Source organism: Pristis pectinata, chromosome 11 (genome assembly GCF_009764475.1).
Source record: "Pristis pectinata isolate sPriPec2 chromosome 11, sPriPec2.1.pri, whole genome shotgun sequence".
NCBI lineage: Eukaryota > Metazoa > Chordata > Chondrichthyes > Rhinopristiformes > Pristidae > Pristis > Pristis pectinata.
The window spans coordinates 33364181-33652538 of record NC_067415.1 but is presented as its reverse complement, the minus strand read 5'-3'; the positions used below and the strand labels follow the sequence as shown (position 1 = coordinate 33652538).

Below are 288358 nucleotides of genomic sequence, written 5' to 3'. Positions count from 1 at the left end.
AAATAGATTTTCAGCTAATTAAAACCAACAGCCAGCCAGTTTTTAAATTCCTTTTTACTAAGATTAACTTTTCATTGATCACCTTTATTAAGTCAAATAATAATCCCAATGATTTGTTTTTAATATTATAGCTAAACCCTCTCACTTCATTAAAAAAAACAATTAATACAAATACACAAAATGATGTGTTGAGAAACGAAAAAAAAATTGCTTAATACCTTGCAAAATTTCAGGCTTTAGGAATAAACCAATTACTTTGTTTCCAGTGTTGAAATATTCATCTCTCTTCAATTGATCCTCATTTCTGACCGGGAAGTCTGGAGAGATGTTGCAATATTACTACTGAAACTTTGATGTAGAAAATTTAATTCAGATTCTCATACAGGTTGATTTGTTTTTTGTTTAAATTAATGCTTTGAGTAGGTTTCCCCATCATGGGAATTTTGTATATATTCTGATAGGAATTTCAATATAAAATAACTTTGACAACTATTCCTAATTCAAAAAGCAAGGTACAGCACTAACCAGACAATATTAGTTTAACAACAATCTCCATGCAAACAAAAACCATAGCTCCAAGGAAGAGTTGGTTGAAAATTCCTTTTATTTTGGTTTCAGTATTACAAAGTTTACCACTGGTCACAACCAAATTTCCAAATGTTGTGTTCTCACAGTTATAGAATCACTTTAATAAGAAACACATTCAAAGCACATTTTTCACAGAAACCTTTTTCTTAGAAAATACCAGCTTTATTTTTGGTAAGCTAGCCAACAGGAATATTTTTCCTTTACATAAATATTTACCTTATGGATAACAGTCATGTGACACAGAAGTATCTAGATGACTTAGTTAGCTAAGGAGATCATAAAAGAACATTTCCTGTATAAACTGATAGCAGGCTCCACCGCTCAGTGTCAAAACTACCAACCAGTGCAGTATTGTTGGGCCAAATATTGATGTCTACAGGAAAAAAAATTGATACAAAATAATGAAATTTGACATTGCTTTTCGTAAATTTTTTTTATGAGAATTAAAAAGTAGACATTTAATTAATATATAAATTTTGTTTTAAATTTATCTAACTTTAGAATATCTATAATGGGCCAAATCACCCTGGTCCAGTGCCCCACCCAGAACTAGTGCCTGTAGTCAGCCTTCACTTTCGTGTACCTTGGCTGAATACAGAGAAATATTCCACTGTCTGCCTGCATACTAGATTCCAGTGGCATAGTCACGACAGGTGGGCCTCAGTAAGGAGGTCAAGCCCCCAACACGCCTGAGACAAACAGCAAAGCTGGAGCTGGCACTTTATCAGCAGTAAAACTTAAGTTACTCTTAATTTTTTTTTGCTTTATCTTCCCCTTTGCCTCCCACATCTAGAGACTTCCACACTTGACAGCACATGCACTGAAGTCTAAGCTGCAACAACTTAAAACTAGCATTTCTAATTGGAACTGTTGGCAAAAGTCAATACAATCCAGCCCAATATTTTTTACCCCTTCCCCATCCAGATTGTAACTAGGATCTGCAGATCTTGGAAGCAAATGGCACCTCAGTCAGTACATACTCCTAACATTTCAGCCTACCTGCAAAGGTATTCTGACTATAGAGATATAAATGTGAACAGCCACTAACATTTCATAGCAGGGGACTTCAAACAGCAACCAGGAAACAAATCAGTCACAGTTCCATTTCTCGAGCGATGAAGTCAAAATAATGACCCAACTACTAATCCAATTAATAGCACAAAATGAGAATTTAACCTGAAGGGTATTTTTTGGTCTTTATAGCTTCATGCACCACTAGACCAGCCCTTTGGCTGGGAGTATTCAGAAACCGTTTAGGTGATGATCTGGGACCATATGTAAAATTCAGATATTTAATCTTATAATCAAATTATTTGATCCATTTTAGGAAATCAACACAGCTTTAACCCAGGTTGTTGGAGCTGTGAAGCAGCCACTTGACTAGCTGCGCCAATATGCCACTCTAGAAACAAGTAACAAAAAAGTCATTTGAAGGTGTTGAATTGATCAAAAATGAATCTGATTATGCTCAAACATTATAATATTCTTCTTTAGCAGTCCCTCAGAGTCAAGGATTTATTCACCAATCGGATAACATTGTGACAAGACAATAGCCCTTTCCAAATCTGCAAACTCACAGAACTTGAACAATTAAAACTAGTACTATAACCACTTATAGAACTGCCTGAGTTTCAGCATTAGTGGCCTACTGGGTATCTTTTGGGCCTTTACAAAGACCATTGATAGAAAATTATATTCAATCATTTAGTTGGTATTTTACTCAGGTAATAAAACTTGTCAGTTCCAAGCATAAAATCAAGGCCACAGTCACCACCATAGTCACTTGTTTGTAGTTTAAAGTAAGTTGTACCTAAAAAGCAAAATGAGCGCATAGGTCCGTCAGTATAATAAGTTAAAAGTGTGCTAATTATCTTTTTCCTGAAGCAGTTTACCTTTTCTACTGGAAGTCCAAACATACCCTTAGGTCCTCAGGTTGTTTGATCCATTGTTTAGCCCAACAATGCAATACTTCACTGCAGTGGTCAATTGTCGCATAAGAAACTGAGCAGTGAAATGAAACCAAGTTCTGTACTCAGTGAACAGCTTTACAAGATGCAATTTTATGTGATTCAGTAATGTGGGCAATAGCATTTTACTGAGGAGCAACGAGGGCAGAGGACCCTGACAAATATTCTTTCCTTCTCAACTGAAGAAAACTGAAGGACACTGTAGTGTCTCAAATGTTGTCATTGTATAAACTAATTAACCATCTTGATTTATACAACCTATTTCCACATATTACAAGTGACATGAAAGGTATTTGGAAACACTTGATTTTGAACTATTTGGTCTAAAAATTTGTCCTTGGTTGCTCGCACTAAACATGCAATGCAGCAATATTCATACATTTTTAAAATATACTGCCAATGCTATTTTGCCCATTTAGTACAAGTAAAAAGGATGAAATTTTATCCACTTGTCAGCAGTCAAACATTAGTGCATATTTATTGATACATCAGACTAAGTTGTTACCTTAGTTCTCCCTTTGGTACCCAAAAAGAACCTCTGATATTTTCCTGACTTTCTTATTTGGATCAGAAGGTATACATGCAGGGGACTAGTAGTTCAATTTAATTCACAGTATTCCTAAAACTAGGCACATTATCCATATCTTGTTATCTCATTAGTTATTTTTTTCAAATACTATTCAGATAGAACAAAAATTTCTATTACAGATCAGCAAAAACTAGATCATTGAATTTCTTGCTTCGGCTTATAAATTGGGAGGATACAGATATCATCATCACTAATTCTACTTACAAACTTGCCTCCTTCCAGAAAATTTAACCAAGGTACTGGATGAAAATTGTTAACACTGAACAATTTATTTGAAGCCAGCACTTGAAATCTAAAATCAAGAAAACTTCCAGAACTAGTTCTGTTATTCTGAACAGTAGATTCTAATTTAAACAAGTGAATTATAATAGAAGAGGTCAGTAGTTTATTATTTATCACAGTCACTATTTATCACAGTGCCTCAATTTACCAAAAGCACAGTGCAAACTTTCTAATAATATGCAGCTTTGATCTTCCATGTACTGTGCAAATATAATACGTTAAAACTTGTAACCTACCAACAATGAATTAACCAAATGAACTAGCATGTAGTAAATGAAATACAATGATACTCATACCATAAACTAAAAGTTTTTTTAAAATAGTTTAACTTCCATCTAAATAGAGGTAAATGTCAAAACTAGAGGTAGAAGTAGTTTGTACTAATTGTAAAGTTGCAGTCACATGAAAAACATACTTTCTAATGGAAATGACATAACATGAATTCTATCCAGATTTTTCTCTTCCTAACTCCGAGTTACCATGCCCCTGTTGTTTCTTTTTTAAAACAATGGGATTACTTAGTTATCACAGCTTAAGAACAGTGATAATATCAGTTCACGCACTAGAGGACTTACTAGTAATTGAAACATCAAATCTAAATTTTCCAACCTCATTTGGCTGGATTGGCAACAAAAACAGATTTTCTGTGTTGCTCTTGTCATACCATGTAGTGTCAGGAATTAGCTAACACGGTGTAGCTTTACATTTTTTTCATTTCCATGCCCTGAGATCGAATCCAATCAGGGCAGATGAGACTGGAATTTCTCTAAAAGCAGTTGAACTGTATCAGCAGAATTGTGTTTGAATATTGCAAGCACACATAAAATGTCAGAATTCCCAATTACTTGATTTCATTTGAAGAAATCAGGACAATATAGTTGAATGTAATAAAAGCTCACTGTTACAATAAGGTCTAAAGGGAGTAATGACATAGAGGCTACCATAAAAAATATTTCACATGTTTATGGTACATTGTCTCTTGCACTCCTTGTAGACATGGCCAGCAGTTGCTAGAGGTATAATTTCAGAGACTAACTCAAAAGCTTAGATCGATCAATAAAAACCTATGTGAAAGCCAAAATATATAGGTCTTAGAGTTAGTGTAAAATAAATAATCAGTGTACAGACAACTTGATTGCAATTCCTTTGAAGAGTTGTTAATGTCAAGACCAACATGTCTTTTGGAGATTGATTATAAGAAAAAAATTACTAGACTAAAAGGATCCTTCCATTAAACATCAATTCATATGTCAGTACAATTTAAGCAAATGAAATCAAAATTCAAATCCAAAATTAACATTTTATATTGTGTGCTATTGCTGCATGTTAAATAATTTGAACTTGAAAGTTAATGTTAAGGTTTAGTCTGCCTGGAAGGGATCATGAAATTAGAGATAAAATTTGTAACCAAATCCATAAGAATTCTCCGTAAATGTACAGATAAAGATGGACTGTGGGATGGCATTTGTATTAAGCTTTCTATTAGCATACTGCAAAAAAACTTTAATATGATGGACAATTCAATTTAGATTAGACTTAGCTTTTAAAAATAATATGCCGATAATTAAATGGAATTACTTTTTTGGCAATGTTTTTGCAACTGCAAGTGTTCTCTTTCAATTTGCAGACGCTCTTTCTCTATCTGCAGCTTTTCAGACTCAATATTCAAGAACTGTAGTCTTTCTTTTTTTAGCTGTATTCGTTCTCTTTCCAATTTCAACTTTTCTGCTTCAATATCCATGGGCTTTAAAGTTGTATTTTCAGTCAGTGAGTTACATTCCTTCTCCAGTGGTAACTTATTGGCCTGCATGGTTAATAGTTTCAATTTCTCTCTCTTGACATGCAAACGCTCTTTCTCTAGCTGCAATCGAACTTTTTCCAACTGCAGCCTTTCATTCGCAATATCCAGATATCGCAACTTTTCCTTTTCAATTTGCAAACGCTCTTTCTCTACCTGCAGTCTTTCAGATTCTAGGGCCACGCGCTGTTTCTCCAATTCTAACCTCTGTTTCTCTATAAAGAAAAGTGCATCTGTATTGCAATTCCATGCTGTAGGTTGATCAGAGTGTGAAGAATGCCCCTCCACTTCAGAAAGGTTCTCAGTTTCTTCCAATCTCTGAATAGTAGGAATTGAACTCGCGATGATACCAGATTCATCTTCCATGTTTCTAATCTGAAAAAAACCAAGAACATAATTGCTTTTTAAAAATATATATGGTAGGCTGATCCAGAAGATTAAGGCACATGAGATCCATGGAGATTTGGTAGATTAGATTCAAAATTGGCTTGGCCACAGAAGACAGAGAGTTGTGGTGGAGGGGTGTGATTCTTACTGGAGGTCTGAGACAAGTGGTTTTCTGTAAGGATCAGTGCTATGACCACTGTTGTTTGTGGTAGATTTGATGAAAACGTGGCTGGGCCGATAAGTAAAACATTGGTGGAGTTGTGGATTGTGAAGAAGGTTGCAGAAGGATTCAGTTGGATATAGACCTGTTGGAAACGTGAGCAGAGAAATGGCAGATGGAGTTTCATCTGGACAAGTCTGAGGTGTTGCACTTTGGCAAGTCAAATGTAAGAGGAAAGTATACAATATATGGCAGGATCCTTAGCAGTATTAATGTACAGAAGGATCTTGGGGTGTAAGTCCACAGCTCCCTGACAGTGAAGTAGATAGGGGGTAAAGAAGGCATATGTCATACTTGCGTTCATTGGTCAAGGTGTTGAGTATATAACTTTGGTTAGGCCACATTTGGAATATCGTGTGCAGTTCTGGTTGATGCATTACAGGAAGGATGTGGAGGGTTTGGAGAGGGTGCAGAAGAGGTTCACCAGGATGTTGGCTAGATTTGACAGTATTAGTTATAAGGAGAGGTTGGGCAAATTTGAATTGTTTTCTCTGGAGTGTCAGAGGGTGAGGGGGTGACCTGATAGAAGTATGTGAAATTATAGGAGGCATGTGTAGGGTAGATATTTTCCCCAAGGTGGAAATATCAAATACTGGAGGGCAAAGCTTTAAAGGTGGGAGGGGGAAAGTCTAACACCAAGAACCTGCAGCCTTTCCTCCAATATGCATCCCATCACGATTGTGAAATATGTTGCCATTTCTTCATCAACACTGGATCGGAATCCTGGAACCTACTACCCAGTGGCACTGTGAGAGTACTTTCACCAACATGCCTGCAGTGGTTCAAGGCAGCAGCTTACGAGCATCCTCTCAAGGATAATTAATGATGGACAATAAATGAAAAAACATCAAGATGCTGGAGGAACTCAACAGGCTAAGCAGCATCTGTGGAGACAGAACATCAACGTTTCAGTTCAGGATTGAAGATAGGAAAAGGGGAAGCCCAATACATAGTGGGGAGAAACAGACCAGTGATAGGTGGACAAAAGAGGGGAGGCACGGTGGGCACAGGTGGTGATAGGTAGATGCAGGTAAGATAGTGAAAGGCAGATGTGGGGGAGGAGGGGAGAGCAGATCCACCGGGGGATGGGTCAAAAGTATGAAGGCCTCCATACCTTTGTGTTTGGACTTCTCCAGTTTGTGTTCGGACTTCTCCTGGCAGTGAAGAAGGCCGAGGACTGACATAATCAGTGATGGAGTGGGAGGGGGAGTTGAAATGACTGGAAACGGGGAGATGCAGATCATGGTTACGGACGGAGCGCAGGTGTTCTACAAAATGGTCACCCAGTCTGTGTTTGGTCTCCAAACGCAAACTGGAGGAACAGCACCTCATTTTCCGTCTTGGGACCTTGCAGCCTAATGGCATGAACATTGAATTCTCCCACTTTAAGTAAACCAAACACCTCCCCCCCACCATGCCTCTTCTTCCCTTTCCTAGCCTCTCTTTTCTCCTTGCCTTTTTTATCCCCTCTCCTCCCCTCCCCCCCCATGGGGCGCCTGCCTCCATACCTTTGACCCATCCCCTGGTGGATCTACTCTCCCCTCCTCCATCTACCTATCACCACCTGTGCCCACCCCGCCTCCCCTCTTTTGTCCACCAATCTCTGCTGTTTCTCCCCCCTATATATTGCACTTCACCTTTTCCTATCTTCAGTCCTGAAGAAGGGCCCTGACCCAAAACGTTGACTGCCTGTTTTTCTCCACGGATGCTGAGTTCCTCCAGCACCATAGTGTTTTTCATCTAGATTCCAGCATCTACAGTCCTTTGTTTCTCTATGGACAATAAATGTTGTCCTTGCCAGCATCATCCAGAAATGTTTTTTTTAAAGAAGTCATTTAGTCAGTAGTTTTCAGACACTTTTTCAGACAATTCACTTTAACCAAATCGTTCACCCGAACAAGCCAATAATAACATGTTCTCCAGTTTGTGTGCCAGCATTTAAAGAAGTAGACGTGGTGACCACCCAAGAGTCAGGTCTCCACTTTGAAGACCAATATTTTAAGTTACTGCATTTAAATGTTTATAGCATGTACATGTGTGAAATATGAAATTTTAAACAATGCCAATCTTAAAAATGGAATATTAATATTTTATAATGCTTTCTAATTTGGTTACAGCAGTTGTATTTGGCATTATATGCTTAGAATTCAAAATGTAAACTTGTAGCAACTTATGGAAGCACAGCCTGCTATTCATCGCCATAGAATCAGGGAGTTATAGCATGGAAACAGGCTCTTCAGTCCACCCAGTCAATACTGTCCATCGAGCACCTATTCTTGTCCTTGGGACCCAAGAAGAAATCAAAGCACCCAGAAGAAACCCACATGGTCACAGGTACAATGGATAACTGCACACATACTTCTGGTTAACATCGTCGCACTTCCTGTTGATGAGCACATGGACAGTTCTGCAATGGACCCCCACTTTTATGTTACTAAATTAATGTAATTTCAATTGTGTTCAAATCTTTGAATTACTGAGATGTTCTATAAATGGTTCTTTGCAATAAAATTCCAGATTGCACATTTGTCAGAAACCAAACCCTTCACATCCTCTCTTAGATCATGTTTTAATAAGTAATGGACAAACCTCTGTATTTTGTGGGTCCTGTTCTTCCTCTTCTACATCGTCTGCACCTTCTACTTTAATTACACAAAGAGATCTATTGGGTTCGTTGACCGATAAAGAATCTTCAAAATGACAAGATGTTCCACCATTGAAAACATTGTGGTTAAAACAATGTAGTGAAGTAGGGCTACACTCAGTCATTATTGCTTCCATCCTGTCTAAGCATTCCCCTCTTTTCTTCAAATAACACTTTAAGTCAGTATATTTCTTCTTTACTTCATATGCAGTACGTTGTTCACTGCAACTTGCAGCACTGACTTTTTCTGCTATTTCCTTCCAAGCCATCCATTTTAACTCATTGGTTACTGCATCATGTTGCTGTGTATATATTATATCTTTTTTATCTTTCACTTCCTTCAGTAAGATTTCCGTTTCTTTCAATGTAAAATTGCTTTTCCTCTTCCTCTTGAACTGTTTCATTCTAAAAATATTTTTAAAAAAACGTGGTGATTTCTTTGGACAAATTACTATTTTAAATCTATGTATTGCATTAGAAGAACTGTGCAACTGAAACGAGCTCACAAATGCAGAAATGCAGTTTTATGAACATTAATCAACTTTATGAAATTGTGAGCATCAATAAGTCTTTCCTGCTATCCTGTCATTTCCCTGGCCAGAAGCATTGCATCCAGGTGCTGAGACAAAGAGTCAGAAGCTCCATGTCCTGGGCAACCTGCATGACTACAAGCTCAACTTTAATACCAAAAGATACTTTCTTGCACCTCAAGGTTTGACATCTCCTGTGTTATATTAACAGATAATGAATAATTGCTGTTGTGTACTTCAGCACACTCTATTTCTATTCAATGCGGCAACTCATCCCTTCCTCATCGAATAACTGCAGCCTCAATGGTAAGCATCTGGGACCAACCCAGATGCCAGATTAACTCATGATTGAACAGTATTTGCTTCAGACTGAGCACATGAAGAAGAATGATGGAAGCACAAGCCAAAAACTGATGACAATAAGACTGCCTTTGTTTGGCCAATGTGGGTATTGCCTTACTCCTTAGAATTAAACAAACAATGAGGTGATACAGTTTGAGTTTACTTGTGGAGGTATTTTAGGGTTGCCCTATCAAAGCAAATTCAAAAAACACTGTAAGAAGGTTAGCATTCCTTATAATCACAAAACCAGACAGTGCCAAAAGCTACTAGTGCTCTGATTAGGAGCTTATTGTGTTACGAATGCTATTAAGGCGAGATGCCTTGTAGTTATAGCAAAATGGAGAACAAAGGGTTTTTATATGATGTATGCACTGCCTAGTGGTTTTTGTATATCGAGTTCCTAAAAATCTTAGCATTGATTATGTGCTCCATTTCCTAGATTTCTAATCTTGAAGTCACTCTTTTGAAATGGAACCAGGAGTGCCTTCAATTGAGCCAAGAACGTGGGTTAAAATCTTATTGTAGGGAACCTGTGTGCATAATCCAGTGTGGTTGTATAAATTAAGCAATACTGTACTGTCATAAATGAGATCTGTTTAGGCACCCACAGAAGCCTTCCCTCTCCTCTTGATTGAATGCGAATGATTCAATATCACATTACTCCCTATTTGCCTCTGAATTATAGGAACAGCCCGAAGTTGTGAAACATGGTATACATGTTCTAATTTCCTCTTTTCACTCCCATAAGAACATAGGACCAGGTGTAGGCCAATCAGCCCCTCAAGCTTGCCTCACCATTTAATACAATCCTGGCTGATGTGCCCCAGGCCTCGTCTCCTCTTCTGCACCAGTTCCCTATAACCTTCAATTTCCTTTCAGATCCCTAAACTCAATTGAATAAACTCACTCAGTTTTAATAAAATGACATGAATCTCAAGCATTAACTTTTCTCTCTGAGCATCTTATTTTATTATTTCACTCAAGGAGTTCAACGATTGAAATGCAAATGTTAAATGATCCAACCTACAACTCATGGGAAAAAATGGCTCTCAAGTAATAATCTATCATTCTCTTTCAGATCATTTATGAGCAACTCTTGTATTTGACAGAAAGCTGCAATTCCCACTCACATTTGCCCTGGAACATTCAGAATTTAACAGTTAAATGAATAAAGACACCAAAAATCAACTCCAAAGACAACGTCTCATGCTTCAGAACTTAACAAGCGCAACAGGCCACAATGCCATTAAAGCAGCACAATAGGTGAAATCTCTGAACTTCCTCAAGGCAAGTCCAAAGAGAAGATAAATGGAAACTGTTTAAACCTGCACACAATCAATCCAATGTACACAAAAGAGACAGATGGTGCCTAAACTACAAGATGTTCAAAGTAAACCTGAGGGGATGACGGTGGCGTCCACGTTCCCAATACAAAGAACATAACAACGGAAGTGAACCTGACCATACTCATTGCACGCTAACCCCCTTCCCGGCCCCAATTGGATGCTCTTCTCCGTCAATCACACGACGTTTTGTCCCACTCTAGAGCCCACCTCCGTTGCCTCATTGGTCAGCTTTCCAGTCACCGAGCCTTCCGGAACAAAGGTCGGAGGGTGAACCCGGAGCGGTGCTGGAGCAGGTTGCGGGGTTACCGGGCAATGGCTGGCTTCTCCTCTCAGCGAGGTCCTATGCCTAAGGGGCATGAGATTGTGTAGGGAGGCGGCGTGGCTCAGCTCGAAGATGGAGCGGGTACGCTGGGCTTTCGGCTCTGGCTCCTGGCAGCCCCGCTGCTCCGAGTGGTTGCTGTCGGCTCGCTGTGTGCAGGACGAGGAGAGGGAGCGCATCGGCAAATTTGTCTTCGCCAGAGACGCCAGGGCCGCCATGGTAACTACAACAGCCGCGGAGCCGGTGGTAGCGGGGTCTCTGTGAGGGTGGGCTGGCAGAGACGAGCTGGCACTGATGGCGGTATTCCAGGATGACGTGACGCCCTGGGTGTAGTTTGAACTGGGGTCAAGAGTTAAATCTACCAACTTCCATCAGGGATATTTGTATCCTATCAATAGCTGTACTATGAAAATAAACCATACTCTATATGGACGTTTTTAATGGATCCCAGCTGTGTCTATCAACAGGACGCAATTCTGCTCTCTTGATCCAACTCCCAGTGAACAGCATACCAAGCAGCCTCACTTCTTGGTCCTCACGCTAACATTGTAAAGTATCGCCTAGACTTGTGTTCTCCTCAACCTTGAATCATTCCATCTAGAATCTATCTGACCTTGCAAACGTGCCCTGTTTTCCATGTATTGCTGCCAAACCCTTACCAACTATACTGCAATTTTGAACAGCTTCAAATCCGGTTTCTCCTTCTGCAACAGAATCAAAGTGAACCTAACCAAAGTTATGTTTCATCTCTGTACTTGCAATGACACAGTTTACCTCCCCCAATCTTTTTTTTACTGCCTTTTGAGATTTAACACAGCATTTTTCCTCTTGTGCCTTATTTCCCATAAAATGAGACAGCATTTACTTTCTTCTACACTTACTTAGTCAATCATGCTGGAGTATTTCCAGCAAAGGTTTCTCCACCTTGACACCATGAATGGCTCAGCTGCACAGAAGGGGAGGAAGAAGCGTGAGAGAACAATAATGTTACAGGATGAAAATCAAAAAAAAGCTGTACGTGTTGGTAATCTTAAATAACAAAATGCTGTAAATACTCAGCAGGTCATCTGTAGGATGAGAAATGGAGTTAATGTTTCAGGTTGAAAATGCTTCATTGGAATCGGTTTATTATTGTCACTTGTACTGAGGTACAGTGGAAAAACTTGTCTTGCATACCATTCATACAGATCAATTCATTACACAGTGCATTGAGGTAGCACAAGGTAAAACAATACAGAATGCAGAGTAAAGTGTCACAGCTATAGAGAAAGTGCAGTGTAGGTAGATAATAAGGTGCAAGGTCATAATGAGGTAGATTGTGAGGTCAAGAGTCCATCTTATTGTATTAGGGAACTGTTCAGTATTATAACAGCAGGATAGAAGCTGTCCTTGAGCCTGGTGGTACGTGCTTTCAGAGTTTTGTATCTTCTGCCTGAGGGGAGAAGAGGCAATATCCAAGTTGGGTGGGGTCTTTGCTTATGCTGGCTACTTTACCAAGGCAGCGAGAAGTATAGACAGAGTCCACGAAGGGGAGGTCGGTTTATTATTGTCACTTGTACTGAGGTACAGTGGAAAAACTTGTCTTGCATACCGTTCATACAGATCAATTCATTACAAAGTGCACTGAGGACACATGTGATGTGCAGACCTGTGTCCTCAACGCTGCAGTTTCTTGCAGTCCCAAGCAGAGCAGTTGCTATACCAAGCCGTGATGCATCCAGATTGGATGCTATCTGTGATGCATCAATAAAAGTTGGTGAGCGTCAAAGGGGACATGCCAAATTTCTTTAGCCTCATGAGGAAGTAGAGGCACTGGTGAGCTTTCTTGGCCATGGCGTCTACGTGGTTGGACCAGGACAGGCTATTGGTGACATTCACTCCAAGGAACTTGAAGCTCTCAACCCTCTTGACCTCTGCACCCTTGATGTAGACAGGACCATGCGCACCACCCTCCTTCCTGAAGTCAATGACCAGTTCTTTTGTTTTGCTGACATTGAGGGAAAGGTTGTCATGACACCATGTCACTAAGCTCTCTATCTCCTTCCTGTACTCCGACTCATCATTATTTGAGATACAGCCCACTACGGTGGTATCATCTGCAAACTTGTAGATGGAGTTAGAGCAGCATCTGGCCACACGGTCATGAGTGTATTGGGAGTAGAATAGGGGGCTGAGGACACAGCCTTGTGGGGCACTGGTGTTGAGGATAATCATGCTGGAGGTGTTTCTGCCTATCCTTACTGACTGCGGTCTGTTGGTCAGTTAGTCAAGGCTCCAGTTGCAAAGGGAGGTGTTGAGTCCCAGGTGTTGGAGTTTGGTGATGAGTTTGCTTGGAATTATAGTATTGAAGGCAGAGCTGTCATCAATAAATAGTCTAACATAGGTGTTTTTATCGTCCAGTTGCTCCATAGATGTGTAAGGCCAGGGAGATGGCATCCACCTGTTTCAGTGGTAGGCAAATTGCAGTGGGTTGAGATTTTCTGGGAGGCTGGAGTTAATGTGTGCCACGACCAGCCTCTCAAAGCACTTCATGATGGTGGATGTCAGAGTCACCGGGCAGTAGTCATTAAGGCACGTTGCCTTGTTTTTCTTAGGTACCGGGATGATAATGGTCTTAAAGCAGGTGGGAACCTCAGATTGAAGCCGAGAAAGCTTAAAAATGTCTGTAAGTACCCCTGCCAACTGATCTGCACAGGATCTGAGGACATGGCCAGGGACACCATCCGGGCCAGATGCTTTCTGTGAGATCACTCTCTGGAAGACTGATCTTATGTCCTCAACGGTGTCGTCAGAATTGATAATACAGAAGTGATAAAAGATTAGATTGTTATGGAGACAAGACATGTGTTTCTGTGACTGTAAATGTGACTCTAGAATATTATGTTATCTCCCTGTTGCCAGGGTTAAGGATGTCACTGAACAGCTGCAGACCATCCTAAAGGGAAAGAGTGAAGAAACAAAAATTGGAGTCCACATTGTTTTCAATACTATAAAAGGAAGGATGAAGTCCAGCATGCAGATTTTAGGGAGCTAGGAAAGGGGTTAAAAAGCAGGACCTCAAGGGTAGTATGTGCTAACAACTATGGAAATAGAAGGGCAGAGCAAAAGAATGTGTTACTCAAGAGATGGTGGAAAAGGGATGGCTTTAGATTTCTGGTCAGATGGGATCCATTATACCTCAACAGGACCAGGACCAATAACTTCATGGTGGATTGCTGGTGTTTAACCTCTGGGTTAACCATGGGGTTTAATCTCTGACAATATATAAATATGGTGGTTGACAACTATGAGCTTCAGTTACCTACTGTAAATAAACCAGTACTGGCAGCATTTCATTATGCCAGTATCAGTAATACAAAGTCAATCTGAAGAATCAATAACAATATAAAAAAAACAAATTAAAATAAAATAAGATCATAATCTAATCAAGTTATTATAGGAAGTAGGCAGCTGAAATCTGAAGGGAATAAAAAAAAATTATGGATTAGAGAACATGGCTGCCTATATCCTGTCAGGAAATAACCTGCTCACATATCACTCCTGGCCTAGTTTGTTTTCTAGTCTTCCCAATATTTCATATTCAACTATTTCATGTTGACGGACTTGTCTCTCCCTTTCTTTATAGTAGCCTGCTGCTAATTCCCATGCTGCTCAATTTCTCTGACTGATCCCTTTTTTCCACTTCCCACAACTCTTCTCAATGCACCTCTCCCTTTATCTTACTAGTGGGAGTTCAATCACTTGGCCTCTATGCTGTTTAGTTTCCTCCCAACACTCTCCACCTCAGATTTAAGAGAACAATTGATAACAATTTGAAAATCTACGATAGAGATTTTGGTCAGATCTTCTAATGCTCCCTTGTATGGCTTGTCTTCTATTTACACCTCTACTAACTGTTCTATGTTAACGATTATATATTAATGCATGATTTGCAGATGCAGTTTTAATGACTTCTTTGAGCCATAGTTTCTTTCTCTAGGTTTTTGGTCTGAGTGGTTGCAGAACATTCTCAGGGGAGGGCGAACGGCCAGAGGTCATTGTGCATGTTAGCACAAATGGCATAGGTAGAACAAGGGATGGCGTCCTGTAGAATGAGTATAGGGAGTTAGGTAAGAAGTTAAGAAGCAGGACCTTTAGGGTAGTGACCTCCAGATTACTCCCAGTGCCATGTGCTAGTAAGGTCAGAAATAGAAAGATAGGTCAGATTAATGCGTGGCTGAGGAGCTAGTGCAGGGGGCAGGGATTCAGGTTTTTGGGCCATTGGGATCTCTTCTAGGGTAGAGGTGACCTGTACAAGAGGGACAGGTTGCACCTGAACCAGGGAGAGACCAACATCCTTGCAAGGAAATTTGCTAGTGCTACAAGGGAGGGTTTAAGCTAGATTGGCGGGGGGGACTCTGAGCAGGAGCAAGACATGGGATAAAGCATTAGCCAGCGAGAGCAAGTTTAGTTATCAGGATAGCCAGGGGCACAATAAATAAACTGCATTTATTGTAATACACGAGGCTTAACAGGTAAGGCAGAAGAACTCAGAGCATGGATTGGCTCTGGGGACTGAAATGTTATAGCCATAACAGAAACATGGCTGAGAGAAGGGCAGGACTGGCAGCTCAGTGTTCCAGAATACAGATGCCACAGGCATGACAGAGGTACAGGTAAGCAAAGAGGGGGTGTTGCCTTTTTGATAAGGGAGGACGTAATAGCAGTGCTTAGAGATGACATTTTGGGGGATCGTCCAGTGAGGCCATATGGGTAGAACTTGGAAGCAAGAAGGGGAGGGTCACTGTAGTGGGGGTGTATTATAGACCTCCCAATAGTCGGTGGGAACTTGAGGAGCAGGTGTGTAGAGAAATTGCTTACAGTTGTAAGAATAATAGGGTTGTATTAGTGGGAAGTTTTAATATCCCCAGTATTGACTGGGCCACCCAGAGTGTTAAGGGTCTGGATGGGATGGAATTTATGAAATGTGTCCAGGAAAGTTTCCTGAGTCTATATATAGAGGGCCCTTCTCGGGAAGGTGCAATACTGGACCTCCTCTTGGGGAATGAGGCAGGGCAAGTAACTGAAATGGCAGTTAGAGAGCACTTTGGCTCTAGTGACCATAATTCTATTAGTTTTAAGGTAGTGATGGAAAGGGACAGGACAGGTCCACAGGTTATGGTCCTAAACTGGAGCAGGACTAATTTTGGGGGAATTAGACAGGATCCAGCAGAGGTCGACTGAGTAAGCCTGTTTGAAGGGAGAAGAATGAATGGCAAGCGTGAGGCTTTTTAAGAGTGTGATATCTGGAGTTCAAAGGCAGCATGTTCCTGTTAGGGTGAAGGGTAAACCCGGAAAATTTAGGGAAACCTGGCTGACGAGAGATATTGAGGCTCTGGTCAAGGAAAAGAAGGAAGGGCACATTGGGTTTAGGTCGGGGATGAGTGACTCCCTTGGTGACTATAAAAAAAATTAAGAACACACAAGTGGGAAGTCAGGTGGGCAAGCAGAGAGTATGAGATGGGTCTGGCAAGTAAGGTTAAGGAAAATCCCTTATGAGTATTATTAAGAGTAAAAGGGTGGCTGGGGAAAGAGTAGGTCCCCTTCGAGATGAGCAGGGCCACCTACGTTTTGAGCCACAGGAAATAGGTGGGATTTTTAACGAATATTTCTCCTCAGTGTTTACTGAGGAGAAAATCATGGTTGCTCAAGAGATAAGGGAAATGAATGGAGATGTTTTGGAGAACATTTATATTACCAGGGAGGAGGTACTTGCAGCCATACAGCAGTTAAGGTGGATAATTCCTGAGGGCCTGACTGAGTGTATCCTCGGACTTTCAGAGAGGCTACAGAAGAAATTGCAGAGGACTTACGTGGATATTTGCTTCATCGTTAGCCACTGGTGAAGTTCTCAAAGACTGACAGTTAATGTTGTTCCGTTGTTTAAGAAGGGTAGCAAGGACAGGCCAGGGAACAGCAGGCCAGTCAGCCTGACATCAGTGGTGCGGAAGTTACTGGAGGGAATTCTGAGGGACAGGATCTACAGAGTCTGGTTAGGAGGAGTCAGCATGGCTTTGTGCATGGGAAGTCGTGTTTGACAAATCCCGGAGTTTTTTGAAGAGGTAACCAAAAGGGTAGATGAGGGTAGGGCAGTGGATGTTGTCTCTATAGATTTCAGCAAGGTCTTTGACAAGGTCGCACATGGCAGGCTGGTCTGGAAGGTTAGGTCCCATGGAATACAGGGAGAGCTACTTAGGTGGATTCAAAATTCAAGGTAGGAAGCAGAGGGTGGTAGTTGAAGGTTGTTTCTCAGAATGGAGGCCGATGACTAGTGGTGTGCCGCAGGGGTCGGTATTGGGACCCTTGTTATTCGTTATTTACATAAATGCTTTTGATGTGAATGCACAAGGCTCGATCAGTAATTTGTGGATGACACAAAATTAGGAGATGTTGATGGTGAAGAAGGTTATCGTAGATTATAGGGGGATCTTGACCAGTTAGGGAAGTGAGCCGAGGAGTGGCAAATGGATTTCAATACAGATAAGTATGAGGTGATGCATTTTGGAAAGTCAAACCAGCAAAGGACTTGTACTATGAATGGTAGGGCACTAGGGAGTGTAATGGAACAGAGGGACCTAGGAGTACAAGTACATAGTTTGTTGAAAGCAGCGTCACAGGTAGACAGAGTAGTGAAAAAGGCACTTAGCGTGCTGGCCTTCAGTCAGGGCATTGAGATCAGGAGTTGCCACATTGTGTTGCAGTTGTATAAGTCGTTGGTGAGACCGCACTTGGAGTACTGTACAGTTTTGGTCACCCTGTTTAGGAAAGACGTGGTTAAACTGGAAACTATGCAGAAAAGATTTACGAGTATGTTGTCAGCACTAGAGGGCCTGAGCTATAGGGAGAGGTTGGCCAGGCTAGGTCTTTATTCCTTGAAACGTAGGAGAATGAGTGGCAACCATAGAGAAGTGTTTAAAATTATGAGAAGCATAGATGAGGTGGACGGTAACAGTCTTTTCCCCAAGATAGGGGAGTTTAAAACCAGGGGGCATAGGTTTAGGGTGAGAGGGGAAAGATTTAAGAGGGACCTGAGGAGTAACTTTTTCCACACAGAGGGTGGTGAGTATAGGGAGTGAGCCGCCAGACGTGGTTGAGGCAGGTACAGTAGTATCATTTAAGAAGTTTGCTGTTTTGCGGCAGCAGAAGTACAAAGAGATAAAATTACTATAAATTACAAAATAAATAGTGCAAAAAAAAAAGAACAATGAAGTAGTGTTCATGGACCATTCAGAAATCTGATGGCAGAGGGGAAGAAGCCGCTTCTAAATCATTGAGTGTGGGTCTTCAGGCTTCTGTACCTCCTCGCTGACAGTAGTAATGAGAAGAGGGCATGTCCCAGATGGTGTGGGTCCTTAATGATGGATTCTGCCTTCTTGAGGCATCGCCTCTTGAAGATGTCCTAGATGGTGGGGAGGGTTGTGCTGATGATGGAGCTGGCTGAGTCTACAACTCTGCAGCCTCTTGTGATCCTGTACATTGGAGCCTCAATACCAGGTCATGATGCAATCAGTCAGAATGCACTCCACCGTACATCTATAGAAATTTGCAAGAGTCTTTGGTGACATACTAGATCTCCTCAAATTCCTAATGAAATAGAGCCACTGGCATGCCTTCTTTTTGATTGCATCAATGCATTGGGTCCAGGACAGGTCCTCAGAGGTGTTGACACCCAGGAACTTAAAGCTGCTCACCCTTTCTTCCGCTGACCCCTCAATGAGGACTGAGATTGTTGTTGCGACACCACTCAACCAGCTGATCTATCACACTCCTCTATGCTTCCTCTTTGCCATCTGAGATTATACCAACAACAGTGGTTTCATCTGCGAATTTCTAAATGGTGTTTGAGCTGTGCTTAGCCAAGCAGTCACGAGTGCAGAGAGAATAGAGCAGTGGGCTAAGCATGCATCTTTGAGGTGCACCTGTGTTGATTGTCAGCGAGGAGGAGATGTTATCACCAATCTGTACTGACTCTGGTCTCCTGATGAGGAAGTCAAGGCTGCGGTTGCAGAGGGAGGTACAGAGGCCCAGGTTTAGAAGCTTGGTGATTAATACTGAGGGGATAATGATGTTGAAGGCTGAGTTGTAATCGATAAACAGCAGCCTGACGTATGTATTGCTGTTGTCTAGGTACTCCAAAGTGGAGTGGAGAGCCAGTGAGATTGTATCCGCTGTAGACCAGTTGTGGTGGTAGGTGAATTGCAGCAGGTCCTGGTCCTTGCTCAGGCAGGAATTAATTCTAGCCATAACCAACCTCTCAAAGCACTTCATTATGGTTGATGTGAGTGCTACCAGTTGATAGTTGTTAAGGAAGCTCACCCTGCTCTTTTCAGGCACCAATATGATTGCTGCCCTTTTGAAGCAGGTGGGAACCTCAGACTGCAGCAGTGAAGATGTCCTTGGACACTCCAGCCAGTTGGTCGGCACACATTTTCGGTACCCTGCCAGGTACACTGTCGGGGCCTGATGCCTTGCGAGGGTTGTTGAAGGATGTTCTGACATCGGCCTCTGAGACAGAGGTCACAGGGTTGCTGGATGCTGTGGGGATTTGCATGGGTGTAGTGTTATTCTCCCTTTCAAAGCGTGCATAAAAGGCATTGAGCTCATCGGGGAGTGAAGTTTCACTGCAGTTTATGCGGTTAGGTTTTGCCTTCCTATTAGGAAGTAATGGCATGCAAACCCTGCCACAGCTGTTGTGCATCCAATTATGTCTCTAATTTCACATGGAATTGCCTTTTTGCTCTCACAAGGGCCTTCCATAGGTCGTACTTGAACTTCTGCAGGATTCTGGATCGCTGATCTTGAATGCCACAGATCTGGCCCTCTGCAGACTGTGAATCTCCTGGTTCATCATTGGGCTTCTGTATGTTCTCGAAGGCATACACTCATCCACGCAGGTCTTGAATTCAGTGACAGCCATGGCATATTCATTCAGATCCGAAGCTGAATCCATGAATACGGTCCAGTCCACTGATTCAAAGCAGTCCTGTAAACTCTCCTCCGCCTCCCTGGACCATACCTTCACAGTCCTCACCACTGGTGCTGAGGTCCTCAGTCTCTGCCCATATGTCGGGAGTAGAAGTACAACCACGTGAGTGGATTTGCCGAAGTGTGTGCGCGGGATGGCACAGTAAGCGTGGTGTAACAGTGATCGAGTGTGTTGGTTCCTCTGGTTCCGCAGGTGACATGTTGGTGGTAGTTTGTCAGAGACTTCTTCAAGTGGCCTGGTTGAAGTCCCTTGTGATGATCGGGAAGGCATTGGTGCGATGTCTCGTGGCTGTTGATCACGTTGCTCAGCTCCTCCAGTGCCAGCTTGACATTTGCCAAGGGTGGAATGTATACTGCTACCAGGATGATGGCAGAGAACTTCCTCGGCAGGTAGAACGGATAACACTCGACCGCCAGATGTTCCAGGTCAGGGGAACAGGACTGAGACAGAACCGCCATGTCTGTGCTCCACGATGAGTTAATCATGAAGCAAACGCCGCCACCTCTGCCTTTACCTGATGCCGCTGTCCAGTCCATGCGGTGGATGATGAAGTCCTCGGGCTGGAACGCTGTGTCCAGACTGCTGGGAGTGAGCCATGTCTCTGTGAAGCAGACTACATAACAGTCCCTGATGTCCCTCTGGTACTGCAGTCTTGCTCTGAGGTTTTCAATTTTATTTTCCAGACACTGTACATTAGCCAGGAGGATGGTAGAGAGGGGGAGGGCGGCCTTGGGGCCCTGTGTTTCAGTTTTACCTTGTGGCTGCAGATTTCAGCTGTAGCTGTTGTAAACGGGAATACTTGATGATTCCCTTGGGAGCTTCACACAAGAAATCGCCCCTTTACTGCGCCATTTTATTTTGGCTTGGAGGGATTTGGGCAGAACTCGGGAAAGTGGGCAAGGTGGTCAGCATGGACTGGTTGGGCTGAAGGACCTGTGTCCATACTGTTTAAGTTTTACTCTATCATTTGTTCTATCATTTGTTGTCATCTGGCAATGAAGGAGGAGCAGTTATATTCAGTGAATCAATTAGCAAGTTCGGAGATCATTGCTATCTAGCCAACTTTTTTTAATTATTAAAAACCTTATTGGCAGTGGGAGGCTAGTAAGAAACAGTCTTTCAGTGTACGTGGGTGGTGGATGCAGAAGCCATAATCTCATCTAAGCACACTTTGAAATTTGACCACTCTCACAATGGTGTTTAACAATCATTCCTAACTCTCCTCTCTGAGGATTGTGAATCTTTAGGATTCACTCCCTCAGAGAGCTTTGGAGGCTGAATTACTGAATATATTCAGGCTAAAGTTGATTATTATTCTATATGGGAGTCAAAGGTTATGGGGAATAGGCAGGAAAGTGGAGCTGACATCAGATCAGCCATGAGCTTATTGCCCAGTAGACTAATTAACATGTGGATTTTTTTTCTGTTTCAAGAAAGCTCCTCCTTTTAAGGTATTTTTGAATCTCTTAATAATTATATGGGCCTTTTTGGGGGAGGGCTTTACATGCATAGTACAGGACATTAAAATTACATTTTATGCTGACAAATTTTGCATCTAGGTAGCCAACTCAAACAATCACGCCAGTGAGTTCCTTGTATACGAACAGAAAATAGTCTGTGTTTCTGGGGAGAGAAACAAATTCAGGTTGGTGATCTTTCATTCTGATTAGTTTAATGACATATTATTGATGTTCATTTTGTTTCTCTCGCTAGAGATACTGCTTGAACTGCTAGGTATTTCCCAGCATATTCTATTTTTCAGGTTTACGGCATGTTTGCTCTGTTTTCTGTGGCAGTATATTTTTTTTCTGATAATATGGCAAATCAAAATAGGGAAAAAGATACTGCAGAGGTTTAAACCCACCTTTTTTTGTAAAAGATAAAATGCTCCAGACATCAAAATTAAAATCTCTTCTTTGGTTATCGAACTCTTTGTGAAAATGGATTTTTTTTAAAGTGGTACAGTACAATGCTAATGGTTTTGAATTACTCTGTATTTGGATAATTGCATTCTGTTGTGAGAAACTACTTAGATATTGACAGATAAGATGCTTTTCCATAAAATTACTTTTCTCTAAAATAAATACCTAATGGTGAGTAAAATAGTCTTCAGTATTTTGCTGCGGTAGTCTGAGCCTTGGTAATCTGTGCTTAAGATAGTTCTGATTGCTTGCTTTTGCTTGTCTAGCTTGTAGGTAAAAGGTACTTGAATGAAATGCATTTGAATGGCTGCCCGATGTGAATCTGTCTCCAGCAATTAGTTAACCAGAACTTGACACTGTTTGTAGAAGAAAGATTCCATGATTTTATTTTTGAAGTATGGTACAGATGTTGTAATTGTGTAAAGACCAAAATCCAGGGTGGTAGAGGCAAAAAACCTCATCACATTTAAAAGTACTTGCATGTGCACTTGAAGAGCCATGACCTACATGGCTCCATGCTGGAAGATGGGATTAAGTTGGGTAGCTCTGGTTAGCAAGCATAGATATGAAGGGTCGAATGCCCACCTTCTGTGACATGTATTTTCTTAGATTCTATGATTCAACAGTGGAGAGAGAATCTAAGTTAATGAGCCAAATCATGCTGGACCTATAACAGTGTTGGGACCTCCCTGCAGGGCCCACCCACCTGGCCTGTATTTTTAGGATGTGGAGGATGGACTGAGGTGACCATCCACACCTGAGCACTGAGTAGGTCTTGGGTGGCTCCAACCCCAGAGCAACCTGATAGCCTTTGATAGTTTGCTGCTGGTCAGACACATTTTAAATCTATTTAAATAGATTTAATTATTTCAAATAATATTTAGAAAATAAATTTAATTCAAAACATAGTTATTTGTTAATGTTTTAAGGTAAAGTAGCTCAACCACTTACCAGTTTTCACAGGGTCATTTCAGCACGTCATTGTTGTGCTGCTGGACTCGGTGGTACTCCAGCAGTAGGGTGTGAGGACAGATGCACTGGTATCTTAACTTCAAGGTCATTTTGGGCTTTCATGTTTTAATGCACACACCTGGAATTCCAAGATATCCTGGACATGGGATGCCTGATAGCCAGCATTCTCCTGCAGAACCACTGGCTGCAGATAAGCATAATTCATATTGGTGTTTCAAGTTGGTTGCCTTTCATTTGTTCTCATGAAAAGTCCTCAACCTAAAATGTTAACTGGCACATCTACATGGCTTATTGAGTTTTTCCAGCATTTTCTGATTTTATTGTAATAACTTGGCTTTTTGCCTTTAAGAGCATAAAAAACACAAGGCCATGTGGTCTCTTGAGATTGCACTACCATTCAGTAAGATTTTGGTTGATCTCAACTCCTTTCCTACTTGTTCTCTACAACTCTCGACTCCTCTAAACACCTAAAATCTATCTCCAACTTGAATATATTCCATGACTCAATTCCCAAAGCTGTCTGGGTAGAGAATTCCCAGATTCACAACCCTTGTAAAGAAGAAATTTCCTCTGAGCTTCATCATAAAACAACAAAACTTTATTGTGAAACTATGACCATGAGTTATAAGTTACCCCAAGAGGGCAAATGTCATCTCAGCATTCGCCCTGTTAACCATAGAACCATACAGCACAAAACAGGCCCTTCGGCCCACCATGAAGTCCTTCAGATTCCTGTATATTTCAATGTTCACCTTCCGTAGGCCCAATCTGCTGAATCTTTTCATCCCAAGAATCAACTGAGGAAATCTGAGCTACCTCTAATTTAAGTATATCCTGCCTTAACTGATGAAACTAAAATTGTATGGAGTATTATTGAGTGCTGACATGGCACAAAGCTTTCGATATATAATGTGGATAGTTGGTAATTTGCTTGCAATTTCCCCTGTATAGTGAAAGCTTCCTATGTCTTATTAAATGTGCCTAAGCAAATAAAATGTTTCACTGATTCTCTGTGCAAGTTAGCAAATGTGAATTAGCACTATTTTATATAAGTTTTCCATTAAGAGAAACTGGCTCAAACACATTGCCTAGGGTAAAAGAATGTCTTTGAATCTCTTATGCTATTTAGTTTATCATTTTTATATGATGCAGACTTCCATATCATTAATTAACCTTTAAAATTAGCACAACAGAAAACATAGTATTTTAAATCAACAAAGTAATTTTGATTGCCCTGATGCTCATTTAAAACTGAAAATGAAATTGTGTAGTGCAACATGAATAATAAAGATTAATCTATCTTGATGAAAGCTAGCCTTTTTTTTTAAAATCCCCTTGGGCATATTTTATGAACACACTCATTGCTCATATCATGCAAGAATATTTCAATCACTGTGCTGAGGAGTACCTTTTCCATGAATAAAGTCAATTGAAAATATAACCATTACTGCTTCTATTACAACATTAAGGGATATTTTCATTGCAGTGGAGCAGTCATTACTTGATAGATTTATTGATGTAACATCTAGAACCAGTATCTGGAATGAAAAGGAAAAATGTGATCATGCAGAACATTTTTCTAGGTATTATTCCAAAGATGTTGATAGTTTTCTAGTAAATTGCCTATGTTGTCACTTTTAGCTGCGTTTAAATAGTGAATGTCAGCAGATAGTTGAAGCTTTAAAGCTGGATCAGATGCTTTCCCAACCAGACCTATTCATTATAATTTATTCAATTGCAATTTTGCTAAAATCTGTACAGTTGAACAAGTTCCAGCTCCTCCATCATCATCACCATTACCACATTACTAATTCAGCTCCTCTTTGCTTGTTTTCTTAAAGAGTGGAAGACTCCTGATCAGGAAATTAATTGCTGAAAAGCTGAAGATTCCTTGGAATGAAATCCAGCTAAAACGGACAACTAAAGGAAAACCATTTCTAGCCCATCCTGTCCTTGACATGATCCCAAATTTTAACTTCAATATTTCACATCAAGGAGATTACACTGTTCTGGCAGCAGAGCCTGTTTTGCAGGTTGGTATAGATATCATGAAGACTAACTTTCCAGGTAAGAAAACTAGAGATATTTTCTCAAGACAAATTGATTGTTAGTTCATGGTAGTTAATAGTAGGTAAATGAAATTTGTGTTACAGGAGGAATGTCACAGAATAAATTTGTGTTGACTAAGGAAACTTTCTATATTCTTTTTGACAAATTCCCAGCAGGCAGCAAACATTCTAGGAATAGCCTTTACTTAATTTCTTGTTATTATTCTTACTTATGTTTTCCCTCCCTTCCTTCACTGACGTGCATTTCCATGAGTGCTGCCTTGCAACCTTCTTCTTGTATTTTGAATAAGCAATAAAAATGATAGAATAAAGAAAATTCTCTATTGCAGGGCAACTAGTTTATCATAAAATTTTCAAGTAGTTTTCAATGTTGTTCAAGTTCAATCCTCCCTTGAGAAAAATTTTCAGATCATCTTTGGTTATCTGCAACTATTTCAGCTGGATATTTAGTGTTCATTACCTTAAATAGTAAATGAGATAACAGAAACTGAGGGCCTTGCATCCATCTACTATGTCAAAAACCACACTGTGATTTATTGTATTTATTTGGAATCAATATAAAGAGCTCATGGGGGGAGGGAAGGAATCTCAAATAATGGTTTTCTATTTTTTACTTGTTTTCAATAATGTAGCATTTCTTTTTCTCTCCCTCAACTTGCACTAGTGTCATTATGTTTATTTTGTCATGCAAGTTATGTGTAATTTATGTTTATTAACTTGTGTTTCATGGCATTTATACCCTGTGTATGAAAGACTATGACAACAAACTTGAACTTGAAAAGAGGGCAATAATATTAGTGAGATATTATTGTTTGTTTAGTTATGGTGGAGGTTATTAACATAGATTCAGAAGCAGGGCTTCTCTACTATAAACACTGCATAGTACTAGAATGCCTGTTAAATTCTCCATGATGTAGTTGAAGTACATTTGACCAACTGATAAATTATCTGATGAAAATCAATAAGGCTTCCAAGTATTAGATACAGCTAATGTCCTTAATGAAGTCAGTTCTGATTACATCACTGAATTACCTTGGGGAATTTTTTTTGATACATCTGAGACATTGCATAAGCTGTTATTTCTCAGCAGTTTTAGTGAGTTGGTTTTATAAGAACGGGTATAATGCACTAATATCAACATTGCCAGATCGCTAGGGCACTTCCAGTATTGGTGTGGGCTCCCACAGTTTGGAGCGCTGGAATCTACCAGCATTTCAGTAAACGTGAGGGAATAAATTCTACGAGTTCTAGAATACATACTAAATTTTTAGGAGAATGATCAAAGACCAAGAACACTTCAGAGCAAAACTTCAAGGTACAAATCTAATGTGTCAGATTTTTTGATTCATTACTGATCCAGAGGTTCATTGCATCTGGAATTGAAAGGAGAGACAACTAAAGAACCTGATAATGTGGTTATGATATTTGAGAAAGGGATGGAGAGGTTCAAAGTCTAATACCCTTACTCATTCTTGAAATTGTCTTGAACGTTTAATGTTAAACCAGTTGTCCTGCAATAGCTGACTATATTTATCCCACCTTTCTTACAGTCACATTATTGCAAATGTAAGTCACCTGGACTTCAATAAAATGTTGTCTCTGTAATATACCACCTGCACCAACCTGGAGTAGTACTTAAGTGTATAGTGAAGACCACATTGCCAGTGGTTGTCAAGATGGCCACAGCATGAAGTTTAATGCATCAGATTTTTCCAGGCTGGATTATCTCAGTTTGATGTTCATAGCTGTAAAAGAAATGACTGATGTGCTGTATTCAAAGACAGCAGATTATATTTCATTCTCTGTTGCCAAAAGTGGAGTGAGCCCATGACTTTGCAAGGATTGTAGGCATCCCCATGAAGAACAGTGCCATGAATTGCAATCGTGTTGCTTTCTGGACGATAGCTCTGAGATGTGCTGAAATGGAAATGTATTCTATTCCCTTACTGTGCTGGGCAGGAACTACAGTGCCTTAATTCTGAGGCAATCTGCTGTGCCATTTCTATTTCAACATTGATGGTCTCCTTAATGCTGCAAAACCTTGCCATTATTATGATTCAACCCTTGCCATCTGTTGTACAAGTAGCTGCTGGGCAGGAGATGGCAGCAACTTAAAAATTCCTTTTCTGGTCAGCTGGGCTTCTTGTGAACAACTGATGTAACTATGAGACCAGTAAAAGCAAGTCTAATTCCCATCCACCATTATCCCCTTGCTTGTTTACTTCTGTTTACATGCATACCTTTCTGCAGTAAAGAAGCATTTACGTTAATGAATGTTGCACTATGTTTTGGATGCTACACCAGTCACTGATTAGCAGGCTGAGAGAGAGAGAACATAGTGGACTTCAATAAAATGTTGTCTCTGTAATATACCACCTGCACCAACCTGGTACAGCACAGTACAGGCCCTTCAGTCCACAATGTTGTGCTGAACTATATGAACACGTACTTCATGATCAATCTAACCCTTCCCTCCTGCACAGTCCATAACCCTCCATTTTTTCTTTCTTCCATGTGCCTACTTAAGAGCCTTTTAAATGTCCCTATTGTATCAGCCTCTACAACCACCCCTGGCAGTGCGTTCCCAGCACCCACCACTCTCTGTAAAGAACCTACCTCTGACATCTCCCCTGAACATTCCTCCTCTTGTGACTTTAAATGGATGTCCTCTGGTATTGGCTATTGCCGCCTTGGGGATAAGGTGCTGGCTGTCCACTCTATCTATGCCCCTCATAATCCTGTACACCTCTGTCAAGTCGCCTCTCATCCTGCGTCGCTTCAAAGAGAAAAGCCCTAGTTGCTCAAGACATGTTCTCTAATCCAGTCAGCATCTTGGTAAATCTCCTCTGCACCCTCTCTAAAGCTTCCACGTCCTTCCAGAACCGAACACAATACCCTAAGTGTGGTCTAACCAGAGTTTTGTAGAGCCGCAACATTACCTCGTGGCTCTTGAACTCAATCCCCCAACTAATGAAGGCCAGCACACCATATTCCTTCTTAAACACCCTATCAACTTGCATGGCAACTTTGAGGGATCTGTGGACTTGGACCCCAAGATCCTTCAGTTCCTCCACACTGCTAAGAATTCTGCCATTAACCTTGTACTTTGCCTTCAAGTTCATTCTTTCAAACTGTTTCACTTCACACTTTTCCATATTGAACTCCATCTGCCACTTCTCCACCCAACTCTGCATCCTGTTATATCCTGTTGTAACCTACAACAACCTTCTATGCTATCTACAACCCCTCCAACCTTTGTGTCATCCACAGATTTACTAACCCATCCCTCTACTTCATTATCCAAGTCATTTACAAAAATCACAAAGAATAAGGGTCCCAGAACAGATCCCTGAGGAACACCACTAGTCACCAACCTCCAGGCAGAATATTCTCCATCTACTACCACCCTCTGCCTTCTGTGGGCAAGCCAATTCCGAATCCACGCAGCCAAGTCTCCGTGGATCCCGTGCCTCATGACTTTCTGGATAAGCCTACAATGGGTAACTTTGTCAAACACCTTATTAAAGTCCATATACACCACATCCATCGCTCTTCCTTCATCCATTAGTTTTACTAAGTCTTCTGCCTCTTCAGCAGTCTCTTGGTGTTGAAGGTAACAGGAAAGATGTGATTAAGCTGGAGAAGATGCAAAGAAGATTCAGATGGATGTTGCTTGGATTGGAAGGCTTGAGTTATAAGGGGAAGATTGGATAGTTTAGGTCTGTTCTCCCTAGAGCAAAGGAGGCTGAGAGATGACATGAAAGGTATATAAAAATTATAAGAGGTGTAGATAGGCAGTTTCCCATGGTAGGTGTGTCTGAAACTACAGGGCATAAGTTTAAGGTGAGAGGAAGAAGGTTAAAGGGGATCTGAGGGGCAAATCTTTCACAGAAAGAGCAGTTAAGAACATAAGAAATAGGAGCGGGAGTAGGCCATCTGGCCCATCAAGCCTGCTCCACCATTCAATGAAATCATGGCCGATCTGGCCGTGGAATCAGATCCACCTACCTGCCTTTTCCCCATAACCCTTAATTCCCCTATCTATCTAAGTGTGTCTTAAATATATTTAATGAGGCAGCCTCTCCTGTTTCCCTGGGCAGAGAATTCCACAGATTCACTACTCTCCGGGAAAAGCAGTTCCTTCTCATCTCCATCCTAAATCGATTCACTCGAATCTTGAGGCTACGTTCCCTAGTTCTAGTCTCACCTACCAGTGGAAACAATTTTCCGGCCTTTATCTTATCTATCCCTTTCATAATTTTGTATGTTTCTATAAGATTCCCTCTCATTCTTCTGAATTCCAGTGGGTATAGTCCCAGGCAACTCAACCTCTCCTCATAGGCTAACCCCCTCATCTCCAGAACCAACCTGGTGAACCTCCTCTGCACTGCCTCCAAAGCCATTACATCTTTCCTCAAGTAAGGAGACCAGAACTGCACGCAGTACTCCAGGTACGGCCTCACCAGTACCCTGTACAATTGCGGCATAACCTCCCTGCTCTTAAATTCAATCCCTCTACCAATGAAGGCCAACATTCCATTTGCCTTCTTGATAACCTGTTGCACCTGCAAACCAACCTTCTGCAATTCATGCACAAGCACTCCCGAGTCCCTCTGCATAACAGTATGCTGCAATCTTTCACCATTTAAATAATAATCTGATCTTTTATTTTTCCTTCCAAAGTGGATGGTGCCACCGAGCTAGTCCCACTTTCCTGCTTTTCCCTCTAAACCCTACCTATCCAGGTACTTATCCAAATGTCTTTTAAGTGTTATTGTACCATATACGCACCGTCCTCTGTGTGAAGAAGTTGTCCTTCAGGTCCCTTTTTAAATCTTTCACCTCTCACCTTAAACCTATGCCGTCTAGTTTTTAGTTCCCCTTCATTGGGGGAAAAAGACTGTGTGTGCGTTCACCCTATCTATACCACTCATGACTTTATACACTTATAGAAGTGTATAAACGTCTCAATCTTCCACATTCTAAAGAATAAAGTCCTAGCCTGCAAACCTCTCCCTATAACTCAGGGCTTGAATCCTGGCAGCATTCTCATAAATCTTCTCTGCACTCTTTAGTTTAATGATGTCTTTCCTGCAACAGGGTGACTAAAACTGTACACAGTACTCCAAGTGTGGTCTCACCAACGTCTTGTACAACTGCAACATGACATCCCAACTCCTGTATTCATTGCCCTGACTGATGAAGGCCAGCATGCCAAATGCCCTCTTCACCACCCTGTCTGCCTGTGATGCTGCTTTCAGCTAACTATATATTTGTACTCCTAGGTCCCTTTGTTCCACAATACTCCCCAGTGCCTGACCATTCACTATATAAGTCCTACCCTGGTTTGATTTCCCAAAATGCAACATTTTGCACTTATCTAAATTGAAAGCCATTTGCCAATCCTCAGCCCACTTACCTAGCAGGGAGGGATATAGACCACGTGCAGACAGATGGGATTAGTTTGCATTGGCGTAATGGTCGGCACAAGTATCGTGGGCTGAAGGGCCTGTTCCTGTGATGTATTGTTCTATGTTTTATATTTTCTATTGTTTACTTGTGGCCTGAGGTAAAGAGAGTAATGCAAAAGGAAGAAGAAAATCGCTTGAAAATAGCATCATACATTCTATTAACTGAAATTTTGAATATTTGTAAGCATGTCATCGTTAGGACTAAAATTTTAAGTTTCCGTGAAATAGATTCCCTCGTGGTAATTATGTATAGATTCCACAAGATGGTGCCTCTGAGCCGCAGTTATGTTTGGGTCCAAGAAGTGTACACTGCTGTATTCTGCAAGGTTTGCCAGTCAGCAGTCTTCTCATTCATTGTTACAGATCCGAATGTTACCATAGTTCATGTAGAAAAATGTACAAAATTGAAATGCATAAAAACAGAGACCAAGGAATTTGAGTAACCTGACAATTAAGAATTCTAATTAGTGCAGAGCAGCAACCAACAAAGTCACTAGAATGTTAAATGAAGACACAAGAAATTCTGCAGATGCTGGAATCTGGACCAATACACAAGAAGTGCTGGAGGAACTCAGCAGGTCAGGCAGCATCCATGGAGGGAAATAAACAGTCAACATTTCGGGCCGAGACCCTTCGTCAGGACTGGAAAGTAAGAGGGCAGAAGCCAGAATAAGAAGGTGAGGGGAGGGGGAAGAGTACATGCAGGCAGGGGATAGGTGAGTTCAGGTGATAGGCGAGTCCAGGTGAGAGGGGGAAGGTAGTGGGGAGGGGGAGAAGATGTAATAAGCTGAGAGGTGATGGGTAGAAGAGGCAAAGGGCTGAAGGAGGAGGAATCCAGTAGGAGAGGGCAGTGGACCACGGAATAAAGGATGGGGGAGGGGAGGAGAGAAGATGGGCAGGTCATCAAGGCGGGGGAAGGGAGCCATAGGAATAAGGGAAGACAGAAGCGGGGAGGGGGGGGGGGGGTGAGGGAGAGAAAAAGAAGGGGTGGGGTTACCTAAAGTTAGAGAAATCGATGTTGAAGCCATCAGGTTGGAGACTCCCAAGCCAGAATATGAGGCATTGTTCCTCCAATGTGGCAGGAGAGGAGGCCATGGATAGACATGTCTGTATGGGAGTGGGATGTGGAATTGAAGTGGGTGGCCACCAGGAGGTCCTGGCTGTTGCGGCAGATGGAGCGAAGGTGCTCGACGAAGCGGTCAGCCAGTCTGCATCGGGTCTCACCGATGTACAGGAGGCTGCAAAAAATGACACCCTCGAACTCACAGGTGAAGTGCTGCCTCACCTGGAAGGATTGTTTGGGACCCTGAATGGTGGTGAGCAAGGAGGTGTAGCACTTGGTGTGGTTGCAGGCATAAGTGCCAAGGGGATTATTGGTGGGGAGGGATGAGTGGACAAGGAAGTCACGGAGAGAGTGGTCCCTACGGAGAGAGGGGATGAGGACCCCGTTGGAGGTGGCGGAAGTTGCGGAGAATGATGTGTTGGATGCGGAGGTTCATGGGGTCGTAGGTGAGGACAAGGGGAACCCTGTCCCTGTTGTGTCGGAGGGGGTGAGGGCAGATGTGTGGGAAGTGGAGGAGATACAGGTAAGGGCAGCATTGATGGTGATGGAAGGGAATCCCCGGTTACTGAAAAAGGGGGAAATCTCTGATGTCCTAGAATGGAAAGCCTCATCTTGGGAACAGATGCGGCAGAGGCGGAGGAACTGGGAGAAAGGGATGGCATCCTTACGAGTGACAGGGTGGGAAAAGGTGTAGTCAAGGTAACTGTGGGAGTCAGTGGGTTTGTAGAAAATGTCTGTGGTTAATCTGTCTCCAAAGATGGAGACAGAGAGATCCAGAAAAGGGAGAGAGGTGTAGGAGATGGACCAAGTGAATCTAAGGGCAGGGTGGAAGTTGGAGGCAAAGTTGATGAAATTGACGAGCTCAGCACGAGTGCGGGAAGCAGCCCCAATGCAGTCATCACTGTAGTGGAGAAAGAGCTGGGGGGCATGACCGGTGTAGGCTTGGAACAATGATGTAGCCAAGGCAATGGAAGGTAGATCTGAAGCAGTTGCAAGCAAAGTGTACAGTGATCCACTTCTGGTTGTTGGGGAGACATTCAAGCGTAGGACGTAGTGACGAGTAGAAGAACAAAGCTGATCTTCAACACTCGACAGTAGAGCTGTTGAGTGATTAACAAAGAAAAGATTCATGGCAACACTTTTTAAAAGGTTATTAAGTTTTAATTGCATTTTGACAATAATAGAATACCAAGATTTTTGAATGACTTAAAGGAAATGCTTTGCCTTCAATTTTGAATGGTCCATTGGAAAAATTTTTAATGTGGCCAAATCCCTATTCAATTCCAACCTCCTGTGCATCACAAATTTCCTTTACTTGACCATTGTTATCCATAACGCCAATTATCAAATAGCTTGGTTACGCTCAAAGCTAAATTAATATACATTTGTTTGAATGAGATATGGGAAGGGAAGTGGAACAACAACAATGGGAAAGGAGCAAGATGAATCCAGGTCCACACCATGTTAGACTGTCCTTTGCACTCCAATTGCTCTGTCTGTTGGGGACCGAGACTGAGAAAAATCAGATTAAATTTCAAGGTAATTCAAAAGATGTGAGTCACAGGAGCTGTCTCTAAATCTAGACAACAGCTGTAGAATCAAGTAGAGAGTTCATGTACTCGGCTCTAAGCTATTTCTTGTTAGTATATCTTGGCACTGGTAATACAAGCAGACTATCTCATTGTGTCATTGCCTAGTGGGAGCCTGGTTTTACCACCAGATCTTTGGTATTCATGTCTTTTGCATGGGATTGAATGCATTCCAGATGCTTGGTGCACAACATTTGCATTAACATATTCAACAAATTTATCATTTTTTTGTGTGGTTAGTTTGGAGCAACAGTTATTGGTCCAGTTTAAGATTACTGAACCAATCTGATACTCTTGAGGGAAGGCAGTTTACCTTAACAGTATTACATTAACATTTCTGCAAAGAACAGTGTCCATAATTTAATCAGGGTTAGCACAGTCACATTTTGCAGCAATCCTTATGCCATCAGCAAATCAAAGGACACGGTGGCCAATCCCCATTTTGAATCTGATCCATGTTTTCCTTGGCAGGCCAAAATCAGATAGCTTCACTGTGTTCACTTGACTGTTGGTTTTCAGAGCTATTCATCAGAGATGATAATGGAAAGTCGGGTACTAATGGTATTCACCAAATTTAGATGTGATTGGTTGGGTTGGATTTGTAAAATTTGCTCTAAGATAGCAGGAGTGTCATTTACATCCATGTTAAATAGTGTTAGGATAATGATATTTGCTTGTGGAAGGATGTAATAGTCATACAGCACGGAAACAGGCCCTTCAGTCCAACTTATCTGTACCAACCAAGATGCCCATGTAAGCTAGTCCCATTTGCCAGCTTTTGACCCACATCCCTCTCAACCTTTCCTATTCATGTACCTGTCCAAATGTCTTTTAAATGTTATTATTGTACCTGCCTTAACCACTTCCTCTGGCTGTTCGTTCCATATACGTACCACCCTTCGTGTTTTTAAAATAGTTGCCCCTCAAGTTCCTATTAAGTTTTTCCCCCTCACCTTATTTAGAATCCTTGGTCTGCTTACCTCATCTCAGAGGAAGACATTCCCCAGAAATAGCCACTGGTGGTGCAGTAGTTTGGCATGTAGATGTCGATGAAACAATGTTGGTATCAGGCCATGCTTCTAAAGAATATTTTATGCTGGTCAATAAGTACATCGTTAGCTATTTAGAGAGCAATAAATCTTGGTAAGGTTTAATTGCAGGATGCAGTAATTCATTCAATTCTTAATTGTCTGACTGAGTTATAGCAGAGCTGCAGTCAAACTGCATCTTATCAGAATATACTGAAGCCGACACAATCATGGAAGGCAGCTTTAGTTAATCTGCAGAATAAATCAGGATCCTGATTAAACAGCATGAGCTGGAATTGGTCCAGAAGTGGCACATCCATTATAAAGTTGTATTATGGATTGAATATTAACAATATTTGTCTATGATCCAGAATTCGAACACTGTTCAATGGCATCTCAAATGACAATTCAAATATGTAGGCGATCAGAATAAAAAAAGTCATAACTGTAAAAAAAAAATACATATTTATATAGTGCTTTTTAAGGTGCCATGGTGCTTCACAACTGAAGTATCTTTGACATGTAGTGATTGGTGTAACGTGAGGAAGCAAGGCAGATAGCTTGCACACAGCATTGCTCCACTAATGACAGCAAAGAAGAAAAGATAACCTCCTCTTGGTGCAGTTGGTTAATGGGTTAGACACTGGATGAACCCTTCTCAGTGAATAATGCTCTGAGCTTTTAAGAGTCCAGTGTCAAATCAGTGATGAGTCTTGTTTCAATTTCCAATTATCTTAATCCCACACTAAAAAAACTATTATTGTTCTATATAAAACTGGGGCTTTCATTCAGTGTCTGTAGGAATTTCTGGTGTGATGAATGGTTGCTCTTCTCTTAACAGTGAATTTGAAATGGCTATTATCTGGCATCAAACATGCAGACTTCCATTCATAAGAAAGAGAACCAAGAGTCTGCTCCACCATTTTTTAAGATCATGGCTGATCCATACGTGGTCTCAACACTACTTTCCCACTCTTTCTCCACATCCCTTGACTCCATTTTAATTCAAGTATCTGCCATCCCAAGGCATTCTATACATACATCAAGAGGGTAGGACCACACAACAATAAAGGAGGGACCATGTGCTTGGAGGCGGAGGTTGTGAGGGAGGTCCTAAATGAGTACTTTGCATCGGTATTTACCAGGGAGAAGGATGTGAAGGATAATGATCAGTGCAGAACATGCTAGGGCATCTTGAGATAAAGGAGGTCATGTTGGGTCTCTTAAAGAACACTAAGGTGGATAAGTCCCCAGGGTCTGATGGGATATACCCCAGGTTATTGAGACAGTCAAGAGATGAGATTAGTGGGACCTTGACCAAGATCTTTGTCCTTTCTAGCCACAGGCAAGGTCTTGGAGGACTGACGAGTAGCTAATATTGTTCAAGAAGGGAAATGGGGATAACCCTGGAAATTATAGACCAGTGAGTCTCGCATCAGTGGTAGGGAAGCTGATGGAGAGGATTCTTAGGGATAGGATTTATGAGCATTTGGAAAACCATGGCCTAATTAGGGACAGTCGGGCATGTCTTACTAACTTGATCAAGTTTTTCAAGGAGGTGACTAGGTGATTGATGAAGGTAGAGCTGTGGATGTTGTCTACATGGGTCTTAGTAAGGTACTTGACAAGGTCCCTCATGGTAGGCTCATCCAGAAGATTAAGATGCATGGCAAACACGGTGACTTAGCCATTTGGATTCAGAATTGGCTTGCCCATAGAAGACAAACAGTAGCAGCCGATGGAACTTATTCTGACTGGAGGTACATGATTAGTAGTGTTCGGCAGGGATCCATACTTGGATTTCTGTTATTTGTTATATATATATATATATATATATATATATATATATATGACTCTGATGACAATGAGGATGGATGGGTTAGTAAGTTTGCAGACAATAGAAAGATTGGTAGTGTGGATAGTGTATCAGTTGCAGATATGGGCAGAGAAATGGCAGATGGACTTTAATCCAGCCAGGTGTGAGGTGCTGCACTTTGGAAGATCAAATGTAAAGGAACAGTACACAGTTAATGGCAGGGCCCTTAACAGTGTTGATGTACAGAGGGATCTTGGGGTCCAAGTCCATACCTCTCTGAAAGTGGCTGCACAGGTTGACAGGGTGGTAAAGAAGGCGTATGGCATTTTTTCCTTTATTAGTTGAGACACTGAGTTCAAGACTCAAGAAGTTATGTTGCAGCTTTATAAAACTCTGGTTAGGCTGCATTTGGAGTATTGAATTTAATTCTGGTCAAGGCTTTGGAGAGGGTGCAGAAAAGGTTTACCTGGATGCTGTCTGGATTAGAGGGCATGAGCTATAAGAGGTTGGACAAACTTGGATTGTTTTCTCTGGAGAGTGGAGGCTGAGGAGAGACCTGATAGAGGTTTATAAGATTGAGAGGTATAGGTGGACAGCCAATATCTTTCTCCCCAGGTCAATATGTGTAAATGCTAGAGGGCACGGATTTAAGGCAAGTGGGGGCAAGTTCAAAGGAGATGTGCAGGGCAAGTTTTGTTTTTACACAGAGTGTTGGGTGCCTGGAATGCACTGCCAGGGGTGGTGGTGGTGGAGGCAAATACGATAGAGGCAAGGCGTTTAGATGGGCACATGAATCTGCAGAGAATGCAGGGATATAGACACTGAGTAAGCATAGGGGCTTCGTTTAGTTACACATTTAATTACTAGTTTAATTAGTTCAGCACAACATTGTGGGCTGAAGTGCTGTTCCTGTGCTGTACTGTTCTATGTTCTGTCTCCACCTTGAACATATAGCTCTATATGCTAGAGAATTCCAGAGTTATGACCCTCGGAGAAGAAATTCTTCCTCATCTCTCTTAAATGGGTAATTTCTTATTTTGAAACTGTTTCCCAGTTCTAGATACTCCCATAAGAGGAAATATTCTCTTCAGTATTCATCTAGTCAGCTCCTCCAGAATTTTATATTTCAAGATTACTTCTCATTCTTCTAAATTCCAATGAGTTTAAGGCCATCCTGCTCAAATTCTTTTCATACATCAGCCTCTTTTATTCCAAGAGTCAGGCCTTAGAACCTTCTCCGTGCTGTCTCCAATGCAAGTATATCCCATCTTAAATATGGAGTCCAAATACTCCAGGTAAGTCTCACCAGCGGCCTGAAAAGTTGCATCAAAATTTCCCTACTTTTGTACTCAGCACACCTTGCAATAATCACCCACATTCCATTAGCCTTCCTAATTACCTGTTGCATCTACACTTTTTTTTGTTTCATGTACTAGGATTCCCAGATCCCTTTGTACTACAACATTTTTGTAGACAATTTAAATAATTTGCTTTTCAAGAGACAACTTCTTGGCCACATGCTTAACCTGTTTCTATCCCTTTTGGAGACTTCTCGCAATATGCTAACCCATCTATCAGCAAGTTTGCCTACGGTTCTCTGGGCCCCTTCATCCAAAATCATTAATATAGGCTGTAAATAATTGAAGCCCCAGCACTGATCTCTGTAGTACCCTACAGAAGTTACAGAATGCCAGTTTGAAAAGACCCATTATCCTGACTGTTTTCTGATAGCCAATTTCCTGTCTTGTGCCATTATACATATTATCCCCAACCCTCTAAATAGTTAGGATAGGATTTTGAGAACTCATTACTTCCTAAGGTCAAAAATTATTGTCAAAGTAGCAAAAATGCTTAAAGTGCACACAGTTATTTAGCAGCAAATGCTACAACTTCAGACTTGGGCCATTAAATGCAAAAGTTGTTGTCAAAGGTGAACTGCTGCACCATTAACTTCACAAAAACGCCCCCATCAGCTGCATCAAGTGTCACGATACGAAGTGAACTTGCCACTTTAAACCAAATCATTTAAAGCTTAAGTACCTTTTTAAGTGTGATAATTGTTAGCTGTTGTCAACCAATCTTTTTGACAGTGACGAATAACTCCTACAGGTGTAATATTTTATTCTTTTGGGTTTTGATTGTTGTTGAGGATTTAAAAAACAGCCATTTATCAATTCTGTTTTTTCTTTGTCTTTTATCCCTTATTTCAAACTTTCTTTCTCTTCTTTATCAAATATGATACTTAATTTACCATTCTAACTTGATTGGACTATTTTATTTTATGCTGTTCATTTCACAATATTTCAAACTGCTCTGGTTAGGGAAATGCAGCTTGTCTATTCAGTCAGATTCCAAATGCTCAATAGAAAGAGGAAAATACAGTTTCCAACTGTGAAACTGACATGCAAGCTTGAACAACTGATTACTGGAATTTTGGGGCTGCTTTTATCCAAGATATAGTAGTATTGTAATTTCTGAAAGTCAAAGTCACTTGAATGTTTCTTTTTTTACCAATGTCACCTTGGGTAAATACTATTTTTCCCAGACATTAATTTTCTGATATTAAAACAGTCACACGTTCTTGTAATCTGCTAAATTTGGAATATTTATTGTACATTTTAAGACACCTGTATAAACAGTCACATGTAAAATCGGTACTCAGACATTTTCTTTTAAATGCTTCTATAAATATATTGAGATTTCGGCAAACAGCCTTTGCAATCAAACTAGCTGCTACACAGTGGTGCAGGCAGTAGAACTGCTGCCTCGCAGGGTCAGCAACTTGGGTTCAGTCCTGACCTCCGATGCTCTCTGTATGGAGTTCACACATTCTCCCTGTGACCACGTGGGTTTCCTCCGTGTGATCTGGTTCCTCCCCCACATCCCAAACACCTGTAAATTGTCTCTGATGTGTAGGTGAGTGGTAAAGCGTGAGGAGTATAAAATGGTTTACTGTAAATGGATTCTTAAGGTTGGCATGGACTTGGTGAGCAAAAGGACCCGTGCTCTCTAACTCTGACTTTATGACTAACTCAAGCTCTTCAGAAAGCTGCAAGCAATTGGTGCTGAATAATTAGACACGTACTGTAAATACATGCTTGTAAACACCGATAATGTGATTAGCATCTGTTACACATTTCATATCCTGCATCTTTGAACAGGTTAATATTCTGTGTTAATACAAATCTTATTGAGGGAGTATTACTTTCAGACTTTCATTTGATTGCAGTAATGTATTCAACTTGATGCTCTTTATACAGCTTTTGAAATTAATGGTAAATAACCCTTTTTTAAAAAAAATGAAATGAATAGAATGTTCTAAATTCAGGAGTGTGATTTTTTTTGTCCTATCCTTTCAACTTGGTATTTTTTTGACTTTAGCATGTAACTGTGATATTTGCTCCTACAGATAAATCCTTTGCACATGATACTAGCATATCATGTGTTAGGGTTTTGGGTGGTCATCTTGACAAACTGCAAAGCAGTTTTGTGTAGTAAGTGAAGGTTACTTGTGGAAAAAGCTATAATCACAACAAAATCAATGTTCCTCTTTCGAAGGTGAAGTACAAAACTCTCATTTGAATCTTGTCATTTTGTGTATGTAAGTGTATACCAGAACATTTTAAAATATTAAACCACACCAGATTTTTCATGACAGTTCTTTACTGCAGCTTCAGTTCCTTTAAATAGCCACACGATTTGTGTCAACATATGGCTTAAAAAGAGCAAAGTGAAGATTTGCAATCCAACTTAAAAGTGATAAAAATGCATAACAAATTAATCGTGATTTGAAAGAGAAATTGATTATAATTTCAGAGTGGAACTGACTTTTCTGTGGTTTAGCATTAATTGTGCTGTTATGAGGAACAAGATAATGGAGAACAGAAAAGTTCACACAGTGGATATACTGCGGATACCAGTCACTTTTCACATTATTGAGGCAATGAAAGACCATTTACATGGACCATCCTGCTGCTATTTGTAGATTACTTGGCAAAATAGAAATCTTTCAATAGCTCCCATTGACATCCTTCATCTTTCTGATTACATATATGAACTGATAAATATTATAAAATCAATAAGCTGTACTGCATAAATGAATTGTTATGGTTACCAAATGCTGAATATAAAGTATAATGTTTAGGGATCTGTATGTCGTATCAGAACAACATCACACCTTTAACTTGGCTAAACCATTTTAAATTTCTTTTATCGTTTTGGTTGTTTTTGTCTCTGTTTGCCAAAAAAATGATGAAATAACTGGAGGATTCTCTTTTCTTTGGTAGGTAGCACCTCTGTTACAAAGTTTTTCCGAATTATGAACAGACAATTCACAGATCTCGAATGGAATACCATCAATATGGCAGGTGATGAATGGTCACAATTGGACATGTTTTACAGGCACTGGGTATGTTTCACTTAAATAAAAAATAGCTGATTTCTATATGGATAAATGAAAATGGGTTTACAAATTTTGCCATGTAAAATGCAATATACTTGGGCATACTGGTTCACAGGTAACTTTGTAGATTTCTTATCTCATTTACTTTCATATTGACCTTTCCAGCAAGCTTTGTTTTCTTGTTTCAAATAATTCTTCCGTTTTCTCCAAAAGATGCAATGTTTTCTGCTTCAACAAAGCATCCGTATTCCGAAATCACCATATATTTGATACAAAAAAAATTAAACCTCATTTCATTTTAATAACTTTGAATTGTTGACCTATTGCCACTAACTTTGCAACCATTGGAAATGATCTTTTATTCACATCATATATTTTTGTAATGTAAACTTCCATTGAATCACTTCTCTACTCCAATCACATAACTTTCCCATTCACACTCCTGGAAGCAATGGGGTTGAATCTATTTCATTGCCTTTCATTATTTGGACAGTCAAAGGTACACACTGCTTAACCAATGTTTACGCAAGTTGATTGCTACCTCTTCATTCTGCCACATTTATAATTCTAAATTATTTAACCTTTATATGGATTTATCTATTCCACTTTGGGGTGTTATCCATTTGATCTCTAAAGAACAAAAGCCACACTGTAAGTGAATAAATAAACCCTGCATCCACACTTGCGTTTTTCCAACAGGTCTTTTCCTCCTGTGGCTACTAGTTATCACTTAAACATATACTGTATTTTCCACACAATCTGCAAAATATGCCAAACATTATCCTGAGGCCTTTCATTCCGACAGTGTTTGGCAAACCTCTTGCAGCACATTTTGATTCTTGCTTTGCTATATCACATCTAAATTAAACACAGAACAAAAGTCAATTTGGAACTCAAAACTGAGCTCCGTGCAGCTCCACTTCTCAATCTTTTCCAAGTCAAACAACATATATTGTTCCTTTTCACTTCATGCCCCTTAACCAATTTTCTGTCGATATTACTACATTTACTTTTATGTACACTTTCTTATCAGGTGCCTTCTGAAAATTAATTCACAAATCTACAACATCAAGTCACTCATTCCTTCAAAAGAGCTATGAAGTTTGTCAATCATACTTATTCTGATATCCTTGATTAAAGTACAGACTTATAAAGTACATGTTAATTATCGTCATTCAAAACTGGAGTTCCCTCGACTGACAATTTGACTAATCAGATAGTTACTCGTTTTATTCTTCCATCCTTTTTTGACAAGGGTAATGCATCTACAACTCTTCAATATCAGAGTATAACTTGTACAAGGTGGATTTAAATCACTAGTCAGAGCCTCTGCTATTTTCCTTTGAACATCAGCCATTGGGGTCTTTGCCCCAACAATTGTTTTGTATCCTCCTCCAATACAACCATATTCTTTGACCAGCATTTGATGCAAAATATTTACATCTGGCATATTTTAACCCCTACAATTATTCTGCTCCCTTCATCTGTGTCATCCTATCCAATCTATAGCTTTTATTTAAACAGCATTTTTTAAAAATTATCCACCAGGACCTTTTTGTATTAGTCCTCTAATCTCCTTTCACATCCCTATTACACTTCCAGCATTCCTCATGGTTATCTATAAAATTATTAACTCTTTATTGTGAGCCTTTCTGTTCAGATTTGACTTGATTTTAAGAAGATTCTTCATTTAATTAGGGAATGTAACATCTTGGAGTTGCATGTTCATTCTCTGCCTCAAAATCAAATCCCCATGTTGGCTTTTCCAGCAATCTAAAATTGGAAACTGCTTTATTATTGTCATATGTACCGAGGTACAGTAAAAAGCTTTGTTTCGCATGCCATCCATACAGATCACTTCATCACTTCAGTACACTGAGGTAGTACAAGGGAAAAGCAGTAACAGAATGCAAAATAAAATGTTACAGTTACAAAGAGAGTGCAGTGCAAGCAGACAACAAGGTACAAGGCCATGACGGGGTAGATTGTGAGGTCAAGAGTCCATCTTTTTGTACAAGGGGACTGTTCAATAGTCTTGTAACAGTGGGATAGAAGCTGTCCTTGAGCCTCCTTTGTGGAAGAGGATGACTGTGTACATAGAATGCAGCAAAAGAAACCAAGGGTATATATTAGCACTGGGGGAAATGAATAAATATTTTACTATGTCAGTCTTTTGTATAGAACAGGACAGTTCTCCCTAATGTGACTGTGCCAAAAATCATCACTTTTTTAAAAAATAAATTAGGAGTGGATCAATGTGCACATGCCTGCATGACTCTTAACTCTCTGGATGATACATCATTATGTGAGTGTATTTTACTACCATGTATATTCAAATATGTGTTTTGTCACACCTGGAATGATCTAAAATTCATCCCACTGTTCCATTCTGTCTCAGTAGCCCTCAACGTTGCTTTAAATAGTTTGCCAACAGTGATCTCTACCTCAACCACTCTGTCTCCTGTGTGAACAAAATTATCTCAATTCCTCTCCATGGTTAATTAAAATTGATGGTGTCTCAAATGATTCTCCAATTATAGGTATTTTATCTCCTTCATCATAATCCATTTTAAATAGAAAAGTACCTTACGTACCTATTTTGAGCACCTTCGCTCCATCTGCTGCAACAGCCAAGATCTCCTGGTGGCCACCCACTTCAATTCCACTTCCCACTCCCATACTGATTTGTCTATCCACAGCCTCCTCTACAGCTACGTTGAGGCCAGATGCAGGTTGGAGGAACAACACCTTGTATTCCGCCTCAGGAGTCTCCAACCTGACGGCCTCAATGTAGATTTCTCTAACTTCCGGTAACCTCTACCTTTGCCCCCCACTTTTGTTTTCCCTCATTCCTGTGGCCTCCTCAACCCTTTCCCTTTATGACCTGTCCATCTATTCCCCACTTCCTTCCCTTTCTTCCATGGTTGACTGTCCTCTCCTACCGGATTCCTCCTTCAGCCCTTTGCCTCTTCTACCTCTCAGCTTCTTATATTACTCCCTTTCATCCTCACCCACCCACCTATCTCCCCCTCTAACTTGGACTGACATATCACCTGCCAGCTCATGCTTCTCCCCCTTACCTTTTTATTCTGGCGTCTGCCTTCTTCCCTTCCAATCCTGATAAAGGGTCTCAACCCGAAACGTCAACTGTTTATTTCCTTCCAATAGATGATGTCTGACCTGCTGAGTTCCTCCAGCATTTTGCGTGTGTTACCTTTCGTACCTCGTGTCTATCCACACAATTTTCTTATTTCCATTATAGGCTTCACTTTGGTGAATTCACCAATTTAGTTGTCTGGCTTTAATGCTTTTTATTATTATGGGGCACACCCAAAACTGGAGACATTCTTCTAAACTGGCAAGACCACTGCATCAGCTGAGCACCACACTTTGCTACAATACTCTGTCCTTTTTTGAACAAAAATGCAAGATACCACTAACCTTGTGATATGTCCAGTTAAAATAGTTTATAGTAATCTATAGGGAGATCCCAATGGCATTTAGCTTGTGTTGGGTGGTGTTGAGGTGGTAGGTTGATTTTTATTCTAACTGCTCACTACTGAGCACATTAGGTAAAATATTGATTCAATAATTGAGTCATTGAATTTCACATCAGCACAAAAGTCCACATATCTAATGCCCTTGTGCTCTCTTTAGGAGAGCTCTGTCTACTCTCATTGCTCTGTCTTTATTCAGATCCTATTAAATAATCTTTTATCCCCATGTTATTTTTTATATATTTTAAAAAAAGCATTAAACCAGAACTTTGTATACTCCCTCTTATTTTTTTCTCTCTGACATTTAATTATTGACTCACCAAACAATGGAAATAGTTAATTTGTGTTTACCAACACAGAACTTCAAGTTTTAAACATTTCTTTATGGAAAATTTAAGAGAACTCTCAAGATCTTAATCTCATTAAAGATTTCCTTTTAATGGTTTTGCCTAGATGTTTATTAAGATTCAAGTATTTTTGGATTCAATTTGACTATGTGTAAAAAGTTTAAGATCATTTTTTAAAAAAAATTATTCAATATCATTCTGCAACCTAAATCTATAAATCTTTTTGGTCATCCTTTCTTAGTTGTCATGTCTTGACTTAAACAATTGGTCAAATTTTGTGACAGTCGGGTTCAACTATGGGCTGAGAGTTTATGCTCCAGCTTCTATTGATATGTTAACTACTTTGCTAGTTAATATAAACATTTGAGTAATACATGCGGAGTTTGAAAGAGATTCAGTATGAAATCAGTATTCATCAATGTTACAATTTGGTAGAAGGAATAAGATACTTTTTTTTAACATGGGTTGAAACAGGATGGAGGAGGAAATGGATCTAAGTTACAGAAAACCAGTAATAATTACGAAAATTGATAAGGCTAACTAAACAGTGCTGTCTACTTCTAGAGGGATAGAACTGAAAAGCAGAGAAATGTATTAAACACATTGAACTTAGATGCCACACCAGGAATTGTGTCCATATCTTTGTCCTCTATATTATGAGAAGAATATTTTATTTTTGAACACTTTTTCCACTGGCTCTATATAGTATACTATCAGAACAGACAGTATATCAAGAAACCCTGAACAAGTTCGAAATCTTTAGGTAATTGAATGCTGTGGTCTTTAAAGTTATGAAGGGATTGATAGGTCAACAGAAGTTTCATCATTTGTTGGAGACTGAAACAAGGGGCCATAATGCCATAGAGTTCAGGAGAAAGAACAGCAAGGATTGGGACTGCCATCTAAAAGAGTATTTGAAGTGAAAAGCATTGACATGCATTAAAAGCAAAAGCTGGATGAGTATGTGACAAATAAAGCTCTGGAAGGACAGGTTAATGGAGTTAGATGAAGGCAGATGTGAAGTCTCATGTGGAGGTGAAATTTTGACAGAGTGGTCTGTTTCTATACTGTAGATTCTGTGATTCAACTTTATTTTCTTATGCTTCGTATGATTTCAAAGTGTTGAGGAATTCAGTTTTAATATTATAATGATTACCTGAACAAATTGTTTTATCCTATTAAGTTTCAAACCTATTGATTTTTTTCCAAATTGGAGAATAATTCAAATTTAAATAAAATCTGATAGTTCCAATTCATTCATTTCCAGGCTTTGAAAGAAAGCTTTATAAAGGCAGTTGGAGTTGGAGTTGCATTTGATCTGCAGAGGATTGAGTTCCATGTCTCACCTTTACATTTGGAAGGTGGCCAGATTTATAAGGAGACAATAATGTTTTTGGATGGAGAACAGGAAGAAGCCTGGGCATTTGAGGTAAAATAATGTAACTTTAGTAGTAGTTAATAGCGTTAACTTAATTGAAAATGCTCACTAATTGTGTCTACGAGTTCAAGAATGAATAATGGACATTCTTGATTTTTTTTCCCCTCCTTGAGCATTGTTTAATCAATTGTTCATTAAATGATACTTGTATTTCAATCCTTTTTACTATCTGCAGACATGTAGTTACCACCAGCTTGAGAAAGAAGTGTAACTTTATTTCATTGCAAGACCTTGCTGCCTGGATCCTATTCTGCATCATCTTGCACTCTATTCACTCTCCCCACCATGATTGTTTTCCTCGTGGTTCCTTATTGCCCAATGCAATAAGTAACCTTCATCACCTCCCAGCCTGCAAAATCCCTAGAGTCCACTGTTTACTCTAATCACTTGTCTGTTCTATCAATTGTGAGGCAAAAGGAAGCTGTATTTTTAGCCATCTCAATCCTATACTTCTGAATTCCTCCTTTAAATGCCCCTCATTGTGAAGATTTTGGTTACCCCTCTTATTACCACATTATTGACAGCCATTCTTTCTCTGATTACCTTTCTACTGGAAAACTTTGGAACATTTTTCTATATTACAGATGCAAGTTGTCATTAAAGTGCAGCACATTTAGATTGAACACATGGACCAGTTCCTTTGTTAAATGCATGGAAATGGATCTATAAATGATAATATCCCGTGATTAGCTATATGAATACAAGTTACCAGTAATTTCTTTCTATCTTGCATATTTTAAAAAGGATTGAGAATATTTGAATTTTCTACAACTGAATTTGGCTGTTAGATGAAATTGATAAACCAAAACAGTACACAATATTCTAGAGGTGGTCTCACTCAATCCCCTATAGAATTGCTGTAAGACATCTTAACTCCTGTGCTCTCACCCTCATTATTAAACCCAACACTATTCACCTTCCTATTTTCTGGGTGCATGTACATGTTGACTTTCAATGACACCTTGGTCCCTTTAAGCATCAACATTACAAAATATGTCATCATTAACAAAAAAAGTACTCTGCTTTTTTGTTTTATGCATCATAATTGATAATCACATTTTTCCACATTATATTGCCTCTACCATGTTCTTGCCCATTCACTCAGCTTGTCTTTATCCACTGAAATCCTTTCTACATCCTTCTCCAAACTTAAGCCCAGTTTAATAAAATTGGCATGCTTGGAAATGTGACATTTGGTCCCCTTGGCTAAACTGTTAAAGGTTGTGAATAGCTGAGAGCCTATCTTGCTGTTGTTGAAGATACTGCAGCTATCCTGAGCTCAAATCTTTCGGCTGTGTCAGGCACAAGGGAAAATTTACAGCCAAACAAAAATGCCTTAAATGTACTAAAAAGATGTAAAGTAAAAATTTCAATGGCAGCCATCTCAAAATCCCTTTGAAGTATAGTCCTTTCTTTTAAAGTAAATTCACTACTGTAATGTGGAACACTTTAGGAGCCAATTCCAAAGATCCCACAAGCAACAGTGCAATGATTAACAGGTTTTAATGAGGGGAGAGTAATGAAAATTGATTGAAACACCAGCGTGAACTGTCTTGCAGACGTTAGGAAGGTGCTGTGGGATCTTCTACCCGAGTGATTTTTTTTAACATCTCATCTAAAAGGCTGCACCTCTGGTAATGTAAGCATCTTCTCCTATTGAATGATTACGTGCACATCCCTGGAATGGAACCTGAACCCACAGAGTTAGAAGCATGCCTGTTACCAGTGAGGTCTGACTGATGCAAAGAATTTGAAGTTAAAGAACATGAAGTTAAAGAACATGGAGAAAATAAAATCTGTACAGTATTGGTCATGTGGGTATTGAAGCAACCGACTGATGTACAGGAAATACCTTTGGGTTCTTTAGCAATAAACATGGCAATTTACTTATAGGCTTCTTCTGTTGATGTTTCCAATTTCCTATCTATTGAAATAAGTAATGACTGCCCCCTAATATAATTGGCAAAATTTGTTGTCTGTGGTTCAAAATGTCTTTCAGGTATTTCTGTTTGCGTTCTATAAAAAGGAAATTACAGAGTTCTTTGAATGCAAAGATCTTTAGCCCATCTTTACAGGTTAGATTTGTTTCTGCAGTCCAAGGCATCAAATCCTCACCAAAAAGTTTTACTTTGCATCTGTGCAAATTGTTTTTCTTCAGGCTATGAAATTCATATTAGCATGGGAATTGAGCTCCTCTAAAATCTATTTAAATAGGTTGAGAAATTGTCATTAACTTATTAGATGTAATTACAAGAAATTAAAATCACATTTAGTATGTTCACCACAAATACAAAATAATTTCTTCTATTCTTTGTGTCCTATGGATTGTTTTCATTTTTGAAAGTGTAGGCTTTATTCATTAAATTGAGTACGTCAAAGATTTGTCTGACTTTTCATGCTATTGAAAATACTATTGCACTATTTTCAAAGACGAGTCAGTACTATTAATCAACATGAACACTACGACAAATATGAAGCCTTCTTTCAAATGAATTTTCAAAGGCAAACTTGCATTGAATTATTGAGATTCATTCAATGTTAAATGTCAGTTAATATTAGCTGCTGCAATTTCCCCAAGAGTCAGTGGTTTTAAAAAAAATACACAAACTTTCATGCAGTTATATGCTTCATCCACCAAGTGTAAATGTAGAGCAGACTCTAAGCTGCTTTCTATCAGCTAACCACCATGTAGCTCAATAATAGAAATAAAAACAGCTTGTATTTACTTAAGATCACTTAAGTAACACTTAACATATAACACTTAAGATCAAAATAAGAAAACTAGTGCAGATGAACAAAAGAGAATTTACCAAGTCCCTTGAGTACTTCTTCAATGAATCTAGAACCTTGATTATGGATCTGTTTAGCCAGAAGTGTTGAAGCTGCATGATTCTTTAGGGAAGAAGAAAAATATGAAATAAAAGTGTGTGTTTTGCATTGTGTTGTTTTGCTGGGATCATGCTCAAGAAGAGGAGGAAAAAAAACTCACCAGGTTTAAGCCAAAGCAAGAAGTTCTTAGGGAATACTTCAAAGGAGGAAAGAAAAACAGCTGGAGATGTTTAGGGAGGGAACTCCATAATTCAGTCTTGACATCTGGAGCCATGGAGGGATCTGAAAACATGAGAATTTTGAAACTGATGTAATGCTTAGCTGGGAGGCAACATTGTTCAACAAGCACTAATGAGCATAAGCTAATGCAAGAAAGAGCCAACAATTTCTTTGTCATTCTGCGTTAATACTATTGAATAGCACTTGCCTGCTGTAACTAAATACTACGATGCTGGAGGAACTCAGCAGGCCAGGCACTGTGGAGAACAGCAGGTGGTCAACTGTTCAGGTCAGGACCCTTCTTCAGATCTGAAGATAGGAAAAGGAGAAGCCCAATATATAGCAGGGAAAAGCAGAGCAGTGATAGATGGACAAAAGAGGGGAGGCAGAGTGGGCACAAGGTGGTGATAGGCAGATGCAGGGGAGGGAGGGGAGAGCAGATCCACCAGGGGATGGGTCAAAGTTAAGGAGAGAAAAGAAAGGGAGGGTAGAGGAAAGAAATAGAGGCTGTAAGCTCTAGACACTATGATGCACCCATATAAAAGGAGCAGTGTGTTTGCAGTGTAGTTACAACACTCACATTTACCCAGCAAAATGGAAAACTACCCAAATATGTTATCCTCTAAAAGCAGGCAAATCTAATCTGTCCAGTTGCTTTACCATCACTGTACTCTCAGTCATTAGCTGTGATAGAAGATGTCTCCAGTGTTGCTTTCAGGTGCCACTAACCCTTTCATCAGTGCTCATTGTGGGTTCTCCCAGGACAAGAGGCCGCTTACCTGTTAAAGTCATGATGCACATATGGACAAAACAGCTGAATATCCAGAGATGAGCTTGGGCTGACTGGCCTTGAAATCAAGACAGTATTTTACAAATGCATTATCAAGGAACTCAAGTAAAACTAAAGCCAATGGGAACTGGGGATGGGGCAAAGAGAGGCAACTTTCTGGAGTCATTACCAGACACATCAAAAATGTTTATGGTTGTTAGACCCAACCATATCATTTCTGAGGTGCATCGCAACCTGGATAATCTTGACTGATTTAGTAATAAGTACATTCACTCCACGCAAATGTCAGGCAATGGCCAGTTCAAAACAGAAGGAATGGAATCATGATATCAACAGTTTGTTGCATGCAAGGGGCATTAGTTGAAGTAGGAAAACAGAAGGGGACTGGTTGGTGATTAGTTCTTTTTGATTGCAATTTGTTATTTTAAAGCAATATTATATTTCTGAATATTAAACCTTTCCCCTCCATTAAATACAAGGAATTACCTATGAAACTAAATAATTCCACATGAAACTTGTGATTTGTCTCAACTCTCTAATGCAAAACCCATAACTAGATGTTCAAAGCTTGATTTTTGACCTTTTTTCAGTATTTGCTACAGTAACAAAGCATTGCACCTACTTAGTACTTTCAACATAAGAAAGTGTCCCATAACATGTCAAAGAAATACAAGTAGAAGAAAAAACACAAGCCAGGTTAATAATAGGAGTGGTTAAAGAGAAGGTTTTGAGGAGGAGGGGGAGAAAGATTTAGAGTATTTTGCCACAGTAGCTGGAGGCAATGACCAATATTGCTGAAGTGAACAGAGGGGGAATAGAAAAAAAACAAAGAATTGGGGGAATAAAGAATTCTGAGGTATTTTGTGTTGCTGGAGGAGACCACAGAGATAAGGTAGTGGCAAACAATGGAATGATAAAATGTTTCTCTAAGTCTTGAAAATATTATCACTGAAGGTAAGAAAGTAGTACATGCTTGCTTGGTGTAATATATTCTTAGGTAACGGACATCCAGAGTACTAGAGTCATAGAGCAATACAGCAAGGATACAGGCCCTTCGGCCCAACGAGTCCATGCCAACCAATGTGCCCACCCACTTTCCAGTGTTCAGCCCATATCCCTCTAAGCCCTGGCCCTCCATGTACCTATCCAAGTGCTTCTTAAATAATACTACTGTACCTGCCTCAACCAGCTTGTAACCATACTTAACACCATCTGCATGTAAAAGTTGACCCCCAGGTTCCTTTTAAACCTTTCCCCTCTCACCCTAAAACTAAGACCCCTAGTTTTGGACTCCCCTACACTGGGGAAAAGACTGTTACTGTCCACCTTATCTACGCCTCTCATAATTTTAAACATTTCTATAAGGTCGCCCCTCATTCTCTTACATTCCAAGGAATAAAGGCCTAGCCTGGCCAACCTCTCCCTATAACTCAGGCCCTCTAGTACTGGCAACATCAATCTTTTCTGCACTCTTTCAAGTTTAACCACATCTTTCTTATAATGGAATGACCAAAACTGTACACAGTACTCCAAGTGCAGCCTTACCAATGACTTGTGCAACTGCAACATATTGTCCCAACTCCTATACTCAGTGCCCTGAATGATGAAGGCCAGCGTGCTAAATGCCTTTATAATACCTAGCCAGTATAAAATTTTAACTTATGCTCATTCTTTAAAGGGATTCATTAGCATACTTTTGCACAAATCAGAAGCTAGTTCAATTTCTGATGTTTATGAGAAAATAAAGAGTTAAGCCAGCTGTCGTAAGAGATGCATTTAGGACTGAAATTAGGAACAATATGCACAAGTAATTTTTGTCATTGTTTTCAATTTACAAAAGCTGACAGTTAACTTACTTGTAAAAGGAATTGTTCAGCCACCATTTTATTGCATTATTTTTCTCAACAACACAAAATCAGTGGTTGCATAGCAACACTAGTAAAAATAAAATTGAGATTCTAATATATTCTAAGACTGATAAGTCACCTGCGAGTCATACTGGCCAGTGTTGACATATTTTTCAAGGGCACCTAAAGAGGAATAAAAGCTGAAAATGTCATTAATTTTTAAAGATTAGTGAATGTATAAACAGAATGTTGCATTAGAATTTTTTTTGCATTCTCTAATCTTTAATACTTCCACATGTCTCTCCATTCCATGCAAAACGGACAATTCAACATGCAAAGCTTAGGTTTATTTTATATTTAGTGCAATAACAACAATGCTTTTAACACCAAAATTGACCCATCACAGAAGCCAGAAAAAATGCAAGCTGAATTAAAAAGGAGGATATTAAGAGTGGTTTAAAAAGATTTTTTGAGAACAGGAAGGGAAGGTTTAAATAGCATGTTATATAGATGGCTGAAGGCAGGGCTGTCAATAATGAAGTGAAGGGACTGAGGAATAGGAAATGGACTACTGTGGAAGGATCAGAGTCCTGACTGGGCTGAGTTTACCACTCTCTGCAGGTTCGGTCGGTCAAGAGCAGACGAGCAGTTGCCATACCAGGTTGGTAAATAAAGCACTCCACGCCTGCATGCAGCAAGACCTAGACAGTATTCAAGTACAGCCTGATATGTAGCAAGTAACATTCATGGCCATCACCTATCATTTTAACATTCAGTGGCTTTGCTATTGCCGAGTGCTGCACCATGAACACCCTCAGGTCATTACTGACCAGGAACTCAACAGGATCACCCACATAAATACTGTGGCTAGAATGGCAGATCAGGTGTTAGGTACCCTGTGGTGAATGACTGATACCCTGACACCCTAAAGCCTTTGCATCATCTACAGGACCATGATGGAATACTCTCCACTTACCTGGATGAGTGCAAATACAACAATACTCAAGAAGCTGGACACCATCCAAGATTAAACAATCCAATTAATTACCAAGTAACCACCACCCTAAACTTTGTCCTTCCACTGCAATGGCTGCAGTGTACACCAATTACTCACCTGATCAACTCTAACGGCACCTCCCTATCCTGTGACCTCTACCGCCAGATAGAACAAAGGCAGTGGGTATAGGAAAACCAACACTTGCCAGTTCCATACCATTCTGATTTGAAAATGTCACTGTTCCTTCACTGTTGCTGAGGCTAAATTCTGGAATCCCTCTCCAGTGTCAATGTGCAAGTATCATCACTGGAGGAATTGCAGTGATTCAAGAAGATGGCTCACCCCCCATCTTCTGAAGGACATTAGGTGCTTCTGTAATGAGGCTATCACTGGCAAACCCTAAACAGCATTGGAATTGTTGTGGGGGAAATAAAACACAAACTGCAGGAATAACTCAGCAGGTCAGGCAGCATCTATGGAGGGCAAAGGGACTGTTGACGATTTGGGTCCTGATTCAGGGTCTCAACCAAAAACATTGACTGTCCTTTTGCCTCCACAGATGCTGCCTGATCTGTTGAGTTTCTCCAGCAGTTTGTTTTTTGCTTCAGACTCTGCAGTCTCGTGTCACCATTGGAATTGTTGCGTTTGAAGAACAGCTCCATAACAATGGGCTACATTAAATGAAAGGGCCCAAACACCACCTCAGCCATTCAATAGGATCATGCCTGCTCTTTCCTTGACATCAGCTTTGCTTTACTGCCCAATCCTCATAATCCTTGATTTCCACTGTAGTCCAAAAATCTTTCTCATCTCGGCCTTTATAGTTAACGGTTCACCATCCGAAATCCCTTGGGATAAAGAATTCCAAAGATTCAAAGCCTTCTAATGAAAGAGATCCCTCCTCATCTGCTTAAACTGGGGAGATGCCTTATCCTGAAGCTGGATCTAGATATCCCGACTAGGGAAAGCATCCTCACATCTACCCTGTAAAGCTTCCTTATAGTCCTGTACATTTCTTTGAGGTCACCCCTCATTTTTCTTTAATCTTTCTTCATAGGTAGTCCCTTCATTCCAGGATTCATCTAGCTAACCTTCACTGCACCACTTCCAAGATAGCTGTCTTCAATCCCGAGGGACTACTCCAAACTCTTGAAATAAATGCCAGCATTCCATTTGACCCAATTACTTCCTATACCTGCATGCCATCTTCATGCTTCAGGTATGAGGATTTTCTCCAGAAAAACTCACTGCATTTCTATTCTTCCAACCAAAGCAGGTATCCTTGTGTTTCTTACATTATTCTCCATCTGCCACATTTTTGCTCATTCACAACCTGTCTAAATCGGCCCAGCCCCCCCCAGACTCTGTGTCCTCATCTTTGTACTGACAGCAAACTAGGGTATGGTACACACAGTCCTTTTGTCTCTCATTAATGTAGATTTTAACCAGCTGAAGCATCCCACAGATCACAGTGTGCCAAAGTAAAAGTGGCCTACATATCACTATTTTGTGTTTTGTCTATTCTATTGCTTTCAACGCCCTGATCCCCATTGCAGTAACATTTTGTGGCACATCAAAGCTCTTTTAGCAATGGGTCTGAGGTGGGTGATATTAGAGGGGAAGCAGGCAATATTTGTGATGGAGAGGATATGGGTTTGAAGGGCACGAGGTGGTACAAACTGAGCATTCAGCACAAATGCCCAATCAGGATACCTCCAAAATAAAAAAAAGACAAAATTAGCAAAAGGTAGTTTTTTAAAAAACAAAATCATTAGGGTAACTTTCACCCTGGTCACTGTACCAAAATGCGACCTGTCTGGTTCCTGATGCAGCTGCCCACACAGATCACAGCAGCCTTATCTTTGCCACTCCAGATCATGGCAAGCAGCTCTCAACCTTACAGAATTCTCAGTAGCCACAGAACAGCTGCATAAAAAAGCTCCCCCAACCCCACATCTCTGAAATCATTGACACATAGAGCACCATGCTAATCACAATGTGGAGACTACAGCATGTACCTCTGCTGTGCATAGCCACAACAAGTGCTTTGGGACTCACCAATGATGTGTAAAAATTTGCAGAACATTAGAAATTCAGACAGGCAGAAGCAGACAGCTATCTATCAATGTCCCATTTGGCACCCTGTAATTCATGGCTCAGTGCTGATGCTGCAAGGTTTACCCTATATTATATTTGACTTAAAACTAAAGATCATATGTTGCATATTTTTGTTCCAATTTCTATTGGTAAGACAGAGACAAGTTTTGTCATACATTAAAACAGGCAATTTGCATGTACGTAAAATCAGGCACAAATGGATCCAATTTGTAGGCTTCAGTAGCTGTATGAAAATTTGTAATGTGATCTTATATTGGCTACCAAGTTCGTTCTTACAGGGAGGTGCCTTTTGTCTGGAATAATGGGGGTACATTAATCCTTTCACTTTAATGCCTTATTTTCATTTATATAAAATAGTGTAACCTGTTTTTTTTATATACCAGGAAACTATGCTGGACGATAGTCATCATGTTGCTGTTGCACTTGGCAAACAAAACACCATTGACAAATGCCCTGTACAGGTAATAATAATTTATGAAAACAAGCCATTTGGCTATTGGGTCTATGTTGGCTAATATTGCCTCATATAAAAGTAGCAAATAATTTAACAAAAAAAAAATGTATGTGTGCAAGTTTATGTAGCAGAAGCAGAGTTAACAATCAACAAAACACCTCAGTTTACCTGTGGACTTCCATAGCATTTTCCATACTGTGAATCAGTCTTGTTGGCAATTGAAGGGGTGACATTATATATTCTGTTTCTGATTCTGTTTAACTTGCACAAATGCTACAGGACCAACATGGAAAAAAAATTATGAGCACATTTCACAAACCTAAGCTTTTCGTAGATATATTGCATCCTAAAATCAGTAGTTGTGAGCTCTAAATTTTGGTTAATTTTTGAGGGTCCTACGTTGCCTCAGCTTTTCTAAGTGATGAGTCATTGGGAGAAAGCATTGGTAAGACATTATTAAAGAAGTGGAAAACAAATGCAAAGGAACGAGGAAGGAACAATCTAAAAAGGAGTTTGATATTTCTAAATTTTAATGATCTCTTTCTGAAGTGATCCTGATGAGAATGGTCAGGAATGGTATATCTGCACTGGTAACTTTGCAGTCAAGTGAAGCAGTGTGATGTGAGGCCATAGATTGGCAGTTAATGAGAAAATGAAACAAAGCAGAAAGTATTGATTAGAATTGAACAATACTTTTCTTCCCCCTCAAATTCCCTCCCATTTTTGCAAATCTACTGTGTGATGATAAAACTTTGAAAGCTAATCAAAGCTCTTCTAATTTTTACTGATTATTATTATGTGAAAGTGATGAAAGGATTGTCTCCACCAAAGATAGTATCTAATAGTTCATCTAATAAATGTTCCTACACCAGCATAAAATATTGGTAACCGAATAATTTTTATTGCATGGAAACCCAACATGAATTTGAATATGGGGTTCTGTTAATGTAACTCATATTTGTAAAGATGATGGTTGGTAATACACCTTCTCTGCTTTTTTTCTCTCATGAATTACTATGTGTTATCTCAACCTGTGCTTTCCATGCATGGTCTCTTGCTGTGTGTGCAACTGTATAATTCACAGCAAATGTAGCTCATTTGTAAACAAGTGGAAAAATGTTGTACTGTGTGATTTACCAACTAATACAAGATTTTTGTCACAAAATTTCTGTACATATCCTTAATGTTAATACTGTTGCTTCTTTAGGTACAAGAGAATATTAATCAGGAACTATCCCAGTTCACATTCTTGACATATCAGGAGCTAATCTCATCAGCTATTACTATGGCTCCAGAAGATCCTGTGTACTGGGAGAACTTTAAAGCCAAAGAAGAAAAACCAAGTCGCCAGTGTCGGATGCCAGTATAGCTAATTACTACAAGAAATAGTATGTGAAACCTAGGTACTGATTATCACAGAACTTGAACAATGGATGGAGGCACTACAGATCAATTCTTCTCTTTATCTCGGAGTGGAAAAGAGAGAGAGAGAGAAACCAAGTACTGTACCGAATCACTGATGTGCACTTCTGGTTTCGTCAAGTCATTGGTTTTGAATTGCTGACTCGTAACTAAATATTTGACAGTGACACGTTGATGGCTTTTTTCTTGAAAGCACATATTATGCTTTTGCAGTCAATATCAAGTCTATCACAACAGCATAAATACGTACAAGTAAATTATCATTTCTTATGATTCATGAAGGAATCCACAGTACTGTAACATACCAGTTAAGCCTCCAAGGTTTTAAGGTATGTTCTGAACAATATTTTTACTTCAGGTAGCAAATGTTTCGATAAAAATTCCTCTGAATTTTAGACTAAAGGCAGGAGTGAGTGATAAAGGTGCCACGCAAGGTATTATTAAACAAAGTTAGAGTGCATGGTATTAGGGATAATATCCTGACAAAGACTAATTAACAGAATAGGAATAAATGAGTCATTTTAAGGTTAGAAGGCTGTGACCATCAGGGCGCTGTGGCCCAAGCTGTCCCAATCTAGATAAATGAAACAATTGTTAAATATCCATGTTAACTGATACAAAGCCAGATGGTGGTGTGGGGAGAATGCAGAGAGGCTTCAGGGAGATGTAGACAGGCTAAATGAATAGACAAGGACATGGGAGATAAAAAGTAAAATGTGAGGTTACCCACATTAGTAGAAAAACAGGTAGGGTTTTCTTTTTAAATGTGAGAGATTGAAAGGTGCTGGTTTGCAAGGATAAGGTCCTTCGTCACAAATCACTGAAAATTAAAGTGCAGGTTCAGCAAGTAGTACGAAGGCAAATGGTACATTGGCCTTATTGCAAGCGGATCGGAGTAAAAGAGTAGAGATGTCTTGTTCCAATCATAAAGAGCCCTAGTGAGACCACATCTGTAATATTCTGTACAGGTCTGGGCTGCCTTCCCAAGGAAGGATATACTTACAATAGAGGGAGCGCAGCAAAAGTTTGCCAGATTGCTGGAATAGCAGGTTTTTGATAGGAGGAGAGATTACATAGACAAGGCCTTTACTGACTTGAGTTTAGAGGAATGAAAGGTGATCTCATTGAGGGACAAAATTCCAAGGGGGCTTGACAGATGTATTCTTTCCCTTGGCTTGATTATCTGGAACCAGGGGTCATAGTCTCAAAATAAGGTGTTGGCCACTCAGGGGAGAAATAAGAAATTTCTTCAGAGGGTGGTGAATCTTTGGAATTAAATGTACAAGAGGGGTGTGGAGATTCTTTCACTGAGTATGCATCAGACAGAGATCAATAGATTTTTAAGACAATTATTAAGGGAATCAACAGAAACGGCATTAATGCAGGAAAATGGTCCTGAGATAAAAAGATCAGCTGCGAATTCATTTAAAAGATGGAGCAGGCTGAATGGTCTACTCCTGCTGCTTTTTTTTTAAATGTTCTAACATTTGTTCCCACAAACTTAGTTACCATGTTCACATTCTCCTCTCCCCAACAGAGAAAATGGCTTGGATGTTACTGGCGGTTTTTGGTAGTTCTGTGTACGACAACTTAAGGACTGCCATGTGAATCTTGAACTTACTGCCCAGACTTCAACCAGCAATTTCCCAACTGTGCAACATTTCTGGAGTTCACATAATTATAGTTTTAGTGTCTCTTAATTAAAATTTTGAGGTGTTTTCATTTTTAACATGTTAATTTCTTTAACATTTTACTTCATTTCTATGGTTTTTAAATGCCTCTAAATGTCAGGGGCTTTCAGAAGCATTGTGGAATCTTCCTGAATTTGCAGTCTGTCAAGGATTCTGGAGGACACAGCTCATCACCTAAGCAGCAAATGCAGCTAGGAGGCCCCACTCAGCGAAGTCCAGACCAATAACTTCTTATGGACTTGGACTACATTGATGCAAAACTTTTCAATCAATCTGACTGCACATATGCAACTTCTGCACAAGCACAGTAGGCAATTTTTTTGAATTGTTTACCCTTGCAACAGTTGTGGTTTCAGTCCTTATGGTACTGCTTGTTCCCAGGGCAGCTAAATATTATACTAACATTCCAGTCTATGAATCTGTGGGCAATGAGTAAGAGAATATTCCTTGGCTTCTTAATTCCAGCCAACTTTTTAACTGATTTGTAATTTTCATATTTAATTATTTTTCTTACTATCCCTTTAACATACACTCACTGCTTCATAATTGATCATTTCCCTGCCATTTTCACAGTGCCCACTTCATTTCCTTTGAATAACTTCTAAATGTTTCATAAATGTAACGCAAGGGCACAATCCTGCCCTACCCCAACTGACAGCAACTAGTTTTGCTTTTGCTGTTCACCCAAACCTGTATCTGAGTAATTGGAATTTCCACTAACATTTTAGGTTTTCTCCCAAATGCATTAAGCCAAACCACTGGCAGACTCAATATAGTCTTTTTCCCAGAGAGAGGGTGCTAAAAACAAGAGGGCATAGGTTTAAGATCAGAGGCGAGAGATTTAAAAGGGACATCAGGGACAGCTTCTTCACACAAAGGGTGGTGCATATTTGGAATGAGCTGCCAGAAATAGTTGAAGCAGGCACATTAGCAATATTTACAAGCCATCTAGATGAAGTAAATGGATAGGAGAGGTTTAGAGGGCTATGGGTCAAATGCAGGCAGATGGGACTAGCTCGCTGGACAACACAATCAGCATGGAGGAGTTGGGCCAAGTGGGCCTGTTGTCATGCTGTATGAATCTGTGACTTAGTGCCGCCAGGTTCAGTTCCCCTTCAGAAGTGAACTTGCTAGCATGAAGAAGGTGGACTCCTTATTGAGTGCAAGCTTGCTGCAATTGCCTGATATTTAAGCTGACAAATCTGCCAGCTGGGTCTGTGTCACATGCATTCTGGGATAGAAATAGTGAATACATTCATTTCACTGGAGAGGAATGGCTGTGAGGGACAAGGGCAAGTATTAATTTACAATTTTTAGCTTAAGTTTACTTAAAACAATTAGAAAGTTTTGAGCAACAAACAATCGGCTGGGAAACTCAGCGGGTTGAGCAGCATCTGTGAGAAGAAGGGAGCTGTCAATGTTTCAGGTTGAAACCCTGCACCATTCCTTTCCTCCCACAGATGCTGCTCAACCCACTGAGTTCCTCCAGCAGGTTATTGCTCCAGAATCCAGCATCTGCAGTCTTGTCTCTCGAGAAAGTTTTGAGTTATATCTATGTATTCAGAAGTTCAGAAGCATTCAAAATTCTTGATAGGTTTGACTAATTAGTTTCAAAGCTGATCAGTTAATTCTCTATATACCAAGTACATTTGGTTTTTAATAATACAGCCATATCCCCAGTACAATTGCAGTTTACCTGCAGAGAAAAATTTATCCAGGCCACATGTGAAGACTTGATGCAGACTATTAGAGTATTCCTCTGCAACAATCTTGAAGTAATGTCATGCATAGATGTCAGCATCTTGTTATGGAGGATTAGTTCAATCTCAATACATGTAAAAAGTATAGATACCCATGAGTTTTCCAGCTAATAATTCGTGGAAAGCCCAGAACCAAACTGTAAATTTAACAAAAGCTTAAAAGGACAAGGTGGAAAAAAAATCTATACATCATGGGCAGACGTCTTATTTTAATTCAATTATTTATTTATCTCTGCTCTAATTTGCAAGTTCTAATACCTCTACCCTCAGGAATTTCAAAGCAATCAATGAAACTCAATCAAATAATGTTTTTATAGCCCTTAATTTCTTAGCTAATTTCAAATAAACCACAAATGTGCATGAACATCGTTTTAATAAAGTTAATAGTTCTGTATTCCTCGAATAAGACTTGATTATCAGAGTCAATATGTTGAACTGTTGAGAGGGATGAATGGATTATTGCTGTTCTGCTTTATTTTTATCCAAATTAGTCCTTTATTTGCATTAACCCTTTGCATAATGAGCATCTCTACAAAGTTAAATAAATGGAACTTTAGTAAAACACCAAATAAATAGCATGTTATTTTTACTAACATATTTTATCGTTTCTATATATCACAAAGCAATAAATGACTAATGTTGTGACTGCCCATGTTGCAGCTTCTTAATAGCTTGTACCTGTCAAATGAATATCACTCCTGATTGACACGACGTGACCTTTCATTCTGCCCCAAATTACCAAATCCAGCTTTCTGACTCAGATTGTTATGGCATCTTACAAAGCCTGCTGTCACTCTTCAGGAAAGCCACATGTGAAGACTTGATGCAGACTATTAGAGTATTTCTCTGCAACAATCTTGAAGTTATGTCATGCATAGATGTCAGCATCTTGTCTTAGAGCCATGTTAGCTCCTGCTGTAATAAGTAGATCACAAAACAATTATTTGTGAATAGTAACTGAAGAACAAATATATTCACATGAATTGTAAAGCACAACATCTGAAAGCATTCAGTTGACGGTATTGCAAATTGGTTTCAGGAGATAAAATCTAAAGTTTGTATTAAGGCTTGTGTTTTAGAATTTGTATTTCTAAACAATTTAGTTGTAATGCATGTTTAACAGCAAATATTATAAAAAGACTCACATCTACAATATGAGGTCCTCATCAACTGGGGATTTAGGAGGAGGAACAATTCTGGGGAAGAATTCCAGAGCCAATGCTCTAGGCAGGTAAAATCTCAATAACCAGTCAGAAATAGTGAAAATCAGAACAATTCAATATTGCACATCGTCCCATCCTTTCAATGCTTGAAAACATGACTTGGACAATATTGGAAAAAGAATGCGATTAAATTAATAAGTAACAATACCGATACAGTGCTTCAGAAATAGTCTGGTAAAACATATATGAATTTAGATCACAGAATTGTGTTAAAATTGAAGACAAAGAAATGGTGTGCTAAAAAACTGGGCAAGTTTGTTTTCTAAAACTCATGAAGTTTCAGCCTTTTGCCTATTAAGGTTGATTAAATGGCACCCCAGACTGAGAAAGAACTAGTGCCGTTCTTCAACAAAAGTAGTAAGACCAAAAATACGTACATTTCCCCTGCCCCAAAATAACCATATGTGCATGGTGGACAGAAGGTGTAGGCAAATCCAGGAGAAAACAAATAGGAAACTTGTAATAAGAGATTGGGAGCAGAACTCATGCCCAAAAATGGAGGATGATACCTTAGCTCAGAAACTGAAGGATTACAGAATAATGTTAAGAAACATGTAATAATTTGCTTAAATAATCAAGAAATTCTGTTTATAGGGGTTTCATGAGAGACAGAAAGCAAAATAAGAAAAGAAAGAGAATTATTTATTATTCAACTGAGCATTTAAAAACTGAATAGCCTTGTGGTCTGTACCTCCACAATTAAAAGGGCAGAAAATATAGAGATCAAAAAAGGGCTGTGTACTGCAGACTGTTGCTTGAATACAAATATTTCAGCCCAAGACTTGCATTGATGGATAGTGGAGAACTTTCCCAAATGCAATGGAAGGTTAAAGAAAAACTGCAGATGCTAGAAATCTGAAATAAAAACAAAATTCTGGAACCACTCAGCAGGCCAGGCAGCATCTGTGGAAAGAGAAACAGAGTTAACATTTCTGATGAGTCTTTGACTTGAAACATAACCTGTTTCTCTTTCCAGAGGTGCTAGTGTTTCCAGCATTTTCTGTTTTTATTTCCCAAATATAAACTTTAAAAGAAGAATCAGGGCTCTCAAGAAGAAGTCGTCACAGAAGATGTGTAGATGCACAGCTACCAACCATTTGAGCTTATCAGGTAACATTATACTTACTCCAGATTTTAAGTGCCTGCTATGTACTGCAAGTGTCATGTTAACTGAAAAATAATTCATTGGTTTGTACTACTTCTCATTTTAATAGCTAACAATAACCTCAATGATGCTGATCATACAATTAAACTTCACAGTAGATGCAATATTTTAAGCAGGATACTTAAACGGATATACCTTTGGTTTTTTTTTATCTATTACTGTTTAAATATCAGTATAAAAGTTGCACTGATCATATGAATTGGGAAGCATTGGGAAGATGTAAGCAGTGATTTAGCTGACTAACAGAAATGTTTGCATGTCTTAGTGGGTTAGTGGTAGAAAACTGGAGTTGAGAAGAAAACATCAAAAGAATTGGACTTCCTTCTTTTGCAAGTTAAACAAGATTATTTAAGGCTTAAGATGTTTTGGTAACAACAAAAGGTAAAGATTATTGCAACCAAGGTTATGTTCATATTTTCAAGTGCTGGAACACAAAATATTGAAGGACAAAAGAGGATTTAGTTGAGGGAAGTGCTAATAGGAACCAGGATACAAAGAATTAAGAACAATACAAGAACCAACATTTGTACAGAAGTATTTTAAAAACTGACAGCAAAAGGTTTGGGACTTAAGACGAATGGAAATTACTAGAATGCTTTTCCGGCCCAGCACAAAGAGTATCTCAGACTTATCTCTCTTCCTTTCCCACTTGGATGCTTGGCCTCCCCTTCCCACCCATTCCAGCTGCCTGCTCTCACCCAGACATTAATAGAAGTCTGCTCACCTGGGACTGTGTTGGAGAAAACCTTAGAAAGACAAAAGAAGCACAGGCAATGTCATGAATGGCATGTCACAGAAAGGGCTACAGATATCCCTCTAGGGTCGTCATACAACACTGTCAAAATTCCTGAGCGAATGGACTAAAATTAGTAGTAATGGTCCCCTTGCTCATAAAGTGAAGAAAATTGCTGCATCTCCTTACATACTCAAAGGGAAGTTATTCTATCCAAAACCTACTGTATTCTGTATTCATTTGTTAATAATGAGTGATTTGTCATGGTGCATCATTGTGTGGTAACTCAAGTAATGCAGCTTAATGACCTGATTCAGAAATAAGTAAAAAAAAGAAAAAAAAACAAGACTGAACAGATTTGAGTAATTCAAAAGGTCATTAGCCTGAAACAAGAATGCTCTCTCCCTCCACAGATGCTGTCTGACCTTCTGAGTATTTCAACTGTATTGATTTTATTTGACACATGTCAACTCATGAGCCACAAAAAAAATCAACACAATGATGGGCAAATAGATACATCTTGAAAGGTAGAAGTAAATTATTTAGTAATTGCATCAAAGTTCCTTCCTTTACATTACATTTTTTTGCTGTTTTCTTTTATACATTTAGTTTTGCTTGTTTGGGTACGTGCTAATCCCCAGTGAAAAGTAGCAGTGAAAATTAAAGTGGCAGTTAGGATGCTATGTTCAGTCAAGCAAACTAATCAAATCTGATCTGTTGACTGAATTAATGCAAAATATCAAATTAAATTTGTGTCTGGAATATTAAATGAGTCTTCCTGCATATTTGTCATTCGTGATTATCATTCGTGGAACCTCATCAATCTTTTTAAAATGAATATCTGCTGCCATTCCAGCAGATATCTGTGCAAGTTTACTAGGCCAGTTGGAAATTACACAAGGCAGGTCCCAGGATGTGTCTAACCAAGTACCCTAAAGATCTAGGAATCTTAGAGCATCTCCTTTTATGAGAGGTACTCAGGTCATTTGTGCATGTGGAGGTATCTAGATACCCAGGTATCCACTCCTTCCAGTCTAGGTTAGACCAGTGGCAGCTATCTTATATGCAGCAAGAATGCTACAACACAAAAAGTGAATCATAAACTTGGTCAGAGGTAGGTCTGTCATGACACTTACAGTATGATGTGCTGCTCTGAATTTTCAAGAGGTATATATTAATCCTGTGCTTAGTGAACATCTTGGAGGGTCACTTCTCACAAATATCCACACATAAAACAATTCAAATATATAGCTGACAATAAGAATGAAAAAATTACAACTGATAGCTTTGGAGCTTGTGGCTATATTCTTGCGATAAAAACATTAGTGATAAAGTGATTTGCACATATTTTTGGTGTTTTATATGACTGAAGCCATTAAATAAAATCTATGTAATGTTGTTTTTGATAAGAATTATTTTTTGTCCTGCTGCAGGCAACTGGACTGGGATCTTTATGTGCTTTGACATCATACCTGGAGGTAGTCAGTCAGGCCTGGAGCATAATGAATAACTGTCATTCCACATGCTGGGCATTAGAGACTCAAATGATGAGAAATATTTCTGATACAGAGCCAGCACAATGGGAGCATCAGCAAGAGCAATGGGGGAAGAAGTTCATTTTTGATTAAAAGCACTAAATGCATGCGAGAAGATCAGCTGCTGGTTGTACTCACCCCGGACATTTGCTCCACAGAAATCAATTCAGGCTTCACAGGCAAGCAATTTCTCCCTTTAAACCGCTCTGTAAAATGAGGAAGGAAAATAAAATCACCCCAAAAACAAAATTTTCACCATCCTTGGGCCTTGAGCCCTTTACATTGCAGAGCCCCACACCCGAAGCTTAATTGAACTAATCGATTTTATACACCTTACAGGATGACCTCATAGTATATTCACATTAAGTGTGTGTGTGGATGGGATGCTTCTTCAATTAGATCCCTCATGGTCTCAGGCGCGTGTAGCTGTTTGACAACCACTACCTCAGTGCCACATTGATGAAGCACAGTGAATATAGGGTCACAAGTTATGAATCTTTCTGCCAACATAGATCACTATATAGTAAAACTCGTTGACTCATGGAAAAGCTCAATCTACTGGGAAATTAGCCCAGTGGTGCTGTAGAGTGAAAACCAGGTGGAAGGGGGTTCCTTGATAGTGCTTTTAAGTCCCAAATACACCCAAAATCAGAAGTGAATTGGGAATAATGTTCCTCTACAGAAATTATTTCATCATCTGACTTAACACAATCAGTGCTATGAGGTGTCCTTATAATATGGGGTTATCATTGCACACCAGCTACCACATGGGCTTGATGGAGAGGGGTCTTGATTCAGTGTTAAAAGAGTCCAAAGCAACTGGAGAGCACGTTCTGCTGCACGGATATTAAAACACACACGTGTGCTTAGCACTTACTTGTCATTCACTTCCCTCCTTCAATCAACCTCTTCCCTCTTAGACTCATTTCTCTTCCTTTCCCACTTGGACCTTTGGCCTCACCCTCTCATCCATTCCAGCTGCCTGCTGTCACCCAGACATCAATAGAAGTCTGCTCACCTGGGACTGTATGTTAGCAGATCACAGTATCCCAGTGCTCAGACCATCAATTCACTGGTGGAGAGTTCAGTTTACAAGTATGGCTGCCTTTAAACCACCGAGTCCAAGTCTCATGTTGTCTCTAAACACATAGAACTTGTGGCTCCTGATGTTACTTAACCCAGAGGAATTCCCCCTCCCTCACTGCCTCATTTCCCACTGCCCCTATATCCAGAGGGTGCCCATCTCACACCGCACCTTAACCCATCTCCACAGCTGCCTTTAAATCCCGGGGGGGGGGGGGGTGTCTCTTAATCTACTCTTGAATTTATGTTCATCTCTGCTGATTGTCCATTTATCTGTATTTTTTCTTGAAATCTTGTTGTTTCTCATTTGGCAGTGCAGGTGCCATACAAACCAAGTGCTGCACAATCTGAAGCGAGTTCATCTTTATGCAGACCCTGTATTTTCCTTTTCAACCAATTTCCTGTCTGTTATGAGATCACTGCTTTGCATGGCTCTTTTGGTTTTGTCATTGTTATATGTTCCTTCTTCTGACACGAGTAACATCTCTAGTCTTGTAGACCTCCACTTTAAGTTCAAGCCGCTTGCACCCAAGTAATGTGGATGTTGTCTCAGGAATGGAGCTTTTGCCACTGGCTATTGACTATACAACAGTCGTATCTATCCCTGCTGATGGCTGAGATTCCTTGGTACATTCTAATGCCATTTTTATTGAGCATTCAGTTTTGCAAATTAATCAAACACAAGATTCTGTATGCTTACCAATTTGGACATATCCATGTATCATTTAAGCACAAATCTATATCACATTGCAGGGTTTAAGAATTCAGCAAAGTTGCAATGCCTGGATTTATCCTTAAATGCAGTAATATTTTTGCTGACTGCTTCTCCTACACTTTAATTCCTTGTGCCTAACTTGTAATTTTCTACAACTTCAAATGACCGTGGATTGAGATAATTCCCCAAAATCTTCTGCTTTCTATGGGGCTACCGGATTAGAAAGCACGTGGTGGATCTCAGAACCAACCTCCACCATTAGAAGAGACATCTAACACTCTGTACCAGTAGAATTCTGTGCCTACACATTTTCAGTATGATCCTCCATTTCCAAAATATTTACAGTTAAGATTTCCATTCCCACCACTTGTATAGTGAAAAACTCAGATGCTTGCTTTAAGATTTATGCTGCCTATGTATCTAGCTGAACTGCTCTTTGTCTCATTTCCCTCCTAAACAGTGAAGCTGCTGCACTCAAGGCTTTTCTGTACCATTCCCCTTTATGTAATTCTCGTGCTCTTTCTAGTTATTGGCGTCTCTCTACCTTTCACAGTACTGCTGACTATCATAGCTTTTTTTGAATTACTGTTGTCCAAGCACTAGATGCAGATTTACGGACTCACCAATTGTCATTGAAAATAAAAATATTAAAAAAACCACAACAGATGCTGGAAACCTGAAATAAAAACAAAGTGCCGGAAACAGTGGAAAGGGAAACAGAGATGACATTTAAGGTCGAAGACCCTTTGTCATTGGGACTATGTCCCAACCTTTTGTTTCCCTGACAGAGCTTCAGCTCAGTTGTGATATCAAGAACCTATCAAGGTTATTCAAAGAGCTTCTTTCACATCACACCATTTGTTTTCTTTGGACCCGAAACAGGCAAGCATTCTCCCTTTGACTATCCTTTCTGCCAACTGTAATGGATTGACAGGTAGTCAGTATGTCACCAAGTTAAGAGCCGGTGAATACTTTTCTGTTTATATTTTCAAGTCTGGGAATCTCCAGCCACTTTCTTGAACTGCTGAAGTCCTTCTAGTGAAGTTATTCTCACCATACTATAGAGGAGGGAATTCCAGGATTTAGACCCAGTGACGATCAAGAAATAGCAATATATTTCTAAGTCAAGATGGTGTGCAACTTGGAGGGGAATCTCTAGGTAGTGTCATTTCCTCTGCTGTCCTTCTCATTGGTAGAGGTTTGGGAGATTCTGTCAGAGTAGCCCAGGCCAATAGTTGCAGTGTATTTTGTAGATAAACTGTGTACTATTAGTGATGTCGTGGGGCTGGGATGGTTGCCCTCCAACAACCATAACCATTTTCTTTGTGCAACGTACGACTCCAACCATTGCAGCATTTTCCCCTCGATGCTCACTGACTTCACTTTTACTTGGGCTCCTTGTTGCCAGCCCTTAGTCAAATGCTGCCGTCTTGGTTCAACCTCTGGAATTCAGCACATTGATCCATGTTCGGACCAATGCTGTGAGAAAGACTAGAATCAAGCGGCCCTGCCACGATCCAAACTGAGCATTGGTGAACCGGTTATAGGTGAGTATACATTGCCTTCCATCACTTAGCCAATGATTGAGTATAGGCTGATTGATGACCATTAGTCAGATTGGATTTGTCCTGCTTTTCGTGATCAGGACACACCAAGGTAGTTTTCTATATTGTCAGATAGACGCCCGTGTTGAAACTGCACTGGAATAGCTTGGCTGGAGGCAAACTCTGGGAGCTACATTCTTTGTTGAAAATTAACAACTGGCTACAACCAGACTGTGATTTTGTCATTATGTCACATGCACGTGACTCATTCACATATTTACTTGCAGATATACTACTTTCATAAAGGATGGTCTAAATTTATAAATCAGAAATTTTATTTACTTGAATCGCAGCATGATAATGGAATTTCACACAAAAGAAAAATAAATTATTAAAGTCATAAGATACAAGGGAAGGGACTCATTAAAATTCACTTTGTCATCCATAAAATTTCAGTTTATTATGTATTCCAGACAAATGAGTATTGTTATGGGGAGACCTCTGATTTCCAACATTGTTTTAACAAAGCTCAATGAAAGTCCAAGGAATAATGCCTCATTTTTCAATCAGATGTACTACGGCCTCATCACCACAGCTTCGGACCTTAGCTCTTACTCGTATTTTTTTTTAAAAACTGACCTCAGCTAATGATAATGGTTCTGCTATTGGCATTTCCAGCTCCACTAGGCTCTTTGTTTACTTGTTTGATTGACATTCTGCTTTAACTTGCATAATAATCCCTTTTATCATTTAACCTTTCCCGGTCACTACTCAATTCCCTTTAGTTCTTTCGTCTTCCCCAACTTTCCCTGCTTTTTATTTTGTTTAAAACCTATCACATCTCTTACATTTCCTAATTACGATGAAAGGTCATCTAGCTCAACCGTTGGCCTAGAAGTTTAGGTTTTAATGGAGAGTGAAACCTTCATTATCATTAATACATGAACCTGATGGTAAATTCTAGTAGCCGACATCTGCAGTTAAATGCAGTAATTTACTGCTAGTTCGAGATGGGGAACAATTCTCCTCCATGGGGTGTACTGTTGCAGTGATAGGTGATGCAAATAGCTCAGATTTGATATAAACTTTGACTTCTTGTGCACCATTCTCACTGTAAACATCACCAAAAAAAAGTCAAACACTATTGAATGAAATCTAGTTAATTTTTTTTCTAAAATCAGTGCACCATCATAATTACTGCTGAATAATGAGCCTGGCCCTGAAAAGTTAACTTTATATGTGCATATACTAATTCTCTCAGAAAAAATTAGAGCCAGCATCATAGAGTCATACAGGCCCTTTGGCCCAACTCATCCATGCCAACCAAGCTGCCTAAATGAGCTAGTCACATTTGCCTGTGTTTGGCCCATATCCCTCTAAATCTTTCCTGTCCATGTAACTATCTAAATGTCTTTTAAATGTCATAATTGTACCCACCTTTACCACTTCCTCTTGCAGCTCATTCCATATACTCACCACCCTTTGTATGAAAAAACTTGCCCCTCAGGCCCCTTTTAAATCTTTCCCTCTCACTTTAAACCTACACCCTCTAGTTTTGTACTCCCCTATCCTGGGGAAAAGACTTTGGCTATTCAACTAATCTATGCCCTAATGATTTTATAATCCTCTAAGATCACCCCTCAGCCTCCTACACCCCAGGGGAAAGTTGTCCCAGCCTATCTAGCCTCTCCTATAACCCAAGCCCTCCAGTCCCAGGATTATCCTCGGAAGTCTTTGCTGCACCCTTCCCAATTCAATGACATCCTTCCTATAGAAGGGCAACCAGAACTGCAGTGCTCCAAGTATGGCCTTACCAACATCTTGTTCAGCTGTAGCACGTCCCAACTCCTTTACTCAATATTCTGACTGATGAAGGCAAACGTGCCAAATGCCTTCTTCACCACTTTCAAGGAACTCTACATGGAAATTAAAATAGTAAGTTTTAATTTCTGAAGTTTACAAAGGTCCAAAATCAAAGTTCACTCTATAAAATAATGGTCCCAACTCCTTTACTCAATATTCTGACTGATGAAGGCAAAAGTGCCAAATGCCTTCTTCACCACTTTCAAGGAACTCTACATGGAAATTAAAATAGTAAGTTTTAATTTCTGAAGTTTACAAAGGTCCAAAATCAAAGTTCACTCTATAAAATAATGAATAAATTTTACTTCCTTGTTATATGGATGTCAGAATTCTTCAATCTATGCGAAAGCTCAGCCAGTTTGATGACGTTGATATTGCTGTGGTTCAGAGTCTTTACGAGGGCACGGTAGTGTAGCGGTTAGCACGACGCTATTACAGCGCCAGCGATTGGGGTTCGATTCCCGTCGCTGTCTGTAAGGAGTTTGTATGTTCTCCCGTGTCTGCGTGGGTTTCCTCTGGGTGCTCTGGTTTCCTCCCACATTGCAAAGGCATACGGGTAGGTTAATTGGGTTTAAGATGGGCGGCACGGACTCATTGGGCTGGAAGGGCCTGTTACCACGCTGTAAGTAAAATTTAATAAAATTTAATGATTTAATTTTTAATTTAGAAGGTGCCAGGTAATGATTCAGTGGGAAGCAGGGAAATCAGCATAGAGCCCACCGAGTCTCTTAGTGGACAGGTTTCTTTAAGATCAGCAAGATCGAGTGCTGTCCCTTTGCTGCTGAGAGGAAAGTCCATGCTGATGACTCTACTCTTATCACAGATGGTACCTGTTACAGATATAAACCTGTTGAGCATTTACTGTTGTAAGTTATTTTAAGAGCAAGTATCAGAACAGAAGTTTAGGATTTGAAGGACTGCTGTTGGGATAGCAAGCACTGCATTTAAGTTTAGTTTCTATGATATCTGATATTCAATGCTGCAAACTTGGTTGACATGAGTAGCAAATTAATGATAACGAGAGGCCCTCTTTAATTTAATTTCCTGATTATGCCCAGACAGCTGGACAAACATGGTCTACGCAGTGGTGATTCTGGACTTGAAAATTGATCCTCATGAGTTTCCACTCAATACAATCCCTCCCACTCTCTGAAGGATAAGGCATGTTTTTGAGAATCTGCAAAATTAAAAGAACAAAAAATCTTCATTAACCATACTTTTCAAAAGAATGAGACGCCAGCTATTCCCAAACATCAAAACAGATTTACACATTCAACTAGCTAGAAGTAATGAAATTCAAGTAGAAAGGGAACAAAGGGTATGCTCCTTTGCGTTCATCACCCAAATGTTTCAAGTATTATATCTACAACATCAATGTTACAAGGTTATCAAGAGTTCAACCACCTTGTTAATTAATTCTTTTGTCTGTACCCTAATCATCTAAGTGGAAAGGCAATAATTCAGAGTTCCATAGTGGAGTGTATTGAAATCTAAAATTTACAAGTGAAGCTATATATTTCCATTTTGCTAAGGTCATAATGAAGTAATATTTCTTTATTAGCATTAATCATTTCTAAGTGTTGAACAAATGAAGCAAATAATCCTTCTATATCTTGGAATGCCACAGGATTTTGATTGCCCTTCAGGCTGTCAGTAACTCATTTGCAGGATTTTTATTTTCCTGAGTAATATGTTCACTTGATGTGTGGTAATAAAAACCGAATCAAAGTATTTTTCATTTCCTTCTCACTGAAGATAATGACTTTTAAATAAGGTATGAAAGGATTTTTTTTTTCTCCTCAGGATGTGGGTGACACATATTACTATTCATGTTTAGCTAAGCAGGGTTATTGAATTCATAATACTACAATACTAAAAATGTTTGAAATAAAATTTCTTATTTTGCTATGAAAACATCCCTAGATCTTTAAAACGACCCTGCCACACTGTCAAAGAATTGTAGAGAGTATGATTTAATATACTGAAATTGTACATGTCTAATTAGCAAAATCATTGCTTGTGACCCCTGCATAAAGGGTCTTTTGGTCCAGTCTCGCCACATTCAGAAAAATGAAAGAAAAATCTGCTGCATGGAGCACAAGGCTTACACAGCATTGCCTGCTTTTATTTCAGATTTCCACTTAAATACCAGTTTAAGTTACACGATTCTTCTTCTCTGGGGGCACGTTTAAGAAACTTGCAAGAGGGAAAGCATATTAGCTTAACCAGTATTGAATCAACATGGCTTACACAGAAGAGATACTCTCACTAGGTCAATGGCTTGCTGTGTTCAATGTACATGGCTCACCTCAGAGCATTCAAAGTTAACCTTTACCCTTTCAACCTGGTGCAAAATTTGCCAATGCACAGGCCGAATGTCAACATCGGAAAGTCAAAGCCAGGTTGATTCAATACTGGTTAAGCTAATATGCTTTCCCTCTTGCAAGGTTCTTAAACGTGCCCCCAGAGAAGAAGAATCATGTAACTTAAACTGGTATTTAAGTGGAAATCTGAAACAAAAGCAGGCAATGCTGGAAACACCCAGCAGATCAGACACCATCTGTGGTAAGAGAAACAAAAGTTCATCAGAAGAATCATTGTGAAGCATCTTCAACATGAAATGCTAACTCTATTTCTCTTTCCATCAGGCCAAAATTACATTAAGATTTTATTGGAGCCACAAAATGCAAGTAATTCCAAACAAATGTCGAAAGGTTAACAAATGCCGACAATTCCTTTCCTCCCACAGATGCTGTTCAACCCGCTGAGTTCCTTCAGCAGATCCTCTGTTGCTCTAGATTCCAGCATCTGTAGTCCCTTGTGCAATTCCAAACAAATGTGTGTTGCAAGTTAAAGAAATCATCTGGGCCATTGTCACAATACTGTGCAAGTTGATGAATGCAGACACTGACAGCAGCCCTTACAGGACTGGAAGAACTGTAACTGACCTTTTACACTGTAGATTTGTGTTAACCTTCAGATTCAGCAACTTTCCACTGAAATGGTAAAAACAAAATCATTAATAACATTTCACCAGCTGTAAATGGACAGTAGCATCAGGGACACAAAAGAATAAAAGCAAGCAAAACCTTCTAAACTCCAAATAGGGAGGAAAGCTGTGGGTTAAAAGAAAATGGATTGTATTTGTATTTCTGGATCTGGTTTTGATACCTACAGAATACTCAGAGGGTTAGAGTCTATTATTGCCTGATGTGTTCTGCTCAGATCAGACAGAGGTGTATAGTCTGGAAGTAATTGCATTATGAATGTGGATGGAGGGTTGTTTGAATGAGAATAAATTTATGGGATGTTTATCTGTGACTGTTGAAACAAAATATAACTGCAGAGGCAGTGGATTCATAATGATCAAGAACTTCTTCAAAATGAGTTATGCCTCTGATTCCTGTTTGAAAATAAATTTGTTTTTGCTCAGGATTCACAAGGGAATGTACACATGGATCTTCTGGACAGCTCATTTTCATTATGCAATCATTGGCATAAAACTTGTGTGAAAGGACTGCAAGTAGTTGAATACCTGGAAACTTTGTGCAGCCTTTTTTAAAAAAATGCAAATCAGCCTACACTCCTCTTGTTAAAGGGAAGCCAAATAGGAGCTGGTTAGGCAGATGGGACACTCCCCCACAAGATGCAAAAAAAATGTGCAGTGCTGCTCCTAGGCCCAAGTCTCACCCAGTCCCCACAACACCGATGTCACAATCACCCTAGCTACCTTCAACTGTGTGGAGGTCCAAGGTAGAACATGTACAAGGCCCCAAGCAGAGTGCAGAAGAGATCATTCAAATACTGTCTGAATGCTGATGATTACCTTTGCATGGGGCTGCCTCAGGTCACATGTAGGGCCTGAGTAAACATGAACATTTTCATCAACTAATGTCCTAATTTTATAAAATCCTGGAGGTCAAAGTAAAGAGAGGAAGAACTTTCCCTTCTTGCACTACACATTTCAAAAATCTCACTGGATGACACAGCATAAAGCAATGCACCAAATGGAGGAATTCACTTGGTGCACATTGACTTTCGGTGCTGCCTAATCAGTTCCATTCCCTTGTTCTTGTCTCTAAGTCCTGGAAGTTCTTCCATAGAATGCAGAACAGTACAGCACAGGAACAGGCCTTTTGGCCCATGATGTTGTGCTGAACTAATTAAACACCAAACTAAACTAATCCCTTCCGTCTACACAATGTTTATGTCCCTCCATTCTCTGCACATTCTTGTGCCTATCTAAGAGCCTCTTAAACACCACTGTTATACTTGCCTCCACTACCACTTATGGCAATGCATTCCAGGCACCCACCACTCTATTAAAAAACTTGCCCTGCAAACATCCTTTGAACTTGCCCCCTCTCACCTTAAATGCATGCCCTCTAGTATTAGGCCTTTTGACCCTGGGAAAAAGATACCTCTCATAATCTTATTAACATCTCCCCTCAGCCTCCACCACTCCAGAGAAAACAACCCAAGTTTGTCCAACCTCTCCTTATAGCACATGCCCTCTAATCCAGGCAACTTCCTGCTAAACCTCTTCTGCACCCTCCCAAAGCCTCCACATCCTTCCTGTAATAGGGTGACCAGAATTGAATGCTATACTCCAGATACAGCCCAACTAGAGTTGAATAAAGCTGCAACATAACTTCAACTCTTGGACTCAATGCCTCACTTAATAAAGACAAAGGAGGCCTGTGGCATGCTTATCACCCTTTCAACCTGTGCTGCCACTTTCAGGGAGTTATGGGCTTGGACCCCAAGATCCCTCTGTACATCAACACTGCTAAGGGTCTTGCCACTAAATGTGTACTGTCCCTTTGCATTTGATCTCCATAAGTGCATCACCGCACACTTGGCCAGATTAAACCCCATCTGCTATTTCTCTGCCCAATCCTGCAACTGATCACTATCTTTGGCAATCTTCTACACAACCCACAACACCACCAATGTTTCTATCGTCTGCAAACTTACTAACCCACCTATCTACATTATCATCCAAGTCATTTATATACATTACAAACAGCAGAGGTTCCATCATGAATCCCTGCAGAACACCACTAATCACATACCTCCATCTAGAATAAGTTCCATCGACCACTACCCTTTGTCTTCAATGGGCAAGCCAATTCTGAATCCAAATAGCCAAGTCACTGTGGATCCCATGCATCTTAATCTTCTGGATGAGCCTACCATGAGGGACTTTGTCAAATGCCTTACTAAGACCCATGTAGACAACATCCACAGCTCTACCTTTATTAATCTCCTTCTTGGAAAAACTCAATCAAGTTAGTAAGACATGCCCCACACAAAGCCACGCTGACTGTCCCTAATTAGGCTATGGTTTTCCAAATGCTCATAAAACCTGTCCCTAAGAATCCTCTCCAAAGCTTCCCTAACACTGACGCGAGACTCAACGGTCTATAGTTTCCAGAATTATCCCCAGTTCCCTTCTTGAATAATGGAACAACATTAGCTACTAGCCAGTCCTCCGGGACCTCGCCTGTGTCTAGCGAGGACGTGAAGATCTTGGTCAAGGCCCCAGCAATCTCATCTCTTGCCTCTCTCAATAATCTGGGATATATCCCATCAGACCCTGAGCACTTATACACCTTAATGTTCTTTAAGAGACCCAACACTACCTCCTTCTTTATCTCGAAATGCCCTAGCATATTAGCATGCTCCACACTGATCTCACTATCCTCCACGTCCTTCTCCTTGGTAAATACTGACACAAAGTACTCGTTTAGGACCCCACCCACATTCTCCGCCTCCAAGCACACATTCCCTCCTACATTGTTGAGTGGTCCTACCCTCTCCCTAGTCATCCTCTTGCTCTTGATGCATGTATAGAATGCCTTGGGATTCACTTTAATCCTACATTCCAAGGACTTTTCATGACCCTTCCCGGCTCCCCTAATTTCCCTCATGTTCTCTGCTAACTTCTTTATAATCTTCAAGGGCTCCGTTTGAGTTTAGCTTCCTAAACCTTACATACATTTCCTTTTTCTTCTTGACTAAATCCACCACCTCTCTCGACATCCAAGATTCTCTTACCTTGCCATCCTTGTCCTTTCTTACTGGAACACACCTGTCCTGTGCTCTGTGCAGTTGGTCTTTAAACACCCTCCACACATCAGATGTGGACCTGCCCAAAAACAACTGTTCCCAATTAACTCTCCCTAGTTCCTGCCTAATACTCTTGTAATTTGCCCACTCCAATTTAATTCGCTCCTGCAAGGTCCATACTTATCCTTTTCCACTCAAATATTTATCTACTTCCCTTCTGAAAATGATTAAACCCACTTCAATCACCCTTTCAGATCAAAGCCAAGCACCATATAAAAGAAATATTTCCTCTGATCAACGGTGGTACTTTTGCAAATCCCATAAAATATATTCATTGATTATCAACCCTGCCAAACAGAAGCCACAATCTTATTTTCTCTATTAAACCATTAATCAATCTTAATATTTCTTTCAAATCTTTTTAACCTTGTCATCTATTTCAAGAACAACCAGGTCTTCTCCAGAATCTTCAGATTACTTAAGCTCATCCCAAGTACCGTTCTATGGTCTGTGCATCCTCTCTAAGGCAGAATACCTCACCTGTCAGCGATAGTATCCAATGTTGTGCCATTGCTCATCCACAAACTACTAATTCTATTTAAGAATAGAGCATGAAAAACCTAGAAATTATCAACATGTTCATCACATGTCTATTGCGGGGAGTTACTGAAACCTATGCTTAAGGACAAAAACACTGAACGTTTGAACAAATGCAACTTGTAGCAATTATCACATGCCTAATGAACCCTTACAGAAGTTATTGAGAAACAAACTGAAATTGTAAAGAGGGGAAGGTTCATGAATTTATATGGACTTCCAGAACACATTTAATAAAGTTCTTCCTAAGAGATTATTAGCTAAAAATAAAGCTAGTGGAACTGAACACAAATTGTTGAGGAGTTTAGTTCGACAATAGAAGGCAGGGAGCATTTTTGAAATGAATAATTAGGGCAGCTGGAGGATTGTTGATCTGGTGGAGGAGCTATCTAGGGCAGTGAGACACAACCTCAAAAATCAGAGGCTTCCATAGTCAGGAAACATTTCTTCACACAAAAAGAACTTAGTTCCAATATAAAGGCAATAGGTGATAACTTAATTATAAACTGGAATCAGATTTTTGCTAGCCAAGGGTATTATGGGATTTGTAGTTAAGTTAGATGTATCAATTTCAATAGAGTCATACAGCACAGATGGCTGAAAAAAAACTTTACATCTATAATATCTTCCATAGTCTCAGGACATCCTCAGGACAGCACAGTGGCACAGCCAGTAGAGCTGCTGCCTCACAGCTCCAGTGACTGGGTTCAAATCCTGACCTCTGTGCTGTGGATATGAAGTTTGCCTGTTCTTCCTGTGACTCTGTGGGTGAGTTTCTGCTAGATACTCCGATTCCCTCACACATCCTAAAGATCTACAGTTTGTAGGTTAATTGTCCCAGTGTAGGTGAGTGGTAGAGGGATTGATGGGAATGCAAGGAGAATAATATGAGATTAATGTACAACTAGTGTAAATGGATGCTTGATGGTTGGCATAGGTCTTGATGGGCCAAAGGGCCCATTTTCATGTATCACTCTATGGCTATGACTTCATCCAAAATGTCTTCAAAAGACAATTAAGTACTTTTTTTTTAAATGTACTCACTACAGCAATGTGAGAGACAATGATATATTCCCATCCATATGCTCTTATGTCCTGTGTTTCTATATTGTGACCCAGGAATATTGCAGGAGAGATTGCATCAAAAAAAATTGGTTCCCAGTCCCCAATGGGTACAACTAGGAAAAAAAAACTCCACAATATTTATTTCTTCAAGAATTCATAACTTCTGTTGCTAATATACATTTGTAGAACCCTGAACTAATGCAAAATACAATGAGGTGCTCCAGTGAGGTGTAAGATTATTTAATACATTCCAATTGCTCAAACGACACTACTGCTATGGAACAAAACAAGGGTGAGAGAAATTCCAGCACAGTGTATCATCAAGAAATCTAAGCTGAACAACAACTGAAAGTATAATTATGTATATATAAATAAGTTCGTAGAAACTCATGAAACATTAGCTTTAGTATGTGTGCAATGTTAATTTTTTTATGTTCTTAATATGGTAATTATACGTTTTAATGTAACCAAAGTGGCACCACTTTGAAGAAAGCCAAGGCAGGGAACTTTTTGCTTTGATCATTTAAACTAATCATTACATGTATTTAATTAAATTGTAATAATTAACACAACAAAATCATTACTTCTGGAGTACATTAAATGTACTGCTGAAGAATTGGATCAGTTTACAATCAAGATCTACATTTACACTTCCTGTGGCAATTTATATAACATGCTGCATTGGGGCTGATATTTACCACAGCACTGTGGTTATTACATTGTACTCTGGCTTTGTAGAGCTCTTTGATCATGTAAAGCAAAGAACTGCCATATGCTCTTCTGCACCTTCCTCATCACACTGCACATCTCAGCCAGTGCTTTCTGCTTTAACTCAGATTCTGAAGGTCCCCAGCATGAATGGTTCTGCAGATACTTGCTCCAATGTCACTGTTTTGTGAGATTGTTTCCTCATCAAAAACTGGTTCATCAACTTGCAGCTTTTTCAGGGACACATTGATAAAAGGAATAAAAAGAGCAAAGGCAAAGCAATATGGTATAATGCAAAACAGTATCCAGAGACCTTGACAATGAAAGCAGAGGCGACTTCTTAAAAAGGAACTAAAAGCAAGTAGTTGACAAAAAAGCGATCATTTCTTTCTCATATTTCTTAGTTTCTTAGGGTACGGAAGGCCATTTGGCCCATCCAATCCATACCAGCTGTCAGAGCAATCCCAAAGGATTATTGACAGTTTAGAACATTTTGAGAATACAAGAGAAATCCTAAACAAATACTTCACATCAGTGCTCACCAGGAAGGAAGACGTCGAGGTTGGAGAGTTAAAAGAGAGGTTGGAGAGTTAAGGGAGAGGTATGATGTTATTTTGGAGCATGTCTGCATCAGGAAGGAGGAAGTACTAGAAATACTGGAGCATATTAGAGTGGATAAATTCCCAGGGCCTGATGTGATCTATCCCAGGATGCTAATGGAAGCAGGCGAGGACATTGCTAGGACTCCGATGTTAGCCATGGGTGGGATATCAGAGGACTGGAGGATAGCTAATGTTGTCCTCTTGTTCAAAAACTGCAGTAGGGATAAGCATGGAAGCTATAGGCCAGTGAGTCTAACATCAGTAGTAGACAGGTTGTTGCAGAAGACAGGGGCAGGATTTATGTTCACGTAGAAAGGCAGGGACTAATTAGGAGTCAACACATCGTGTGCAGGAAAGATAATGTCTCCCAAATCTGATTGAGTCTTTGAAGTGATTAGTAAAATTGATGAGGGCAGAGCAGTAGACATGGCTTACATGGAATTCAGTTAAGCTTTTGACAAGGTCCCACTTAATAGGCTGGTCCAGAAGGTTAAGGCACAATGGACCACAGTCATGTTGGCAAACTGTATCCAAAATTGGCTGGGTGAAAGGAGGCAAAGTGTGGTGGTGGACGGGTGTTTTCCCTGAATGGAGATCTGTAACAAGTGGTGAACCATAGGGATTTGTGCTGGGACTTTGTTGTTTGTAATGTAAATATAATTGACTTGGATGAAAATATAGGGACTATGATGAGCAAGTTTGCAGACGACATAAAAATTGATATAGTCGTAGATAGCAGAGAAGGTTGTTTAAGGATATAGTGGGACATAGTTCAACTGGAAAGTTGGGCGGAGATATGCTAACTGGAATTTAATCCAGATATATCCAAGATAACGTGCTATGGAAGATCAAATTCTGGTAGGACATACAGAATAATTGGCAAGTTCCTTGGGAGCACTTATGTACAGAGACCTTGGGGTGCAAGTCCTTGGTTCTCTGGAAGTGGCAACACAGGTGAATAGGGTAGTGAAAAAGGCATTTGGTGTGCTTTCCATCATCGGCCAAGGCAGTGAGTAAAGAGTTGGGATGTCATGTTGCAGTTGTGCAAAACATTGGTTAGATCGCAGAGTACTACGTACTGTTCTGGTCGCTGCATTACAGGAAAGATGAGGTAGCACTAGAGAGAGTGTGCAGGGAGATTCACTAGGATTTGAGGGCCCTAGTTATGAGAGATTGCATTGGCTGAGTTTATTCTCACTGGAACGAAGGAGGCTGAGGAGTGACCTTAGAGGTTTATTAAATTATGAGGAGCATAAGTAGGAAAGATGGTCAGAATGTTTTTCTCCCAGGGCAGTGGAGTCCAGAACTAGAGGGTACAGGTTTAAGATGAAAAGGGAGAAGTTTAAAAGGAGATCTGAGGGGCAAATTTTCTCCACAAAGGGTGGTGAATATCTGGTACAAGCTGCTAGAGGAGATAGTGGAGGCAGGTACAGTTACAATGTCTAAAAAGTGTTTAGACAGGTACTTAGACAGGAAATGTGTAAAGGATTACAGCCTAATGCAGGCAAATGGGATTAGTGTACATAGGCATCATGGCATGGATGAGGTAGGATGACAGAGCCCATTTCTGTGCAATATGATTCTATAACTTTATTTTTTGGGCTCACAAGCAGCAGGAAGGCTCTGAACATTTGCATCTGCAGTAGAAAGAGATTTCTAGCAAAAGTTTAAATGGAATCGATAGGAGAAAAAGCATAATTACAAAGACACCACACTGCAAGAGAGTAAGGAGAGGACAGTAGTACATCAGTGGACAAAGTCAATAATGCAAAGACAATAACTCGATAACAAGTGAAGAACAGGGAAAACAAACTCTCCTGAATGTAAGCAAAGGCATCACCAAAAAAAAAAGCACAAGATAAAAGGTCCCCAGTGTTCTATATCTGAGGGCAGTAAGAGTCAGAATTCCAATAGTCAAGGAGCAGGGAATTAGAGGAATTGATATGCAAGTAAAATCACAGGAAAAATGAAGGAGCAATAGGGTTGTAGTTGTGGGGGAACATTGACTGGTATGCCCTTAGCTCAAGGGGCTTGGGTGGGACAGAATTTGTTAAGTGTGTTCAAGAGGAGGCAACTAAGAAAATCGATGAAGTTAGAGTGGTAGAGGTCATCCATATGGACATTAGGCATGGTAGTCTGGTCCAGAAGGTATGTGAGATCCAAGGCAAGCTGGCTAATTCGATCCAAAATTAGCTTGGTGATAGGAGACAGAGGGTACTGGTAGAGGGATGCCGTTCTGACTGGAAGTCTGTGACCAGTGAAACTGGGGCCCATGTTGATTGTGATATATTAATGACTTGGATGTGGAAATTGGAGGTATGGTTAGTAGTTCGCCACTGACACAAAGACTGGTGGTGTTGTGGATAGCGAGGAAGGTTATCTAAGGCTACAGCAGGATATAGATTAGATGGAAAATTGGGCAGAGCATTGGTAGTTGGAATCTAATGCTAACAAGTGGGAAGTGATACATTTTGGGAAGACAAATAGGGGTAGGACATATGCAGTTAATCGTAAGGTGTTAAGGAATGTTGATGAATGGAGGGACCTTGGGGTTTAAGTCCATTGTTTCCTGATAATTAACAACACAGATTAATAGGGTAATGAAGGCGGCATATAGCGTGCTTGCCTTCATAGGTTGGGACATACAATGCAACAGTTGGAATATTACATTGCAGTTTTACTAAACACTGGTTAAATTGTACAATTGAGTATTGTCTGCAGTTCTGGTTGCCACACTCTTGGAAGGATGTGGTTGTACTGGAGTACAGAGGAGATTGACCAGGATGTTGCCTGGATTGGAGGATTTACTGGGAGAGATTGGATAGGTTGGGTTTGTTTTCCCTGGAGCAAAGGGGCCCAAGGGGTGACCTGATAGAGATATACAGAATTATAAAAGGCATAGATAGGGTAGATAGTCAGAATCCTTGTCCCGTGGTAACGGTGTCAAAAACAAGCGGGCATAGGTTTAAGGGCACATTTAAAAGGGGAATTTAAGGAAAAAATTCTCTTTTTAAGTATGCATGCAGAGAATGGTTGATATCTGGAACTTGCTGCCAGATGGTGGAGCTGGATACACTCAATACATTTAAAGAGACATTTAGACAGACACTTAGATAGGCAAGGCATATAAACTTATGGAACTAATGGGGCAAATAGGATTAGTGCAGATGGGCAAAGGTGAGGTGGTTTCTGTCCTATACAAATCTATTACTCCTCAGAAGAATCAAGCTTCTCTTTGCTCTTATCTGGAATTTCAATAAAAAGCTTCTACTAGTTGATTAAGAGCAAACGCTTCTCTTTACTCCAGAGAATTTGAAAGTTTCTTTCTCTAATATTGTTTTAATTTATTTTTCTCCCTTCGTAAAGACATTGTTTCACAGCAAATTATAAAATTCTGTAAATCCCAATTACCTATAAGAGGCCAGTTTTCAACGAACTCTCAGTGAGTATTGGTGAGGGAACATTGCAAATGAATATCAGATATCTACATCAGAGTTGCTTCAGCACTGCTCACCAAACAACAATTGGAAACATACAATGGCTGATAGTCAACTCCCACCCATCCCAATGTCTCTTCTTCATTCATCATGGCCAACTCTAGTTCAGTTTCCACTCCTACCATGAATGACCATCTTAACACAAATTAAGAGACCAACTTGCAATCATCCTGTTCTTAATGGCATTTACTCTACAGACCATTTGGAAAGCCAACTGGTACAATGTTTTTTTTTATTTGTCACTCTTTCCATGTTAACAAGAATTAAACATGACCCATGACTATGTAACTTGTAACAGCTAAGTTGAAGTTTTGAATTGGTTACCTGCTGTGCTGATGCAATCGTCAGTTTTAGCCTTTCAGAATGTTTAATGATATGCCTCTCAAAGGCTGGAGTTTATTCCAGGGATGTTGAAAGCATTCCACTGAGCACAAACGTCAACTCAATGTGCAGCATCTTCATTAACAGCAAGAATCCCAGCTAAGCCTCCAGTCTCCCATCTCATAAATACATCAGGAAAACTACAAAAGGCCACAACTACAATGTATTTATCTCATAGAAGTTGTTTAAAGGAATTCTGCATCAATATATTAAAACCACATCTGTGTGAGATACATGATCATATTCACAAATTGTAAATATTTAAAAAATCATTTGAAAAAATGTAGCTTTGAAGACTGCGATTTGCTTTTTATGCTGGACACTATTCTTTCCCCAGAAATTGACAGATGTAGGATGTTTGGGCAATTAAAGGGCCTTCTACATTTTCTAGTTTGGCTGTGCAGAAAAATTTGCAAAAGAAGTTGTTGATTTATAGGAGATAGAAGTACAAGATGACGTAAGTTTTGCTGTAAAAGAATGTCACTGGCTGGTCATTACATCTTCTCTTCACTGTTTTTTTAAAAACACACGAACTTGTGGCTAGAGAGCCATTTTAGTGCCACATCTTCTACAAGGGATCTGGGACCTACGTGAACAAGTCAAGCTACTGTGCATTTCCTTAATCAATTACACTGTGGAACACAGAGTCAGAACTTGGAAGTGCAAAATAGAACAATTAACTTATATAGTCAATTGTGTATGGAAAGGGAAATAGAGTTAAAAAAAATGGGATTAAGATATGAATGTACAAGAAACAGTTACATAAAACTATTTAAGTATTTGCTTAATACCTCCAACAATATTTAAAATCTGATGGAAAAAGATTCTAGGTTAATTACAATGCTATGGAGATTGCCAGTAAATAAGACATAGCACTCCAGTGAAAATTTACCGTCACTGAAATAATTAAGCCCCAAATTTTTCTGGTATGTTGAATTTTACCCATCATGCAAGCACAAACTTCATGCCACTTTTGTATTTCAGTATGGGTTTTTATAAAATATACCACTATAACAAACGTTGAGAAGGATCAAGCTAACTCAGAGTGGAACTTTCTAATTCTGGTGTTTAACTGCCTGTATGTAATCTTTGGGAACCACTGATTTACACTTTAATAACAATGAACACAGAGAGCCAAACCTCTGATTTCTACTGGAAAACAACAGTATGTTAAAAGAGGATTGCTTAAGAAATAAAAGGATCTCGAATGACTAGGTAAGTGTATGTTTTAGGAAACAATACAAGAAGGGCTTGCAACAAAATAATTGAATCTCACAGCCATACTGCCAAACTGCCTGTGCTGGGTCAAGAGAGTATTGATCAAGTATTACACCAGCTTTCTCCTCCCCCCACCCCCACCGTGCCCCCCCCCCTCCATTACCCTGCAAAATAGTCCTTTTCAAATACACATCTAACAGACTTTTAACAGTTCATTTGGGATCTTATTCATCCACCCTTCAATTAGTGTATCCAGATTATAACAGGCTCTTTGTGAAAATATTCTCCTCAATCATTTTGGCTAATTTAAACCTATGACCTCTGGTCACTGGTGTGTGCCAGCTGTCAGAGAATTGGCTACAGTCTTGCCTGAGACACAAGGTTCCAGATTCAAATCCCATTCCAGAGAATTGGGCACAAAAATCTAGAGTGACGCATCTATACAGTACTGAAAGAGGGCCACATAATCAGCGGTGCTGTTGCTCAGATGAGACATTAAACAGAAGCTCCTTTTGCTCTTTCAAGTGAATATAAATGATCCCATGGAACGATTTTGTGGTTAACCCCAATTTTTGCCAATATATATCCCTTGTTCAATAGTTCTTATCTGGTTGTTATCGGTAGCAATTTACAAGGGGTTGTACATTGCTACCGATAACAACCAGATATGATACATTTTCTATGTTACAATAGCAGCCACATTTAAGACTTCGTCACTGGCGTTAATAGCTTTGGGACATTCCAAGATACAAATTCACTTGTCACAGGAAATAATTTCCTTCCAATTAGAACTCCACAAGTACCTGTTATTTCCCTTTAACTGTGTTCTAAGGAGAACAGAACAAGATTTTCCTAACTCTCCATGTGATCTTTCATCCCATAAGACTCTCTGTACCTTCTGAGGTCTAGAAGTCCCTCACTAAGTGTCCAATACTACACACAGTTCTCCAGGTACTATATACAAAGCCAAGAATTTCTTAACTGCCTCATGGACTTGGTTTGATCTTGCACCCCTTCTATATAATGTTTATACTGCCCTTCTGTGCCAAGTGCACTTACTTACATTGAATTGCATCCATCGCAGGTCTTCCATTTCACTAATCTATACATGCTTGAAGTCTGCTTTCAACACTATGTTGCTAGGTTTTGTGGCATACAAATGTATTCCTATACCCATGTCCAGGTCATTATTATATAATAAAATAAGAGCTATTTAAGGCTGTCAGAAAAAAAAACAGCTTGTTTAGCGGCAACATCTCTGGGAGAATTGGAATTCTTTGTACTATGGGTTTTACTGAAATATTATTCTGTATGTTGTATACAAAGCTGTAAGTGTGAAAACATGATTCTTTGACATTTGACTATCAATGTCTCTTCCATTGATAGAACATTGACAGGAGGGATGCTCTTTTTAGACAGTATGAATAAAATAGGGAAGTAGTACAAAATTTTCAGTGTAGAAGAATCAGCTAAAGGAAAATGCTAGCTTTGAAAAAGTTGCCACAATCCCCACAATTCTGACACCTCAAAATTAATAGCAGCACACACTTTGTAATTTAGGACATAGCTTTGTCCAATATTTCTTGAAGTTGCACTTATACAAGCCAAACAAAATACAGAAATGCCCCTTCAAAACTGACAATACAAAAAAAAATCAATGTACACCACAAAAGAAGTCCTGAATCAAAGTTACTGTTCAGAGTGACTGAATCAAATTCCTTTTTATTACTTCGAATTTCAGGATTTTTATTAATATTTTTGGATTACACACCACAATTCAATTTCGAGACGTAATTTTCATTGACCCACCTGAACTATTTCTCTCTCCTCACAATTACTCTGCATCAGTTATATTCTCCACATGGAATTGGAGAAACAATGATTTAAAACTGGATTATAAATCATTTAGTCTGGGGCTTGCGAGGAAGCTCCTGTAATCTGTTTCTGCAGGCAAAGTGCCTGATCACCTAGACAGACATGAGTGAGCAGTGAAAACCAATCAGGATTTTTAAAGGGTTAGTCATGTCTAACCAACTTAGCTGAATTTTCTGAGAATGTAACTAAGATGATGGAGAATTATCTGCAGTTGTGAGTCAATAGCAGAAGGCATTCAATAACACTACACATTAAAGACAGATGTCAAACATTAAACCCGGCCCAGGTAGGGAATTGGTGAAGAAATGGGTGACAGAGCAAAAGTAACGAATAGATTCTTCAGTTAGCTTGATATGACTATCGACATCACCCAGGGAACACACGTTTTACTATATTTATCAATATCTTAGTTGAAAAAAATAGGGAACTCTATATCCAGGTTTGTTAATTACACTGTTAATTCACAAACAGATGCTGGAACCAACGTTTCTAGTGGTGGCTCTGAAAGTGATTTATCGTAATTTGTTGGACTACACCAGCAAGGGCTCCTGGTACATCACTCAACCTTGCACACCTGGTAGTGGTGTAGATAACAACATCTGCACTATCCACCTCAACTACTCCAGGTGACAGCAGCAGAACACTGTACCATTCTGAATGAAGACGTTTTATTTTCCTGACTTCCCCATTGAATTTATTGATGACCATCTTGTATTTATCACCTCTAGTTTTTGACCTCCCCACAAGTGGAAACATCTTCTCTATAGCAGGCCCTTTTATTAGGCTTAAGATCCGCAACACGTCACCCTACAAACCCCTTTTGCCAAAGAAAGTGAGTCCTGAGCTGTTCAGCCTTTCCTGAGAAGTATATCCTATCAGTATATTCAAAAGGAAAATTTTTGCTTCTACTAAGATGCCTCAGTCACCTTTATATTAGAAAGGCTAAAAATTTTGGTTGAACCAAAGTGTGATCCTCCTTACCACAGACATCAAAGCTGTCATCTTTCAACAGTTCTGCCGTCAATTGCACTGAAATAATTTCTACCCTCTATCAAACGTCCTGGAGTCAGGATGCAAATTGTTAACTCCGGGATGTCTCTAACGCTACCAATATTCACTCTATCACTGAAGTATAAGCCCTGACAAAGGATGCAGACCTAAAACTTTAATCATGTCTCTTTCCACAGATGTTGCCTGACCTGCTGACTTCTTCCAGTATTTTCTGTTTTATTTTTATTTCAGATCTCATTTGGATTTTTCTTTGGATCTTTAATAAAATATTCCCATGTGTTCACAATTTCAAAACTAAATAGAACCATCTTATTGAGTTGGCATCAATGAAATATTAGGTTGGCCCAATGTGATAACCAGTGAGAATCCATAGAACTGGAAAGAGCAAAATATGGTAGCTATATTTAAAAATAAGCATAAATTTTACTCCAGACCACAAGCCAAAATTCACAAGAATAACAGGACAAGCTAAATGGGAATATGCGTAGTTTCTCATTAATGCTATATCTAGATTTAGCTAGGGAATTTAAATCAACAAAATCTGCTAACAATGTCAGTGCAAGAAGGACAATTGCTTAAGAGGAGGAATATCTATATGACCCAAATAATGACAAATAAAATGATAATGACAAATTAGTTACTGCTTTTAGGAAGAGAAATACAAAATATAAATACTTCATGAATAATGCCAGAACAAATAAATAACATAAATATTCAAGGTGTTGATAGAATGGGCACTCAACGTGTCCAGTCACAGAAGCAAAGTAAAGGGAATGCTCGACTAGATGCAGAACAAAGGGGTTGAAAGTAGATCTAGATGCATCAGTAACAGTAAGGTAACAAGAAAACAGAGAAACAGTTGGATACTATGATTGGTGAATATTTATACACAGTAATTGCCAACTGGATGAGAAGCTAGGTTAAAAAGATAGGAAACAAACATCCTAGTGAAGTAAATGACCATTTCAAGTATTCCTGTTGCTTCTAATAAACGTAAGTGACACAGATGCTGAAAGCATTATAAACTTGTCAAAGTGGTGACGCGAGAGCAAGTAAGTACTTCAACATCAAGGCAGCATTACACCCACATCAGCTTCAAAGAGCTTGGGTGGATGGATTCATAAATGAAACACAAAGTGGTGATACATACCACAGGCCAATAACAGCTGCTGCCGGATACCACCTACTTTGTTCATTTACAGGAAGCAAGTGTTACTGGCAAGGCTGGCATTTATTACCCATCGCCAATTGCCTTTGAGATGATTATAGTGAGCCACCTTCTTCAACAGTTGCAGTACATGTAGCTGTGTTGTTGGCTTGGGTAATTCAATATACTTACCCAGTGGCAATGAAGGGGCATGATACATTTCTAAGTACGGATAGTCTGTGACATGGAGGGGGTCCATGTGTCCATTGTTCTGATCCCCTCTAGATGATACAAGTTGTGCTTTTGGAGGTAATGTTGAAGATATCTTAGCAAGTTGTGATGCAGTACAGGGTGTGAAGGTGGAGGCTGGGCAAGATGCTTAGTTCTGGATGACATCTGGATTGTTGGAGCTGGCAAGTGGAGGGTTTACATCACACCAGACTGCTGCCTTGCTGATGTCGAAAAGACTTTCAGGAATCAGTGAATCTTTACAAGCAGGATATCGGGTCCCTGACCTGCAAGTTTTCCCTCAACATAACACACTCAGCACACACGTTTCAACTACTTGATCCAAAGGGTAAAGAATGGAGCTGCTCAGTGACAGCTTCACCCTATACAATTATATTCTCTGATAATGAAGTGTTTAATGCAAACCCATAGCCAGATCTGAATAATCTCCAGACTTGTGGTGGAACGTCTCAAGCAATAATTGAGCCATTTCAGCACCAAATGATGATAATCTTGGAGAGAGCCCAGCTGCCTCTTGATCTTCAATAGGACCACTGTGGCCATGTCCCCAATTGTTAACATCACTGAACTGATGTTTAACTGGAAACATGGCTTGGGCTGGTTAATCTGCAATACGTACTCACTTACCAACCCCTCAAAATCCACCTGCCTTCCATAGGCTCATTAATTATGCAATGGAATACACCATTCATCAGGATAGGTACAGCAGCAACATACAAAGAAGCTAAATCAGTCCACTCCATCGCCAACAGTCTGATTGCAGAACAAGCTCTCTGCAGGCCTCACTGTAGCTGTATATGGATGATAGATTACATTAACAGCTAATCATTTTTGTCTGATGTTATTCTGAATTATTCCGAATCCTGCTCCTCATGAATGAACCACACATATTTAAAGGTTGCAGTGCATGGAAATGATCTAGCAAAACCCAAAGCAATAATGGATTGTGCTATTTATTAGAAGATGGGTCAGTTAAGATTGGAACTGTCAGGATCAGCTGATCAATTTTTCACAGAAAGAAGCTGGGAAAAAGCTTTACTTTAAATAGAATTCAAGTCATTAAAGTTCAAAAGCAGGGTGATAGCTTCTTATGCTGACAATGATTTAAGTTTGAGTTTTTTTCCCCACAGACTTTTAAATAACAAGGAATAAGACAAGTTATCTTGGCATGTGATAAACTGAAATTTGGGAAACTGATGAGCCTAAAATCTTCAAAAGATGTAATGCACTTTCATTTCTGCTGGTGAATAATAGTTATAACACACAAATGTAGGAATAGATATGGGCTGCTCAGCCTCTCAAACTCATTTTACCATTCATTTAGATCATGCCTACCCTGTAACTTAGTCATAACGTCATACAACATGGAAACTGGCCCTTCAGCCCAACTCATCCATGCCGACTGTGTTGCCCAGCAAGCTAATCCCACCTGCCCATAGCCCTCTAAACCTCTCCTATCCCTATCCTTATTGAGATGGCTTTTAAATGTTGCTAATGTGCCTGCCTCAACTACCATTTCTGGCAGCTCATTACAAGTACACCCTTTGTGTGAAGAAGCTGCTCCCAATATCCCTTTTAAGTCTCTCGCCTCTAATCTTAAACCTATGCCCTCCTGTTTTTGGCATCCCTTCCCTGGGAAGAAGACTATGTGCTTTTACCCTGTCTATGCCCCTCATCATCTTGTATACCTCTACCAGGTCACCCTTCAATCTCCGACTTTCCAGGGAATAAAGTCCGAGTCTACGCAAGCTCTCTTTGTAACTCAGGCCCCCGAGTCTAGGCAACATCCTGGTAAATCTTTTCTGCATTCTTTCGAATTAAAAACAGCTTTCCTATAATAGGGTGACCAAAACTGTACACAATACTCCAAGTGTGGCCTCACCAATGTCTTATGTAACTGAAACATAATTTCCCAACTCCTATACTCAATGCCCCAACTGATGAAGGCCAGTGTGCAAACACCTTCTTCACCACCCTACCTGCGAGGTTGCTTTCAGTGAACTATGCACTTGCACTCCAAGGTCCCTCTGTTCCATAACACTCCCCAGGGCCCTACCAGTCACTGTACAAGTCCTACCCTGGTTTGATTTCCCAAAATACGATACCTCATATTTATCTGGATTGAAAGCCATTTGCCAGTCCTCAGCCCACATACCTAGCTGATCAAGATCTCCCAGTAATTCTTCATAACTTTCTTCACTATCTATAACACCACCTATTTTAGTATCATCTGCAAACTTACTAACCATGCTTTGTACATTCACTTCTAAATAGTTTATATAAATTGCAAAGGTCCCTGCACCGACCCGAGGCACACCACTAGACACAGATCTCTAGTCTGAGAAACAACCCTCGACCATCACCCTCTGCTTCCTATCACTGAGCCAATTATGAATCCAACCAGCTATCTCCCCCTGAATCCCATGCGATCTAATCTTCCAGACTAGCAGCCAAATTTAACTTCATTTACGCTCTTCTATTTAATCATGACTATCAAAAGGGTACATTGTTGGGAGAATTAGTAATTCTTTGTTATGCCTACTTATGTGTGGATATGTTGCAAATTTTGTGTTAATGCCCAAAGACAGATTGTGCTGAAGGAATCAAGTGATTCTGATCTGTGTATTAATTTGCAATTTAACAAAATAGATCAATGATTCATTTCAAGCAGTCAATTACCAAATATTGCTTGATGTCTTCAAACGGATTGCAAAAAAAAGCATACTAAAAAAGCTTGCTTCAAATTAGAATCATCAGCAAATTCCCATGAAAAAAAGACTTCTTACAGAAATGACCAATGCCACTGAACTCAAAATGCAATTAAGGCTGACTATTTTGTAGCCACTGGATCAAGATGCAAGTCTCTGCCAGCGTGTGTGGTGGGCAGCTTAGGGATAAATGGTAGCTTGCGATTTCTTGTTGGAAATAGTCATTATTGGTGATTTACACGGCAAAAATGTTAGCCTGCAGTTGTCAACCTAACCCTAGAAAGTGTCTATTGCAGAAGTACAGTTTTCATTACCGGAAGGACTTCATTCCAGGATAAAGCTGGAAACTGCACAATTAACACTAAACAGCCCCATCCCTCAGCTCATGACCACAAAATTATTGATGAAGCAACTGCAAACAGTCAGGTTATACACCAGCAATATTAACTTGGGGGAGGTATTGATTGTCCTTCAATAACTGGGAGCATCTGAAATTATTTACCATTTATACTGGTGGGAGGGGGTAGAGAGCGAGGTTCCCAAGTTTGCCAATGACACAAAAATAGGTGGGAGGCCATGCTGCAATGATGATATTTGAACTCTGCAACAGGATATAGATAAGTTGAGCAAGTGGATGAAAACTCGACAAATACAGTAAAATGTGGGAAAGTGCAAGGTCATGCACTTTGATAAGAGGAATCAAAAGGCAGACTTGTCTAAATGAAGAAAGACTGCAGATGAACAGCACAGAGGGTTCCAAGTGTTATTGTGCATAAATTGCATAAAGTAGGCAGGTGCAGCTAGTAGTTAGAAAGGCAAATGGCATTTTGCCCTTTATTGCAAGAGGTTTGGAGTTTAGAAATAGGAAAGTATTGCTACAATTATAGAGTACTGGAGTTCTACGCACAGTTTTGGATTCAGTCCAAATGAAGTTCACTAGGCTAATTCCTGGGATGAGAGGGTTATCTCATCATGAGCAGCTGAAGAAATTAGAGCCATGTTCTTTGGATTTTAAAAGAATGAGGCATGATCTTATTGAAAGATGCAAGATCTTGAGAGGACATGACAAGGTGTACATAGAGATGTTTCCATTCATGGGAGAATCTCAAATGGTGGGGGCATAGTTACAAGGTTAGGGGGTGGACCATTTAAAACTGAGGTGCACAGAGGAACTTCTCAAAAGAGGATGTTGAATCCCCAGAATTCTCTACCCCAGCAGGTTGTGGAGGCTAGATCATTGGGGATATTTGAAGAAGAAGTAGATACATTTTTGAAAGATCAGAGAATTGTTGGGAGCTAGCAAAGAAAAGTGAGCCTGGGGCACATCAGCCATGATGATATTGAATGGTGGAACAGGCTTGAGAAGCCAAGTGGCTCATTTCTGCTCCTACTGTGCATTACATAGTTTCTGGAAGACCCCCCACCCCCACTGACTAATTTTGTTGGCGCTCTTTGATGTTGTATCTGGTTAGTCATGTTCAGAATTCCCATGTTCCCACTCCAATCCTGGTTAATTTTTGGATTGGTAACAGTGGTTTTCTAATCTAAATGGGATAACTGGTAAATCAAGAGAAGTCATAACAAATAATTTTACAAGATTCTTAAGTCACAAGGAATAAAGCCTTCTGGAAGGGAGACTGGATAGCTTCATTTTTGTCACTTGGGGACTGAAAATTCCTGCAATCGAGGGATATAACTAGTCAATTCTAAGAAAGTCCTAGGTTTGACCTCAACTAATATAGGATGAATTTGCATACATATTCATGAAAAGGTACATACTTTAGATTACTATGGAGATAGAAGAGACTGCAGATGCTGGCATCTGGAGCAAAAAAACAGAACTCAGTAGGTCAAAGGCACCTGTGGAGGAAAAGGAAGGTTAGCATTTCAGGTCAAGACCTTGCAACCGTAGGAGGTACAATACCTGTCCCTCCACCTCCCTCACCAGCATCTAGGGTCCTAAACACCTCTTCCATGTGAGGCAGAGATTCACATGCACCTCCTCCTATTTTGTCTATTGCATTCAGTGCTCTTGATGTGGCCTCCTCTGATTCAGCAAGACCAAGTGCAGACTGGGCAATTGCTTTGCCAGGCACCTGTGCCCTGTCCTCGATGGCCATCGAGTTCCCGGTTGCAAACCATTTCAGCTTTCTTTCCCATTCCCACACAGATCTATCTGTCCTCTGCCACCTCCAATGCCAGAGAGGAGCCAAACGCAAGCTAGAGGAACAGCACCTCATATTCTGCATGAGTGGTCTACAACCCAATGGCACGAGTGCGGAATTCTCCAATTTCAGGTAACTCACACCCCCACTGTTGCTTTCTCCCTTCTTCTGATCCACCCGGATCCTCTCCCTCACCCCCTTCTTTCCAACCTCCCAACCCAATCCCATTACCCAGTTTCTTTCCCCTCCCCCACCTGGTTCCATCTGCCTATCACCCACACTCTACACACTCAATTCCCTCCCCTCCCCCCCACTGTTCACATGTGCCCAACAACGCTCTTATTTCATTCATTACCATCCTTTTCTCATCATATTCCATGATCTGCAGTCCTTTGCTATCTCCACCCCTCCTTCCCCCACCTGGCTCCATCTGCCCATCAACCATTCCTCACTTGGATCCATCTTTCTTGTCAGTTCCTGCGCCACCACACCCCTCCCCCCTACAACTACACACACCCCCCCAACCCTTTATATAGGCTTGCTCCTCTTTATGCTCTCAGTCTTGATGCAAGGTATCGACCTGAAATGTCTTTCCCTTGGCCTCCACAGATGCTGCCCGACCCGCTGAGCTCCTACAGCAGTTTGTTTTTTTGCTTCAGTTTACTACGTCAGGACCACCTGGGAGGGGTCTCGGACATCTCTCCAGAATGATCCAGGACCAGTTCTTTAACTTCCTCCATAATTAGAAATTATAGTATGTAACAAAATAGGAGACTACTGGCCACACTTTGTTTGTGAAAAGTATTTTAGAAAAGTATTCAGTCACCATTTCCCCACTCATTGCCCACATTAAGGGAAGTAAGTGACTGGGGGTTAGTACAGGAAGGGAAAAATCAGCTATGATCATAGTGGCTATAAACCAGGGCTCGTTTGTTTTCCTTCAATGAGTACTCTGGATATTTGAAATGATAGGCATGACAATTTGTCTCTTCAATAAGGATGGTTTCCTAATTTGTCAGACCGATTGTGTCATTTAAGCATTTGAATAATATCAAATGGCATGCAACACATTTTGACTTCACTTCCGCAATATGGAGGCCACTCATCCTGAAGCTGTCCTTCAGCAGACAACTGAGGCCTACCTCAGTGTTAGTCAGGGGAAACTTGACTTCACTTGGTCTGCTAGTTGATTGTCTGACCAAACCCTGGATTGTCTATGGCGACACAAGACAGATTGCAGATGCTAGAAGTCTGGAGCAACATATACAAATGCTGTTGGAACTCAGCAGGTCAGGCAGCATCTATCTTCTAGTCCTGATGAAGGGTCTCAGCCCGGAATGCCGACTGTTCATTTCCCTCCATACATGCTGCCTGATCTGCAGAGTCCCTCCAGCATTTTATGTGTGTTGCTCCTGGATTGTCTATCCCATCTTCCACAAATAACCAGATTCCTCCAACTCCCAATCCTTCCAAGTCTGATCGTACCAACAACATCAACTCCCCTAATTTCTTTTCACCCCATCCCCTGCAATCTATCGTCTATTCTAGTCGCTCAACAACAGCATAACTATCAGGATAAAGTTTTTTTTGACACCCATGTTCAAGGCCTTTTCTCCATTTCATCTTGGGCCTCTTGCATGATAATGTCAGTGCTGTGAAAGCCTTTCACAGTGCTGGCATGGGGCCCCTGCAATACTGCTTTAAAACAGTGGCATTTTTCTTTTATCACCAGTCACTAATTTTTTGGAAATTTTGGGAGACACCAGATGATGTTAAGGATAAATAAAATCTTTTGCTTATTGTTCATGTTTGAAAATAACTTGGGAGTTTCCTCCCTTACTTATTGTTGCAAGTCGAATTCTTTTTGTAATATCTATCTTTAGTAGTTGGAAGAATGCGAAGAACAGGAATCCATGCTTGTAGCAGTTTTTTTTGAATACTCAGGAGTCCAAAATAATCCCATCAAGAAATTTAAAACATTATTTTCCAGCTCAAGCAATAAAAATACTATGATATTAATGTATGCACCAAACTGAAAACTTCTGCTCATGAATGAAACTGGTTTAATTTATTGCAATTGATAGCAAAAGGAATTAATTTTCCAATCTATTTTGTATCTCACACGAATGTCTATTGACTATTTTCAGAACAAACTTGCATGACAAATTGTAATTTATCACACATTTGGTGCCAGGCGTTTGCTGACAAGCCACTTTAATGTTTGATTGAGGAACACTTTAATTGAAGGTGACTGAAAATACCAATATTATTCTCCAAATGCTGTTCAATATTTAAATTGTGGTAGGCAAGGGAAAAAGAATATAATAGAACAAAATAAGAAAAATTAAAGTAAATATGGAACAAATAAATGTAAATTTAAGGTTCAATTAAACAGCAAAAGCATGATATGTATGCAGTGGAAAAATGAAATCAGGCTGTTACACTATAACTTTGACCTTCAAGCATATTCTTCCATTATTATAATCATTCTATTTTCACATGAATTTATACCACTACATCGCATTTAATCCTTTTGCCATAAGAATATGAACAAAACCATGAATTTTATTGTACATTTTTCTTTGTATCTCACACAAACTACCTATACAACCATAAATAATATTTTCAGGTTAATATCAACCACCAGAGTCAGTTAACACAGAACATTTATATAGTCTCTCTCACACCTTCAGGATATTCCAAGAGTTTTCAGGTCAATATAGTACTTTGGAATACTAATTATTGTAATTTTGGAAAGTAGTAGTAAAATCCTGCAAGCAATTCTGCAAAAAATGAGCAGAAAATCTATTTTTTTCTGGGGTTAGCTGAGAGATTAATATTGGTCAGGAGAGTAAGATCTCTTCTGCTTTTCTTCATCAAAAAAGATATGATATAGGGTCTTTTACCCCCATCTATAAAGGCCAATGGAGCTTTGTTTTAAGTCATCTGTAACAAAGTATCTCCTAAAGTATCACCCTCTCCGTACAGCACTGGGTTGTCAGCCTTGGTTATGCAGTCAGGTATCTGAAGTGAGACAAGAACCACAACCTTATTGACTGGGAGGTAAAAGTGTTACCAGTCAGTCATGGCTGCAAACCAGTTTAAAAAAAAGATAGTTACACATAACATATCCAAACTCATTGTTTTTGAAACTGAAGTGATATAAATGTTCACCTTCACTGTATGGGCACTAACTCATTCAATGGCTCACCTGGCCATTATAGAGCTCACCTGATTTCCATTCCCCATCCAGCACTTTGGTTTCATTTAAATGAAAAGGTCAAAGAGACATCTCCCTGTTGCCTCAGGTCCACCAAACCGCAACCATTTTCCTACTGCGTTGATTTCTTTTTAAATGTGGTTCTTGGCCCTCAGAACTGTTTACTGAAGTTATACTATAAGTTAATAGGGGGTTAACATACAAAGGTTGTACTTACAGCAGAGTAAAAGGGAAACAATCTACTAACATCTATTTGATTTTGAGGTGATTGATCTCTATTAGCTATGTGGGAGCACACAAGTTATTCAGTCTCACTTCAGGAATATTCTCTCATTTATATGCATCATTAATTCATGTAATAAATTATGGAAACTAATTGTTTTTACTGCCTGCAAATCAATAGATTTTAATGCTTCTCCACGCCAGAGAGTAACTTCAACTTCATCACATTCCAAATAGAGGGACGCAGTCAACCAATGGTTTCAGACATGGTGCACAAGGTTAGTTACAAGAACTGCAGGCAATAATTCCTTTGAAGCTAAAAGGTCTATCCCACCTTCAATGCTGTGGAAAGTACTTTCCTTCCACCTTCCCTCCACTCCACACTTGTTATTTTTCAAGGTGGAGTCTAGCCATTAACGTCAAAGGGTTCAGCATGAGAAACAAGGGAGCTTTTTTTTTAAAAAGAAACAAGAAGCTTCCTGAAAATCAGTGGCATGGTTTTTCTTTAGAACATGGATTAAGCCAAAGCTTAAATAAAGCAAAGACTGTGTGGCTGGACAATTCCAAAAGATGCCCGATGGTTCCACAACTCCCATCCTGCCCACCCCTGCCATTACCAAAAGTAGGCAAAGAATTTAGACAAATTGCTGGTCCTGCAACAGTGTTTGGTGAGCTTCCCTGTTGGCAAGGGATGCAAAAGTCAGTTACAGTGAAAACGTGCCAGACAATTTTCCAGCATCAAATTTTGGATGTAGAGTGAAGTGTAGTCCTGTGATTGTGTGCTGGCATTTCTGTGAATTCAAATGTTATTTGATTGAAATAATATATTTTTTTAAATAACTCATTACTAAGGTTTTTGACATGTGAATTCACTGGTGTTAATGTTATTGCATTAACTGGTAAAAGAAAATCCTGCAGTTGTGTACTGGCTAGGTCAATGTTTTGGCTCTTATTAGCTAGGCCTTTCAAGGAAGAAAATTATTGTCTGTGCTCATCTTAAATTCTTTAATAAGTCCTTAAGGGAAAAAAAATGGATACAAAGTAAGCTGCTTGCTTGCAACTGGCCATTTCTGTTATCACCAAAGACCAACTTCAGCCCTTGTTTTCCCTTCATGTGAAAAAAATAGGTTCCTTTTGTTTTGCAGTTTTATTGACATCCCAAAGAGAAAGTTTATATCTGAACCTTAATTGTCCCAGTTAGAAGAAAGGTCTATGAATGATTGATGCTGAGAAGTCTCCAACAGTCTGAAATTTAACTGTTAAGAGTTCTGCTCTCTAAACATTTAAAGTCAAAAAGATCCAAATTGTTTCCAGGTCAATTTGCATGGCTTGCAAATGAGACAAAATACTACTCCAGTATTATTTTCCATACTATTAAAAAATTTCTTCAGAAGTGTATTACCTTGCTTGATTGAACAGGACTGATGCTGCAAACAGGTTAGGATTTGAGTGAACTAGATATGATGTGACTAGAATAGAAGCAGCTTACTTAACTGCTTTTGAACAATTTAATGCTTCTGCATCAGATACCTCCCTGGATAATAACTAAAAAGGGTTATCAATAGCAACCTACATGGCAAGCGTTTGATTCAAGGATACAATGAATGGCATTTGTGAAAGTTATGGACCAGAATTTGAGCAGCCTGCCTGCAGCCTTTCTCTCAGTATATTTTAAGTCAGAATCATCTTCTTTCATCTGCTGTCATATTTCTTCAAGCACAGGACCAGCACTGGATTTCATCATGCTTTAGGTTATACTTTTACCATCAATCAATCCTTATCTTTCTGGCTGCATTTCAGGATATGCAGTGTTCTATCTTTTGGTGATATTATAGCCCAAGGATTGTGATGGCCCAAAGTTTATGGTTTCTTTGCAGGTAACCTTGTAGCAGACCCAACATCTGATTAACTGATGTCAAAACATTCACTTCTTGGAAATAATGTTTTTTTTTCTTCAGTGAAAATTGTGAATGCATTTACTCTGTAGATTACAGCCTAGACAAATGGCACTGGGATCAGCTGAATATCAGGCCATCAGAAAGATCAGGGAGGGAAGTCGAAAAGGAAATAAGGGAGGCAAACAGAGAAATTGACATTAGGCTGGCAGCTAGCACCGAGAGAAAACCAGAAGTCTTTTCTTGGCATATAAATAAGAAGCAATTTGTCAGATAAGGCCTGGGACCGATTAGAAACCCAGATGTTGGGGCAAATGGCACCTTTTCTTCAACAGGAAAGAAAATGCCAAAGTCACAGTAAAAAAAAAGGAAGATTTTGAGATAATGGACAAAGGAGGTACCAGAAAGGCTGGGAGAACCAAAAGCAGATATGACCAGGTCCAGATGGATGCATCCAAGATTAATAAAGGAAAGCAGAGGTTGAGACAGTCAAGATATTAGCCATCATCTTCTATTCTTTCTTTATATACATGGGAGTGCTCCAAGAGGACTAGAGAATTGGATCCCCTTATTCAAAAAAAATCTAAAAATAAATTCAGCAACTACAAGTCAGTTTAAATTCCATAGTGAGCAAACCACTGGAAACAATAAACTGCGCTATAGCATATCCACATACAAGCGCATACTGTAATCCTATTCTTCAGGGGAATCATGTAATGTGCCTCCTTTGTAACAATGTAAAAAAAAGACACTGATAAGAAGGTACACTCTCTAGTGTGAGCTTAAAGACTCATAAATAGCCTTAGGGTTCTGCCTTTCAGATAAATCACTTCCTCTTTCAATGTACAAGACAACAGGAAAATAAAAGCAGGCCACTCAGCATCATTCATCTAAACTACAAAGAATATAGATCTAATTCCTTTAGCCGCTTATGATAGGACAAGCCTCTCATCCCTGGAATTAGCCTACAAATCTTTTTTGGATTGCCTCCAAGCCAATATATCCCGTCGTAAATAAGGGGACCAAAACTGTGCACAATACTCCAATTGTGGTCTCACCAGTATGATGTACAATTGTAACAATACTTCACAATTTCTAAACTTCAAACCTCTTGTAATAAAAGTCAATTTGCCATTTGCCTTCCTAACCACTTGCTGCACCTGCCTGCTAATGTTTTGCAACTTGTGCACAGAACACCTAGATCCCTTTATACTTTGCTCATCTGCAATCTTTCTCTATTCAGACAATAATCTGCCTTTAGATTCCCTTTCCAAAGTGCATACTTTCTCACATTAAACTCTATTTGCCAACTTTTTGCACACTTGCTCTATTTATATCCTACTGCAGATTCCAAATATCACCATTGCTTGAAACTAGCCCATCAGAAATCTTTGGGACATTTGCAGTATCCTCCATTGTGATGACTGACAAAGTATTGATTTATTTGACATTTCCTCATTTTCCATCATTAGTCTCTCACTGCATGTTGTGGCTTAATAGGAAGACATTATAAGGGCCAAAAGTAAGAGTCACTTGGACAATTGCGTTTTATTGAAGGATAGTCAACATTGGATTTGTTAAAGGCAATTTAGGTAATGACTGAGATTTTTGATGAAATGGCAGAGGGATGAGAGGCCAAGATGATTTTAAAAAATACAAAATGCCGGAGAACTCAGTGGGTCAGGCAGCATCTGTGGAGGAATGAGACTCTGCATCAGGGCTGAGAGTGTAAAGAGGGGATAGCCAGTATAAAGCAGTGAGGCAGGAGCCAGTAAGTGATAGGTGGATCCAAATGAGGACAGACTGATGAACAGGTGGAGCTGGATGGAGATAGTGACAGGGGCTGCGAGGTGATTGGTGGAGACAAAGGACTGCAGATTGTGGAATCTTATAAGAAAGGAAGGTGATGAGCGAAACCAGAGAGGGGAGGGATGGAATGGGTAGAGTGTACAGGTGATAGTCAGATGGAACCATCTGGGGAGGTGGGGGTGTGGAAAGAAGAGGGTGAATGAGAGGACCTGAGTGGATCAGGAGAGAGAAAAGAAAGGGATGCAGGATACCTGAAATTGGAGAATTCAATGTTCATGCTGTTAAGATTGTAGTCTACCCAGGCAGAATATGAGGCACTGTTCCTCTAGTTTGCATTTGGCCTTATCCTGGTAGTGGAGGCAAAGAACAGGCAGGTTGGTATGGGAATGGGGAGGGGAGTTGAAATGGTTTGCAACCTGGAGCACAAGATGGCCACTGTGGACAGAGCACAGGTCTTGGCAAAGCAGTTGTGCAGTTTGCACTTGGTCTCACCAATATAGAGAAGGCCACCTAAAGAGCACCAAATGCTATAGACAAGATTGAAGGAGGTGCCTGCGAATGTCTGCCTCACCTGCAAGGGCTGTTTAGGGAAGAGGTGGAGGGATAGGTGTTGCACCTCCTACGGTTACAGTGCCTGGAGACGGAGAGGGATAAACAAACCAGGGAGCCATGGAGAGAGTGATCCCTGTGGAAAGCAGAAAGGATTCGGGAGGGGAAGATGTTGCTGCTGGTGGAAATGATGGAGAAGGACGTGCTGGATGTGGAGGCTGCTAGTGTGAAAGTCAAGGAACCTCTATCTCAGTTCCGTCTGGGGAGAGGTGGAGTGAGAGCAGAAATGTGGGAATTGGAGGAGGTGAGGGCTCTATCAACCACAGTAGAGGGAAAGTCTCATTTCCCAAAAGAGGAGGACATTTCAGACGTCTTGGAGTGGAAGCTTTCACGTCAAGAACAGATGCGGCAGAGACAGAGAAACTGAAAGAAAGTGATAGTATCCTTGAAAGAGAGAGGGTGGGATTTGGTGTAGTCTAGGTAGCTATAGAAGTCAGTGGGTTTATCGTAAATGTCAGTAGATAGTTTGTCTCCTGAGATGGAGACAGAGAGATCCAGAAAAGGGAAAGAAGTGTCAAAAATAGTCCAAGTGAATTTGAGGGTGGGGTGGAAGTTGGTAGCAAAATTGATAAAACTGATGAGTTCCGCACAGGTGATTGAAGAGGAGAAGAGGAGTGCGATAGTGATAGGGGATTCATTGGTTAGGGGAACAGATAGGAGATTCTGTGAATGAGAACGAGACTCCCAGATGATATGTTGCCTCCTAGGTGCCAGGGTCAGAGACATCTCGGATCAAGTCCACAGCATCCTTAAGGGGGAGGAATGAGCAGCCAGAAGTCATGGTACACATTGGTACCAACGATATAGATAGGAAAAGGGATGAGGTCCTGAAGAGGAAATATGGGGAGTTAGGAAGGAAGCTAAACAGCAGGATCTAAAGGGTGGTAATCTCTGGACTGCTGCCTGCACCACGCGCCAGTGAGGGTAAGAATAGGAAGATATGGCAGACGAATGCATGGCTGAGGAGTTGGTGCAGGGGCCAGAGTTTCAGATTTGTGGATCACTGGGATCTCTTCTGGGGAAAAGGGACAGGTTACACCTGAACTCAAGAGGGACCAATGTCCTTAAGGGGAGGTATGTTAGAGCTGTTGGGAAGGGTTTAAACTAAGTTGGCAGGGGGATGGGAACCAGAGTATTAGGTCAGATGATGAAGCAGTTGGTGTAAAGGTAGATGCTTGTGCAGAGAGAGACTGTGAGGAAGGATAGGCAGTGGATAGGGCATAAACACAGTCAGCTGGATGGGTTGAAATGTGTTTACTTTAATGCGAAGAGTATTAAGAATAAGGGTGATAAACTTAGAGCATGGATCAGTACATGGAATTACAATGTTGTGGCCATTACAGGGACTTGCCTGTCACAAGAGCAGGATTGGCTGCTTGATGTTCCAGGATTTAGATGTTTCAAAAGGGATAGGATGGAGGTAAAGGGGTCGAAGTGGCATTGCTAATTAGGGATAGTATCACAGCTGCAGAAAGGGAGGATGTCATGGAGGGATCATCTACTGGCATGAATATTGAATTGTCCCACTTTAGGTAACCCACACCCACCACCATGCTTCTTCTCTTCTTCCTTTTCCTAGCCCCTTCTTTTTCCCCCTCTCTTTTCTTACCTCTTACCCATAGCAGTATCCACCAGCAGTATTTGAATGTGTGCAATATACGAAACAAGGTAAAAAGTTTATAGTGCAGATCCCAAAATTGGCAGGTACAATGTGATGGACATCAGAGATGTGGCTGAAAGAAGATCAGAGCTGGGAGGTATCATCCAATGATATGCATCTCATTGAAGAGATAGGCCTGTGGGCAGAGGGGGAGGGGTGGCCCTGTTGGTAAAAGATTAAATCAAATAAATAGCACAAAGCAATATAGGATCATAAGATGTAGCGTCTTTGTGGGTAGAATTCAGGAACTACAAAAGGTAAAAAGATCCTGATGGGAGTCACGTACAGGCCTCCGAATAGTAGTCGGGATGTGGGGTACAAGATACACCAGAACATAGAAAAGAAATACAAGAAAGGCAATGTTACAGTCAGTAATCATGGGGCACTTCAATATGCAGGTGGACTGGGGAAAATCAGGTTGGTAGTGAACCCCAAGAAAAGGAATTCCTGGAATGTCTACGAGATGGCTTTTTACAGCAGCTTATGGTAGAACCCACCAGGGAACGGCCAATTCTGGATTTGGTGTTGTGTAATGAAATAGACTTGATTAGGGGGGATTAAGATGAAGGAACCCTTAAAAGGCAGTGAACATAATTGAAGAGATTGTGGAGGCATTAATAGTGATTTTTCAAGAATCACTGGAATCAGAGGGGGTTCCCAAGGACTGGAAAAATCACAAATATAGCACTCCTATTTAAGAAAGGAGGGAGGCAAATGACAGGAAATTATAGGCTGGTTAGCCTGAGTGGTTAGTAAGCTTAGTCCATTAGTAGGATGAAATTTCAGAGTATCTGGAAGTACATGATATAGTAGGGATGAAATTTCAGAGTAAAATAGAGTTAAGTCAGCATGATTTCATTAAGGGGAGGTCTTGCCTGAAAAATCTGTTAGAATTCCTTGGAGGTAACAAGCAGGTTAGATAAAGGAGAGTCAGTGGACATTATTTACTTGGATTTTCAGGAGGCTTTTGACAAGGTGCCGCACATGAGGCTGCTAAACAAGATAAGAGCCCATAGTGTTAGAGGAAAGGTACTAGCATAGATCGAAGATTGGCTAACTGGCAGAAGGCAGAGAGTGGGGATAAAGAGGTGCTTTTCAGGATGGCTGCCAGTGACTAGTGGAGTTCCACAGGGGTCAATGTTGAGACCACAACTTTTCACTTTATACATTCATGATCTGGATGAAGGAACTGATGGCATTGTGGCCAAGTTTGCAGACAATACAAAGATAGTTGGAAAGACAGGTAGTAGTTGTGGAGAAGGGGAGCCTGCAGAAGGACTTGGACAGGTTGGGGGTGTGGGCAATGTGGCAGATGGAATACAGCACAGGGAAGTGGAAGGTTATGCATTTTGGTAGGTAGAATAAAGGTGCAGAATGGTTTTTTTTCCTAAATGGGGAGAGAATTCAGAACTCAGCAGTTCAAAGGGACTTGGGAGTCTTAGTTCAGGATTCCCTAAGGTTAACTTCCAGTTTGAGTTGGTAGTGAGGAAGGCAAATGTAATGTTAGTATTCATTTCGAGAGGACTAGAATATAAAAGGATGTATTGCTGAGGCTTTATAAGGCATTGGTCAGAAAACATTTGGAATACTGAGAGCAATTTTGGGCCCCACATCTAAGGAAAGGTGTTGGCCCTGGAGAGGATCCAGAGGAGGTTCACAAGAATGATCCTAGGAATGAAAGGCTTAATATACAAGGAGCATTTGATGGCTTTGGGCCTGTACTCAATGGAGTTCAGAAGGTTGGGGGGGGAGTCTCATTGAAACCTACTGAATACTGAAAGGCCTGGATAGAGTAAACATGGAGAGGATGTTTCCATTTGTGCAAGAGTCTGGGGTTCAAGGGCAATGCCTCCAAATAAAGGGGCATCCCTTTATAACTGAGATGAGGGGGAATTTCTTCAGCCAGAGGGTGGCATATCTGTGGAATTCATTGCCACAGAGGCCAAGTCATTGGGTGTACGTAAAGCAAAGATTCTTGATTGGTATGGGGGTTGGGGGTTAAGGGTTACAGGGAGAAGGCAGGTAAACGGGGTTGAGGGAAAAAAAAATCAGCCATGGTAGAATGACAGAGTAGACTCAATGGGCTGAATGGCCCAATTCTGCTCCTATATCTTATGGTCAACACTGGTTATTTAAAAAAGCATTAAATAGGGGGAGGCTTGTCACATGCATTTGAAAAGGCATTGCAAAAAACATGGATGGGCGTTTCGGGAGGTGGAAGCAGGCAGCCTTGATAATCTCAGGGTCAAATATGACAAAGCTGTGATGAAAGGGGATTTATTTTTGAGAGTTGCCACGGAGATGGATGGAGCTGCTGGCTTGACAACTGTGTTTGTGGCAGAGACGAGTCGATGTTTTGACCTTTTCCCTATTAAGTTGGAGAAAATTTTTGCTAATCCAGCACTACACATCAGATAACTTACAGAGGAGTCAAGAGATTAGGTGATGAAGTTGAACTTGGTTCCCCTCTTTGTTCATGTGGAAACAGGCTGTTTTTGGAGAATGTTGCTAAAGTGCTGCAGATAGAAACGTGACAGGAGCCAAAAGATACTTCAAGAACACTAGAAGTAATGGTGCAGGAGTGGGAAGAGAAGCCACTACTGGTGATTCTCCAAATACAACTGGACAGGCAACTCACATTCCTTACCAATGGCAAAGATCAGTGACTGGATACAAGGTGTGGGAACAAAAGTTGGCATTTGGCTTGTGTTGTGTGAAAAGGTTCTTTCGGAATCTTAAAGATGGAGGACTTTGGACACAGGCTTTGGATTTTAGAAGTAGTTTAATCACAAAGGCAAAGAATGAATGGGAACAGATGCACACTCACACACACACACACACACGCAGGAGACCGCGAATGTGAGGGGGAAATCACAATGAGGATGAAAAACATACACACACTCACACACAATAAACAAGGTACAGCTTATCAAGGGATAAACACTTCAATGACTGAATACCTTGACCCAGACAAGCATTGGCCCTAACACTCACTGGAATCTGACTAAGACGCTCCCAAGCCACGTGGTGATGCACACTCTTACCAGTGGTCTCTGCAGCATCGTCTCACTACTCCTGGGGCAGTCGAGAGAGGAAGGGCCAGGGGAATGCAACACTCTTTATAGTGCTGGGAGGCTGGATGGAGCCTGGCCAGGTAAGTTAGACAGGCCAATGACTTGGGGGTCAAGGACAAAGGTGCCTGCCAAGGCCAATGGTCAGACAGGTTCAGGAACAAAGGTGCTCTCCAAGGTCAATCCCTATGCCCACACCTGATGGGTGGGGTGCAGCCAAACCTTGATTGACAGTGGTGTCACTTCCGATCCAATAAGCAATGCTGTCCTCTGACCGGGGTGCGGGGTCAGTATTGTTACTGTCACGTGACAGCCATGTGCTCTCGTACTACAGCTTGTCATCCAAATGAAAATGTCAACATCACAGACACTAATTGTAGCAGCTTTTGCTAAAAGTAAACATCACGGGCATTATTGTAATCTGTATCACTCTTACCGATGACATCAGTCCTTTCTTCAATTCATCAATAAATTAAATCAGTGACTGATTTCTGCCCTCTAGTCCTTATTACACTCTCACATCATGCACTGCATTCCCTTCCAAACTATCAATGCTGAAAATGGGACTCATTAAAATGCATTTTGGTTTACGTTAAGGTGCTGCTCACATATTAAATTTCCAAGGTCACCCAAATGAAACACTTGTGTTTACTAATTTCTTTCCCATTGTACATTATACATACTGCAAGAAAATTCTAATGGGTTGGGAATGCACTTGAATAATTTACCCTGGGACAAATGTTTTACTCTTGTTATCAGTCATGGTGCATTGAAAAAAATAATTTAGAACCATAGAACCATAGAACAATACAGCACAATACAGGACCTTCGGCCCACCATGTTGTGCCGACCTTCAAACCCCTTCCTCCCACATATCCCTGTATCTTAAATTCCTCCATATGCTTATCTACCAACCCTTGAACTTGACCAACGTATCAGCCTCCACCACCACCTCAGGCAGTACATTCCATGCACCAACCACTCTCTGGGTGAAAAACCTCCCTCTGACATCTCCCTTGAACTTCCCATCCATTACCTTAAAGCCATGTCCTCTTGTTTTGAGCACTGGTGCCCTGGGAAAGGGGTGCTGGCTGTCCACTCTATCTATTCCTCTCAATATCTTGTATACCTCTATCATGTCTCCCCTCATCCTCCTTCTCTCCAATGAGTAAAACCCTAACTCCTTTAGTCTCTCCTCATAATCCATACTCTCCAATCCAGGCAGCATCCTGGTAAATCTCCTCAGCACCCTTTCCAACGCCTCCACATTCTTCCTATAATGAGGCGAGCAGAACTGGGCACAGTACTCTAAGTGTGGCCTAACCAGAGTTTCATAAAGCTGCATCATTACTTTGCGGCTCTTAAACTCGATCCCACGACTTATGAAAGCTAACATCCCATAAGCTTTCTTAACTACCCTATCTACCTGTGAGGCGACTTTCAGTGATCTGTGGATATGAACCCCCAGATCCCTCTGCTCCTCCACACTGCCCAGAATCCTGCCATTTACCTTGTACTCCACCTTGGAGTTTGTCCTTCCAAAGTGTACTACCTCACACTTCTCTGGATTGAACTCCATCTGCCACTTGTCAGCTCAGCTCTGCATCCTATCAATATCCCCCTAAGCTTCGACAGCCCTCCACACTATCCACACCACCACCGATCTTTGTGTCATCTGCAAACTTGCTAACCCACCCTTCCACCCCCTCATCTAAGTCATTAATAAATAGCACAAAAAGTAGAGGTCCCAGAACCAATCCCTGTGGGACACCACTAGTCACAGCCCTCCAATCCGAATGCACTCCCTCCACCACAACCCTCTGCTTTCTACAGGCAAGCCAATTCTGAATCCACATGGCCAAGCCTCCCTGGATCCCTTGGCCTCTGACCTTCTGAAGAAGCCTACCATGCGGAACCTTATCAAACGCCTTACTAAAATCCATGTAGACCACATCCACTGCACTACCCTCATCAATCTTCCTGGTCACCTCCTCAAAGAACCCTATCAGGCTTGTGAGGCAAGTTCTTCCCTTCACAAAGCCATGCTGGCTGTCCCTAATCAGTCCATGATTCTCTAAATGCTCATAGATCCTATCTCTTAGAATCCTTTCTAACAGCTTGCCCACCACAGACGTAAGGCTCACTGGTCTGTAATTCCATGGACTATCCCTACTGCCTTTTTTGAATAAGGGGACAACATTCACCACCCTACAATCTTCCGGTACCATCCCTGTGGACAACGAGGACTCAAAGATCCTAACCAACAGTTCAGCAATCTCCTCCCTCGCCTCACGAAGCAGCCTGGGGAATATTCCGTCAGGCCCCGGGGACTTATCTGTCCTAATATTTTCTAGCAACTCCAACACATCCTCTCTCTTGATATCTACATGCTCCAGAATATTACCCTTACCAACACTGTCCTCAGCGTCATCAAGACCCCTCTCCTTGGTGAATACTGAAGAGAAGTATTCATTGAGAGCCTCACCCACTTCCACAGCTTCCAAGCACATCCTCCCACCTTTGTCTTTAATCGGACCTACCTTTATTTTAGCCATCCTTCTGCTCTTCACGTACGAGAAAAAAGCCTTGGGATTCTCCTTAACCCTACTCGCCAAAGCCTTTTCATGTCCCCTTCTCGCTCTCCTCAGCCCTTTCTTAAGTTCCTTCCTTGCTACCCTATATTCCTCACAAGCCCTGTCTGATCCTTGCTGCTTACACCTTATGTATGCTGCCTTCTTCTTCCTAACTAGTTGTTCCACCTCTCTCGTTACCCATGGTTCCTTCACCCTGCCATTCCTTCTCTGCCTCACCAGGACAAATTTATCCCTAACATCCTGCAAGAGATCCCTGAACATCGACCACATCTCCATAGTACATTTCCCTTCAAAAATGTCATCCCAATTTACACTCCCAAGTTCTTGCCTTATAGCCTCATAATTCGCCTTTCCCCAATTAAATATCTTCCCATCCTCTTTGCTCCTATCCCTGTCCATGACAATTCTAAAAGTTATGAAGCAATGGTCACTGTCCCCCAAATGCTCACCAACCGATAGATCTGTCACCTGTCCCGGTTCATTAACTAAAACTAGGTCTAATATGGCATTCCCTCTAGTCGGCCTGTCAACATACTGTGTCAGGAATCCATCCGGGACACATTTAACAAACTCCGCCCCGTCTAAATCTTTGGCACTAAGTAGGTGCCAATCAATATTTAGAAAGTTGAAGTTCCCATTATAATAACCCTGTTATTTTCGCATCTTTCCAAAAACTGCCTCCCAATCTGCTCTTCAGTATCCCCACTGCTACCGGGGGGCCTATAGAATACTCCCAGGAGGGTAACTGCTCCTTTCTTGTTCCTAACTTCCACCCATATTGACTCTAGAGAGGATCCTTCTACATTATCCACCCTTTCTGCAGCTGTAATAGTGTCCCTGACCGGTATCGCCACCCCTCCTCTTCTCCCCCCCCCCCCCATCCCTTTTAAAACACTGAAAACCGGGAATATTCAATATCCATTCCTGCCCTAATGTCAGCCATGTCTCTGTAATAGCCACAATATCATAGTCCCATGTACTTATCCAAGCTCTCAGTTCATCTCCCTTATTCCTGATGCTTCTTGCATTTAAGTAAATGCACTTTAGCCCATCCACCTTACTACTTTTATAGCCTATACTCTCTGCTTCTCCTTCCTCAAAGCCTCTCTGCCTGTTAGATCTGACTTTTCCCCATCCCCTTCTTCCTCTGACCTACTCCTCCGGTTCCCATCCCCCTCGCAATCTAGTTTAAACCCTACTGAAACACCCTAGCAAACCTGGCTGCAAGGATATTGGCCACCCTCAGGTTCGGGTGTAACCCGTCCTCTCTGTACAGGTCCCACCTTCCCCAGAAGAGATCCCAATGATCCAAAAATCTAAAACCCTCCCTCCTACACCAACTTCTCAGCCACACATTTATTTGCCATCTCCTCCTATTCCTACCTTCACTATTGCGTGGCACTGGCAGCAATCCCGAGATTGCTACCCTTGAGGTCCTGTTCTTCAGCCTTCTGCCTAGCTTGCTAAACTCACTTTTCAGGACCTCATCCCTCTTCCTACCTATGTCGTTGGTACCAACATGAACCATGACTTCTGGCTGTTCTCCCTCCCGCTCTAGAATCCTGTGAATTAGTTTAGATCAGTGACATCCCGGACCCTGGTACCTGGAAGGCAACATACCTTCCGGGATTCATGCTCACTGCCACAGAACCTCCTATCTGTTTCCCTGACTGTCGAGTCCCCTATCACTACTGCCTTCCTCTTCTCCTCCCTTCCCTTCTGAGCAGCAGGACCAGTCCCAGTGCCATAGACCTGGCTACTGTTGCTCGGCCCCGGCAGGTCATCTCCCTCAACAGCTTCCAAAGCAGAAAACCTGTTATTGAAGGGAACAGCCTCCGGGATCCTCTGCTCTATCTACCTGTTTGTTTTCTTTTTCCTTTTCCCTCCCCTGACAGTCACCCTTCTATCTACTTCCTGGACTCCAGAAGTACCTGCTCTAAGGGGGGTGACTGTCTCCTGATGTACAGTATCTACATAACTCTCTCCCTCCCTGATGCTGCGCAAATTCCATTTAACAAAGCAGTTTGAGACTGGTCTTCCTTCTGAAGTACTTTCACTGTTTGACTTGTTATTTGTACCTGCAGCGGCATTGACTAACTGATTTTAACAGCAACACGTTTTCCAGGCTTCCACCTGTTTGGGAAAACTTGAAATATTCCGAAAAGCACATTATTCTGTGGGAAAGATTAGAGTTACCATAGAGGTCAAACAGGCATCACAGAAGGTAGAAATTTCTAAGGTTTTTTCCATAAAAACTACATAAAGTAACAGCTCTGGAAGGTCGCACAGCTGATGGAATAATCCTGTTAGGAACTTACATTAGTTTAGAGGAGGAAAATGCATGCAGCCAATAATGTAAAACTTATTTACAGCTTTTCCTCTTCTGGAATCTCATCAAGGAGACAATGACTGAAGTACATTCCAATGAATCTTGTCGATATCTCAGACTATACTTTAGCCTGAGGGCAAATCAGCTGTGATCATATTGAATGATAGGACATGCTCGAAGGGCCAAGTGGCCCACTCCTATTTTCTTATGTTCTTACATTTCCCTATTCACGTATGGTGTAACTGGGCATAGCTTTATGTCCGTAGTTCAGTACAGTGCACACAGATTAAATATTGCAGTTTGCAATCTGTCTACATGGATTGCATGATTTAACTCAAATGTTCCCTTTGGTCTCTTGATTTACAGTGTAATTTAATGCACACTAAAACAATTTGTAAACAGCTGCCATGAATTTTAAACTTGGTTCAGCTAGTAGACTATGCCGTCCTGGTGGAGATGTCACTGGTGATTGATAACCTGTCTAAACTATGAGGTGTAAACAAATAAATGCAAGAGGCTTTTGAGTATTTTGATCTACTGCACCAATCTATTCTACAGCATGGGATCTAAATCTTTTTGCTGGCAATCCAAAGATATGAAACAAAACCCCACTACACTAGTTAGGTTTGGCGAGATCTGAACTCTCAGATTCCTTTAATTAAATAGACTGCAATAAACATGACCTGAAAACTATCAGTTAACTGAATAAAAACATGTTTGGCTGATGTCCTTCAGGGAAGAAATTCTTTCATCCTAATCTGGTCTGGATTATTTGTGCCTCCAGACCTATGACCAAGTGATTGCACCCTATCTGGTATCTGAAACAGTTTAGTATGCCTTTGTAGTAAAGGGCAATTATGGCAGAACAGTAAATATTGGCCTTGCCAGCAATGCACATCCAGTGAATGAATAAGAACCACCTCAGAACAAACACAACACGAATCTACCTCAGTTACTCTTTCATAGCAGGTGCCTCAGGAACCTTTAGGCTCTGTCTTACTGCAAAACACAACAGAAAAACCAAATACTTGAAGAACTGCCCAAGCTAAGGTTTAACAACTACTGTAAAAAAGTGTTTATTACAGCAAATATTTATTCATTCTATTACTGTTTAATAAATGCAGCAGTTAAACTGGTTAACAAATGTCATCAAGTTGGTTAAATGAGTGGGCAAAGATATGGTGAATAATGTATAATGTGAGAAATGTGAAATTGTCCATTTGGCGGGAAAACTAAAATTATCTAAATAGTGCGAGATTGCAGAGCCAAGATGTAAAAGGACCTGGATGTCCTTGAGTATTATTCATATAAGGCAAGTATGCTGATTCTGCAAGAAATTGGGAAAGTTAACAGAATGTTATCATTTACTGCATGGGAAATAGAATGCAAAATTAGGGAGGGTGTTCTTTAGCTCTAAGTGGCATTGGTAAGACATCAGCTGGAGCACTGTGTATTGGCCTTCTTATTTAAGAAGGAAGTTTTAATATATTGTATGCATTGCAGAAAAACTGGTACGCTTGTAACCATTGTTTAGGAGACAGAGGTGACTTGATTGAAACATACAAAATGCTGACTAGGCAAGCTGGAGAGGATGTCTTCTTTTACGGCAGAATCTAGAACTTGGGGGTTACTGTTTAAAAATAAGTGATCATCCAATTAAGATAGACAAGGTGATTCTTTTTTCCGCCTTGCAGAGGAACACAAGTACTTGAAACACTGTTCCTCAAAGGACGGTGGAAGCAGAGTCTTTGAATATTTTAAGGTAGACTAGATAAATGCTCGATAAGCAAGGTAGTGAAAGGTTACTGGGAACAATACAATCAGGTCATTCTTGATCTTATTGAGTGATATAGCAATTCCAGGGAGCCAAATGGCCTACTCCTGCCCCTAATTCATATTTTCTTATGTCCTGCAATTAGGAATCTTAGAAATTAAACCACATTCTGAAGATTTGTGATAGTATTAGTTAGACCAACTTTGTAAGTTTTAAAATAAAAACAGAAGTTACTGGAAATATTCAGCAAGTTAGGGTGCATCTGTGGAGAGAGGAAGTTAACATTTCATCAGAATCCTTTACAGGTTTTGATCTGCAAAACAGCATCCCTGATGCTGTTAGAAAAATGCTCTGTAACTGCAGTGCATCATTACTAAGTCACGTACAATTTTATCTAACATTTTTATTTTGATGTTTTCCTTGTACTTCAAAATATAGTACAACTTGTAGAAAAATAATTGTATGTGTAACATGTCCCTCTTAAGTTAACATCCCACTAGTAACCTGTCAACTGAAGCAAACCATAGTAATTTTGTCTGATAAGCTAGGTGCATTTTTAATCTAGCTATCCCAGAAATGATCAGATTGGCCATTAGTTTTCTCCCTCACTGATTTTGTTTTAATAACTGAAAGACAAATTCCCACTAGATGGTAAGGAGCCATCAAAAGTCTCAGCAGCCAATTTCACACTTCTCTGGATTTTCTTGAAGGAGAAATTTGAATGCAGTGTGGAAAATTTTTCACACTAGGACACAGCTGTCAACTCCTGTGAACCATCAATGGTTTTATCTCTACTTAACATTTCTTCATCCGCATCAATGTGATTGACCACTTGGCTGTAGAGCTGCAGACATGCCCTGTAGGAGTCAGTGTTCCAAATGCATTTGATGTCACACTGATAAAATGGTAAGTGACTCCTGTGAGTGGATTGTGATAGATGCAGTAATAGTAAAAGCCTAATGAACTAATATTGCCTGTCAGAACATACATGAAAAGCACCAGCTAATACCATTACACCCTTGCTCAAATTAATTAGATCAAGCCAGGCACCAGAGTAATCTTACTTTAAGCTCATATCTTTCACCTTTCATTACAGCAGCAAAAAAGACTAAGATATATATTTTCTTCTCTTCCTCTTATGATCATTACCCACCTCTGCCTCAGACCAAGAGGAAAAAATATAACCATTTCTCAGGAATACCACAATGACAGAGTTGTCCATCTGATTAATGTTTACCCCTTCCCCAAGGTAAAAACTTACTTTGAAATAATTTTTATCCACCTTATGGATTTGCCATGGTTAAGATGAAGACCAACAAATTAAAACACCCATTTTAATCATTTTCTACATCAGAATGTTACTGAATAAAAGCGAGAAGGATGGTTTTGACAGGAAAATAAGTCATCAGTACTTATGATCAATGTTAACTACTTCAGGAGACTCAATGCTCGATTGTTTAAGACAGAATTTTCTAGATTGGCCAACTGGACACACTGCAGAGGTCAAGTTGTTCAATTAATGTTGCTTCTGGTCTGCCAGTTATGAACTTAATTATCCAAAAATACAGAGGATGATATATTGGGCACACTGACCATGTTGTCCTATTTTCTATGTGGTCCCATCTGGTACTGAGTACCCAGAATAATTTCTTACCTTGCCAGTTGATACAAAATGAATGATACGTCCTGCATATCGAAATCAGTGGAAATGGTATTAGGCAACTGCATAATGTGTGGCCAATCCAACATTGCCCATTTCATTATGGGAAGTTAACAATGACCCATGACATCTTTCTGTTCAAGATTAGTTTAAAAAAAAGTATGAATCTTGCACATAAAATCACATATCTTGTAATAATAAAACTGTTAATGTTTTTAAAACCAGCAATGTCTACCCATGAAAGAGAATTAGGTTTAAATGATTAGGTTTAGATCAATGTTGCACGAGGATGGAAAGAGTAGCATATTTTCACAAGTAATGCTGTACTTGGCAGATTTGATCCTTTCCTTGGTGTTTCTAGCCAACTCCTTTCTGAGTCAAGAGAAATCTGACATGAAAGTGTAGTGCATAAGACATGAATACAGGAACTGAGGCAGCACTGGGTGTTCCTTGCATGTTTGAGTGGTGGCTGAATTGTCAGAGCATCGACATCTCTATTGATGTGTACCCGATCTGACCCAGCAGTGTTTAAAGGTGCCAGCTGATACAAGAGAGGATAAATTTATTGTGGTGACAGAAAGCGAGTACAGCATTTAGGAGGAATTTAGTCACACAGGAAGTGTGACTATAAAACCTGTTACGGCCATACGTTGTTAAAGCAGCAAGTATTGACACATTTAAGAGGAGGTGTAATACACATGAGCAAGGAGGATATGGAGCAACATAGGAAGGGATGGGGGTAAATGTTTAAAAGGCTGTGTGATTGACTGCCAGTATGGACTTGTTCTGAATACAGTTAGTGTCTAGGATACAAATTATGAGCATCATTTTGTTAGCGATGGGAAGGTAACAAGCGTGACCCCCTGTCCACTGATCAAATCAATAATCTACTCTTGCTCTCATTTTAAAATCACTGCATGACTATTGTGAAATTTCACAAGTTAGTCTAAAAGGTCAGATACTGGCAGAGGCAACACAGAGGCACCAGAGCATGACAAAAAAATGTAGAGAAGAACCTACCAATAAATGCCAGTGACACTTTGATCCTGAGAAATTAACAAGTATATTATATATATTTTAAAAAAATCACTGAGCCTGATTAAACTCTGCTGGGAAAAGTACTAAACAGATGAAACTGGGTGTTGAATGTCCATGGTAGGAAACCTATAAAGTATTATACATAGTCAAATAAAATTGTATCAGTGAAAATACTGAAGGAAAAGCACCGAGGATTTCCTATTGATTTCAGCAGAATATTTTTAAATGTATTCTGAAAATATCTAATATCATAATATCTCACAAATAACTATCAAAGATATATATCAAGGATATAATGGGCTGCACTTTCAAAGCATGCATTTCAAATTTGTGTAATACTCAGTGAGTCTCTTCCTCCATTCACAGACAGCCAATCAAAGAGTGGTCACTGGGGCTGATCTCAGTCCTCCCCTAGTCAGGCATCATTTGATAATATTCCTGTGAAGCACAAAATCTTTACTACATTCATGATACCAAATAAATTCAAATTCATTGGACAGTGAGAATTTCTAATTCACCTGCCTAGAATCCAAATGAATCTAGATGGATTAATGGATTCTACTCAATAAGATGGCCCAAAGCATTCAAGAACTTGTATTTATATTGCACCTTTAACATTGCATCACTGGAACCACATCAAGTAAAATTTGACTTGAGTCACATAAGGAGAATGTAGGGGAAATAATCAGAAGTTTGAACAAAGGAATAAATTTCAAAGAACATTTTGCAGGAGGAAAGTGAGGCAAAGAGATGGAGATTGTCCTTGGCAATAGACAGAAGACTCAGATTGGCCAACACTGGTACTCTAATTTTGCTGGTTAAATTCACTTTGCATCAAAGGCAAGCACAGAAATACAAGACTCAGAGGTGCATCTGATCCTAAAGATTTAAGATTGTATTTAGTGTGCTTTTTTCATTTACACCGAGTTTAAAAAGTTCAGCTTGAACTAACCCACTCAACTGAAACAGTTTACTCATCTTCAAATTTTTGAATCAAACCTTCCTTGGCCCTCCTCTGTCACCTTCACCTAACAACCAGGATATCGCTTGAGCTGCCTTTGTGTTCTCAACCATTTCTTGATATTATGCAAATTGAATTGGCCATATTTGGTGTAAGCCAAGTACCTTAATTGTACTCATCATTTGAAATACACATTTAAGTAATAGAAGACATTTTCTTGGAAAAATACTTCCCTCAAGAGACAGTGCTTGATCTTTTGTTTATTAGATGATCCAAGTAGTTGGTCCTTCAAGATTGATTATTGTACAGGGTCAAGTTGCCTTAAGGGCTCAATGACATTTACCAAAAAATGAAAGATCCAGTTCCAGACAAAAAGCACAAGTAATTGCACAAGGGTCCATGTTATTTATATGATGCTAGCCATGGCTTAGAAGTAGAACTTTGTTCTTTGTGAGAGAAGATTTGGGTCCATTCCAAGAACTTAACAAATAATTTAAATTGAAGCAAGTCCAGGATTGAAAATGCTGCACTTCTGAGATACATTCTATTGGCACAGCCTTTCCTTCCAGATGGACTTAAAATCCCATAGAACATGGAGACATACTTGCCAATTTTTATTCTATGATAAAAATGATTAAATTTGGATATCTGGTCACTTACTCAATCACCACTTTGGGAACTAGCTAGATTATTTCTCATGGACAACAGCGGCCATAAGGACAATATAATTGCAAATCTTTCCTTCCCATGATAAAACTTTTTATCTGTGCGTTTCAATTAGTATCTGCTACTACTCTGGGATTATTAAATCAATTGATGGAAAGTTTGGGAAAGCCAGCGAGTTTGGATAATAATGTTTGCATTTTTTTTAATCCCCTTTGATGAAGAAATTTCAATTATCATTCTTCTTTTATAATCAAGGGTCCAGTAGAAAATCAGAATGGACTGGTGTTAGGAAAGGTTTTCCATTTCTTTCATCAGTTGAAGGTCACATCCCATTCTTTGGCTGTTAAACAAAGCCTGCAATTACCCCAGACCTAATTTACATTTTCAAACAACAACTGGTTTGGACGCTCACTGCATGCAAATGACCAGGAGCTGCAGTCATGTTGTTTAGTGATAAAAGAATGATGGTACAGTCCTGTGTAATTGAATAGAGCTTATAATTTTAAAATGGAACTGCAAGTTATAATGGAGACACAAGAAATTCTGCAGATGCTGGAATCTGGAGCAATACACAAAAAGTGCTGGAGGAACTCAGCAGGTCAGGCAGCATCCATGGACGGAAATAAACAGTCGACATTTCGGGTTGAGACCCTTCATCAGGACTGGAAAGGAAGAGGGCAGAAGCCAGAATAAGAAGGTGAGAGGAGGGGGAAGAGCACACGCAGGCAGGTGATCGGTGAGTTCAGGTGATAGGCGAGTCCTGGTGATAGGCGAGTCCAGGTGGGGGGGGGGGGGGGCGGGTTGATGTAATAAGCTGAGAGGTGATAACTGGAAGAGGCAAAGGGCTGAAGGAGGAGGAATCCGGAAGGAGAGGGCTGTGGACCATGGAATAAAGGATGGAGGAGGGGAGGGGAGGAGAGGAGATGGGCAGGTCATCAAGGCGGGGGAAGGGAGCCTAGGAGTTTAAAATTCATCTCCTCCATCTTATGCTTGCTTCATCACAGCAAGCAAGCTGTGACAGTAACCAATGCGTCAACAACAGAACCATTCTCAGTGAAGACCAGTGTGAATCAAGGCTGCATCACTGCCCCAACACCTTTCCCAATCTTGCTTACTGCAATGTTGCATCTCACCTCCTACAGATATCCTGTGAGAGTGGAGCTAATGGGAGCCGTTCAACTTGCAGCGACTACACCAAGTTATCCAAACATCAGTAATTGAGCTTCAGCTTGCAGATGCTGATTGTATTTGCTCATGTTCAGAGGCCAAGCTTCAAGCCATCACAATGCTTTCATCTAAGTATACAAGAGGATAGGCCTTACTTGAAGCATCCACAAGACAAAAGATCCTCCACCAACCATCCCTGATGCATCACACTGTTCTCCAACAATAGTTTCAAGGCCACACCCTGGTAGATGCAGACCACTTGCCATACCTTAGGAACCACCTCTCAAAGGCAGACAACGATATTGAAATTCACCACTACTTCAATACATCAGTATAGCCCATGGTTGATAGAAAAGTAGGTTTGAAAACCTGACCAACTCTTGGCCCAACTGGGCAGTAGGGAACCCTGCTCTCCAAATGCTTCTGACACCTGGACTACCCACAACAGGCATCTCAAGGCACTGGAAAGATACTAAAAATCCTCCAAGTTAATTTCTGTTTGTTTACTTATCCTTTTAATGCCCTCTCCCATGCCAATATTCCCAATATCGAGGCCCTAGTTACACCTGTCACGAACCAGCAACAAAAGAAACACACTGAGCATGATTCAGTGTTAAAAACTATTTTATTAATCACTACTTATGATAATACGTAAAATAAAAGTAAAAATGTTAGTATGTTAGAATTCAAAAATGTTAAACCTTGAATGTTAACCCCAAAACTAAACTCTTCGTGTGTGTGTGACAAAGTCCCAAACTCCAAGTTCCGGAATGGTTCTTAAAGTTCAGTTCCGCAAGCCATAAGGTGAAACATGAGCAAGGGCTTCTTCAACAACCACCGTTGTCTGAAGATAAGACGTAGATGTAGAGAAACAGAGAGAGAGTAAATACGAAATCCAAATGTTCCACGATGGAACCCAAACGACACTTCAGTGTTTACTCGGTAGTGACTTCCTCACCCCAAAAAGCATCCGAATTGTGGTCGTCCACACAAATACCTGTTTCCTTCTACAGGTCAGCAACAAAGTGAACTCCACCGGATTACTTCCAACTTCCATACATGGATTTCAGTGGCAGACACAGTTATTGTTTCTCATCCATCGATAGAGAAAACAAGCAGGCTGGTGTCTCTCTCCCTTCTCTCTCTCTCTCTCTCCTTCTTCTTCTTCTTCTAACTTCTTCAACAACGTCATTACGTCCTTTATCTTCTATTGACGTAAGCACGCCCCACACACACATACACACACACTCTCTATCTTAAAGGGACTTTCACTGAGTCCGTAACACACCCTGTCAGTTACGTTGGGCATGCCATGTTCTTTGCATGACTGATGCCAGATTCTTGAAGCAGACATGTTGTTCTGTGCTGTCATGGGAAGAGATTACCAGGTGGACAGAGGAAAAGATTCAGGAATGTGCTCAAAGCTTCCTCGACAAAAATTGTAACATCCCCACCAACTCCTTGGAACCTCTGGTCCATCACTGTTTAGGATGGAGAAGCTGCGTTCGGGAAGGTGTAGAAACCCTCAAGGTCATGCACAGAAACCTAGCATAAATGGCAGAGTCGTCCACCTCACAAACCACCAAGCTGCTTATTCCATTAGCTAATAGCCGCCTCATCAATGGAGTCTGTAGTTTCCACATTGATATCGTCAGCCACTTCAGAACCCAAAAACCAGAGTGGGAGCAACACATCCTTCATCCCAAGAGCTTGTTATTAAAGACAAGCTCACTGAAAAGTTTAGTTGGTACCTGAACAAATTGAAAAGATCCCATTTCTAGTTTTTGCTGGTCTAAATTGACAATTTCAAGATTCCATATAGATTTCAACATTTAGCTGCAGGATATACTACAAAAATAAAAGGGGATTTTCAATATTATATGCCACATGTCTTTGTTTCCAAATAACTGCAGCTCAATTACACATTTAGAAGGAATTTCAAAGAACAGGCTCAGTCTTCATGCAGTTGCAGAGTCAAACCACCAAGTGTCACTGTGGAACAGTTTGCAGCTTTTTAACAAGTTCAAGGGGGAAGAATTGTTTTATTCCTTACTCCAAGACCATTTCTGAGACTGCAGTTTGCTACTACAACTCCCACACCAGATGGTTTTCTAACCATGGGCTCAGCCAGAAAGGAACAGGTTCAATCATGTGCATTTGAAACCTCACCCTGTACCAGTCACTTATGTGCACTCCCCGGTCGGCTTCAACAGTGCACTGCACCAATAGCCCACTCTCCAGTTTAAATCATTACTGCCAGCTCCTAATAATCAACGTCACATAACTTCTTTATATACAAGGTCTCAACAATTTCTCTTCTGATTCCTCCCATTTTCTGCAACTCAAAGGAGTAGCCATGGGCCTTAGCTATGCCAGTCTTTTTGTTGGCTACATGGAACAGTCCTTGTTCTAAGCTTATTCTTAGAACAAGGTCTCTTTCTCCACTACATCAAAGATGCATCGGGGCTGCCCTCATGCAGAACTCATCAATTTCAATCACCTTCGCCATCAACTTCCACTCTGCCCTCAAATTCACCTGGACCTCTGACACTTCTCTTCCTTTTCTGGGTCTCTCCATCTCCAGAGATGGACTTATCACTGACATCTTCTACAAACCCACCAAAACCCACAGGAACCTTGACTAAAGCTCCTCCCTTTTTGCTCCAGAGCTGCTGAAATGTCCTCCTCCTTTCTGTAGCATGGCTTCCCCTCTGCCACGATAGAGCCTTTACATATTTTTTCTCCATTTACCACGTCTGCTCTGACTAACCCCCCAGGCAGAACAGCAATAGAGTTCTCTTGGTCATCACCTTTCACCCCATCAACCTCCACATAAAACACCCCTCCTCCACCATTTCCACCAGCTCCAATGTGATTCCACCTCCTGTCACATCTTCCCCTCTCTCCCACTTCCTACTTTCCGCAGGGACCGCTCTCTTAGGGACTCCATGGTCTGCCCATCTCTTCCCACCCATCCCTCTCCGTCCCCAGCACTTTACGCCAACCGAAGATGGTGTAACACCCATCTCTTCACCTTCTCCAGGGACCGATACAGCCCTCCCAGGTGAGGTAGAGGTTCACCTGCACCTCCATCCTGGTTTACTGCATTCGGTGCTCATGATGTGGCCTCCACTACATTGGCAAAGCCAAATGTAAACGAGGTGACCGTTTTGGAGAGCACCTGTGTTCTGTACACAACAGCCGTCTCAAGTTTCCAGTTGCTTGTCATTTTAACTCTCCTTCCCACTCCCAACAACCTGTTTGTCCTCAAACTTCTCCATTACTATGGAGGCACCAAACACAAATTGTAAGAACATTTCATATTCCACTTACAACCAATGGTATGAACTGAATATTCCAATTTCAGGTGACCTACACCACCAGTGTTCTCCTTCCAAATGCTTATTTTTCCATTTAGTTTTCTTCTCTCTTTTTTCATTCCTCCCATCACCTCTACATTGCAATCTTTCCTGTTCCTTCTATCCTGATGCAGGATTGACCCAAAATGATGACTTACACCTTCTACCTCCACAGATGCCGCTTAACCCACTGAGTTCTTCCAGCACTTTTTTTTTTCCATTCAAGGTTCCAGCATCTGTAGTCTCATTTGCCTTCGGTGTCATATCTTTGATCGCACCCCCTGCCCCCCAAATACCATTACCTGTGCCCTCAAACTTTCTTCCCCTCTGCCTGCCTCCTTTCCACCTCCTCCGGCCTTCAGCAGAAACGTTGAGGTGATTCTTCCCCACTGAACAAATGTTGTTCAGTTCTGCCAACTGAACTGGATAAAGAGAACCCAACCCCTCCCCCCTACCCCATCCCCGCCACAGGATGTTTGCGTTCCCTCTTCCCCCTCACTGAGCATTATTCCAAAAGCCATCCCAGCCTCTTTAATAACTGGCCACATTCATTATGATTCGACCACTATACACTTACTACCATCACTTACCCTCCTCATAAAAACCCTGTGCACCCTTGTCCCCAATCCAACCAATATTTTAGTCATGCAAACTCTACCTACACCCTCAGTCTATTCCACTCTAGACATCCCAAATATGCACAGCCCTTAAATGAACAGCTTTTCAGTCTCCACCACTCCCACCCCAACCACAATCCATGACAGCATTTAATCCCACTGGATCTCAATATCACAGCCAGATGGCAAATCCTAAATCAGAGATAATTCAAGATAAGGACTTTAAGGCCCCCAAATTGGAATCTTTCATGTAGGAACTTCTCACCAAAAACAATTCACTAACTGCAAGACTTATTTCAATTTAAAACACTTTATTTTGCCCTCTTGAATGTTACTATTTGCCCTGTCATCATTCTGGCCCTCTTATCTTGTTTTTTTTTAAATAATGAAAATCAACCAATCTCCATTGTGATCCACTGTGTCTCTGTTTCGCTCCAAAGTATCTCCCCTTCCTTTTGTTCCCTGGCTTTCTGAGATCAATGTCCTGTTGTGACTAAGGTCCACTTCTCTGCAAGTCCTCGTTACTGTAGCAGGCACCACTCACTCAGCTTCACTGCACAAATTACAATCAGTGCTATCCATCTGTTAATTCTGTGCATGTGGTCTTTAATCTCAATGCACTAATCATTATCAGTCACTGAAGGGCGCCTTATTTTCTCTACTAATTTTTTCAACAAGTAAAAGAATTGCAGAGGAACTTCCATTGTTTTAATTTTAATACAACTTTTATTTTACAAAGAGCACTATTCTCATCGTGGCCAATGATGCATTTCTCTCAGAAGGTTCCAGTGGAGCTACAAATAAGTTCTGAGGCAAAGATAAAGCTTCCATTATATCTTGGAACTTCTGCTCCATTGGGATGTCCTTCATGAAGTCACATTGCAACATCAGCTTCCTATTTAAGTGAGTTTAGATCATGATTTAGATAAAATGCCTTATTTTTAATTTTTCCTGCCAAAATGGATAATTTCACTCACCCCCCCCCCACCGATGATATTCCATTTGCCAGATCTTTGCCCAGTCATTTAACCTATACATATTCCTTTGTAGCTACCTTATATCCTCAACACATCTTACTTTCTCTCCCATCCTTATGTCCTCAGCAAATTTGACAACTATACTTTAGGTTCCTTCACCCATGTTTATAACTTGTAAAAGTTGATGCCCCAGTTCTAATCCTCATGGTAATTACTTTGTATCTTGTCAGCCAGAAAAACACCCATGTATATCTACTCTCCATTTCTTGTTAGCCAGTCTTCTATCCATGCCAACATGTTACCTCCTAGACCAGAATTTTTGTTTATTTTCTGCAAGAAACTTTGATGTGGCATCTTATCAAATGCCTTCTGGAAATCCAAGTATAGCACTGATTATCCACAGCACATGCTACATTTGCACAGAATTCCAATAAATTGGTCAAACATGACTTCCTTTTCACAAAATTATGTTTTCTTTGCCCAATTACCACAATTCCCACCACCTCCCCACCCCCCCCCCCCCCATGTGCTCTTTAATAACATCTTTAATAATAGCTCCTTCATGATGACAATGTTAAGCCAACTGGCATGTTGTCGCCTGTATTCTGTCTCCCTCTTAACTAAAAGAGAGTCTTGGGCTTTTCTGATCTAATACTAACTTCCACAAATCTAGGGAACCTTGGAAAATTATAAACACATCAACTACCTCACTGGCCATTTCTTTTAAGACCATAGGATGAAGTCCATCAGAACCCAGAGACTTGCCAACCAGTGACTCTAACAGTTTACTCATTTACTAACCTCCCAGGGGTAAGCTGGACAGCCATAATTCTGGCCAGTCAAGATTACCTCAACAATGACCAGAAATCAAACATATTCTAAAAGGTGCAAGTATTAAAGTCTACTTTGCCATGTTGGCATCTCCAAGCCTGGATACAGGTAGTCCAGAATCCCCCAATATTCAGATAACTCTGCATTGTGGACTGCAAATTTAGAATGTTACCGTGGCACCCACCTACCTTTTGCTGATGACATGGCACAAATAATGAAGTTTAAACAGGTAGGAAGGTGATGGGCTGGCAAGAACCAGTCCCCATATGATTCATATTCTGTGTTTGGAGATTAGGGAGACCAAGACTCCAACCAGGTGCCCCTAGCAGGAGGGCATCAGGGAGGTCCTTGTAAAGACATGAGTGTAACCTAGAATTATGTACATAATTCCTCCAGTCCTATTTAAGCCAATTCTCAACAGCACAGCAGCATTTTTAAAATTGTGCAAAGGAATTTCTAGACCAGAGAAATTCCATTGACCAAGAAGGGAAATACAGATAATCCTGGAAACTATAGACCAGTGAGTTTTACATCAGTGGCAGGGAAGCTATGGAAGAGGATTCTTAGGGATAGGATTTATAAGCATTTGGGAAACCATGGCCTAATTCGAGACAGTCAGCACGGCCTTGTGCGGGATAAGGCAGGTCTTATTAACTTGATTGAGTTTTTCCAGTGAGGTGATGAAGGTGATTGATGAAGGCAGAGCTGTGGATGTTGTCTACATAGATTTTAGTAAGGCATTTAACAAGGTCCCTCATGGAAGGCTCATCCAAAAAGATTAAGATGCATGGGATCCACGGTAACTTGGCTGTTTGGATTCAGAATTTGCTTGCCCGTAGAAGACAAAGGGAAGTGATCTATGGGACTTATTCTGGCTGGGGGACCGTGACCAGTGGTGTTCCACGGGGATCTATACTGGAACCTCTACTGTTTGTGATATACATGAATGATTTGAATGAAAACATGGATGGGTGGGTTAGTAAGTTCACAGACGATGGAAAGATCGGTGGCATTGTAGACAGTGTAGCAGATTGCCAAAGGATACAGTGGGATATAGATCAGTTGCAGATATGGGTGGAGAAATGACAGATGGAGTTTAATCCGGCCAAGTATGAGACATTGCACTTTGGGAGATCTAATTTAAAGGGACAGTACACAATTAATGGCAAGAGCCTTAACAGTGTTGATGTACGGAGGGATCTTGGGGTCCAAGTCCATAGCTCCCCGAAAGTGGCTACACCAATTGATAGGGTGGTAAAGAAGGCCTAGGGCATGCTTGCCTTTATTAGTTGAGGCATTGAGTTAAGAGCAGGAAGTTATGTTGCAGCTTTATAAAACTCTGGTTACCCATTATAGGAAGGATGTGGAGACTTTGGAGGGGGTACAGAAGAGGTTTAGCAGGATACTGCCTGGATTAGAGGGTATGTGCTATGAGGAGAGGTTGGACAAACTTGAGTTGTTTTCTCTGGAGCAGCAGAGGCTGAAGGGAGACCTAACACAAGTTTAAGATTATGAGAGACATAGATAGAGTAGACAGCCAGTATCTTTTTTCCCCCCAAGGTCAAAATGTCTAAAACTAGAAGTCATGCATTTAAGGAGAGAGGGGGAAAGTTCAAAGGACATGTGTGCGACAAGTGTTTAAAACCTTATGTCATTTGAAGATACAAATATACATGTGTGTGGGTGCCTGAAATACATTGCCAGGGGAGGCAGTGGAGGCAGATACAATGGAGGTGTTCAAGAGGCTCTTAGATAGGCACATGAATGTGTAGAGAATGGAGGGATATGGACATTGTGTAGGCAGAGGGATTAGCTTAGTTAGGCACTTAATTACTAGTTTAAATTTGTTCAGACTTCATCATGGGCTAAAGGGTATGTTCTATGTTCTTTAGCACAGTACAGTCAGGCCCTACGGTGATGGACATTGCTCAGTTGCAGAAACATCTTTAAATGAAGTAAAGTTTTTAAAATTTAGGCTGTTCAAATGATGAAAATGATTGGACATTGCAAATGCCGTCTCTTCCATTAACACTGCAGGTTTTCCATTTGCACAACTAGCGAGCCATGTTTGTTCTTGGGTTCTATCAATGTAACAGATGTTTTAATTCATTTTTAGTTCATAGAAGTAAACGAAATAAGTGGTGAATAAATTATAATATTCTCATTGTCAATATCAGCAAAACAAAAGTGCTGGTCATTCACTTCAGGAAGCAGGGCAGAGCACATGCCCCTTGATGCATCAATGGTGTCCAGGTGGAGATGGTTGAAAGCTTCGGGTTCCTAGGAGTAAATATCACCAATAGCTTGTCATGGTCCAAACATGTAGACCATGGCCAAGAAAGCACACCAGTGCCTCTACTTCCTCAGAAGGCTAAAAGGAAATTCAGCATGTTCCCAATGATCCTCACCAATGTTTATAAATGTACCACAGAAAGCATCCTATCCGGATGCATCACAGCTTCGTGTGGCAACTGCTCTGCCCGTGTCCACAAGAAACTGCAAAGAGTTGTGGATGCAGCTCAATCCATCACATAAACCAGCCTCACCTCCATCAACTCTGCCTACACTTCCCACTGCCTCAGGAAAACACCCCTCCCACCTCAGACATTCTCTCTTCTTCCCCCTTCCATCAGGCAGAAGATACAAAACCTTGAAAACACACACCACTCAAGGACAGCTTCTATTCTGCTGTTATAAGACTCTTGAACAATAAATATGAACTCCTGATCTCTCAAACTACCTCATCACGGCCCTTGCACCTTGTCTAACTGCACTTTCTCTATAACTGTAACACTATAGTCTGTATTGTTATTGCTTTTCCCTTTGTACTGCCTTGATGTACTTATGTTTTGGAATGATCTGTATTGATGGCATGCACAAAAGTTTTTCACTGCATCTCAGCACGTGACAATAATAAACCAATTTGTCTTAATCTTAAATTCGATGAAAATCTTGAAACTTGCAGTGAAACTAATTTTAAAACATTAAGTTCTGTTAAAAAGTTGCATATAGGATACTCAAAGTACAAAATCTGTTATAATCAAAATTTTTCTGCTAAATTAAGATACAAGATAAGATATTTATTAGTCACATGTACATCGAAACACAGTGAAATGCATTTTTTTTTTGCATTACTGAGAATGTGCTGGGGGCAGCTCGCAAATGTCGCTGCTCTTCCAACACCAACGTTGCATACCCACAACTCCTAACCTGTACATCTTTTGAACGTGGGAGGAAACTGGAGCACCTGGAGGAAACCCACACAGACACATGGGGAGAACAAATAAATTCCTTACAGACAGCAGCGGGAATTGAACCCAGGTCGCTGGCGCTGTAATAGCATTACACTAACTGCTACATTACAATCAGGAGACAATTATACTGAATTCTAATTCTTTTACTATTGACAGACACTTTCAAAGTGCCCCAGATTTTGCCAACAGTCCCAAACTGAACAGCAGCATTTGTCAAATCCCAAATTTATTAGAAAAGTTCTGCCAATGATTTCCAACTACTTGGACAAACTATACTTAAACAAGACCTCATAAGACTGATTGAATCTCCTTTATCATAGCACATATTCCTCTTCTGATCTCTTACCAGAAATAATAGATTTGTAAATTTGATAGCAATGGAAAGTTGAAAGCCTGTCAAGTTAATAAGATAAATTACTATTAAAGTGAAGCAATAATTATATTATGTATAAATACATTGAATTTACCATCAAGAATTTGAAGGCCTAAGCTAATATGGTAAACCAAATAATGGCTGATATCTTCAGTAACTATCTCCTTTAATCTGGCATGGGATAACATTGAGATGTCTTTGTTAGCAATATAAGTATGTATCCAAAATATTCCATTTTGTTTTGTTGATCTGATATTCAATAGTCTGCATTTAAATCAACATAAACCCTAGTTTAAATTCCTTTCAAGAGATATAAAGTGGATAACTGCCATCACATCACTGCAAGAGATATCGGCAGAAACTTCAACCTTCCAACTCAAATCCAGGTAAACCTGGAGCAATGGGGAACCCAATTAGTGATTATGGGCAACCTGCAAAACCTGGTCCATTAGCACCTTGCCCTCTTCAGATAATCTGTCTCACCTGTTGAGCAATTCTCCCTTGTGCTTTTAGGTTTCAGCATCCATTGTAATTTTGCATTCCTAAGGAATTAAGTATATTTCATTGTGGAAAATATCTTTCTACAGAAAAATATAACTTTATAAATATGAAAAAATATTGGATTTATAGAAATATCAGTGAACAGTGATTATTTTACAAGTAATAATGCAAGGCCTCTGACAGATGATACACGACTGACTCCACTAGCACAGTCGGCATGCTGTTAACCAGAACCATATTTTCTCAATTCCTCCAGGAATCATTGAGGAGTTTAAACCCTAATCCCTATGGGACAAGACAAAATCTATCTAATCAACAGTCACATTTCTGCAGGGATCTGCAAAATACTTTGCTCTGGTCTGTTAACAGAATTAACTCCTTTCGATTTGTCCTAATTCACAAAATTTCTTTAACAGCCAGAAATGCTTACTTCCACATTAATACAAATATCCAATTTTACATTTAGGCTAATAGGGTAACGTTCAATTTAATTAAGACTGAGCATTCTTGCCTGTAAATTGAACCCCTTTGGGCCTTTCTTCACATAAAAGATGGCTAGAAGCCGCGTTCCCCTTGTTTTAACCCAATAGCAAACATCTCTGGCAAAAATCAGAGCACGCACCTCCAGGTACCCTTCACCTTACAGGACAATTTTGAATGACACTGGGTGAAGTAACCATATCATCAACGTCTGCAACACTCACTTCATTCTTATCAGCAGAAGCTGCAGCAATAACGCACTACTCACGACCCTGGTGTTTAACTCCCAGTGAAACGAGGAGTAAAACTTTGCAGCGTCAGCACGAAGCTGCAAGTGATAGGGCCCTGGCAGGGGTACCTAGATGTTGCTTTCTACCAGTGCCTGAGTGTTCAAAGCTGTGCAATGATTGCTGACTCCCTCGGTGCTGCTGACGGGGGGAACAAGTGCAGCGACCCCCGCCTGGGTGATGAGCTGGTGTGAGGCAGCTCGCAGCATAGGGCCAGCAAACCCATTGAGGCGTGGGTGTAGCCGCACCTGCTGAGGACACGTGTCCCCAGCTGTACTCCGCTGCCATGGCGACAGCCCTTGAAAACGGCGACCCGCTTCCTGTGACTCCCGGCGCCAGGGCCACGGCATTGGCTTGCTCTGTGGCAGCTGCTGTTTTGCAGCTCCCCAGGTCGCCTTTAATCCACTAGATGCAGGGTGGGATCCATTTACTAAGCATCTGCATCCCATGAGGAGAGAAAGTTTCACTGCAGGAGGAAAAACACACTGATTTGCTCTGAACTGTAAATGATTAAACCCATGCATTTGCATTTTTTCTTCCCCCACCTCATCAGTCACCAGGGGACCAGTTGAAGCTAAGAGCCCTGAATAGAACCGTGCCCGCCCCTCCTAAAGCAGAGGTGCTCATTGCCTGCAATTGCTGGTCAATGGCTTTCCAAAGCCTTGTTGGAAATCCTCGCAGAATTGAGCAGAGAGTGGGTACTAGAACACCTTGACATGGTTCAGTATGCTTTGCTGGCACACATTGCAGGTGCTCCAATTTCCTTCCCTGTTCCAAAGACATGTGGATTGGTAGGTGAATTGACCACTCTAGATTGCCCCAAGTGTATGCATAAGGGATAGAAAGAATCTGGATAGGGGCCATTGATGGGAATGTTGGAAGAATAAAAAAATGGATTAGTGTAAATGATGATCATCCTGGGCCAAAGGACCTACTTTTGTGCTGTATCTCTCTTTCTAAAAAAAAAGGCATCCTTTAAGAGGGACAAGAAGCTGTGTGGATGGATAATGAAATAGTGGGAGGAGGTTGTTGATGGTATCAAGACCAAGCCTGAAGCACCAAGAGCTCGTATGCAATGCCAGAGAAAGTTCAATGACTTGACTTGTGTGGTCAAAATCAGTCAACATGTCATCAAATCCCATCTCCCTACAACTTTGTAACACGTCTCACACACTGCACTGTGTAATACACTTGCATCATTCAGATGGCAAAAATCTCTAAAGATTATACCTCCTGTTTAACGTTCATGTGTACCAGTTATCTCAAATACTACTCCAAGCCCCATATTTACATCCAAAGCCTTTATGCCTTCATATTGCAATACTTACTAATGCAAAGTCACAGAATGATTACAGCTTTGAAGGAGACCATTTTGCTCAAGTCTGTATTGGGTGTATGTAAAAGTAATCCAGATTGTCCTTCTCCTTCCCCCTACTGCCTTGTAAATTCTTTCCTTTCAGACTCTTATCAAGCTCTCTTTTGAACGTGATAATTGAATTAGCCTCCACTATTACTCTTGCCCTGCATATCACTTTGACTGCTCACTACGTAAAAATAATTTGGATTCACCTTCTTTTCCCTTGCAGAAGAGGATGACATCTAACCATTATCAGCAACAGTGGACTGGTGTATGCAAGTATGTGTTTACTGGATCAATGGCTGGAAGAAAGACTGCTGGCCATTATTATGGCAACACAGATCCCATTGAAGATAACAGTGTGTTCCTATCTTATGCATCTTCTTATATCTTTCTATTCCCTCACATTATGATCTGCTCTGATTAACAAGTTGTAGGTGGTATTAGCAACCACCTCCCAAGGCTCCCAGCTCATCAGCCCCTACTTGCTGAGTGAAGCAGGCACAGAGTATCATTTAATCTGATACCAACAGCCAGCAGCTCAGACACTGGCACTCCACAGAGGGTAGAGAGTAGTTTAAATGTGGGATCAGGTTGTGTTGAATCAACGGGCATGAGTGGCATGCAGCCAGGGCAGGGGAAAGGCTAGCCCAGGCATTAGTTTGCCAGGGTGCAAGGTCTCATATATATGATGTTGATGGGAAGACCCCAGAAGAAGTCTAATATACAATGGCAGGAGAGCCTGAAAGTCTGGCTAGAATATCAAGGAGTCTGAAGAAGTCCAGCTTGTGTGGAGCCTGGAGCCCCTTCTTTGTAGTACAGAAGTGATGGCCAGCTCCACTTCAGAATTTATGGATGCAACCATCCTGCAGCATCAGATAACCAAGTTCTTTGCTTCACTGCAGATCTAGCACAAGCCACCCAACATAAAAGCACTCTGGTGGAAGCCCTGACTCCTATCATGCCAGCTCAGCTTTCTGCCATGCAAACTAACATAGCCTGGATATCAGCTTTCAAGAGACTTTAAGGATATCACTGCACTTCAAGGATTGGTCTTCTAGCAAATTACTGAGGTTGCTGTAGTACGGTCTCAGAGAATAGCAGTGACCCAGTGGAACAATAATCAACTGTCTCTCCTCGCATTATCCGTAATTTGATAATTCCTCACTCTTCCTCTTAATACCACTAAATTATGCAACCAATCTTTGTTCAAGGTGGAGTAGAAAATAGGGAGCAGAACAAAGCAGGTGTAAGAATGAGGTGCCATTTGGCTAGAGCTACAATGTAGGACCGTAAGCAACAGAAGCAGCATCTTATTGACAGAATGAATGACACCACGATCAATGGACTTTATCAAAGTTCTGCAACCCTGCAGAGGGGAATGGTGATGAACATCTAAACAACAAGCAAGAGGTGAAAGCTCCATGAATGTCTTCAACAGTGTTGGAGCCCATCATGTGAGTGCAAAAAGCAAGGTTGAAGAGTTTACGGCCACCTTCAGCCAGAAGTGTGCCAAGTGACCAATCTATCTTGGCTTTCTCCTGAGGTCCCCACCTTTGCAGAAACCAATCTTCAACCAGTTTGATTCATTCAGGGGATATCAGGAAATTGTCAAGTGCGATGGGTACACAGAGGCTTTGCAAACACCTGTGCTCCAGAACGATACTGTACTATAGTTTCAGTACATCCGTGAATGTCTAGTCCGCAAGAAGTAAGAAAAATCCAGTACAGGTAACTATTGCCTAAATAATTTACTCTCAGTTTATCAGGAAAGCAGTGGAAAGCTGTCACTGAGTGTGCTATCAATTGACACCTGTTCACAAATAACCTGACCACTGACGTTCAGTTTGCACACTGCTAGAACTATATGGCTTCACACATTACAGCCTAGACCAATTGTTGAATTCCAGAGGGAGATTGATAGTCACTGTCCTTGATGTTAAGCAGCATTTGACTGAATGTGGCGTGAAGAAGCTTTAATAGTTTCCAGTTGGTCCCCTTAAAAACTCTAACTTATGATATCTCTTATCAGTTCCAAGTCCTATCACTTTTCACCTTCTGAATTTTACAGGACACATTCATAATGTATGCTCTTGGTTTATTATGTTTACATGCTCAAATTGATTTCATGCCAGCAAGAAAAAAGGTGCAGGTTATTTGCAATTTAACTTGGGGGGAGAAGTGAGAGAAGCATTTGTTATGTACCAGTGATGACTCAGAGAGACAAAGCAAGTGATTGCGACTGGTTGTATCTGGGTATGTCTAATGATTCTTAGCTATTGTTAGGCTCACAGATAGCATGGATATAAAGATGCTTAATTGCTCATCTGAAATGTAAAGCTAAATAATTAAGCAATGTCCAACTACTGGACCTCATTAAACTCTCTTAATTACATGTCAGAATATGAAGAGAAATGCAAATAGTAGTTAATTACAGAAAAAAGTTTCATGAATTTAAACATAATGGAGATCATTGTCTAAATCAATCACGTGACAGGCTTCGATTTCACTCTAACCTATTCAATACCACTTAAATTGATGAGGTCAAATAGTGCAATTCTTAAATATATTCAACTTTATTGAATATCTTACAGTAGGACTGGGATTTTCTTTAATACTGAATGGGAGCTACAAGTTGTGATGCCATACTATAAAATCCAGTATCAAAGCCATACATGTTTGTCACTATACCCCATGTCCCCTATACACACACACACACACACACACACACACACACACACACACACACACACACACACACACACACACACACACACACACACACACACACACACACACACACCCCAATCCCAAAATCAAGAAAACACCTTTCCTGAAAAATCCCCAGCAGTTTTTCACAAACCTTTTCATGTACGCTTGACTGAGGACTCCTTGCTTTGCAAACTGAAAAAAATCTGGGGTCAGTCCAGCAGGGGGATTGGTGGGGTCAGACTAGCAGGAGGACCAGAAGGGGCAGTCAGGAGTGGGAGTGGATGATCAGTCCAATGGCAGAAGCTGAGGGATCAGTCTGGGAGTGAGCATTGAGCTGTCAATTCAATATTGGGAAACAAGGAAGTCAGTCAGGCAATTAGTAGACAGGAGATCCAGTGTCCAAGAAAAGACAACTTGGTGAGCCAAATGTCCCTCAGCTGTTGTCAGACCTACGGATTTACACACTGATATTTAAGTCTTGCCAGTGTATAAGTTGCTCCCAACTGCACCATCTTCTTAACCCCCTCAAAAAAAAAGGTGGCAATTCTAAAATAAAAACAGAAAGTTCAGATCAAGCAGCATCTATGGAGAGGGAAGCAAAGTTAAAGCTTCAGGTCGATGAACTCACCAGAACTGGAAATGTGAGAAAATGAGTGTGTTTTAGATTGAAGAGAAGAGGAGAATTAGAGAGAACAAAGGAAATGTCTGTGATAAGGGGAGACCAAGGTTGCCCAGTGACTTAGTTGCATTCAGTGCAGTTATTAGATGACTGAGGACAGTTATAGAGAGAAAGAAAAGGAAAGCCCATGCTTGAATTATGAGACGCAGCAAACAGCAGTGGCTAGAAATCTGAAACCAAAGTGAATTCTGGAAATAGGCAGCAGGTCAGGCAGCTTCTATGAAGAAAGAAAAACTGAGTTAATGTTACAGGGAACCTTTCATCAGAACTAACTAGTTCTGACACAAACAATTCAATATTGAATCCAGGGGGCTGTAATATGCCCAAATGGAAGACGAGGTGATATTCCTCAAGCTTATATGGGGTTTCATTGGAACAGTTTAAGAGGCCACGGACAGAGAGGTCAAGGTAAGAATGAAAGGAGGATTAAAGTGGCAGGCACCTGGAAGTTCAGGGTCACTTGTCACACTGGATAAAGGTGTTCTGCAAAACAATTACCCAAACAACATTTGGTTTGTTGAATGTGCAGAGAACCGCAGCATTGGCAACAAATGCACACACCAGAGTGGAAGTGCAAGTGAAATACTGCTCTTCCTGGAAAGGCTATTTAGACCCCTGAATGGGAGGAAGGAATAAGGTAAAAGGGCAAGTGTTGCATCTCCTGCTGTTGTGTGGGAGAGTGCTCCGAAAACGACACTCTTGGTGGAGGTGGAAGAGCAAACCAGGGATTTGCAAAAGAGTGTCATTTTAGAGTACTGAAAGGGGAGGGAACGTTGTACCTGGTGGTGGAACCATGTTGAAGGTGGCTGAAATTATGGAGGATGATCTGTTGAATGTTGTGGCTTTAGTGGGATGGAAAGGAAGGATGAGGGTGGCGAATCTTTGGAATTCTCTAACCCAGTAGGTTTTAGAGGCGAGATCACTGGATGTATTTAAAGAGGAGGTAGATAATTGAAAGAGAGAATTGAGAGCTATGGGGAACTAGCACAGAAGACAAATTGAAATATCTTTATTAGTCACATGTACATCGAAACACACAGTGAAATGCATATTTTGTGTTGAGTGTTCTGGGAGCAGCCCACAAGTGTCGCCACGCTTCCAGCGCCAACATAGCATGCCCACAACTTCCTAACCCATACGTCTTTAGAATTCTTTGGAATGTGGGAGGAAACCGGAGCACACAGAGGAAACCCACGCAGACAAGAGGAGAACGTACAAACTCCTGACAGACAGTGGCCAGAATTGAACCTGGGTCACTGGTGCTGTATTGGTGTTATGCTAACCGCTATACTACTGTGCCTGGGGCTGGCATGAGGAGTTGATCAGGAGGAAAAGGAAGGGGGGGGGAGTGGGGGAAAGGAAGAGTAGAAATGCAGGAAATAGAAGAGACATGATTAAGAGCCCTGTCAGCCAGAAAATCTACTTAAACACTGGATTTTACAGTAATACTTTTGGTAATATGTTTTGCTGCCAGCTTCAAAGTCAGTAGAAAATTGACAACATAAAGGGTGGGCAGCATCAAGATGGGTTGCCACAGCCCTCACTGTCAGCAAGGCCAAAGTCACTCTGGGAAGCTGCCAGTGAACATGTGATAATTCCCAAGTCTTGGAGAAGGATCCTCTCAGCCTGAGAGAATAATAATTGTTTATAACATTGAGCCTGCACCACATGTGTCTGTTCCATCTTGCTTCTGAATGCTACCGATGTGCTCTGCAATTAAATGGTCTGATTTGTACAGTAAGGGGAATTGTACAGCAGCTGAATTATGGAACTACTTCAGAAATCAGGTCCAAAAGAGACATGAAATATTCCACCCCAGTCTCTTTATCTTGTTGATTATGCTTTTGCGCTTATAGTCAGCAGTCAGGAAGTAGAATGCACTTTTCGAAAACGAGAGAATGATCCTTCTTTCAACATTTCAAACTACTGTTTGAAATAAAGACATCAACAGCTGTAGCATTACAGCAAAGGAACTCAGCACACTGACAATACATCTCAGAGTAGCATCATTTCACCACAAAGGCAAAATACAGCAGATTCTGTAAATCTGAAAGATTAAGTGAAAACACTGGAAATATTCAGCAGGTCAGGCAGACTGTAACTGGGTTAATGGGAGTGTGGGGCAGGCGAAGGGGATCTGATCCTGAGGTGGTCAGTAATCCCCAGGGAAAGTGACCTAAGACCAGGGAAAGTGGTTGTTCCCGGGAGGGTTTAATTATTGATTGAGAGTGGTTTCTGATCCTCGGGTGGGTTGGTTACTGATCGATGGAGGCTCTGATACAAGGAGGAGTTGGCACTCATCTCTGGGATGGTGATGGTCAGCAAGACCTGGGGTGGAGTATTAGGCTCTTGAATGGACCTCTGTTATGTTAAAGGATGAACTGTTGATCTCCTAATCTACCTCATCGTGGCCCTTGCACTTTTTGTCTCCATTTGTCTCCTGTACTGCACTTACTCAGCAACTACAACACTATATTCTGCATTCTGCTTTTCTTTTTACTACTTCAATGTACATATGTATGGCATGATCTGCCTGGATGGCATGCAAACAAAAGCTTTTCGCTGTATCTCGGTACATGTGACAATGATAAACCAATAGCAGCTGTCCCGGGGAGGAATAAAACAGGGGGTTTGGTGGTTAATGATGCCTGAAAGTGGGAATGGGGTGAGGTGCAAGGGATGCAGTTAGTTACAATTCACATTTTCTGGTGATACAATCACAAGAGGGTGAGGGGCCGGGGTCATGGGGTGAGGGTATTCTGCTGGTGGATGGGAAGGAAAGACAAGCATGCAGCAATCCAAACCTATTTCCCTCTGCTGAAAGTCATCTCTTGCCTCCATTTAGCTGCCAAATTTCCCAAGGTCCGGAAAGCAAAGTTAAAAATACAACCTCATTATAATACTTAAGGACTAGCCAACCTTCTGAGAACATTGTTCATGTGGATTTCATGTTGTCCCTCTTAAATCCAGAAGTATCTGGGTTGGAGACATGTTTAACACCCACCCAAACATAACAAACCTTTTTTATGGCCTTAAAATTACCAGCAAAATTTCAGCTGAGGCCACATCTGTTTGTCCCATGGTTGATATTGGAGGCCAAGGTCTGAGTGTCAGTGAAAAGATCCAAACAAATCTTGACTTTAACTGAAGTCAATTGAGAACTGCACAGAGATGTCTCGTTCTCAGGAAAACAAATGCATTGACAAAGTCTTCTGAGCTGTGCTGATTACATTAAGAAGGAATAGAGAATATTAGAGAGTATGTTCAGCTAGAAGTGTGATTTGTAAGGGATGGTAAGTATAAATTGATAAATTCTTGAAATCTGCTTAAGAACAAAGAACAAATTATGTCCATAGTAAAGTTTCTAACAATATACTTGTCTCATGCTGTGTGATAACAAATATGTTATCAGACACTTAAAAAGAGACTTTTGGAAGGAGCGTTAGAAATCTAAGTAAAACTTAGTCAACACCATATGGTGCATTATATTAATGTGAAGGAGACAGTTTACAATGATCACCCTACGTGTCTTCCACAGTGTGATTGCTATTCATGAGAGCTGCTGAACAGCTGGGTCATGAACGTCACTGCTTTTAATGAACATTTTAAAGCCAATTATTCTCTGTGAATTATCAGGTATAACATTCAATCGATGTGCTCCCCATGATGTTTTAATCATGTTTTAAGAGAACTTAGTGCTCCTGGGAATCTGTATTATTCTTGCAAATATTCTCAGTGTTTTGCATGGAAATAGCCTACAGGGATTCTAAATGATTTCTCTGCTGAATAAATTCTGACTCATTTGTTACTGCTTCATATAAATAAAATCCCATTACACTTAAGATATTTTGTGCATACAGCTGTGTACAGAAGAAGTAGCTATGGTGTCTGTGAACTGGTTCCATGCTAACCTTTATATTTTGCCAATTCTCTCAGAGAATACATGCTAGTCAAGTACTTTGCTGGAAGTGGATCATTTTAATTATTTCACAGCACAAGTGTGTGTGTGTGTGTGTGTGTGTGTGTGTGTGTGTGTGTGTGTGTGTGTGTGTGTGTGTGTGTGTGTGCGCGCGTGCGTGCGTGCGTGCGTGCGTGCGTGTATACAGTACCAGGGGTAACAATAATACCTTCTTAGAAGCAAAAATGGAACCAGACCTGCAATTTGATGTCAATGTTCCATTTCAACTTGCACTTTTAAAAATAATGATGAATTTTTCTGATATAATCCTGAAACAATCACATTACTATTACTGATAGAAATGAATTTCTTAAAACTGATGATTACTGTCTGAGAAGAGATCATAGTCTGGAAAAAATATAATCTTATTGGCCTTCTTCTCTCCTTCTCTATCTATCCCTCTGAAACCCTAACTCGGAATATTAATTGTAACAGAACACATATTCAAGCAAAATGAATGTTTTAGGGTTCTATTAATTTATTTAATTTATCTCTAAAAATATTTCCTCACATTACACTTATTTATGTTCTTTTTTAAAGGAAAACTTGTTTTTGATAACTAAAATATTTTATATTTCAGCTAACCTTTTGGACCAGCCTACCATGCAGGACCTTGTCAAATGCCTTACTAAAGTCTAAATAGACAACATCTCGTGCCCTGCCTTCATCAATCTTCTTAGTTAACTCCTCAAAAGTTCTATCAAATTAGTGAGGCAGGCTTTCCCTCCACAAAGCCATGCTTACTATGCCTGATCAGCCCACCTTTCCAACGATATATAAATCCTATCCCTTAGAATTTTCTCCAATAATTTCACTACCACTGATGTAAGGTTCTCTGGCCTGTAGTTACCTGGCTTATTCCCGTTGCCCTTCTTAAATAAAGGAACAACATTAATAGCTATTCTCCAGTCTTCTGGTACCTCACTTGAGGCTAATGAAGATGCAAAAATCTCTTTCAGGGCCCCACCTATCCCCTCCATTGCTTCCCATAGCAACTGGGATAGATTTCAATTGGCCCTTAGGATTTATCAACCCTAATGCATTACATCTAACAATCTAACATCTCTTCCTCCTTAACACGGCCTGTTCCAGGATGTGTGGGGGGTGGGGGCAACTAGATCACCTGGAGGAAACCTGTATGGTCACAGGAAGAACCTGTAAACTCCACACAGACAGTACCCAAGGTTAATGCTGAACCTGGGTCACTGGAGCTGTGAGGCTACTACACCACATTGCCACACGTAAACTCAGACTCCTGCTCCCTAATTTTGAGATACGCATAATCTCAGACTCCTGCTCATCAGTCCTTGAGCTACAGATACTTACTGCAGATATGGCTCCCATGGACCATGCAGCTGTAACATATCTACTGCTTTTGTGTATAAAATTGCGTATAATTTATGTTTAATTTATGTTTTCTTGTGAATGCTGCTTATATGATGCTATGTGCCTGTGATGCTGCTGCAAGTAAGTTTTTCATTGCACCTGTACATACATGTGGTTGTGCATACGACAATAAACAACTTTGACTGTGACTTTGGCTATGCCTGTGTTAATCCAATTTATTTATTTAATTAGTTCAAAAACTTCTTTAAATATAACACATACTTCACGAAAATCCCTTACTCACTAAAGTCCACACTGTGTGAATATAGTGGGCACTGAATTCTAAGCTAAAACATGCAAAAACAATAATTTTTTCTATATAGATTGGTTGTGACTTTGGTGATTGTCTTCAGATCAACAAAAAAGGGAAAATTGGTCACTTCTACTACTGCTAGCATATACGGTTTACCGGTGGACTCCCACTGCTCCCTGATATGTGTCCTTTATTGGTACAAGGGCTCTGGTTGATCCATATACATATGGTTTAAGAAGTCAAGCTTAGACCTTGCAAAATCTTGGTTTGTTTCAATTTGCTTAGACATAACTCATGCAAAATGGACCTCATGATAAAAGTGTTATCAAACAAGAATGGCAGAAAAGGATATTTTGGGCTGGAGGGAGTGTCAAAATTGACCTAAGAACTGAGAGTAAATGTGGGCATGCACTGTTGCAACCTGGCTACTCTCTTGATGATCATATTATTATTTCTAAACACCTCTGATAAGCACAATCCCATCGATACCATAGAATAAAATTGCCTCTTGGATTTACTGGATAATGGGGATATTTGTTTATCTGTTTATCCGGATAAATCTGAACATCATGTTAGAATATTGAGGATTAACAAGTTGCATGAAGTCTGTGATTTTCCATCCAGCCCCCCCCACCCCCCCCCCACCCCATGTGTCTGACACAATCACATTAAGAGGACATTGCACACTGTGGTATCCAATGGTATGAAAAGCATACTGGATCGTCACTTCCATGATCGTCATAGGTTCAGGAGTGACCTGTGAGTGACATAGGCCACACATGGAGATGAAGGCATTTATCAGGTCGTAGCCCCTGGAGTTAATGTCTGGGAATTCAACACAAATAGATTCCCTATGTAATAAGAACATAAAAATTAGATTATATCATTCCACTCCTAGAGCTGCTAACTCATTGAACAAGGTCATGGCTGATCTACCTCAGATACCATTTTCCTATCTCAATGTCACTGGACACCTTTAATATCCATAAATCTATTGTCAGATCCGGTTATTTTTGAATCCGCAGGTTCCTTCAGGAGTCCAAGAATGAGTTGTAAACAACTTGGTGCTTCACAAAGTCTTATTGGAAAAGTTTAAAACAAAGAAACAGTCACAGAGCACATGGCACTTGCTCTACTACTAGGAGATGAGCCGAGACGAAGGAACTAAAAATGAGCTTGGGCCAGGGGTGGAAGAGAGCAAGAGAGTGATTAACAAAAAAACTACACCTTTTATACCTGAGATAAGAGGTACTCCTGAGCTAACAATAGTCCAATCAGGAAACCTATTAGATAGCTGTGGCACAACCAACCAATGAGAAAACATGTATTCCCCTGATAGACAAACCAATAAGCTAAGAAGCGGCCATTCCTTGTGCAGCCACTTGAGGTGTATGAAACACTATACATGTTAAAAAACTACTTAAAACAGTTGAAAAGAAAGGGAAATCGGGACTGGTTGGCAATCCTCAACCTTCCCCTCATGGGCTCAACTGGAAAATTTGGACAAAATCATTAAAGTCCATGGATGATGCAAAGGTTCTGGAGAATGATCCATCCTCCCAGTTGACCTCAACTATAGGGCAATGATTAACCTTAATTGCAAATGAGTGCAGTAAAGCTTTCACTCATGACAATCACTCAGGTTGGATGTATTGCTGTTTCTCCCATACTATTATCCTGTTCCCCTGAATAACTGCTAACTTCATTTCTTGTCATTAATTTGGACAAGGCAAAATCCCTTTTGGTTCATGAGGTTTTGCACCATTAGTTAGCAATGGTATAGTTTGTAGCAGGTAGCGTTGCTGCCTCACAGCTCCAGCAAACCTGGATTCGACCTTGACCTCTGGTGCTGCCTGTGTGGAGTTTGTGCATTATTCCTGTGGCTGTGTGGGTTTCCCCCAGGTACTCCAGGTTCCACTCACATTGCAACAATATTCTGGTTGTTAGCTTAATTGGAGGGAAAGAGAATTGGGGGAGTTGAAGTGGCATGTGAGGAACAAGGGTAGTAAGTGCAGGAATGGGATTGCTCTGAGAACTGACATGGAATCAATGGCCTGAATTGCCTCCAATGCCGTAAGGAAATCTGAGGGACTTGTATCTGGATATTTCTGTTTTCTATTGTCAGATTGAGCTTTTGCATTACACTTATAAACTGCTAGCATTTTTATTTCTGTACCATTTTTGGCAGCAGAATTGTGCCTTGTGTTTCTCATCATTATATTGGAATTGCTGTCATATAACCCAGTCTACCTAAAGGCTCTGAGGGGATCTAAAAGAAGAAATTTATATCTCTTTAGAGGAAAGTTATACTTGAACAACAGAAAACCTGTTATGTTATAAATAAAGAAATTAATTTTAAGGGCAGGTATAATTTTCTAGGAACACTGGGATCACAAGCTAATTGTCTATTACATGCAAGAACGCATGATGTTGTAGCCCTACATTATGCAGTAGCCCTATACAGTGGAGTGCCTTCTCATTTTCCAGTACTGTTACAGCCATGGCAGGAAGTTGGGTGTGCAGCATATGAGTGGTGAGCACTGGAATTGTGCTGCAGAAAATTGACAATAAATTTTATCATATAGTTCTGGCTTTTTCAGCACTAGGCAATTCAAAATGGATGTACCTTGGAGTAAAGCAAGTTTGCAGTCATTCCCAGGTGAAATCAAGCCAATTGCAAAATTGGACCAGGCACAACATACTGAAGCTACCCGTTTTCCAACATCAGCCCCTGACCTAATGTATGACCAATTGTCACGTGATACATATTCAAAGCCCTCTGAACATAAACTGGAGCTCCCAGGCCAAAAAAAATAACTGCCATTTGGAAGCCACAATAAAGCTAAGGAAAAGAACCTGCCAAGGGAGTGGATTTGATTTGGACACTATTTACAGGGTCACTGAGTTCAACGTAGAACACTTCATGAGGTGGCTCCAAAATCCAATGGAGACTGTCCAGACAAATCCCAAAGTGCTCAAACTATTCTCAAATTTGTGGGTGCTGAGGTGGTCCCTCTGCCCATGTGGTGGGGGCTTTCTTCTCCAGCTTGGTGAGCTGCTGTGTCCTAGAGGATGCTCCTCCCACCTGGGTATCGTCCCTCCTATTCCAGGCAGCTTTGATATGAAACAAATAAACCAAATAACCTACTTATTACACCTGTATGGACTTCATTCATCTGTTGAGTTTTGTGGGGTCAACTGAATAGAGAGAGAGAGAGAGAGAGAGACAGAGACAGAGACAGAGACAGAGACAGAGACAGAGAGACAGAGACAGAGAGAATGAAGAGGGTATGGATAGAGCACTAAGCTTCTCCGACAGAGACAATGGAATGCTAGTGGATGAAGCACATGACATGCTAGGAGAAAGAAATAACCTACAATGAAGCAATTCTAGAAAAAATGTCATGACATCATTACATATGTCAAGATGACCTGCAAAGCCCTAAAAAAAACTGCACTTTAATACACACATATCCACTCTGTTTCTTTTTCTCTCTGTCACTCTCTCTGTCTCCCTCTCTCTCTTTTGCTCTCTTGCTCTCGCTCTCTCGCTCTCCTCCATGGAAGCCATTATGTGTGTTGCTGCTGTCTGGCTGCGTTGGGGAGTGTGCATTGAAGAGATGATGTCCTCCTCTGATTGCTGTACAGCCAAATGGCGGCAGCTGAGTTAAATTGGTTGCTTTCTCATTAGGGTGTAAATATCGGAATTAAATGCATTTTTTTTGGATAGCAACCAGGTTAACACTGTGTGCGGCCAATTCCATAACCTTTCTGGGGTACTTGATTTGGTGCTAGCACTAGATACAACAATGTTTAAGTGCACCAAAAAAAAAGCAAAGTCCAATTTCTAGCCACATTCTAGAAAACTTGGGATGTCTGCTGCCAGGTTGCAATCATATTGTCATTGCTCAAGCAAGACCAGGGACTAAACCAGACAACGCCAACAACATCAACAGAACCAACGTGTATTTGAAAAGAATTCTTCTGGATTTAGTTGGGTATCATTGATACCTCTCCAACTTAATAAGTAAAAAATTCAAATTGTCTGCTCCTGCCTGTTCCAGAGCAGGAATGGAAAGTGAGCAACTTTAACTGCCAGATTTTCATAGAGTCGTGCAGCATGCAAGCAAACCATTCAGCCCATCATGTCCACACTGACCGATGGGGCCCCATCGTAAGTAATCCCATTTTCCAGCAGTAGGTCCATTGCCTTGTAGGCAATTCAAATGCTCACCCAAACACTTCTTAAATGTTGTCAGCGACTCTACTTCCACCACTCTCTCAGGCAGTGTATTCCAGATTTTGCCAGGGGTGGAGTTGAAATCACCCTCAGTCTTGACAAGTTAAAGTGAAAAAAACAGATAATTTTGTTAAGGAGGAATCATTGCATTAAACTACCTTGTTAGTCATAATCTAGACTGGGAGTGAAAACTGATTTGGTAATAGCAGCCACAAACCATCAGCCAGCTTAAACAGTACCCTGGATCTTTGGGGAAAAGTGACAGTGATCTGGAGTCTTTTCATACACTTAATAAAAAGCAAATTTTCTGCTCTATAAAACATATTTTATACTTATGTCTTTAGCACTTTAATATATGTCTAATGTGCTGCACAACTAATTCATGAGGTTCAGTTTAGGAGCTGGGGAGGTGAGGTTGCATCTGTTTAACAACTTGCAGCAACTTAAACTAAATCAAGTGGTATTAAATCAGATAAGTAATGAGCAAAGTTCGATCTGAATTGATTTTCAAGATTACATTTATTATTAAAAGTTGATAAAGAATATTTAAATGACTCTTTGATTGTAACGATGTCATTGCCAGGGTAAAGAGTTGATTGAGTACTTTGGAAATAATGTTCTGAATAATATGGCCTTCTCTAAGTCGACTAGGGTCTGAAGACAATGAGGTGATTTGTTATATTTTTACATGCATAATGTACTAATGTAAATTATATCCATGTTCACACCACAGTGACAATAACCAGAGGCACAAGGTTCTAATATGGTTTTATTGTATTGCATGCCTCACAGGTATATACATAGTGATTGAAGGGATTACAGTGGAAGGGCTAGGAGAGGATTGGGCAAGGAGGAGAAATTGTAATTCTAAAAAAATGTTTTAATAATATGTTTTTATGAGACCTGTAAGGCATTTATTGTATTAATAGGATTATATATTCACCACAGGTGCAGTTAATTAGAAAAAAAACATTCATGATACATCATTGCATAAAGAGCAGTTACACTGCAATATTTAGTACTTTTTATACATGATCCTCAATGAAGACACAATCATAGAGTCATACAGTACAGATATAGGACCTACAGCCCACTGAGTCCTTACCAACCATCAAGCATCCATTTTACATTAATCATACACTAATCTCATTTTTTAAAAATTCTCTCCACATTCCCATTGACCTCCCCCAGATCCTACTACTCACCTACAAACAATGGGCAATTCACAGTGGCCAATTAACCTACCAACCCACATGTCTTTGGGACGTGGGAGGAAACTGGAGAACCCGGAGGAAACCCACATAATCAGCATCAGAGGTCAAGAATGATCCCAAGTTAATGGAGCTGTGAGGCAGCACTATGAGCTGTGCCACTGTGCCATCCCTACTACTGATACTTTCACTGATACCAACAACCGAACAGAAGAGTCATTCAGGAAGCCTGGACGATATTGTGAAACTCAAAATCCAAAATAAAAACAGAAAATACTGGAAATATTCAGCAGGTCAGGTTTGTGGTGAGTTGTTGTCAGGAAGTGTGCAAAAATCTCTTCATAATTCTGAATGTGAGTATGGTGATATTGGACAGCAGAGTGGCCAATTGATTGGAGCAGAGTCACCCAATTCAGGGCTGACCTGTTGAGTATTTCCAGCATTGTCTGTTTATATTTTGGCTAGAGCAATATTTATTCTTTAATCAAGATTGCCAAAAGAAAACTAACTCTCCGTAAAGTTATCAGAGATGCCAAGAGACAATACCAGTCCAAAATCGAGTCCCAGACCTGCCATCAGTTGTGACAGGGTTTACATGCTATAACGGGCTACAAAACAAAGTCAGGCAGCATCGTCGACAACAGCGCATCCCTTCCTGATGAGCTTAATGCATTCTAAGCACGTTTTGAACAGAAGTGGATTGATATGTCACCACCCACCCTGACAGATTCCAATGAACCTGAACCCATGGTCACCACTGTGGACGTAAAATCAGTTTTCTGGACAGTGAAACCGCGGGAAGCATCTGTCCTCAGATTCTGTGCAGATCAGCTGGCAGGGTATTTGCAGACATTTTTACCTCTCCCTGCTTCAATCTGAGGTTCCCATCTGCTTTAAGAAGACCATTATCATCCTGATACCTAAGAAAAGTAGGGTAACGTGCCTTAATGACTACTGCACAGTGGCTCTGACATCCACCGTCATGAAGTGCTTCGAGAGGCTGGTCATGGCACACATTAACTCCAGCTTCCCCGTAAACTTCAACTCACTGCAATTCGCCTACCGCCAAAATAGGTCTACAGTGGACGCTATCTCCCTGGCCTTACGCTCATCGCCGGAGCATCTGGACAATAAAGGCGTCTACATTAGACTATTGTTCGTTGACTACAGCTCTGCCTTCAACACTATAATTCCAAGTAAACTCATTACCAAACTTCGAGATCTGGGACTCAACACCTCCATCTGCAACTGGATCCTTGACTTCCTGACCAACAGACCACAATCAGTAAGGATAGGCAGCAACACCTCCGGCACGATTATTCTCAACACTGGTGCCCCACAAAGCTGCATCCTCAGCTCCCTACTCTACTCCCTATACACTCATGACTGTGTAGCCAGATTCTACTCTAACACCATCTACAAGTTTGCAGATGATACCACCATAGTGGGCTGTATCTCAAATAACGATAAGTCGGAGGACAGGAAGGAGATAGTTTAGTAACATGGTGTCATGACAACAACCATTCCCTCAATGTCAGCAAAGTAAAAGAGCTGGTCATTGACTTCAGGGGGGCGGGGGGGCGGTGGTGCACAAACACCTGTCTACATCAATGGTGCTGAGGTTGAGAAGGTTGAGAGCTTCAAGTTCCTAGGAGTGAACATCACCAAAAGCCTGCCTTGGTCCAACCACATAGATGCCACAGCCAAGAAAGCTCAACTCTTTCTACTTCCTCAGGAGGCTAAAGAAATTTGGCATGACCCCCTTGAAACCTACCAACTTTTATCAATGCGCCATAGAAAGCATTCTATCTGGATGCATCACAGCTTGGTATGGCAACTGCTCTGCCCAGGACCACAAGAAACTGCAGAGAGTTGTGGACACAGCTCAGCACATTACGGAAACCAGCCTCACCTCCATGGACTCTGTCTATACTCCTCGCTGCCTCGGTAAAGCAGCCAACATAATCAAAGATCCCACCCACCCTGGACATTCTCTCTTCTCCCCTCTCCCAGCAGGCAGAAGATACAAAAGCCTGAAAGCACGTACCACCAGGCTTAAGGACAGCTTCTATCCTGCTGTTATAAGACTATTGAATGATTCCCTAGGATTCTACGATAAGATGGACTCTTGACCTCACAATCTACCTTGTTATAACCTTGCACCTTATTATCTACCTGCACTGCACTTTCTCTGTAGCTGTGAGACTTTACTTTGCATTCTGCATTGTTTAACCTTGTACTACCTTAATGCACTGTGTAATGAATTGATCTGTATGAATGGCATGCAAGACAAGTTTCTCACTGTATCTCAGTACAAAAGACAATAATAAACCAATTCCAATAACTGGTTACTTATCACACTTCTGTTTTTTACGTCATTGGCTAGGAAGTGAGTTGGGATGTCCTGAGATTATGACAAGTGATATCTAAATGGTAATTCTTTCGTACATGGTGATTGATCCAGACTCCAGTACTGTGGGAATAGGAACTAGTTGGTTATTACAATGTTTAGAGAGCTGCAGTAGCTTAAAGAGTAAACATCTGAATAAAGGATTTGAGAGAACAAGAGCAAAATCAATATTCTGAGGATGGCAGAAAGTCCTTGTCACAATTGCAGGTGAAGAACTGCTTTTGAACCAAGATGGCCATGGAGGGAACCAATGTTAGAGCAAGTCACAACACCCCAACCATCCCAATCCTCACCCACTCCACCTCATTCCCAAGGAAAGATCATCAGACATAATGCTGGGAAAACTTTAATGATCTTTTCAATATGAGCAATGTAATATGAACCAGCCACACTTAACAAGAATACACAACATTATACACTTACAAAATCACTCCTCATAAGGTACTTCAATTATTACCATTATCCCCCCATAAGCAGTGCAATGCTCCTTACAAATCTAGTTTTTATCTCTAAGTGTTCCTTCAATCAAAAGTTCATATGCAACTACCCTTCTAAAAGTTCCACATAGATTCCAATTGTTCTGTGTATGCATCTCAATCACACCCACTGTGCACTGCATACTGATGTAGTATCTCCCAGTAACCAGGCTCATTGCATGTCCTGAATCATACATTTGTGGAATGCATATTGGAAACATCTCCCAATAAGCAGGCTCAATGCATTCCTTGAATCTAACTCACCGTGGACTACATACTGATGAAACGTCCCCCAGTAAGCACATTCAATGCATGTTCTGAATCATACCAATTGTGATCTGCATATTGATGAAACATCCCCCAATAACCACACTCGTTATATTCCCTGAACCATGCCGCTGTAGACTGCATTCTGACGTAGAAATATAGAAATCAGAATGCTTATTTCAATTTCATTCCCTGATGCTTCTTTTCCTTCTTATCCAATGCTGAAGATCTACCTCAACAATGATCCAGAAATAAAAAGATCCAAATCCACCCTCCCCACCCCCATCATCCTCTCCCTAACATGAAAAACCCTTAAATCCCCATCATGGGTTTTTCCCTCTTTCCTCCAATCAATTCCATTCCCTTGTGGCTTTCTCCACCAGCCCACCTCTCTCTTTCTTTGTTTGCCACCAAGAAAATGAAAAAAAAATGAGTGCTGCTGTTAAATTTAACAGGTTGTTTGCAATAGCCATATTTCTGGCAGTGTTGTCATAGGCTGTCTGAAAAATAAGCCCAGAATGCACATTTCACCCACAAAATAGCTTCCAAGTGTGGGTTGCTACCTGCATATTCCTGACAGTGTGCTGGAAGCCCTTTATGATTCTGAATGCCCATTTGATGATGTTGGGCAGCAGAGCGGCCAATTGATTAGAGCAGTGCCATCCCACAGCCCACCCACAACCATTATACCATAAGCTAAAATCAGCCATTACAACAAAAGAAGCTCAATAAGGGGCCCCTGAATAAAACCAGAAAGCACAATTACTCTCTCAAAAAAGTAAAAACTTTTTGAAATAACCAGGTTCAATTCCACTTATCATCGGCAAGCTTGGAACCACAATTTCCACCTTCAAAGAGTCCCACCCACTTGCTCATACCAGCTGCTAAATATCAAGCTTATTGCTGCTTGCCTGATGTCAGAAAGCGAGGAACCGAGAGTCCACGTCCATCAGAATATGGATCAAAGATAAATACTAACATTTTTGGTAGAAGTAAATATTAAAAATATCATGAAACTGAGAAGCAAGCAAGCATGCATTTAACTGTACCTATTATCTTTGAATCTACATTCTTAAATTCTCTTTCATTTTCTCCAAGGCAGCTAACAACCCTGGATGGCTCCAGTAAACCTTACAGATATAGATAAATCAGTTCATGAGGAAAAGTTGAGGCTCTATATTGTCACTTCATTATTGCCACATCTGCATACAAATGTTGAAAGATAGGCGAACATTATCCATGGGATCCATAACGAGGAATGTTGATCATGGAGAAGATTATTTATTATCATAGGTCCCATTTCCTCTTGCTGCCTGCCCAATCAGTCCTAATGAAACAGGCATTACACTGTAGAAAATCTTGTCTCAAATAAAATGCAATACATACATTCCAATATTTTTATATATAAGTATAATTAGTTTGCAATTGAAGGGTGTAAGGTGTATAAGAATGGTATAATTTGTTAATCACAACTCCTTCAACAACAATTATTCTTTTTCAGAATCTAATATGTATTTAAGTGCTTGTGGTTAACAAACTACCAATCAAACCAAAGAGATTAAGGTATTAGTGTTAAATGATGATATTCAATTTAGATATGGCAGTTATTTGTTCCTTAATATTTAGCTACCTTCACCTCCAACTGGTCTCATCTGATCAGGTCTTAAATAAAAGCAATCACTGGAAGATGGTATGTGATAATAGTGAATGTAAATCAGTTAAATAAACACATTTTTCTAACCAAAGTTTATTAGGTTTGTGCTATTTTTCTGCAGTATTTGAAATTTGTTTTTTTTTCAAATGTGTTTGGAATGTCAATAAATTCTGGACAAATTTTCTACTGAATCTACATTCTGATGCTATGCTGCTGAATTTAGTTAGGATTGCCATGGAAACCGGCATTGAAGTACTGCTTTTGAGTATTATCTTATTTGCTGTTAGCAAATTCCATTTAAAATTCCCAGTAAAATCCTCAGTCCAAGATTGTTTGGTACAAGGAATTGAAATTTATTAGGAAGATTATAACTAACAAAAAAACCCACCTCATACATATACTTACCAAAACTGATGCATAAGATGTTTAAATAGCATTTGCTGCCTACCGCATTGAATGAACAGAATATTATTTTTCTTACTGATTTTCCTTTCTTTCTGAAGAATTCCTTCAACAGGCTTCTTCCCCAATTGAAAGGACAGTCGGCAGGGATAATTAGAGGAATTCAGTACCCTGCCCACTGAAAAACATTTGATCTCCATTTAAGACCAGTTGCCACCATGCCAGCAACTGGATTTTGTGAATATAAGTACTGCATATGTAAAAATGAAGTTGTGAATTTGTAGCACATTAGCCTGTGTAAACTTCCCTTGTAATTCCTTGCTCTTATGACACCCCCACCCACTACATTTCTTCTTTGGACATTGACTGTTGCCAGCTAAGAAAGATCATTTGCTGTCCCTCTGTCAGAGAATAGCTTGTATAAGAACATGAATTGTTATCTCCCCCCGATTGTCTCATCTTTTGTATGGAGAGTTCTTTGATTTCCACTTATTATCTTCCTAGAATAGAACTCAGGTTTTGGGGAGTTGCAAAATATATTCTAGTGTTCTTGTACTACACAGACATGTTATTTGAGAGATACTGTAACGTGGCAGTGTGCTACTTTACAAAGCACATTCTTAATATATTTAATTATTCTTTTGGCAAATTCTTGTGAAGGATTTCAATGCTGAGAATTGCAACAAAAATATTTTTGCACACAATGACAGCATCAGACATTGCCAGGTCAGATGCATATCAGCTACATGCAGAATTAACCTATTCTGTACTGGAATTTTATTTTCATCTATCATTTCAGCACCTGAGCCAGCACATACTCTCCTCTGATGCTTAAGCCTGCTCAGCTGTCTACAGACTTTTACTTGCATGCATGGTTAGGGAAGTTGCACTTTTTGATGTGAGAAAGATATTCCGATTCCATGGTTCCTCTCTTCAGTATCTTCCCATTAATTCCACTCTTCGTTTTCTACTAAAACCGTAATGGGCCAAACTGTGTTAGCTGTAGTTCATGGTTCCAAAGGGAACAGCTGGAGTTGAGCTGCTCCCAGGTAAGTAAATCCTGGAGGAATCCAACAGCAAAGCCCAAACATGCTGGGATTCCTCAGCATTATGACTTGGAGATTAGCAGGTAAAAGCAAGTTTTGTTTCATTTTATGTAATTGTAATGTTTCTAATTATTTCATAGTGTTTTAATGCGTTTTCAATCATTTTTAAATTTTTACATTTTAGTATCATTTTAATTATTTAAAACAACTATTCTAATCTTTAAAATTCCCAAATTTCATGAACATTTAAAAACTGCTAGAAGTTCTCACAGACTTGGCTATGAAGTTCTTCCCTCAGCCTTTCTTTTATCAAAGGCCAATCTAGCACCTTAGGCTATCTCATCTGAGCCTATTTACCACTAAGACCTGCCAGACCCCTCCCGGCTGTACCAGCAGGAACTTCCCAACCCAGTTTTCAGCCTCGAGGATCAGTTCCTCTTGAAGTATGCTCTCACATCGAACTTGTGATTAGTAATTTGAATTGTATCTTTCTCCTTCATCCAATTAAATGGCAATTGATGTTGTTCTAGTCCCACGTCAAGTGTAATGATAAGAGAGTTACTCACTGCAGTGGAAATAACAAATTGCAAAGGCTCCTGAAAGCACTCAAGAGTACTTTCTGTTCTTACCCATTGCAACACTGTGTTTGTAAGTGCTGCCTCTTCCTCCCAATCCCAATTCTTCACATCTCAGTAGCTTGAAGAACACATATGAGAATTATTCAGAAGGAAGGCTTACTGAATGATGTATACTTTACAAACATTCATAGTTATGAATTTTTATACATATCATATGTAGTAATTGAAACGCATTGTTTTGTTTCATGAGTAATTAAATAATATTCTTTTCTGAAAATGATGTACATTTTGTCATTCTCTAAATGCTGACACTTCATCTGAAAAAATACAAAACTCTACCACTTACTGGTGGAATATTTTTCATTAAATTTTGTTATTACTGATTAGAAAGCAATCTTTTAATGATATATTTCCTAATTCTTCCTAACTGTCAGCAAGCTACACTTAACCTTGACAATCTTGCTAGATATAATAACATCTTTTAACCCCAGTTTTGCTTTATAGATATTAGAACAGCCACAGAATATTGTAAAACTGAGATCCGTGTGAAAGCCCAATCGAACTTGACTGAAGCTGAGTTCTTGTGAATTAGTCTGTCTTCTTGTGTAATATCTGTTATATATTGGGCCAGAATTTGCTGTCAATGCTGAGCAAATGATCACAGCTAATCCTTATACCCAGACTTGTCCAAACATATCCGATAAATATTGCACTGGAAATATCTATTGTGCAACCAAACACAATGAGCACAAGCAAAAGGAGCAGGGCTAGGCCAAAGAGGCCTTGCTACCTGCTCTGCCACTCCAGCTCCTAGCCTCTTTTCTGCACTAATCCAATATCTCTTGATTCCCTTAATATGTAAGTATCTATTTACCTGTCTTGAATATATTCCACAGCCCCCTAGGCTAGAGAATTCCAAGATTCGCTATCCTTTAGGTGAATAAATTTATTTTCATCTTTGTCCTGACTGGTTAGTCCTTTGTTTTGAACCTGTAACAATTAGTTCTTGACACCTCAGAAAAAACAGGTTGAGTGAACTCAGCCTTTTCCCTTTGGAGCAACAGAGAATGAGAGGTGACCTGATAGAGGTGTATAAGATGATAAGAGGCATTGATCGTGTGGATAGTCAGAGGCTTTTTCCCAGGGCTGAAATGGTTGCCACAAGAGGACACAGGTTTAAGGTGCTGGGGAGTAGGTACAGAGGAGATTCAGGGGTAAGTTTTTTACTCAGAGACTGGTGAGTGTGTGGAATGGGCTGCTGGCAACAGTGGTGGAGGCGGATACGATAGGGTCTTTCAAGAGACTGTTAGATAGGTACATGGAGCTGAGTAAAATAGAGGGCTATGGGTAAGCCTAGTAATTTCTAGGGTAGGGACATGTTCGGCACAGCTTTGTGGGCCGAAGGGCCTGAATTGTGCTGTAGGTTTTCTACGTTTCTATGTTTCTACCCCAACCTGGGAAATCATCAATTCTACACCTATCCTGTCAAGTCCCTAATGAATTTTGTATGTTTCAATTCTTTTAAACTCAAGAGAGTACAGGTTGTCTATTTAATCTCTCTACATTTCACACATCTTTAATCCAAAGAATCAATCTGGTGAATCTTCACTTCACTTTTCCTATTGCAGGTATTTCCATCTTTGGGGATGAACACCAGACCTATATGCAATATTCCAGCTGCATCACCAGGGCTCTGTATAACTGGGGCAAGGTATCTCCCTTGTACTTAGATCCCCTGGCAATAAGAACCAAAATACCTTTTGTTTGCTAAAATACCTTTTGTTTGCTAAAGATGCATGTTAACTTTCAGTGATTTGTGTATAAGGACACAAAGACCCCCCTGAATGCCAGTACTTTTTGATCTCTCACCATTTATAAAATACCATGCTTTTCTAGATTTTCTACCTGAGTGGAAGATCTCACACTTTTCCACATTCTATATATCTGCCATGTCCTTGCACACTTGCTTAACCTGGCTATGTCACCATGAAGCCTTTCTACATCCTCCTCACAACCCACATTGCCACCTTGATTAACATCATCCGTAAACATCTGCAAATGTGCAGCACCCTCTAATGAGCTTCTTTAACCTGTACGAACAGCTCAATAAATAAGACTGAAAAATAATTAATAAGTCTGAAAAAGAAAGAGTCAGTTAGAATTATGAATTTGACATTAAATCAGGTATAGAAAATGAATAGTAGGTAGGGAAATATTTAATTAACTGAGAAAATGAGACAGTATGAAAACGTTAAAAAAAGATTTTTATTTATTTAATTCATTAAAAGCAATATTTAAAATCTGAAGGATTATGGTTTTACTCTTGTAAAAGTTAATTTTCAGAGCTAGAGGGGTTGTTTGGCAATTAAGCCATCAAGGTCTTAAAACAGCACTTACACTGCTCTAATTGATTTTAGTCCCCATCTACAAGGTACGTAAAGGAACCTTTATCATTCAAAGCACTTGGAAGTAAGTGTATTGGTGAGAAACTGTTATTGTGCTTTTTCTAGTGGAGTAAGGCATCTTGGATAGAAACCTCCTGATTTCTGCGTGTGTGTTTCCTACAAGTTGTTCACTTTCAACATAATGGTGAACTCAGCCTCACCATTAGTCCTACTGTAAATTTTGACCACTATTATTAAACCATAATTTATTAGACCTATAAAATTATAGTTGATGGAATTTTTGGAGGTTAATTTACAAGACATGGTACAAACTGTAGAATGAATACATTTAGCTTTTTAATCACTTGTCATCAAAATTTTAATGAAAATTGATGTTACGTTCTTTTATATAAAACCCACCACATAAGATCTATCATATATGAAATCAGAAAAAATGTAACACATTAATTGAAAAATCAAGTGATTGCATGCAAATGCAATTATCTCTGTACGAATATTGAGTACTTTGTTAAAGCATTATGGGGTCACTGCAATGGCAGATCTGACATGCCTTCATATGGAATTTACAAAGCCTTGGAAAACCTATTTAAGAAATACCACACAGGAGCTCATTAGCCAAGATGAAAGTGTAAGAAATTGAAGGAAATCTATTTCTGTGGCTTGATAGCTGTTTGAGATCCATGTGGCAGACAGTTGGGAAAAACAAATGTACTGCAATTAGTGGAATGTGACAAACCTTAAGTCTATACAGGGTCCTCCACTTCTCATTATTAGCAACTTGGATGAAGGAATAGAGAGTGTGTATCAAAGTTTACCGGTGTTACTTCATTCGGAGGCACTGTAAAATTGTGAGGATGGGAGCAAGAGTTAATCAGGAAATGGTTGACAAAAAGAAACAAATAATCAGGATAAATGGCTCATTTTTGAGCAGGCAGTCAGACACTAGTGGGGTGCAACAGGGATCTGTGCTGGGGGCTCAACTACTTACAACCTGTATTAAGATAAGATAAGATATCTTTATTAGTCACATGTACATCGAAACAGTGAAATGCATCTTTTGCGTAGAGTGTTCTGGGGGCAGCCTGCAAGTGTCACCACGCATCCGGCGCCAACATAGCATGCCCACAGCTCCTAACCTGTACGTCTTTTGGAATGTAGGAGGAGACTGGAGCACCCAGAGGAAACCCACTCAGACACGGGGAGAACGTACAAACTCCTTACAGACAGTGGCCGGATTTGAACCCGGGTCGCTGGCGCTATAAAGAGTCACGCTTACCGCTACACTACCATGCCTTACTTGCATGAAGGAACAGAGTGTACTTTAGCCAGATTTGCTCATGATACAAAGATTGGTGAGTTAGCACATTGTGACGAGAACACAAGGAGCCTACAATGTAGCATAGAACAGTTATGCAAATGGGCAAGAAGATGGCAGATATGACATAATGTGGGAAAATGTGTGGTTATCCAATTTGGAACAAATTATTATTTAAATAGAATGGGACTACAATATGTTGTACTTGGTATATGAAACACAAAATGTGACCATACAGGTACAGCAAATAATTAGGCAGGTTAATGGAACGTTGCCTTTTTGGAAAGGGGTCTGAGAATAAAAGGAGAGGAATTTTGATTCAACTTTACAGGTGCTGGTGAAACCACATTCGGAGTACTTGGCCTGCATACTTGAGAAAATACATTGCATTGGAGCCAATGCAGAGAAGTTTCACCAGGTTCATTTCTGAGATGGAGGTGTTGATGTATGAAGAAAGGTTGGGCAGGATGGGTCTATACTTATTGGTGTTATGAAGAATGAGAGGTGATCCTCAGAAACATCTAAGATATTGAAGGGGATTGGCAAGGTGGATGCTGAGATGATGTTTCCCCTAGTGGGGTTTTCTCGAATCAGGGGGTGTAGTTTCAGAATAAAGGATTGCCAAATTAAGTCAGTGATGAGGAGGAAATTCTTCTCCCAGAGTTTCATGAATCTTTGAAATCCCCTACCCTGGAGAGCATTGGAGATGGAGTCACTGAAGATATTCTAGGTGGAGATTGACATAGATTTGAACTACAAGGGGCAAAGGATATGGAAAAAAAGTTGAGGCCAGAATTAGATCAGCCATGATTTTATGGCATGGTGGAGCAGACTCCAGGGACTGACTGGTCTACTCCTTTTCCTGTTTCTTAAAATGTTATGCTTTATGAGGTGATACAGACAGTGTGTATGGCAAGTGTAGTTCAGGATGGAGATGTGTGAGATCATCTACTTCATGTCCAAAAAAAAGACAACTGGAGTCTTTCTTAATGTCAAGAGATTCAGAGCTGTGTAAGAGCAAAGGATTTAAGTGTCGCGTATACAATAATTAAAAAATAGTGTGCAAAAAGTAATCCAAAAAGCTAATGGAGTATTAATCTTTGTCTTAGGGGACTGGAATTTAAAAAATGAGCAAGTGATGCAGGAGCTATGTGGAACCTATGTCAGACTCCATCTGGAGTATTGTATTTATATTCAGGCGCTGATGTTTGGCTGGGGCTCACTAGCTCTTAAAGTGGTAAACATTAATGTTATGGTGTTTAAAGGGTAAAACTATGAGGATAGGTCTATAAACTTGATTTATATTCCCTACAGTTTAAAAGTTCAAGGGATGTTCCAATTAAAGTCTTTAAGATGACAAGGGAATTTGAGAGGATTAATTTGAAACTAAATTGTTTATTCAGGTAAAGAAATCCAGAACAATTCTTGTATTCCTCACGACCTGAAGCCATTTGACCCATCGAGTCTATGCCAGCTCCCCAAAGCAATCTCATTTCCCCTCTTATTTCCCTGTAATCTATTATCTCTTGCATGCCCATTGACTCCACCCTGATTCCCCTACCACCCATCCACATGAGGCGTGATTTACAATAACAAAATAACCTACTATCCAGCACATCATTGGGATGTGGGAGGAACTGGAGCACCTGGGGAAAACCCACACAGGCATAAGGAAAATGTGCATACACTCAGCACAGGAGTGGGGATTTAACCCAGGTCACTAAAGCTGTGAGCACCATTTGCTTTAGGAATGAAATGAATATTGGAGGTCATACTAAATAGAGGAGGTAAGAATGAAATTGTAAAGGATATTTTCAGGGTTGTGGAGCCTGGAACAATATTCCCCAAAGGGCTGAAGATGCTGAGGCAATTATAATTTTCTATGATACATTATAATCAAAGAAGATGGAGGAACATTAAGTAAATATGGTTGAAATAAAAATCAGCAATGATGTAATTGAATTTCAAGATAGGCTTCAGGGGTTGATCTGGGTTTAATGGCTTATTTCTATTCCCATGATCCAAGCTGTAACTTCTTCAATAGATAACATACTTCAAAGCAATGCCAGTATATGAGAAAGGAGGCCAACTAATTACAAGAAAGCCTTCAGCAACCAATCTGTCCCAGTATTATGATGTAAAAATCTGTAAGTATACTTCAAATGTACTTAAAGCAACTGGCAGAATTGAATACCAGAGAAATAGACATGCCTGTTCCAAGATGACAGATGTGCTGGATTAGGAAACAGGAATATTTTGAAGTATTTTCTATACATTCCATAAAATTGTAAAGTCAGTTGACACTAATATGGGCCACTGATGAATATATTTTTGTCATATTAAATTAACAAGACAAAGGATTAATTTAAATATTCCACAGGTCAGGCAGATTTTGTTTGGGGAGAAATAGAGTCAATGTTTCAGAATGATCAACTTTAGCCAGAACTAGAAACAAATTTAAGCAACTAGAGAGGGGATAAGAAATAAGAGGGTATCTGTGATAAGACAAAAGGCAGAAACGATTAACTAAACCTTGGTAATAGTAAAAACCAAAAAGGGATGGTATTGGGACAAGTAGAGAGACAAAAGACAGGTCTAAATGAGATATAAGTGGGAATGGGAGAGTCATTATCAGAAACTGTTGAACTCAGCCTCGAGACAGAAGGCTGCTCCTCAAGTTTCTTTGGAATCGTGTAAGTAACAGAGGCCAAGCAATTACCGTGACAGGCTCATCTGAATGGACATCTGAATGGAACCATCCAGTCTGTACTTGGCCTCCACACACAGAGTTGGCTGCATCATGAGCAAAAAATACAGACTGCTAAAGCAAAAGAAGTATAAGTAAATTTCTCTTTAGTCTGTTTGGGACCAGGGAAAATGAGTAGAGAAAATAGTAAAAGAACAGATGCATGCCCTTTGACCTCCTCCCTTATCACCATCCAGGCCTTCCACCCCCACTCCCCACACCACTCCTTCCAGGTGAAACAACAGTTTACTAACATAACTGTAATCGGTGCTCATGGTGTACACAATGGACTGACCAAACACAGACTGGGTGAAATCTTTGTGGAATAATAGTTCCTCTTTCCACAGATGCTGCCTGTTCTCCTGAGTAATCTCCAAAATCATCTATTTTTATTTCTGATTTCCAGCATACACAGCTTGTTGCTTTTGTAGTTTAATAGGTTCTATGTAGTTTAAGAGTAATTTAGAGTAACTCTTTTGAGTGCAGATTTGGAGTTAATCTGGTCCTTAACTCTGTGAATTCCAAACCCACCAAAGATCTGAATATTGCTCTCAATTCTACGGAGGGCTTTCTAAGGCTAATCTTGCTCTCCTCTACAGATTCACAAACAGAATTCTCATCTGATAGGAAATTCTACCATTCATCTCCTTGTAACCATCAAACTATAACAATCATTTTTGTTTCTCCCTCCATTGGAGGAATATTGATATAATCCTTGGTACTACATACTGTAATCTCTTTCTCCTTTTAGTATTTTCACTTTATGCATACTTTCAATCACTTTTGTGCATCGCGTTCCCAGTCACGTTGCATTGCAAATTCATCTGCCAAACTTACTCTTTCATAGATGCTGAACCTGAGGAACTTTTTACCTGCCTCCTTCTATAAACCCAAAGGTTTCTAGGCCTAAATGTATTACAATTTTGTCCTACTCCAATTTCTCCTTTTAAATATTCAGGGAGCAAGACTGCAAGGTCAAAGGTTGCAAAATAATTATTTTGATTTAAAATAATTTCTGCATGCAAAAACTGTCATCATCTATAGGCAATCAAACTTTTACTTTGTGTATGCAGATTGTCATTTTATTTGCATATCCATTCTAATTAAAATTTATCCAACTTCATATTAATATGCACTATCTCTGATTTGGCAGTCAATGTGTCCAACAATCTGTCTTGGATGATCTCCAATTTCCTTCTATTAAGTATTGTGAAGATGAATGTCATTACCTTCACCTACTATCATGAACTCTATTCCCTAGCCACCATCTCCATTTCGCACCATAGGCATTGTCTCCAGCTGATATGATTTACTTTTTAGTTAGAGAAGCTTTCAGCTTGACATTCTCCTCATACTCCAGCCCAAGAAAGTCTTACCTGAAGTTTTTGTTCTTATTCTATCCTCCTGCCCACTTCTACCTACATCCCTTGCCTCGCCTGTGCTAGTTATGCCTTTAGCCACTAAAGTTGGATCCTATAGAATTCATTTTATAGCCTTCTTTTTTCCCCCATAAGATAATTCATGCAATCTACCTTTTTGATCAAGCTTTAATTCATCAAAAAAAACACTTATGCTTAACATTTGTAAGAACACCTTCCTTAAGGACTTAGAGCCATTCTTTTCAACATTTAAGGTGCTAAATCAAAGCAAGTTGTCAATATTGTTGTATTAATGCATATGAAAAATGTCGGAATCAGTTTGGATTCCATGTAATCACTGGCTATTCTGAATGAATGCTGCTTCTCTCCTTATCCAGTCAAAATCTTCTTGTAGAAATAATGAAAGAAAATATTTTAAATTATAGCTATTCAGAACAAATAATATATAAGGAGTGTTGTTTATTTTTGGCAGACATTCCAAAATTGTTTTTACAGATGATAGCAGTGTGCATTTATACACAGTTTTATTTTATACATTAATAGAACTCAATCAGAAAGCTCAGAGGACAGAATCACAAGAAGTTTACAGTGCCGAGGGAAACCACTTTGCCTATCACATCTCCAATGTCTCTTTCTTATTGAGATATTAAACAGTATATTTGTTTGATTATTAACAGTTTTAATGTCATATTATCTCCTTAGTACATGACACTGTTCGAAACTGAATAGATTCCCAACTGGAGATGATTCTGCTGACATCGAGCTGTACACACTTAACAAAAAGAACACCACCTAGACTGTACAAGTCTTACCTATAACATGTGTTGTCAGAGGGACAGCTACCTCATCTTTGCCCCACATCAGAAAATTTACACTGTAAAATCTGCATCCCATGAACTGCAGTGTAAAAGAAGTCAGAACTCTCACTTGAACTAAAGCAATGTTACATCTGCATATGTTTGTTTCTAATGTAGGAATTATGAATAAATACATTTTAAATGGTTTAAAAATGTGTAATAATGGTCCAAATAACTGAAAGCAGTTTTGGTGTACAAAAATTACTTAAGACTGAATGCTATTAACTTTGCTTTCTCTCCCACACCTTATCAGAAATTAAGATACACCTTCAGTCAATATGCTGTACATCTATCAAGTCTTTAACTTGACTTCTCCAAATTCAGCTTTGAGGCAAGTATTCAGCTGTTAAGGAAATTTGCAATCCAATGTCTAGTCGTCCTTTCTAGGTGTGCAAGATGTGTTCCCAAGCCACTCACCAGAATGCACTACATCTCATAAACTGGTCTCACGAAGGAACATTGTCCCAATATTGTATGATTTTCTCCTTGTGCAAGCAGGCATACTTATCATCCTTGATGCATTTGGAGAAACATTAGCCTCCAGAAAATACATATTCCATGAATTTCTTTTGGGAAGTTTTTCTGGGAGGTCATTCCGCGAGCGTGGAATAAACTTAAAGTTCTCATCTCCCTTTAATATCCTATATTCAAGATAAAGAGCAAAGAGTTAAATGAAACAACACAGAAGTTCACTCTCTGCCCTACTTATCATTCACTAAGCTGAAAACAATTGAAAGACACTGATTAACCAACATTTAATACTGTGTGTGATTAGAATGGTAGCATAGCAAGTAAAATCAAGACTTAATTGTGTGCAGTTCTCATTGCCACACTATAGGAAGGATATGATTGTGTTGGAGAGAGTGCAGAGGAGATTTACCAGGATGTTGCTTGGGTTGGAGTTTTACCATTATAAGGAGAGATTGGATAGACTGGGTTTGTTTACCCTGGAGCAGAGAAGGCCCAGGGGTGACTTGGTAGATGTATATAAGATTATGAGGGGGATAGATAGGGTAGTAAAAATACTTTTTCCCATGGTGAGGATGTCAAAGTCGAGAAGGCAAAGGTTTAAGGTGAGAAGTAGAAGGTTTAGAGGGATCTGAGGGGGAATTTTTTTCACCACAGAGGATGATTGAAATCTGGAAAGAGGCAGATACTCTCACGACATTTAAGAAGCATCTAGACAAGTACTTGAGTGTCCAAGGCATAGAAGGTTATGGACCTAATACAGTAATAGGGATTAGAGTAAGTAGATAAAATGGGTGGCATGGACATGGTGGGATGGAGGACCTTTTCTGTGCCGGATGACACTATGACTTAAAACTAAAGCAAAATACTGCACATGCCAGAAATGTGAAAAAAAAGCATAAAATGCTGAAAATACTCGACAGGCCAGACAGCCTTTGTGGAGAATGAGAAAGAGTTAACTTTTCAATGACCATACAGCAGACCTCAGAGGATAAACCAGGATCGGGAGGACAAATGGGAATGGGAAGATTCATGGAAGCGCTGAAAGCACGAGAGACTCAATGGTTAGAAAAAACGACGATGTGAAAGGCAAAAGAAAGTGGTCATAAGATAAAAAGCATCAGGTCAGTCTGAAGGCTGGATAAATGGAATAAGCAGGATTGTTATTGTAGATTACCAAAGCTGAATACAGTGATGATGAAAATCTGAAATTAAACAAAAAACACTGGAAATGCTAATTAGCTGAGGATACTGAACTCCAGGTTTGGTTTTGGAAGGCAGTAATGTGTGCAGTCAGGACTTGAGTAATGGTGAGATTCTCAGAAAGGTGTAAGTGACTGAGTGCAGAGAGGTCAGAATTGGAAAGGGATGGTAGATGAAAGTGACGGGCTGCTGGAATTCTGAGCCACACTCTCAGACTGGATAGAGGTGCTCTATTGAATGGTCACCTGATCTCCCCAATGTAACAAAGGCTACACTGTAAGCAGCAAACACAGTGTACTAAAGTGAAAGAAAGATAAGTAAATCACCCACTGTGAAAATCAAAAAATTGCAGATGCTGCAAATCTGAAACAAAAACAAATGAGGAAACCACTAAGCTGGTCAGACAGCATCTATGGAAAGAGAAACAGTAATGTTTCATGTCAGAAAACTGGTTATCAGAAGTCACTGCTTTCCCTGAAGTGTTTGGAGCCTGGACACTGAGAAGGGTGCAGAATAAAGGGCAAATGTTGCATCTTTCTTTTAATATATCTTTTCATGGAATGTGGACATTACTGGTAAAGCCAGCACTTAGGAAGCAATCCTAAATTTGCCTCTAAACTTAATAGCTTACTGGACCATTTCCTAAGGGCAGCTACGAGCCAATCACATTGTTGTGGGTCTGGGGTCCAATACAGGCCTGACTGAGGAAAAGAATAGAACAGAAAACAGAAGATGGTGGATGAACAGAAAGCAAAAGATTTCATCATCCTTAGAGGGAGATAAAGCCATGAGGAATTTATCGAGATGGAGACACAAGAGACTGCAGATGCTGGAATATGGAGCAACAAACAAGATGCTGGAGGAGCTCAGTGGGTCAGGCAGCAGCTGTAGAAGGAAATGGACAGTTGACATTTTGGGTCAAGGACCTTTCATCTGGACCAAGTATCTGAGGGTAATGAATTCCTACTCTGATAGACCTCTATGACAGTTTGGTAGCTTTAGGTCACCATTACCGATCCTAGCTTTTTCTTCGAGGATTTATTTCATTATTTGACTTAACTCTCCCAGCTGGTGTCTTGGGATTTAAAATTCATGTCCAGCCTTCTGCAGTTAGTCCAGTGGTTTAAATGCTGTGCTAATAAACCTGTGAAGTTGCTCGGGAAGGTGCCTCGGGAACAGGAATGTTTGTTGATGGAGATGAAAGGATGAAAAGAAAGAGTCCCTGGGAACAGTCTCTTCAAAATGCTGAAAGTGGAGGTGAAGATTTGTTTCGTGATCACCATTAAATTCAGAGAAGCACACAGTGACAGAGTCAGAGGCATGAAGGGATCTGGACTTGTTGCGGTGGCAGTGATTATAGATTTATATCAGGGGAAGGGGTGGGAGAGGGGGTGGTGGTGATGGTGGGGGAGGAGGTGACGAAATGGTTGAGACCACAGAGAACCTGAAAACAAGGATGAGAGTTTTATAATGTACAGTAAGGATTTTAAAATCAAAGTACCAAGTTTAAGCATAATGGGTGAATGAGGCTTGCAGCCAGTTAAGCTCCAAATAAAGGACCTTGGCTTAAGAGCAAGTTTATGATGAGTAACGGGTAAGGAAGTGGCCAATAGAACATTTGAACAGCCAAACCCAGAGATAGTTAAGTCATCAATGAGGGTTCCAGCAGCAGATAAGCTGTGGGAAAAGCAAAGCTTGGTGATTTTATAGAGGTGGAAGTGGGCACTGTTACTGATGGAACAGATTATAATGAGATCTTAGTATGGTGTCAAACACACTAGGTTTACAGCATTCGGCTAAGCATCTTACACTATCCTGGAATAGGAATGGTATCTGGGGAACTGAATTTATGGAGGGGATCATACTTGTTTTCCCTATCTTCAGCTTCAGGAAATTTCAACTTATTCAGTATTGTGCGTCAGGTAGAAACAAGGTGGGATTGAAAGAGAAACCATTGCAGATGATACTCTGGCAATGATCCAATATATACTCCATGACGCCATGGAGTAGATGCAGTAGAGGAAGATAAGGTGATCTGCTGTGTTTAATGCCGAAGCCATGTCAAAAGTAGTGCTTTTTGCTAATGAAATAAATGATCGCATATGGAAACAGACAGTAAAATATTTTGCATTTCTTCCTTGTGTCAGTGCATGATAATCATTTTACTTATGTATCATTGTGAGGAACAGCAAGTTGAGCAACCTTCTGTCATTGTACTCCTAGCCTGTTAACTCTGTTATTAATTCACATACAGCTCAAGGACAGATAACAAGTAGCTGATCAGAATTCAAAATACCATCCTGTACCATCTAGGGGATGCAATGTAGCAACCCACCAAGACTCCTAGACAGCACCTTCCAACCCACGACCGCTACAAGCTAAAAGACATGGACAGCAAAAACATGGAATGCCACCACTTGAAAGTTGCCCTTCAAGCCATTCACCATCCTGACTTAGAAATATATCGCCATTCTTTCACCGTCACTGAGTCAAAATCATGGAACTCCCTCCCTAACAGCACTGTAGGTAGACCCACACCCAAGGACTGCAGCTCACCTCCACCTTCTCAAGGGCAAGTAGGGATGGCAATTAAATGCTGGCTCAGCCCGCTAATCCCATATCCCCTGAATGAATAATTCTAAAAAGTCAGATGCAAGAAATTGTTTCAAATTTTACCTACATCAGATCTGAGTTAACAGTAACCCACTAATTCACCAGAGTTAACAGGTTGCATTAAGTTGAACCTCAGGAACACAGAAACATCCCTCTATTTTATGAGGGTTCTGTGTGAAGCTTCAAGGATGAAATTAAATGAGAAGTTCTCTGCCTGTTTAAAATATAACCTTGGACACTGTGACCTCCTTTTGTCACATAATAAATTGCTGCTGCTATATTTATTTTCTTTGTTTGGGGAAATAAGAGTACAATTCTGCCTGATGCACAAAACATGTGAGGGGGTCAGAAAGTCAGGCAGGGGAGCCCAATCACTGGATCCTCACAGGACTTACACCTCCTGGTGGGTATCATGGACCACTCTAACTCAACCTTTTAAAACAAAGAACTGATATTTGTCCTACTTGGCCAGAATGTTAGGCAAAAATGGATACTCAGTGAATAATGGAGTTTTTAAAAAAGTGCAAGGTGTTTTGGGAATTCTCAATTTTCATTTTTCTTTCATGTTTCTCCCACATAGTTAGTGCTTGTTTTGGTGAATTTTGGCATAATTAATTGAGATATTTTTGTTATTGCCATTTTTTGCTGCATTGTTACAGTGATTGGACATTTTTTTTGCATCAACCATGGCAAGGTGTTCAATTGGAATAAAAACTAGTAAATGTTGTCTGCATAATTGCCAGAACAAGCTAACTTTTATGTAAGGATTTTTAGGCAGATTGCTCCAAGAAAGTGAAAGGTTGCACAGAAATTGCAAATCTGGTTCAGTTTAGTTTCTTTGCATCCAGTCACACAAGCAGAAAATTAGTTCTGAGATATGGTTACCAGAAAGACTATAAGCATAATTCAGATGTGGTCATCCAGCAGCCCCCTCTCTGGGATGTGGACATCACCAGCAAAGTCAGTAATCGTTGCCCATCCCTGGCTATCTTTCAGAAGAGGGCACTGATTTGAAACAGTGCAGTTCACTTGATGAATGTTGTTACATTGGGATCTGCACGGTTTTGACTGAGTGATAATGAAGGCCTGTATAATAATATAATAAAAAAACTGATAATGATAATATAATGAAGTGATAATAAAAAAATAAAGATAATGATGTAGCGGTTGCTACTGCGGAATAAAACAAGACTCTACTCGGAGGATTGCCAAACAGAACTGGTTTTATTTTCCCGCCTTGTGCGGGCCCTTTAAGGGAGAAAAACTCCCACCCAAAAAAAAAACCGGCAATGACGTAAGTCCTACGTCATCAGGACTTTCCCGCGCGCGGGTTCCTCCCGTCGCTCGGAAAGACGAGGCCCGCCGCCATCTTGGGCCCTTGTCGCTCCGACGCCGCGCGACCCGACTGCCGAGCCGGTTCGCCCGACTAGACGGTGAGTCGCCACACAACCCCCCCCAGAACCGGCGAGACAGTCCCCAAGGTCCGTGGGCTGTGCCAGCTGCCGCTTAGGGGACGGCCTCTGCGTCGTGGCGTGGCAACCTCGACAGGCTGTTGCAGATCCAAATGGGCCGGTTTGAGGCGGTCTGCCATGAAAACCTGTTCCCTGCTTCCAATGTCCAAAATAAAAGTGGATCCGTTATTCCGTATGACTCGGAACGGTCCCTATATGGTCGTTGCAATGGCGCCCGAGGTGTGCCCCTGCGAACGAAAACAAACTTACAGTCCGTAGTTCCTTGGGCTGGCAGGATGGGGCTTGACCGTGCCATCAGGTGGGAATCGGGGGCCAAGGAGCCGAGCTTCTCGCGCAGTCTTTGTAGAACTGCTGGGGGTTGTCCCCCTTGGTCCTGAAGGGCATGTATGAAAATCCCCGGGGACAACTAGTGGCGCCCCGTATACAAGCTCAGCTTGACGAAGTGCGGGGTCTTCTTTGGGGGCAGTGCGTATGCCGAGCAGGACCCAAGGCAGCTCGTCAACCCAGTTAGGACCCTTCAGGCGGGCCATCAAGGCCGATTTTAGATGGCGGTGAAAACGTTCCACCAACCCGTTTGATTGAGGATGGTAGGCTGTGGTGGTGTGCAGCTGCGTCCCTAGCAGGTTCGCTAATGCAGCCCAGAGACTGGAAGTGAATTGGGTGCCTCTGTCTGAAGTGATGTGGGCCGGAACGCCAAAACGTGAGACCCAAGTTGTGAGCAGCGCTCGGGCGCAGGAATCAGTTGTGATGTCAGTCAGGGGGGTTGCCTCAGGCCACCTCGTGAACCGGTCCACGATGGTAAGGAGGTACCGGGCTCCTCTTGAAACCGGCAGAGGGCCCACGAGGTCGACGTGTATGTGGTCGAACCTCCTACGGGTAGGCTCGAACTGCTGTGGTGGGACCTTGGTGTGTCGCTGGATTTTTGACGTCTGGCAGTGCAGACAAGTCCTGGCCCACTCACTGACCTGTTTGCGCAGGCCATGCCAGACAAACTTGCTGGCGACCAGTCGGACAGTAGATCTGATGGACGGGTGCGCCAACCCATGTACCGAGTCAAAAACGCGTCTCCGCCAGGCTGCAGGGACAATAGGGCGGGGCTGACCAGTCGCAACGTCGCAAAGTAGGGTCCGCTGACCTGGACCAACCCAGAAATCTCGGAGCTGCAGACCTGAGACTGCGGTTCTGTAGCTGGGCAGTTCGTCGTCGGCTTGCTGTGCGTCAGCCAGGGCCGTGTAGTCGACACCCAAGGATAGGTTGTGGATGGTTGGTCTGGAAAGTGCATCAGCAACGACATTATCCTTTCCGGAGACATGTTGGATGTCAGTTGTGAACTCGGAAATGTAGGATAAATGTCTCTGCTGACGAGCTGACCAGGGATCGGAGACTTTGGAGAAGGCAAAGGACAGAGGCTTATGATCGGTGAAAGCGGTGAAAGGCCTGCCTTCTAGAAAGTATCGGAAATGCCGGACCGCCAGATACAGCGCTAGAAGTTCCCGATCAAAAGCGCTGTACTTCAGTTCGGGCGGTCTAAGGTGTTTGCTGAAAAATGCCAAGGGTTGCCAGCGGCCTTCGAGTAGCTGTTCCAGTACCCCACCCACCGCGGTGTTGGACGCGTCTACCGTGAGGGCAGTCGGGACGTCAGTCCTAGGGTGTACCAGCATCGTGGCGTCTGCCAGGGCGTCTTTGGCCTTAACGAAAGCAGCCGCAGCCTCGTCAGTCCAGGTGATGTCCTTGCCCTTACCAGCCAGCAGCGAGAACAGAGGGCGCATGATATGGGCTGCTGCAGGGATGAAACGATGGTAAAAGTTGACCATCCCAAGGAATTCCTGTAGGCCTTTGACTGTGTCGGGGCGGGCAAAATGGCGGATAGCATCCACCTTGGCGGGTAGGGGTGTTGCCCTGTCGCTGGTGATTTTGTGGCCAAGGAAATCGATAGAGTCAAGTCCGAATTGGCACTTGGACGGGTTAATCGTGAGGCCGAAATCGCGGAGGCGGGAATACAGCTGGCGGAGGTGGGAAAGGTGTTCCTAGCGGTTACGGCTGGCGATCAGTATGTCGTCCAAGTAAATGAACACGAAGTCCAGGTCTCGGCCTACCACGTCCATCAGCCGCTGGAAGGTCTGCGCGGCGTTCTTAAGGCCGAACGGCATCCGAAGGAATTCGATCAGGCCGAATGGGGTGATAATCGCAGTTTTGGGGACGTCATCCGGATGGACCGGGATTTGGTGGTATCCCCTAACGAGGTCCACTTTGGAAAAGATGCGGGCCCCGTGTAAGTTCGCTGCGAAGTCCTGGATGTGAGGGATGGGATAGCGGTCCGGGGTGGTGGCGTCATTCAGCCTGCGGTAGTCGCCGCAGGGCCTCCACCCTCCGGTGGCTTTGGGGACCATGTGCAGGGGGGAGGCCCAGGGGCTGTCTGACCTGCGAACAATCCCCAGCTCCTCCATGTGATGGAACTCTTCCTTTGCCAGGCGGAGCTTGTCTGGAGGTAATCGTCGTGCTCGGGCATGAAGGGGTGGCCCTGTGGTAATGATGTGGTGTCGTACCCCATGTGCGGGCCGAGAATTTGTAAACGAAGGTGCCAAAATCGATGGGAATTCGGCTAGGAGCTTGGCGAAATCGTCGCCAGAAAGGGTAATGGAGTCCAGGCGCGGGGCTGGTGGGCTGATTTCTCCCAGGGGATAGGTCCGGAGAGTGCTAGAGTGGACTAACCGCTTCCTTCGCAGGTCGACTAACAGGTTGTGGGCCCGAAGGAAATCGGCGCCTAGGAGTGGTCGGGCGACGGTGGCAAGGGTAAAGGTCCAGGTAAAACGGCTGCCGCCAAAGTGTAATTGAAGCGTACGGGTGCTGAAAGACCGTATCGTTGTACCGTTGGCGGCATTGAGTAGAGGACCTGGTGGCCTGTCACGAGTGTCGCGGCCTGTCGGGGGCAAAATACTGACCTCCGCTCCAGTATCAACGAGGAAATGCTGTCCAGATTTCTTGTCCTGAACGAAGAGGAGGCTCTGTCGGCGGCTCTGATGGCTACGGCGGCTGGCCCTGGCGTTTCCCTGAAACTTGCAGGGTGGGCGGCATCGACGGGCCTCCGCACCCCACCTCTGATGGTAGAAGCACAGCTGGTCACCCGTGTCGTCGTCTGCGTTCCTGGGGCGTGGCTGCTCGGTTGCTGGGGCCGGGCGAGGCGGGCGTTGGGCTCGCGGCCTGGTGATTTGACTGACGGACGAACCGCTCTCGCGCTTGGCCCTCCACAGGACATCTGCCCGGGCGGCCACCTCACGGGGGTTGCTGAAGTCGGCATCAGCTAACAACAAGTGGATGTCATCGGGGAGCTGTTCGAGGAAGGCCTGTTCGAACATCAGGCATGGCTTGTGTCCCTCGGCCAATGCCAGCATCTCATTCATTAGGGCGGATGGGGATCTGTCCCCCAGGCCATCCAGATGAAGCAGGTGGGCGGCGCGCTCACGACGGGAGAGGCCGAAGGTCCGGATCAAAAGGTCTTTGAAAGCCGGGTACTTATCTTCCTCCGGAGGCGACTGGATGAAGTCTCCAACCTGGGCGGCTGTCTCCTGGTCCAGAGAGCTAACCACATGGTAGTACTTCGTGGAGTCAGAGGTGATCTGCCAAAGGTGGAATTGCGCTTCGGCCTGGTCAAACCAGACGCTGGGCCGAAGTGTCCAAAAGGTGGGCAGCTTGAGGGCCACTGCGTTGGCTGCTGCGCTGTCGTCCATTTCGCGGGTCCAAAAGCCGTTTGGACCGTCGGGGTCACCAATGTAGCGGTTGCTACCGCGGAATAAAACAAGACTCTACTCGGAGGATTGCCAAACAGAACTGGTTTATTTTCCCGCCTTGTGCGGGCCCTTTAAGGGAGAAAAACTCCCGCCCAAAAAAAACCGGCAATGACGTAAGTCCTACGTCATCAGGACTTTCCCGCGCGCGGGTTCTCCCCGTCGCTCAGAAAGACGAGGCCCGCCGCCATCTTGGGCCTCGTCGCTCCGACGCCGCGCGACCCGACTACCAAGCCGGTTCGCCCGACTAGACGGTGAGTCGCCACAATGATAATGAAAGCCAGCATACATCCAAGTTAGGATGATGTATAAATTAGAGAGGCAGTTGTAGGTGATAATATTCCTAAACGCCTATCAAGGTAGTATAAGAAACAGGTTTGTAGGGTGCTGCCAAATCTGTAGCCTTTGGTGATCTATTTTGGAATAGCTATTAATTAAGTGCACAAAATAGCATTGAGGATTTACACAAGAGTGATTCTTAATTCTGCAAGTTGACTGTTATCCAATTATTAAATGTTCTCTCTGATTTTGTTTTGGTCATTATTTGTATGAAATGAGAAAATACACATGAGGTTGGACTGAAAAACTACAAATGGATGGTGGTTGCAAAGGTGGCTGTTATAAGAATTAATGCCTATTGATACATTAAAAAAGTCTCTGAATGTTTCTACGTGCTCTATTTTGGCATTACAGCAAAGTGTTTTCATATTCTTGAGTGGCAATCAAGTCTCCAATCTAATCTGGTTTAGGATGGACTGCACATGTTGCTCTCTATATTGTATTCCAAAGTGTCCATCTTGTATCTCCAAAATGAATGTGGCACAATCCAATTTTTGGATTATTAATCAACAAAGATAAAAAGGAATGTCAAAATAGGTAGCAATGATTAAAATAACCCAAACTTGGCAGAGATACAGATTGATTTGCTGAAAATTGATTTGCAAATGTCAAAGTAATTAGATGCACTGCCTTTCCCATTCTCAGAGAGGTAGATGTTAGCAGGAAGCAATTAGTCCAGTAATGCTTGATCAGACTTGTTGTTAGAAGTGTGTTATAAAATATTCAAAATGGATTAACGAAAGCACTTACTTGATTTTTACAGTCCTATGTTATGCGCTACCAGAGGCTGATTTCATTAATGAAGTGGTTTGAAATCTGCATCGGGTTGCCTGCAGTAGGACCTTCTATTAGACATGCAGTTAACTGGAAAATCCAATTAGAATTCAAAGCACAGTGAGCAGGATTCCTACCAGATCTTATCATAGAGCTCAGCATTTATTGGCATGCAATGCAAATCAGTTTGGGTTGATCAGTGCTTTTGCAGAGTGGATAATGAAAAGAGAGTTGCATATGTTGAGCTTTCATTGAGGATTAGGATAACTTGTAAAGTAGCGGGCAAGGTTTTTAGGTACAACAACATTCTTTATGGTCAAATGTCATTTGCCAAAAATTGAAACCAAATAATTGAACTCTAACAAAAAGATAGTAAGCCTTTCAAAGTTGATCACAAGAGTGACACAAAAGGTTCCTTCATTAAAATATTCTCATTCAGAGTTTCTTCAGAGGTTCCTAGTGGAATCTTTGTCTTACAGACTAGAACATTAAATTAATGAAATCCATGAGAAACATAGCATTGGGGTAATACTTTGCCACAATCCTGCTGGGAATCAAACAAGCTAGCACAGAAAGTGAGGAAAATTATGTGTAGTGAGACGTCTGCTGCTGAACTGCCTAGCCCAGTATTTCAATCTTGACAATCCACCAATCAAAACATTACAAGCTTACTGATGTAATTTAGGAAGGTTACAGGAAGTTCTGGAATAGGGGAAGTTGAGAACATGAGCTGAAGCAAAAAAGAGAGACACAAGATACTGCAGATGCTGAAATCTGGAGCAACATAAGAGGAACTGGAGGAACTCAGCAGGTCAGGCAAAATCTATGGACGGAAATGGACAGTTGACGTTTTGTGTTGAGACCCTTCATCAAGACTGGAAAGAAAGAGGGGAGAGAGCCAGCATAAAAAGGTGAGGGGAAGGGAAGGAGCAAGAGCTGGCGGGTGATAGGTGGATCCACGTGAGCGGGGTGATAGGCAGATGAGGGTGGGAATGATGTCAGAAGCTGGGAGGTGATAGGTGGAAGTGACAAAGGGCTGAAGATGATGGAATCTGATAGGAGAGGATGGTGGAGCGAGGAATAAAGGATAGGAGGTGGGGAGGGGAACCAGTGGGAGGAGTGTGTGGGTGATGGGCAGATGGAGAGGGAGAGGTTGAAGGGATAGGGTGAAGAAGTAAAGAGACCTTTCCTAAGGTAAGGAGATAGGGTGATGGGGGCCAGTTAGATCAGGAGGAGAGAGAAAAATAAAAAAAAGGAAAAATAGGGGAAAGGGGTCAGAGAGGGAGCAGTTACTGGAAGTTTGAGAATTCGATGTTCATGTCACCAGGTTAGAGACTGCCCAGGTGGAATATGAGGTGTTGATCCTCTAATTTTTGTTTGGCCATGACCTGGCAGTGGAGCAGGCCATGGACAGACATGTCAGTGTGGGAATGTGAAATGGAATTGAAATGGCTGGCCATCGGGAGATCCCGGCTGGCACAGTGGATGGAACGGAAGTTCTCGATTAAGCAGTTCCCCCAATCCACGTGTGGTCTCCCTGATGTGGACAAGGCTGCATCGGGAGCACTGGATGCAATAAATAACACCGATGGATTCACATGTGAAGGACTGCCTCACTTGGTAGGACTTCTTCAGCGCAACAAAGAAGAAAACCTGCTCTAGAGCTTTCAAGTGACACGGGAGAAAATTGAAAATGAAATTCTCAAGATTAATTGTGCTTGGAAAGACAAGAGAAATCTTTACATCTGGTATCAATTTGATTGAACCAAGCTGCATTTTGTACTTACTGGTATGTTGTAGGACTGACATTAATGCGCCGCGGTTGACTTCCTGATTCAAACTTGCTGGCCAGAGTCACGTTGTTTCCAAACAAGCAATAACGAGGCATTTTTACACCAACGACTCCTGCCAGTACAGAGCCAGAATGGATCCCAATCCGTAACTGTAAAAACAATATACCTTTTAAATACTTTAGCCAGAGACAACTTGTATCACCTTTAGGCTCAATACAATACTAAAATTTGGAACAGGATACTAACAGAAATTAATTAACTACAAGCACACAAGATATCAAACAGAAATAAACTTGCTTTCTAGCCTCTACACTTCCCTCAGTAAGCAAGAAATAATCTCTAGTGTTTATTTTCAACAACTTGATTTTATGCCATTAGAGGATGAATGTTCCAAACATAGTTGCATCTACTTTATGGTTGACTTTCCTCCATAGCCAGATGGGCACCAGTTATCTGGAGTGTGGTCCACTTGAAACAACTCAATTCAACCTGCATTTATAGTTTCTGAACACTAACATGTCCCTGTCTGGGGTCTGTGACCAGAACTGAAAGAGCAGAAATCCAGCTGTTGCTAGCACCACGTTAATGGGCATGCACTGTGTTACCTTCTAGATGTTGTCCTGAAAATGCAACCAGGAGGCTTCCATTCACAAAGACCTTGTGTTAATGTCAGGAGAGGAAGATGAGGCTGGGTCCTAAGTTAGGTACCTTATGCTCCTTTTCAGTACATTAAAAATTCCACTTGCTCCTCCCAGAGGGAAGCAACAAAAACCTCAACGATACAGATGGACTCATGGTACCAGGTCTCTAACCCATTTCTCTTTGCCTTCCACTCAGTAACAGAGCAGTCATCCAGTGCCAAGCAGAGGAGATGCTGTTTCACTGTGTCTTATGCAGTATATTGGTACTGTAATTATAAAGCAGCATCCCCTCTGACTATCTTAAGTATTGCCTTAGGATATCCATCCACATTACAAAGAGAGAGTTAGTGATGAGAAGGTTCTGTTGGGTGGTTAGTGTTCATCATCTGAACCCTTGATTTTGTAGTTAGATTTTGATTTGGTCAGCAGTTAATGAGTTATTCCAGATTTTCCATCTGTCTACCTGGTCATCTTTCAGCAGTAAAATTAGCATCAGCACGTAGACTGGAATACCTAAGATGGTCATTTTGGTGGCACATCAGCTAGTTTCACAGTCATCGACAGCTGGAAGGAAAAGCCAAGTTAAAAGGTTATTATAGCTTTTTCAACTGATGGTATATCTGAATAGGGAGCCCTGTGGCCAATAGAGGTTGAGTCTTGTAAAATCAGAGCTCATCATACCTCCAGAGGCAACTCAAACATGTGTCCATGGGCGAATGGATGAGCTGCTTACACCACCAGGAGTGACCCTTTGGTAAGTGCAGAGGAAAGGGAAGAGAAGAGCAGAGGCGAATGTGGTCATGAGCTAGCAGAAGCTGAGGACATTGTGCTGAGGAGGCTTCCTGCTTTCCCACTGTACTTCTGTATTTCTCTTGTCTCTCCAATCAACAGTAATCTGTATCTTTGTCACAAACCTTTTAAGCAAAAGAAACTCACACTCAGCACTACATAATAGCAACCACACTCTGACATAAACATGACCTTCTGGGCTGAAGCTAGCCTCGGGACAGCAGTGTGAAAATGCCAATCTAACTGAATAATTTTTCTAAATGAAATAATTTCTAACTGCTGAGTTTATTATATGTGAATCCCTTAAAAATCATGGCTTCCTGTTATGCTAGAAATTAGATTTTTCAAGACAAAAAATTGTCAGTCATTCACATTTTATTTTAGTTGAATCAATGCTCATTACTACAGAATGGGCTACAGCAACAGAAAATTAAACTGAAGCACGGCTAGTGTTAACATACAGGCACATGCAAGATGACATACAATCCAATTTAAGACAGTGCCCTTGGTAAAATGGACCATAATTGAAAAGTAAGGTCACGTTTGTTGCAATGTGTCATAACTTGAAAAACACCCACAACAGGAATTGACGATGAGCCCAATTTCTCCACAAAAAGTCTAGTGAAAGACAGACAGTATTAGTCAACCTAAGCTACCTTTATGTTGGTCACTTAGGTTGGATTCCAGTAGCTCAGCACTGGTAAGATAGCTCCCAGAATATATACTGTATCTAGGTAGCAGACTTGTGCAAATTCCAAGAATTTACAAACCCGTAACCTAGTACTGAACATGAATTTAACTGCATTAACACCGTGAACACGTCAGGTCCTCATACTTTAATTGATAGACCGTGAGAAAACATAGGCTCTCATAATTAAGCAGTTTTATCAGAAGAGCATGCCACTACTGAGTATCATTGATGCTACAGCTAATTCTACTTGTGCATTGTGAAAAAACACTCAAATAAATAGCAACTCTAGAAATAGACTTGCCTTCTATGATTTTGGGAAGATACATCAACATTTAAACAGGCTTGTGTTTAAAATTTTTAAAGCATTATCTCTGTTAATGGAGAATATCAAATATGCCAAGGTGAGTCTTGGACAGTCAGCTGTTGCTTTAGGAAACTCTGCAATCTACTTTTGAGTTCAGGACATAGAAGTATTTGTGTAGTAGAGGTGATGCACTCAGAATCTCGTGAGCTGTCACACATCTCAGAAACAGTGATGCAGAAATCTGAATGCACTGTGCCAGTTTTCCTTCACAAATGGATAAACGATGTCCCAGTAGGGTGGGAATGAAGTATGCCACCCAGTATGTTGGGTTTCCATGAAGGGAGGCCAGCTATGTCTCTGGAACTCCCTTGGTCAACATCAATTTGGATGTTTCTGATTAAACAAAATTAAAACTTTGGATTTCTGGATGATTCTCATACTCTAATGCAAGCCTTGTATTAGTTTAATTTTTCAATGAGAATTAGGAGACAAACCTCCAGGTATTTCTCGACTGTCATAACAAGAATCAATAAGTTTCAAAGCTACTTCAGTAAAGCAGTGTGTCTGGTATGTAATTTAAAGGTTGTTTACTTATAACTAATAAGCCTCTTCCTCTTCTATAACTTAAGAGTCTCCAAATATAATAGAACATAGAACACTACAGCACAGTACAGGCCCTTCAGCCCACAATGTTGTGCCGACAATTTTAGCCTGCTCTAAGATCTATCTAACCCTTCCCTCCCACATAGCCCCCTATTTTTCTATCATTCATGTGTCTATCTAAGAGTCTCTTAAATGTCCCTAATGTATCTGCCCTCACAACCTCTGCCGGCAGTGCGTTCCATGCACCTACCATTCTCTGTAAAAAAAAAAGTTACCCCTGACATCCCCGTTATACCTTCTTCCAATCACCTTAAATTACTGTCCCCTCGTGTTAGCCATTGTCACATAATATTTAACAGCAAGATTAACAAGAGAAAAACAGTCATTCAAGAATTATAGAGGGCAAAAAGAGAAATGAGGTTGCTTCTGGCGGGACAGGGTGAAAGAGAATCCCAAGGGTTTCTATAGTTATATTAAGAGCAAAGGACAGCAAGGGGCAAAATTGTCCTCTTGAAGATCAGCATGGTCATCTATACATGAGACAAAATTGGTCCCTCTTGAAGATCAGCATGGCTATCCATACATGAAGACATGGGGGAGATCTTAAATGAATTTTTTGCATTCGTATTTTACTCTGGAGACAGACAGAGACTATAGAACTGAGGCAAAATAGTGAGGTCATGGACCATATCTGGATTAGGAAGAGGAGGTGCTGGCTGTCTTGAGGCGAATTAAGGTGAATAAATTCCCAGGGCCTGACAAAGTGTCCCATCAGGACCTTGTGGGAGGCAAGTGCAGAAATTGCAGGGCCCTAGCAGAGATATTTAAAATGTCCTTAGCCATGGGTGAAAGTGCTGGAGGACTGGAGGGTAGCTAATGTTGTTCATTGTTCAAGAAGGCTCTAAGATAAGCCAGGAAATTATAGGCCAGTGAGCCTGACATCAGTCCTGGGTAAATATTGGAAGGTATTCTAAGGGCCAGGATAGATAAGTATTTGGATAAGCAGGGCCTGATTAGGATAGTCAACATGGCTTTGTGCATGGTTGGTCATGTTTAACCAATCTTATAGTTTTTTGAGGAGGTTATCAAGAAGGTCAATGAGGGAAAGGCATGTGGACATTGTCTACATGGACTTATCAAGGCCTTTTGATGAAGTCCCACATAGGAGGCTGATCCAGAAGTTTAAGTCACTTGGCATTCAGGATGAAGTAATCAATTGGATTCAACATTTACTTAGCGGAAGAAGCCAGAGAATGGTAGTAGATGGTTGTCTCTCTGACTGAAGGCCTGTGTCTAGTGGTGTGCCACAGGGATTGGTGCTGGGTCCATTGTTGTTTATCAATCTATATTAATGATTTAGATGATAATGTGGTAAACTGGATCAGCAAATTTATGGATGACACCAAGATTGGGGTGCAATGGACGGCAAGGAAGGCTATCAAAGCTTGCATGAGATCTTGACCAGTTAAGTAAATGGGCTGAAAAACTGGCAGATGGAATTTAATGCAGACAAGTGTGAGGTTTTGCACTTTGGGAGGACAAACCAGGGTAAGACTGACACAGTGAATGGTAGAGATCTGAATTGTGCGGTAGAACAAAGGAGCCTGGGAATACAGATATATAGTTCCTTGAAAGTGGTGTCACAAGTAGATAGGGTCATAAAGAGAGCTTTGGCACTTGGCCTTCATAAATCAGGGCATTGAGTTGGGATGTTATGTTGAAGTTGTACAAAATTTTGGTGAGGCCAAATTTAGAGTATTGCACACAGTTCTGGTCATCTACCTACAGGAAAGATATTAATAACCTTGAAAGAGCGCAGAGAAAATTTACGAGGATGTTGCTGGGATGTTTATAGGGAAAGGTTGAATTGGTTAAGACTTTATTCCATGGAGCACAGGAGAATGAGGGGAGATATAGAGGTATACAAAATTATGAATGCATGCAGGCTTTTTCCCCTCAGGTTGGGTGAGACTAGAACTAGAGGACATAGGTTTAGGGTGAAAGGTGAAATATTTAAGGGGAATCTGAAGGGAAACTTCTTCACTCAGAGGGTGGTGTGAGTGTGGAACAAGCTGCCAGCAGAAGTGGTAGATACGGGTTCAATTGTAACATTTAAGAGAAGTTTGGATAGGTACATGGATGGGAGAGGTTTGGAGGGATATGGTCCAGGTGCAGGTAGATGGGACAAGGCATTAGATCAGGTGGCATGGACTAGATGGGCCAAAGGGTCTGTTTCTGTGCTGTAGTGCTCTATGACTCCATAATGGAAGTGTTCAAATTTCATTGGTGAGTCTAAGGAATTTCATGCGCTGTAGGTCTGATCAAGTACCAACGGGCCTAATGCTCAGAAGTCCTTGGTAGATTCAAATTTAAAAGGGAGGAAATTTATATTGGACCATAGTCCAAAGTACTTCAGCTACCTGACACACCTCAGCCCAATATTCAGGCCTCCTGAACACAGATGATAAATAGCTCGACAATAAGATTTCAACTGGTTTGTGCCATTGTCACTAACAAATTTCTACACAAAACCCTTTCTTGTAAAGAACTGTTGAGGCTCCAGAATGCAGTTCTCCCAAAACACTGCAGCACCACTGTTACCTTGGCAACATTTCTAAGATTAGCCAGAAAAGCTGAAACTAAAGTTTTCTCGTCCAATCATGTTATCCTCTGTGCATGGAAGCACATTCTTTTTCTGCTAGAAGGAGCAAAACTGAATTCTTGAAATGAAATGTGGATAATATTTAGCATGTAGGTTAAAAGGAACTAGATAATTCAAACACATAAGAGAGGCTAGCATATTTTATTTATCTGTACAGTGCAGCCTAATAGAGTCATAGAGTAATACAGCATGGAAATAGGCCCTTCAGCCCAACTCGTCTATGCTGACATCGGTGCCCATGTCAAGCTAGTCCCACTTGCCCATGTTTGGCCCATATCCCTCTAAACCCCCTCTGTCGATGCACATCCCAAATGTCTTTTAAATGTTGTTATTATACCCACCTCAACCACTTTCTCTGACAGCTCATTCCATATAAGCACCACCCTCTGCGTGAAGAAGTTGCCCCTCACTTCCCTTTTAAATCTTTCACCTCTCATCTTAAACCTATGCCCTTTAGTTCTTAGTTCCCCTTCCCCGGGGATGTGCATTCATCCTATCTATGCCCCTCATGATTTTATACGCATCTATAAGATCACCCCTCAAACTCCTACACTCCAAGGAATAAAGTCCTAGCCTGCCCAACCTCTCCCTATCACTCAGGCCCCCGAGTCCTGGCAGCATCCTCATAAATCTTCTCTGCACTCTGTCCAGTTTAATGATGACTTTCCTATAACAGAGCAACCAGAACTATACACGATACTCCAATTGCTGTCTCACCAATGTCTTGTACAATTACAACATAAAGTCCCAACTCCTATACTCAGTGTCCTGACTGATGAAGGTCAGTTTGCCAAATGACTTCTTCACCACCCTGTCTTCCGGTAACACCACATTCAGTGAACCATGTACTTGTACTCCTAGGTCCCTCTGTTTCACAACACTCCCCAGGACCTGGTCATTCACTATATAAATCCTCCACCTATTTTAGTATCATAGCACTGACCCCTGTGACACATGACTTGTCACAGGCCTTCAGTCTGAGAGACAACCTTCAACCATCACTCTCTGCCATCATTAAAGATTGTGAATAGGGTTCAAAGGGTGAATAGGCACTCGCAATGGACACAAGTGTAGTATAAAGCTGCTCACAAACTGGTTACCTTATCAGCAAAGCTCTGTACATGTCCTGTTTCTAAATTCTCTCACCAGGAACCATCCTCTCCACATCCAACTTGTCAACAGCCTTGTTTCAATTAAGTCCCCTCTCATTCTTCTAAATTGTCAGTGGATACAAACCCACCCAGTCCAGGTAAAAGCCTTCTCTGAACTACTTCCATCATAAATAAGTAGATTTATACAGAGGACTGCACACATGATCTCACCAATGCCTATGTAACTGATTTTATAATCTCCCTACTTTTGTATTTAGTTTCCCCAGCAATAGATAACATTCTGTTGGCTTTCCTATTGATTTACTGTACCAGCCTTCTGCAAATCATACACTGGAAGACAACCATTTCATGAGCAGATTTATACTACATTGTGAGTGCCTGTTCATTGTGAGGACATTTACTGTCTCCCACTCTGGATTCAAGCTCATGGCATATCTCACTTGATCAAACCAGCTTTGAGTTTTCAAATTGAAAATAATGATTTCATATAAATGAAACTATCAAACCATCTCTCAGTTTTTCATCTTTCCTGCATCTTTTTTGCTGGTTATCAACAATAATTTCTGAGAGTTTTCCTTTCATTGGAGTTGATGACTTCTCGTAAGAGATTGCAGACCCGAGATGCTCGGCAATCCCTTACTATTTAGATAATTTGCTCCCTTTTTATTTTTCCCACCAAAATGGACTGTTTCACTTTTACCCACATTATACACCAATTGCTAAATCTTAACCCATCTGTATCCCTTTATGCCCTCCTTCATAATTTACTTTCTTAAGCATCTTTGCATCAGGCATTCTGGGGATACTGTTAGATGGTTGGAAATGTAGACGAGAGAGATAGAGCTGCTTGCAATCCCTCTACCTTTTTCATGCTTTTTAGGATGGCACAGTCATGGAGCGAATACAGCTGCTGCCACACAGCACCCAAAACTCAGGTTCAATCCTGACCTTGGGTGCTGTCTGCATGGGTTTCACCCAGGTGCTCCAGTTTCATCCCAAAGATATCCAGGTTGCTTGGTTAATTGGCCACTGTAACGTATGCATAGGTAAAATCCAGGGGAAATTGAAGAGAATGTGGGAAGCATAACAAATGGAATTAATGTAGGATTCGTGTGAATGGATGGTTGATGGTCAGCATGGACTCAGTGGGCTGAAGGGCCTGTTTCTGCACTGCGTTTTTCTATAATCCTAATTTAAATTGCAACTTCAGTGCTTTTTTGGAAATATAAATTATTGTCATCAAACCCTATGATGGCAATGACTTTTGGACATGAATGTAAAAAAAGGTGACATAATTAGTCTAATTCACCGCAGAGTCTAGTCAGCAAAATATTTTATCACACACCTGCTAAGTGCGATCTTCTTCCATTTATTCAGCTCATTGCAGGGTTATTAAAATTAATGGACTTGTCACATTTGTTTGGAAAGAAATACAAAGCAGATAATTGTATATTCATTGCAGTCAGCTGCTTCATTCCTAAGCTGGTAAACACATTTGCTGGACCTTAATTACCAGTTCAGTAAGACCGAATTGCAAGCGCAGTCTTACTCTTCTCTAATGAGACAATATTCATTATATGCTACTACAGCTAGAAATTATCTCATTATTTAGAGACTCAGCAAACATGCTATTTTCTTTATTCCTAAAAGATACTTTAGGAAGATATAAATGGATATTACAAACTTATGTAAACACTACTCTTTTACTTTAATCTTTTCATATTTCAAAGCTGTAGTGTAATTTTCACCCATTTGTCATTTCTATTTTCGTATTATAATGTCTCAGATTCAAAATCAGACTCCTCATCTCAAGGTTCTCTTTAACACCAGAAAACTTCAGTGTGTAACACTGAAAGATCAAAGGCTTCCTCTTCTAAGGTGTAGTATTGCTGCATAATGTCGTCAGTAATGAAGTTCTAGGTAACTTAGGGTTGATTGATCTTGAATTCATGACACAGGCAATATTCCAGACTTTACTGGTCTCACTAGAAAGGCATAAACGAGTTATCATCCTACAATTATGTAAGAGCTGTTAAAACTGAATTCCTTTGAAATTCATTTCTGTTTTACTCTGTTACTTTAATATTCTATTGGATTTTCATCACCTCACTCCAAGATTTCAGGTGTATGCACAAGGTGGGAAGGAGGTGAACAGAGGCAACTCAGCCTTCACAACCCAACAATAGTGAAAATACTGCAGACACTAGTTTGCCCTTTAACCCTGAGAACAAGAGCACGTGGCCCTCCCGAAAATGGCAAAACTGAACTCCTGCATGTCCTGCTAAAGCTTCCTAGAAATGAATACGTATTTTAATGTAAACTACTATTCCCTCCAAATAAATTGCTCTTCTATGAAAAGCAAGAGTAGCTGAGAGTGAGGTTTGAAATCCATGGATTCATTGGAGTTTATTCATTTTCTGGCTGTACATTGACTCATCTGGTCATGTTGTCTGCTGTTGAGATTGACATATGATTTTAACGCACAATCTCATCTTCACCATGGACATCTATATACCTCCTATATACCTCCATTCCCCATCATGACGTCCTCACCGCCCTCCGCTTCTTTCTTGACCAGAGACAGAACCAGTCCCCTTCCACTAACACTCTCCTCCACGTGGCTGAACTTGTCCTTACCCTTAAACCACTTCACTTTTAATTCCTCTCACTTTCTATAGACCAGGGGCGTAGCCATGGGCACTTCCAGCTATGCCTGCCTCTTCATTGGCTACATTGAACAGTCTCTGTTCCAAGCCTACTCCAGTCCCATTCCTCAACTCTCTCTCCGCTATATTGACGACTAGCCACCTCTTATACCCGTGCGGAACTCAGCAGTTTCATAAATTTTGCCACTAATTTTCACCCTACTCTCCAATTCACTTGGACTATCTCTGACACCTCTCTTTCCTTCCTCGATCTTTCCGTCTCCATATCAGGAGATTCCTTATCCATCGACATCTTCTACAAACCCTCTGACACTCGATTACAGCTCCTCCCACCCTGTCTCTTGCAAGGACGCTATCCCTTTTTCTCAATTTCTCCACCTCCGCCGCATCTGCTCCCATGATGAGGCTTTCCACTCCAGGGCATCTGAGATGTCCAACTTCTTTTCTAACTGGAGCTTCCTCCTGACTGTGGTCGAGAGAGCTCACACCCACATCTCTGCCATTTCCCGCACCTCTGCTCTCAGCCCCACACCTCCCAGTTCCAACAGGGATAGGGTCCCCCTTGTCCTCACATTTCATCCCACCAGCCTACATATCCAACACATCATTCTCCGCCACTTCCACCATCTCCAACAAGACCCCACCACCAAGAATATCTTCCCCTCCCCACCCCTTCCTGCCTTTCGCAGGGATTGCTCTCTCCACAACTCCCTAGTTCACTTCTCCCCCCCCCCACCCATCCCACTCCCACCCCGGGAACTTTCCACTGCCCCCACCATAGGTGCAACACCTGCCCCTACACCCACTCCATTACCTCCATCCAGGGACCCGAACAGTCCTTTCAGGTGAGACAGAGATTCACCTGCACTTCCCTTAATATCATCCACTGCATTTGGTGCTCCAAGTGTGGCCTCCTCTACATTGGTGAGACCAAACGCAGACTAGGTGACCCTTTCACAGAACACCTGCGTTCCATCTGTAACCGTGATCTGCATCTCCCCCTTGCCAGTCACTTCAACTCCCCCTCCCACACTATCACAGATGTGTCAGTCCTTGGCCTCCTCCACTGCCAGGAGAATTCCAAGCGCAAACTGGAGGAACAGCACCTCATTTTCTGTCTTGGAACCTTGCAGCCTAACGGCATGAACACTGAATTCTCCCACTTTAAGTAATCCCCAACCCCCTTTCCCACAACCACCCCCCCTCACTATGTCTCTTCTCTTTTTCCCTTTCCTAGCCTCTTTTTTTCTACCTTTTTTTTCCTTTCCCTCCTTTCCTTTGACCCATCCCCCAGTGGATCTGCTCTCCTCTCCTCACCCGCACCTGCCTATCACTATCTCTTACCTGCATCTATCTATCACCACCTTGTGCCTTCCCTCTTTTGTCCACCTATCACTGCCCTGCTTTTCCCTCCTATATATTGGGCTTCCCCTTTTCCTATCTTCAGTCCTGAAGAAGGGTCCTGACCTGAAACGTTGACTGCCTGCTTTTCTCCATGGATGCTGTCTGGTCTGCTGAGTTCCTCCAGCATCATTGTGTTTCTCATCTAGATTCCAGCATCTGCAGCCCTTTGTTTTTCTCAAGTTTGACATTTAGTTTACTTAGAACATAGAACAGTACAGCATAGGAACAGGCCCTTCAGCCCACCATGTCTGCACCAATAATGATGCCAATCTAGCTGATCCCATCTGCCTGCACATTGTCTGTACCCTTCTATTCACTGCCTGTTCATGTATCTGTCTAAATACCTCTTAAATGTTGCTATTGTATCTGCTCCTACCATGTCCCCAAAGTGGTAGAAGCAAAAGACACTGGTGTCTATAAAATCAAAATGAAAATCATCCAGTTTCTTACAGTCATATTCTGCATTTCAGCTAAACAGAAACAACAACTTGAATTGATATTTAGTACCTTTAATCTGGCAAAGACATTCCAAAGCATCTCAAACGTTTATTTATAGAGACTGTTGTTGAGTCATGTAAGGCAATAATAAATGATCAAGAGTTGGGTCAAATATGTTCTGAAAGATTTTGAAATGTTTGCTGGGGTAAAGGAGGCATAAGTAGCAGAAACAGAGGCAGTATCTGTGGCCCTGGCCTGAGATATTTGGACCACTCATCACTGGACCCAATCTTGTTTGCAGACCCCACTTCCAGATCTGGTTTTGCCTGCAGGGTCCTCCTCCTTGGTCCATGGCAACTGGCTCTTTCGTTTCCACATCCCCAGACTTGGCCTCAGACATATGGTAGAGGTAGATCAAATCCTACCATCTCCATTGGTACCAGCTGCAGCACAGCCTCCAAGCAACTCCACCATCACTCACCAATCAATTAATTCGGGCTGCGGAGGCTACTCTTCAAATACCCACTCCACTTAACACTATTTTAAACTTCATATTACCTCCCACATACATCGCCAGCTGTTAAACCATGGTTGACAGATCTCCAAACACACTGCAGGACTGTCACCAGCACCCTTCACACTCTTGCAGGGGAAGGTGGGACTGTCACCAGCACCCTTCACACTCTTGCAGGGGAAGGTGGTATGTAATTGGTAACAAATGCAAACACATGGGGACAAGTGCAACTCCAATGACTCAAACCCTGTAGAGGACACCAGCCACTAATGGAGGGACCATTATCCAGTCCAAGTCCAGTGATGGTGCAAAGATGATTAGAAATGGTGGTTTTTCTCATATCTAATCCTCCTTCTCACTTTCCCTTGCCCCTATAACCCACCAAGTCCTCTGGTTTACAAGCAAGAGAAGGTGTAAACGTGCACTTCTTACTTTCCTTTCTCTCAATATCATGACCTGCTCCTAGTTCGAACTTCTTTCAAAGACCCCAAAATGCCAAATAGTGATGGGTCATAAGAAAACAAGAGCATAAGAAATAAGGAGCAGGAGTCGGTTGGGAAGACCCTTGAGGTTGCTCCAACATTCAATAAGATCATAGTTGATTTCAACTCCACTTCCTGCCTGATCCCTGCAAATTTTGACTTCTTTATATTCAAAGTTCTGTCCATCTCAATGCATTTAATGATTCAGCCTTCACAGCCTTTTGAGGAAAAGAATTCCTAAAATTAATCATCCTTTTGAGAGAAGAGATTTCTCCTCACTCTCTGTCTTAAATGGGTGACTCTTTATTCTAAGACTACGCCCCCCAGTATTAGATTCCTCCACAAAGAATCCACTCAGCACTTACCCTGTCAAGTTCTGTCAGTGTTTTAAATGTCTCAATAAGGTCACATCTCATTCATCTAAAGAGTATTGGCCCAACCTGCTCAAAGTTTCCTCGTATGAGGATGCTTTCATCCCAGGAATCAACCTAGTGAATCTGGAAGTGCCTCTGGTGCAAGTATACCCCTTCTTAGAAAGGGAGAGCTAAACTGTATGTAGTTGTGACAATACTTCCCTGCCTTTATATTCCATCCTTTTGTATGCAGGTTAAGGTCAGGTATGCCTGGTGTTCTTCCTTACATTGTTCTGCCTTTTTGGTGTAATACACCTTCAGAAACTTTTGGATTTGAAGGAAGTGCAGAATGACAATAAAGATGCACAATATCTGATCTTCAATTTTTTGCATAAAACCCCCTTTACCAAACTGTGCTCTTAAGACCTAATGGTCATTTGAGTGATCAGTATAATAAATATATTCACTTCAATGCTCTGCTCTGCTGCGATGGCCCCTGCGGCTGTTAGCAACCAGAGGTAAACCATGTCATCTACAAGTCAACCATTCACAAGGATGGAATTCTTGAGGGTGAGCGCACTGTAGCCACTTCCTGCAAATCTCACGTTGACATGGCAGCGTCTTTGAGCATTTGCCACAAAGATAAGTAAGTTGAATAGTTAGTGGCCTTTTTTTTTCAGGAAATTATTTCACATTATATACATTTTTTAAGAAGGAGGCTATTCGGCTAACTAACTCAATGTGGGATCTCAGAGCACTCCCATCAGTCCCATTCCCCAACTTAAGTCCCAAAACCTACTCTCCCTCACATGCCCATCAACTTGCCCCTGATTCTCCTGCCACCCACCTACCACACAGGCAATTTACTGTAGCCAATTAACATAGGGGAGGCCCACACGATCACAAAAAGATTGCACAAACTCCACAAAGACAAGAGCCCAAAGTCAGGATCGAACCCAGGTCACAGGAGTTGCAAAGCCGCAGCATTAACTTCTGCACCACTATGACTGGCCATAGCAAATTGCAAAGGAGCAAGGATGTTGTTTGTAGCTCTACTTTGCTGCTGCCTTACTATGAAACCAATTGGATCAACAGCAGTGCTATCTGGAAATGATGTCAAATACCACCTGCTCAGATATCTCATGACTGGTTTCGGACAGATTCATAATTGGCTTGATGATAGGAAGCAGAGAGTGATGGTTGAAGGTTGTTTCTTGGACTAGAGGCCTGTGACTAGTGGTGTGCCACAGAGGTCAATGCTGGGACCTTTGTTGTTCATTATTTGTTTCAACAATTTGGATGTTCATGTACAAGGCATGGTTAGTAAGTTTGCAGATGATACTAAAATAGGTGGTATCGTAGATAGTGAAGAAGGATATCAAAAATTACTGGGGGATCTTGATCAGCTGGGTAAGCGGACCAAGGATTGGCAAATGGCTTTCAATCCAGATAAGTGCAAAGTGTTGCATTTTGGGAAGTCAAGCCAGGGTAGGACTTATACAATGAATGGTTGGCCACTGGGGAGTGTTGTGGAACAGAAGGACCTAGGAGTACAAGTAGATGGTTTGCTGAAAGCAGCATCAGGTAGACAGTTTTGAAGAAGGCATTTGGTGTGCTGGCCTTCATGAGTTAGGGCAGCGAGTATAGGTGTTGGGATGTTATGTTGCAGTTGTGCAAGACGCTAGTGAGACCGCACATGGGGTATTGTGTACGGTTCTGGTCATCCTGTTATAGGAAAGATATCATTAAACTGGAAGAAGTGCAAAGAATATATACGAGGATGCTGCCAGGACCTGGGACCCTGAGTTAGAGGGAGAGGTTGGGCAGACTAGGACTTTATTCCTTGGACCATAAGAGATTCAGCGGTGACCTTATAGAGATGTATAAAATCATGACTGGTATAGATAGGGTGAACACACACAGTCTTTTTCCCAGGGAAAGGAACCTAAAAACTAGAGGGCATAGGTTTAAGAAGAGAGGTAAGACATTTAAAAGGGACTTGAGGGCAGCAACTTCACGCAGAGAATGGTGTGTATATGGAACGATCTGCCAGAGAAAGTGGTTGAGGAAGTACAATAACAACATTCAAAAGACACTTGGACAGGCACAAGGATAAGAAAGGTTTAGAGGGATGTGAGCCAAATGCAAGAAAATGAGACTAGCTTGGTGAGCACCATGGTCAGATGGATGAGTTGGACCGAAGGGCCTTTTTCCATGCTGTATTACTCTATGTCCTTCCACTCTCCATCCACACTAATGGCAGGAAAGACCTATAGTTTCCAGTCACATGGCCAGATGGTTCTCCTAGATCTGGTCACCTGCGTGGCTCCTTCCCACTGACCCCCAAAGAAATCTTCTCCCAAAGTATTTCAGCCTGAATATATGGGATTTGGGGTTATTATAAGCAAAATAATGTGTCACCAGACACATTCAGTATTTTCCATCACAGCATGGTGTTGCTGATATTCTCTATTCTGACCTTGAATATTTTGGCTGAGTTTGGGTTTGGAAATTCCACTGTAGAACCTCATTAATCACTTCAGAATGCACTGAACATTGCAAATTAAGAACAAATGTGACATTCAATTATTTTCACTTCTGCAGGCTATCCTTCAGTTTGACATTATTTGGTGGCAGACAGTTTAATTATAACTTTTTAAAAAGCTCACAACATTCACAACATAAAGAACAAAATTGATCATTATTAAAGCTCTTTTGTCAGGAATTTACATGTCATTCACAGAAACATCTCTAAAGGCACTATAAAAATGGCAACAGTAATAAACATCCACTTACATGACAGTTCTATTAGTAAAATGAGAGAAAATAACAAGGTCAACACAATTTACAGGAATGAAAATTGAATCATTGCACATTCAAGCCATGTTCAGTAGACTGGGGAACTTTGAATGTAGCACTATTAAAATTGGATTCTAATTATTGCAAACAATGTTTAGAATAAGAGTAAATAATTGAACACAACATTAAAAAAACTAGCAACTATCGTAATTAAATAACATAAAAGTCTCTTAAAGTAATAAGAAGCAAATTCAAAACTTTCAAGCTCACTGTGGAAAAAAAAATCATGTACATTTATTGCCTGCACATTAAAAAGGAACATAAAAGCAAATAGAAAAAATACTCTGAATACTGGAAGTCCAAAATAAAAAAACAGAAAATGTGAGAAATATTGGGCAGATCAGACTGCATGCTGTGTTGAAAAGGACATTGATCTGAAATGTTCATTCTGCTTCTCATATCTGACCTGCTGAGTATTTGCAGCATTTTCTGTTTTTATTATTATTATAGAAAGGTAAAATTTCTCCTTGCGATTTCCTGAAGTAATGTTTTGATCACCAGCAAAACCGATTGGAAATTCTATTCCTATCCAATTACTTTAACAGTTCTCAAGATGCATTTGCAAAAGGCAAGGTCTTATAGTGGACATGGAATATTTATCTTAATGTTGCACTCAATTCATTGTGCACTTTGACCCACATTATACTATCTAATTTAGCAAGGCTGATGCAAGTATAAATTGGTTAGAATATGCTCTTTTGCAGATTCTAAACATAAAACACTGAAAATGAATTCATATAAATCTTGTTCTTTCAGATTTTAAATATTGTATACCTTGAAAAAATAAATAGAATTTTATTTTTATTATCTGCCACTTTTATCACTGCCGGTCCAATCTGTCATCCCTTTCTTTACTTTGGTACATGATTTGGCATTGGACTAACTATTCTCCTTTACTTCCTTATTTTGACTTTGCAGTGGTACATAAAAGAGTCATTCTGTGATATGCAAGTACTTACCCTGTTCACATGTCTTTTAGGAAACACCCTTCTGAATTAGATTTCTAATTATTGCAACTTAGTAAGTACATAAGAAATAAAAAGAAAAATAATACTTTCATTAATATTTCATGACCTCAAAATTTCCCAACAGACTAGTTTTATATCCGTTGATTAACAAAAATCTCTCAATTACAGCCCTCTGAGCTTGAGAATTCCAAATATTCACAACTGTCCAAGTGAAGAAGTTTCTCATCTCAGTTCTAAATGTTTGACTCTTTATCCTGAAACAATGACCTAGATCATGTCAAGCCTTCAAGGGATTTTATATGTTTTGGTGAGACCTCTCAATTTCCTAAACTCCAGTTCATATGTGCCCATTTTATTTTTCAAATAGGCCAGTTCTGTCATCGCAGAATGAATCTAGTGAACATCTTTCATTCAAAGCACGTGTCCTGCCTCAAAGGGAGGCTAAAATAGACATAGAACTCCAGGTATGGCCTCTGCAAACCCTAGTGCATCGAGACTGTCTACTGAAAAAGAGGTCAGAGGTGTGCACATCTAACATTCAGTGCAAATCATTGACGCAGAAATCTGGAACACACTGCAGCACCCCCTTCAGTTAGTCTTTGGTTCTCTATGGATCAGCTGAATAGTCATTAGTGTATCCTGGACCTGTATTAGATACCTACTCTATTCTGTAGAGTAAGACCATTTGCTCTGTCCATCATCACAATATATTTTCAATCAAAATTTGGGAGAAGTACAAACCTCATGATATCTCCTTGCTGCATCAGGACAGAATTTCCAGACTGATACTGACAACCAGGACAGCCAGGAAGCAATAGCCATTCATGTATTTCCCTGCTCCAATAGCTGCAAAACGGTAGAGTTCAATAGCATGGAAGTCTCGGTTGTTGAAGATAATTATTATGGTTGCCTGTGATATTGGGCACCTGATCATTTACTAAAGGAAATACTCAATTCATATTTGTCTACAGGATTGTCGCTCGGTGCCTGAGTTATGAATTGCTGCCTGAAGGAGGCCCTGCCTTTTGGAACCCAAACTAATTGGTAGATGTATTGAGTTTTCTTCTTTCCATAAAAAATACAGTGACAATCATGTGGGCAATCAAGGTAGCAGTGAACTGTTTCTTGTACTGACTCCTCACGAAAATGCCAGCCTCTGACCCCAAAAGTCCATTCCTCCTGCGAAGAGGGCCACGTCCAGGTCAGAATCTTTCACTAGTTTCTTTGATCTATCACAATCCTTGTCATCCAGGTGACTTGCATCTCCAGCGATGTTCTTCCCCTTTAAATAGTTTTCTTCTGGTCTTTCTATGACATCAGTATTTTCCCCTACATAACTCACTTATCTTAAACAAATGCAGCTATGGTCTGCCATCATCTGATTCATGATAATATAAAGTTTATCTGGTATTTGGGTTTCTAGTATAAATATATGCCAATGTTGCTTGTTTCCTGAATGAGACCACAGGGGTAACAGTCATCCAGTTATAACCTTCCAGCCATTTTCTTCAAATTTACCTTTTACTATTATTTCTTCTCCAAAGGCTGTTCAAAAAGATACCACTCCTTTTCAATACAAATATCACCCTTTTATATCAGCTTTGATGCCTTTTAGAATCTTTTTATCCTGTCATTCCTTCAAAGTTGATGGCAATGTGAAATATCCTGAATGCAGCAAGGTCAATATAAGGGTGACTCACATGCTTTGTAAAGATTTCTGTAATTTTTTTTAAAACTCACACAATAGGGCAAACAGCAACCCATTCTACTGAAGGATTATCCTTGCATTTCTCATCTTTTGTTGCTGGAAAAGTGGAATAAATAACAATAGATATCTCCTGTGCAGTATTCTACCTTTGTAAGTCTCTCTGATAGATCATGACCTTTAACATTAAACACATTGACAATAGGAAACATTTCTTAAAGAATCACATCTATTGTATTTTACACAGCTATCAATATATTTCAAAATTTCAGAAATGACGTCATTTGATTTTTTTAAATTTTCACATTAGGGATCTGAGCATCGCATGCAAGGCCAACATTTATTGCCCATCTCTAATTGTCTTTGAAAAGGTTGTGGTAAGCCACCTTCCTGAAGTGCAGCAGTCCTTCTTGTGAATGCACTCCCATAGTGTTGATGGGAAGGGAGTTCTGGGTTGTCTCCAAACACTTGCAGCCCTTGTCCCTCTTGGTGGTAGAGGTTGCAGATTTGGGAAGTGCTGTCTTAGTAACCTGGGTGAGTAACTGCTGTCCATTTTGTTGATAGTACACACTACAACCACTGTGCACTGATTATGGAGGGAATGAATGTTTAGCATGGCCAATGAGGTGCCAATTAAGCAGCTTGTTTTGTCCCAGGTAGTGTCAAGATTCTCAAGTGTTGTTGAAGCTGCATTTATCTAGGCAAGTAGAGAGTATTCCATCATACCTTGTGGATAAGGGTAAGGCCTTGAGGAGTCATGAGGTGAGTCAGTATGCAGTGGTATTTGTATGAGGTCCATTTGAGTGTCTATGTTGACCCCAAGGATTTTGACAGTGGTAATTCCATTGAATGTCAAGTCTAGAGAGTTGGACAGTGGCATAAATGGGGAATCATAGTAAGAATTAAATAACAACGTTTGGAATAACTAAATTTGAAGATAATGGATCCATTCCTAGGATATAACACCCTCGAAGAAGTTAAAGGGATGTTTTAGTCATAAGACCACCAGACCTGGACCAGAGGCAAGGGACTTTAAGGCATATGTGATCACTTAGGGGAAATGACATCTGGAGTGACTAATCATATGCCCTCTTGTCACAGATTAGCTCCTCAATGATAACTATATAGTTGCAGTAGTAAAGTTGTAATTCCTTATTTCTCTGCATGTATAAAAATGTATTGGAGAGAGGGTGTGGACTGCACCTATAAGGTGAACAGGACTCTCTCTCCTGCAGGTGAAGCGTCAATCAATAAATACATCTGCTTGTTCTGAGAACAGGTGTATGTGAGCGGTTCTTTTACTCTACCTCAGTTAGGTGGTTAGATTCTGTTTTTGGAGATGGTCATTGCCTGGCATTTCTGTGGCTAAATACTACTTCCCACTTATCACCTCACCTCCCTCTTCTCTGAATGTTGCCTTGGTCTTGCTGTTTACAGGGATGAACTGGCTCATTTGCTGAGGAGTTGTGAATGGAACTGAACATTGTGCAATCACCAGCAAATATCTCCATTACGGTCATTGATGAAGCAGCTGATGATAGGGGCCCAGGACACTGCCTTGAGGAATGGCTCTAACTATTGGAGTGTTTTTTCTTTGGGTGTCCTTGGATTTCAGCTTTGCCAAGGTGCCTTGATGTCAAGGGCAATCCCTCTCACCTTACCCCTTGAATTCATCCCTTTTGGACCTAAGTTTGGACCAAGGCTATCTTATTCTTACGTCTATCTTATTTTATTCAGTATTTATTTTTCCATTAAATACATTCCTAAAACATTGTGAACTACATTCATGGAAGAAAGTGAAAATGAGAATCTATCGCTCATTTCTCGTCCCAAAGTTGTTTTTGTCACTTTATTAGGTTCTCTCTTCAATTTTGGTACTAGCATAATGCACTGAGAAATAATCACCATTATTTGTAAATTATGTCAGCCCAGATATTGCTGGCATAGACCCGCTGCCTGAGATCACTATCCACATACACCCCTAGACACAAACTTACCTAATCTAAATGTGGAGGAGCTATCTTGCTGCCTTAAAGTGCTCCAAAGGCCCACGATGACAGTGGGCCTCCTATGATATAAAGGAGAAAACCCATGCCCGAAACTCCCCTGAAAGCATTTGATAAGCAGCAAAGCCCTATCCCCAGCTTTGCTGGCTGTCAAAGATATCAACGTTTTAAATGTTCTGAACTGGAATCTTAAAAAATAATCACAAATCTTAAAATATATAATAAAAATAAAATAAAGTAAAAACACTTCTAAACAATCAGAAACATGAAACAAAGCACAGTTATACCATGAATGTTGATTGAGCTCAGTTATTTATACCAATCCTTAAATAGAACATAGAAAAACATAGAAAAACTACAGCACAATTCAGGCCCTTCAGCCCACAAAGCTGTGCTGAACATGTCCCTACCCTAGAAATTACTAGGCTTACCCATAGCCCTCTATTTTTCTCAGCTCCATGTACCTATCCAACAGTCTCTTAAAAGACCCTATCGTATCTGCCTCCACCACCATTAAATAAATAAATATGTGAACCACTGACTGGTTAAAAGAAACAACAGTTCATCTCACAGAGTGTTGAGATTATTTACATCTCCAGAACCATTACTCACCTGGATGGGCTTTCCATTGGGTGTCTGTACTTCCTCAGACAGTTCCATCATTTTTAGTGCCATCAGGGCTATGAGTTTAGCATGATTGCTGTTCTTTCTGTGTAATCCCCCAGCAACACAATATGCATCACCTATTGTTTCAACCTGCAGAAATTCAAATAGGAAAAGGCAATGAGGCATTGTTATGTTTTTCCAGTGCTTCTCCTGCCAAACTCATCTACACTTCTCATTGAACCAAGACTGATCTCCTGGTTTGAAGTTAATGATAGAATTACAAATGTGCCATGCCATCGGCTTATGTATTATAGTGGAAATCAATTCTGCTGTTGCCACTAGCACCTCATAGATAGCAATTTTGCACAGCAAATTATAGAATCATAAATTCATTTCAGATGGAAAGGACAACATTCAGCCCATCCAGTCTGTGTCAAAGTAATTCAGACATTCCAGTACCCCAGATCCTTCCCAATAGCCCAATATTTTTCCTCTCTGGCAACTATTCAAATCCCCTTTGAAAGCAGAGATTGACATTCCAACACTTATTCAGGAATGAACTCTAGATCATGAACACTTGCTGCATGAAAATGTTTTTCCTCATGTCACTCCTGATTCTTTTTCCACTCAGCTTAGATTGTGACCATAGCTCCTCGGCCCTTTCTCCAAGGCAAGTAGTTTCCCTTTAATCACTTTGTCTCTGCCTTTGATGTTTTTGAGCACTCCTTTCCATTCACCTCACAGCCTTTTCTGCTTTAAGAAGAACTCCAGCTTCTTCAGCTAACTGTGTAACTGGTCCCACTTCCCAGGACCACTTTAAATCTTTCTGTACCTCCATAGGGACTTTACATCCTTCCTATAGTTTGGATTGGGCACAATTCTCAAGTTGCAGCTAAACTAGTTTTATAAAGACTCAACAGAAACTGCTGGAACCACTCAGCAGTTCAGGCAGCATCCAAGGATGGGATAATGTTTCAGATCAAAGATCCTGCATCAAAATTGGAAAGGATAGAATGAGGGTCTGAAAGAGTCATTCACTGTCTATCTGTCTCTCTCTCTCGAAATCTATACTGCACTGATCCCATGGTACTCCACATCCTTGTGAATGACAAACTTATAATTTGCCTTTCTAATTCCTTGCTGTACCTGCATGTTTGCTTTTTGTTACACATGAATCAGAACACCGATATCCTTCTGTATGTAAGTATTTACTAGTTTCTCATCATTTAGAAAGTTTCCTTTCCACCCAAATGAATAACCTCATACTTTCCTCCATCTTTCACTTTCTTTACCATTACTTTGCGTCCTCTTTCGTTCACTTTCCCACCTAACCTTGTATCGGCAGAAATCTGGATTTCTTAAATTCTGTCTTTTCATCTGACATATTTATATAAACTGCAAATGCCTCAGGAGCACACAGTGAATGCTGTAGCACCCCACCATTAGTCACCAGCCAACCTGAAAACATCCTGGTTATGGCTTTTTGCTGCTTTCTGTCCTTTAGCAATCATGTTAATAATTTACTCCAATCCCATATTGTTATGTAACCAACTTGTCTGTGGTACCTTAACAAATGCCTTTTAAAAATCCAGGTATATGAACATAGAACATAGAACCCTACAGCACAGTACAGGCCCTTTGGCCCACAATGTTGTGCCGACATTCTATCCTGCTCTAAGATCTATCTAACCCTTCCCTCCCACACAGCCCCCTATTTTTCTATCATCATCCAATTCTCCCTTACCTTGGTTAATTCCTCAACAACTACATTGCACTAGTCATAGTGACTTTCCTTTCACATCTCACATCTATCATGCCTAAATGTATAAAAATGTTCTTTGTTCACTGCTAACCGGATGGATTTCAGAATTTTGCTGGCAACTGATGTCGGCCTAATTGATCTCTAGTTCTCTCCTTTTTCCTCTCTCTTCTTTCTTCAGTTTGCTGGGACTTCCAGAATTAGGAAATTTTTAAATATCATCACTTTACTTGCTATCTCAACAGCCACCTCTTTTAGAACCCTGAGATGCAGACTATCAGGTCCAGAGGATTTGTTCATTTCAATCTCTTCGATTTCTCTGGTATTTTCTCTTTAGTGATATTAATTACTTTTAGTTGCTCACTTCATCAAACCTCCATTTTATCTACATTTGTTTTCTGCAGTGAAGACATATTCCAGATGTCTTGGCCATTCTTTTATTCATCATAGTAGTTTTTAAATATGGTAGAGTTACAGATTCATCGATTAAGGAAACGTGGTAGGTGATATTCAGCAAGAGATTTCCTAGCCCATGCTTGACGAGATGCCATGGAACTTGTAGGGAGGGCAGCATCAATTTTACCTACACCCACACCAATCTCCTGACTGGATACCACTGTGCTACCGCATCTGGTGGGTATGTCCTGTTGGTGGGACAGACATACCTGGAGATGTTGATGGGGGAGTCTGAGATATCAGGTGACAGCTTTAATTCTATGAATGTGACCATGTAAGGCTAGGACAGTTTCCCAGGTATATAGCATGTCTTTGGATGTTTGTGAGTAGAACTTAACTGATTTGGGCATGCCTGCATCATGTTCCTATGCCAAAGTTGACGTAATTGCTTTCTCTGGTTTTATCTTATTATTGTTCATCATAGCAGGTTGATGAACGACTTGCTTGGCTATTTTTGGTAACAGTTAGGAGTCAACAATGTTCTTGTGGTTCTGTATTTATATATGAGCCAGACCCGGGAAAGCAGAGATTTCCACCTCTGAAAGATGTGTGTGAAACAGGTAAATTCAATGGCAATTCGGTAATTTCATGCTCACCATTATAAGGGTATAAAGGAGGAACAGGGGAATAATAGGCCATTTATCCTTCAACCTTTCAACCATTCATGGTTGAGCTATGACCTACCTCTATCCTAAGATTTTAATAGATTATCATTCTAATATTTAAAATTAATGATAGATCTTCCAACAGTTGTTGTTGAGAAAAGGGGGGGGGGGGGGGTTGTAAATTTCCATCCTGTTCCACGATCAAGCTGTTCAGGCTCTCTTTTCTTAATTATGGATCCTAGTAATTTCTGGACAACAGGTGCCTGACTAGTTGGTCCTTTATTCTCCAACTTCCCCCTCCCACTTCTCTCAAATAATGGAGTGACATGTACAGTTTTCCAGTCTAAAAGAATCAAGACACTTTTGGAGAACCATAGATAGGGCATCTTGAATGTTCTCACAAACCTCTATTAAAATCTTAGGATGGAAATTTTGTTACTCTTTTCTATCATTTTTCATTTCATCATCATTATTTTGCTTAAGTTGTCGCTAATTTGATATTAGTTATCCCAGGATGTCTGGTATGCCATCCCTTTCTTCTAATGTAACTATTAACGCAAAGTAATCAATTTATTTATGCGTCTGCCATATTCTTATATTAAATGTATGATGTCAAAGTTATCCATTTTTAAGGAACACACATTGCTCCTAACCCCCTCTTAAAATGTTTGTGTTGGTTATGATATCCCTTATAAACTGATTTCCATACTTTTTATAGCTCAACAACTATTTTGTTGCTTTTTGCTATTCTTTGTAGTTGGTACTATTTTCATTTGAATTTGCCTTTATAAGCTTTTTTGTTTTAGCTTTGTGTTGCTCCTGACCTCTTTTGTTATAGATGGCTATCTTTTTTGGCAACAAGCCCTGCCCCTTGGGGATAAAAACTAGGACAAGGATAATCAATAATCTGTGATATATGCCATCAAACTTCATTAAATAAGAATGTATTCAACTGAGATCAAAAACACATTCAACTATTGCAATAACTTCAAATTCTAGGAAGAGGCTTATAGGAGTTATGACACCAGGTCTAAGCTGCATCCATAGAATTGTGCCATTAATTATGTTGTCACAAAATTTGAATGATTTAATGGGCACATGGCTTTAATTGGCACTTGGTAATCAAAGAATGCACTGAAAATGAAGCAAAATTCAATTTAAATTGCAGCTGGTAACTTGACCAGTTATATTTACTGAATTTAAGCAAAAGGATTGTGTCTGGATTTGAATGGTTCACTTTGAAGTGCTAAATATTATTTAGAAGATATCTTCAAAGACCTGTACAGAGTGAAAACAAACAACAATATCAAGGTTACTTTAAATAAACCACACAAGGTTGGATCATTGAAATGTATTCTCAATTTTTTAGAAATAAAAGGACATTTTCCTCTATTTACTTTTGTATAAAGGATCACAGGTACTGCAACTGTGTTTTATAGGAGTGTCAGTATGTGCTCAATTTTCACTGGAGCAAACACAATAATTTAGGTATTATTCTGTCCCATCTTTATGCCGAGTACTTTGTTATAATTTGTGGGTGGAACAGTTGTGCAGCTAATAGAATCTGCTGCCTTACAGTGCCAGAGACCCAGGTTCAAACCTGACCTTGGGAGTTTGCATGCTCTCTCTATGACTGTGTGGATTTACCCTGAATGCTCCGGTTTCCTCCTACGTCACAAAGACATATGGATCGGTAGGTTAATTGGTCACCGTAAATTGCCTTTATTGTGTAGGTGAGTGGTCAAATCTCAGGAGGGTTTGATGAGAATCGAAGGGAATTTTAAAAATGGGGTTAACATAGGAAGGTGTAAATGGTCGGCATGGACTTGGTAGGTCAAAGGACCTGTTCCTATGTCTCTATGAATCTATAATGTAAAGGTGAGTGTCTCAGACAGCAGCTTCTAGAGTAGATGCATGTGTACAAATGCAGAAATGTAGTACCACAGCTTCCTGGTTAAGTCACTGGACTAGCAGCTGGAGGCCTGGATCATTGATCCAGAGACACATGTTTGAATTCCACCACAGTAGCTGGGTATTTTAAATTGGAGTCATTGAATTAAAAAATCTGGATAAACCAAAAAATGCTGGTCTCAGAAATAATAACCATGAAACTGCAGGAATGAAGTAAAAGCCCATCTGATTCACCATTATCCACCTGCCATCCTTGCCCAGTCTAGTCTGTAGGTGACTCCAGGCCAACGTAGTTGACTCTTAATTGCCTTCCTCATCCAAGGCAATTAAGAGTGGACAGTAAATGCCAGCACTGCTAGCAATGTTCATATCCCACGATGGATAAGTAAAAGAAAACCCAGTTCTCAGTGATTATCTGGGGAAATCTATTCCAACCTTCTGCAGAGTGAAGTCCAGAAACCAATGAACTGATGAGTGATTCAAGTATTAATAAAATATTCTTACTGTAAAAAATATAAGAATGTTATACTTTGTTGCATGAGATGTAACTGAGTTTTCAATGGCATATTTCATTTTTGACAACCTGATTTCAAGTGCTGTCAACTATTAATTTAATTCCCCAGTCCATTTAGTTCCACAACAGTATCATTGTTCCATACAATTACCTTGTATACATCCAGAATTCCACATTGGTAGTCAAATCTGGTATATAGCTCATTCAGCATGCTGATCACTTGCATTGGAGTGCACTGTTCGCAAATAGCCGTGAAGCCAACAATGTCAGAGAAAAGCATGGTAACATCATCAAATTTTCTTGCCTGCACAGATTTTACTTGCCACAGCTGTTGGGCAACATCACCTGGGAAAATCGAATATAGTAAGTCTACTGTCTTCTTCTTCTCTTCCTCTAAGGCTTGGTGTGTATTTTCAAGGGTTGCTTTTAACTTGTCCATGCGTTTCTTCAGGCCATCCTGGGCCTTAGCTTGTTCACCTAGCAAAATAACATCGCGAGTAGCATCATGGATAGGTATGTCTGAAAGATGTAAACCTCGTCCCATTAACTCCTCTAGTTTGTCAACACATGGTGAGCCCAGGAAGAGGACAGAGTTCGATTCAGGTACATGAATCATTTGTCCTTTTATCTCCATCACCTAAGAAGAACAACAAAGGATTTTGTCACAGTTCACATAATAATCCAAACATCTTTACAAATTGCAAATCAATGAAAACAACAATAAAATGAGCAAATTTGGTACAATGTCATTTAATCTTGATTGGGATATTCTCCTTGGATTGTATTAAGGGCCATCACATGATAGTGTAGACATCTTTGCATTATATCTGATCTCTATTAAACACAGGAGATTTGCATCCATCAGCTACAAAATTAAATGCTTATATTTGGCATTTTTATTTTTATAAGTCACAATACCCACAAATAAACTTGAACTGAACTTTTAATATCAGTAATAAAAACTTTAAATGAACTGGATGGGAAAGTGAAACTAGATTAATACCTGGAATGGGAAGGTTGGACAGGACAGGTTTGAATCTGCTGGACCATCTGAGGGAAAGAGTAAAGATCATCACCTCAAACCCATCAGAAAGCTCATGGTCTACTGGGCACCAGTGATCCCTGCCCTTCTGTACACTTCAGAGATATGGACTGCCTACAGTTGGTGCCTCAAAGCAATGGAAAGGTTCCACTAAACCATCTCCACATAATTGTCTGACTTCAGTGGCAGTGAATCAATGCCAGTATCCTATCCAATTAGAATCAGCCAGTGCCGATTAGAAGGCCACATTGATCACATGCCCAACCCCAGACTCCTGAAGCAGGCTCTCTACTCCAAGCTCCGTCAAAACAGGAGACAGAGGGAATTATATAAGAACGTTAAAAAAGTGTAACATCTCTGCCAAGTCATGGGAATCCCTGGTCCATGTCTGCTCAAAGTGAACAAGAAACATTCAGGACTGAGAGCTATGGGTTCATTTCTCAGAAACAGGCAGAAGCTCAGCATAAGTGTCTCAAGGAGTGCACCAACTCCCAAATTACCCACCTGCCCATCCCCACAAGTCCCTCCTGCCTCAGCTGTGGCAGAAGCTATGGATCCCACTGAAGTGGAGTGGAAGCAAGTCAGCCTCAAATCCAGGGGACTGCCTAAAAGTAGAATTCCTTGCATGTAGAACTTTCAATTTCTTTCTTCACTTCACAAGAGATCTCAGCTGTTTAATGCCTGAAACATGACACTCAATTTCTTGTAAGAGAACAAAGATAATGCAATGTACAACAAGTCAATGGCCCTAATTTTAAGGAGTTAACCCTCAATAAGAGCAGTACATGATTATGAGTAGATTCTTTATTGCAATTCTAATCCCTTTAATTTGGTTTCCTCTGCTTAGCTTTTCCCCATAGATGTAATAAATCATTTTCATTATTTATATATTTACTGATTTATTGTAGCCTTTAGTTTAAGTTACTTAATATATCCTTCCTCTTTGCAATGTTCCCACTCTCTCCAACTTCCAATCTTCATTCTGTCAGTAAGCCACTTTGCTTTATGACTTTTCACAACTCTTACCAAAGTCTGCTTAAAGATAAGTAAGGCTCCAGATGATTCACAGAGCATAAAGAACCTAAGCCTCTAGCCTTTTCCCTCAAGGTAACACAAAATTAGCATATATAAGAGATAAAACCAGGATACCCAGACAGAAGGTCTAAAGATGCAATGAGCAGTACCTTCCTCCTAGAAGCAAGGCAGCATAAGAAAAGAACAATCTTTGTCCCATTAGTCTTTGCACAAGAGCAGACGACCTCCTACAACACTGACCTCAGATAGTACTTAGGAAAGGTATAGGAAGAAGAGAAGGCAAATACTAAATCAGCAGGGACTTTTCTCCAGAAAGCTGAAAGGAGGACTAACAGAGATCTTTTATCAGCTTGATGTAGAAAAGATTATACAAAACCAGAAAATGCTGGAACTACTCAACAGGTCATCCAGCATCTGTGGAACGAAAAAGAGTTAATGTTTCAGATCAAAGACCAGAAATGGTAAAGAGTTCTGACTAAGAGTCTTCAACCTGAAACTTTGACTCCGTTAGTCCTTTCCACGTTCACTGCCTGACCTGCTGAGTATTTCCCATGTGTTCTGTTTTTATTTCAGATTTGCAGCAGTTGCATTTTTTTTATTTTCATAGAGAAGATGAAGTTGCTTGATGTGAAATCCAAAACAAAGCCTTTGAGGCACATGTGGTCTTTGGCATGCAGCTTGCAGCTCTTCAAAGTCTCAGGATATGAAATGTTATTATACCAGAGTATAGAAATTATACATTTCCCATTAAACATTGCTATAAACACTAGGACGCCAGTTAAAAGTCAATCAGAATTTTTTGAATAATCCATTCCTCTTGTGGATGTTAGGATTCCTGTTGTTGCCACATAATTAACCACGGCAAAAGCAACAAAAACAGCAGAAGTACAAATATGAATACAAATCTTTCAGAGAGGGGTGGGATTTCTTCTTTGTGCCCAGTAATGGAGATAAAGGCACCTGCATAATATGCAACAATTTGATTGGCCAATTAAAAAAAAATCAAAGATTAAAAGCAAAATCAACTTACTCTCCAACATACATAACAGTCTCTTTGAAATGCCATCGCAACCATAGAAGCCACCTTCATAGAGCCTGTGCCTCAGAGGCAAGCCATACACCAACTGACAACCAGGTGATTAAATACATGCGATAAATAAGTTAGCTAAGTTTAGTTTTTATTACACTTAAGATTTACAGTGAAAATCTTAGAGGATTTGGCTGTAACTATAGTTATGTAATTCATATGATCGTATGCAGTTGTTTGGTGGAGTGGCACACAGGGCATAGAGTAGTCATATAGTCCCATACTGTACCTCTAGCTCATTTGAAAAGCATCTGAAACACAATGACTCAGCGTGGCTGTGAAGCCAAGACAGGGTTGTCCGAACAGCTGATCCTGAAACTCATGTAATAGCTGACAAGCTGTCCTTGTGCCTCTTTGGTGCAGAGAACATGTCTTAAGCAAAGTTTTTCTTTAAGAACTGTGCAAGATCTGCTTGGCAGTACAAACTCTAAGAGGGTATTATAACTTGTAATCTGCTGCAACACTCAGATTTCTTCCATCTGTCACTTCTTTTTCATTAAAATTGCATTCAAGAGAATGCCTTTTGGGAGTGTGTAACCTCCATTCCAAACCTCTTACTTTAAGTGTGGTCTCACACACCTTCAGGTTGTCAGCTGCAAATCCAGATCTGCCCAAGTACAAAACAGGGGGATAAAAATCATTTTAAAGGTTCCTGCCTCTGTTGCAGTCGATGGCTGGTATATCCATTTCATTCTTTGTTTGCAGCCCTGATCGTTTTGGGGTCACATGTTACAGGTTTCAGTCACTCTGGTTTTGGTTACATTCTTTCAAATATATGACAGTGTGTTCCCAGTAGCTTCATTTATAGGAAGCTCCACCCTGCAAAATCACATTACCATTACAGAATGGAAAAGGGACCCCAGTACGCACTGCTCCCCAAAACTTATCCACCAAAGGGCTGCTATTCTGCTTTTAAACTCTGAATTCAAAAGGATCCAGAAATAAATTTATGACTTTTTTGAAATTCAGAGTAAGCAAAAAAATTGTAAGACTGGTTATGTAAGTGAATGGAAAATATTGTCACTTTAATTTTAGATTAAATAATGTCAGGGATGCAGCTTTTCAATTAAACAAGCAACGACTCAAAGAATTTCAATGCTGTATTGTACATTTCCCCGAATACAGTTCAGTTTTTTTTATGTTCTGTGCATTCTGTTAATGCAAGATAACACCAGCATCTGAGTCTAGTCCAATTTTTACTTTTTAATTGTCTTTTTGATCTCAGCAGTACTATGAAGTAATCTACCCCAATAGTCATTAACAAAGTCCAAAGAAAATGATCTAATCTAACATTAATTTGATTTTCAGTAAATTTGATAAAAATGCAAATATAACCTTATTTTATATAATGAGGGATTTTGAAGGTGAAATAAAGAGCACAATGTGATTTATTATGATTCCATATTAATTAGAAATGTACTCATACAGTGCACTGCTACTCCCTGATCTCTTTATTTTGCCCAGATATGGGTGGGCTGGGTGGAGTCATTATGATCTTATTTGACTCCTGCTGTAGATAAGAACGTAAGAAAATAGGAGCAGGAGTAGACCACTTGGCTCCTCAAGCCTGCCATTCAATATGATTATGGCCGATCTATCGCTAGCCTTATCTCTTTTTCTATGCCAGTTCCCATAGCCCTCAATCCTCGATCTTTCAAAGATTTAGCAACTTCCTCTATAAATAGCTCCAATGACATCACCTCCACAATCCTCTGTGATAGAGAATTCAAGGGATTCACTATCCTCTGCAAGAAGTTCCTATGCATCTCAGTTTTAAATGCCTCCCCCCCACTTTGTAATTATGTCCCCTCATTCTAGACTCCTCCATTAGTGTAAACATCTCAACATCTACTCCTCAAGATGAGAACAGATCATTTGGCTTCAATGCATGGTTTGCTCATAGCTAAGTTACCCTCAAACCAAGAAATCAAAGGAGAAAATTGCTGACTAAGTATTGAGGGTTCAGTGTTGAAAATGGTATCTCAAAGAACTCACTTCTGCTCTCTATATAGGAATAATGGACGGTTCCTGTTCAATGGAGTCAAGGAACTGAGAGTCTTACGAAGACAGGAAGAATGGCAGATTTGATGCAGGGACAGCCTTTCTGTTTTGAATGGAAAAGCTTCATGGATTTTATTTGGTACACACCAGAGAGAGACCTTTGTCCGTGCTTTGGTAGCTGTGTGTGTTGAGAATGCTGTTAAGAGAGTTGCATCCAGTAATGACCATATCTATCTGGGGTTAATATCCTGACTTTGTAAGGCTCCATGACACCTTTTGGCATGGTTTGTTCCGTAAGAAACTATTAGTTACACAGAGCCCATGCTATCAACATTCTCAAGTAGTCCTTGTCTATTTCCTTTTATATTTATGATGCTGTGATGTCCAAGGCAAGTGAGACATGCTTCATGGTCCACTTTCACTTCTGTGTTTTAGTCCCCAGTAGGTAAAGGTGTCCTGAGTCAGGGATTTCACTGATGTCAGTCAAGCTCCTCATAGATCCAATCTTTTGTCTATAGTGGAGTAATGTTGGAACATGAAATTAACTCTCCCTGTACAGGTTGAGAGCCAGATAGAAAGAATACATTACTCACAATTTGTAAAAGATTATTTCATTTTAAACAATGAGTTCCTCATAGAAAAGTCTAAACCTTGCTCATGCATCTTGCCCTGCCAGATGAACATGAGATGTTATCTTTTAGTGATTCACTCTAAGATATGGCTCTGTAATTATGACTATGTCAGGCCGTAGATAAGTTTATGGAACAGCTCTTTTAACTTCAATAATAGTTCCCAAAAGTTCAAAAGGAGGACCTTGCTGGTTGACTGGACAGGGAGCAGCTTTGTCATGTTCAGATCTAGGTCTAGGTTGATGCCAGGTAGTTCATCTAGTTTCATTCTTACTGTATTTCAACAAAGAGGCTTTCATACAAGGGAATGGCTTGCCTGGCCATTTCAAAGTCAGCCACATTGTTGTGGATCATGAGTCCAATGAAGGCCATTTGTGGTAAAGGGCAACAATTTTTTTCCCAGAAAGAGTCTTTCTTTTGTCTTCTGATTAGGCTTTTGTTCTGTTTAGACATGTGTATATTTTTAAACTTTATTGGTATTGGTGTTGGTTTATTACTGTCACTTGAACCGAGGTACAGTGAAAAACTTGTCTTACAAACCGATCTTACAGGTCAATTCATTACACAGCGCAGTTACATTAAGTTAGTACAGAGTGCATTGATGTAGTACAGGTTAAAAAAAACAATAACAGTATGGAGTAAAGTGTCACAGCTACAGAGAAAGTGCAGTGCAATAAGGTGCAAGGTCACAACAAGGTAGATCGTGAGGTCATAGGTCATAGTCCATCTCATTGTATAAGGGAACTGTTCAATAGTCTTATCACAGTGGGGTAGAAGCTGTCCTTAAGTCTGGTGGTACGTGCCCTCAGGCTCCTGTATCTTCTACCCGATGGAAGAGGAGAGAAGAGAGAATGTCCTGGGTGGGTGGGGTCTTTGATTATGCTGGCTGCTACATGAAGACAACGAGAGGTAAAGACAGAGTCCAAGGAGGGGAGACTGGTGTCCGTAATGCACTGGGCTGTGTCCACAACTCTCTGCAGCTCCTTGTGGTCTTGGGCAGAGTAGTTCTCATACCAAGCTGTGATACATCCTGATAGGATGCTTTCTATGGTGTATCAGTAAAAGTTGGTGAGAGTCAAAGGGGACAAACCAAATTTCTTTAGCCTCCTGAGGAAGTAGAGGTGCTGGTGAGCTTTCTTGGCCAAGGCATCCACGTGGTTTGTCCAGGACAGGTTGTTGGTGATGTTCACTCCCAGGAACTTGAAGCTATCAACCCTCTCGACCTCAGCACCATTGATATAGACATGTGCATGTACACCGCCCCCTTTCCTGAAGTCAATGACCAGCTCTTTAGTTTTGTTGACATTGAGGGAAAGGTTGTTGTCATGACACCATTCCACTAAGCTCTCTATCTCCTTCCTGTGCTCCGACTCATCACTGTTTGAGATACGGCCTGCAACGGTGGTATCATCTGCAAACTTGTAGATGGAGTTAGAGCAGAATCTGGCCACACAGTCATGAGTGTATAGGGAGTAGAGTAGAGGGCTGAGGATGCAGCCTTGAGGTGCACCAGTGTTGAGAATAATTGTGCCAGAGGAATTGCTGCCTCTCCTCACTGATTGCGGTCTGTTTGTTAGAAAGTCAAGGATCCAGTTACAGAGGGAGATGTTGAGTCCTAGGTCTCGGAGTTTGGTGACATGCTTGCTTGGTATTATTGTATTGAAGGCAGAGCTGTAGTCAATAAGCAATAGTCTAATGTAAGTGTCTTTACTGTCCAGATGTTCCAGAGCTGAGTGAAGGGGCAGGGAGATGGCATCTGCTGTAGACCTGTTTCGGCGATAGGCGAATTGCAATGGGTCCAGGTTGTCTGGTAGACTGGAGTTGATGCGTGCATGACCAACCTCTCAAAGCACTTCATGATGGTGGATGTCAGAGCCACTGGTCGGTAGTCATTGAGGCATGTTACCATTATTCAAGGAATTTACCCTCTTCCTCTAACGATGTGTTGTGGAGCTTCACGTACTAATCACTCTGTGGTACCTTCCATAAGCATGTTCATCATGCATGTTTTGGAGAGTATTCAACCACGGAGCTATCGCAGCTGAGCTTCCCTTCATACTCCGCCCCTCTCAGAGGAAGCACAGTAGTGCAACAGTTAGTGCTGTTGCCTCACAACTCCAGGGAACTGGGGTCAATCCTCATCTCGGTGGAATTTGTATGTTCTCCTCATTAGCATGAATTTCTGCCGGGTGCCCTGGTTTCCTCCCACACCTCAAAGACGAGCTGGTAGGTTAATTTGCTACTGCAACTTACCCCTTACTGTATTCAAGAGCCAAAAAAAAATCAAAAGGGGCTTGATAAGCATGTGATAGAGAACAAATACAGGGCTGCAGGGCCATATGAAGATTGGAAAGGGAACCAATGGGATTGCTCTCCTGTAGGCCAGCATGGGCTGATGGCCTCCTTCTGAGTCATAAGTAGTGAGTTAAAATACCCAGGGAGACTAAGGATATCTCCACAAATTCTATTAGCTCCACACTAGATCCACATCAAGCATCGAGAAGAAAGATGCTCATTTGATTTTGATTTTTGGAATAACCATATTGTCGATATTTTTTGAAGTTTTCAATCTAATGATGTTTAGAGAATATAGAACATAGAACACTACAGCACAGTACAGGCCCTTCGGCCCACGATGTGCCGACATTTTATCCTGCTCTAAGATCTATCTAACACTTCCCTCCCACATAGCCCCCTATTTTTCTATCATTCATGTGTCCATCTAAGAGTCTCTTAAATGTCCCTAATGTATCTGCCCCACAACCTCTGCCGGCAGTGCGTTCCACGCACCCACCAACCACTCTCTGTGTAAAAAAATTACCCCTGACATCCCCCTTATACTTTCCCCCAATCACCTTAAAATTATGTCCCCTCGTGTTAACCATGGTCGCCCTGGGAAAAGTCTCTGACTGTCCACTCGATCTATGCCTCTTATCATCTTGTATACCTCTATCAAGTCACCTCTCATCCTCCTTCTCTCCAAAAGCTCTAGCTCGCTCAACCTATCCTCATAAGACATGCTCTCCAATCTAGGCAACATCCTGGCAAATCTTCACCCTCTCTAAAGATTCCACATCCTTTCTATAATGAGGCGACCAGAACTGAACATAATACTCCAAGTGTGGTCTGACCAGAGTTCTACAGAGCTGCAACATCAACTCACAGCTCTTGAAATCAATACCCCGACTAATGAAGGCCAACACTCTATACGCCTTCTTAACAACCCTATCAACCTGCGTGGCAACCTTGAGGGATCTATGGACGTGGACCCCAAGATCCCTCTGTTTCTCCACACTGCTAAGAGTCCTGCCATTAACCTTGTATTCTGCCTTCGAATTTGATCTCCCGAAGTGTATCACTTCGCACTTATCCGGGTTGAACTCCATCTGCCACTCCTCAGCCCAGCTCTGCATTCTATCGATATCCTGTTGTAATCTACAGCAACCTTCTACACTATCCACAACACCACCAACCTTTGTATCATCAGCAAACTTACTAACCCACCCTTCCACGTCCTCATCCAAGTCATTTATAAAAATCACAAAGAGCAGGGGTCCCAGAACAGATCCCTGCGGAACACCACTGGTCACCGACCTCCAGGCAGGTTTAATGTGAGAATGTAAGATAACACAATTGGAGTAGGGCTACTCCAGCATTGCCAATCATCACAATACACAAAAAATCTTTAGACACAATATTCAGTTGGGAATTTTAAATCCTTTAAAAACACTGTAGATAAAGTCTCTCCAATTCCTTTAAATTCAGTTTCAATAACAACCTAAACTTACAGCTGGAGACCTTATTAACACTTCCTTTGAAAATCATTAGTTTTAGCATTGTTATTGTGGTCATGTAGTATTAAACCAGCAGGGTCATGGCGCTTTTGGGGGCATACTGTATATTCTTCCACAGTATTGATCTTTGGCAGATGCCATTTGGGTTGATCTCTGCCAAGGTTGTGTTTGCAGATGTGATCTCAGCAGGCTTGAAGAAAATAAGAGGATGGAACTCAGCTTTCACCTTTTGTATGTTAAGATATAACAGTTACTATAGTTCAGTAGGTTAATTAAGTGATACAGCATGGAAACAGACCCTTTGGTCCACCAAGTTCACGCCAACCATCAAGCAACCATTTATACTAATCCTACACTAATCCCATTTTATTTCCCCAAATTCCTATTAACTTCCCTGGATCCTACCACTCACCTACTAGATGCAATTCATAATGGCCAATCAAGCTAAAAAAAAACTGCTATCTTTGGGATGTGGAAGGAAACTGGAGCACCCAGAGGAAACCCAAGTAGTAGCAGGGAGAACATGCAAGCTCCATGCAAAGAGCAATAGAAGTTAGGATTGACCACCTGGTCACTGGATCTGTGGGGCAATGGCTCTATATACTGTGCCATTGTGTCATTACTCCTGCTTCTTCAGATTATCATAGATCCCACAATTCATATATTATCCTGAGCAAAGTTTCTATAAAGTTGCACCTTAATACAATAACAAAATTAAATCAAGAAAATCTCCAAAATATATAACCTCTTCCATCCTATTAGATTACCCATTTTTAACCAGTCATCCATCTCACAATGACATTTCTGTGCAGCAGCTTCCAAGCCATTTTATTGTTCAAAACATCTAATTATCTTATTCTATTTATCCTATTAACCCTCAGTCAGATTCCTAACCAGATATCCATTCAGTTCTCTTTTAAAGATATTAATCAATACAACCTTGACTTGCAATTTAAGAAACAAATGTTCCTGCAAGAGAATTGTGTCCTTTATTAGAAATGAACTCTTCAGTAAACAGTTCACATAGACTTTTTAATTTCCTGTCAGGACATTGCACAAATTAAAGTAATTAAGTCTGCTGCAATACTATCCTGCTTATCTTTGTTTTCCTGCAACAACTTATACTCAATCAGCAAAACCCAGGAAGGCAATATCAAGAATGCGGGGAATATGGATAAAGCCCACATCAAAATAATAAGCTACAAAATATACCGCAAGAATTTCAGTGTTTTGGAGAGAAAAAGCAACGATTCATTAGATTTTGATCAACAAAGGGAATAATATTTTTAAATTCTTTAATTATTGGTATTTTAGAAAATTATGGCACAACAATTAAAATATATTGACCAAAGTTTTCAAGTACTGTATTATTTTTTCACCTTCTGGGCATGTACTGGGCCACTCACACCCTGAAAGAAAGTTGAATATTTGCCCTCAACTTTCTCCACAAGTGTAACAATAACCAACCATATCTGAAACCAATGATAAATAAAGCTCGAGCAAAAGAAAGCATGCAGAGATAGTTAGACATCTCACCCTTCCCCCGGTCCAAAAAATGTAAGTGGCCCAGATGGGTAAAAATAGAAGAATGATCACTGGGATGAACAACAGTCTCTAAATTTGCTAGATTTTCCTCTACCACTGCCAGAATATCTATTTGTGGATTTTACAGCTTAACATACTAATGAGCTGATTAAGTGTGAGTGTAGACAGAAGTAAGGAACAGACAAGCGACAGAAGAGAAAATCTCCATGTTGCCCAAATTTAACTTCAGCTATTGAAGTACATAGAGAATCAAATTTACTGAAAACAATTGCGGAACTCTTTTACGATCCTTTGTTTAAACTAAGGAAAGGAATCTCTAGATATGACTCAGATTGGAGACCACCAGAATTGGTGGGCAAATTCTGCATCATATCTGTATTTTGGCCTGCATACACAATGTGTAAGTGGGCATCTTTGGCCTGCATACACAATGTGTAAGTGGGCATCACATTCTTGATGCAAATCTTCTGGGGTTTTCATGGCATTCCATCATTACCTGAGTACATATGCTAGAGAGTAGAAACAGAAATTATTCCCTATTATTTTTGTTATCAGGGCTTTCAGAATGTTCGACAGTCAATATCCACACATTTCAATCCCAATTTGCAACACCACCACATCTTTTGCTTTACATAACATCAGGCATGGCATCAATTTTCCTCTACATTCATTCCTTGAACAGTCTAAGAGGCAGACTTGAATCAGTGAGGATCAGTAACAACATCTCCTCATCATTAATCTTCAACACAGGTGTACCTCAAGGCTACGTGCTTAGCCCCCTGCTCTACTCTCTATACAAACACGACTGTGTGCCTACGCCATCTTCAGATTCACTGATGACACTACTGCTGTTGGCCAAATTACAGGTGGCGATGTGTCAGTTTACTGGAGCGAGATAGGACACCTGGTTGAGCGGTGCCACAACAACAACCTCTCTCTCAACATCAGCGAAACTAAAGAACTGACTATTGACTTCAGGAAGGGAAGGAGGGCGAACATGCACCAGTCTACATTGGGGGATCAGTGGTAGAGAGAGTCAGCATTTAAATTCCTGGGGATTAACTATTGGATGACCTGTCCTGGGCCCAGCACATAGATGCAATCATAAGGAAAGTACACCAGCATCTTTACTTTCTTAGGAGGTTAAGGAGGTCTGACTTGTCACCGAACACTCTAACAAACTTCTACAGATGTACTAGTGAAAGTATCCTGACTGCTTGCATCATGGTCTGGAATGGCAATTCAAATGCACAGGAACATAAGAAGCTGCAGAGAGTAGTGGACTCTGCCCAATCCATCACAGGCACATCCCTCCCCACCATTGGTAGTATCTACAGGAGACACTGCCTTAAGAAGGCAACATCGATCATCAAAGATCCCCATCATCTGGGCCATGCCATCTTCTAACAGCTACCATTCGGCAGGAGGTACAGAAGCCTGAAGTCCCACACCACCAGGTTCAAGAACTGCTACTTCCCTTCAACTATTTGGTTCTTAAATCAACCGGCAAAATGCTAATCACTACAGTTTAGCAACACTGTGACCACTTTGATCACTTTGCACTAAAATGGACTTTGTTTTTTTTTGTTCTAATTGTGTTCTTGCAAAAATTGTGTATAACTTATGTTTAATTTATATTTTTCTTTTGAATGCTGTTTATGATGCTGTGTCCTTGTGATGCTGCTGCAAGTAAGCTTTCATTGCACCTGTACATACGTGTACTTATGCATATGACAATAAACTCAACTTTTGACACGGGATCCAGGCCCAGTGTGCAATGGTAGCAGGGTCTTAACCAAGGCCTTTCTGCATGGTCCCTTGTGCCTGCAGCATCAAAGTTCCGGCCCCTCATCAAATAGCCCTGGATCATGGAAAGTGACAGTCCCCAATATTCTGCACTCAAAGATGAACAAGCTGTACAAGTAAAAATTATGTAGTGAAATCCAGGCTTGGAATGCATATTCTGGACAACACTGAACAGGTCTGTGTGCTTGATGCACTGCAGACCTACAATGAAAATGGTGACATGGTGGTATAGCTAATATGGCCTCTGCCTCACAGCTCCAGCACCACTTGATCCTGACCTCCGGTGCTGGCTGTGTAGAGTTTGCACATTCACCCTGTGACCACATCGGTTTCCTCATGGTGCTCCAGTTTCCTCACACATCCCAAAGGTAGTTAACTGGCCCTGCATAGGTGAGAGAGAGAATTTGGAGAGAATTGATGGGGATGTGGAGAAATAAAACAGTGATTACTTTAGGATTAGAGTAAATGGGTGGTGATGAAATGTGTGGACTCAGCAGACCGAGGGCCCTGTTTCTGTGCTTGATGACTTTACGAAATTAAAGACCATACATTTCACTTGAAGCTCTCTGTTTTGAGTAATGTTTTGATTTCTCGTTGAAAAGATAGTATACATAAAACGCACCACAGTGCAATCCAATTTTTAGTTATATATTTCCATTGGAAGAGTCATCCTCGTCCTAAGTGTTCCCTAATGGTTATTGTGAAATTGCTAATCTTGTGAATTAAATGGAGTAAATTTACCTCACAAGCAACATCTTGAGGATAGTGTAGGAAGGGAAGACATGGTGATATTGGCAAAAGGCAAGTTACTAATAAGGGTAAACCTGATTTTGATTCTGATGGGCTATTTTTTAGAAGGATGGATGGCTTTTTGCAACAGCTGAATACTTTTGCCTTCTAGCTATCTGGATAAATTACATAATGGAATGATTGGGTGGTAGGAATGGGTATGGAGGGCTTGGGAAAAGAGTGCATCAGAGGGAACTGAGCATAGAATGACACAGAATACACAGCATGGATGCATATCATTCAGCCCAAGCAATCCATACAGGCTTTGTTCTCCACTCAAGCCCACGCTCATCTTTCCTTATCTAAAAATGTCATCATAAACTTCAATTCCCTTCTTTCTTACAATGATCGAGTTTCCCCTTAAATGCATTTATATTATAAGCCTCAGCCACTCTTTGTGGTAATAACTTCCACATTTTAACCATTCTCTCAGCAAATATGTTCCTTTAAAATTTCCCGTTTGATTCCTTAGTCTCTAGTTTTGCTCTTCTGCACAAATGGAAACATTCTGATTCTACGCTATCAAAATCAATTTGATTTGAAAAATGTCTTTTAGCTAACCCTTCACCTTTTTTGGTACAATATCAGTAATATTCTGAAAGTTAGGTTACGGACTAATTAGTAAAAGTATAGTCAGAAAGACTGAGTTATTTGCTGTAGGACAATATTAACTACATATTCTAACTGTTGTGGTCAAAATATTGTGGTCAGTAGAGAAATCGTATTAAGAAAGACATAGAAGGATGTTGAGACAACATTCTTTAACTTAAAGGCTTTGACCGATAGTTTTAACATACTGATCCAACTACATTTCTCCTGGGAAGATGAGATAGACACACCATGCGAACTGGAATATAGATAAGGCAAAAAGTGACCCTAATACAGATAAAACAGTTAAGAAACTTAGTTGATGCCATCCATGTGGGCATATGCGAAATTATTATCCAAACATGACATACCATGACATCTTGAGTAACCGCAGCGATGAGAAAAACAATCACATTACCTAATTATGGAGGAGTTGATTGGATTACCTGTTCATTTGTAATTGGTTCATTATTAGGGTATAGCAATTAATACAGCAATGAAGAGGGGACATTTATCAATCCTTGAAATAGATTTAAGTTCATGCAAGAAGGATGAAAAGGAAGGCAAGCAAGAGGTTTTTTGAAACAGAACTAATGCCAACCTTGAAATAACACCATCACCAGCTGGGAAAGATGAAAATGAAGAAGAAAACCAAGAAGGAGACCATTTCTCCCACAGCAAACACCAAGACATCTCACTGTTTACTGTTTGACTGACCAACGTACATCATATGTTTGTTTCAGAATAAGGTTACTATCATTTCTTTGTGAACCAATTAAACAGCTCAATTGTTAAATCCTCCAGGTAATCTGTGAACTTTGAAAAAAAGTTTTTGAATTACTATACTAGACACCAGCCTGTTCACCATTCCTTGATGCCATATCCTTTCCTCTACATCTCTATCCCTTTTTATAATCTGGGAGACAGAATTATACACAATATTCCAAATGTGGTTTAACCAATGTTTGATACAAGTTTAGCATAACTCATCTATAGTTTACTTTTTAGTACTTAGCTTGGCATATTTTGGCTGATTGGACTACGTTTATTGATTAATGGTTTTATGTTCTGATTTCCTTTGTTCCTCGACCTTATTTTGACAACTATTTTTTCAGTACTATGTACCTTGTTTTTCGTAAATAAATGTGAGAAATTACATTTATTGCATTAAAACATATTTGTTAATTCTATTCCACAAGCTTATTAATGTCTTTTCATAACTCTTTGCAATATTCTTCAGCAAACTATTTCCCCTGCACACCCAGAAATTTAGGGACTGTTTTTTTGATTCCAAATAGGACACAAATTGTGAACAACTCTGATCCCAGCACTAATGCATGAGGGAATCCACTGTCAATCTTCTGCCATTCTGATCAGCTATTTTTTCCCCTTATTGCACAAATTCTTTCTTGAAACCAAACTTCTATGACTTCTCTCCTGACATTTTGCTAATCTATTATATGGCCTATTATCAAAAGCTTTTCAGAAATTATTATCTTTCTGGCATTTCTTTGGCATCACACCCTTCTCTAAGGAATTATTAAATGTAATAATGACTCTTCAAGATTCCTTTAAAATGCATAGAAATAAATCATTTGTATTAAAGGTACTATTTTCTTTAAGTTTGATTAGAGTAATTTATTTATCTTTTTGTTTTAAGTACAATTGTATTTCTAATTTCATCTTCTATTCTCTTGCTCATTTGATATGTCTCCCTGGTAAAAATTGAAGTGAAAATGTTATTTAATATTCCCATAACTTCATTAATGCTGCCTGTAATTTTATCCCTGTCCTTTCCCGCATCCCTCAGTTGCAGCTTTCCTTTTACTCTTTATGAGCCTATAGAGTGGTTTACAGGTTTGCTTTACGCTTCTTGGTAATGTAACAGCCCTAAATGTGGTTTTAAAACTTCTGTCCTAATTCCTTCAGTTTCTCCTTTGTTATGCTCTCTCCTGCTGTCTACGTATTTCAACTGCAGCTTCCATTGATACACAACCTTTTGTGTGGTACATGTCTCAAGATGTTTCACAAGGTCAATATCAATAAGGAAATATTAAGACAGATGACCAAAACATTGTCAAAAAGGTTTCTTTTAAGGAGCCGTTTAAAAGTTGTAAGGATATAAAGGTGCAGGTCAGGTTTAAGGAGGGAATTCTGGAGCTTGGGGCTTGTTAGCTAAATCATGCTGACCAATGGTGGAACAACTCAATTCAGGGATGAGGAAGATGCTAAAATTAGATGAATGCAGATATTGAGAGAGCCCTAGGGTTGGGGGAGTTTGCAGAGAAAGGGAGGATTCTCTAGATAGAGGAATTTAAAAACAAAGGTGTGTGTTTTAAAATCAGGAACCAGCATGGGGGAGTGAGTGAATGAGAGTAGGTGCTGATTAAAATGTCAGCAGCAAATGTTACAGAATGCAGAATGATAGATGCCAGCAATGGAGATGGGGATGAGGGAGGGGGGAGAGAGGGAGGGCAGGGCAGGGTCACGAGTACATTTGAATGGTCACCTCCATTACTTTATCACTTAGTGTCTCTTCTTTCCTTGCCCTCAATTTCCCCATTTATTCATCAGTGTCTCCTTTGCAGATAGTTTGTTCTTGTTTTTTAATGGAATACATTTTTCCTGAAGCTTGAACACTAGAAAGTATTACGTTCAATGTTTCCCATCATTGTTCTGCGTCATTGGTTGCCAGTATGAAGAGCCATTTTATTTTACCCAAGTTCTGTTACAGCCCCTCAAAATCCAATCTATCACCCAATCTTCAGCATACTTCTGTCCTTCTCAATAATGATCTTAAAATATATTACATTACGGTCTACAATAACTTGGATACTCCCCTATTATTACACTTCATTTATTCAATTTCATTTGCTATTATTAAATTTAAAAAGGTTCCAGAAGAGTAGAGAAACAGAAACATCTTGAGATGTCTGGACGTAAAACCATAATGATGAAAGAATAGAAGAAAATGCCAAGGAATGGATTTATACATGAAGGCATTGAATATAAATGCATAAAAGTATGTTGATTTTGCATAAAAATTAATTAAAACACAGATGAGGTATTGCGTGCAATCTCACTGTAGGAAGGATGCAAGAGTTATTGAAAAGGCAAGGAAAAATATCACTAGAATTCTAGCAGGTTTGAGCAGTTACAGTTATGAAGAAAGGTTTCAGTCTTATTTGAACAGATAAGTTTAAAACAAGTGGGACAGAGATTTTCTAAAGCTTTGAAAGATTTTCGGGGATGAATAGGAAAAGGTTATTTCAATTTGTTGATGACTTTTATCAAGAAGGGAATATATTTTGGATTATGTCAAAGAATGAAGAGGGAGTTAGAAAAATTTCCACCCTTGCCCCAACACTCTCTCTCTCTCTCTCTCTCTCTCTCTCTCTCTCTATCACTCGCACACACACACACACACACACACACACACACACACACACACACACACACACACACACACACACACACACACACACACAGTATGACTAGGATATGGATTTCTTTACTGCACCAATGATTCAGGAAGTAAAGCGTCATTATGAAGTAAATTGGAAACAGCTTTGAAAAGGAAGCACAAAGAAAAAAAGAGAAAGAAACTTTTGAATGGAGGCACTTTAAAACTAGCATAGCTATGATGGGCTGAATGGCCTCTTGCTGTGCAGTTGTACCTATAATTCTGAATTTAAGCACATAAGTATTTTATATAGATCCTCAAACATCCAACAAAAATTAAACTACAGCAAAATTCACTCTAATTATATGCTGAATGCTTTTGAATTGCTTCCACTTTGAGCAAACTGAATTGGTAATCACCTCTTGTGAACAAATGTAACAGCAGTTTTGAACCATTGCCACTGGGATAAAGCATCATTCCACTGACATCTGTGTTCTCATCTGTCTCTCCCTGTCTTATCATTATGTTCTGTTCAGAATAGACATTTTCTGGTAAGAGCTTTTAATTACACAGTTTATGGATCAATATTTGCATTCTTAAAATTAAAATATGTTAGGATTGATAAATTTAGCTACTATTAGACACTGATAAACTTCTGTTGTTAACCCTATCAAAGCTATGTGTAGCTCCACAATAAAAAAAGAAAATGTTGGAAAAACTCGTCAGGTAAGGCAGCATCTGTGGAAAGAAACAGTTAACGTTTCAGGTCTGGGACCCCTCATTCGCCTGTGGAAAGAGAGAAAAAATAATATTTAAGGACTTGAGTGCTTCATCCTTTTCAGAGTTCCAGCATTTGCTGTTTGTTTTCCATTTTCATTGATGTTGAAATATTCAATTTACTCATAATAAGGTCCTAGTGGCTCAGTTGATAAAATCTTTGCATGAGTCAGATGCTTGTGGGCTCTCAAGTCTCATTGCCAGCATGAACACTATGACCTAGATTGTCCATGTCCAGAACAGTACTTGGAATATAAAAGAACACAAGAAAAAAAAAGAGCAAGAGTGAGGGTCACCTGGCTCCTCAAGCCAGCCCCTCCATTCAGTATGATCCTGGCTGATCTGCCCCAGGCCCCAGTTCCTCTGCTGTGTCAGTGCAAACAGCCCACAATTCACTAAACTTTCAAAAATGTATCTGCTTCTTCTTTAAATACCTCCGGTGATCTAGCCTTCACAACCCTGTAGGGTAAAGGATTCACCATCCTCTTTGGGGAGAAATTCCTACACACCTCGGTTTTAAATCACCACCCCCTTATGTTATAACTATGTCCCCTCATTTGAGATTCCCTCACTAGTGGAAACATCTCAACACATACCTTGTCATACCCCATTAGGATTTTATATTTCAATAAAGATAACTCCTCATTCTTCTAAACTCCAAAGAATGCAGGTCCACATTTGTACCTTTTCATGATAAGACAATACTCTCTTCCCAGTGTATCTCTTCTAGACTTCCTCCAATGCCAGATTATCCTTTCTGAAGTAAGGGCCTAAAACTACACATGGTACTCCTGGTGCAGCCTCATCAACATCCTGCACTATTGTAACTCTATTTCTCTATTTTTAAACTCCAACCCCTAGCAATATTGCTAACATGCCATTTGCCTTTTCATTACTTGCTGCACCTATGTGCTAACATTTTGCGTTTCATGCACCAGGACACCTAGATCCCTCTGTACTCCACTCAGTTGCAGTGTCCTTCCATTTAGATCATATTCTGTCTTTTGATTGCTCTTACCGAAGCACATGATCTCATATTTTATGATATTAAACCTTATTTGCCAAGTTTTTAACCATTCACTTAAGCTATCTATATCCTGTTGCAGAGTCAAAATGGCCATCACCGCATGGCCTTCCACCTATTTTCGTGTCATCAGCAAATGTGGACACCTTACATGTCACCTCCTCCTCCATGTCATTAATATATAGTAAATAATTGAGAGACAAAGAATGGGGTACTCAAGTAATTATATCTTTCCAGTCTGAAAAGGAGCCATTTATTACAACTTGGGTTATCCCATGTGTACACACTTGTAGAACACAATGAGCACCTTTCTGAATATCCAAATGCATTTACAGATCCACCGCCATTGATTCTGCTTGTTATTTCCTCGCAGAACTTCAGCAAATTTGGCAAATATGATTTCTCTCTCATAGATCCTTGTTGACTTGGTTTGACTGCATTAAGTTTTTTCTAAATTACTGGCTATTTATTCCTTGATTATAGACATCAGCATCTTTCCAACAACAAACATTAAGCTAGAGACACAAGAGACTTCAGATGCTGGAACCTGGAGCAAAAACAAACTGCTGGAGGAACACAGTGGGTCAAGCAGCATCTGTGGAGGCAGAGGGATGGTTGATAATTTGGGTCGAGACCCTAAAGCAATTTTTATTGATGCACCATAGAAAACATCCTATCCAGCATGGCAACTGCTCTGCCCATGACCACAAGAAACCGCAGAGAGTTGTGGACACAGCTCAGCACATCACGGAAACCAGCCTCCCCTCCATGGACTCTGCCTACAGTTCTTGCTGCCTCGGTAAAGCAGTCAACATAATCAAAGACCCCACCCACCCCAGTCATTCTCTCTTCTCCCCCCTTCCATCAGGCAGAAGATACAAAAGCCTGAAAGCATGTACCACCAGCCTCAAGGACAGCTTCAATCCTGCTGTTACAAGACTATTGAACAGTCCCTAGTATGGTAAAATGGACTCTTGACCTCACAATCTACCTCGCTATGGCCTTTCACCTTAATGTCTACCTGCACTGCACTTTCTCTGTAACTGTAACACTTTACTCTGCATTCTGTTATTGTTTTCCCCTGTACTGCCTCAATGCACTGTTGTAATGAAATGATCTGTATGGACAGTATGCAAAACAATTTTTACACTGTACAAGTGACAATAATAAACCAATTTACATTAAGACTAAGAGCACATAAAGGTAAGATAGCCAGTATAGAGAAGTGAGAGGGAGGGGTGAGATGGTGCTGGTAGCTGATAGGTGGAACCAGATGAGGTGAGCAGATGGAGCCAGGTTGGGGGAGGGGAAGGTAGAGGCAGAGGCTGGGAGGTGATGTGGAACCAGATAATGGAGGGATGATGGGCTGACGGAACCAGTTGAGGCAGGGTGTAGGAAGAGTAGGTCAAAGGAGAAGAAACCCAGGTGGATGGATGTGTGGGAGATGGGGTGACCACCACTCACACACCCATCTGCCTGGATTTCTTCTCCTTTGGCCTACCTTTCCTATCCTTTCCTCCATCTGGTTCCATCTGCCTATCATCCATCCCTTATCTGTTTCTACCTATCACCACCTGTCTCTGTCTCTAAACTCCCCCTTCCACCTCCCCCACCTCACTCCATCACCCCCCACCTCACCTGGTTCCACCTACTAGACCCTGTCTCACCTCTCCCTCTCACCTCTCTATACTGGCTATCTCCCCTCTACATTCTCAGTCATGTCGCAGGGCCTTGACCTGAAGTATCAACCATCGCTTTGCCTCCACAGATGCTGCTTGACCTACTAAGTTCTTCCAGCTTTTTGTTTTTTGTCACAAACATTACGGCACCTGGCCTATAGCTTCCCATTTTTTGTCTCCCTCCCTTTGTGACAAAGGGTGTCACATTCAGAATTTTCTAATCCACTGGTCCATCCCAGTGAGTTTTCAACCTGTGGCTCCACTATCTCTGCAACTGTTTCCTTTAAAACCTTTGGGTTCAGGCCATCAGGTCCTAGCAACATGTCAGTCTTTAGTCCTATTAGTGTTTCCAATACCTTGTCCCACATAATAGGGATTGTTACATGTTCTTCCCTCCTATATGAAAAACAGACCCTTTGCGATCCTTGGGATATTTACTATGTCTTCTACCTTGAAGTCTGTTGAAAAGTAATGGTTTAAATTATTTGCCATTTCTTTGTTTCCTGTTGTGAATTCCACAGAACTACCCGCCAGAGGTTCTACACATACCTTAACTGCCCTCTTCCTATTTATATAATGACAGAAGTTCCTGCTGTTTGTTTTGATATCACTTGCCAGTTTATTCTTAATCAATTTTTTTCCCACATTATTAGATTGTTAGTCCTCCACTACTGGTTTTTGTAAAATTCCCAGTCTTCTGGTCTATCACCAGCTTTTGCCATTTTGTATGCTCTAGTTTTTGATTTAATGTTTTCTTTGATCTTCTTTGTTAAACATGGATGGTTCATTTTTCTCAATGAGTTCTTCTTTCTGATCGGGACAAATGTCTGCCGAACGTTATGAAATAGCTGCTTAAAGATCTGCCACTGCTCATCTACTGACCATTCCTTTAATCTATTTTCCCAGTCCACACTAGACAACTCTGCCTTTTCACCTTTGTAATTTCCCCTATTTAAGTTGAGGATGTTGGTTTTGGAGCCAAGATGTTTGCCCTCCATCTGTATCTGGAGTTCTACCACATCAAGATCAATATTCCCCAGAGGACCTTAGACTACAAAATCTCTAATTAACCACATTACACCTGTTCCCAGATAGATTTTGTAAAGTCTTGTTCTAAAAAAACAGTTCCTGATGCACTCCACAAATTCCTATTCCATTGTACCCTAGCCAGTCTGGTTACTCCAATCAATGTGCAACTTAAAATCACCCATGATAATTTGCAGTTCCATTCTGACCATCAATATTTCCCCAATTATGCTTCATCCCATCATGAGAGAACATTTTAGGAGCCTATTGACCACTCTTATCTGTGTCTTCTTGCCCCTATTATTCCTTATTTCTACTCAAGACTCCACATCACTATCCACTGCCCTACATCACCACTCAGCCTTGCTTGATTCACAACACTACTCCACCGCCTTTCCCTTTTTATTATTCTTTTGGAATATTGAGTTTCCTATACTGATCACCCTGAAACCATGTCTCTGTAACAGCTATTAAATCAAACTCATTTATTTCTATTTGTGCTGTCAGCTCATCAATCTTATTACAAATGCTGCATACATTCAGATAAAGAGCCTTAAGCTTTGGCTTTTTACAATTTTCACTTTCTCTGGTTCCAATTTCTGCTGCATACATTTGCTTATATTTTCCACTCCTTTCATTCACCCCTTCACTACCCTTTGCCACTGCTCTCTCATTTCTGTTTGATAAATTAAACTTCTCATCACTTGAACCTTCATGCCTCCAATTAGTTTAAAGATATGTCTCTAACCCTAGTTATGTAATTTGCCAGGACACTGGTCCCAGAATGGATTAAGTCAAGCTCATCCCAACAGTACAGCACTCACTTCAGCCCCCTAACTGGGGCCAATCCCCCATGAATCAGAACACATTTCTCCCACACTAATCTTTGAGCTATGCATCTACCTCTCAGTCTTATTTACCCCCTGCCAATTTGCTCATGGCTCAGGTAATAATCCAGAGATTGTCACTTTTGTTGTTCTGCTTTTTAATTTCGCCTTCAGCTCCTCATACTCCCTCAGCAACACCTTTATCTTAATCCTTCTTAAAATATTAGTGCCTATGTAGACTACAACAACTGGATGCTCCCTTTAAACTTATTCCAAATGGTGAGATGCCTTTAACCTTGGCAAAAAGCCTTGTCTTTGCTGCAGAGAACAGTGTCTGTTCCCCTATGATTACGACGTTTCTCATTCCTCCCCTTACTTGAACGGTCCCCTGTACCATGGTGCTTTAGACAGTTTGCAGTCTCCACCTTCATCCAAAGGGGGACAGAAACAAATGCAAAGGCTGCAGCTCCTCCAAAGCTACAGTCTTAATCCCTCTATCAGCCCCTTTTGAAGTCTCACCCTCCTGTCACTGAGCACTGATCATATCCAAAGTAAATAATCCATTGAGTGTGACTGCCTCCTGGAAGTGTTCGGGTAACTCTACCCCCTCCCTGAATTGAGTTTGCATTCTAGCTCATCAACTCTGGGCCAAAATTCCTCAAGCAGCCAACATTTGTTGCAGATATAATTACTGTGAACTATAATGGGGTCCCCCAGTTCCCATATATTACAGCTACAACACACTGCCTGCCCAGCCATCTCTAATCTACTTGATTAGTTTGGATTAATCATTTAAGTATGTGTCCTTACTTGTAAATCTCTTGGCTAATTAGAAGAGACTAGGAAGAAAATACCCACCACTCATCTGCCAGCTACCCTGTGGTGTCACACTTCAGCACTGACAGCCAGCAACAGGTTGTGATTGGAGCCTTGTCTCTCTCAGATTCCCGTTCCTTACACTCACTCACCCTCTTGATATTACACTCCTTGCATTCCCTCAGCCTCTTGATCTCCTGTTTTTTACAACAGCACCGTCAGAGGTGCTGTCTTTTATTGCTAAGAAAATATGGTTGTTGGACACCTTAAAGTGCTGCATGGAACGGCACAGAAACAGGCTTTTCACCCCACCACATCCATGTCAACAATTAAGCACCCATCCACACCAATCTCTTTTCTTTTCCTTCTGCATCCTCAGCAACTACCCTCTCCCTGACCCCTGATACTCCTTGCACCCACCTATGCTAGGTGTAATTTACAGAAGCCAATTCACATACCAGCCAGCACATCTGGGTTGGTGGGTGGGTGGGGCACAGTGGAAACCCCCACTGTCACAAGAAGAATGTGTAAACTCCACACACAGAGCACCCAAGGCCAGGAACAAACCTAATTTACTGGACTTGAGGGGCAGGAGTGCTAACCACTGGGCCACCCTGCTGCAGAAGTTTGATAGGACAATCTAAATTCAACCACATTGCCCTGAATCTGATGTCACAAATGGATAGATTGCATAACAATGACAGATTTCCTTCCCTGAAAGGAAAAGGGGAACCAAATAAGCTTTTTAAAAATAGTAATCTGCTGGTCTTGTGGTCACCATTATTGATCCAAGCTTTTTATTCCAAATTATTTCCCAGCCCACATTGCAGGATTTGAATATGTGATCAATAGTCCATACCATGACTTTAGTGCAGTAAACATAATTATGATCTCATACCAAAGTCTCCATATTCTCTCAATATGCATTTTTTGCATCACACATTCCAGCTGCCATTTAACCATCTCTCATTCTTCATCTAAAATCATCCTCTCTTTGTATGTGTGGTCATCGTCTTCCCATCCTTTCCCCTGTTTCAGTTCCTTTTAAAATGCTGATCACTAATAATATCCATCCATTGAGGAATAATTCCACACGAGAGATTTCCACACCAAAAGTTTTACAGACTTAGGTTTTAAGCAGCTTTTGTTTTGTTTCAGATATGCAGAATCTAAATAAGTGTAATTAAATATGTTCATATTTAAATTACATACATTTCAAATCCCGCACAAGATGATTTATAAATTCTCATTTCTAAAATTCCCATTGCTACGGGATACAATGAGTAAGCTGCAGCTGCCAAGAAGAGACCCTTAATAGCAACAAAATGGTAATTATAATCCAATTTTAATCATACCTCAGTTGTCAATCCTATTGGAATGAAGGTAAGTGAATAGGAAGAGCTATCAAAATACCATGTTAACACGACATGTTCTTTACTTTTATTCTCAAGCTGGGAAAAGACATACTGAGTTCTACATTGGAGAATGTCAGCAAGGTTGCAATATAAAACTTTTGTATTAGCCTTATTTTAATATTTATGTCAGACAGAGCCACGCCAACTTGGAAACTGAGACAGTTTTATAACTACAGACAATTATAATACAGGAGGCCATTCAGCCTATTTAGTTAGTGTGGTAAATAAAGAGCTATCAATCAAATCCCACCCTTCAGCACTTGAAATTGTGTAAGGCTGTAGATCAAGTACACATCCAAGCACTTTTTAATGTGGAATGAAATACAGACTTCTACTGTCCTCTGAGTAGGGGGAAAAATTTCTTCTCCCTAATTCATGTACCAATTACTTTTAGTTCATGGATTCCTTTTTCTTACCCCTCAGCTAAGCAAATTTGGTCCTCCTATGTCCTCTGTCAAGGCCCCTCATACTTTATACACCTCGTGTTTGCCCTCAGCCTACTACTCTATTACAAAAAGAACAACCCCAGCCTATCCAATCTTTCTTAGAGTTATACAGCATGGAAACAGGCCATTCGGCCTAACTTGTCCATGCCGACCAAGTTTCTAGTCTCATTTGCCTGCATTTGGACCATATCCCTCTAAAGCTTTCCTATCCACGTACTTGTCTAAATGTTTTTTAAACACTGTAATTGTACCTGCCTCTACCACTTCCTCTGGCAGCTAGTTCCATACACCCCTCACTCTCTGAGAGAAAATCTTGCCCCTCAGGTCCCCTTTAAATCTTTCTCCTCTTGCCTTAAACCTATGCCTTCTAGTTTTAGATTCTCCAATCCTTGGAAAAAGACTGACCATTCACATTATTTATGCCCCTCCTAATTTTATATACCTCTATAAGGTCACCCCTCAGCCTCCTACACTCCAGGGAAAAAAAGCTCCAGCCAATCCAATCTCTCTTTATAACTCAAGCCCTCCAAACCCAGTAACATTCTTGTGAATCCTTTCTGCAGCTTTTCCAGCTTAATGGCATCCTTCCTATAGCTAGGTGACCAGAACTGCACACATTATTCCAACTACAGTCTTAAAAACATTCATAGCTAAAATTTTCCAGTTCCAGAAATGTTCTCAAATCTCCTCTGCACTCGCCCACTGTAATCATATCACTCCTGTAACATGGTGACCAGAACTGCACAATACACAAGCTGTGTCCAAACAAGCATGGTATGCACCCTTCTGGCATGGTATAAACCCTTCCTGGTCTTATGTTCTAATGAAACAAACACTAATAAACAAAAACAGTTTGGTGTGCCTTTTAACCCTTTATTTACCTGTTCCATTACCCTTAAAGGAGATGTTGGATACACACTCCGAAGTCCCTCTGTTTCTCCATAATTCCCAATTTTCTCTTATTTACTAGACTTTCTCTTCCCTGGATTAAATTGACACATTTCTGCCCAGCTATCCAGACCATCTATATCACCCTTCATTCTGAAAGATTTTCTCTTCTGTATCATCTGCAAATTCCTTTCACATCCCCAACAATTAAGACTAAATAATTAACATATAAAGCAAAAAGTAAAGGATCTTCTATTGAGCCATGTGGAAACCCCATTAGTAACAGCCTTTCAGCCACAAAATTAACTATCAATCATTATGGCAGGCGCAGTAGTGTAGCGGTTAGCGTAAGGCTATTACAGCACCAGCCACCTGGGTTCAATTCCGGCCACTGTCTATAAGGACTTTGTACATTCTCCCCGTGTCTGCAAGGGTTTCCTCCGGGTGCTCCGGTTTCCTCCCACATTCCAAAGATGTACAGATTAGCAAGTTGTGGGCATGCTATTTTGGCGCCAGAAGCGTGGTGACACTTGCGGGCTGCCCCAAGAACAGTCTACACAAAAAGATGCATTTCACTGTGTGTTTCGATATACATGTGACTAATAAAGATATCTTATATCTTTTCTTCTGCTTCATACCACCGAACCAGTTTTGGACCCAATATTCCTTCATCCTCTTGACCAGCCAGCATGAAAAGCTTTGTTGAAATCCATACTGACCACATCCAATGCAATGCCCTCATTGAATAACCTCAAAAAAAAATTCAATCAAGTTAGTTAGACATGACCTTCCCAAAACAAATCCATGCTAACAGTTCTTGATAATCTGTACATTTCTAAATATTTATACTGACTTGCATAGAACATAAAACATTACAGCATAGTACAGGCCCTTCAGCCCACAATGTTGTGGCGACATTTTATCCTGCTCTAATATCTATCTAACCCTTCCCTCCCACATAGCCCCCATTTCTCTATCATTCATGTGTTTATCTAAGAGTCTCTTAAATGTCCCTAATGTATCTGCCCCCACAACCTCTGCTGGCAGTGTGTTCCACGCACCCACCAACCACTCTCTGCGTAAAAAACTTACCCCTGACATCCCCCTTATATCTTCCTCCAATCACCTTAAAATTATGTCCCCTTGTGTTAGCCATTTTCACCCTGGGAAAAAGTCTCTGACTGTCCACTCGATCTATGCCTCTTATCATCTTGTATACCTCTATCAAGTCACCTCTCATCCTCCATCTCTCCAAAGAGAAAAGCCCTAGCTCACTCAACCTATCCTCATAAGACATGCTCTCCAATCCAGGCAACATCCTGGTAAACCTCCTCCGCACCCTCTCTAAAACTTCCACATCCTTCCTATAGTGAGGTGACCAGAACTGAACACAATACTCCAAGTGTGGTCTAACCGGAGTTCTACAGAGCTGCAACATTACCTCGTGGCTCTTGAACTCAATACCCTGACTAATGAAGGCCAACACACCATATGCCTTCTTAACAACCCTATCGACCTGTGCAGCACCCTTGAGGGATCTATGGATGTGGACCCCAAGATCCCTCTGTTCCTCCACACTGCTAAGAGTCTGCCATTAATCTTGTATTCTGCCTTCAAATTCAATCTCCTGAAGTGTATCACTTCGCACTTTTCCAGGTTGAACTCCATCTGCCACTTCTCAGCCCAGGCCTGCATTCTATCAATATCCTGTTGTAATCTACAGCAACCTTCTACAGTATCAACAACACCACCAACCTTTGTATCATCAGCAAACTTACTAACCCACCCTTGCACATCCTCATCCAAGCCATTTATAAAAATCTCAAAGAGCCGGGGTCCCAGAACAGATCCCTGCAGAACACCACTGGTCACTGACCTCCAGTCAGAATATGCTCCATCTACCACCACCCTTTGTCTTCTATGAGCAAACCAATTCTGAATCCACACAGCCAAGTTTCCCTGGATCCCATGCCTCCTGACTTTCTAAATGAGCCTACCATGAGGAACTTTATCAAACGCCTTACTAAAATCCACGTACACATCCACTGCTCTACCTTCATCAATGTGCTTTGTCTAACTTTTGAATGAGTTCAATAATTTGCCCGTCATTGAAGTTAAACTAATTGACCTCTAATTACTCGATATATTCCTTCTTCCCATTTTATACAACAGTACAACATTAACAGATCTCAAATCTTCTGGCATCATTTCTTTAGCCAGGGGTAATTGAAAAATGATAGAATTTCCACCCTTATTTCTTTTAACTGCCAGGGATATATTTCACGTGGGCCTTACAAATTTTTTCATCCCAATATTTCACACATATCCTCTTTAACTACAACACTAACATCAGTTCCCTCTTTGCTAGGAACAGTTGCAAAATGTTCATAAAGAATAGAAGCGAGTGCTTGTGAGTAAAACAACATCAGACGAGTGGAAGTCTTTTAAAAGAGCATTAGCAAGAGCTCAGGGCCAGCATTTTCTAGTAAGGGTGAAAGGCAAAGATGGTAAGATTAGGGAACCTTGGATAACAAAGTTTATTGAAGGCTTGATCAGGGAAAAATAAGAAGCCAATGACAGGTTTAGGCAATTGCAATCAAGTGAATCCCTTGAGGAACATAGAGGGCATAGGAAAGTACTTAAGAAAGAACCAGCAAGGCAAAAAGAAACCATGAAATGTCCTTGGCAAGTTAGATTAAGGAGAATCCTAAATCATTCTATAAGTATATTAGGAGGAAAATGGTAGCTAGGGAAATAGTGGATTCCCTTAGAGACCAAAAGGGTAATCTGTGTGTGGAACCAGGGGATCTGGACAAGGTCCTCAATGAATACTTCTTGACTGTATTCACCAAGGAGGATACTGCGTTCAGGAAAGGATAGATAGTTTGAACCATGTCAGTATTAATAAGATGGAGGTGTTAGATGTCTTGAAAAGTACAAGGGTGGACAAACCCCCAAGGCTAGATGAGATCTATTCAGAATGCTATGGGAAACGGAGGAAATCACTGGGGATTTGCTGCCCTGATGGAGATTTTTGCATCTTCGTCATCCATGGGTGAGTTACCAGAAAACAGGAGGAGAGCTGCTGCTGTTTCTTTATTTAAGAAGGGCAGCAGGGATAAGCCAGGTAACTACAGACTGTTGAGCCTTACATCAATGGTGGGGAAAGTAAGGGAGAAAATTCTACAGGACAGGGTTTAGATACATTTGGAAAGGTAGGGACTGTTTAGGGATGGTCAGCAAGGCTTAGTGCGGGGGAAATCCTGTCTCACTAATTTGATTGTTTTTTTTGAGGTAAGAAGACTGATGAAGGCAGGGTGGTATACGTTGGCGATATGGACTTTAATAAGACATTTGACAAAGTCCCACATAGTAGGCTGGTCCAGAAGTTTAAGGCACATGGGATCTAAGGAGAGTGAGTTAATTGGATCCAAAATTGGCTTGATGATAGGAGGCAGAGGGTAGTGGTGAATGAATGTTTTTCTGATTGGAAGTCTGTGACTAGTGTTGTACCACAAGGATCGGTAATTTTAGATTTTCTCTGATTTTTAGCTGGCAGTTTTGTTTTTTGTTTGCTTTCTTTGCTTTCCTATTTCACTTTTAATTTCAACCCAACACTTTCTAAGTTATTCTAGCCTTACACTGGTATTAAGTTCCTGATATCTGACATACACTACCCTTTTGTTGCCAGGTTTACATTGCTCCACAAATGCAGCAGGAAGAAAAAATGTATCAAAGCAGCCAAACTCTAATGAATAGAACAGAATTTATAAACACTAAGAGAACATCAAGACTGAGCTCTTTATACATTCACACCATAATTAATTACTTGCTGATTCACTCCAGGTGCTTCTAAATACAATCAGGGCAAATTTGCAGGTGCCTTTAATTGTTTAATTACACATTTTGACAATCAATTTAACTAGAAGAACAGCTCAGATGGCGGGGAGTTGTTTGGTAACCATGGAAAGATGTTTAAAATCCTGCTTCTGAAAGTTGGCCATGATATTATCCCGATTCATTGAGGTTCTGTCATGTATTATGCTGATATAGTTGGAAAAGAATGTTTAAATAAAGATTTGCATTTATATGCTGTTTTTCATGTCCTTTGTCCAGGGAAGTATACTTTAAATGTTCCAGCTTTTGGAGGGACAAGTACACCCATTCTTAATTTTACAGAATGAATGCCTGTCCATACCCTCAAATTTTACACCTCTTTTTGTTAGGTGAACACTGGGGAGCTGAGATACTGCTCCTGCTTGCCACACCCCAACCTTTGCTCCAAGGTGCTTGACATAATATTAACAGTATATGGTCATCATCAAGAAGATACTTATTCATGCTAGTTTTGCTATTTCCATGTTCTATAAGGAGTATAAAGGCACATTTAGATTCTATTTATGTAAATAAACAAAGTGTAGTCAATGAGGTTGGTGAGCTAAAAGTACAAAGAGGTTTGTGGGACTGTGATGTAGTGGCAATAACAAAAAAGTTGCTAAAAATAGATTGGGTGTGTAATATTCATGTGTTCAGAAAAGGTTTGAAAAATTTGAGCTGGGAAGGCAATACTGATTGGGAAAGACATTGGAATGTTGGAAGGAGAGGATTCCAGATAAGGATAGAATCAATTTAGTTAGACTTGATAGAGGTGTATAAGACGATAAAAGGCATAGATCGAGTGGACAGTCAGAGACCTTTTTTCAGCGCGACAATGGCTAACATGAGGGGACATAATTTTAAGGTGATTGGAAGAAGGTATAAGGGGGATGTCAGGGGTAAGTTTTTTAAACAGAGAGTGGTTGGTGGGTCCATGGAACGCACTGCCAGCAGAGGTTGTGGGGGCAGATACATTAGGGACATTTAAGAGACTCTTAGATAGACACATGAATGATAGAAAAATAGGGGGCTATGTGGGAGGGAAGGGTTACATAGATCTTAGAGCAGGATAAAACATCGGCACAACATTGTGGGACGAAGGGCCTGTACTGTGCTGTAGTGTTCTATATGAATACCCCCAATAACATGTTCATACTATTGGGGTATATAAAATTACAGTTTTCTGTAGGCATCCAAACAGTGAGGGGGGGGTGAGGAATAAATCTGCAGAGAAGTTATGGAGACGTTCAGGAACTATAGAGTGGTGAAATCTGGAGAATTTTGCCAGCTAAATATCAATTGGGATAATGTTAAAGGGAAAGATGGGGAAGGAATTTTTGAGAAGTACTCAGGAGCACTTCCTTAGCTGGTCTGTTGTTGCTCCAACTTGAAATAATGGACTACACTTGGGTGAGACTGATAACTTCATCAAAAGATACAGGTCATTGCTGGAGAAGGGCACAGAACAATCATAAGTAGAACTTCTGAACTGGGAGATGGCTAACTTCAAAAGGCTGAGAAAGCAACCAGCCAAGTAAAATGGAACTAGAGATTGAAAGCACAAACAGTAATGGAAAATTGGAAGATCCTTAAGGAGACATTTCAAGTACAGGCTGGGTATATTCCCCCACAAAGGAAGTGAAACCAAGCCAGGGTTTCTTGAATCACAAGGGAGAATATGATGAAACAGAAAAAGTGAATTCTCTACCAACCGAGAAGTCAGTCTTCTGCCAATTTGATTCACTTTGAGTGATATCAAGAATCAGCAGAGAACACAAGAGACAGCAAAACTATGGGGCCAAACTTTTAAGTTTGACACTGTCCAGGATAAAGCTGCCCACTTGATTTGTAACCTTGGTTCTCTTAATATCCAAAAATCTATCGATAGCAGTTTTGGATATACTGTGGAAGCTTTCACAACCATCTTTAAGAATTCCAAAGATTAACTAACTTCTGAATGAAGAAATTACTGCTCATATCAGTACCGAATGGACAGCCTCTTATTTTGAGACTGTTACACCTGGTTCTAGCTACCTTAGCATAATCCACGGTCTCGACCTGAAACATCTACAGTTCCTTTCCCTCCACAGATGCTGCTTGACCTGAAGAGTTCCTCCAGCAGTTTGTTTTTTTTTGCTCTAGACACCCTAGCCAGGGTAAAAATCCCTGAATCTACCGTGTTAAACACTGTAATGATCTTCTACGCTTCAATGAGATCATCTCTTATTCTTCTAAATTAGAAGTATGGGCCCATTATGCTTAAACACTCCCCATAGATCAATCCTCCCAACCCTGTAATCAAGTTAGTGAATCTTTGCCGCAATCCCTCCAACACAAATATATCATTCCTCTGGTAATGAAAGAAAACCCACACAAAATATTTCAGGTGCAGTTGTATATATTCACAATAAGACATCATAATTCTTGTACTCAAATCCTTTTACAATAAAAGCCAACGTGCCATTCTTATATACTTGTTTATGAGCATGTTAACTTTCAGTGATCCACGTACAAGAACACCAGGCTCCTCTAAACACCAACATCTTTTAATCTTCCACCAGTTAATAAATATCCTGCTTTTCTATTTTCACGACCAAGGTATTTCCTTATTATATTCCATTTGCTTTGTCCTTCACTTAGCCTTTCTGCATCCTCCTCAGAACAAATACACTACATCCACTTGTCGCCCTTTATTTATTCTACTAGTTACAACCTCAAGAAATTCCATAGACTTTTCAAATCTGATTTTTCTTTCAGAAATCTATGGTAACCCTGCTTAGTTCTATTTTTAGTTTCTAGATACCCTGTTACCATTTAGCTGACTAACCTGTAGTCTCCCATGTTCTCTCTCCCTCATTTCTTAACTATTTTTCAACTATGTCTCTGTAATGGTTCTTAGATCATAAAATTTATTTCTATTTATGTTATCAATTTGTCCATCTTGCTACGAAGGTGCTTGCATTCAGATCAAGAAGATTGTTTTAGTTTTGTTTTTACCATTTTTTCCCTGCTCTGACTCTAATCGAAGGTACCATTTCTCTACTACTTAGTTTAAGGGATATAACTACCTCTTGGAACAAGGTATCCAGATAATCTTTCCGCTTCCTGAAGTACTATCAGGTCCAAATCTCAGACTCTGACTCATCAACTCTGAGCCAAAGCTGCTTGAGCTACAGACTTTTACTGCAGATGTGGTTACTGTGGATCACAATAAGAACATAACAGGACTTCACCATTCAACCATCATGCCTGCTCTGTCATTCCATAAGATCTCAATCCCACACACTATAGCAGCAACGCATCATCTATCCTTTCATGCCTGTCTTCATTAAAGTCAGGAGGCATGGGATCCAGGGAAACTTGGCTGTGTGGATTCAGAATGGGCTCGCTCATAGAAGACAGAGGGTAGTGGTTGATGGAGCATATTCTGACTGGAGGTCAGTGACCAGTGGTGTTCTGCAGGGATCTGTTCTGGGACCCCGGCTCTTTGAGATTTTTATAAATGGCTTGGATGAGGATGTGCAAGGGTGAGTTAGTAAGTTTACTGATGATACAAAGGTTGGTGGTGTAGTGCATAGTGTAGAAAGTTGCTGTAGATTACAACAGGATATTGATAGAATGCAGAGCTGGTCTAAGAAGTGGCAGATAGAGTTCAACCCGGATAAGTGTGAAGTGATACACCTCAGGAGATTGAATTTGAAGGCAGAATACAAGATTAATGGCAGACTCTTAGCAGTGTGGAGGAACAGAGGGATCTTGGGGTCCACATCCATAGATCCCTCAAGGTTGCCTCACAGGTCGATAAGGTTGTTAAGAAGGCGTATGGTGTGTTGGCCTTCATTAGTCGGGGTATTGAGTTCAGGAGCCACGAGGTAATGTTGCAGCTCTATAGAACTCTGGTCAGACCACACTTGGAGTATTATGTTCAGTTCTGGTCGCCTCATTATAGAAAGGATGTGGAAGCTTTAGAGAGGGTGCGGAGGAGATTTACCAGGATGTTGCCTAGATTGGAGAGCATGTCTTATGAGGATAGGTTGAGCGAGCTAGGGCTTTTCTCTTTGGAGAGGAGGGCGATGAGAGATGACTTGATAGAGGTGTACAAGTTGATAAGAGGCATTGAGCAAGTGGACAGTCAGAGACTTTTTCCCAATGCGACAATGGCTAACATGAAGGGACATAATTTTACGATGACTGGAAGAAAGTATAAGGGGGATGTCAGGGGTAAGTTTTTTAAACAGAGAGTGGTTGGTGGGTGCATGGAATGCACTGCCAGCAGAGGTTGTGGGGGCAGATACATTAGGGACATTTAAGAGACTCTTAGATAGACACATGAATGATAGAGAAATGGGGGGCTATGTGGGAGGGAAGAGTTAGATAGATACTAGAGCAGGATAAAAGGTCGGCAGAACATTGCGGGCCAAAGGGCCTGTACTGTGCTGTAATGTTCTATGTTCATTTATTTAGTTGGTAGTGAAGTTGTCAGCTGTTTACTTGTTCTTAATTTTAATTAGTCACTAATCTAATTTCAAAATAGCAGATTTAATTAAATGTGTGCATTAGGTTATAACACTGGGGAGGAACATGGTGGTAATGGAAAGACCCACTTCCTACCTTTTTCTCATTGTTGAGATGGGCTGGAAGCCTGCTTCTGTGCTGTATGACTCTATAATTCAATGACTCTTTTCATCTAATGCTAGTTATAAAAACTGTCTCTCATCATTGTATACACCGGTGAAGTTGCAGCAGAGCTGTGCTGCTGGCCAACCATATTATGGACACAGATCCTTTTACAAATTGCAAGGCTGAGGCACACAGGCAGCCTATCCTCAGCTCCACTTTCCACAGGCAGAAAAGCAGTTCAAGTGTCCTCTTGAGATTCAGGGAGGGTTGAACCAAAAGTGTAGATTTGTTTCTCTGCCGTTGAGAAGTTGCTCCTCCAGATCCTACACAAATTAACTGGGCCACTGTCGCTCTCAATATTTCCAAGAAAGTGTTGGAAGCGGCAATTCAATAAAGTTGAAGCAAGCAATCATCACAGCACACCTGGAATTCTACTCAACAGTCAGACTACATGGTTGTGAGTCAGAAGGAATTTGCTTAACAAAGGTGTGTGTGTGTGTGTGTGTGTGTGTGTGTGTGTGTGTGTGTGTGTGTGTGTGTGTGTGTGTGTGTGTGTGTGTGTGTGTGTGTGTGTGTGTGTGTGTGTGTGTGTGATGGGTTTCTAATTTTCTCAGAACTGCTGGAAAAGTTATTGAACATAGAATGGCACAGTACAGCACAGGAGCAATTGGCCCTTTGGCCCACAATGTTGTGCTGAACTAATTAAACTAGTAATTAAATGCCTAACTAAACTAATCCCTTCTGCCTATTCAAAGTCCATGTCCACCATTCTTTGCACATTCACGTGCCTGTCTAAGAGCCTCTACTGAGATGGGTAATTAGAAGCTTTTCAGCATTGCTAAATACATCTGCATTTAGCTATTGTTATTCTGTCTGGATGAATTAAGATGGACAGAATGGCCTTTTTCTTCCATAATTGACATAGATAAGCAGTAACAGTGATATGGATTGTCAGGCAGCATGCAACTTTAGACCATTTACTGGGTACGTGTGCGGTATTATTGGATTGTCTTACCTTATTTTGTACTGGGGGGCAGGCACAGTAGTGTAGTGGTTAGCCTAACGCTATTACAGCACCAGTGACCGTGTTCAATTCTGGCCACTGTCTGTAAGGAGTTTGTACGTTCTCCCCGTGTCTGCGTGGGTTTCTTCCGGGTGCTCCGGTTTCCTCCCACATTCCAAAGACGAATGGGTTAGGAAGTTGTAGGCATGCTATGTTGGTGCCAGAAGTGTGGCGACACTTGCGGGCTGCCCCCAGAACACTCGATGCAAAAGATGCATTTCACTGTGTGTTTCAATGTACATGTGACTAATAAAGATATCTTATCTTATCTTGTTTTATCTTACCATCTTCTATAGACAAAGATGTTATATGCACAGGTACTGTTGACAGGATTAAATGCAGCTGCCATCTCCTGACAGAAATTAGGCAGTTTCCCTACATAGACTTTCAAACAGAGCAAACCCTCACATCTGTCTTAATCATACCCACGTCCGATAGGGATCAATACACTGTTGCTTCATCACTTACCTACGGATGCCTTCTCCTTATTGATTAGTTTGTCCTTTCATTCTCAGTTGTAGTTTCTTCTCTCTCCCCTTTCAAAATTACCTCCCAAAAACTGCCACATTTTGCTACTGAACAGCCAGATTTCTTTAATCTCAAACTGCATGCACTTGATGTTCTCCAGTAGTCTATTTGTCTCACTCCAGTGCAAGTTCAAAGTAAGCTCCAGTAATATGGTACTCTCAGGACTATCGTGGTACCAGACTGGCAGATTTTTTAGACAATTGGATATTATTCCTTTTAATATATTGACAATCTTTTAATTCACTTTTGTTTAGATATTACACAGTAGTGAAACACATTTTCCAGTGAACCATGTTAGCTTAAAGGGAGTGCAGGAAATAGGGCCCAGGGCATCAGTGAGTTTAAAGGGAGCATGGGAAGCAGAACAAGGTGAGCCAGATGTTGAAACATCCAGTTTTCCAAAAAAATCAGATAGTGAATATTACTGCATATGATATTAATCAGTGGTGGAGACAGCTCATTGTTCTGCCTATTTACAACCACTGCATACCACAGAAATGTTTTGATTGTGATCACTGAATAAGCATCATATTAAGATACAGATTAAAAGGGAGGGCCCAGGGACCCTCTCCTGCTCCTGGAAATTCTTATACTTTGCCTCAATGTTCTTCTGTACTATTAAAACTATCCACTAATATGTAAAAATTGCAGAAAGGTAGAAAATATGAAAGACCACAGAACATAAGTGTAAAGAGTGTATAAGCTAAAGGTATGGCCAACAGACACCTTCTGCCCAGGTATCAGCTTCATGGCAAAGAATTTCAGTTACTAATTCTTCATAGCAGGGAATGTAAGGGAACAAAACTGGTGTTCTTCTACAAGCTGTATTCTGTCAGGAAGATTAACTAGCTGAAGAGATAGCACAACTGTGAGCACCAACCATCTGTGAAATACAGAATTAATGAATATAAAAAACTCAGGCTGCCAAGAGATTAATCTTGTGAGCTAGGTTATAAGTCCCTACTGGTGTCCAGCCAAAGCCTGTGCCTATGTGAAAGATATTACTTGAGAATTTCCAGAGAGCTTTTTCAACATTGCCAAATTCAATAATTTTGTCCTCTTATGGCATCCTTGAGTGAAAACCAATATTTTGCACTTACTTTGTCATGACTTTCTAATCCAGTACCATCTGGCTTGGCTCGAATGACAAATGGTGTGGACAGCTTTGATAGAATCCATTGGAAAGTACAACAAATCTTTGGGGAAGCTATCTCAAAGCAGTCCTGAAATTTCAGAATCTTGTGAGTGTCATACTTCAGTTGTTTCCTGAGCCCTTCTCCAAGCTGAAGGATTAACATACTTGGGTCAAACATGAAATGAAATGGGAAAGCTCTGCAGAAAGTGCTGATGCTTATCCTTAGATCAGATGGAGAGTGGGTTAATCCCTGTGGAAGTAAATTCACATTTGTTGCATTATCATATACTTTGATAATGAAGGTTAGGCAATTGCTCTGGTTTATGCCATCGGTGGTCAAGTTTTCAGGAACATTGAGAACTTGCTCCACATCAACTTCCATCTGATAGATCTTCTGTGCTGCAGCTTTGATCAATCCAGGCATTGCAAATCCAACAATTTTCTGTGGATAAAAGTAATGTAGTTTCAAAGTACCATCAGATAGTTCTTTGCATAGGAAAGAAGGGGATTCAAACCCATCCTGTTTACTTCTAGATGTTCTTGCGTGCTCCAGTAAAGCATCAAAACCCCCAAAGAATTCCTGTAATGTACTGCCCACTGCCCGTAGGACCCTTTCATTCTCTTCAAAACAGATGCAGAACAGCTCTTCACCAAATTTTGCTTGCAATTCTTCAAACTTCAGACCTGGAAAGGACCAAGAGATTAGGTAAAGTCACTGTTAAATAATGTAATTTTTCATTGGGCTATATCAGATAAACATATGAACTGCAAAAAGTAGTAAACCTTGTTGCAAAAATTGCAAAGTTTTACAACGTACATAGATTTGAAGGAAGGATTTTATGTTTATAAAAGTCAGTGTTACAGGATGTGGAAATTATTCAATTTACATCATGCAATGTCGGCATCAATACTCCTGACCAGGTCTAGCAGAGATTACATTATAGCTCCTACTGTGGATCCTAAACCAGCAATGTAATTTAGTTAACCTTTATTGAAAGAGGCATGGGGTAATAATGTAAGGATGTTCTGCTGTAATTATTTGAGACTTTAGTGAAACCACATTTGGATCACTGTGAACAGTTTTGGTGTCTTTATCTTGTGGAAGAATATACATTCCTATACAAAAGTTGGCTAGCTTGATTCTTTAGATAAGAAGGCTGTCTCATAAGGAGAGATTGAACAGAATGGGCCTATATTCTCTGGAGTTTAGGAGCTTAACAGATGATCTCATTGAAAGTGTAATATTCTTAGAGGGTTTGACAGGGTAGTTGTTGAGAAAGATGGTTTCCTCTGATTGCGGTTTGTTCTCCCAGTTTAGGGGATCAGCCAGTTAAGACTGAGATGAAGAGAAATTATATAGCTAACTCATTAACCTAAAGAATTGTAGATGCTCAGCTGTTGAGGACATTCAAGACTGAAATAAGTAGGTCCTTGTATGTTAAGGGAATCAAGGGAAAGGAGCAGAGGACAGAAAATTGGACATGGTAGAACATTTCAGCTACAATCTTACTTATTGGCTGTGCAGGTTTGGAGGCCAGTTCTTATTCCTATTGTTTACATTTTTATTGTTTTAATCTTTACTTAGTAAAACTTGCCAAAGTGCACCTGTTCAAATTTTTCCACTTCTTCAACCAATATTCTATTGCGATTATTCAATGAGATTGGAGATTAAACTAATTATGTTTCTATATTTCCTTTATCAAACTCCTTTGGCATAAATTCAAGCAAAGACAGATTAGCAATCTTGCTTCAATCATTTAAATCTGGATTCAGTGACAATTCCATAACACAAAATTATAAAATCTATATTAAGCCACTGCACCAACCATTATCCTGTAACTTTTTAAAACAGAATATGTTGGATATACTCAGCTGATCAGGCAGCATCTGTGGAGTGAGAAACAGCAAACCTTTCAAGTTGATGACCTTCAGATGGAAAGATGACCTTCTGAAGGAAGGTCACCAACCTGAAATGCTAACTGTTTCTCTCTCCATAAATGCCACTTGATTTGCTGAGTATTTCCAGCGTTTCCTGTTTTATTTCAGAGTTGCACAATCTGCAGCATTTTGCTTTTGGATCCACAACTATTTGTTTTGTGGGCCAAATAAGCCCTACCATTATTTACCCATCCTCTCTCCGAATGCCCATTCCAGAGTCTGACACTAGGAGTTAAAACATTGTGATTGGTGATATAAATGTTTCCTCCAAAGCATCAGAATTTAGATTCATAAGTTCAAGCCAAACTAGTTAGTTATATTGAAAATAACAAATTATAAAGTGCAGCTAATTTTGAACAAGGTATCTAAGAACTGCAAAATGTTAGGTAAAATAAACAAAAGACAAAAGAACAATTTAAATTAAAGACAGATAGGTATAAATAACATAATTTAGGGGAAAGTGGCTAGCATAAATATATCAAAATAGTTTTCGATGTTATGGAAAGAAATTTAGATTTAGTGCATTCATTATTTAGCAAGTCTGATCACTGCCAGTCAATGATTAACAAAGTACATAGATTATTTGACTACATAGACAAAAATACTATACAAATCAGAAGAAATAAAATTTGGTCTGCAAAGTGCCTTTAATTTGACCTCACCTTAAGGGTTTTATTGGGGTGACATCACAAAAATGTGCACGCATGCACTCAGATCACACACACTCTCTCTCTCTCACACACACACACACACACACACACACACACACACACACACACACACACACACACACACACACACACACACACACACACACACACACACACCCCTACGTGTGGATACATATAGAGACATATGCTTGGGATTCAAATATTCAATATACTTCAGAAACAGATTTCATGTCCTTTTGTTTTAACTTTTTTTTCCCCCAGAGAAAATAGTTTCTCTGAACCTATTCTATCATATCATCTTAAAATCCTAATGTGCTCAATCAGATCATTCGGTCTTTTGTACTGAGTGGAACACTAGTTTAGCTAAGTTCATATAAAGACAGTCTGAGAGTACATTTATGGAAAGTAATAATCAGAGCAGTCTGTGGGGTTTTGCACTTTCCATTATTGAAAGTACAATAAAGCCATAAATAGCAACGAATAAAGACTGACCAGATCATATCAAACATGAAAACATTTATCCATAAAGGGATAAAGGGATTTCAATAATCGTTTCTGTCTGTGAAGGAACTGAAAAAGCTAAGAAGTAATAAAAAGTTTTAAATCCTGAAGAATTTTAATAGATTGAATAGGGAAATAGTGTTCCCTTGGTTTGCAGTCGGTGATGTAAAGGCAAACTTGAACTTACCTTTAAGGGAGTGAACAGAGATGTTAAGATTTTTTTTATTGAGACCATTGCTAGAATATGGAAAACCTTCTGCAGAATGTAGCTACATCAGAGATTATTCCATATTTTTAAAACAGAATAGGTAAAAATATTTGTTGAGCAAGATACAGAAATATGAGTAGAGGGCAGCGTATCTGTGTGTATTATCTGTCAAAGCTCAGTGACAGTAACTTCTGAGTCAAAAGCCCCATTACAAAGACATGAGCACAGGCTTACAATGCAGTACTGATTAAGTGCCGCATTCTCAGAGCTGATGTCTTTCAGTTTAGATGTTAAATTGAGGTCCTTATGTCTACCCTGTCCAATATGTGTAAAGATTCTGTGGCATTATTACAAAGAAAATCAGGGCAGATCTCTCTGGTGTCCTAGCCAATATTTATCTTTGAACAGTATTACTAAAATAGATTATCTCATTATTTAGTAATGCTTGTCAAACACTATTGTGCACAAATTGGCTGCTATGTTTCCTATATTACAACTGTCACCACACTTCAAACGTAATGCTTTGACTGTTTAATATTTGGAGATATGAAGTCATGAAAGGTGCTATAAAATGCAAAGTCTTTCTTTGTTGGATTAGCCATGATGTTATTGAATGGCGGAGTTGGCTTCAGGGGTCAATTGGCCTACTCCTGTACCTGTTTCTTATGTTCTCTAAATTTCTATGTACTGCAGTTCACGTTTACTTCAAATCAATAGGTTTTGTGGAAAGCTATGATAAAGCACAGACATTTCCCTAGATACTTGGATCCAATAACAATGTAACACACTTCCATTTGTTTTTTTAAACATAAATTTCTTAAATCCTTTAATGTTTCTGTGCGTTCTATCTTTATTAAAGTAAGTTTTCTTATTTGCTTGAGGTTTTCCATTTGATTTACTTCTTTGTGTTTTTGCTTCTCTCTGTAATCGAATTTATGATCATCCAGGCAGCTCACAGGTTGAGTCTGATCATAAAAGGTTTTCAGTGCATTTACCAGTTCCCCCTAATACTGAACATATACTAAACTGAATTATATACGGGTAAGTTTTTTAACAACATGAAGAATCAACAAAGCAGAAACTGCATACTGAATTAGGAGCCACTTCAGAGGCATCCAATAAAAAGGTGATTCAAAGCAACATTAATCACCATCAGAACCATATGCCATTTTGGTTTAAATGAAAGTCTTGGATCAAAATAGCTGCTGCTAGCATGATCAAAATGACACCCAAGCAATTTCTGACTTAAAAAATTATTTTGCAAGCTAAAACAATACTTTTAAGTGACATTGAGAATAACAAAACAATTCTACCAAGGACATTTGCTGAGCATTGCAGTATTCCTGAGACATCTTCCGGTTCCTCACTGACAGATTGATCTGTGTTTGGGCATCTGATTGATGGTCGCAGGTCTCTTTCTAATTCTCTGCAATTGAAACAAAATAGTAGTTTATAACTTTTAGTGGAACACATATGCACACAGACAGAAGAATATCCTTACTATCACAAGACTGACCTTCACTAATGTACAGAATTGAGGCTAGAGATTAAAGGGTGACAAGGTTTCCCACATTTGAACATAAGTTACATGAGAAGACTGTTAATCCTGAAAAACATAAGATGCAGTGCCTCATATCATCACTGCAAGGGAGATACCTACTTCACAAATGAATGTGGTGTTCAGTGACTGGAATACTGAGATCTTGCATATTCATCTGTGCAAAGGCATAAGAAAACATCTGGTCTAGCAACTTGACTAGAAATCTAGATTATCAAATACAGGTTTTTTTTAAAGGTATGCTCTTACTTTGCAATACTAAGCTATTCTTCAGCGACTGTTAATACCTGCTTAGAGCTCCACTAATTTAATGAAATTTACAGATACAGACAGAAATTTACATATCAAGTCCATGTATTTGCCACAGAAATACACAGAGCATCTAAAAGGCAGCTGTCTGACATCACGGCACCAGACTGGCACTGGGCCAGGTCTTTCAATGACCAGAGAGCTAACTGACCATTTCATGTCATCAGGACTATGCAATATGAACCACATGCAATCTCCCGACAAATTTCAGGTTTCCAGCTGATTTGCAAGGCACAATGCAGTAAACCATTGGTAGATGACTCCATACTGAACTTCTCTGTAATTTCACCCTAGCTGGAGGAGACGGGTACAGAGGGAGTCAAAAAAAAGCCAGAGAGAGATAGAGAGATTGGATGTTGGAAGGCTGAGGAAGCCAGAGTGTAATGTATATAATATTGGTTGTGAACAATGATTGTAATTTTAAGACTGTGATCTCTTTAAGTATTGTGCCAAGTAACAAGCTCTTCTTTAGGATGCAACAATGTTTTGTAGAAAGTTCCAAAAACAGTCTGTGAAAAGCACATAAATAAACTACACACACTTTGTTTGAGCTCCTTATGTTTCATGTTTGTAAGTCAGTATATTCTGCAATGGATTTTACTGGAGGTTAGGTACCCACTGAGCATGCATACATTACAGGGAATGCTAGGAAGAGATAGAGATAGCACTAGGGAGAACTGAAACTGGAATGATGAGGCTGGTTTGCAATCACGAGGACTGGGAAAGATGATGTTCTGTGGTAGTTCCAAGTGCTAGCCTCAATTCGGTTCCAATGATGGTGCATCTTTTGCAGCACATGGAGTCCATGCACTACTAATCGCATAACAACACACACCTGAACCCCATCAGGAGACTAGCATAAGAGCCCTGGTTTCACTAGCACTAGTTGCCAGGGTATTGGTCAATTTTTGGGTATACTTTGTCTCCTAGCTGCTTAGAGTTGGCAACTCTAGAGTAGTCCTGGTTTCACTGTTCCTCTAGGATATCCAGTTTTTGTGTTGGGACCCCACCTCAGTGCCCCAGGGCAAGATTTCTTATGGTTGCTGCCTGTGTTTGGCTCTGAGGAAGCATCCTGACTCCAGTCTCATACCAGTACACTGCATTTGGGTTATCTGTGAGCTTGCTCTTTGCTTGACATTGTGACAGAATACTCTGGCCTCTGTGAACCCAGCAGACATGAATCCCCTGTATGAAGCCCTCACCAGCCAGGGCTCAGTTCTGGGCTGGCATGACCAGCAGCTCTGGGAGATTATGGCAGACTGCTGTACCCTAGCAGTGAATGTTGGACAGGTCAGTGAACAGATCAGCTGCGTCTCTGCTCTTCTTACCACCTCCACTCTGAGAACTCTGTCTGACCAGCCTGGACAATCTGTAGAAGCATTACCCTACAGTTTGATGACCTGACCACCCAAGAAACTGCACATACCTGACCCAGAACCCTACGCTGGTGATCTGGGAAAATGCTGGTCCTTCGTACTACAATGCTTGTTAGTATTTGAGCAGCGGCCCTCCACACACACCACTCAGAGATCCAAGAGCTCATTTATCGTGGGGTTGTTGCAAGGAAGTATGCTGGAATGGGCCACCGCCATCTGGAACAATCAGCCAGAGACCTGCTCCTCATTTCACACCTTCATCAGGGGTAAGGAGGCAGCCAAACAACTACTCAGCCTCTGTCAGGGCTCCCACAGCATCACGGAATACTTTGTGGAGTTCCGGATGTTAGCAGCTGACTCGGGGTGGAATGAGGAGGTTCTCCGGGGGTTTCTTGGCAAGGCCTCTGCAACAGAATAAAGGATGAGTTGGCAGCATGAGATGAGACAACCAGCCTGGAAGCATTGATCTCCCTAGCTACCAGACTGGACAACCAACTCCGGGAATGGCAGAGAAGACTGTTCGTCCAACACCTCCATTCACCCCACGGGTCACCTTCCTAGCCTCTCCTGACCTGAGCCTCTCTGCTCCTTCTTCCACCCCTAGAGGTGCTCCCGACCCAGCCAATTGCACCACCCTCTAAAAGCAACCAATGCAACTGGGACAGAACCGCCTTTTTCCCTCCGTATGACGTCGGAGGTTAAGAGCTGGGAGTTGCCTCTGTTGTGGCCAGCCTGGCCATTTGCTTGCCACTTGTGCCCTTTGGCCAAGAGGAGAGGGTTCATCAGTAGAGAGGGGAGGGGGGTCCTGGTGAGCCAGGCAATTTTCCCTATGGTCTCCCTGAATGGGATGCTGATCCCAGCTACCATAAGACACCTCCAACAGTCCCTGTCCCTTTTCTGCCTTGGTGGACTCCGGCGCTGAGGGAAATCTGTTGGATGAAGACGTAGCCTCCTAGGCCAGGATTACTTGCGAGCCACTGAGTACCCCTCTAGAAGTTCAGGCACTAGATGGCAGACTGTTGACCCAAGTCACGCACTGTACACCTCCGCTGTCGTTGCTGATCTCTGGAAACCATCGGGAACAGGTCCAATTTCACCTGATGAACTCCCTGCAGACACCGATGGTCCTTGGGTACCCCAGGTTGAGCCACCACAATCCCCACTCGATTGGGCTACAGGCAGGATAGTCAGTTGGAGTCCATTCTGCCATTTCACTTGTCTCCAGTCAGCCCTTTCTCCGGTACAGGCTACTGCTAGTTCGTCGTCCGCCGAAACCCCAGACTTGTCCAGAGTCCCAGCGGAGTATCATGACCTGGGGCAAGTATTTAGCAAACAAAGGGCTCTTTCCCTGCCCCCACACTGGCCATATGATTGCGCAATCGACATCCTCCCCAGAGCTCCACTACCTACCAGTTGACTATATAACTTGTCCCGACCAGAGAGAGAAGCAATGGAGGAGTATATCAATGAATCTCTCTTGGTAGGTATTATTCGTCCCTCATCCTCCCTGGTAGGCGCAGGGTTCTTTGTGGGGAAGAAGGACGGCTCACTGCGTCTGTGTATTGACTACCGGGGCCTAAATAACATAACGGTCAAGAACAAGTACCCACTGCCGCTCATCAGTTCCGCATTTGAACTTCTTCACGGGGCCACCGTATTCTCTAAACTTGATTTATGAAGCGCTGACCATCTGGTCAGGATGAGGGAGGGAGACAAGTGGAAAACGGCGTTTAATACCCCTCCCAGCCAATTCGAATACCTAGTAATGCCATTCGGCCTCATCAATGCTCCCACCATCTTCCAAGCGCTGATCAATGATGTCCAACGGGACTTCATAAATAGATTTGTTTGTCTATCTGGATGACATCCTGATCTTCTCTAGTAGTCTCCAGGAACACACCCAGCATGTCCATCAGGTTCTCCAGAGGCTTCGGGAGAACAAGCTCTTCGTCAAGGCAGAGAAATGTGAATTCCATGTCCCCTCCGTCAGCCTCTTAGGTTACATCGTTGAGAACGGACGAGTAAGGGCAGATCCCAAGAAGATCTGGGCAGTGGTGGAATGGCTTCTACCCACAACACGCAAACAACTCCAATGGTTTCTGGTGTTTGCGAATTTCTATTGCCTTTTCATTAGGGATTATAGTCGGGCGGTGGTGCCCCTTACTCAACTCACTTCACCCAAGATCCCTTTTCTGTGGAACCCCGAAGCTGACTCAGCGTTTATGGACCTGAAGAAACGCTTCACGTCCTTCCCCCATCCTGGTCCAACCAGACCCCTCCAGCCAATTCATTGTGGCGGTCGACGTCTCTGACTCCAGGGTAGGAGTGGTCCTCTCTCAGTGCTCCGGTTTGGATCAGAAACTGCACCCCTGTGCTTTATTTTCTCACTGGTTGTCCCCCGCCAAATATAATTGCAACATGGGGAACCGGTAGTTACTGGCAGTCAAGCTTGCGTTAGAGGAGTGAAGGCACTGGCTAGAGGGAGCGTAACATCCGTTTATTGTTTGGACAGACCACAAGAACTTGGAATATATACAAACTGTGAAATGCCTGAATTCCTGTCAAGCCCAGTGGGCATATTCTTTGGCAGGTTCCGGTTTACGCTAACATATTGTCCTGGGTCCAAGAATGGGAAGCCCGATGCTCTCTCCCGGCAATACACTACCAAGGAGGACCATCCTAACCCCGAGACCATCTGTCCCCAGTCCTGTGTGGTGGCGGCCATCACCTGGGAGATCAAGGCTGTAGTGAAGGAAGCCCAACCTGGCCCAGGTAACGGACCACCCAACTGCCTTTTTGTACCAGAGTCCGTGCGGTCTCAGGTTCTGCAGTGGGGATGTTCTTCTCGTTTTGCCTGCTATCTGGGGATTGATAGGACGCTTTTCCTTCTGAAGAAACACTTCTGGTGGCCCTCCATGGACGCTGATACTCGTTCCTCTGTTTCTGCCTGTACTGTCTGTGCCCGTGGGAAAAACCTCCCACTGACCACCTGCTGGACTGCTTCATCCCTTACCCATACCTAGCCGTCTGTGGTCCCATATCGCCCTGGATTTTGTCACTGGACTGCCCCCTTCTCACGGGAACACTGCTGTCCTCACCATAGTGGACCGCTTTTCCAAAGCAGTGCATTTTGTGGCCCTTCCCAAACTCCCTACAGCTCGGGAGACAGCCAACCTGGTCATCCAACACATCTTCCACCTCCACGGAATTCTTGCAGACATTGTCTCCAACCGGGGTCCCCAGTTTGTCTCTGCAGTATGGAAGTCCTTTTGTCAGGCCCTCGGAACATCCGTAAGCCTATCGTCTGGTTTCCATCCACAGACAAATGGCCAGATGGAACAGGTGAACCAAGATTTGGAAACAGCACTATGCTGCATAACAGCAAACGACCCGTTGACATGGAGCACCCACCTTGCTTGGGTTGAGTACGCCCACAACTCTCTGGTCTGCACGGCCACTGGAAGATCCCCCTTCGAATGCTCACTTGGTTACCAATCTCCTCTGTTCTCCATCCATGAGGGACATCGCTGTGCCCTCAGTTCAGGACCATCTCTGCTGTTGCTGCAAGGTCTGGGAGGACACACACGTGGCCCTGCTCCGTACCGCTGACCGCAACTGGAGATTTGCTGGTCATTGGTGGGTTCCCGCACCAGTGTACCAGCCTGGGCAGAAGGTTTGGCTCTTGGCTAAGGACATCCCCCTCAAGGACAAGCCCAAGAAACTAGCTCCTTGCTTCTTTGGACCTTTTGAAATTGAGCGAATCATCAATCCCACAACGTTCTGGCTCAAATTGCCTATGACTCTGAGGATACATCCCACTTTCCACGTCTCAGGTGAAGCCAGTGGCTAGCAGTCCATTGTGCCCTCCAGCCAAGCCCCCTCCTCCCCCCAGGTTGATGACCACTCAGTGTACACTGTCTGGTGTTTATTGGATGTATGCCACTGGGGTAGGGGCCTGCAGTATTTGGTGGATTGGCAGGGATATGGTCCGGAGGAACATTCCTGGGTTCCTTGCTCCTTCATTTTGGACCCCTCCCTCATTCAGGAATTCCATCAGTACCATCCAGATAAGCCCAGTGGGTTGCCTGGAGGCTCCTGTTGAGGGGGGGGGGGTACTGTCATGGTTCTGAGTGCTGGCCCTCGATTCAGCTCCATTGATGGTGCCTCGTTGTGTGGCACATGGAGTCCATGCACTACTAATTGCATAACAACACACCTGAGCCCCATCAGGAGACTAGCATAAGAGCCCTGGTTTCACTGGCACTAGTTGCCAGAGTATTGGTCAACCTTTGGGTATACTTTGTCTCCTGGCTGCTTAGAGTTGTCAACTCTAGAGCAGTCCTGGTTTCACTGTTCCTCTTAGGATATCCAGTTTTCATGTTGGGACCCCACCTCAGAGCCCTGAGGCAAGATTCCTTCCAGTTGCCACCTGCATTTGGTTCTGAGGAAGCATCCTGACTCCAGTCTCGTACCAGTGCGCTGCATTTGGGTTCTCCGCGAGCTCACTCTTCACTCAAAATTGTGACATGCTCAGCAGCAGGTGGAGACTAGAAATGAGGAAGACTGGTGAGATTGGTGATTTGGAGGACTGGGAAGGTGACAGCACTTTCCGTGTACCTCCCAACACATCAGCGTCATTCAGCAGACAAGGTGCGGTAATGTTTTGGAACTGCCTGAATTGCCAGTAGCAAGGGCCATCTGCTCTCTCAAGGACTGAGAAATACCATTAGCCACCTGAACTCTGTCCATTCAAACAGCTTCCAATTAGAAAAGATGCAAGTTTGAGTAGTTACAGCAGTAATTGTTGGTGGACCTGCAGAGAATCTGGCTCATTGTCCCAAGATGGATTCTAGGTAAGTCATTTATTTATTTTAATTTGTCTCAATACACAGAACACCACACAACTTGAGATACAACAGCTCGCACCGTGATACACATTTTCAGCACATGCTCTACTGCACATGGTTACATGCTGTAGCTTTCTCTCTGACCCAAACACTCCTAAAGCATGATTTCCATATTGAGAGCCTGGAATTAGCCCCTTAGACTAAAATATGTTCCTTTTAGGCATTATTTTATGAAATATTTATGTAAGTTCTAAACCATTTCTTCCCATTTTGTATTTACCCTCTTCCACCTAGCCTGATTCTTCCACTTGAGAAGATGGGCATCAGGCCTCTACACAGTTGCACTGTGTACATCCATAGCAGGATCTGCCAGAGACCAACAGCTGTGACCCCATCTTCAATTTTCAGAATTAAACTCTGGTTACTTTCTCTGTCATAATTTTGGCATTAATTGCCAGAACCCACATTTTACTTGGTAAAGTTTTATTTTTAACATTAAGATAGTTCTATATTTAAACAGTTTTTCCATCCATTTAATCTCTTCAGTTTACTGGGAGTCAGATTTTCCCATCTGTTTGGCATGTTTTTAAACTCATGCATAAAGAATGCAATTAGACTGTGCAAACTAAAATATTTCACACAATAATACCTTCATACTGAGCGAATGAAATACACATAGAAATTTCTTCCAATCCATTGCTATTACAAGTAATTCAAATTAATGTTCTGAGAATTTATAATGCTTGGGCATGGTCAGGGATAGTAAAAACACTGGGCAGCAATTCCACGCCAGGTCAAGGGCCAAGAACTGTAGGTTTTCTGATTTCACCAGAAAATCAGACTGTGCAAACTAAAATATTTCACACAATAATACCTTCATACTGAGCGAATGAAATACACATAGAAATTTCTTCCAATCCATTGCTATTACAAGTAATTCAAATTAATGTTCTGAGAATTTATAATGCTTGGGCATGGTCAGGGATAGTAAAAACACTGGGCAGCAATTCCACGCCAGGTCAAGGGCCAAGAACTGTAGGTTTTCTGATTTCACCAGAATTCTAAACCATTTTTTCCAGGTAGCCATCAGTAGCTCAAACGAGAGCAAAGTGGCTGTATCTTGTTGTGCTGCCCTGGGATTCCAACCAGCATGCTCTAATAACATTTCAGTGGAATTGATAGGAACTGCACTGAAACTGAAAGACCCCATGGTTTCAGGAGGAAATAGTAATCAAACCCCAAGGAGACCAGTTGCCATTCTTAGATATTACCCAAAAACTTAAGACCCACAATCTTGTGTGTTTCAATCATAAACTCCCTCTTTCTTCTAAATCCCAGTAGACACAAGCCTAGCCTGCCCAACTTTTCATCATATGAAAACTGCCCCATTCCCCATTTTGTAAACCTCTTCTGAACTACTTCAAAATATTAACTTTCTTCCCTAAATAAGAAACCATACTATACAAATACTCCAGATGAAATCTCATGAGTGCCCTATGCAACTGAAATATCCTTCACTTTGTATTCAATTATCTGATTAATAATGTTAACTTTGTTACCTTTCCTAAATAGCTTTCCTAATCTTCTCCCAAAGTGGCTTGGAGCAGATGCTATTAAAATGTTCTTGAGGCACTTGGAGGTTGGGACATCTTGGAGGTTAGATATATTTAAATCCCAGTTTACTTCACCTTTAACAGCTGAGCAGACCTCCCAGAATTTCAGTCCCTTTTCAGTCAGCAAACCATAATTTTAGCATCATACCTGTGTCAGTACAAACTTTCTTCTGCTTTTGTTCCTTAGTGATAGCTAGATACAAACTAAACAGATATGGTATCTAGCTATCACTAAGGAGCAAAAGCAGAAGGCAATTCAACCCGTGATACAAACTTTAAATAAGTATAGTCAGGATCAAAACTGCAACTCCTGGTAAGTTTATGGCAGCAGAGACTAATGATACAGTAGGGCTGAAACTCCAGGCAGGATCAAGAACTAAAAGTATTAGATTGTTTGACTCCACTAGAATTCCAAATCATTCAGAGGGAATTCCACACCTATAAAAACCCACTGGCAACAGGTGCCAACAGAAAATGTGACATATGCAAATCACTTGAACATGTTTTGAAAATACTTTCAGTTGCCATTTTGGTTGCTCCATTATGTTGAGAACATCATAGTTCTTCAAAACATTGGCCTTTCTATTTCATTTTCTAGGACCATAGGAACATCAATAAATTATTTAACCCATCAAGTCTGTTCACATTTTACTGATATTATGGCTGATCTGTATACAAACTCCATATTCCTGACTTACCTCCATATTCTTAATATTTTTGGTCAACAAAAATCTAGCAAGTTCTCATTTTAAAAAAAAAACCAACCAATATAGAATTAGTTGCTGTCTGTGGGACTTCCAAACTTCCACCACCCTTTGCATGTAGAAACGTTTCCTAACACCACTTCTGGAAGTTCTGATTCTAATCTATGGACTAAGTATTTTCAAGCCTAGAGTCACCAACCACTGGAAATACTTTCTCTCCATCTATTTCATTAGTTTCTCATTACTTTAATCATCATGGTACCTTCTATATTACAATGAATTTATTACTTGTTTCTGTAATCTCTGTTCATGATTTTACCCTTGGAGCCCTGATAAATCTGTGCTGAAATATCCCAAAATATCCTTTATTAAGTGGCTGGGTATCAGAACTACACACAGTACTACTTCACAGAGGAGGGTAAAAGGAGAGGGAGAGAAGGATCATAGCCTGGAGAATCTTGCCTTCATGAGACTTTTAGGAGCAACCTTTCCAAAGGCCAATACTTTCAAAGGCAATGGTTGGCAAATGTCTGCCACCTTCAACAGCCAGAATTCCAGTCATTTACACATGGCTGGACCAATCTCCAATGGAATTATGGTTACTGTCATTCTGCATTTCTCAGCCTTTGGATCATTCCAGGCAGAGGCTGGTGATTTATGTCATGTGCCACATTTTGCAACATACTGCTGCCTACAGGATAACGCAGAAGATTTCCACTCAAGGAAAAGGGAATTTATATCTTTCTCCTTGAGCAGAGAACATCAGGCAGTGTAGAAACATTAGCACAGATTGTATGCTTCTTGGAGATTCAGGGAGTGATAGACAGATAGTGTTCAGGGCATTACACAGAGCTCTGTCAATTGGAAAGGCTATCATTCATTGGATGATGACTAGCGTCTATACTTATTATCAATGTGGTGTTCCCAAAAAAACTTGATTGACTCTTTCAAGATGCGACAGCTGTAATATTTTCACAAGTGTACAAAGGGCTTCTTCTTCCTAGGCAGTCCTTCGGGATTGAGGTTGACTTGCTTCCTTTCTGATTTTGCGTGTGCTATGGTGGTTACTGAGGCCAACCTGGAAACCACATGCTCTTCCACAGACAGGGTGGGAGGATGGGTAGTTTGTGAGGTTGTACATCCTTTCTGCCATTTATACAGGGCTTCTGTGTATTGCCGCTGCATAGCCTTCAGGTACCCAAAAACATCCTAAATACTCCTCCTCCACTTTGAGCAGTCACAGGGCAAAGGTTTTGTACATGGGGATTTGTACTTCTTCAAGAAAGCTTGAGAACATTTTAAAATCTTTTTCTTTGTCCGCCTGGTAATCTCCTTCCACAACAGAGATCGGAATAGTGTCTATTTCAGGAGATTGGTGTCAGGCATGTGAACAACATGGCCTTTCCAATGCTGAGACTGAGAGTATTAACATCAATGCTGGGGACGTTTGCCTGATGTTGGTTTATTCTATGGATAAGTTTGGATGATTTTGCAGGGGCAGCAATGGTGGGATGTTTCCAGTGCCTTCAGATAGATGCCTGCTGTAATCCAGGTCTCGGGAGTACGTAAGAGGGCAGGGATCACTGCTGCCCTGTACCCAGATCCAAGATCTTCATTTTCAAATATTCCCTTTCTTGATCAACCAAAGGTTATGCTGGTGCATTAAAGGTGGTGGTGACTTTCATTATAAATGTCTTCCTTTACTGTGAGGTGAGTCCTGAGATGTGTGAAGTGGTACATCTTTTCCAGGATCTTGACGTGAACTTTTATTATTGGAAGGCAATGTGGTGTAGCAGAGGCAGTTTGATAGAAGACCATTGTCTTGTGGATCTTGTAAAGCCCATCCTCTCATAAGCTTCAGTGAACAAGTTGACTACATCTTGGCTCTCATCCTTCAAATGCGTGCAAATGGAAGTGTCATCTGCACACCACAGCTCGACCTCTGTGGCTTTGGTTCTGAAGTCTTGTCATTCTAAGTTGAATAATTTCCCATTAGTTCTGAAGATTAGCTTCACTGCTACATGATATTTGTTGAAGGTGACCATCATTTAAGCAAGAAAGGTTGAGCAAAGTGTTAAGGCAACAATGCAGCCTCGTTTGACACCAGCCTTCACTGTGCTTGGTTTTGCTGTAGGTCCTTTGGTTAGTATGATAGCTTACATGCCGTCGTTGAGCAATTGTAAGATGCCATTGGGTAGAAACTGTACAGAATAGTGGTTTATTCCTCCAGCTATAACAGGCCACTATTGTACTTCTCCATCCTCAATACAAAGTTACAAATTGTTATTTATACACATGGATGCACAATCACTTGAATCATGACTGTTCGCTATGATCATGGGACTGCAAACGCTGTTTTTCAACAAATCACCGTATGCCGCCTCCACCACAGAGTCAACCTGTGCAGCTACTTTGAGCATCCTATGGACTCAAACCCAAAGATCACAATGAACTAAATTCTTGAACTGAATTAATTATAAACTCTAAGAACATAAAATTTGACAAAAGTATTATTTCTTTCTTTTTACAAAATATGCTTTACATCTGGGTTCTTGTCCCTTAATGGGTATTACTTCTCCTGAGCAAAACTTTCAGACTTTATCATAGAACTTTGATTCATTTGATACCAAGGAGAAATTTTGGTACCAGAAAGAAATTTTCTCCATCGAGGGCTGGCCTTGACCTTGGCCCACATTAGGAATCTCTGTGTCAAGTCTCAATTTTGACCTTTTGGATCAATTTCTAATCTAACCTGTGTTTGTACTTTATTTGCAATCAGACTATCCAATTCATTAGAATAGTTTGATTTATCACAACTTCCATGTCCTCTAATCTCAATAAATGTAATCAAAGTGCAACCACATCACCTTACTACTACCAAACATCTTGACCAAAAATATGCAAGGGGATGTACTTTTAGAATTCTTTCAGCTCACCATTTCAGCCACATGGTGATGTTTTTTCACTATAAACTTCTGGTACAATTTCAGACTTTCTTCTCTAAATCAGCTCTTATCTTGACTCTCAGCTTTGTCTCTCTCCTGCTGAATAAGCCAAATTCAATCTCTAAAATAAGAATCTTGTTTGTGACCGTCTTTTGTGAGTCATTTTAGTTGGCATAATACCGATAGTGTGAGGAGTGCTCCGATAAGTTTTCAGAAAGTTTGAGCTTGTGATCCAATGATTGATATTTTTTGTGCTCTGGATCTAGCATTTGTTTGTTAACTTACAATATACATCCAGCTGCTTCATTAGACACCAGGTGATACAATGGAATTCTGATGTGTTTTAAATTTCTATTGTGAAAATTCTTCTGAACAAAACTCAGGTCTGTATTCTAGTGCAAGTTTTTCTCGAAACACGAAGGGGCAAGCAAACTCTGCAGATTATCTGATGTTCTGCATGTGATTGTTCAATTCATTGGAAGGTCTTCTACTGTATATGCTTCGAATGTTTATCTCTCACTGACCAGTTGTTGCTCTTCTACCTCCGAAAAATCTATGTGCAGCCATTGCTATATTCCAATAGCCCACTTCCATGGGTGCAAGGAAACTTATTTACTCACTAACTAGCATGTGGAAGGTTTACTCACTATTGCCTGTATGCTCATATCTAGCCTCTGTGCCAAACATTCAGATACACCCCAAGGTGTTGATCATGCATGACATCTGTATTTTTGAGGAATCAATATTCTGACTCCCCACATGTCACACTCTGTCAAATGACAAACAATTATAATGTGGAGGCCATTCAGCCCATCCAGTTAGTGTGGTTTAAAACCAAATCCCATCCTTCAGCACTTGAAAAAGCCTAGGGCTGTAGATCAAGTACACATCCAGGCACTTTTTAATGTGGAATGAAACCCAGACCCCCTACTGTCTTCTGAGTAGGGGGAAAAAATCCTCTTTTCCCTAATTCATCTACCAATTACTTTCGGTTTATGGACTCTGCTCTTTTTTTTAAACTCCTCAGCTAAGAGAATTTGGTCCTCCTATATTCTGTGTAAAAGCCCCTCATAATTTATTCACATCATACTTGCCTTCAGCTATTTTATTATAAAAAGAACAACCCTAGCCCATCCAATCTTTCTTAGAGTTGTAGAAGTTATACAGCACAGAAACAGGCCCTTCGGCCCAACTGGTCCACGCCGGCCAAGATTCCCACATAAGCTGGTCCCACTTGCTCATGTTTGGCCCATATCCCTCCAAACCCTTCCTATCCATGTACCTGTCCAAGTTCCTTTTAAATGTGTTTAATGTACCTGCCTCAACGACTTCCTCTGGCAGCTCATTCCATATACTGATCACCTGGGTGAAAAAGTTGCCCATCAGATTCCTATTAAGGCTATGATAAAGCCATGTACAGTACGTCCTCATCTTGGAGCTGATTCCTTGTCCAAAATCAACATCCTTCAACAAGCTTCAATGCTTTGCAGTTTTTACACTGTTCCAACTTCAGTGATCTATGCTTTGACAGGACAAGCAAATTTTTAAGAACTTCACAAAGTTCAGTTCCTGTTTCAGTCTAACAGACTGCCCTTTCTCTCTCCAACGCCACCTGATCTTGGTCTGGATGATTAGAAATTGTAATAATGTTGTTTACTGCAAAAAAAACATCTCTAACTGGCTATGTACACACTAAAAGTCTCTTAGTTACAGCTGTATTCTTCCAGTTATCAATTATTCCTGTGCCATTTTGAAAAGGCAGTCCAAACCTAGATATAACCTGCTTCCCAGTCCTCTAAATAAAATCATTTATTTTCCTGCCAAAAATCATCTCTGTCAATTGGAAGTCTCACTATTTCCCCTTAACATACAACGGTATTACCTTTGTCCAATTCCCCATTATTAATATCCTGTTTAGAAACTGACCTCATCCAGGCATTTAATTACTGAGGCTGCAAGAGCACATCAGAGACTGGATATGCTGCAGCAAGAGACCCATCACTTAATTCTCAAAACTCTTCCACCATCTACAGGGCACAACATAAATAAATATCATGAATATTTTCCTATCCACCATTTTAGTCACCTCTTCAAAAAGTTCACTGATGTTCATGAGGAATGACCTACCCTTTACAAATTAATTCTGATCAGCAGAAAATTTAAGATAGTCAGTCACTCCATTAAAAAGTATTGAATCTGGCAATTGCCAGCTGAAGAATGAGAGGCTAACTGGTCTCTGGTTTCCTTTGCTCATTTTACTTAAAAATTGGCACGACATACGCAATTTTCAGATCTAAAGAAGTAGTTCCTGAATCAAGTTTACCTTACAGGTAAGGGGATCTGTAATGGTGTCAATGCCTTCTTTTAAAACCTGCAATGTAACACTGTGCTAGGGATTTGTCATTCTTTAATATCGGTAACATGAGTTAGGGATTATCCCTGTGAGGGGAGATTGAGTAAAATGGCCTTACATTCTCTGAAGTTGAGACAATTTCATTGAAGCACAGAAGCTTCTGAGATAGTTTGACAAGATTGATGTTGTTCTCTTCTATTTTAAACAAAACTGATGAAAACCATCTTGTCCGAGGCATTTGTTACTCATTGATGTTGTTGTTTTCTTCTTCATCTCTATTTTGCCAAAATTAATTTTGATGTCTCAAAAGATGATTCAATATTAATTTTCTAAGGGATGCCTGTCATGCTTTTTTCCACTGTGAATAAGGTTACAAAATAATTATACAAAATTTTCACCTTTTTTCTTTTCATTTACAGATCACAGTTAACAGGTTTCAAGGGAACTGCATGGCTACATTTTTGTTTGCTTTGTTTTCTTTCTATAGTCTCCATTAGTATTTCTTAACCAGACTAAAATTTTCTGATTTGTCAACATTCACTGTGGTTTGTATCTATCCCATCAGTTGTCAGAACCTGCATTGGTTTTACCCTGTTTGAATGCTTTTCCTTTTAGCTTTAGGTGACAACTTACTTCCTTCATCACTGGTTGTTTTTTAAGCATGGAGCTCTTACTTTGTTCTTAGGGTATTATATAAAAGATTTCACTGAGAAATGGCTATTTTTTAAAAAAAAATGTGCCAGAGGCGAGAGATATTTGGGTAACTAATGTAAATTTCAAATGCTCAGATATCTGCTTGCCAACATCTTCAGCATCAGAAAACACTTTCTATAGTAACCAAATATTTAATTTTTCCCATCTCCTTATTTAGCTATGTGTGACCTCTAGGTGAGATTGTCAATTTAGTGCCACTTTAACCATGCCCATTGGGATCTGGGTTGAGATTGTCACAGCTGCATTGCACACATAACCCAATCATCTGCAGATGAAAATTCATCCCTTCAGTCTGGATTGGATTTGAATGCAGGCCCCATGTGAGTGCCCAAAAATGCAGCCTTCTAATCAGCTTCTTGTTTCCTAAGCAGCTGGAGTACCATGCTTATAAACTGTCCATTCTTCACATGTTAAGTTAAAACTCCTAAAGAAGTTCTGATCAATCTGTTTAATAAATATGTACATGCTGATTGTAAAGTGGTGCACGAGATAAATTTCTAATCTAAAGCATGTAATTTTTGGGGTGCTGTGTCTGTTGTGTACACTTATATCTGATGCAAACAATCACATTTGCAGTATGAATCACAGTGGCACAATAACATTGTGGGTATTAGCGTGTGTAGCTAACACTTGCTGGGAATGTTCAGGTAAGGCTGAATGAGCAAGGCTAATTTTACAACAGCATTCCATTTTGATGCCCATATTCCAGATATTGCTCTTTAATCTTGCTCAGTTGAGCTTACTTTCTGCAGCAGGAAAGAAACCACCAACAGCTCACAACTATGTAAAAGAATAGTCAAGAACTTACAGATTAGTTGTTAGTTACTCTCCATTGGCTGATGTTATAACTGTACAATTATTCAGTGCTTTCCAGAGTTATTCAGTGTTGCCAAAGTGAACAAGAAGGACCATGTCAGGTGATGAAGTGACCTGATTTTAAGCCTCCTCACCAAGACATGAGTACAACAGTAAACATTCCCTTTGGAATACAGAATGCTGGGAAAAGGAGGAGAGAACAATTTATTGCAGGAGGCTATTTCCACCCAGGGTGTTCATGGAGCAATTTTTCTACCTGAACATCGCTGTGCTTCAATGTGATGTTCTCTTTAAAATCTGCTGCTTGCTACAGCCATAACTGCTATCTCAAAGCAGGATGCTATTGAAGTGATGTGGGCATTAATTTATGTTTTGAGCTCCTTCCAAGTTGGAGGTGAAAATGATTGCAACATCCTACTGTTTACCACTTATTATTGCATAATGTCACTGACTCTCTACCAAAGAATGCTGAGGACATTTCATTCTCTTTTCAAAAAGCACAGGTGGAGTGAGCACACAGTGTCAAGTCAATTCCAAGCTTTCCTATGGTGCAGGATGCCAGTGAATTAAGCACGTCATTTTGCAGGCACTACTCATTAACTCTAAGATGCATTGTGACCAAAACCAAAAGGGATTCCATTCCCACAGCACACAGCTGATTTGCAATTGCAGACAGCAAATCATTCAGTCACTGTCTGACAGCTGCCGTGATGCCTTCATTCTGTAGCTGTCCCCTGTGCAACTTCATTTGAGACCACAACAAAACTGAAGAGTGGCTACTGGACAACAACAAGGGCCATCTATAGGTAGCAAGGCTCTTTGCCAATAAGGAACTTGAATAAGATTAAACATCAACAAACATGGCATGGAAATGTGAATTGACACATTGAAGCAAGACTTCTGTTGACTGGATTATTCATGGGGTGGGGGAGAGGTGAGGATGAATGGGTTGCAGACTCACCATCATGAAACTACAATTCTTGCCACCAGTTTAACAACAATATGCGGAGTAGCAGGGGGAGAAGGAAAATAAAGCACATAGTAGATAGCCAGACTGTCTGTAAACAATTCATCAGATTACAATTTCCATAATTCCTCATCTCTCCCACATCATGCCTTTCTCATTGCTGACAATTCACAGTATCTACTTGGCCACAATGAAAAACAAAAAGGCAAAGTAAATATTTCAAACCAAATTTATAATTCAAAGCATGACACAGAAGATAGAAACTTCAGCATATCATCTTTGTGTGGCTACTAAGTACTTGTTCCTACACAATGCTATCCAGTGGCTACAGCTTGTAAGGGTGGGGTAGGGAGTGTGCAACTGGCCTTAGAGGACAATAATTAACAGCTCTGGGCTTAGAAAGCCCAGGTTCAGACTGCACCATCTCAGAATTATTACTGGCAGTCTGGGCTGCCTGACATGGAAAATCAAGGGTATTGGCGGGGTGGCAAGGATGGATGAAAACTACTGACATTGTGAAGGAAGATAGCAGGTTTCTGCTCTGCTGAGCTGCTGCCACTTCCTGAGATGGTGCCTCAGTGATTCTTCTACTCTTTTGGAAGACAATTTGCTGGATGTTCAAGCTCCTTTGAACACTGATGTATGCAGAAGCATATTGACAGCAATTTGATCTTCATAAAAGTCATACGTTGATTGTATAGTTTCTAAATCAGAAGAGATTGTGGGATGAGGGAGAATCACAATGTTAAAATCTGATTTGGTATGGTGATATTATTGTCTTTAATTATTTCAGCTTCACCACTGTCCAAATGCTGAACATTGGATATCCCAAAGATGGCAGGCACTGTCTCATCCATGATGTTAAGATCACATAAGATATCTTTATAAGTCACAAGTACATCGAAACACACAGTGAAATGCATCTTTTGCGTAGAGTGTTCTGAGGGCAGTCCGCAAGTGTCGCCGTGCTTCCTGTGCCAACATAGCATGCCCACAACTTCGTAACCTGTACGTCTTTGGAATGTGGGAGGAAACTGGAGCAGCCGGAGGAAACCCATGCAGACATGGGGAGAACGTACAAACTCCTTACAGACAGTGGCTGGAATTGAACCCGGGTCACTGGCGCTGTAATAGTGTTACGCTAACCGCTAGGCCTTCCTCTGAAAGGGCAACTGATGCTCTCTGCAGCTTTGCACCACATGATCCTGTAAGAAAGAGGAATGTGTGCAGTACATTTTGCTTCAGTGATTCGATTAAGATAATTGCTACCTACCTCACAATGTGTAGCAGCAGCATCATGGGGAGGCACCATAGGGGCAGCAGTGCATGCCACCATTGGATAACCAGTGCTCAGCTCAGGTCAGCGGTGAAGCCGAAATTGTTAAAGACAATAATGTCATCATACCAAGTCAGATTTTTAGCATTCTGCTGAGATAAGGATAGTAGGCTTATAACAGTGATATTGAAATAAACCAATTAATATTGTGTCAATCCTCATTCTTGATTAATAGAGTATAGTGGGGTTTTGGCTATTGAACAGTTTGCTGCTAGTTGTGCAGGTCTGATAACTGGTATTTGAAGATTTACTCACTGAGCTCAGCCACACGTACGTGGGATCTTTAAGCTTTATGCAACAATGTGCCCAGATCCTCAGAGCTATAAGCCTGACATTGACCACCACAGCAATCTGCTCCCACTGCCTTTTGAGAATTTATCTGCGGGGCTCCTGGCTCCCAAAGGGAAAATACCATCAGTCCTCTTCACCTCCTCTGCAAAGAGCTACAGTAAACATCAAACTCTTAGAACCAAATTTCTCCCATGTTGTTCCATTTTTCAATGCGTACCAGATCAGAAAAAATTCCAGAGCACATTCTAGGATCTGCTGTAGGCACAATGCACCTTCCCTTTAAAAGCTTTCGATTGACTTTAATTGGCAATGGACACTCTTGTTGTTGTCCCCTGCTGAGGTAACAAGCCAATAAACAGTCCTCGTAGCAATTATGTATATAAGCAAACAGCACCTATGGCACCCCACTTTTTTGACAAACATATGTAACCCAATGTAGTTACAGTTATTTTATGGTTATTTATGGTACAGATCTACTCTGCAAAACCTAAGCAGTTTTTAAATTTCTGAGAACTATCCATCTTCATGAATATTACAAACTCTATCCTAATCCTCATACCCTAGACCCTATAGTCCTGCACTCCACAAATCCCCTACTTCAGCAAAGATTCCACCATATTCAGGAAACACACAAAAAACAGCAGAAAAGTGAGTTGATGATAGAAGTGGCATCTCAATTATCTCCGCTTGCATCCTACCACATAACCCCCTTAATTCATGCCGAGATCTAATTATTTCTCTCCAGAAGACTAATTTATTAGTTTTCATCTACAAAGATAAAGAGGCTACTTGACAGTCACATCTAACCATATACAGTACTTACTAAACATACACATATTTGCACACACATACCAACAGGGGTAATGTACAGTGATTGGAAAATAAGTACTTCTGATTTCAGGACCCTCTACTTACCCATCAGACATCAGCTGTCTCGCCACACGTTGGGCATCTTTTTACTTTGATTGCTCAAACATTTCAAAGGCTCCATGTTAATTAGTACTAAGAGATTTATGTGAACATTGCTTTGTATGTTACATTATATGCTTTTGAAGACCAAATATTTCAGAATGAATTTTGCAGGCATAGTTTCTGAATTGTATTTCACATGTATTGTAAGGGAATCAGAGCGTTGCAAGGCTGAAGGAGGTTACAGAGCTTGTGAGGAGCAAGTTCATGAAAGGATTCGAAATCAAAAATGAATATTTTAACCAAGATGAGACAACGAATTTGTGATATACAAGTATGTGCCTTTATTTCATAGTGACATACAAAACAGTTGCAATAAAATTCACTTAATACAATCTGAATAAATAACTGTGTTACGTAATAATTTAGTGACATAGAAATGAAGTTGGGTGATGCAAATAATTCTTAAGTAAATCTGAGAGATTCAAATGTATCTGAATTTGAAAGGATTAAGGAATAGAAAACAACTTTGTTACTTTTTTAAACATTACATCATCAGGGCACAACATTATTTTTGTTAGGTCCTCATTTAACTCAGATGGGCAACTCTCCATTCTTGACTTTGACTCAAAGATGAAGATATCTTTCTGGCCATAGCCACGCACCCATTTCAGACATGGCATGTTCTATAATGTCCACATTTCTGTTAAGCTTTAAATAAATAATAATGACAGGCTCTTTGGTCGAATGGCGGAATCCATTTTAACCTTTGGAAAAGGTTGTGTTTTGCAGCAATTCAGTGGGTCGGTAACCCTATATGGGGGTGCTTACTTCCAGATTTAACCTGAGTACACTAGGCGTGGGGGAAGAGGGTTGCCAATTTAACAACGTCAATTGCTCATTCCTCAATCTTTTCACAAGAGTGCATGATAAGGCTGGTTTACATGCAAGCACATCACAAACTTCCTGCTATTCCTGAAGTATCCTGTTTTTCAAAGCCGCTGAGGTGCATCATCTAGCTCCAGCTGAAGAGACCTTGGAAGATGCTGCACCTTCTGACACCAATGCCAATTCTGCCTCCACCCTCTGTTCTTTCTCATTTGTGATCAACTAATCACCTTGTATAAATCAAACCATCACTCTTACCAAACCCAAGTTTAAATACCTGCTCTGGTAGATGGTATACAAGAGTTATGTGATTATGTGCCCTGAAAGTGAATGTCTACTTCCTCTGAGAAGGAAGATTCTCCATCGTCCTCCTGTAGCACCTCTTGCAGGACAGGTATAGGGCTGTGGAATTGAAAATGTGAACTAGAATTGTTAAGGTAAAAATGGTGATAGCTTTCCATATACAAGTGATTAACTATCACTTGCAACTGACATCCAGTCCAGATATGTGCATCTACTGCCTGATCAAATAGAATCCTGTCAGCGGGTGCTGTCGGATCCCAGTGTCCTGCATCTCTGATAACCAGTATATCTTGACTGCATGGTTATCTACAAGATCGGCTTTTCAGCAGATGTCAGCTGATGATGGGTGGAGGAATACCTTTGGTTCTTTGCCTCTTCTTAGTGTTCTGCTGTTTGCCCTCCTACAAGAAAGGAAATAAGAGATTAGTGAGTGTGAGTAAAGGAATATGTTGAATGGATGGATAGATGGAGGACATTCATTAGTGGTAACTATGAGGGAGAGGCATGACATTACAAATGACAAGGTTGAATTTCAGTGGTGGCAAGGTAAATGGGGATGACAGGAAGTATATAGACAGGGTGTGCTGGAGTAGACAAAAGGGCAGAGTGAAAGGGGTGGATTACTATGCACATAAGAATGTAAGTGCCACTGTGCCCACCTTTCCTGACTTGATGTGTCATTAAATTCCATGAGGCACTGAATCCTGGGGTGGGGGACCACACTCCTGTTGCTGACTTCTGCTACAGAGTTCTTCCTTCCATCTGTAGAGAATATAATCTCACCAGCAATGACATCCAGCGAGACATCAGTGAATTTGGGGGCATCAGTAAATCAGGGGCAGCTGTTGTCAGTCCACTGACCATCAAATGTGATGCTTGCAATGTGCCCCTAATTATTCAAGCTGAAATTGAATTGTATGCCTCATTATGCTTGCTTTTCCTATTTAGAACTAATCCAGAACTAATGGAACCTCCATTAAATGTGCTGCTGAGAGAGGGGGGAAAAAAATCAGGGTTTCCTACCTGCTGTCAAGCTCCCCACAGCTCCCACCATTGTGGTCCCTGAGGAACTATATGTTTAAATTCAATTTCATGAATCTAGCACTGAAATCAATACATGTTGAAGTGTAATGGTTTGACTTTGTGGACAGCAGCACAGTGGCCCTCGTGTTTGTTATTCCTGTCATTTGAGATTTTTTGTTTCACTTGTAATACTTTCCATTGCACCTGTCCACTTGCCTGCATATCTCCAAAGTAACAGTTAATGAGCTGGTTAAGAGCCATTTTCTTTTTTCCCTCCCACCCCACCACCCCCCAAAGAAGCCTTTCTCCAAACTCTTCCAGCAAACTTGCACTCTGTACTCTCTGAACTGCTTCCTGCTTTGGATGTCTGCTCCGTAGCTTTGTGGCCAAAACTGTGCTCTGTATTTCAGGAGCACTACATAGTTTAATTATAATTTATTTGGCTTATATTTGCCTGTTTTTACCGTGTAGTTCAGCAGACGGTTGATGTGTGTATATATTAAGTGTTTAGTTTACTATGACCACAGGTTTCTTTAAATTTTTCATTAGCTTTTGCATGTTACATCATTTCATCACTGTTACATATGCTCTTTTACCAAAATTAACTTATCGGCTTTAGCATAAAAATAGTTTCAAAACCTCTCACAGACAATCAAAATGTTTCTGAAAATTCTAAAGACAAGAAGCTTTTTCTGGAGCAGACCAAGAAAGAAGTGTGGTTGGGAGCAGAGAATGATGTGGTTACTGAGGGTTGTTTTGGGGTAATCATATTTATTTTAGCCAGGTATTTGTCCCACATGGAAACCAATCAGGAAAGTCCATGGAATCTTTGAGAAAATGGCACGTTGGATTAAAAATAGGTTCAATGGAAGAAAACAAAGGTAACTGTCAACAGGTTTTTAATGACTGGGGGGGGGGGCTGTATGCAGTGGGGCTCAAATGAGCTCAGGAATAGGGCCCCCAATTTGGAATGAAATATTGGGGCCATAATTAAAAGTTTGCTGACAAGTGTGGTTGACTGTGAAGAAGAAATTCTAAGCTGGAGGAATTTACCAGTGGGCACAAAAGTAGCAAACTGAATTCAGTCAGGAGTATGAGGTAATATATTTGGGGAGAACAAACAAGGCAAGGGAATACATGATGAATGGAGGTTACTAGAAGTATAGAGTAACGGAGAGATATTACAGTGCATGTCTGTGGATCCCAGAAGGTAATATGACAGGAAGAAAAGATAGTTAAGATGGCAAATGGGATACTTGTCTTTATCAGTGGAGGCACAGGTTTATTGGAGTAGGGAGATACTGCTAAAGTTGTATAATACAGCGGAGGGGCCACAACTAGAGTACTGTGTCTAGCTTTGATCACCACAGGGAAGATGTTTTAGCAGTAGTAAGGGTGCAGTGGAATCAATAGGGCTGCTGCCAGGGCTGAAGGATTATAGCTATTAGAAAAAACTGACAAGAGTAGAATTTTCTTCTTTGGAACAAAGGAGACAGAAGAAATTTACGAGAAACCTAGATAGGGCAAACAGGATTAGCCTTGGCAGAGAAGTTAATGACTAAGGGGTGTAGATTTTAAGGTAATTGGTAGAAGAATCAGAGAGGAATTGAAGAAAAATTTCCATACACAGAGTAGTGGGGGCAATGGAGCTCAACAATAAACTAAGGCAATAAGATAAAAGATGACACAGAGAGCTGAAATGGGAGTCTAAAATGTATCACTTTGTGCAGATACTGAAGGGGTAAAGGAGAGGGGTAATTTCAGTGAGACACTCTGGTTGGGACATTGCAGGGAGACAGGCAGTGGTAAATAAGGAAATTAAAGGAGCAATGAGGTAGAACAGGATGAGATGCTCTAGGGAGAAGTACCAAAGGAGTAGAAAAGGAGAGCAAAGTATAATTTAATGGCAAGGATTACAATGTTACCAGTTGGTATTATCAGTAAAGTTCTCTAATCATCTTTGAATTTCTGAGTCTATTTTGACACAAATGAGAAGGCCCAATGTTACCAACCTTGGACCTTAGTTACAACACTTTACAGTTCCAACCACTTTGAAATAACTTAAAGTAACTACTTTTTTTCCACCCTTCAATGTCTTATTCTTCCTTACTCTTGGATTCGCTCTAAATGTCCACTGAATTGAGATGAGTTGTTGAATATTTCTTGAACGTTGTAGAGTTCACTATATTGTAAAGCTTTCCACAATGCCCAAAAGATCAATTTTTGGCAAGCAGTTTCTTTCTATTCAGAATCCATGGGATCTTTTTACAAGCTTACAGATAATCCTCAAGTTTGCTAACATTAATCAATGCCTATTTTACAGAAGGTTCAATAAAATAACAATTAACAATGTTGAGAGTTATCCAATTCTACTTTATCTCCTTTGTGAAAATTGACTCATCGTTGGCACGTTTATAGTCCATTGTTACATTCACTATGCTAATTCACTCTCTCATAATCACATTGTCTAACAACTCTTGACATACTTGTGCAGAGTATTTCTGAACATATGTTATGACTACTGATTCAGTACAACGGACTGTGTACACACTGAGTTCAACTGATATACCGGCAGAAATATATACATATGCACTTGATTTTATTGTAAAATCTAGTAAGCTACATTAGTATTGCCATGTATTCTCTCTTACCTGATTTCTTGGTGGTCAAAATATCGCAAGGTCCTCACTAGAGCCCATTGTAATGTCTGAGGCTGCATTAACAAGATGATACAAAAGTATTGGTGTCAAATATCTTTAGGTTAGACAATGTAACTAAGACAAATATCACATTCTGAATTACTTTACTATTTTAAAAGGGAGAATGGCCAATAAAAAAAATTGCATTGACAATCAAAGGAAGCAGAATAATTCAACAATACAATCTTTATTATTCTGGGGTACTGGTTCCCAGAACTATTGTTTGACAATTGTTTTCAGTTATCTGCAGAAACAGCTGCTCACCAGAGCAAATTCCTATCTGTTGTCTAAAGAGAATAACTGAAGTTTCTATTGGCCTAAAATTCGTTTCAGTGGGCCACCTCATGGGAGGTTCTACTGGTTAGAATTTTTCTCTTATTCTTCAGCTCAATTTTTGTTCGTGCTGCAGATTGCTGAAGATATAAGATATCAACATTGTAGTGCAAGCCATCAACATTGTGGTGCATCTGGGACCTTAATGAATGATGGGAACAACAGTACATCTCCTCAACCAAGGAAATGGAAGGCTTTACAAATGAAAACGAAATAGAGCAACAAGGGAGAAGGAAATAGGCTGAATTGAGTCAATTTAAATACAGAGAGGAAGACTAGAAAAGAGAAAAAAATGATTAACGTGACAGAAAAGAAACAGAAAGGTAACAGAATTAAAATTTAAAAGCAACTATTTATCAGTTGCTGTAAAGAGATTGAAGTCAAGTCAATTGTTCCCTTTCTGATCTGGAGATATTCAGCAGCTTTACAGGAATATAAATTAAACGTGTCCTTGCATAGTCAAATGGCAGCCCTAACTTTCTCCAGCAAGTTACATTGATAATTGAAATGGAGACTGCCTAATAAAAGGAAGGTGTGAAAATAATGTTGGAATGTATGGAAATCCAATTCTCTTCCAGAGGGCCAGTAGAGGAAATAAAATCTGTCTCATTCAGCAATGACCTGCATAACAATATTTTTTAAATTAAATTAAAAACATAAGTAAAACAATCTTTCCTCAGAATATGAACTTTTAAAATAACTGCTAGCATAATGTAAGCTGCTGTTTTTGCAAAGCTCACAGTAGAGAATTCAGCAATTTGTAGAGATATGAAACACGACATCAGAACTTGTTAGATGAGTTGCACTTTATTAATCATGTCACACAATCAGTAAACAGCAGATATGGTTGAAATATTCTTGCTGCCATTCATAGTTCTAGCCAAGTAATGGAACTGACAGCACACTGAGACTCCATTCCCCTAATGCTATCCTAGGAAAATAATCAGTATCGTATGTGAGAAAAAATAAGCAATATGTAAGTGAGTGATTTCCCACCAGGAAGCCATAGAGAGAAAAACTATAGAATTTTAAAATATACTAGCAGTTATCTTAGAACTAAGCCATTTTCTGAGGAAAGAAAATTGTTTTATTTCATTATTTTAATTCAATTTAACCTCTAAAAAAATATTGCAGTGCATATAGCTGCTGAAGAAGAACACTTCTGATGAAAGATCAGCCTCAAATATTAACTGTCTCTCCACAGATGCTGTCTAACCTGCTGACTATTTCCAGCATTTTCTGTCTTTATTTCAGAATTAATTTTTATCTGCTATCTGTGGCCTTTGGAAGAAAACTAGATTTCCATGCATTCCCATTATCTTCCCATGCCTTCATTTGTCAGACAGTGTCTTTTTCAATTAGAAAATCTGTTGAAACTCATTCCAGAAGCATACAATGGCCAGGATGTTGCTGTAATAAAGCCAGGCCCTATTAGTCAACTTTATTCATTCAAGGGATGTGATTTTTGCAGGCTGAGGCAGCATTTAATTGCCCATCCCTAACTGCCCTTGAGAAGATGGTGGTGAGCTGCATTCTTCAACCACTGCAGCCTTGAGGTATGGGAATATCTGTCAATATTACAAGATAAATCTGACAGCAATATCTGGACTTAAAATATCCTTCCTACAACTCCAAGAAACATGGTACTTCACACTTATAAATTGTTTTACAGCAGAGTAGAGCAATAATGCACAATTTTGGGGTGTTTCTGCTGTCAGAAAATTCAACTCCTAACTTTTCATTTGACCCAATGCCTTTTGTCTGTGCAAAACTCTATCAAATGGCATCAACAATAATGCAACAACTAAAAATACATCAGGGGTAATTTTCAAAATTACTAGTCTGAAAAACGACAGTTATTAACTCACAGAACAACAAGGTTTCAATAAAATAAAAAGAGAAAATGTGAGGATACTCAGGAGTTTGCACAGCAGCTGTGGAGAGAAAAAAAATTAAAGTTTCAGTCGACTCTTCTGTTTCCCCTGAAAGCATGTGACTTAAAGAAAGTACTCTTTTTCCAAACAAGATCTGTGATCTCCTGCAACCTTGACACAACATCAGACACATGGCCTGATTGCTTTATCCATAGAGGTCAAGGATCACTCCAACCTGCTGGCCATTGCCACATTTCATGGTTTTCTGCTCAATGTTGCATCAGGAAAGTCACCAAAATTCCATACAAGGAAAGAAGATTTCATCCACTTTTCTTCCAGCTCAGAAGTAGGGAGAGCAGGCACGGGGTTTGCCTGATTGCTCTTTTGATGGAGTCCTTGTGGATTCCAACAGCAGAGCCCAGTCTTGCTGGGATTTCCCAACAAGATGCAAGGTCTTTGACTTGAAACATTTCCTCCATTTCTCTGACAAAAATTGCCGCCTGACCTGCTGAGTATGGCCAGGACTTTTTTTTTGCTTTTCACTTCCCCAGCATTATGTCTGGCATAGGATCAGAGACCCCAGTCATTACAATTAGAGTATCAGCCTGCTGAGTAGGGGACAAAGAGTGAGGTTTTTTTTATGATTTTACCTTATTTTAAAAATTATTTCTGAATGTTTTAATGATTCAATTAATTTCTTTAGTTTTGAAAAATGTTTAATTTTTTTTATTATTTTGAATTACACAATTTTTTAAATCCTCTGAATGCCAGAAGCTTATTTGCCACAGAGACCTTGCTGCTTGACTCCAGGGTGTGGAGTGCCAGTGAGAGCGGCCATCTGTATCTGAATCAGATGAGTGCAGGTGGGCAGAGACTGTGAGAAATGGTGCCAGGCAGTGGGCCAGTACCAGCATGATCCAACCCATTAATTTGGCACTGAAATCACTAATTTGTGAATTAATGGTTACCCATTACATCCTCAATGAAGATGTCCGAAAAACCTCAAGCTTGTACATATAAGAGGATCTTTTAATGACTTAATAAATGATGATTACTGCTGAAAAACGTCCTTGGCCCTGAAAAATGAATTTTATAAATGTGGTCTCATTCCCTTCAGTTAATTGTAGTGAATTATTCAAAAATTTAAAATTAACATAAATTTCTATTTTTTCTGTGTTTCTCTTTTATCTCTCTCACCTACTCATGTGTTCCCAATTATTTAACTTCCTATATATGATATTTAATTTGCATTTCCTGTTTAGACTCAATGCACCTCTGATGATTCTTCAACCATTCAGACTGAAAAATTACTTTATTTTTTCATGTTCATGAATACCTCAGATTTTCTGGACATGACACCTCGCTGAAAATGACACCTGGCTCTCCACAAAATCAACCAACCCAAGTACATTTCTAGAAAAGGTGTGATATCTGTATATACCTTTATTTGGCTGCGGTAGCTTTTATCACCCGTGTGCGCCCTAATCATGAAACATTGAACAAAATTATTTAGTGTTATCAATGCACTCTTATAAACATAATTATGAGAATATGAAAATCTACTATGCCCATTTAACACAATATTCATTATAAGCCCTCAGACACCCACAACTATCTTGGCTGCATCTCTTACCACCCTGTTTTCATTGTCCCAGTTGTTCCAACTCTTTTCTGTTAATTCTGATGCCTTCATTTTTCACACCAGTGCCTCTATAACACCTTACTTTTTCCTTAACATCTCACTGAAGTAGAGGTTATGTCCAGAGAATCTGTGATATCTATGGCTTTTCCTCCACTAGAGTTCAGAGAACCCTCAAGCACATCTGTTCCATTTCCTGCACTTCAGCTCTCAGTCTCTCTCCTCCCATCCAGATTCCTCTTGTCCTCACTTTCCAGCCCACAAACCTCCACCTTCAATGAATCATTGGCAGCAACACTTGCAGCAAGAGTGGCTGACTGAACCTTGCCTCAAAGTATCATTAATTGTTGATTATTAACAATTAAGGTTTAAATATATACTTTACAAACATGGACAGTGAAAAGCAAGACTGGAACACTTAAAATAAAAACAGAAATGTTGGTAATACTCAGGTCAGGCAGCATTTGCATCACAACATCATCCTTTCCTCCCAGGAAATCTTGTGAAAATAATGAGATGACTGAAAGCTCACAACTAGTTATCAGTTCCTCAGCACTAAACCCTCAACACTATCATCCAACTCTTACATTCTCAATTAGAGACTTGTCGTCATCAGAAATAGAAAGAGTTGGTCAAACTATCATAAATTAATGAGATTGTAGTAGAAGTTAAGGTGAATTCAAAAGAAAATATGGAAAAATTTGAGTAAATAATAAACTAATTATTAGTCAATACAATAGATCCTGATATTAGTTGTCAAATTATACAACTTGGCATCATTGTCCACCATTAACTGTAAAACTTAATGATTAATAATCTATTTTCCAGTACGTTCCTAAAAGGTGACACATCTTAGCTTCCATTGTGTTATGATAAATTTTTCAGAGTTTCATTTCAAATTCCTAATGTAATACTACTTTATGCATAAACTATGGCAGTCCTGTACAGCTTGCTGTACCTACAGTGATGAAGCCCTAGTCACACTATCAATTAAATGGTAGTGTTATAAATTAGTTATGTGTATTAAAAGAAAAAGCTTAGAGTAAAATCTGAAAGCTGAGGTACAATCACTGCAAACTTCAGAGCACACTTCAAGCGTGAGGAGAGACCACATCAAAATAAGGTATTGCTTTTAATACCCTATATTTGATTTTGGTGAAGAATCTTATGGTAAATTATAATTTTGATTTTAAATTGGTAAACTGGTTTATTATCATCACGTGTACTGAGGTACAGTGAAAAGCTTTGTTTTGCATGCCATCTATACAGATCATTTCATCACATCAGTACTCTGAGGTAGTACAAGAGAAAAGCAATAACAGAATGCAGAACAATGTGTTACAGTTACAGAGAAAGTGCAGTGCAGGCAGACAATAAGGTGCAAGGTCATGACGAGGTAGATTGTTAGGTCAAGAGTCCATCTTGTCATACAAGGGAGCCGTTAGAGCCCACCATACATTGCTACCACAAAAAAAGGTATGTTTGGATTTATTATACACATTCTGTATATTTCAATTAAATAACATATTTCAGGCCTAAGATTATGTAAATAAATGTCAAGCATCATTCACCAAGCTGGTGGTATCATCTAAGCTTCTTTGAAATCCTCTATCTTACTAGACTGTGGATATTCAGTCAGAGTATAATCAAAGCTGAGATAGATGAATGTTTTAGGCACTAAAGGGAATGAAAGGATACAAGGACCAGGAGGGAAAATGGATAAGGCACAGGATCAGCCATAATCTTTTTTGAACAACAGAGCAGGCCTGAGGGGCCACATGGCCTTCTGTTGCATATGTAACATGTTACAGTCTGTAATTCACCACTGAAGTTAAACAATGAAGATGTTGAAAACAGAAATTTGTCATAGTATAAAATAGGCTTCCTATTTGTTTTGGCAGTTTAGTGCTGCCAACTACATCCAACTTTATCCAGAAGAGAGGTTTACTGGATAAAGGAATAGTTGAATCAAAACAACTTTCAAACCAAAGTATGGGTTCCAATGGGAGTGGCGATTTGGCCCAAAATAGATCAGATGCATGCTAGACTAAACTTTGACAGCTCATTAAAATAGTCAGAATAAAACAAATGTGTTAAATATTTACAGATTAATATTCTAATGCAAGACTCTCAGGTTGGCGTGAAAAATCCCACAGAATAATTCTAAAGAACTGAAAACCTCTCATCTGTATTTTCTGGCCAACATTTATTGCTTAACCAACATCACTAAAACAGATGATCTAAACATACTAATGAAGGGCCTACCCTGAGCTCCTCTTTCTCCAACTGGTAGTGGCACAGTCCTGTCAGATACTAAACCATGGAGATTAGAAAACTTCCAGTTTTCATATAGAATGAGAGAGTGTGTGGTCATCAAGCGATAAGAGAAGACGACCGATTATTACTGTGTACACCTTATGATCAAACAGCTGTTTAACAAAGGTACATAAATACTCATGTGACAACAAAAGGTGGGCATTCAAGAAAAAAAAGAAAAATATTAAAATCAATTTTTTGTATAGAAACAAATTTACATCAAATTATTAATTGGGAGCAGAAAAAAATAGGTCCAAAAATGTATTAGCAAAAATCATTATTCATTGGTATGTCACAAACTATGAATTATTTAATGAACAAAATTGAGAGCATACTGAAACCAATTAAACAACTTTTTGTATTTTGCCAGTGTAAATATTGTTCAAATTACAAAACTGGGATTTGCTTCATTAACATCCTGTGATAGAAAATACCAACAGGTCAACTTCAAATATACCCCTGAAACTAATGCCAGCCATAAGAAGGAAAGTAGTTCTTCAACAGAAATGCTGTGCTCCATATGAAAGCAAATTCATAAAGATCTACAAATGCATATTAATCAATAGGAACTCAGTATGTTTGAAGCTCTGCCAGCTATGCCCACATCCATCCCTTCCTCTAACATTATCACCTTCATCTCTGTGTTGTGTGCCTATGTGCCAGCGCCTACTACAAATAAGATAGTGACACAAGAGATTGCAGATGTGGTGAGTCAGAGGCCAGTGGGTGATAGGTGGACCAAGGAGAGTGAGGGATGGAAGGACAGATGGAGCCAGGTGGGGTGGAAATGGCAGGTGGGTGATAGGTGTAAGCAGACAAGGAAAAACAAAAGCGGCAGATGGAGCCAGGTGGGATGAAGGTGGAGAGAGCTCGTGGAGGGTGATAAGTGGGGACTCGAAGGCTATAATTGCTGGAATCGGATAAGTAAGGAAGGTGATAATGGGAACCGTTAAAGGAGAGATGTAGGGCAGATGGAACCAGATGGGGGAGGGGATCCAGTGGGTGAAATGTGTGGGGAGTAGGTAGATGAAACCAGGAGGGGGCAGGGGAGAATGGGTGATAAGGGAGTGGGTGGGGTATGGGAAAGGGAACAAAAATGGGAGGATCAGAAGTGAATTGGAGGGGGGTGGGAAGGGGGAAAGGGTGACCTGAAGTTTGAAAATGTAATGTTCATACCATTGAGTTGTAGATGGAATAGGTGTTGTTGTTGTTCTAATTTGTGTTAGGCCTTACCCTGGCAGTAGAGAAGGCCAAGGATGGACAGGACAGGGTGGGAATGGGAAGGGGAGTTGAAATGACATGCAATTGGGAGCTCAGGATGGCCACTGTGGACAGAGTGCAGGTGCTCTGCAAACTGGTCACCTAGTCTATGCTTGGTCTTGCTGATGTAGAGGAGGCCACATTGGACACCAAATGAAGTAGATGAGGTTGGAGGAGATGGATGTCAATCTTTGCTTCATCTGGAAGAGCTGTCTACATCCCTGGATGGTAGTGAGAGAGGAGGTGTAGGAACAAGCGTTACACCTCCTGCTGTTGCAAAGGGAAGTGCAGGGTCATGGAGGGGTAGATAGGGAGGAGTGAACAGACGAGGGAGTCACAGAGAGACTGGTCCCTGTGGAAGGCAGAAAAGGGTGGGGAGGGGTTAGATGTGGCTTGTGGTGGGATCTTGTTACAGTTGGTAGAAATGACAATGATATGCTGGATGCAGAGACGAACTGGGTGAAAAGTGTGGATTAGGGGAACTCTATCTCTGTTGTCTGGAAGAATGGGGTGAAGAGCAGAAGTTTGGGAAGCAGAAGAAATGTGAAAGAGGGAAGGCACGTTTTCCAAGGAGGACATTTCAGATGTCCTGAAATGGAAGGCCTCATCTTGACAGCAGATGTGGCAGAGACAGAGAAACTAGGAGAAAAGGATGGTTTCCTTACAAGACTCAGGAAGACAGGGAGAGGTGTGGTCTCAGTAGCTGTGGGAGTCAGTGCATTTATAGTAAATGTCAGTGGATAGTTTGTCTCCTGAGATGGAGACAGGAAGATCCAGAAGAGGGAGAGAAGTATCAGAAATGAGAGAAGTCTCCCTTTTCTGGATCTTTCTGTCTCCATCTCAGGATACAAACTATCCACTCACATTTATGATAAACACCTGACTCTATTTGCCCATCATTCCTCACCCCTCCTTTGTCCACTTATCACCTACCAGCCCGTTTCACCACTCCCCCTTTCCTCTTTATACCAGCTATCTTCCTTCTCCCCTCTCATTCATAATGCAGGGTCTCAACCCAAAACATCAACACTTCCTCTCCCCCAACGCTCCAGACAAATGGGATGGTGATTGTCAATGTTAAGGTGCTGTGTGTCACCCACCCCAAATAGAAGAGAATTCTGAATGTACAAGTGTATTTATCCATCTGGTACAAGGGAAAACATCCACATTTTGCAACTTGGGACAACCCTGTTTTACAAACAATTAAGTACTTTCAAAGTGTGTTCACTGTCGTAATGTAAGAACCGTAGCAGCCAATTTGCAGACAACAAGTTCCCACAAACAGAAATAAGGTAAGCAAAAAAAGCACTTGCATTAAAATAGCAGTTATCATGATCTTAAGCAATCACAAAGTGCTTTAGGGTTAATGAGGTGCTTCTGCAGTGCATTATTGTTGCGTATGAACTGCAGCAGCCAATTTGTACACCACAAGGTAACAGAAACATTGATAAACAGATGGATCAATTGTTTTGGTTGCACCAACTGATAGTTAAACATGGCCGGGACAACAGAAGAGTGCCCCCACTCTTCAAAATTGACAAATTATCAGTTTAAAATCTCACCCTAAGTATTGCATTTACAACAGTACCCAATCATGACGCTGAGGTGCCAGCCTGAGTTATGTGCTCAAGTCTCTGAGCTCTTGTTGACATTTTACAATTATAATCAAACCATATCAGTGTGCAAGGATCTACATATGGTTGAAATGATCCATCCATTGTCAGCTGTGCTCCTACGCAGACTTAAACTCCCACATTCTGTGCTATTTCATGCAAAATGACTTTTCTTGATGAAACATCAGAATATGTAAACAGCTTTAGTATATGACATCAATTTTCAGATAACATTTTAGTTAGATTAAAAATAAATAATGACTATACCTCTTCCTACAAGCCTACAAAGTGTATCACTTTCTAACATAATTCAAACTCCTTCACAAAACACCTACAGCTTCTGACAAAAATTCAAGTTCAGCTTAAGATTGATGAAAGAGTCTTTTCAAGAAGCGACATTGGGAGTTTAACATCATCAGACAATTAACCTTTGCAGAATCAAGATATTGCTTAATAAGGATTTTCCATGAGGACTATATCATCTTGATAAAATACATTGTGCTTTCTCATTAATTTCTGTGTGCCATAGCTCAGTACTAGCATTCTTGCCTCTAAGTCAAAAGGCTGCAAGTTCAAGAACCACAAAGCCCTAACAACAAAATCTTGACTGATATTTGAATGTAGTGCTGAACAAGTACTGTATACCTTTAACTAAGGGCTGTTGGACGTGATGTGATGTTAAACCAAGATAGTAAAGGCTATCAGGTTGGCATAAAAAAATCCATAGAACCATTCTAAAGAACTGGAAAGCTCTGATCTGTATTTTCTTACCAACATTTATCACTTAACCAACATCACTAAAATAGACTATCTAAACATGACAACATGGTTGTTTCTGGTACATTTTGGGGGCAAATTGGCTGCCTTGCTTCATACATAACAATAGTAACTGCACTTCAAAACTACAAGTGAAAATCAAAAAGCTGCAGATGCTGGAAATCTGAAATAAAGACACAAAATTCTAGAAACACTCAAGCAGATCAACCAGCATCTGCAGAAAGAAAAACAGAGTTAGCATGTCAGCTCAAAAACCCATCATCAGAATAGGGAAAGGGAGAAAAATGAATTAGCTTGAAGTTGCACAGGAAGTGGAGATGGGATAGATAGGACAAAGCAAATATCTCTGATAGGGCAAGGCCAGTGTAGTCATGGTGACTAACTGTAGATGCCATCAGGTCAATGGGTTAATGGAGGTAGTAAGAGAAAGAAAAAAAATGGAACAAAAGCTGCGAGATGAGGGTGAAAGTGGAAAAGAATGAAGGCAAAGAAGGTGTGAAATGCAGGGCTGTATTTCACGCTTAGCAGATCAGGCTGTGCTGATGGAGAGAGGCAAACTGTTATTGAAGCTGGCGAAAATTGTGAAGGATGATCCATTAAATGTGGAGGCTAGTGGGGTGGAAGATGAGGACCAGGGGAACTCTATCCAGGAGAGGGGATGAGAGGGCAGAGGTGCAGAAAATAGATAAGATGTAGTCAGGGCTATATCTACAAATGGTAGATGAGAAGCCACTGTTCAAGGAGGAGGAAAAAATATCTCAGAGGCACCTATGTGGAAAGTCTTGCCATCAGAAAAAATATGAAGAAGGCAGAAGAACTGGGAGAATAGAATGTAATCCCTACAGGAGATAGGGTTGGAGGAAGAATAGTCATGAAAGCTGTGGGAACAGTAGGCTTGTAATGGATGTTCGTACTGAGACTGATACTCGTTCCAAGTATGATGCAATTCAACAGTATCAAATTATATCACCAGTTTCAGTCTAGTCTTACTTTTACAAAAGGAGAACTCTGATAACCAATGGCCAAAACCTCAAAACATCTCAGTTTACCAAACAAAAATTAGCTAAGAGATGGCTTTCCTGCTGACTTTTTGCTAACAAAAATACAGAATGTTACCCTACAACTCTTAGTTTAAGTGGCTAACTATACTGTACTTGGTGTGAACCATACAGCTAATTTCATGATTGGTGCTCTTGGTGGGAGCATATTTTGAGAAATTTTCAGTGGGCAGCTGCAGTTTTCCAGTACGTACATCCAAGTAACACCCTTCTTGGGGAGTAGCAACATTCCTGCAGAAACATTTCTTATTAACTTTGGTTCTAATTCAGTTCAAAGGATAAGTTGGAAACTAAAATCACAAGTTTATTGTGTATTTTCAGTTCATGTGAAGTTGAACTCCATTTACAATCACAAAATATTATAGTGTAGTTGACTATACAATTATTTCTCAACTCTCTAGTTACATTTTCCCAGTTTCTTTCATTATTAGAAACATAGAACATAGAAAACCTACAGCACAATTCAGGCCCTTCGGCCCACAAAGCTGTACTGAGCATGTCCCTACCTCAGAAATTACTAGGCTGACCCATAGCCCTCTATTTTTCTCAGCTCCACGTACCTATCCAAAAGTTTCTTAAAAGACCCTACTGTTTCTGCTTCCACCACCGTTGCCGGCAGCCCATTCCACACACTCACCACTCTCTGAGTAAAAAAACTTACCCCTGACATCTCCTCTATACCTACTCCCCAGCACCTTAAACCTGTGTCCTCTTGTGGCAACCATTTCAGCCCTGGGGAAAAGCCTCTGACTATCTACCCTATCAATACCTCTCATCATCTTGTAGACCTCTATCAGGTCCCCCCTCATCCTCCGTCACTCCAAGGAGAAAAGGCCAAATTCTCTCAACCTGCTTTCATAAGGCATGCCCTGCAATCCAGGTAGCATTCTTGTAAATCTCCTCTGCATCCTTTCAATGGTTTCCACATCCTTCCTGCAGTGAGGCGACCAGAACTGAGCACAGTACTCCAAGTGGGGTCTGACCAGGGTCCTATATAGCTGAAACATTACCTCTCAGCTCCTAAATTCAATTCCACCATTGATGAAGGACAATACACCATATGCCTTCTTAACCACAGAGTCAACCTGTGCAGCTGCTTTGAGCGTCCTATGGACTCGGACCGCAAGATCCGTCTGATCCTCCACACTGCGAAGAGTCCTACCATTAATACTATACTCTGCCATCATATTTGACCTATCAAAATGAACCACTTCACACTTATCTGGGTTGAACTGCATCTGCCACTTCGCAGCCCAACTTTGCATCCTATCTATGTCCTGCTGTAACCTCTGACAGCCCTCTATACTATCCACTACACATCCAACCTTTGTGTCATCTGCAAACTTACTAACCCATCCCTCCACTTTCTCATCCAGGTCGTTTATAAAAAAATCACAAAGACTAAGGGTCCCAGGACAGATCCCTGAGGTACACCACTGGTCACTGACCTCCACGCAGAATATGACCCTTCAACAACCACTCTTTGCCTTCTGTGGGCCAGCCAGTTCTGGATCCACATTGCAATGTCCCCTTGGATCCCATGCCTCCTTACTTTCTCAATAAGCCTTGCATGGGGTACCTTATCAAATGCCTTGCTGAAATCCATATACACCACATCTACTGCTCTCCCTTCATCGATGTGTTTAGTCACATCCTCAAAAAATTCAATCAGGCTTGTAAGGCAGGACCTGCCCTTGACAAAGCCATGCTGACTATTCCTAATCATATTATACCTCTCCAAATGTTCATAAATCCTGCCTCTCAGGATCTTCTCCATCAGTTTACCAACCACTGAGGTAAGACTCACTGGTCTATAATTTCCTGGGCTATCTCTACTCCATTTTTTTTTCTATTTTGTTTACAGCGTGGTAACAGGCCCTTCCAGCCCAACGAGTCCGCGCCGCCCATTTTTTTAAACCCAAATTAACCTACCCGTACGTCTTTGCAATGTGGGAGGAAACCGGAGCACCCAGAGGAAACCCACGCAGACACGGGAGAACGTACAAACTCCTTACAGACAGCGACCGGAATCGAACCCCGATTGCTGGCACTGTAAGAGCGTTGTGCTAACCGCTATGCTACTGTGCCGCAAGGAAATGACATCCACAACCCTCCAATTTTCTGGAACCTCTCCCGTCTCCACTGATGATGCAAAGATCATCGCCAGAGACTCCGCAATCTCCTCCCTCACCTCCCACAGCAGCCTGGGGTACACCTCATCCGGTCCCGGCGACTTATCAAACTTGATGCTTTCCAAAAGTTCTAGCACCTCCTCTTTCCTAATATCTACATGCTCAAGCTTTTCAGCTCGCTGCAAGTCCTCACTACAATCACCCAGATCTTTTTCTGTAGTGAATACTGATGTAAAGTATTCATTAAGTACCTCTGCTATTTCTTCCGGATCCATACATACTTTCCCACTGCTGCACTTGATAGGCCCTATTCTTTCACATCTTATCCTCTTGCTCTTCACATACTTGTAGAATGCCTTGGGGTTTTCCTTAATCCTGCCCACCAAGGCCTTCTCATGGCCCCTTCTGGCTCTAATTTCCTTCTTAAGCTCCTTCCTGTTAGCCTTATACTCTTCCAGATCTCTAACATTACCTAGCTCTCTGTACCTTTTGTAAGTTTTTTTTTCCTTTTAACTAGATTTATTATAGCCTTTGTACACCACGGTTGCTGTATCCTCTCGTGACTCCCCTGTCTCATTGGAACATGCCTATGCAGAACTCCACACAAATATCCCCTGAATATTTGCCACATTTCTTCCGTACTTTTCCCTGAGAACATCTGTTCCCAATTTAAGCTTCCAATTTCCTGCCTGAGAGCCTCATAATTCCCTTTACTCCAAGTAAACACCTTTCTAGTGCGTCTGTTCCTATCTCTCTCCAATGCTATCGTAAAGGAGATAGAATTATGATCACTATCTCCAAAATGCTCTCCCACTGAGAGATCTGACACCTGACCAGGTTCATTTCCCAATACCAAATCAAGCATAGCCTCTCATCTTGTAGGCTTATCTACATATTGTGTCAAGAATCCTTCCTGAACACAATTAACAAACTCCACCCCATCTACACCCCTCACTGCATTGAGACAAAGTAATTATGAACTGAATCAAATCAGTCACTAACATTCCTAGAATATCTACTCCAAACAAAATGAGGAAAGTGTAAAAACAGGGTATTCAAACTATATATCAAACAGAATATTAAAAACAATGGCCTGGACTTTGCAGTGACTACATCAGCATTCACAGTTATGACAGGGTAAATCTCTAAGCCTTGTTTATTCATACATGTGCATTTAATCATGGAAATCTGTTGGCAATTCTGTATTCCTTGCCAATAAACTTAGTATTGAAATTACTGTAATGGTATGAATCAGGAGTATTCACCCAATACAGTTCCATGCTATGGACAGATGAAATAGTTATTGTTCAGCTTTAAGTGAATCTATAACGTAGAATGTGTGAAAATCAAAGCTGAACAACTTCTCTAATTCTATAAAGAAGAAAACAAAAGTTGAAAATCTCTTTAAAAAAATAAACAAACACTTCTGTTTTTCCCTTCTATCTCTCTCCCTCAGTTTGAGTATTAAACACTTGCTGCACAATTTAAAAATAAATTATATTACTTCCTTCCTTCCTCCTTGTTTTGCAGTCCATGTTTCTCAATAACGATACTTTAATCTAATTGATTTGAAAAGCCTCCCTATATGATGGCTTCTTCACAGATGGCAGGAGTGGCATAGAGAGTGTCAAATTAAAACAAAAGTCAAATTAGTAGTGATCATCATTAATGACCCTGCAAAAAGTCTGAGGCAAATGTACATTGGACTAATGGTGAAAACCTTTCCTGTGATGTAGAATTTCCTGCCAGTGGCAATGTCTTAAGATAAAAAACATGTCTTATTGGAAAAATGTATAAACTAAACTATTAATGTCCTCGACCAGTTCATCCCATGTTAATACCAGTGCATTCTTCCTTTAACTGATTATCTGATCACAAAAGAGGACGACTAATATCAGGTTTCTGGATATTGCATTAAAATCAATTCAATTATCCAGACACTATCAATCAGCAATGCCTATCCAACTTTACATTTACACACTAAAGGCTACAAAATTAAAAGTGCATGCTTTATGAAAAATTAACTCTGCTTCTATCTCCCCAGATGCTGCCTGACCTGCTAAGTATCCCCTGCATTTTCTGTTCTTAATTTAGCCAATTTATGGGACCAGAGTTAAATAAAGGATAGGTAAGGATGGTAGATTTACTTCTCTAAAGGCAGAGGATGTCAAGTAATTAAAGATACTGAGTCTAACTATTCTCACTTTAAAATCCGGATTTATTTAATTACATGAATTTAAATCCCCTGCTGCCAATGTGTGATTTGAACCCATGCCTCTGGATTAATGGTCCAGAACTCTGGCTGCTAATCCAGTAATTTAACCACTACACTACCAGACCCCTGAGACACAAGAGATTGCAGATGCTGCAATCTGCAGCAATGAACAACCTGCTGCAAGAACTCAGCGGGTTGAGCAGCATCTCTGGGAGGAAAGGAACTGCCGACGTTTCGGGTTGAAACTCTCCACCAGAAACCCTGCATCACATTCTTTCCTCCCACAGATGCTACTCAACCCACTGAGTACTTCCAGCAGATTGTTTGTTACTACCATACCGCACTCTTTTTTACTCCAGTCCCTTATTTATTTCCTCTCTTTTTTCACCCCTATCTCCCCTAGTCAGATCATCTGTGTTGCCTGCAGCACCACTCAGGAATTTCCCTCTTAAATCCCTTCACCATCTAGTTATCCAGTAAGATTATCTACTTTAATCATCCTTTTGGTCATTATTGATTATATTTACTATTTTGGCTTGATGCGTAAACTTTACAACTTTGTAAAGCGTCATGGATTTTTATTCTGTACAAAACAAAGCTATGTAAGCACTAGTTACTGATTTTGTAGTGTTTTCTTTTCATCACTTCAAATGGACAAATATTTGTTTCCAGCTTAGTCTTTACTGCTGATCATGTAAGTTTGCAACAGCCATCACCATTGCAAACAGCAATGTAATTCACCAGTAGCAGGAATAGGAACAAGATGTTTATTAGTCACATGTACATCAAAACACACAGTGAAATGCGTCTTTTTGCGTCACTGAGAATGTGCTGGGGGCAGCCCGTAAGTGTCGCCACTCTTCCGGCGCCAATATGGCCTCATCCGGCACCAAAATAGTAAGTATTTTGCCTCAAGGCCTTTAAGAATTAAAGTGACATAGAGTCATGCAGTGTGGAAACAGGCCCTTCAGCCCACCGAGTCCATGCTGACCATCAAGCACCCAATTACTCTGATCCAATATATTTCTCCCCACATTCTCCATCAATTCCCCCCAGATTCTATCCCTCACCTACACACTATGAGCAACCCACAATGGCCAATTAACCTTCGCAGATCTTTGGGATGCTGAAGGAAACCAGAGTACCCAGAGGAAACCCACTTGAACACAAGGAGAACATGCAAACTCCACTCACCCAGCACTGGAAGTCAGGACTGAACCCAGGCAAGGTTGCAGTTTCATTGGCTGCAAAATTGTGCTGCCTGTTTTAGTTTAAAACTTCATTTTTTTTACTGGATCAAAAAATGTGAAATATTTAGTAATTTGTGCATTTAGTTTCCATTTTTGGTTGCTCAAGGATCTCATTCAGATGGTACACATGCTGGAGGAGAAACTGTAATGATAAGATTTATTAGCTTCTGGCATTAGCGAACTCCACAATTGCTAATTTTCATTTAAAATAAGCCCTCTAGTCATTTAAAAATGAACAATTTTTTAGAATGGCTAGAAAAAACATTAATAGTGTTTCTTTTTGCTGTCATGGTTATACTTTAGCAATACTAGTTGGAGGCAACCTGTGAGCAGATATATTTTGCAGAATATTCCCCAGCTAATACTGACTATTTCCACTTTACTAAGTGTGATAACTGCTCAATATCTCCATTCAAGACAGGAATGATGCAGAACTTAATATTTTACATAGCTGTTCCCTTGTTATAACATCATTAACTCACATTCTCTTAACATCTACTCTAAAAAAGAAAACACAAAAACAAAAGGTGATAAGCACAAACATCAATATTTCCCTTAATGACATTAAGGATGCAGCTAGTACAGATGAAAACAGTATTGTCATTATCTAGTGTGTATGTGAGCAGAATGTGATTTAAACCAAATGCTTAGTAAGTCATGCATGAACGATCTAAAATTCTAATTAAATAAATGTTAAGACACTATCATCTGGCTAGCTCTGCCATAGAACTGAATTAGGCAAAACAGATATGTATTAACTACACCAAATTTACTATCCAGACTGCTCAAGCACTGATAGTTTTAATTAGTAATAGTCATAAACTAACAAGGTTACACCAGTCAGTATCTAACTGGTCAGATCTTTATGAATTAGTAGATTCTTTATATTAAAGTCCTCCAAATCTGCTGGAAATATAAGTGAACCAAGATCAGCATCCTCTTCTAGGCCAACTTCTCCAGCACTGAGACCCTAGTTACATTCATATGACTCCATTGAACAGGTAACATTGTTTGGGTGTTTGATGAAACATTCCCGAAACAACCACTTGGTTCTGAACTCTGTCAATGGGAATGGATTACCAGATAAATAGAGGAAAGCATTCAAGGATGTCTCAAAGCCTTCTAGAAAAAGGTTACATCCCCATTGATTCCTGGGAACCCCTGACACGTGAACACTTACGGTGGAGTGGGAGTATTCCAGATGCCATTGAGAACCTTGGTCCTTGCAATAGAAGCTCTGGACAAAGAGTGGAAGAAGCACATCACCTCACAAACTACCCATCATTTATGGAAAAATCTGTGGTTTCCACATTGGACTCATCAGTCACTTCAGTTCCCACAGAACCAGAATGGAAGAAGGTCATCCCTGATCCCAAGGGACTGCCTAACAGGATGGTTTCTTCAAAAAGTACAATTTATTTCAACTGTACTTTCAGAAGGAGTCACTTAAAATTCATTTTCCTTGATTTATGTGCTGCTCCTTCTATTTATGTTATTGCTTACAGCCTGATGTGGCACCCAAAACTTTAGAGAACATCACTTATAGCTGTTACTTTGAATCTCCCTCTAGCGCTGCCCAGTGAGAAAGGAATGGAACACTATACCATGATAAATCATGATTTATCCTGGAGTTTCAACACCAATGGGAGAGACGCAAAATTGTGGAGCCTAGACTGAAGGAAGATGAAGTAGTCCTACTGAAGCTGTGTCACTTTGATTTTGTTTGAGTATTTCAAAAGATGATAATTTGTCTCTGGAAGCTACTCTTCCTTTATTTAACACGCATGGTCTATGTTAATTTAAGTCATTTTGAATTCATAAGTTTTCCAGATGGAGCATTTTTTAAGGACCGCTAGCATTTAATTTCAATATTTCAACCTTATCATTTAGGGTTGGCAAAAAATACGTCATTGGCAAACGATGTTCATCATTCCTATCACTGGCAAAAAAAATGCGTCTCTTTTTACATTCTGCGTGGATTTTTGAACTTTAAAAGATAAACAAATTATTGCCCTGTCGCAATCTGACTACAGGTTTCAGATAATGGCCGGATCGTGCTGGAGCCGGACTATCCCCTGATCTTGCCGCCCGAGATCCACAACAGTATTTTCCTGATGCAGGAAACCAAAGGAACTGAGCCTCTGCACATGAAATTGAGCCTCTGCACATGAAATTGAGCGGCTTCCCAGCGGCAATTGGGCGTCAGTGATGTATCGCTGAGGCCTCCATCCATCCTGATAATCGGCTTTTCTGAACAGTATTAAATGTTTGATGGTCAGTCGTTCAAGAAGATTTAAATGAGTATAAAAAGATAAATTAAATAACACTTCAAAGTAATAACAAATGTGTATATACATGAAGTAAAATAACTCAAGCACTTACCATTTTCCACGGGGTCGGTGACCCTATTCGCGCCTTCCTTGTAGGAAAGCTAAGAGCCCGATGCGAAGTGCATCCGACCCTCCCCTTCAATAGGTTAGTGCTCCCCCACCAGGCCCTATGGCGAGTCCAGTGGCGGAGGGGAAGATCAGATTCCGTGGCATCTGACCTGCAGGATATATCGATACCCGCCTTCAACGCGCAAACACAAAGGTCTGAAAGATTCTGGTCATGGGAGCACAATTCGGCTCCATTCGTCCGTTGCCTTAGAATGGCCAGACTAACTAAATTAACACAATTACTCATCGCCTGTATTTGAAGTTTTTTGTTACACCATGAAACATATTTGTATCATTACTAATCGAGTTTGGTGATTTGGTGAAGGTACGGCCAGTTAATGTGAGCCATTCAGACTGGAAAAGTACGAGTTTAAGCCCTAGTCTGCAACGCGAGCTGATCTCACCGAGGGCACACTGGTGCTATCAATCGGTTGACCATTTATGGGTCCGTAAGAGACCGGCTCCAAAAGAAGTTGTGAAAAGACCTCAATTACAAGCAGAGCTGAAATCAACGTGAAGCGCAGCAGATTTAAATGATCTGCTGATTCTAGAGACTACGGGTGCTGGAATCTGGAGGAAAACTGCCGGAGGAACTCAGCGGGTCGAGCAGCTTCTGTGGAGGCAATCGACGTTACGGGTCGAGCCCCTTCATCTGTTTTTATTTTTGTTCGGTTCGGCCTTGGCATAAAAAAAAGTCCCCTTGGGCTAGCTACCGGGGATTGTGCAACAATACCCTAGAAAATGCAGCGGTTTGGGGTGGAGAGAGGATGGGGGAAACTGGAAGAATTGTCCAAATTCTGTAACCTATCCCTCAGCTACAATACGAATTGCTGCTGAAACTCAGCAAACGGGCAGCATCTGTGGATACTCACTGACCTGAAATATTTACGCAATTCTTCCACGGAAGGTCACGCAGTATGTGCGGAGAAACAGAATTCACATCGGCGATCATCCACAAATGCTGCTCGACCTGCTGAGTATGTCAGGACTTCCTGCTTTTATTACAGATTTCCAATGTCGGCAGTGTGAGTTCATGGTTGTAAACTATGAAGCTCGGCTTCTGAACAATTCCGTTAGAGACAAACAAGATGATAAATGGAAATACCAATTTATAAGAATGTAACTTTTCACCTGAACTTCTTTTAAAAGCTATATTTAATGCAATTAATAAAACATTGCTTCGGAATGTAACTAAAATATAGAAAATGATAAAAGGACAGGTATATGTTGCACTAATTAACATAATACGATGCACAGGTGGATTTGTTGCATTTCCAACAAATCCTGTTATAGTTTTCTTTTAGCAGCGAAATGGCATAAACGAATGAGACAATTTACTGGGGTTTTTGGAGCAGCAGGCGAAGAGTATCATTCATAAATTAAGAAGTTTATGGGGCAAATGTTTTAAAGGAGAGGTTTGCATTAGGTAATGTCCTACAAAAGCAGCAAATTACTAAGGTAAAAGTAAAAGCCAGCGTTCTCTGAGCGGATTAGGAAGCCAAAAATTAAAGCTGTTAGGTCGAATTAGCCCGATCGCTTTCAAAAATAACAGCGCCTTTCAGAGTTGAGTTGTGGTGTTACCAAAAAAAAGTTCTTCTGAAGCATTACCTATGTCAATGCACTTAAATATAAAGATGAATACATTGCACACTCTGAAAGAACATCCCTCTCCGCAGGCTCTCAAATTAAAAACGCCAGGGTGGTCAACGTGAGATTGCGTAGATGTTTAAGATCATGTAATATCAATGCCGTTAATCGTATGCATATGGCTTCGATGACTAAGGAACGCTTGAAAGCCTCTTTAAGGATCGCAGATTGTCGCTATTTCTAAAAATACCAAATATCACATCGACTTTAATTAATTAGAGAAGACCTGCCTCTATAACGTGATGGATTCAGAGCTCCAGTAGTCACTAATAAAAATATCTAAAACTTTTCACCATCATCTGAGATGATTAACAAAAACAAACAGAAACAGGCGCCCACCCGTAACGCCCACTAGGAAGACATGAGTGCTGCGATTGCTTGCACAGAGCAAGTATCCGTCTGGGAGCCGCGGCAAGAGGGGTTGCCTGGCATGTAAAGTGGGAAGGATGAAGCAATGGGGGTTGGGGTGGAATATTTCCCGTGCCCTTTACCGTTGGAAAGACAAGTTTCCGGATGCTCGCTCCTAGACAGTCCAGATTAACGCGCCGGCGAGCCGCCGACCTGCTCCCCGAAACTGAGCTCTTCCCATTCAACAGCCGTGAAAACGGACAACCGGCATCCTCGGGGCTGTCCGGGTAATCCGAGCTGGTTGAGCTGAATGACTCGGACGAGATCTTCCTCCCAGACATTCTGGTCAATCCTGCACATCAGTCTGTAAAGCCGCCGAACCCGAAGCTCTGCTCTGCACCGCTGGTTTCGGCTCATCGCCTGAGCTTCAGAGCCCTCAGCGCCAGTCAGCCCCAGCTCCCCGCTCTCCAAACCTCCTTCTCTCTTGCTTCTCTCCGAGAACAAACATTTTTAAAGCTCACGGTTGCTGCGATCACGTGCTTTCAGACGTCGTTAATGCCGCCCCAAATTGCCCTTAAAAGCCGCGGTGACACATTTTAGGGGACAGCGGTCGAGGCGCTCGATTCCTCGCCTGGTAAATATTCCCACATCAGACGGAGAGGAAGACCAAGCGCCACACTCAGCATTAGCCCGCACACAGGGGGGCTGGCAGACCCTGCCAGGCTTTCAAACATATTAGTTTCCTCCTACATTGGCAGGGGATTGTTTGATGTCTCAATAACAGCACTATGAAGCAGAAATGCGACAGAGGCAATGCTCGAAAGGAAGATTGGCAAGCAGTTTAGTTCCAAGGTTTGATGTTGACTTTAGCGCTAGGATATAAAGAGTAGACGGGAGAGGGTACTGCATATACATTGCCATACAACGACGATGGCTCGCCGTTAGGGGTAATTACATGGAAAGGGTTACTAATGTCTGATGGGAGCAATAATTCTGTTCAAACCAGCCAACTCCACGGCCCGTAGAGACCGACCTTTCATCTCTTTGGCGGGATGCCGTTTGCTGAAGTGGACACATGCTGTGAAAGTGACCTCACATGGAAGAGTTTTGGGAAATGTTTCACTAACTGTTCTTTCTGGCCTGGAGCCGCTTCTGCATTCATGCAGCTCCGTGGATATTTTTGAAATCGCTAATTGCTGGCCTTATTAGAGTTAACTCAGGTTTCATTCACTTTATTCCTTTAGCGCAGCAGTGCACAGTGTATGGGCTGATTTTTCTTTTACAGTCGCGGTTTATTCCAAATAGAGGTGGTTGTTTGTATCTAATCCCATAACTTTTATGAAACCGAATGTAGACTATGAGGATGAAGAATTCCTAAAACGTGTGCTAAAAATGAGAACTTCCTTAAAAAAGAGAGAAGCAGTGCTAGAAATATTGCTGGTGAAAGAAGAGTGCAGGTGTGATGTGTTCCAGTGGGAGAACGTCAGGGCAATAGTGATTATAATTGGGTTCATTCAATTGCTCAAGAGGATGAAGAAACATGATAAGTGAAAACAGCCACTGGAAACAAAACTGGCCAGGAAAGCTGTAAATCAACAATTGGCAGATGTCAGAAATTGAATTAGTTAAGGTGCAAACCAAAAATATTCCCATAAGGAGAAAATTAAAATATCCAAAGCTGGAGCTCTCCACATGATAATGGGAAAAGTTAAAATAAAGCAGAGAAAGTTTAAGACAAGCACCAGATTCAGAATGAAAGTGAAACAGCAAAAATACAGAAACTTGTGGAAATTGATAAAAGTTTTAGAAGCGCACACTTTATGAGATAAAATAATCTGAAAGGGACACTTTCTTTTCATCAACATCCAAAAAAAAGACTATTATAGAACTGGAGGCCCAAATAATTAGATAAAAGTAGGGACAGAAGGTTTGATCAACTCACTGAAGAAACATTTTACAATACTCTTCACAAGAGAATAGAATTAATGATGTATTTAAAGGGAACTGGATGGAGTAGAGATATTGGATAAAATAAACCTAAATAAAAACAGCATGTTAAAAGATGATAGGTCACTCAGTTAGGATAAGAGCCTTCATAGATTGCTGAGGGAGGGTAGAATGGAAATAGAAGAAAACGACTAATCCTCCTCAGTGAAGGATTCATTTTTCAGCACCGAATAATAGAAAATTAATATTACTATGGACTAATCATTCATTATTAATATATTCATTATGATTACTGTCTCATGTCTTTTGCTCTTTCTTTCATATTTGTCATCACTGCTGCTCTCCTCACAAAAAAAACACTTGGTCCTTCCCTTCATGCAAACCTGCTCCCAAATGATCTTTAATATAAATAGAAAATGCTGGAAATACTCATCAGGTCAGACAGCATCTTGGGACAGAGAAACAGAATCAGCATTTCAGGTAGATGATCTCTCAGTACAAGTAAGAAGATTTAGAACTTGAACATGTTTTGTTTTCGAGTGAAGAAAAGTGAATACCAGAGAGACTATGTTACCTGCTGAGAGAGGAT

General features: G+C 40.6%; 3 protein-coding genes across 6 annotated transcripts; 1 reads left to right on the top strand and 2 right to left on the bottom strand.

Moving 5' to 3' along the window:
- Positions 1-597: 597 nt before the first annotated feature.
- Positions 598-10768, bottom strand: msantd4 (Myb/SANT-like DNA-binding domain containing 4 with coiled-coils). Of its 3 annotated transcripts, none has more exons than XM_052026130.1 (3): positions 10673-10768; positions 8421-8880; positions 598-5599 (listed from the first exon to the last, which is right to left on the bottom strand). In XM_052026130.1, the coding sequence occupies exons 2-3, from the start codon at positions 8877-8879 to the stop codon at positions 4991-4993; spliced, it is 1068 nt and encodes a 355-aa protein (XP_051882090.1). In that variant the 5' UTR covers position 8880; positions 10673-10768; the 3' UTR covers positions 598-4990. The 3 variants fall into 3 exon arrangements, with proteins under 3 accessions (XP_051882090.1, XP_051882088.1, XP_051882089.1); XM_052026128.1 differs by having other exon boundaries at positions 10744-10767; XM_052026129.1 differs by lacking the exon at positions 10673-10768 and adding an exon at positions 10143-10359.
- Positions 10769-10947: 179 nt separating this feature from the next.
- Positions 10948-60493, top strand: aasdhppt (aminoadipate-semialdehyde dehydrogenase-phosphopantetheinyl transferase). 2 transcript variants are annotated; one of them, XR_007957194.1, is made up of 7 exons: positions 10948-11231; positions 24773-24998; positions 40254-40375; positions 45481-45642; positions 54835-54912; positions 56113-56656; positions 57865-60493. XR_007957194.1 is itself a non-coding variant. In XM_052026681.1 (6 exons), exons 1-6 carry the CDS (start codon positions 11049-11051, stop codon positions 56272-56274), a joined length of 933 nt encoding a protein of 310 aa, XP_051882641.1. In that variant the 5' UTR covers positions 10948-11048; the 3' UTR covers positions 56275-60493. The 2 variants fall into 2 exon arrangements, 1 of the variants encoding a protein (XP_051882641.1); XM_052026681.1 differs by having other exon boundaries at positions 56113-60493.
- A 98792-nt stretch (positions 60494-159285) lies between these two features.
- gucy1a2 (guanylate cyclase 1, soluble, alpha 2) lies at positions 159286-286629 on the bottom strand. Its single transcript, XM_052026112.1, has 8 exons — positions 285966-286629; positions 264875-264936; positions 240585-240697; positions 235919-236637; positions 198266-198751; positions 192876-193019; positions 172061-172215; positions 159286-160260 (listed from the first exon to the last, which is right to left on the bottom strand). The coding sequence occupies exons 1-8, from the start codon at positions 286161-286163 to the stop codon at positions 160053-160055; spliced, it is 2085 nt and encodes a 694-aa protein (XP_051882072.1). The 5' UTR covers positions 286164-286629; the 3' UTR covers positions 159286-160052.
- Between the last annotated feature and the right edge of the window lie 1729 nt (positions 286630-288358).

What these genes read in the sequence shown, in the direction of transcription:
- msantd4 (XM_052026130.1), bottom strand. Translation starts at nt 8,879, where the DNA reads ATGAAACAGTTCAAGAGGAAGAGGAAAAGCAATTTTACATTGAAAGAA. An exon ending in AGGACCCACAAAATACAGAG is followed by an intron (nt 5,600 to 8,420) that starts GTTTGTCCATTA and finishes GGTTTTTTTCAG; the next exon opens with ATTAGAAACATGGAAGATGA.
- aasdhppt (XM_052026681.1), top strand. Translation starts at nt 11,049, where the DNA reads ATGAGATTGTGTAGGGAGGCGGCGTGGCTCAGCTCGAAGATGGAGCGG. An exon ending in GAGACGCCAGGGCCGCCATG is followed by an intron (nt 11,232 to 24,772) that starts GTAACTACAACA and finishes GTTTTCTTAAAG; the next exon opens with AGTGGAAGACTCCTGATCAG. An exon ending in CATGAAGACTAACTTTCCAG is followed by an intron (nt 24,999 to 40,253) that starts GTAAGAAAACTA and finishes TTTCTTTGGTAG; the next exon opens with GTAGCACCTCTGTTACAAAG.
- gucy1a2 (XM_052026112.1), bottom strand. Translation starts at nt 286,163, where the DNA reads ATGTCTGGGAGGAAGATCTCGTCCGAGTCATTCAGCTCAACCAGCTCG. An exon ending in GGAAACTTGTCTTTCCAACG is followed by an intron (nt 264,937 to 285,965) that starts GTAAAGGGCACG and finishes TTGTTAATGCAG; the next exon opens with CCTCAGACATTACAATGGGC. An exon ending in ATGCTCAGCAAATGTCCTTG is followed by an intron (nt 236,638 to 240,584) that starts GTAGAATTGTTT and finishes GGTCCTTTCCAG; the next exon opens with GTCTGAAGTTTGAAGAATTG.